The following is a 288,358-nucleotide window of genomic DNA, read 5'->3' as shown; positions in this document are numbered from 1 at the left end:
CAGGCGTGAATGGAGGGACGAATGGAGACGTGTCGTCTTCAGCGATGAGAGTCGCTTCTGCCTTGGTGCCAATGATGGTCGTATGCGTGTTTGGCGCCGTGCAGGTGAGCGCCACAATCAGGACTGCATACGACCGAGGCACACAGGGCCAACACCCGGCATCATGGTGTGGGGAGCGATCTCCTACACTGGCCGTACACCACTGGTGATCGTCGAGGGGACACTGAATAGTGCACGGTACATCCAAACCGTCATCGAACCCATCGTTCTACCATTCCTAGACCGGCAAGGGAACTTGCTGTTCCAACAGGACAATGCACGTCCGCATGTATCCCGTGCCACCCAACGTGGTCTAGAAGGTGTAAGTCAACTACCCTGGCCAGCAAGATCTCCGGATCTGTCCCCCATTGAGCATGTTTGGGACTGGATGAAGCGTCGTCTCACGCGGTCTGCACGTCCAGCACGAACGCTGGTCCAACTGAGGCGCCAGGTGGAAATGGCATGGCAAGCCGTTCCACAGGACTACATCCAGCATCTCTACGATCGTCTCCATGGAAGAATAGCAGCCTGCATTGCTGCGAAAGGTGGATATACACTGTACTAGTGCCGACATTGTGCATGCTCTGTTGCCTGTGTCTATGTGCCTGTGGTTCTGTCAGTGTGATCATGTGATGTATCTGACCCCAGGAATGTGTCAATAAAGTTTCCCCTTCCTGGGACAATGAATTCACGGTGTTCTTATTTCAATTTCCAGGAGTGTAAGTTATATAACGAATTAAAGAATAGCATATTATTGACAGTTTATTTTGTAATGCAAGTTTTTACAATAAGTTTGGTTGTTCATTAACAAATTTTTTTCTTTTACGATTTTATTTACAAATGCGATGTATAATAATTTTGTTTGATGACTTATATACACTGGTTTATTCAAAAAGCTATCTTTTTCTGATGAGATATGAGAGAAATTTGTTTACTCTATAACTAGTAGGGAGAAGAACAACTTAAATAGTATGTTTCTCACTTTGTTTTTGTCACACTTGCTACTATTTTGCATAATATTTTATTTTGATCATTTTCTGTCTGGTATTTCTATAGACAATATTTACACTTTTCTTTCGAATTATTTTTCTATGTATTACACATATCTAGGAAATGAGGACTAGCAGCAGCATATGAAGAAAAACCACACACACACACACACACACACACACACACACACACACACACACACACACACACACGAACTCTGACAAGTGGTTCATCCAACTACTGTGCACAAATATCCACTATAAGTGAACTGGCGACACACTCAATCACTCACTGAACAATGACAGTACATTAGGGGGCCAATCCTATCACACAGGTGAACCATTTGTCATCATGACATGATAGCCCTACTTTCCGATGCAGTGCAATATGTACTTCATGGTCTTTCGATCAGAAGACTACCTCAGGCATCATATGTGAAACTCATCCAATGCCCTTGAGCAGACATCTCTTGTAATCCTCGATTGTGAGACCCTTTGAGGCCTCAAGACGTACACTCTTAGTCCTTCACTGTGTGGCAACTGCATCTATGTGGTATACATACATTTTCTATCTGAGCCCCAGAATCTCCACATCTGTAAATCGCCAATAACCTTCCTGTTTTACGGCGTTATTCCAACAGGATTATCGGTCACATATACAGACCTCTTGAATTCATTGTGAATGTACCTGATTACTTCATATGGAGTGCCGCCTTTTACCCAGTAGTTAAAATTGTCTCTATCCTCATAAAGTAACTTGGAATCAGCGAAGTACGGCTTATCAACCTCATATTGCAATTGGCACCTGTTGAGTTTGGAAAGATCCAGAACACACATACCGACATAGACATATTTTGTGAACTGCACTGAAACGTTAGCCATCTCCACGGCGACTAGTCCTTCATTGAAAACGGTAGCCCACTTGAAATTTTGCCTGACGATGTAATCTCTTGCTCCATTAAGAACCTCTCACTGTAAAATAAATGAATTTCCCGATAACCACGAAAGCCCTCTGTTTAGTGTTTACATCAATGTACCCCTTCAGCCATCAACATTTCTTGATGGAGATGGTGTGAGTGGTTTGAACAAAATTCATTCCCCCCTCCCCGAGGCATTGCTGGAGGTTTCTGTAGTGCAGAATATGACGCTGTCTGTTCGCTAGCATAGTCACAGCTACAGTATGGAATCATTTTGCCGGATCAGACACTCTGGACACAGTAGCAAGTCGCTGCACATGTCATGCAAATGGGTGGGTTATGCTAGTTGTACCTCCAGAACATATCCCTCGCCAGAATCAGCAGCCACTGCATGGATCTTCTCCTTCAGTCTGACGATTTTCTCTTCAGGCAGTCATCAAACCCTCAAACAGTAGAGTTTGTCGCAAGGCATGTCCGTAAGATTGTTTACACCCAAGTAAAAGATTTAAGTTGAATTGTCAGATGGCCTGTACTCCTCCTTACTCATCCTTGGGTTATTCGCCTTGGCATATAAGTGCATGCACTGGAAAAGTACTCCGCGAATCCTGCGTTTGAAGAAGAGCAATATGATAAGATTGGTCAACAGTTCGCTGTCGACATGTGTTCTTCTTAACACTGTGGCCCATGAAAGTCATGGCACAGTGTAATAGGAGGAAGGATCCAGAGAGTATGTGCCCAGACATACTCTCTGGAATTTCTCGAAAATGTGAACAGGTGTACATTAGTGTTGATGTACAATCTAGCAATTCTCCTAAATCAGGGATGCCGAACTCCTGCCAAATATTCACCACATGCATTGCCTTTTAGTCTACTGAAGAGTGTGGTTGCGTTGGACACAGTGGTTTTATGAACTTTCTCCATCGAATTCATGTGGAAAGCCCCCTTCTTTCGTCACAAGCTGCAACTTTACGTCATCGGGATATGGGGCTCTGGTGATATGCGTATCCTCCTGACATTGTGTCAGCAAGTTTCTGAGGAGAAAAATGCATGAAGCTTAGCGAATCCAAGAAGCAGGGCGATATTTTTGGCGTGATACAATTTGAAAATAAAATCTACTTTTCAGCGGTGTCAGGAATGAGACTGTCCTTATCATCTTTCAAGCCAAAACCACCCAAGTACTCAACAATGAAGTGAGATTTACACATGCTCAAATTTTGAAAGAAGACAGGTATGTGTCAAGGCAGTTGGCACTTCAACTTACACGCGTTGTGAGCTGCATCATGGTTCTTTCCCGTTAGATGACAGTGGTCTCTACGTCGAGTTTCCGATCTTCTATCCAGAAGCAGCTCGCAAATATAACAATCTTGAGCATGTTACTTTAAATTGCCGGCAGCCACAGCCAAATATTGAAACGTCCCCTTTGAACAATTTTACACGAGAATGTGCTTAACCTGACACACAATATTATTTAGCGCAACGCACTCTGACTATCAAAGATCCCTGCAAAAGAAAGGCCCTGAGTAACATTAAACTACACCTTTCAGAAATCACTTACCTCACAAAAATCTTCGTTACTGGAACTACTGCAATACAGCGAGCGCCACTACTGCCAGCTAAATAAAAGATTCAAACTACGGAAGGCACTAACTACTGATAGGGATAGTTAGCAAATGAAAGATATTAATAGAGAACAAACAATGTATTTACCTTAATAGTCATAATATATATAGCAGTTCATGACAAATTACAAAACTCCGCCATCTCCCTCCCCACATCCACCACTGCTGGCAGCTCACCTCCAACTGCGCAACGCTACGCGCTGTTCACATCCAGCTGCCGCTGCCCAACACTACAATGGCAGACAACAATGCAAACTAGCCACATACTGCACACAGCACAGCCAGTGATTTTCATACAGAGCGCTACGTGGCATTACCAATATAAAAATCTAAACAGCCTACTTACAATATCCACATTTAGAAAGAAATAATCAGCATTGGCTGTAGACTGCTTTTTAATAAAAAGTCACGACTGATTTCGCGCATCTGGAAGATGCATCCTTAGGTGATAAAGATTCTTTCAATACGTCATCGCTGAAAGGTAACTGCCTTAGAGCCACTCCTTACCATTCATGTCACGTAAACAGATTGCGCGCTAAAAGCGATAGTCCATATTTAGAACGAAAGGTGTATCAGAACCCAGTAAACGAGAAGAGCCTTACTGTGCCACAAGCAGGAAGGTGGTCGAGCGGCATCAGGCAAGGCAGTCCTGACCGCAGTGCAATGGGGAAGACATCGCATAGGAATATTGTAGCAATAAATCACATAATCATCCCAAGCAAGTCTTTCAAGCTCAGTCAATAGCCATCTCACAGGATTAACATTGATGTATGGTTCATATCTGTTGCGGCTGGAGTCATATGAGCACACCACTTGAACATGCTACGCATTCAGTACATGCCATCCTGTGTATGTTGTATGGGAGGTACTGGGGTTGTCTTCACAATGAGCCACAGGGGACAGCGGGCACTCGAAGTCAGCATATACAATGAAGGTACATCGCTCTTAGTGATGAGCATTCTTAAACGTAAAGAACTTTTTATCTTCAATAGGCATTTCCACAAGGACTGGTTGGTGGCTCGAGCTGTCTGTGAGGCGCCTTTCAGTATACTCTGTCCTCGTAAACGAGTTGAGACGTCTATGGCAAAAATACCTTGAACCTTCTTTTTCCTCAGTTGGGCGGAAAGTAGACGGGTCATGCTTTTGATCCAAATGAAGTTTTGCTTCTCACTCTCAGAAGCGTAACAAATGTATGTATTAGGGATGCTGACGCTAATTTTGAAAAGCAGAGGGGTGTCATTCCTTTATGCCCGACTTAATAGTTCTGCACAGTGTGTTCATGATCATCATCTCTTTCGGCGTGTTATCATCAACGTGAACTGAAAAATCAAGTTTCTGTCTCTCAGATTTTGGTATGTTCTAGAGTTTTACAAGGAATGAGATGCCTTTCAAATTATAATACCTGCAGACATAAGATATTTCTACTTATTTGAACACTGGGCATCTTTTGGGTAGTTTCTATCACTAACCCTAAATGACCATGTAAAGCAATATTTTCCCCTCTCGTCTAGATTCTGGACATTTACGCGTGCATGTTTGTCATCCACTATGAACTGTGGCTGCAGTTTAAATGCTTGACATTCTACAGTACATCACTTTCTTCTGCTTTCTGCCTTTCAGCTATACTTTTACTTATTGTTTACAGTACTCTGATCTTCTTGCTCAATGTATCCACATTTGTGTGCTTCTTTCCTGGTTTAAGAATTACTTCATAATCGAATTCACTCAGTTTGAGCACCCATCTCATTAATCTACTAGACGTATCCTTTAATCCTATCAGCCTGTTACTATTTTGAAATTTGGCCATACATATAACATCCAAAGTACGTAATTCCATAAATCACAGCTAGCATCCCCTTTTCTGTTGTGGAAAAGTTCTGTTCTACCTTGTTGTGTAGTCTAGAAGCAGAAGCTGCAGGATGTTCTCTATCATCTAAAATAAATTCTGACTGAGAAAGCACCCCAGTGCAGTATTACCTAGTAATAAATATGAAAGAATGGATTCTTTTTCGAAATCTTGGATGTCCGCACTGAATCTTATGTCAGTTTTTTTTTACCTTCTCAAATACTGTTTGGCACTCTGTTGCCCACTCTAATTTTACACATATTTTGCAGCATCTTGTTCAATGGTTTGACAATTTTTGCAAGATCTTTAATGAATTTCCTATAATAACTGCATAGACTTAGAAATGACTGAATTTGTTTGGTTAGTTGCAATGGAACGAAGTCACATACTGCCAAAATTAATCAGGGATCAGTTTTTACACAATCTGCACTAATTATATAACCAAGGTGTTAACTTTATGTAGTTTGCACATGTTTGCAGGGAGCGATTTGTAATTGATGAATGGGAAATCTTTTGCAGTCAAGATCGCTTGGTAGTTTTATTTCAGGATGATCGGTTTCGACATAATCTTGCTATCATCAGTGGATCTTCAGACATTCTTATTAACATGTGCGCATGCCGCCAAAACAACGAGAGCACTTTCCACTCATAGGAAACGACACCGCATTAGAACATATAAAATATCCATTGCTCCAATTGTGTGCCCTGGTGTGGAGGTAAACAAGTAGGAAGTACAGTCACAGCCCAAGCACATCACACTTGATGCGTTCTTCCATATTTCTCGAAAATATAGTGATGTCACATAATTACATCACACATTTTTTAGGTTTCAATCCACGAAGAACGTCATCGAAGAGTCTCTGAAATGTAGACGATGCATTTTTATGCGATACTGGCAATGACCCAATATTGTCGTGAAGGCAGTTTTCGGGCTGTTCCCCGGAACTACTCATAGTTGGTGATACCCACTTCCTAGGTCCATTGTTGAAAAGTATCTACATTGACCCAGATTGTCCAAAGAATGGGACAGCATATGAGTCAGTGTCATTTTTTGCTTTCAAGTACCTGTAATCGCAACAGGATCTGTACTTCTTAGTACCATTCGATAATTTCTTCAGGATGATGATGAGATTTGCACTCCATGGACTATTACTAATGTTCTATTAGTCCTTCTCCCAGTTGCTAGTCAAGAAATTTTTCCATCGATAGTTGTAAACGCTTGAATAAACGGTATGGTTTCCTGTCGACTGAAGCATGGTTACCTGTGGGTACATGATGCTGTGTAACAGGTGTCACTGGTAATGAACCTTTGGTGTTAAACAAATCTAAAAATCGTATTAACAGAGCTTCCATCGATGTCGATTACTTCCTTGTAAACGACTCTCTTCCTTTCAAAATGCAAATGCAGTAACAGTTTGCTTACAGCTCTGGTCGTCAAATGAGCTGTCAGTGTCTTTTTCATTCAGAACGTCTAAATTGGCAATCATCAAGTCCTTTGCCAGACTGATTTCGTCCACTCCAAAACTAAATAGGCTAATGGGAACCATAAACTCTCCGTTTATATTACTAATGCAATTTGTTATTTTGAAGTGCTTCTACCGCACACAACACTTCTTGTGATACATCGGCATGTACAGAAATCCAGTTCCTTTACCTGGTGGTAAATTGTCACGGGAAGCAATACGCAGCAAACGTGTTCACAGTTGTATTGGTAACACTTTCGTGATTGATGTGCCTTGTGACATTGCTCCGTTTACACTCGTTGTTCCTAGTGCAAACAAAGTTTATCTGAGTTCGGTTATATACCACGAAAGATCGATTTTGGCATGATGTTTATCGAGAGGAACTAGTTCAAGTATCGGAGAATAACCTTCACCAACATTTGGCAACACTTGCATTTATTCTCGAAAAAACGAAGCTTCAACGCGAAAGTCGAGCAGTGTTGTCCCTAATGACTTCACATAACTGTTGCCTACTTCACATAACCTGTATCGTAGATATCTAAGCCTCTTCCTCTGTAAGAGACCTAGGCTAACGACTGACACATTTGCTCCAGTCCCCGCTGTAAACTTACACTCCTGGAAATTGAAATAAGAACACCGTGAATTCATTGTCCCAGGAAGGGGAACCTTTATTGACACATTCCTGGGGTCAGATACATCACATGATCACACTGACAGAACCACAGGCACATAGACACAGGCAACAGAGCATGCACAATGTCGGCACTAGTACAGTGTATATCCACCTTTCGCAGCAATGCAGGCTGCTATTCTCCCATGGAGACGATCGTAGAGATGCTGGATGTAGTCCTGTGGAACGGTTTGCCATGCCATTTCCACCTGGCGCCTCAGTTGGACCAGCGTTCGTGCTGGACGTGCAGACCGCGTGAGACGACGCTTCATCCAGTCCCAAACATGCTCAATGGGGGACAGATCCGGAGATCTTGCTGGCCAGGGTAGTTGACTTACACCTTCTAGAGCACGTTGGGTGGCACGGGATACATGCGGACGTGCATTGTCCTGTTGGAACAGCAAGTTCCCTTGCCGGTCTAGGAATGGTAGAACGATGGGTTCGATGACGGTTTGGATGTACCGTGCACTATTCAGTGTCCCCTCGACGATCACCAGTGGTGTACGGCCAGTGTAGGAGATCGCTCCCCACACCATGATGCCGGGTGTTGGCCCTGTGTGCCTCGGTCGTATGCAGTCCTGATTGTGGCGCTCACCTGCACGGCGCCAAACACGCATACGACCATCATTGGCACCAAGGCAGAAGCGACTCTCATTGCTGAAGACGACACGTCTCCATTCGTCCCTCCATTCACGCCTGTCGCGACACCACTGGAGGCGGGCTGCACGATGTTGGGGCGTGAGCGGAAGACGGCCTAACGGTGTGCGGGACCGTAGCCCAGCTTCATGAAGACGGTTGCGAATGGTCCTCGCCGATACCCCAGGAGCAACAGTGTCCCTAATTTGCTGGGAAGTGGCGGTGCGGTCCCCTACGGCACTGCGTAGGATCCTACGGTCTTGGCGTGCGTCGCTGCGGTCCGGTCCCAGGTCGACGGGCACGTGCACCTTCCGCCGACCACTGGCGACAACATCGATGTACTGTGGAGACCTCACGCCCCACGTGTTGAGCAATTCGGCGGTACGTCCACCCGGCCTCCCGCATGCCCACTATACGCCCTCGCTCAAAGTCCGTCAACTGCACATACGGTTCACGTCCACGCTGTCGCGGCATGCTACCAGTGTTAAAGACTGCGATGGAGCTCCGTATGCCACGGCAAACTGGCTGACACTGACGGCGGCGGTGCACAAATGCTGCGCAGCTAGCGCCATTCGACGGCCAACAGCGCGGTTCCTGGTGTGTCCGCTGTGCCGTGCGTGTGATCATTGCTTGTACAGCCCTCTCGCAGTGTCCGGAGCAAGTATGGTGGGTCTGACACACCGGTGTCAATGTGTTCTTTTTTCCATTTCCAGGAGTGTATTTTCCTTCCTCTGTTCTATGCGCAACGAGCAGCATTCCGCCTCTGCACAAGTAACTGCAGTGTTCTGTTCTTTTGGGACGGCCTATTGACTGGCCATGTGTTCCCATTTGTATTTGACAGAAGCTTTTACCTCTGATTTTTCCCTTGCTTCTGGGTTCTTGAGCCTTATGGCTGACTCGACTACGCAAATAGCGATATATTCGGCCACATTGTTTCTTTAGATGAGCCTTACATTCTCATCCATAACAACTAACTGCAGAAGCGAAGACCCAATTGTCCTTATGCCATTTTGCAGCAGTATGAATTTCCCCCAACCGTGTGGTGATCCTAATAGCTTCGGTCAGGTCAGATGGATTCTCCATACTCACTCTGCCTGACATGTTGGCGGCGATACCCCATAAGAAAACATCGAGTGCGCAGTTTCCAGCTTTCCACATGGTAACTGCTTCAGCTTCTACTCTTAGCGTCAGTTCGCATGTTTGTGAATTAATCTTCAAGATTCTATCCGAGAAAGATTTCAGTGACTCATTTGGCTTCTGCACTGAACTACTCTGTTTCTCTCTCAAAATCTCGCGCTGTTTTGCTTCCGGTAGCGCTGTCGCAAACCATCAGCCAGCTCTTGGAACGTTCCTGCTTGACTAACAAGGGCAAGGCCTCAGACACGGCCAACCGATTCGGCTCAGATTTGGCAGGTCGCTTGTGTACAACCTAAAACGAAGGAATCTAAGCTATTTTGGGTCAAACCCCCCCCCCCCCCCCCCAATGTTGAGAAAATCACCTCTAAAGGTTATGACGAGTAATCGACTAAAAATTGGTGGGATCGATAGATAATTGTAAATCGAGCATTTTTTATCATCAGGTATGGGGTACTCATACGCAAACTTTCCCAGAAATCGAGGAAAGAAACTTACCTTAAACGCTTTTTGCCCACAGCGCCGATAGCGCAATGGCCAAGGTACCTGGCTGGGAATCGGAAAACCCGGGTTCGATTCTCGAAGAAACCTAGCGGATGTTCTTTTCGTTTCTATTTTTCCATATCTCAATTGATAGGGATAGGAGGGTTAATAAGGTAAGTAAATCAATAAGGAATGATAATAAGAAGGTAGGCAAACTAATTTCTCAAACGCCGTTAGTAAAGTGTTAAACTTTTAAGCCTTGTCACATGAACACAACTACGAGTAGAAGTGCTTTGAGTTCCTCACGAGGGACCACAGTTAGCCAACCGCGATGCTTGTTTACAGCGATGCACGGGACAGAATGTACGAGGGGAGAGTTATGTTGTCCAGGTTGCCTGTTCGTCATATCATAGTTGTGAACCAGGAAGAGTGAAGGTGTCCAGCACGAGCCTTATAGAAGTCAATCGGAAAGAGTTGTTTTCCGTCTTTAGGCTGCCGCGAACCTCGCGGATACATGTAGTGATTTTCCAATCGTTAATGAGCCGAATGAAATACGTTTTGTGAATGAATACAGTATTATTCTGTAAGTAACATATGATGAGTACTGTATGTAGTTTGTAGTAATTAGCTCGTCTGTTTATGCCTTAGTAACTAGTTATTGTTTGTTATGTCATATCTTTCAGGTGCATAATCTGAATAATGGCGGATGTACACCCTTTGACTAGCACTGTAAGATATAGTTGTGAGCCTGTCACAGACTATAGCAAATGGGAAGTTACCGACGCTGTGTTTTGGTTTGTAAAAGTGTAGGAAGACAGATGCATTATCATTACACTACCAGAAGCAGGCGGTTCTGTTTCGCGGCGTTCCAGATTGATAGGAGTGGCTACCGTCGAGCGATTTTTGGAGCTGACGAACGTAATGACTTTTATTGATACTGAAGTACTATACCATGAAGACGAAGCAGAAGGTGATTCAGTGGAAGATATCCCGAGTACTGAATCGGAAAATGGTCATAACACTTTGGAAATCTCCACGTCATTGGGAATATGCGCTTCATCTGTTCCCGAAGACTATTACGAACCAGTTACTAAACGATTGAACTACGGCACTATACCCCTTGAAGTAAAATTAAAGGCAGTAGCACTAGCCAGGAATCATCCAAATTGGAACTTACAAACACTGCAAAATAATGGAGCAACAACAGCCCTGAAAAGGAAGAACGACTTGAAATTGTGGGAAAGTAATATCGTTAAAGGAGGGACAAGATACGACAAATACCAGGCGATAAATAAGTGGACATACGACCGATTTGTCAAATCTCGTTGTCGTAACGAGAATGTAACAACGAGAATACTTCAGGAGTGGGCTGCAGGTGCAGCGCTTCAGTGTACGGCCAGCAAGGGTTTTACGTTTGCTGCACATTATCTTGGGCAAGAAAATTCAAATCGGAGTATAAAATTCGTCAACAGCATGTCACTAAATACGTCTCTCACAAGGAGGTACAAAATATAGAAGATATACAGAAAGTGGCGGCTCTTTTCAGCCCGCAAACGGCGTCACTTATGACCGGTTTTAATCGTGATTACGTGATCAACACCGATCAAACAGGATGCAAGTATCGGGTGAACATTCGACGCACGTCATCGCATAAGGGAGAAAAACGAAGCCTTGTCGCAATTGGTAGTAAAAACAAACTAACACATTCGTACACGGCGCAATGTGCCATCACAGCCTCTGGAAAAGTGTTGCCTAAGGTTTTCCTGTGTTTACAAGAAACGAATGTTGCATTTGGTCCTCGGGTTATAGAAGAGTTCAATCGTTTAACCGATTCTGAAAAATGTTTATATTACCTGCTCCAAATCCGGGAAACTGACGAATGTGATTTACAGAGCATTTCTTGAGAATGTTTTAAAACCATACGTTTCTGATAACAAGTTTTGTCTAATATTGGATTCCTGGAGTTGACAAATTAATACTACAATATATGACACAATGTTTATAGATGGCGAGGGTCAGCCGACGTGCACAGTAAAAGTAATACCGCCAAACTGCACACCTGTGTGCCAGCCGTGTGATGTTTATTTCAATCGCCATGTTAAAAACGTTATTTCCAGGCTTCAGAATTGCAGTGTGCTTCTGGAAACCCAGCGGGAATTGCACAACCGCATGGATGGAATAACTATTCACAGCATAATTCATAATCAACTTTCAGCACCGATTTTTCAGGCAATGATATCGTATGGGTGGTACGCATCAAAATTAATTCCAGAAAAAGACATATGTTTAAATGTAAACCAAGTTTGTTTTCCGCCAACTCTTCGGAAGGAACAGTGTAGCTGTCGAAAGATTGCATTCATTATATGTTCTTGGTGCTGTGAGTATATTTGTTTCGAATGTTTATATGACTAGTACCATCCATCTAGTTGTTCGAAGAATAGTGAGGACACGTAACAGTGGCTGGAAGAGCCATTGTAAAGTGACCTGGAGTAACATTTTAGTTGTTTGCTATCCCAAGAGGTTTGAGAAATTTATTTGCCTACCTTATTATTATCATTCCTTATTGATTTACTTACCTTATTAACCCCCCAACCCTATCAATTGAGATATGGAAAAATACAAACGAAAAGAAGAACATCCGCTCGGTTTCTTCGAGATTCGAGACCGGGTTCTCCGATTCCCAGTCAGTTACCTTGGCCGTTCCGCTACCGGCGCTCTCGGCGAAAAGCGTTTACCATGTGGGTACAGAAGCGGCAGTTGTAAAACTTTCTTACCTCGATTTCTTGAAAAGTATGCGTTTGAGTACCCCATACCTGATGATGAAAAATGCTCTATTTACAATTATCTATCGATCCCGTCAGTTTTGAGTCGATTACTCGTCATAACTTTAAGGGGTGATTTTCGCAAAAACGAGGCGGTGTTGACCCAAAATATCTTAGATTCATTCGTTTTAGGTTGTACACAAGCGACCTGCCAAATTTGAGCCGAATCGGTTGGCCGTGTCTGAGGCCTTCCCCTTCTAAGTACTTCACGATACATTACATATGCTTTAGCTTCACCCATTAACCGTTAGTTAGATATGTGCAAACCTGTTTCATTTGTACAACAGCACAATTCAGCGGTAGTTAATACATCTCTTACGAACACAGAGACAAATGGCGTAATGAAACTTGCTGCCGACGGATCGAGAGGAGGAGTGAGTGTACTTGACACGATCTTAGCTTCGCTGATCTTAACTGCTATTGCTGTACCGCAGCTTGTAAGGTTTCTGCTTGCTTACCCAAGTCTTAATTTTCCTACCCACACTTTTTTACTGGCTTTGTTAAAACAGTGACAGTTTCACCTATAGCTGTAGCACGTGTTTCCATCAGTCTGCGGATTCTACTATTGCTGCTAAAAAGAAAGATATGGGAAAACTAAACTTATATTACACACAGCGCCAGCCGCGGTGGCCGAGCGGTTCTAGGCGCTTCAGTCCGGAACCGCGCTGCTGCTACGCTCGCAGGTTCGAATCCTGCCTCGGACATGGATGTGTGTGATGTCCTTAGGTTAGTTAGGTTTAAGTAGTTCTAAGTCTAGGGGACTGATGACCTCAGATGTTAAGTCCCATAGTGCTTAGAGCCATTTCAACCATTTTACACACAGCAATACAACAAATTAATTTCTATGCTGGTTTTTATAGCCAACATGACTGAACAGTCCTGCAGCACCGGCCGCTGTGACCGAGCAGTTCTTTGGTCTTCAGTCTGGAACCGCGCGACCGCTAAGGTCGCAGGTTCGAATCCTGCCTGGGGCATGGATTGTCTGATGTCCTTAGGTTAGATAGGTTTAAGTAGGTCTAAGTCTAGGGGACTGATGACCTCAGATGTTAAGTTCCATAGTGCTCAAAGCCATTTGAACCAGTAAGTCCTGCAGCAAGTGCTCGAACCACCTGCAAATGTCACATGTATGTGGTATTAACTTAGTGTATGGAACTCATAGCCTGACAAATTACAAAATTTGCAGCTCACTGGTGTTAAATGCATTTCCCTGGTATTTCCTCTACACGGTAACAATTCTGCAGGTCCCTGCAGTTTGACATACGTCATTCTGAAGTGGTATTAATGTCCCTACACTTCGATATGGCCACAAACAGCACAGAGTTAGAAAGACCAACAGAAAAATGCTCACTCATCACACTGCATTTCTTCGGAATGGATGCATGTTCAGGTGATGACAATGATGTTGCCACAGATGTAATTCTGTTGCAGCACGGCTCTGCCGCCGAAAACTCTTGTAACGCCAGTTTTGCAGGGGATTGGATTGAGAACCCTATTGTTGCCGAGATGACGGAGCATGGAAGGTACTGGAGCAGGCCAGTTCGCATGGTGCGTGATAATGATACAACATTAGTGGAATAAGAATTTATTACATTAAAGTATGCAGTCGAGTATTCTTCTGTGCGTCAGAACCCAGGCAAGCGGCAGTGCAGCGCATGGCCTTGGTTGTGGTGAAGCTGTCTCAGCAATTTGCGGAGAACGTCACACTGCTGTGGCCGGTCATGTAATCATGATGCCGGGCAGGCAGCAGGCTTCGTTGTTGACTGGCGAAGCCCATACAACAAGCGTCGCTATCCAGGATAGAGACTGCGGATTACCACAGCACTCTTGTAGACCTCGAAGGGGTATGTTCAGGCAATCTGTCAGCAGCTCTGTACAGCGTAGAGATGAACAACAGCATAGCCGTTCCACAAAGGAAGACCAGGGATACTGATGGCTGCTTATGGGTACTATCTCGGGTAGCTACAGACAGACAGTGTGCCAAATACCTTGAGTTCGACTAATCAAACCGGACGTTGAAGTCTCCATGTCTTCACATCAATGATTTGAAAAGTCAGCGCCGCGTGGAGTGGCCGAGTGATTTGAGGCGCCATGTCACGGACTGCGCGGCCCCTCCCGCCGGAGGTTCGAGTCCTTCCTCGGGCATGGATGTATCTGTTGTTCTTAGCATAAATTAGTTTAAGTACTGTGTAAGACTAGGGACCGATGACCTAAACAGTTTGGTCCTTTGGAATTCACACACATTTGAACATTTGAAAAGTCAGCAGTATACAGCGACCGAGTACAACAGACCAGAAAGGTAGCAGTCTTGAAGGCGGAAGTCATCTAGCGAGAAGTAACAGCGCAACACAGGCACTGCTTCATAGCTGGTTTACTGAAATTTAAAGATGTCGAGGCCCGAAAGCTTGACTATTTATTACAGCTTGTATGAGGCTATGTCGTTATACCTGGCTGACGATGATAGAATGGGGCCTACTTTTCAAGTTTATCAGCGGTCTTCACTGCTCCTGCGTTTTGCAAGACTGGTTTTCAGGGCTTTAGCTTGTTGCCTTGCCGCCGTATCAGCAGGCTGATCAGTATTCTTGTGAAACTTTTACTCCCTCTTACGGAATGAAGTTGTGCTGTTACGAGGGTCACCCCAAAAGAAATGCACACTCTTTTTGTAAAAATACAGTTTTCATTCTGCATGTGTGAAAGTTTTACAGTGTGTAGATACATCCTTCCCGCTTGTTTTCAAACTTAGTTCAACGTGCTCCCGTGAGTGGCGCCGTCACAGCATGTCTTCAAGATGGGTGCTACACTTGACGTTCGTCAGAAGCAACGTGCTGTCATAGGATTCCTGTGCTGTGAAAACGGGAGCCCGCATCTCGTGGTCGTGCGGTAGCGTTCTCGCTTCCCACGCCCGGGTTCCCGGGTTCGATTCCCGGCGGGGTCAGGGATTTTCTCTGCCTCGTGATGGCTGGGTGTTGTGTGCTGTCCTTAGGTTAGTTAGGTTTAAGTAGTTCTACGTTCTAGGGGACTGATGACATCAGTAGTTAAGTCCCATAGTGCTCAGAGCCATTTGAACCATTTTTGAAAACGAGACAGAGGGAAACATCCACAAGAGATTGAAAAAGGTGTATGGTATGGAGATGCTGCTGTCGATCGCAGTACAGTTAGTCGGTGGGCATGCAGGTTACATGAGGAAAGTGGGCACGGCAATATTGAGGATTGTTCTCGCAGCAGCAGGCCTCGTACTGCACACACCCCAGACAATGTGCAGAGACTTAACGAATTGGTGATTGCTGACAGACGCATCACAGTGAACGAATTGTCACGCTACGTTGGGATAGGGGAAGGAAGTGTTTGCAGAATACTGAAAGTGTTGGCGTTAAAAAAGGTTTGTGCCAGGCGGGTTCCCAGGATGTTGACAGTGGCTCACAAAGAAACAAGAAAAACGGTATGTAGCGAACTTTTGGAACAGTACGAGAATGGTGGAGATGAACTTCTTGGAAGAATTGTGACAGGTGATGAAACATGGGCCCATCATTTTTCACCAGAGACGAAGAGGGAATCAATGGAGTGGCATCATGCAAATTCACCCAAGAAAAAAATTCAGAACCACTCCTTCTACTGGAAAAGTTATGGCTACGGTGTTTTTCGATTCCGAAGGACTCTTGCTTGTGGACATCATGCCAAGTGGAACCACCATAAATTCTGATTCATATGTGACGACACTGATGAAACTTCACGCTCGACTGAGTCGTGTTCGACCACATTGGCAAAAGCAGGATGTTTTGCTGTTGCACGACAATGCACGGCCACATGTCAGTCAAAAACCCATGGAAGCGATCACAAAACTCAGATAGACAACACTGAAACACCCGACTTACAGTCCTGACCTGGCTCTATGTGACTACCATCTCTTTGGGAAACTGAAAGACTCTCTTCGTGGAACAACGTTTGAAAATGATGACTCCCTTGTGCACGCTGCCAAACAGTGTCTCCAACAGGTTGGTCCAGAATTTTACCTTGCGGGTATACAGGCGCTGGTTCCAAGATAGCGTAAGGCAGTTAAGAGGGATGGAAATTACGTGGAGAAATGAAAATATTGTTCCTAAAGGATCTATCTACAAACTGTAAAAGTTTCAAACATGTAGAATAAAAGATGGATTTAAAAAAATAGTGTGTATTTCTTTTGGAGTGACCCTAGTAGAATAACGTGATATCTTCTACTCAATGAGATCATATTGCTGAGTTTACAATTAAAGTTCTCACTCGCATGAGGTGAGGCATTATCTTCCAGGTTTGTTCTGCTTTCCACAATGTCGGCTTTCTGCTAGTCTGTCGTTTAGATTGCGACACAGGTCTTGGGCCTGGTTGCCTTGGCTTGGTGTTGGTTGGAGAGGACTTTGACAAAATTTTACATTTGCCCGTAACACATTTCTGCTGCGTAAGACTGGCAATGTCTTTTGGAACAGGGATGAAACTGTAACCTCCATTAACTGGATTAAAAACAAATGAGGGCTTGGGAGATTCTGTTCCAAAAATACTGAGTAGTCCAATGCGCCTGAGGACTTACTCGGTGATTTGTAACAAAGCAGGCAAGGATACAACTGCTGCTAGGCTCAGGGTGATCTTGAGACAATGTCCATGGTGACAGTTGCGGGACAGAGGAGGGCACGGAGAGCGTAGCTGTGCTACCAGATAACCAAGTGTCGTCAGCCCGTACCACGTTGATGCTGACCGGCATGGCAGTAATGGTGTTCATAAGCGTGGCAAATACGAGGTCCATTCAAGTTCTAAGGCCTCCGATTTTTTGTCTCCGGACTGGAAAGAGATAGAAACATGCGCATTGTTTTAAAATGAGGCCGCGTTCATTGTCAATACGTCCCAGAGATGGCAGCACCATACGGCAGATGGAATTTTACCGCCAGCGGCGAGAATGAGAACTGTTTTAAATACTTAAAATGGCGACGTTTTCCTTACTTGAACAGCGTGAAATCATTCGTTTTCTGAATTTGGATGGTGTGAAACCAATTGAAATTTATCGACAGTTGAAAGAGACATGTGGTGATGGAGTTATGGATGTGTCGAAAGTGCGTTCGTGGGTGCAACAGTTTAATGAAGGCAGAACATCATGTGACAACAAACCGAAACAACCTCGGGCTCGCACAAGCTGGTCTGACGACATGATCGACAAAGTGTTTTGGGGGATCGTCGAATGACTGTTGAACAGATCGCCTCCAGAGTTGGCATTTCTGTTGGTTCTGTGCACACAATCCTGCATGACGACCTGAAAATGCGAAAAGTGTCATCCAGGTGAGTGCCACGAATGCTGACGGACGACCACATGGCTGCCCGTGTGGCATGTTGCCAAGCAATGTTGACGTGCAACGACAGCATGAATGGGTCTTTCTTTTCATCGGTTGTGACAATGGATGAGACGTGGATGCCATTTTTCAATCCAGAAACAAAGCGCCAGTCAGCTCAATGGAAGCACACAGATTCACCGCCACAAAAAAGTTTCGGGTAACCGCCAGTGCTGAAAAAATGATGGTGTCCATGTTCTGGGACAGCGAGGGCGTAATTCTTACCCATTGCCATCCAAAGGGCACTACGGTAACAGGTGCATCCTACGAAAATGTTTTGAAGAACAAATTCCTTCCTGCACTGCAACAAAAACGTCCGGGAAGGGCTGCACATGTGCTGTTTCACCAAGACAACGCACCCGCACATCGAGTTAACGTTACGCAACAGTTTCTTCGTGATAACAACTTTGAAGTGATTCCTCATGCTCCCTACTCACCTGACCTGGCTCCTAGTGACTTTTGGCTTTTTCCAACAATGAAAGACACTCTCCGTGGCCGCACATTCACCAGCCGTGCTGCTATTGCCTCAGCGATTTTCCAGTGGTCAAAACAAACTCCTAAAGAAGCCTTCGCCGCTGCCATGGAATCATGGTGTCAGCGTTGTGAAAAATGTGTACGTCTGCAGGGCGATTATGTCGAGAAGTAACGCCAGGTTCATCGAGTTCGGGTGAGTAGTTAATTAGAAAAAATCGGAGGCCTTAGAACTTGAATGCACCTCGTACATTGCTGATAAACATGGCAAGAGTTACGAACACACCATCATCAGGTCAGGTGGATGAGCAGTTGCAGACACAAGCCTGCATACACATACAGCCTCCATCCCATCTCCTAAGAAACAAAAAACTATAATTATTATGCAAAAAATATACGCAGATGTCTATAATAATAAAATGTAGTTTTTTATTTACAATTAGCAGCTACTGAACAAGTCCACAAGCCTCTCCCTTATAATATCCGAGCTGATGTCATCAGACCATAACATGGAGATGAAGAATGAGCAGGCTATGGTGGTGTTTGCAGGCGTGGCGAATACTTTGCCAGCGAACTAGACTGCGGTGACAATCATGTCTGGCCATGGAGCTGATGTTGCAGGTGCAACGCCATGCCTGCGCAAGTCCATCACATCTGTAGAAGAAGAAAAAAGTAATTATGAGATTGGAGCTATAACGAACACATTACAAAAATTGAAAAAAGAGATCATATTAAGAATATTCCTGCAGGATCAGTAGAGTCAAGTTGGTGTTGCTTATTAGCCCCTGATGAACCATTTCCATTATGGTATTTCACCTCCACAGATTCTGTCAAAGCTCTTGATGTTGCTGCTAACAGGTTTGAGGCTGGAATGACTTTTCGCGCCAAAATGAGTCGTACTTATAGCCGAAAACGACATTCCTATGCTTATTTCAGCCAATAGGAAACTAGTATGATTATGTAACTTTCTGGCAGATTAAAACTGTGTGCCGGACCGAACTCGGGACCTTTGCCTTTCGCGGGAAAGTGCTCTACCATCTGAGCTACCCAAGCACGACTCACGCCCCGTCCTCACAGCTTTACTTCTGCCAGTACCTCGTCTCCTACCATCCAAACTTTACAGAATCTCTCCTGCGAACCTTGCAGAACTAGCAAAAAAAAAATGGTTCAAATGGCTCTGAGCACTATGGGACTCAACATCTTAGGTCATAAGTCCCCTAGAACTTAGAACTACTTAAACCTAACTAACCTAAGGACATCACACACACCCATGCCCGAGGCAGGATTCGAACCTGCGACCGTAGCAGTCCCGCGGTTCCGGACTGCAGCGCCAGAACCGCTAGACCACCGCGGCCGGCCGCAGAACTAGCACTCCTGAAAGAAAGGATATTGTGGAGGCATGGCTTAGCCACAGCGTGGGGCATATTTACAGAATGAGATTTTCACTCTGCAGTGGAGTCGTGCTTGGGTAGCTCAGATGGTAGAGCATTTCCCCGCAAAAGGCAAAGGTCCCGAGTTCGAGTCTCGGTCTGGCACACAGTTTTAATCTGCCAGAAAGTTTCATATCAGCGCACACTCCGATGCAGAGTGAAAATCTCCTTCTCTAAACATCCCCAGGCTGTGGCTTAGCCATTCACCGCAATATCCTTTCTTTCAGGAGTGCTAGTTCTGCAAGGTTCGCAGGAGAGATTCTGTAAAATTTGGAAGGTAGGGCCGGCCGCGGTGGTCTAGCGGTTCTGGCGCTGCAGTCCGGAACCGCGGGACTGCTACGGTCGCAGGTTCGAATCCTGCTTCGGGCATGGGTGTGTGTGATGTCCTTAGGTTAGTTAGGTTTAAGTAGTTCTAAGTTCTAGGGGACTTATGACCTAAGATGTTGAGTCCCATAGTGCTCAGAGCCATTTGAACCATTTGGAAGGTAGGAGACGAGGTACTGGCAGAAGTAAAGCTGTGAGGACGGGGCGTGAGTCGTGCTTGGGTATCTCAGAGGGTAGAGAACTTTCCCACGAAAGGCATAGGTCCTGAGTTCGAGTCTCGGTCCGGCACACTGTTATAATCTGCCAGGAAGTTTCATATCAGCGCACATTCCGCTGCAGAGTGAAAATCTTATTCTAGTATGATTAGTCTTGTTCCACACAGGATAGCACCGGCTCACAGCTGTGTATAAGCGACGCTATCTTATCCCACTTCCGCTGGTTTTCTCAGATATAGGATTATATTTCGGTGCAGGTGTGCGCCTTGGCCTATCATGTGGACAGTGGCAGAAAGCAACATACAGTGATAAAAGAGAATATCTTTCCATGGCTTTGAGACCTTCAGCATTCTGTGATCGGTATCTCCGAGTGCCATCTGCGTCTTATATGCCACATGCAGCTTTGTCCAAAGAATACCGCACATATTTTAGTAACATGTCGTTGCAGGTGCTCGCTAGCATGGAAGCCATCAATGTGATCTGTTAGCATCAGGCATCCCTCAGAGTCCAGTATCTGGCGTATTATGCACCACTTCTCCTTTGTGAGCTATCTGGAGAGACAGTCTCATATCTGTACTAGGTCGTTATTGATCTCTGGCCTCTGTTAAAAATATGATGAAAAATATTTTTTACCAATACTACACTACAAGGAGAGTTTATTAGTCGCTCTGTGGTATTTTGTACAAGTGCACCAACAGCACAGGTTGGCGTAATCGATTTCCAAATTAAATAATAAAATTATAGAGAGACATAAGATTTTGCATTAGGCCCTCACCTGTCAAACACAGTTTAGTCGATCATCTGTATCGGCAGCACAAACCCCCCCCCCCTCTCTCTCTCTCTCTGTCACTCTCTTTCTCTCTCTCTCTCTCTCTCTCTCTCTCTCTCTCTTTGTGTGTGTGTGTGTGTGTGTGTGTGTGTGTGTGTGTGTGTAAAGACCCCAGATGGCAGCACCCAGTTACACTATTTTGTGTGTGTGCTGAAACTTGCATTCCCGACGGCCAGGGATATGGTGTATGTGCTTTTTTCTATGGCGATTCATGCTACGACATTACAAAAATAAACAGACTGTGTTTCACTGTATCGCCATGATAGGTGTGACTTAATATTGTTGCAACATTAGCTTTACCGAACGTCACAGGTTCGAATCCTGCCTCGGGCATGGATGTGTGTGATGTCCTTAGGTTAGTTAGGTTTAATTAGTTCTAAGTTCTAGGCGACTGATGACCTCAGAAGTTAAGTCGCATAGTGCTCAGAGCCATTTGAACCATTTACCGAACGATCTAAGATCAAGTATATTGTTAGTATCTTTATGACTTCTGCTATGTTTTTTTTTTAAATTGATTGGCGACTCCATGTTGTCTTGTGCACTACGACCAGATAACAGGTATACTTGAAAAAGGAGACAGCATTGGTCGTATATTTTTTACTATCGCAAAATCGATTTTCTGTCACTGAGTGACCATCTTCAGTGCTATATTGTATAACTTAAATTAGAATGCACTGTTGTCACTAAGCTTACGGCAATCACATAGACTCTATGTGATTGCCGTAAGCTTAGTGACAACAGTGCATCCTAATTTAAGTTATACAATATAGCACTGAAGATGGTCACTCAGTGAAAGAAAATCGATTTTGCGATAGTAAAAAATATACGACCAATGCTATCTCTTTTTTCAAGTATATTTTTTTTTAAATATTGCATGAATATGTCTTAGACCCTCTCTATCCCATGCATCACTGTTCCTGAAAAACAAACATGGAAAGCAGGAAAGTGCACTGTAAACACCACATCTGCAGATCCAACTGTTTTCGTACACTTTCATACTAAATTTCCTCTTATACTCGTTTTTTTACCACCACCTATAGCCTTTTGACTTACATGGGTATCAATCATAATTAAATTGAATATATTACATGGGTATCAATCATAATTAAATTGAATATATTAGTTTTATGCATATAAAGTGGACTGTTCAAATATACTCAAATTTAATAATTAGTAGTTTGACATGGCGATAAATAAAATCAAATAAAAAAGGGATGATACCGGTGGGATTGGATCCTGAGCTAACAAACTGCCATTCTATGCACTAGACCACTGCATCACATCACCAATATGTGAAGTTCTGCCGAAGAACCCCTCATACTGTACTCTTAAATTTTTGGAGAGCGTTTTTACGTTTTCCTATGGCCTGCTCAAATGAAACATTCTAAGAATTTGGAAGGCCATTTACCTGCTTCTACTCACGTAGCCTGATCCAAATCGATGGTTCCCATCCCATGTCCTCTCTTCGCTGGATTTAACTTTGGAACAGGGCTACCTAACTCTTTAATTCTCACTTTCTCATAGAAAGATCTACTGGAAAAGAGCCTCTTTAGCACATTATCTGCAGATTTCACCATGTTTCTTATACAACACTTCACACGCACTTTCAAAGAAAAATACTGATCTGGTGCTGTGAGCAACATAGCACCCTTTGTGCTGGCACGGATGACGTCACATCAGAGCGTGCATAGTCGAAAACAGACAGCTGCAACACGTCTCTGAGTTGATTGTAGCACTGCTGAACATTTCAACAGCACTCGACATTGGTTTCTGGTTGTCGAGGAGAGAGTGCTACAAAACATATTTTTGTCTGTTTTATTTGCACAGCATCATGCATTCTAAGAGAAACGGCGTAATTTTTGTGTGATTTCTCTATGTGTCGAATGCAGTATATTTCCCACAATGGGTACTGCTGGAGAGAACAATCGAAAAACCAGTTAAAAGTAAAAGAAATGATTAAACATTAGATAAATGTTGAGCAATACTATTAGGAATTAATCTAGGTCATGTGGATAAAATTTATGCTATCTGTGTTTTGCACAGAGCCCCTTTTATCTCTATCAGCAAACTTCTCAAGATTTAATCTGTATTAACGTCAATATGTGATCCATGTGCATCACGTTTTATTTATGGTATCACACCATTTTATACTGCATCTAAATATTTTAGGATTTCAAATACACATGACCAGCCACTCGCATGTACTGGCAGTGAATACCACAGCATTCTGAATCTAAATGTAAAGTGTTGTTCTTTCCTCATGCACGGAGAACTAGTGGGAGTATGGAAATTTCGTATTGTCACCATGTATCTCTAGAATCCATCTTTCCATGTCAGTCGAGGACAATTTTAACGAACCACAACAAACGCCATTTACAAAATTTTACAGGAAAGGTATTATTTCGCTGTTCTAAATATTGTTTCAAAAATTTAAAAAAACGCTACTGGTCACCCACACATATAGTTAGTGATGAAGACAGGAAAAAGTTGCAAATTACAAATTTTTACTGTACTCCACATAACCACTTTTTCATTCATGTTTCTTCCTTATTAAAAATTTTGAGTAAGTGTTATAAATATAAATTCTAAGCCTTTAAATTCAATGGGCTCTTAAGTACACCAAATTTTTTTAGATAATGTCTTAATAAGAAGTTAACAATGTATTAGTAAATTTATATTTTTCTTGTAAGTTAACACATGAATAGATGTTTCCAAGGTAAAAAAAAAACCTGTTTCTCTCATCTTAAACCTACTATGAAATTCATAGTGATACATTTAAATGACAAATAAAACAATAGCATATATTTTAATACAATGTGTAGATATAATGTTGTGTGAAATCCAAAACAACACTGAAACAGTCTTCTTTAATGTACAGGTTCTTCCTAATACAGAATTATGTTTTCAGTATCATTAGCATTCGCTTAAACGCGTTCTGAATAGAGCTTCTTCACGACATTAGTTTTATTTTTGTTTATGTAATTCATTAATGAAAGTCAAGGTGCTTTGAACAAAGATGAAGTTCTTCTCTTTCCTGCTTTCAGCACCTAAACGTCTATCGGTGAAGCAAATTATTTCTTTTGAGAAAGTGCCTTGGTCTTAGGTCTTCTTACACAATGCTGTACTCTTGCCTCAAATATCTTAATACGCAGTTTGACTTACATTACAATTATGGCGACTGTTTTCATACCGTAACTGTACTTTGCCCCAAACTTTAACCTCTCCTAACTTTCCTAAAATGTTTAAAATTCTGAAGGTACGGTCATTATTTCGTGTTTCTTAGTTATTTTTCAAAAAGCGACAAAAGCCCTGTTAGGAGGCAAATATCTGTGCCCAACTATTGGGAAATAATGCTGAATTCCTTAAATACATTTAAACTTTCAATGTAACTCATAAGCATTGTCATCATTGAGGTGCTTTTGCTTTTGGAGTCACAACAATCAGAAAATAATCTGAGACTAAGATTTTCTGTACCTTCTTTGATTAGATCTTGCTTTAAAGAATTTAAATAGTCTCTCACAACGGATGCAATTTCATTTACCTCCTTGTCCTCAGTCATTATCAGACTCATTTGTTGTTAACTACTTTGTGTATTTTCTTTTTTGAATATTTTAAGATCGTACAGTTATACAACCATTCTCGTCCAGTATAAAATATTTCTCGACAGACTGAGTGCATAGGGCTCGATTCTGCCGGCAGTTAAAACAATCTGTCACAGTACTCTGTTTTTATTTTTATTTAAAATATTGAAAAATCTTTTTGACATTATTTTGTGCAGCCTATTACCTGTTCTTACATTTTTTAATTCCAAATGTTGAGCAGTCTTTACAACGAAGTCTACACAAGCTGAGAAACTATCAGTATGACGGTTTCCAAAGTCCAGGTTGACATATTTACAGAACATCTTTCTATATTTTGAAACATAGCAGTTAACTCGAGAAGCATTTTACCTACTATACCTACTACCAATTTTTTAAGATTTGACTCTGATAGAAGATATGAGTGCTTAACTTTATTTCTTGAGTACTGTGAAGCTCTGCATTCATATTTAAATTAACTTTCTTATTGAACTGCATCCTCTCTTCGTCCCTTTCCTGTAATTTGTGAAGTTGTCCACTTTTGTTCTCCTTAGGTAGTCCACCCTACAGCTTATATCTTTTGGAATATATCTCTGGACACTGGCTGAACAATAATTATGACCTGTTCAAACAATTATTTTCACCTTACAATCTTTTCATTTACGCTATAAATAAAATCAGACTAAACCTGTCACGTTTCTGAGTGTTAAGGCACACACAGGAATCACCCAGCCTTCTTCTTCTCTTATACAGTATGAGACTGGCATAGATCTTTGTTTTCTTTTAATCGTTTTCCTACCCTCTGCGTCTTTTAGACAATTTCTCTCTCATTTACCATTGTAAGAAATTATCCTGTTCAGCTTCTGTCTTATTCATATACTGGCTATCTCTGAAATGAATAAGATCATTAAGATTGTTGAAACATAATCATCACGCTTTGCATGATGTTTCCTTTGTTATTTCAATATGGTTACAGTCTGTATTCAGATTTTTATTTCACGGTGCAGTCGTGGAATTCTTACTCTTTTGACTTAGACAACTCTTGCTTTTACTTCCATGTAGCACCTCCTGGAGTCTTTCCGAATATTTTGAAGCTTCTAATACCTTAACAATGAGTTCTGACAAGAACGTTCTACAACAGCTAGTATTCTTATGGTGAAGCAGTGGCTGAACACGAAAGCGAATTACGCGACATAATTTACATTGTTGCCTAACAATCGCTTTTAAGAAATTGTGTGACTGGACAACAATAAGCACAAGCGAGTGTCCAGGCTATTAAATTTAACTTTTTAATTTCATTTTCTAAGTTTCATTCACACTTTGTAAAAGAAGGATTAGTTGATATTCGTGGAATCTTGAAAAATGGAGATGTCGACTTTTGTGAAAGTTTTCTGTAATCTGACACCTTTTACAACGGTACATATTCGGTTTTGCCGTATTTTCTATTAGTCATTTTGTGAAACTCATGTTAAAGAGCCAAAATCCGTTAACAGAGGCATTTTGAGAAGAATGACGTTTGTTGAGTTTTGTTAAAACGGTCCTCAATCCATCTGTTACTGTATATCTAGTTACGTTAAGGACCTACAGCACATCTCTAACACATATTCCGATTACACTGTCTTATATAATGCTGTCTTATTTCTAATTGTACGTGTGACGTAATGTCTCTCTCTCTCCCTCTGTATAATAACAAACACCATTTTTTTTAAGGTTCTGCGAGCTCTCTCGATCCTTGGCTTAGCAATCATATACAACCGCTCGCTCACCGATAGATCTGTACCTGCAAATAGGAAAATTGCGCAGGTCGCACCAGTGTTTAAGAAGAGTAGTAGGAGTAATCCACCGAACTACAAACCTATATCATTGACGTCGGTTTGCAGTAGGGTTTTGGAGCAAATACTGTATTCAGACATTATGAATCACCTCGAAGGGAACGATCTATTGATACGTAATCAGCATGGTTTCAGAAAACATCGTTCTTGTGCAACGCAGCTAGCTCTTTATTCGCACGAAGTAATGGCAGCTATCGACAGGGGATCTCAAGTTGATTCCGTATTTCTAGATTTCCGGAAAGCTTTTGACACCGTTCCTCACAAGCGACTTCTAACCAAGCTGCGGGCCTATGGGGTATCGTCTCAGTTGTGCGACTGGATTCGTGATTTCCTGTCTGGAAGGTCGCAGTTCGTAGTAATAGACGGCAAATCATCGAGTAAAACTGAAGTGATAACAGGTGTTCCCCAGGGAAGCGTCCTGGGACCTCTGTTGTTCCTGATCTATATAAATGACCTGCGTGACAATGTGAGCTGTTCTCTTAGGTTGTTCGCAGATGATGCTGTAATTTACCGTCTAGTAAGGTCATCCGAAGACCAGTATCAGTTGCAAAGCGATTTAGAAAAGATTGCTGTATGGTGTGGCAGGTGGCAGTTGACGCTAAATAACGAAAAGTGTGAGGTGATCCACATGAGTTCCAAAAGAAATCCGTTGGAATTCGATTACTCGATAAATAGTACAATTCTCAAGGCTGTCAATTCAACTAAGTACCTGGGTGTAAAAATTACGAACAACTTCAGTTGGAAAGACCACATAGATAATATTGTGGGGAAGGCGAGCCAAAGGTTGCGTTTCATTGGCAGGACACTTAGAAGATGCAACAAGTCCACTAAAGAGACAGCTTACACTACACTCGTTCGTCCTCTGTTAGAATATTGCTGCGCGGTGTGGGATCCTTACCAGGTGGGATTGACGGAGGACATCGAAAGGGTGCAAAAAAGGGCAGCTCGTTTTGTATTATCACGTAATAGGGGAGAGAGTGTGTCAGATATGATACGCGAGTCGGGATGGAAGTCATTAAAGCAAAGACGTTTTTCGTCGCGGCGAGATCTATTTACGAAATTTCAGTCACCAACTTTCTCTTCCGAATGCGAAAATATTTTGTTGAGCCCAACCTACATAGGTAGGAATGATCATCAAAATAAAATAAGAGAAATCAGAGCTCGAACAGAAAGGTTTAGGTGTTCGTTTTTCCCGCGCGCTGTTCGGGAGTGGAATGGTAGGGAGACAGTATGATTGTGGTTCGATAAACCCTCTGCCAAGCACTTAATATGAATTGCAGAGTAATCATGTAGATGTAGATGTAGATCTCAGTCATTTTGGGACCAGATTTTGCTCTAAACCTAATAGTTCTCTTCTTTGTCACAAACTTGTAGCTTTCTAAGAAAGTGTGAAAGAGATCTCCAGACACTTTGATCTAATGCTTCGGTCACAAATTTCGATTGTATCCTATGAATAAATACAGATATCCTGGATGATTATGTCATATCCGGATTTTACTGCATTTTTGACATTTTTTACCGTTTTCTCCAAATTTTCCACATTCTACCAAATTTTCCATATTTTTCGTTTTTCCCAAATTCTATAAGTAAATGTACAAGTATATACATGCTTTTACTGCTTACACCACCAGGCATGGGTTGCTATTTTTACAGCGCAATTGTGATGCAGTTCCAACCCAGCCAGAATACCAACAAACTATACTTTTCCCAAATGTCAACCTACTAACATTAGCAGGAGCTAAAGCACAAGCACATACGTGGATTTCTGTGGAGGAAAAGTTGCATTATTTTGTATGTAGGCGGGAGGAGGGGGGAACTGGCCAGAGTAGATTCTGGTGATAGAAGTTCAGATATTGTCGAAGATGAATCCAACAGTAATACACTTGGAATACTGTTTGTCTTGGATCCACTGACATTGAGTCTGGGGTAATGCGTTGTGGTGAACCCACTAGCGTAACACCTGGGATATTATTTGGAGTGGATTCACCTGTGCATTTCCAGAATAGAATCTGAAGATGGATCCTCACACATTAAGTCCATGTAGATCCATCGTGTGCTAAGTCCACGGTATCATCCGGAAGTGGATCCTCCCTCCTATGATCTGGAGCAGCCTCTGAAAGTGCATCCACTGCACCAAGGTCGGAGGGTGCTTTCTGTGTATGTTAACACACTTTGTAGAAAATGAACACTCCCCAGGCATGTCTGCACACTGCATCACCTGTGATTCATAAGGTGCACTGCAGAGTGCTGGTGTAATTTTGTGAAATACCTTGTGTCTCCTTCCTGTAACGTTATGGGGCAGATGGCGTTGGGACTCACCTGATCAATCTTCAGTTGGCAGACCTATGAAAGAGGGAACTCAATAGACACAATCTGGCGTCCCACCTTCCCTCGTGCTTCTGCCCCCACGCCGCACTTTCCACGCAGTTACACCCCGCAGAATGCAATTTATTCCTTGTTACAGCTCTTCTGCACTTAGATTTGGAACACACATTTAATATTTGTTGTCAATCTATTTCAGTTAACAATTAACATTAATTTTATAGTAATCCAATGCTGTTTTTTAATGATCTGCGATTTTTGCATTCTCTGCAACACAGTGAAACTAACTCTTTAATTATTTTCTTTTTTATTAAGCACTGAACAACAGAGTTTTCCCTGACAAAGACAAGTAGGACTTAACCTATTCATTTATTACCCACAATATATAAGCTCAGGGCAGTTGAATGCTATACATCGACAACATGACTTCCAATAATTAACACGAAAGAATAGCCCTGAATTGCAAGAAATCCTAACAGTAATACTGATACAAAATATATGAAATTAAATATGAAACCACCTCCAGCTCTGTTAATTGCCTAAACTCATTTCAATCACGAATCCCTATAGTGGAAACCCCATTCTTTTTCATAAGTCGCATACCTCACAGAAAATCTTAACACGAACTACAGCAATTACAGCAAGTAGCAACAACGGCCAGGCGGAATAAAAAGATTCTAACTACTGTAGACTAACTACTAGGAGGCATATTGTTAGCAAAAGAAAGATTTTGTTGGAAAGCAAACAATGTATTTAGAAAATTTTTCCTTATTAGTGTGACACCCAGTTGCAAAAATTTATAGTTGTCAGAAATTCCACTACCCAAACCTTATCATCAACATCCACTATCCTACATTTCCTTGCATATATTCTTATAAGAAATTTCATCTCACTTTACATTGCGTGTCCTACCAACACAGTCTCCACTAAGAAAATCATGTCCTTACACTTCTCTATCTACTCGCTAACTGCTAGTCCGTCCAGCCACAGAATCTCTTGCCGAGGGCACAGAGAGCTGTCAGCGATGTTTACACAGTCTATAGTGCTGCCAACATACAAAAAGGCTACTTACAACGGGGACTATTAGTCCTAGAGAAAAAATAAGTAGTTACTTTTTTGTGGGAAATTTAATGCACCGTGACACATTTTCTGTAGAAAGTGCGGTTTTCGAGTTGATCAAAGAAAATTTTAAGAAAGTGACACTTAAAAGCCGCTTCCTCCAACGCTCACACCCCACTAATGGGGATTTTTAGTATGTTGTTCACGATGATTTCTGCTATCGCTGCAGAAACAATTCCGACCTCATAATTTTTCCCCCTAAATTTCCTTCACTGACTGGACTACGCGACAGGAGCGCTGGCGCGATACTAAACACCTTTTTCCAAGGCTGTTTCACAGAGGAAGACCGCACTGCAGTTCCTTCTCTAAATCCTCACACGAACGAAAAAATGGCTGACATCGAAATAAGTGTCCAAGGAATAGAAAAGCAACTGAAATCACTCAACAGAGGAAAGTCCACTGGACCTGACGGGATACCAATTCGATTCTACACAGAGTACGCGAAAGAACTTGCCCCCCTTCTAACAGCCGTGTACCGCAAGTCTCTAGAGGATGGGAAGGTTCCAAATGATTGGGAAAAGACCACAGGTAGTCCCAGTCTTCAAGAAGGGTCGTCGAGCAGATACGCAAAAATAGAGACCTATATCTCTGACGTCGATCTGTTGTAGAATTTTAGAACATGTTTTTTACTCGCGTAACATGTCGTTTCTGGAAACCCAGAATCTACTCTGTAGGAATCAATACGGATTCCGGAAACAGCGATCGTGTGAGACCCAACTCGCATTATTTCTTCATGAGACCCGGAAAATATTAGATACAGGATCCCAGGGAGATGCTATTTTCCTTGATTTCCGGAAGGCGTTCGATACAGTTCCGCACTGTCGCCTGATAAACAAAGTAAGAGCCTACGGAATATCAGACTAGCTGTGTGGCTGGATTGAAGAGTTTTTAGCAAACAGAACACAGCATGTTGTTATCAACGGAGAGACGTCTACAGACGTTAAAGTAACCTCTGGCTTGCCACAGGGGAGTGTTATGGGACCATTGCTTTTCACAACATATATAAATGACCTAGTAGATAGTGTCGGAAGTTTCATGCGGCTTTTCGCGGATGATGCTGTAGTATACAGAGAAGTTGCAGCATTAGAAAATTGCAGCGAAATGCAGGAAGACCTGCAGCGGATAGGCACTTGGTGCAGGGAGTGGCATCTGACCCTTAAATTAGACAAATGTAATGTATTGCGAACACATAGAAAGAAGGATCCTTTATTGTATGATTATATGATAGCGGAACAAACACTGGTAACAGTTACTTCTGTAAAATATCTGGGAGTATGCGTACGGAACGATTTGAAGTGGAATTATCATATAAAATTAATTGTAGGTAAGGCGGGTACTAGGTTGAGATTCATTGGGACAGTCCTCAGAAACTGTAGTCCATCAACAAAGGAGGTGGCTTACAAAACACTCGTTCGACCTATACTTGAGTATTGCTCATCAGTGAGGGATCCGTACCAGAGAGGGTTGACGGAGGATAGAGAGAAGACCCAAGAAGACCGGCGCGTTTCGTCACAGGGTTATTTGGTAAGCGTGATAGCGTTACGGAGATGTTTAGCAAACTCAAGTGGCAGACTCTGCAAGAGAGGCGCTCTGCATCGCGATGTAGCTTGCTGTCCAGGTATCGAAAATTTGCTTCCTCCTACCTATACCTCCTGAGGAGATCACAAATGTATAATTAGAGAGATTCGAGCGCGCACGGAGGCTTTCCGGCGGTCATTCTGCCCGCAAACCATACGCGACTGGAACAGAAAAGGGAGGTAATGACAGTGGCACGTAAAGTGCCCTCCTCCACACACCGTTGGGTGGCTTGCGGAGTATAAATGTAAATGCTGAATAGAGAGCGGAGCAGACCACCCAGCGGGGAACTTCAGAAGGAAGCCGGATGGATGGATCCGACAGCACACCTGGGCAGCCGCTACCTAGTCGGCAGCCGATAATAACAGCGGAAGTACGGCACGGCCAGTGCTAGTTCAAGTTGTTAACTGTCTCTCTTAGATGATGTGCATTGTGCCTGTAGGAGAGAGCAGATAGTGTTACTGTTGTGTGCGTAGGTTTTTAGTCTGTGCTAGTCTCACTATTTATTAATGCTTGGTTGTTAAGCATTTTGTTATAAATTTCTAGTGTATCCGACAACATGACTGTAATCATTTTGAGCAGTTTTGTAACAGTGTTCAGTGAACCGAGTTATTTGTCGTGCTTGTTGCCAGGTGATGTAACTGAGGTAAAACCTTTGGCATAATTTGTGATACCTTTGATGTAGTATTCTTGTAACAACCGTTCTAGTTCCTTTCGCAATGACTGAGTTATGATACTGCGTATTCCGGTTAATGTTGTTGCCATAATCCCACTTTGAGTTGTTGTTGTTCTTGTTCTTGTTGTTGTCTTCAGTCCTGAGACTGGTTTGATGCAGCTCTCAACGCTACTCTATCCTGTGCAAGTTGGTTCATCTCCCCGTACTTACTGCAACCTACATCCTTCTGAATCTGCTTAGTGAATTCATCTCTTGGTCTCCCTCTACGATTTTTAGCCTCCACGCTGCCCTCCAATGCTAAATTTGTGATCCCTTGATGCCTCAGAACATGTCCTACCAACCGATCCCTTCTTCTAGTCAAGTTGTGCCACAAACTTCTCTTCTCCCCAATCCTATTCAACACCTCCTCATTAGTTATGTGATCTACCCATCTAAACTTCAGCATTCTTCTGTAGCAAAACATTTCGAAAGCTTCTATTCTCTTTTTGTCCAAACTATTTATCGTCCATGTTTCACATCCATACATGGCTACACTCCATACAAATACTTTCAGAAACGACTTCCTGACACTTAAATCTATACTCGATGTTAACAAATTTCTTTTCTTCAGAAACGCTTTCCTTCCCATTGCCAGTCTACATGTTATATCCTCTCTACTTCGACCATCATCAGTTATTTTGCTCCCCAAATAGCAAAACTCCTTTACTACTTTAAGTGTCTCATTTCCTAATCTAATACCCTCAGCATCACCCGAGTTAATTCGACTACATTCCATTATCCTCGTTTTGCGTTTGTTGATGTTCATCTTATATCCTCCTTTCAAGAAACTGTCCATTCCGTTCAACAGCTCTTCCAAGTCCTTTGCTGTCTCTGACAGAATTACAATGTCATCGGCGAACCTCAACGTTTTTATTTCTTCTCCATGGATTTTAATACCTACTCAGAATTTTTCTTTTGTTTCCTTTACTGCTTGCTCAATATACAGTTGAATAACATCGGGGAGAGGCTACAACCCTGTCTTACTCCCTTCCCAACCGCTGCTTCCCTTTCATACCCCTCGACTCTTATAACTGCCATCTGGTTTCTGTAGAAATTGTAAATAGCCTTTCACTCCCTGTATTTTACCCCTACCACCTTTAGAATTTGAAAGAGAGTATTCCAGTCAACATTGTCAAAAGTTTTCTCTAAGTCTACAAATGCTAGAAATGTAGGTTTGCCTTTCGTTAGTCTAGCTTCTAAGATAAGTCGTAGGGTCAGTATTGCCTCACGTGTTCCAACATTTCTACGGAATCCAAACTGATCTTCCCCGAGGTCGGCTTCTACTAGTTTTTCCATTCGTCTGTAAAAAATTCGCATTAGTATTTTGCAGCTGTGACTTATTAAACTGATAGTTCGGTAATTTTCACATCTGTCAACACCTGCTTTCTTTGGGATTGGAATTATTATATTCTTCTTGAAGTCTGAGGGTATTTCGCCTGTCTCATACATCTTGCTCACCAGATGCTAGAGTTTTGTCAGGACTGGCTCTCCCAAGGCCGTCAGTAGTTGTAATGGAATGTTGTCTACTCCCGGGGCCTTGTTTCGACCCAGGTCTTTCAGTGCTCTGTCAAACTCTTCACGCAGCATCCCACTTTGAGTAAAACTAAATCAAGAGTAAAACTATTTCGAGAAGTATTTGAAGATGTTTTCTCATCATGTAATTTTGAAGTGTCACAGTATTCTTTACTTTAAAATTACCTTATTTCGTGGGTATACCGAGTGTAATTGAATTACGCTATTTGTTTTCATATTATGCTTGATCTCCTTGAAACCTGTTACTTTATGTTGATTTTGAATTAAATTATTGTAATAGTTTTTCTGTCCAGCCTTGATTTAAAGGGTATCAGTATGTTACTGAATATGAGTTATAGTATTTTAACACAGTGCTCGTATAAGTTGTTTTAGGCTGATTTAAGTGTCAAATTTTTCGGTGTGTCGCTAAATGAAACTTGAAAACTATGATCACACACATATCAACCCAGTCCTACCGCTCCCTACTACGTCACATATACAGGGTGGTCCATTGATCGTGAGCGGGCCAAATATCTCACGAAATAAGCGTCAAACGAAAAAACTACAAAGAACGAAACTCGTCTAGCTTGAAGGAGGAAATCAGATGGCGCTATGGATGGCCCGCTAGATGGCGTTGCCATAGATCAAACGGATATCAGCTGCGTTTTTTTGAACAGGAACCCCCATTTTTTGTTTCATATTCGTGTAGTACGTACAGAAATATGAATGTTTTAGTTGGATCACTTTTTTCGCTGTGTTACAGATGGCGCTGTAATAGGCACAAACATTTGGCTCACAATTTTAGATGAACAGTTGGTAACAGGTCGGTTTTTTTAAATTAAAATACAGAACGTAGGTACGTTTGAACATTTTATTTCGGTTGGTCCAATGAGATACATGTACCTTTATGAACTTATTTTTGAGAACGCATGCTGTTGCAGCGTGATTACCTGTGAATACCACATTAATGCAATAAAGGCTCAAAATGATGTCCGTCAACCTCAATGCATTTGGCAATACGTGTAACGACATACCTCTCAACAGCGAGCAGTTCGCCTTCCGTAATGTTCGCACATGCATTGACAATGCGCTGACGCATGTTGTCAAGCGTTGTCGGTGGATCACGATGGCAAATATCCTTCAGCTTTCCCCACACAAAGAAATCCGGGGACGTCAGATCTGGTGAACGTGCGAGCCATGGTATGGTGCTTCGACGACCATTCCTCCTGTCATGAAATATGCTATTCAATACCGCTTCAACCGCACGCAAGCTATGTGCCGGACATCCGTCTTGTTGGAAGTACATCGCCATTCTGTCATGCAGTGAAATATCTTGTAGTAACATTGGCAGAACATTACGTAGAAAATCAGCACACATTGCGATAAATGGGGGCCACTTATCCTTCCTCCCATAATGCCGCATCATATATTAACCCTCTAAGGTCGCTGATGTTTCGCTTGTCGCAAAAAATGGTTCAAATGGCTCTGAGCACTATGGGACTTAACTTCTGAGGTTATCAGTCCCCTAGAACTTAGAACTACTTGAACCTAACTAACCTAAGGACATCACACACATCCATGCCCGAGGCAGGATTCGAACCTGCGACCGTAGCTGTTGCGTGGTTCCAAACTGTAGCGCGTAGAACCGCTCGGCCACTCTGGTCAGCCACTTGTCGCAGCCATCGTGGCTTTTCCGTTGCCCAATAGTGCATATTATGCCGGTTTACGTTACCGCTGTTGGTGAATGACACTTCGTCGCGAAATAGAACAAGTGCAAAAAATCGGTCTTCGTCGCCATGCAATTCCTGGTGCATGTACACTCCTGGAAATGGAAAAAAGAACACATTGACACCGGTGTGTCAGACCCACCATACTTGCTCCGGACACTGCGAGAGGGCTGTACAAGCAATGATCACACGCACGGCACAGAGGACACACCAGGAACCGCGGTGTTGGCCGTCGAATGGCGCTAGCTGCGCAGCATTTGTGCACCGCCGCCGTCAGTGTCAGCCAGTTTGCCGTGGCATACGGAGCTCCATCGCAGTCTTTAACACTGGTAGCATGCCGCGACAGCGTGGACGTGAACCGTATGTGCAGTTGACGGACTTTGAGCGAGGGTGTATAGTGGGCATGCGGGAGGCCGGGTGGACGTACCGCCGAATTGCTCAACACGTGGGGCGTGAGGTCTCCACAGTACATCGATGTTGTCGCCAGTGGTCGGCGGAAGGTGCACGTGCCCGTCGACCTGGGACCGGACCGCAGCGACGCACGGATGCACGCCAAGACCGTAGGATCCTACGCAGTGCCGTAGGGGACCGCACCGCCACTTCCCAGCAAATTAGGGACACTGTTGCTCCTGGGGTATCGGCGAGGACCATTCGCAACCGTCTCCATGAAGCTGGGCTACGGTCCCGCACACCGTTAGGCCGTCTTCCGCTCACGCCCCAACATCGTGCAGCCCGCCTCCAGTGGTGTCGTGACAGGCGTGAATGGAGGGACGAATGGAGACGTGTCGTCTTCAGCGATGAGAGTCGCTTCTGCCTTGGTGCCAATGATGGTCGTATGCGTGTTTGGCGCCGTGCAGGTGAGCGCCACAATCAGGACTGCATACGACCGAGGCACACAGGGCTAACACCCGGCATCATGGCGTGGGGAGCGATCTCCTACACTGGCCGTACACCACTGGTGATCGTCGAGGGGACACTGAATAGTGCACGGTACATCCAAACCCTCATCGAACCCATCGTTCTACCATTCCTAGACCGGCAAGGGAACTTGTTGTTCCAACAGGACAATGCACGTCCGCATGTATCCCGTGCCACCCAACGTGCTCTAGAAGGTGTAAGTCAACTACCCTGGCCAGCAAGATCTCCGGATCTGTCCCCCACTGAGCATGTTTGGGACTGGATGAAGCGTCGTCTCACGCGGTCTGCACGTCCAGCACGAACGCTGGTCCAACTGAGGCGCCAGGTGGAAATGGCATGGCAAGCCGTTCCACAGGACTACATCCAGCATCTCTACGATCGTCTCCATGGGAGAATAGCAGCCTGCATTGCTGCGAAAGGTGGATATACACTGTACTAGTGCCGACATTGTGCATGCTCTGTTGCCTGTGTCTATGTGCCTGTGGTTCTGTCAGTGTGATCATGTGATGTATCTGACCCCAGGAATGTGTCAATAAAGTTTCCCCTTCCTGGGACAATGAATTCACGGTGTTCTTATTTCAATTTACAGGAGTGTAAATATGGTACGGGTGCAATCGATGTTGATGTAGCATTCTCAACACCGACGTTTTTGAGATTCCCGATTCTCGCGAAATTTGTGATGTGCGGATTAGCCGCGACAACACCTTAAACACCTACTTGGGCATCATCACTTGTTGAAGGTCGTGGATGATGTTTCACATGTGGCTGAACACTTCCTGTTTCCTTAAATAACGTAACTATCTGGCGAACGGTCTGGACATTTGGATGATGTCGTCCAGGATACCGAGCAGCATACATGGCACACACCCGTTGGGCATTTTGATCACTATAGCCATACATCAAGACAATATCGACCTTTTCCGCAGTTGGTAAACGGTCCATTTTAACACGATAATGTATCACGAAGCAAATACCGTCCGCACTGGCGGAATGTTACGTGATACCACGTATTTATACGTTTGTGACTATTACAGCGCCATCTATCACAAAGCGAAAAAAGTGGCCCAACTGAAGCATTCATATTTCTTTACGTACTACAGGAACATGTAATAAAAAATGGGGATTCCTGTTTTTAAAAAACGCACTTGATATCCGTTTGACCTATGGCAGCGCCATCTAGCGGGCCATCCATAGCGCCATCTGGTTTCCCCGTTCAAGCTAGACGAGTTTCGTTCTTTGTAGTTTTTTCGTTTGACGCTTATTTCGTGAGATATTTGGCCCGGTCACTATCAATGGACCACCCTGTATGTCAATCAAATTTATCTTCTCTTCCAGTAACATTTTCGGTGATTTCGCTTCGTAAGATGTCGCAAGTTTGTTGGCTCCTCCCGTTTTTATATTTTAAAGCAAATGGACCATTGTGCTTGTCTGCTATCGCTCTTCGTAAAATACTTCGAAACAATTCGCGTTCTGCGATACAAATGACGTGTGAGGACGACAGCGAGAAATTGTATTACGGGCCAGGTGTGTGCAACACTTGCACATTGCAAGTACGCGCCTGCTGTCTAATACACAATGCCACACGGCAACACGCACATTAAATTTCCTTTATTTCACGTCTATGGTCAATTTTATGTCACCAAGACTATCGGTTTCGGTCTATAATGACCATTTTCAGATCTGCAGCAAAATATGGGAAAAACAGAAATACAACTAGCAGACTGTCACCGAGCGAGGTGGCGCAGTGGCTAGCACACTGGACTCGCATTCGGGAGGACGACGGTTCAATCCCGTCTCCAGCCATCCTGATTTAGGTTTTCCGTGATTTCCCTAAATCGTTTCAGGCAAATGCCGGGATGGTTCCTTTGAAAGGGCACGGCCGATATCCTTCCCCATCCTTCCCTAACCCGAGCTTGCGCTCCGTCTCTAATGACATTGTTGTCGACGGGACGTTAAACAACATAACCTAACCTAACCAGATTGTCTACAGCTTAAAACAATAAAATAGACCATGATAAAAAGTAATACTGACATAGCATGTGCATTTGTGCGCTTTAAATATGATGACGAATATATGTTTTATAACAACATGTCCTAATATACTGGAGCCATAGCGCCATCGTCAAATGGTAATCACAATGTCAGAGCCAGCTTCATCGAATTTAAATAAATAATAGTAAACACAAGAGTCATCTTGTCAGCAGCACAACTGTTCAAAACAAACTGCCGTACAGTAGCCACAAAATGTTTGTATTGCATATTCTTCAGTGATAACTGTACGATGTAAAACAGAGGGTGATACAATCAGTAAAGTCTGAAATGGGCTTAAAAGGTGTTACAGTAATAAAAAGTAATGAAATAAAACGCGACAGAGGTTAGATTATTAAAAAGGAAAAAGAGACAGGAATTGACATACGCTCAAGTGGAGATTATAGATAACGACATAAATAATAAACAGCTTTTCGAGTCCATAGAATAATATAAAAATTACAAAAAGGTATCTAAAGAAGCCCAACGAATGAAAATAGACTTCCGCACATAATCAGCGCCCCTGTTGGTGCTAACGCCAGAACACCGCATAGGAGAGAAGTGGTTAGAGGAACGTGGCCCCTCGTACCCTGTGGCACGCCTTTCCAGGAAAAGAATGATAAAACCCTGTACCAACGCATGAGTAAGATTATCTAATTCCTGAAGTATGTTACAAAAACAGAGAAGGAACAAGAAAACACAAGTGTTATGCGCGCAACGTAAGAAAACGAGGTAAATATGTAAGGCACTCTTACACTAGGTAAAACTATCGGCAGGATATATAAAACAGAGGCGTTTATCTGTAATAATCCAATATTTAAAAGCAATCGAACTTTTATGGATAAACATTATTCGTTTTTAAAAAGAGTTTTAATCAAAAGTTTTAGCCCTCGTGGTATGGTAAATTAATTTTTTTAGTAGTAAAGAACGAAAAAACCTGCTACAACTGACAAGGGGACCCTCCATACTTTAATCACGGATTTTGATGCGCTTCAAATATGTTGTAGAGGCACTTACCCTCAGTACCTGGCTATAACGGGATTTTAGCGACGGACCTTGGTTTTTGAGAAAATCATTCTGTGCTTTGTATAACCGTAACATTACATATGTTCCGAGCAAGTCAGTGTAGCGCAGCTGTAGAAGCCCAGATAATCTTACGTGATCTGCAGTAAAGGACCACGGCTACCGCGCTGGAGGTACCGTGTTCGAATCCTGTTCCCATATTTTCTTATGTATGCAAGAACCGTCCGGAAAATTTGGTTCTAACGTTCAAAAACGAGTAGACGAATCAACTGGTAAATACAGAACTGTAGTCGTGTCCTGCACGAAGTCCGGGAAGTTCACGAAACTGGTGTACGAAGAATTTTTGCGTTCTGTAACTCTTCCAACGTGGAACAGAATTATTTTTTTTTGTACATTATCGATTCGTGGGGATGGCAAACCGACTCAACTTTGCCAGCCCTGCGATGTTTATTTTTACCGACAGGTGAAAATCTTCACGAAAATTATTCAGAATGCTCCCGACTTGATGAAAGACAATAGAGAGATCGCTTCTAGGGAAGATTCGATAAAATTAAATTCGCTAATCCTACATCAATTCAGTGCACCTAATTTTGAAAGCATGATTAGATACGCAAGGCTCGCATCGAAATTAACGGATGAAACATATGTTTTTGAATGCAAAATAATTTTGTTTCCCGGTATCGCTCATGAAGAAACCGTGCACCTGCAAGACGGTTGCTTTCATAAAATGCGCGTGGTGCTGCGAAAATTTGTGTTCTGTTGTTTCTCTGATAAGTATCACCCACAATATTATTCTGGCATATCAAGCAATGTTGCCTATGAAAAATAATATTGTAATATTGTATGACAGAAATAATCAATTGCTGAATACATCTGTATAATTTCGCACACCTTACATTGGTTGTTGATAGCGCGGTAACCATGAACCTTTACCGCAGCGCTACGCTGACTTGCTGGGTATACACGTAATGTTACGGTTATACAAGACGCGCAATGAACTTCAAACTCGATTTTCTCAAAAGCCAAGGTCCGTCGCTAAAAAACCGGATAGCCTGGTACTCAGGGTAAGTGCCTCTACAATATATTTGAAGCGCATCAAAATCCGTTATTTACAATATGGAGGGTCCCCTTGTGAGACTAAACTGGAAAATGGAAATGAAGTCCCATGCTTCTTGACAGGGCGTAGGGGAACGATGCGGGAGGCCGGCACCGCCGTAATAGGCAAGGTCCTAATGGAGGTGGTTTGCCGTTGTCTTCCTCAGACCTTAATGAGGATGAATGATGATGATGAACACGACACAACCCAGTCACCTCGGGGCAGCTAAAATTCCATAACCCCGCCGGGAAACGAACCTGGGACCCCGTACTTGGGAAGCGAGAGCGCTACTGCGAGACCACAAGCGGCGGACTAGAGTTAACCTCAGTTCGGAAAATACCGGTTACTCGGTACGAAAATACCGGTACCACATCCGTTTTAGCTGGTCGGTTTTTCCCATCCTTACCTCAACCTTCTGGACTTTATTGTCTGGGGAAATCTCAAAAGTGAAGTGTCTAGCACTCAAGTTGATAAAACTGAACATCTGCAGCAGCAAATCGTTCAATGCTGACAAGATTTACAAGAGAATCCGGGGGTGTTTAGAGGAATTAGTAGTGTAAATGCGGGAATCCTTCTTTAACAGGTAAGAGTGTACAATAGCGACAGTAAAAATCGACGGGCTCAAACTGATGACGGTATTTCAGTCTCGAATGACGTATTTTCCGGCATTTGTTTAATCTCGGTTATAACATGTTTATGTTTTATTAATAAGTGGGTGAAAAACTTGTATATCGATTTGTCATAGCAGGTGTTGTCAACATTTTGACTTCTAAATAAAACGTTTTTAAAAATTAGAAATGTTTATCAGTAACATTCCATTACTACAAAATGTTGCATTGTTGTAGAAAATGGGAAAGCGTTCAGAACAATTTTAATAAAATAAACAAATGACATAAGAATCCGTACAACATTGCTGAGACAATAATGTGCTTGTTTTCCTTTTTCTACCCAGAAGCTGTGATCCTTTCGTTTTTTAGGAGCAGAGTAGAACTAGTATGCCTGGCTTACTATTGTAGTCCAGAAATATTTATCGTTGGTAAGACGTTTAGTGGCCACTGAAGGATTTATATTGTCTTTTAATGATTTATTTCTGATGAAAAAGGAGTCCATCTACGGATTAGTACCTTATAGAACGAATTTTATGAGCAGACTGGACAATAAACATCGGCCAATGCATTAATTCAACACTGAAATTTTGACTTGTCAAATAATTATTCCACATATATGTTCCATTTTGGCTAATATCTAAATTGTTCATCTGAATTTTGTACAGAGGATTTTTTGTTTTGTCATCAATAAATCAGTTGTACTAAGTTTCTGTTAATAAATAAATAAATTTGACTACAAAATGGGGTTTCATTAGAAATAATTAAAGAAGAAGAACACTAAGTTTTACACAAAAGCTTATTACTTGTCTGCCATTGAAATGTGGTTTCGCAGGACAGAGCGGATTACATTGTGGAAAGGGGCCAAGGTCAATTACTGTTAGATATGATAGTTCAGATCAGCTAAGGAAATTCTTTAAAAGCCAAGCATTTACAAATTCTGGCGAATGGCCATATTAGGGAAAATTCAAGTTAATTCTTCAGCTGAAACCCCAATTAAAAAAATTTTCTTTACATAATAAAAGAGACTTTAAAGATAAGCTTTACACAGTGCAACAGAAAAACATCTTAACAAAACTTGAAGTATCTTGTCGGCTGAAGGCCCAAACAATTACTCAATAATAATTAAAGACAACTTTAAGGTAAACATTTACAAAACACGGCTGAGGGCAGTTTCAACAATTCAAGATAATTAAAGAGAAAGCTTAGAGACAAGGATTTACATATTAAAGCCACAGATTCTGAAACAAACGCGGCTGAAGGCCTAAATACAGAGCAACAAGAATTTTAAATGAAACACGGCTGAAGGCCTAATCTTAAAGTTGTTATGACGTTCAGCTGAAGGACATGTACTAAATATAAAACAGACAATATTAATACACTCCTGGAAATTGAAATAAGAACACCGTGAATTCATTGTCCCAGGAAGGGGAAACTTTATTGACACATTCCTGGGGTCAGATACATCACATGATCACACTGACAGAACCACAGGCACATAGACACAGGCAACAGAGCATGCACAATGTCGGCACTAGTACAGTGTATATCCACCTTTCGCAGCAATGCAGGCTGCTATTCTCCCATGGAGACGATCGTAGAGATGCTGGATGTAGTCCTGTGGAACGGCTTGCCATGCCATTTCCACCTGGCGCCTCAGTTGGACCAGCGTTCGTGCTGGACGTGCAGACCGCGTGAGACGACGCTTCATCCAGTCCCAAACATGCTCAATGGGGGACAGATCCGGAGATCTTGCTGGCCAGGGTAGTTGACTTACACCTTCTAGAGCACGTTGGGTGGCACGGGATACATGCGGACGTGCATTGTCCTGTTGGAACAGCAAGTTCCCTTGCCGGTCTAGGAATGGTAGAACGATGGGTTCGATGACGGTTTGGATGTACCGTGCACTATTCAGTGTCCCCTCGACGATCACCAGTGGTGTACGGCCAGTGTAGGAGATCGCTCCCCACACCATGATGCCGGGTGTTGGCCCTGTGTGCCTCGGTCGTATGCAGTCCTGATTGTGGCGCTCACCTGCACGGCGCCAAACACGCATATGACCATCATTGGCACCAAGGCAGAAGCGACTCTCATCGCTGAAGACGACACGTCCCCATTCGTTCCTCCATTCACGCATGTCGCGACACCACTGGAGGCGGGCTGCACGATGTTGGGGCGTGAGCGGAAGACGGCCTAACGGTGTGCGGGACCGTAGCCCAGCTTCATGGAGACGGTTGCGAATGGTCCTCGCCGATACCCCAGGAGCAACAGTGTCCCTAATTTGCTGGGAAGTGGCGGTGCGGTCCCCTACGGCACTGCGTAGGATCCTACGGTCTTGGCGTGCATCCTTGCGTCGCTGCGGTCCGGTCCCAGGTCGACGGGCACGTGCACCTTCCGCCGACCACTGGCGACAACATCGATGTACTGTGGAGACCTCACGCCCCACGTGTTGAGCAATTCGGCGGTACGTCCACCCGGCCTCCCGCATGCCCACTATACGCCCTCGCTCAAAGTCCGTCAACTGCACATACGGTTCACGTCCACGCTGTCGCGGCATGCTACCAGTGTTAAAGACTGCGATGGAGCTCCGTATGCCACAAATGCTGCACAAATGCTGCGCAGCTAGCGCCATTCGACGGCCAACACCGCGGTTCCTGGTGTGTCAGCTGTGCCGTGCGTGTGATCATTGCTTGTACAGCCCTCTCGCAGCGTCCGGAGCAAGTATGGTGGGTCTGACACACCGGTGTCAATGTGTTCTTTTTTCCATTTCCAGGAGTGTACATGGCTGAAGGCCTGGCACAGTACCTGTGACCAAATAAAATGACAATCACAAACAACAAACAGTGGTGCTCAGAAGTGTTCCAAGGGTCGACGTAGGGAGGAACCTCTAACCACAGTGTAGGTGGGACAGACAGCCAAGCATAAGACCAAACAATTGGGTTGCCGTACGACCTACGGACGGCTGCCGAACCAACCATCCGATCAATTCCCTTTCACCCGACCAACAGCATGACAACCAAAAGTATCAGTGAAGATGAGGATCGCTGCATGATTATGTCTTAATAATGGGCGTATAAACACAGTCAAGGCACAATAAACACTCAAAAGATAAAAAGAGAACAACACCAAGCTGTCGAACTACCCGCCATGCCGGACAGCATCAACACGGCAAGGAAAACACACTGCCACAAAACTATGCTAACGTTTGGTTTGTGGGGCGCTCAACTGCGTGGTTATCAGCGCACTATGCTAACGACCAGGGCAGGTAACTCGAACGTTAACGGCCACAAGGCAGAAGATACCGTTGGCGCACTTCACTAATAAATTATAATCATTTCAAAGATTAAACACCACACACGAGGACGGCTGCAAAATATTGCCGATCCCAACACACCATCACGTTGCTGCTTGTGGGGACAGCCCAGTATGCAAAAACCAGCAATCAACGAAGAGATGTCACAACAGCTGTGCTTTCATGACAGGTTCACTGATTACTCAACTCCAGTATGCAAGTGCGGTGGGCGACGAACTATGCAGTTCTCGCAGCTAGTGCCACACAACTCCGACTGCGCGTGCACGCCGCCAGCAGCCCCGGCCTGATCACACGCCGCAAAGACTTCCTCGCTGCTCCGCTGCAACTGACCAACTTGCCCACACACACACACAATCACACACACCATGACACGGAAATATAACTGCCACACCAAAAAAGTTACAGCAGTACTAGTGTCGACAAATGCTGCTGCTGTCACTGACAGAAGCAAGTGAGGAACTCGTTCAGATAGTAACTGAGAGAGGAATAAGACGCCACTCGATGGTGACAAAATGCCCAAAAGGAAAAGCGGCATTAACGTGAGCCGACCCATGCTCAGCCATTTCTACGAAATAATAGGAGAAATGAAATTAAGGTAATAGTAAGAAATTAAAAAATAGCAAGTAGCTGACCTGCTGTCTGTGTCTACATAGTACGCCTTTATCTCTTTGTAACCATTGAAAAAGGACGACATAAGACGAAAACTAGTTCTCCAACCTCAGATTTCACCCTTTAGCATTTAATTCGTAATGCCAGAGCAGCTGTATGATCCTCGACTACAACATGAGTTTTGAACAGATTTTTAAAAAATAGAATCAGTAGGAAAATACTGGTGATTTTTTTGTAGTATTTAGTCTGTCACTACTTTTTGAGAAAAACAGTGAACAGTATATAGACTAAGTTTTCTTCTATTTGCCTACTTTATTTGCTGTTTTGATTCTAGGCATCTTGAATTGTATAATGCAAGAGTCTGAAGGAGTCTTAGAATTTTTCAGTCTTTGGTTGATGTCTACGTTTATTACTAGAAATATCAGCAATAAAATACAGAAAATCGGCTGTTTCAGAAACCGGTTACTTGCAGCAGTTTTAACAGACAGGTTAAGCTGTAGATGGAAAAAACTACTACAACCGAAAACCAGTTGTTTCAGTGACAACTTTCAATACAATAAACAATTACATTTATACTGTACTCCTCCTTAAAGAGATAGTCAAGGGGGTATGTAATGGATTTTGGTCCAAAAAATCGGTTTTTCAGAAATATTATTTTCTTGATCTACACAATTTAATCTTTTGTGTGTGAATCTTATCGTGATAGCAGCTTTAGAAATGTCTTTAAATTGTTAAACTGATTAACTTTGCACTGGCGGCCACTCCTGCACCTTTTCCAACATTTGTGAAACTGCTTGCTTCAGCGGAATTTTTGTCAGTGTGTATGCTATTTTTTCTATATCTTTGGCTGACATCTATATCTCTGGCTGACATCTATATCTCCGCCTGAAAACTTTCTTGTATCTCGTTTATTTACGTTTTGACAATATTAACACTTCGATGACCTCAGCAGTTTCGTCCCTTAGGAATTCACACACCATATTAACACACATTATTACGTGGAAGGTTGAACTCGCAAACCTTTACGTGGAAGTCGTAACGGGTGGTGGAAAACTGTGTTTAGGAAACGGAGGTTTCATGGAAATCGGCTTACCAACAAAAAAGAGGAAGCAGCTTGAAATGAAGAACATAAGCTCTCAGGTTCAGCATCGAAACTTGGGATAGAAGGACTGTACATGTGCGTGAATAATGTTGATATGGATATTACTGGATTCAGACATATTGATTTAGAACTTCTCTGCCAGGCTATAAAGTTTTCATGTTTATGTGTTAGCTGTAAAAATACCGAATGCATGATTTTTTGTGAAGAAAGAAGAGTGGGCGTAGCTTGTGACTTACATTAATTTGTAATTCGTGTGGCCATAAATTTTCATTTCCCTCCTCCAAAAAAGCCCACAGCTTCTGGTCTCGTGGCAGCGTTCTCGCTTCCCCATCACGGGGTCCCGGGTTCGATTCCCGGCGGGTTCAGGGATTTTCACGTGCCCCGAAATGACTGGGTGTGGTTGTGTCGTCTTCATCATCATAATTCAGACCCAATACGACCTGAGGAAGGCAACGGCAACGTCAAACCACCTCCACTGGGACCTTGCCTAGTACGACGGTGCCGGTCTCCCGCATCGTTCCCCTACGCTGTCAAAAAGCATGGGACTTCATTTCCATTCCTCCAAAAAAACTGACACTGGTACTTACGAAAGCAATTTTAGATTAACATAAGCTCTGAGATGCCTTGGACAGGGCATCGAAGGAGGTAATTTATTGTGTGGTTTTCTGAACATGCCTCCACCATGTGCAAGGTTTGAAGAAATAAATACAGGACTGTCTGATGCTATACACGATACTCCCTAATTTTCTATGAAGAAAACAGTGGAGGAATTGGTGAAAATAAACCACAAAGAAATAGATTCTGCGGTAGATACTCATGACAGTGAATCTCCTACAAATGTTACTGACGTGTGTGTGCCTGTAGACCGGACCTGGATGAAAAGGGGTCACACATCTCTGTATGGAGCTGCATATGTTATTGGTACTGCCTCAGGTAAAGTTTTAGATGTAGAAATTATGTCTAAATACTGGCACCAGCGTGCAACAAGGAAAATGTCCAGCAATGAAGAGAGTGAGAAACAGTGACAAGAAAAGCGTGCAGTAACATACACTAAAAATTATAGTGGCTCAAGTGGGGGCATGGAGGCTGCTGCAATTGTGAGGATGTTCTCCATATCTCAGGACCAGTATGGTGTTACTTATACTAAATACCTTGGTGATAGGTACTCCTCTTCATTAAAAACTGTAAAAGATAAAAATCCGTACAATACAACAATATAAATGTTGGAATGTGTTGGCCACATCCAAAAGAGTCTTGGTGGTAGGCTTCGTCGCTTGCTGAAAGAGAAGGAAGGTGAAGTATTTGATGATGGAAAACCACTAGGAGGAAAAGACAGGCTTACTCTGAAAGAAATTGATTCTCTTTAGTTATTTTATGAGAAAGCTATCACGTAAAAAAACATAATCTAAAGGCAATGAGGCGTGCTGTGTGGGCAATTTTTTTTCGACAAACTGTCCTTTGACCAAAATGCAAAATCTGTGTCCGAAAGACGATTGGTGGAAGTCCAACAACGGAACTGAGACGTATTCACATAAACGCTCATTACCAGAACCTGTTATGAATGCAATGAAGCCCACATTCAGGTTTCTTGCAAACACTGATTTATTGAGGAAGTGTCTTCACGGAAAGACACAAAATGCAAATGAAAGCCTCAATAATTTAATTAGGATTACATGCTCAAAAAGAGCATTCTGTGGACTTGAAGTACTCAAAATAGATGTCTATGATGCAGTTTTATGTTACAATAACGGAAATAGTGGCAGAATTGAAGTGCTGAAGAGAGTTTGGAATAGATGCTGGTGTGTTTACAACAAAAGCATTTTACACTATCGATGGGAGCAGGGTTAAGAAAGCTAACAGATCAGTGTCTTGCGTGCAAATACAGGCCAGGCAGATTGGAGGAGGAGAAAAGAGAAACCTGGAGGATGAAGAGTATCAGTATGGAGGATTTTAAAATTGAGGTAACATTATTACATATAGAAGTGTGAGAAGAAAATCTTTGAAACTTATTTTCTCTGTTATACATTTTATACGTTATAGAAGCCTTTTCTCAAAAAGTATATGCGATAATGCTTTGAAATTTTAAGGAACTGCTAGCAACGTGTTGCTATCTCCTTGGAACTAAAAAATGCAAGATCCCGCAATTAAGTTCTGATTTTTAGATGATTGTACGTAGAAGAAAACGTTAATTTTCGATGTGCAAAATTAAAAACTCTGCTAATGATACAGTTTCAACCATAAATTAATAACTGTAGTTCAGTGGCCTTATAACCTCCTCAGAACACTACAATAAAATTTTCAGATCAATTGCAAAATTAGAAATTGAGTTATGGTTTTGTTATAAAAAAGACAATAAAAACATTAAAAATTCACATTTATGGCAAAATATTAATGCTGCAAATTTTATTATATTTTTCCGTTAAAACACAGCTCTTTTGCTTTACACGTGCAAAAGTTTAGATTTGTACATTAATAAATATGGTTGTAACGATTTTTTAAATAAATTTTTACATTTTCCGTTAAATCCCCCCTGAATGCCATTATCAAGGAAGTATATTCTTGAAAAACACTTAGACATCTCGTTAGCAAGAAAATCTGAATCTTAACCGTCCATCAGAATTCTCGATCCCTCCTCTCCTCCTTGCACTATACCACTGCAGAGAACCTTGTATCGATATCTTGAGCCGTTTACGAAACATTACATTACTTGTAACATTCTATGTAGCAAACGATCTCTTCGAGAAACATTTAATGTTAATAAACAGATTATTACATATTAATGAATAGTTAACGTCCGGAACAGTCTCATTACCACAGGAAAACATCGATGCTACACAAACTGACGTCTGGAATTCGTCGCTCCAGTCGCGCGAGTTAATTTGGGAAGAATTCTTTATTGTAGTAGCTGTGGCTGCCAAGAGAGGCCGTGACGTCAAAGCCAGGCTTTTGTTCGCAGGAGCTATCAATCCGTAAGCTGCCCTTACACACTGTTCAATTAATGTTATATTTGTGTCAAGGATATACCAGATATCTTCCACGTTTTCGAAATGATTTTCCGAAAAATGCTTTACCTTTTTAAAACTTATAAACGGTTTCTTTATGTGATTCAGTTTTATTTATGAGAGAGAGGCATTAACGTAGGATTACAGGATCAAGATACTATTTTGAGGGGTAAGTACACAATGTAACAGGAGTAATTTCATGTGCTTGATTTCAATGATTTATCCGAGTTGGTGCCAGGATGAGATATTTGACCATTTTCAAAAGGAGTAACTATGTTACCTGCTTAGGATTGGTACCGACTGAAAGCTCCGTTTTTAACGAAGTACAGTAGAAAAAATTCAATTTTGCAGTGAACAGGAAAGGAAAAAGACATATCAGGCTTGAAATACTTTATATGCCTTTAATAGAGTGCTTTACGGAAATCATAGCAAATGGAATTTCAAAAAGTACTCATATTTCTGACTTCATACGTAATTACTGTGAAAATAACAATCATGAAACGTAAGTTACAGAAAAGTTATAACACCTGATAAAATTTATCAGGTGTACTTAATAACTTAGAGAAGACTGCAAAAATTCAGAACATTTAATTTCTGGCATTCCAGCATAATTTGCAGACGTTAACTCCCTTCCGTTCTTCTGCATCCGAACCCGACAATATCAGTAGATAATTGAATCCATAACACATGTTTCGCAAATACGACATTCATTGGTTGGAATTACTACTATCATGTTTATGCGTTGGACTAGGCAATCATGTCCCGTTGTTAATCGAAAGTTGACTACTGCTTCATTCCTCGGTTTATTCCTAAATATATTCCAACATTCTTATGTGTTTTCCTAAATTTTACCCATTTGATTCACTTGTCAAGTCTGTTATAGGGGATTCCACAATTGTCTTCCTAATTAATTTCTTAAGTGAATGGGCTTGTTTTATATATATATATATATATATATATATATATATATATATATATATATATATATATACCAATACGTCAGAGGTCTGATTTCCGTGGATTCCTACATATGAAGATATCCATTGAAACGATATTTATTTATTTTTCTCCATGATATACTTTAAGATATTTCTTTCAGTTGTGGCTGCTGTTTCTGTGAAGTGACTTATTGAGATTGCTAAACTGTCAGCACAACAAACCTGTTACGAAACGAGTTGTTTCTCATTGAAACATCTCTATCTCAACCGTTAATTTAAATTAACTTTACAAAAGCAAAGGAAATATTAAACTGTATGATTATCTGCTGATGTGTTCGACTATAATATGCAGTGAGAGTACGCACTAACAAGTACAATAATGTCTTTTTGTGTAGAAGAATCGGTTCCATAATTTCATTTCAGGTGACGAATTATCGATGGAGTTAACAGGGAGCAAGTACGAGGGTTGGAACTTTAATAGCTGCAACTTTTTATTTACAGCTCGTATAAAATGGATACGTGTTTCAAAGCTTTGCTGACCTTCAGAGTAGTCACCAGCATTGTGTATAACTCTTTGCCAGCTATGTGGAAGTCGTAGGATACTCTTAGCAGTGCCAGTTGTGTTGACAGTTCGAGCGGGGCGGTCTATTGCTCGATGAATAAGTAGCAGTTCTGAAGCGAATGCAGTGAAGTGTTTCCTTCAGTTTAGAAATGGAGTTGAACTCACGAGGGCTTAAGTCAGGGGAGTGTAGTAGATGGTATAGCACTTAGCAGCCCCTCAGTCAAACAAATCAGTAATAGCTTGCACTGTACGTGCTTGAGCATTGTCCTGCAAAATGATGGTCAGGTAGTGCAGAAAGTGTCATCACTTCTGTCTCTATGCTGTTCATTTTTGGAACACAACCTACGACCAGCTTAGAGACAGAAGTGATGACACGTTCTGCAGGATCTGTCCATCATTTTGCAGAACAATGCTCAAGCATGTACAGTGCAAGCTCTTACGGATTTGTCTGACTGTCGGGGCTGCTAAGTGCTACACCACCTACTGCACTCCCCTGACTTAAGCCCTCGTTAGTTCAACTCGATTTCTAAACTGAAGGAAACACTTCACGGCATTCGCTTCAGAACTGCTACAAATTCGTCGGGCAATAGGCCGTGTCGCTCGAACTGTTAACACAAGTGGCACTGCTAAGACTATCCTACGACTTTCACATCGCTGGCAATGAGTTATACTCAATGTTGCCGACTACTTGGAAGGTCAGTAAAACTTTGAAACATGCATCTATTTTGTACGAGCTGTAAATAAATAGTTGCCACTATTAAAGTTCCAACCCTCGTAATTACACTAAACTGCCAAAATTCACGGGAAGGCAAAGGGGAACGTGATATTTATAGCACGTCGTTCCTTTGCAAGCCCGCAAAACTGCTGCAACACGTCAAGGCGTGGGCTTTAGGAGGTATTGGAATCATTCTGGAGGGATGTTGATCCATGCTTTTTGCAGTGCTGCGCACTACTGTTTTATGTTATTGCTATTGGTACCATCGAGCGTAAACAGCTATTAACAGCATTTCATAAATTCCCTATTGTGTTAAGAGCAGCAGATCTGGGAAGCCAAACAAAGTCGTGAATTCACTGGAGATTTCAACACGCCACCTGCATGCAACTAAAGTACGGTGATATGCCACATTCTTCTGCTGAAACTCCGAACCCTCATCAGTGTACTGCACACATCAAAAAACGTTTTGCATCACCCCAGTTCCCAGAACTCCCAAGACAGACGTTGATTGTGGATACTGTGTCACAGATACAGTCCCTTTGATTGTTCAGAGATGTCACTAAACCCGCCCAAAGATGTAAACAACCATGCATGAGTAGCGCCTGTTAGGCGGAGGGGGTCCAACAGCCGATCAGTTCAAGTCATTCCACCACGAAGGAGGTACACGGATTGTGTTGTCTGTAGTTCAACCATGCCTAGACGGTCAATACCGCGGTTCGATCGCATCCGCATTGTTACTTTGTGCCAGGAAGGGCTCTCAACAAGGGAAGTGTCCAGGCGTCTCGGAGTGAACCTGTAAGTAGGCTGTTTAGATTTTTATATGGGTAATGCCACGCAGCGCTCTGTATGAAAATCACTGGCTGTGCTGTGTGCAGTCTGTGGCTAGTTTGCATTGTTGTCTGCCATTGTAGAGGGGCAGCTGGATGTGAACAGCGCATAGCGTTGGGCAGTTGGAGGTGAGCCGCCAGCAGTGGTGGATGTGGGGAGAGAGATGGCGGATTTTTGATAATCTGTAAGACTGGATGTCAATTATGAATATTGAGGTAAATACACTGTTTGTTCTCTATTAGAATCTTTCATTTGCTAAGACTATCAGTAGTTAGTACCTTCAGTAGTTTGAATCTTTTATTTAGCTGGCAGTAATGGCGCTCGCTGTTTTGCAGTAGCTTGAGTAACGAAGATTTTTGTGAGGTAAGTGATTTATAAAAGGTATAGGTTAAAGTTATTCAGGGCCATTGTTTTTTAGGGGTTATTGAAAGTCAGATTGCGTTGCGCTAAAATTATTGTGTGTCAGGTTAAGCATAGTCTTGTATAAATTGTTCTAAGGGGACGTTTCATATGGCGACCCTTCCAGGATATCTCACTGGAATCTTCTGATTTTTTCTTGTAGTTTGTGTATTTAGTGTAGCTTTTGTTTATTGCTAGTGCGTAACTGTAGAGAGAATCTCCTTTGTAGTTGCAGTCTTTCATTGTTGTACTGTAAAACAGTTGTGGCATGCATGTAGATTTGCACCAAGTATTTCGCAGCTGCAATTAACTAGATATTATTTTCAGTCCTATGTTAATGTGTTCTCTTATTTTTGCTATTCAAATTGTGCCGTTCTGTGTTATCGTGTGAAATATTGTGACAATAATGGCGTGTGAAAAACGTAACACTCGGCTCCAAAGTAAATTGCGAAATGACAGTGAAGACGAAAGTAGTGTGTTGGCCCCACCATGTAATGAGTTAACTAATGTTCAAAGTAGTAATTTGGTAACTGTGCATAGAGAAATGGAGCGGGCGTCAAACAATGGCGTAGACAGTCAAACAGGTAGTGAACAGGGAAGCATTATCGATCGATCGGTCGGCAACAGCTCGCCTCAGGAATCCGAAATGATAGGACACAATTTTGCAAATACTGTAGATTCAGGTTTTGCGTCCTCACCCTTTTCTCAAATGAGTCAAGACACATTTTCAGCTTGTCAAAATGTGAATGCTGCCGGTGAAAACGCACTGCCAAAAAGCATAGAGAAACAGATTCCAGACACTAATACATTATTATTGCAATTAATGCAACAAATGGAACAAAATCAGAGACAGATGGAACAAAATCTTCAAAAGTTAGACACAATGGAACAAAATCTTAAAAAGTTAGACACAGTGGAAAAAAATCTTAAAAAGTTAGACTCATTGGAACAAACTCTCGAACAAACACGTGAAGATTTAACTGCTGAGTTACATAACATTGAATCGAAATGTCAAAAAGTCTGTAATGATGTAAAAACACAAATTTGTGAGCATTTTCAACCTATTTTTTCGCGGCATGAAAATGCATTACAGAATCACGAAGCAGCCATAAAAGAGCTGCAAACCGTTGTTCATGAAAATCATGTGACCTTGTGGGCTAAAATTGACTCAGTTGCATCTACCGATTCGGTTACGCAACTGGCAAAAACTCAGGAAAACTTAAAGAACACAGTAGATTCGATTTCAACACAAATGGACACTCTGAAACTTGGTTCAGAAAAACACACTGAGGAAATGTGTTCACTATCGGAGAAAGTAGCTGAACTTTCGGATCAGGTCACTAACTTATCTACAAAGGTAGATGATGATCTGAATGACACAAGACCCGTAGCCTTCACTGACACAGAAGAGTATGAACAAATTAGAAAATTCAAACAAAATCAAAATCAAATCAATACACAGTACAAAAGAGAAATCCGGGAAGTACAAGATCAGTTGACACAGGTGATACAAGAATTACATATTTCAGAGGACACTCGCGCTCCAACACGGGAAGAGGAACTTAGAAATACGGAAAAGCCACAAAATAATAACACAGGGCATTTCGGTAATTATGAAAGAAATTGGCAAGGTACACCGAATTTTGAGATGGAACCGCCGGCACGACGTAACAATGACCGATATGCTACTCGCCGACACGATGACTTTGACTATAAGCTGTTCATTACTACACGTACATTCAAAACATTCCAGAATTCTGCCAACGACATTCATCCACAAGCGTGGCTCCATCAATTCTCTCATTGTTTTCCTCCCAACTGGTCATTAGAACACAGATTAGAATTTATGTGTGGCTACTTGGAGAATGAACCAGCTGTAAGAATGCGATCGGTCATTCACGATTGTCACAGTGAAGGAGAATTTTACCATGCGTTCCTCTCAGCATATTGGTCACAAGCTACACAAGATCGCGTAAAACATAGCATCATGATGATGAAACACTTTGAACAATCTGAATTTTCCAGTCTTGTCAAATATTTTGAAGACATGTTGCACAAGAATCAGTACCTGTCAAACCCATACAGCCCCTCAGAACTCATCCGCATTTGCTTAATCAAACTGCCTGAACATTTACGACATATTATTTTGGCAGGACGTTGCAAAGACGACATTGAAGCTTTTCAGGGACTGTTACAAGAACTGGAAATTGACACAGACAGTCGCGGGATGCGAAAACAGGAAAACAATCACTACAGGTCACATCTGTCACAATTCCGTGACGACAGAAACAATAAATGGCCAATATAAACCTATTCTTACAACGTAAATCGTGACCAAAACAGACACCACCCATATGACAACCACTGGCAGAGTAATAGTTACAGGGAAAGATCACCTTTCCGCGGTAATGACTATCACAGAGACAATCAGAGAAACAGAGAATATGGGAACCAATATAACTATTATCAAGGGAGACAGAATAACTTTAGACGCAACGGTCCAGCGCGCAGTTACGATTCAGGGAGAAATTCTCTACCACATGACCGACAAGAAAGAAACTATCGAATCTACCGACATGACGACAGACGATATGATCGCAACGACAGACCTGAATTGCATCAGAACTGGCGAGCTTTAAACAGAGCTGGGCCCTCTGGGCAAGGCGAATTTGTGGAAGTTAGGCCTCCTAATCCCAGTAACGATGCGCGCCAACAAAGGAACAGACAATGATTCGCACCGCAGGCAGCCGAGGCAGCCGCGTGCGCCCGCTGGCTCAGGGAAAAATAACATTGACGCTAACCTTGAGCAAAATTCCAGTATTCTTTACGGACGAATACCGCATGATAATTGCATTCAAGTTGAAACTCTGCGTACTAGGAAGAGTAAAGGTTTACACCACATTTCTCATGTAAAACCATTTATTGACAGATAATCTGCTTTTTAACTTAGTCTTTGCAATTTTCACTTCACGCTACTTGTACAATTTGTCACACTGAGAAACTGTTAACATGCAACTATGTTTTAAAGCTAACTAACCATCCAGTCAAGAACCAAGAGAACTTATTTAAACAGAAATTACGAATGCATTGTTATTGCGAACAGACGACACAGTGCTATTGTGTGTGTACTGCATGATTACGTAACGACTATTAGGCTTACATACTTAGAACATATACCAGCACTGCTAATGAAATTTTCATGCAACATTTTGGTTTGCTTGAGAGTGGATTCTGGATTTGAGGTGCTTTCTGTGAAATGCCAGATGACACAGTGGTTAGTTTATGTGACAGCTACACGATTTTATCACGACGCTGCTAATGCGTGACAATTTACAATGTTGCTTTTGCGGTGTATCTGTTTTATATCTGCACAGTTTTTTCTGAATCCTTCTGGAAAGCAAAACATGTTTTAGTAGTAACTTTTGTGGTACAGCTACAATGAGACAGCCTTTTCCGTAGGACAACAATACGTTACAGCACAGTACTTTCTTCATCACGGCAAAAAGCGTAATAACTAAGTTATCTATACGCAAAGCATTTCACTTTTGTGTATCATGAGGTAAGTACATTGACTTCTGCAGAACTTAGCTTTCGGAGGACAATAACTACGACACTTCCCAGAGATTATCTTACAGCAAGACGCATATTTAGCGCTACTGGACACGTATTTGAGTGATTAATTTTGTACTTAAAACATTTATTTTTAAAGATTTTTGAATTACAAAGAAAGTTTTCCGTGATAAATTTCATTCCATTGCTGTAATCTGTAACACCTGAGGGTATAATTACAATAAACCTCAGGGGGGTACACGCCTACTTTGTGTACCATGTGTTTGGCAAGCACAAGGAGCCCTAGCTAATATGGTATTTGCTTATACAACTTTACACATCGGTACCATATTTCTCTAACACATAAATTACACAGCTATCTGATCATTTAACAGAGAAACAAACATCTTTTTACTATGTCAGTGACACATGTTTACGCAATTACAGAGTTGGATTATTTCACACTTAAGAAATTGTATTTTGTCTGTACTGTGTGAACTCTTCATATTTTTTGGTACCATTGTGATACTACGAGAGCTTTGAATGATGTATTTGGTAAGGGAGTATGATTTTAAAGTACGTTTGAGGTAGATGACACTATTGAAATGAGCAGAGAATTTTCTTTAGGTTTTGAAATTATTGGAGGAAGCTACGACGATTTTGAGATTTGACTGAGGTGTTATGATGTAATTTTTACGACGACGATGTGTATTATGCTGTTGAGGTATGTTTATGTCAATAAGATGATGCTACCATATATGAGGAATGTGATTACGTGTTTATATGTATATGAATAATGAATAGAAGTTAGGGACTCTTGACTTGTGAAAAAGGATGTTGGAAACCGAGAATCGTACTTTAAGAGTTATGAAATGTGTGTAAATGCGTGAATGTATCACAATGCCGGCGAAAATTTTTTGGACAATGTTATATTCATAGGATTTTGTTTCTACACACTTGTGACGTAAATTTTCGACCTGTGAAATTTTTATATGAGGCTGTCACTGTAGCGGAAACTGCTGTCGTAAATATTTCCGTAAGAAAGTTAAGTGACCACCTGCACGTGCGTCGTCGGCACACAGCTGTGTCAGACACCTGGAGAACAAGCCATTAGGGTGTGCCTTTGACATTCCTTTGTAGAGGGCATCGCTAATGCGACACGCTCGTTACTTGAAAACATATGATTTTTGTAATGCGTTGTGGGCACACAGCTGTGTCAAACACCTGGAGAACAAGCCATTAGGGTGTGCCTTTCATCGCTAATGCGACACCCTCGTTACTTAAAAACATATGATTACTCGCACTTTGTGCTAATTATTGAAATGCTTATGAATTGATGGGAAATATTCGTACATCTGCACACCTGATTATGACAAGTGTCTTTCTCCGAGAGTTGAGTGCTACTGACTTACGAAATGCCACATGACTATTGAATGATATTTTTATGCTTTGCTTCTCATAGTTGCTTATTTCATTTAATATCTGGTTTCCAGCTGTGTTGCAGCATTAGTTTTATAAAATAAACTTAGGTGCATTTGCTAATGTGAACTCTTTCTGTCAACAGATCTATTAAACAATTATTTTATGATCCACATTCTTTAAAAAAAGGAGCACTTGGAAAGGAAAGAACAATAAGAAGGAACTAGTAACAGTAACACATAATTTTCTTTTCAAGTACATGGTAATATTTTTTTTACAATAAGTTGTTATGGTGCACCACTTTAATTACATAGACATTAAGATGTGAATATACATTTCCCTTGTCTGCATTATCGTCTTTAGTGTAATATTTTTTCTGCTTGCGCTATGTCATGTCTAGGTATAAGTTGCTGCTGTTTGCCAGGCATAGTGTTATTGAATTTGACTTTTGCTAATTTCTTAATGCTGCTTGCTTCGCAAATCTGCGTTTTTTTTCATTGCTGTTTATATTAACTGTGTTATGTGATGCTGCATTGCCTCGTCCCTTGGTATATATATCTGAGCTCAGTAGATTTAAGTTAGCTTAAGAGGGGGTAGACTATATAAGAAACTAACTATGATGACTTGGAAGAAATGTATTGAGAAGCTATAAGAAAATTGTTTGGCCAAAAAAAAGTAGTGCACAGTGGAGAAAAACTATTTTTGAAAGAGGATGTGAACAGAATACAGAAAGCATGCTTGGATAGGATTTTTTTGGTGGAAACAAATGTTGAAATAAGACGAAAGATCTATCGAATGAAGTTGTGGGGTGGACTGCAGTACCAAATGTTACACTGAAAACAAACCCTGTCCTTTCCTTTTGTGCATTTCCCACTATGTGTTTGTGTGCCCTTGTGTATTTGTGTTTTCCTGTCTTTATGTGTTTAGCTGATGAGAGCTATGTTGTAGAATTTTTCTAATACTCTGTTATTTTCTTTGTAAAGATGCTTAGACTTTAGTTATTCTGTTTTGTTTTAATGCTCATGTGTGAAGTTGACGTTTCAAAAGTGATTCTGATCTTTTATTTTTGTACTCATGTCATCATTCCTGTAACACTGATGTATATGTTTATTTCTATTCTTTTGTAAAGCCCCTATTACTACAAATGTTATCTGTATTGTTATGTTTTTAATGATGTATTTTGTATCTTTGTAATTGTATTCTTATGTTATATAATTGTAATTGACGCCAGTTAATCAAATTAAGTAACTTGTAAGCATTCATTTCACTGCACACATTTCTGTTGGTCATAGTATATGGACAATATGTGAGAAGTAGGGACTGTTAGTGTTTGCACATGTGTTAATAATTCAGCAAGGGACTGGATAACAGCATTGCTGGTTCTAAGGACAATTCCAAAAACTTCGTGAGTGTACAAGTGGTGGTTCATGGACTTGCTATATTGTCCGCAAGACTCTTCGATGGTGATTGTGCACCTGCACAGTCACAACAGATGGCTGCTGGCCATCTCTACAAGGACTACAGTGGGTCTACACCTCTGGTGGCCCACCAATACCACAATCTCTACCAGGACTACAGTGGGTCTGCTCTGTGATGACCTACCTACCAATATTCTTCGAAACGTCGACTGACTCTGCTGTGGGTTTGCTCTGTTGTGGCCCATTACCTGTCAGCATGTCAAGAGTCAGCACTTCTGTTGGAAGGACAACACTACTTCTTCAAGACTGCATGGAAATCCACTACTTCCGTGTGCATTGTCTTTTATTGCTCAGTCTTTGATAAAAGAAACGGCAGTTTTACTGTGATGAATGATCAGGACTGTCTTTATTGACTGTGAAAAAAAATTTTAGCTGTTGACCAACATTGTATCAATAAGTGTGTGCATTTGATATCTTTGTTATTGTAATTATGAAAAATTTTATCAAATCTTTATTGGCCACTGCCCAAAAATATTTTGTAAAATTTTTTGTGGGGAGCATGGGGGCTATGTAAGTAGGCTGTTTAGATTTTTATATGGGTAATGCCACGCAGCGCTCTGTATGAAAATCACTGGCTGTGCTGTGTGCAGTCTGTGGCTAGTTTGCATTGTTGTCTGCCAGCGGTGTTATTCGGACATGAAGGACATACAGAGAGAGACAGGAGCTGTCGATGACATGCCTCGCTCAGGCAGCCCACGGGCTACTACTGCAGAGGACGACCGCTACGTACGGATTATGTCTCGGAGGAATCCTGACAGCAACGCCACCATGTTGAATAATGCTTTTCGTGCAGCCACAAGACGTCGTGTTACGACTCAAGCTCTGCGCTATAGGCTGCATGATGCGCAACTTCACTCCCGGCGTCCATTGCGAGGTCCATCTATGCAACCACGACACCATGCAGCGCAGTCCACACGTGCCCAACAACATGCCGAATGGACCGCTCAGGATTGGCATCACATTTTCTTCACTGATGATCGTCGGAGTCGTGTTTGGAGGCAACCCGGTCAGGGTGAACGCCTTAGACACACCGTCCAGCGAGTGCAGCAAGGTGGAGGTTCCTTGCTGTTTTGGGATGGCATTATGTGGGGCCGAAGTACACCGCTGGTGGTCATGGAAGGCGCCGTAACGGCTGTACGATACGTGAATGCCATCCTTCGGCCGATAGTGTAACCATATCGGCAGCATATTGGCGAGGTTCATATGGTTCAAATGGTTGAAATGGCTCTGACCACTATGGGACTTAACATCTCAGGTCATCAATCCCCTAGAACTTAGAACTACTTAAACCTAAGTAAACTAAGGACATCACACACATCCATGCCCGAGGTAGGGTTCGAACCTGCGACCGTAGCGGTCCAGACTGAAGCGCCTAGAACTGCTCGGCCCACCACGGCCGGCTTCTTGGCGAGGCATTCGTCTTCATAGACGACAATTCGCACCTCCATCGTGCACATCTTGTGAATGACTTCCTTCAGGACAACTTCATTGCTCTACTAGAGTGTCCAGTATGTTTTCCAGACATAAACCCTATCGAACATGCCTGGCCGGCCGCGGTGGTCTCGCGGTTCTAGGCGCTCAGTCCGGAATCGCGCGACTGCTACGGTCGCAGGTTCGAATCCTGCCTCGGGCATGGATGTGTGTGATGTCCTTAGGTTACTTAGGTTTAAGTAGTTCTAAGTTCTAGGGGACTGATGACCACAGATGTTAAGTCCCATAGTGCTCAGAGCCATTTGACCCATTTGAACATGCCTGGGGTAGATTGAAAAGGGCTGTTTATGAACGACGTGACCCACCAACCACGCTGAGGCATCAACGCCGTATCGCCGTTGAGGAGTGGGATAATCTGGACCAAGAGTGCCTTGATGAACTTGTCACGACGAATACAGGCATGCATCGTGTGTACAGCAATCCGGACCACCGCCTCTGAAGTTCTCGCTGTATGGTGGTACTACATACAATGTGTGGTTTTCATGAGCAATAAAAAGGGCAGAAATGATGTTTATGCTGATCTCTATTCCAATCTTCAGGTTCCGGAACTCTCGGAACCGAGGTGATGCAAAACTTTTTTGATGTGTGTATGATTTCAGAAATCGAGGCATATGGCCTGCAAGAATGTCCGGAAAACGCTAGGCCCTGCAGCATAATTACGACCATGTAAATGAATCAAACTCAAATTCATTGACAAGCAAGATCCACAGCCACATGGCGAATACGCCATGATACGCTACTGGCCATTAAAATTGCTACACCGAATATGACGTGCTACAGACGCGAAATTTAACCGACAGGAAGAAGATGCTGTGTTTTGCAAACGATTAGCTTTTCAGAGCATTCACACAAGGTTGGCGCCGGTGGTGACACCTACAACGTGCTGACATGAGGAAAGTTTCCAACCGATTTCTCATACACAAACAGCAGTAGACCGGCGTTGTCTGCTGAAACGTTGTTGTGATGCCTCGTGTAAGGAGGAGGAATGCGTACCATCACGTTTCCGACTTTGATAAAGGCCGGATTGTAGCCTATCGCGATAGCGGTTTATCGTATCGCGACATTGCTGCTCGCGTTGGTCGAGATCCAATGACTGTCAGGAGAATATGGAATCGGTAGGTTCAGGAGGGTAATACGGAACGACGTGCTGGATCCCAACGGCCTCGTATCACTAGCAGTCGAGATGACAGGCATCTTATCCGCATGGCTATAACGCATCGTGCAGCCACGTCTCGATCCCTGAGTCAACAGATGGGACGTTTGCAAGACAACAACATTCTGCACGAACAGTTCGTTGACGTTTGCAGCAGCATGGACTATCAGTTCGGAGACCATGGCTGCGGTTGCATCACAGGAAGGAGCGCCTGCGATGGTGTATTCAACGACGATCCCGGGTGCACGAATGGCAAAACGTCATTTCTTCGGATGAATCCAGGTTCTGTTTACAGCATCATGATGGTAGCATCCGTGTTTGGCGACATCGCGGTGAACGCACATTGGAAGCCTGTAATCGTCATCGCCATACTGGCGTATCACCGGGAGTGATGGTATGGGGTGCCATTGGTGACACGTCTCGATCACCTCTTTTTCGCATTGATGGCACTTTGAACAGTGGACGTTACATTTCAGATGTGTTACGACCCGTGGCTCTACCATTCATTCGATCCCTGCGAAACCCTACATTTCAGCCGGATAATGCACGACCGCATGTTGCAGGTCCTGTACGGTCCTTTCTGGATACAGAAACTGTTCGACTGCTGCCCTCGCCAGAACATTCTCCAGATCTCTCAGCAATTGAAAACGTCTGATCAATGGTGGCCGAGCAACTGGCTCGTCACAATACGCCAGTCACTACTCTTGATGAACTGTGGTATCGTGTTGAGGCTGCATGGGCAGCTGTACCTGTACACACCATCCAAGCTCTGTTTGACTCAATGCTTAGGCGTATCAAGGCTGTTATTACGGCCAGAGGTGGTTGTCCAAACATACATACACTAACAGAAGAAGTGATAAACAACGTTCTAAAAAGTGTCATTGACTGATGTTCTGGAAATGGTCTCACCTTCAATTTTAAAAGTTACAACATATTCAATTACTACACCAATGATAAGTATAACACATGACGAGAAAATAAATAGGGTGAAAACTTCAAATCCTTACGTGTCGATAGTCATTAGAGCTTAAAATGAAAAAGAACACTTACTCGAACTCCTAAAACAACTTAATTCAACCACATTTGCTCTTAGAATCATTGCAAATCTTGGGGAGAGACAAATCAGTAAGTCGACTTATCTTCCTTCAATAATGCCGTATGGAATAATGTTCTGGGGTAATTCATCTTTAAGAAAAACGTCTTCATCGTTCAAAAACTAGCTGTAAGAATAATACATGGTGCTCGTCCACAATCATCTTGTAGACCTGTTTGAATTGGGTATTATGACTACAGCTTCATACTATATTTCTCCCTCATGAAGTTTTTTGTAAATAATCCACTACTGTTCAAAAGGAATAATGACGCACATAATTACAATACCAGAAGGAAAAATTGGGCTTTATTAATCCGCATTAAGGTTGTGTTTAGCACAAAATAGGGTGCACAATGCTGTAGCTGAAATTCTTAATCACTTAGTCAATGATATAAAATGTCTGACTCACAGAGAAGTAAAATTTGAAAACAAACTGAAAAGGTTCGTCCTCGACAACTTGTTCCATTCCTTAGAAGAATTTCTATTATTTAATGTGTAAAAGATGGTGGGTAGGAATTACTAACTCATATCGCTATACCCTTACAACTCTTCAGTATGCAGCCGTAATGACGCATTAATTTATAATGTGAGTGTAAGATTACTAATTCCACATCATTGCAATTTATCGTGCAAATTGATCCATGGAGCTGAAGTGTAAGCCAAAGGCCGAAATACATGCACCTGCCAAAACCTACATCCAAAAGCAGAAAAGCCAAACATAACAAATGAAGGGTAGTGAACTAGTAAAATTAAAAAGTAAAACATTTAAAACATCAAACTACCATATCTGTAGTCAATAGCAGAAGAGTCCTAAAGTAACAAATGACAGGTTGTAAACTAGTTAAATTAGATGGTAGTCCATTTGAAATAGTAAAAAAATTTAAAACATTTCAAGAAATTAAAATTTAAAAGATAAATATAAGTTTTTACAGTAATTGCCCACCTGATGTTATTGGAATAAAAGAGATACATAGCCCATATTAAGGGGGCACGGCGGGTCTATGAAATAGGAGCAGAAAACTACCTCAGAAACTGTCTGTTGAAAGCATTGTACAAAGTTATTCAGGTGATTTTGATGCTTGAGCTAAACTTGCTCTTTAAGAGCAGTGTTAGGATTCTTCATTCTACATCTGAAAATCTCGATCTCTTCCAAAATGTTTAAAGTTGAGCCCTTATCATAGATGTGAAGTACGGAAAGATTCTTCTGAATATTCCCTAATTTATGAATATTTAACGCTAAGTGCGTAGACATTGGTGGTTTAGGCTTCTTACGATAGATGTTTGCCTATCCGTTGTTAGGGCATAGACATGACGTCCTACTACTGGTAGGTAGGCTATTGTTCAATCATTTTACCTGTTTTTCAGTTTCTTAGTGCCAATCTTTAATTTTATAAAAAAATTGTTAATTGCTTAATGGAGTAGATTACAATTGTTGTTTTACTTCAGATTTTAGATACACACTGAAACTGTGGGAGTCAATAGCGATTTCTGTTGTGTAAAACTTCTGCCAGCAGAGTATTTTACAACTGTGGCGGATTTGTTTATCATGGACGTGTTGCAGAACAGTTGTGGATGTCCTTTAAATAAAGAACTATGCTATTCGATGCCTAGATGTTGAGACCTATTTTACGTATCTGATTCTACGTAGTAAATTACTCAACTGTTGTGCTAATATAAAATTTAATAAGAAATGTTTGGTACATAAGGTAATCCTCAAATACATAAAAGCTGTTTTAGACATTCCAAGAAACAACAACCACTGTACGCTAACAGTCTGACCTTTGGTGTTTGTGTTAGGAAATCAATAAATTATACAACACGAAAAGTTATGTTAATAGCCATCTCCATTTAGCACATCTGCAATTAGTAGCGGTACTTAACTCTAATATTTATGATGGCGTTATGTCACATATTATATGTTTGATGACTCAGTCAAAAGAAAATATTGACAGTAGGCTGGAACAGAAGATTCAGTGTCTGATGGCAGGGTTGGCTATTAAAGATACGGTACAAGGTGAGACTCCTCCTAGGTCTGCACTTAGTTTATTCCCTTGATTGCAGAGCCGTACCGATATACAGTTTACCTGAACAGAGGTAAATATTTTAAATAAAGGACTCTCATTTAACAGTAATGAGCAATTTTCAAAGAAAAAAGTAGAGTGTCTTATTGCTCATACTACAGTGGCATTAGATTTCTCTGAAGCTCTGCCGGTTCAGAACAACAGGATGGCTATTATTATAGGGCAAATAAAAAATTGGGTAATCATCATAATGTCATTAAGGGTATTGATAAAAAATTGGCAGCTAATGGAGCACTTACAGTACGCTTGGATAAGGGAAAAACCACCGTTGTTCCGTCTCAAGCTGAATATGAGGGAAGATCTAAGGAATTACAAGCAATTGGTTTCATAGGTAGCTACTTTAACTTCTTTCGATGCCGGGAGCATGACAAGTATCCCCATACATGAGGTAGTGGACTTCACTGACAAAAACTTACGTACTTTTAGTAATTTAGAGGAAGACTATATTAAAGATTTTATAAGGTTACTCACTCTGCTGTTGAAATACAAAGATTACAAGTTTTGGGAGCAAGAATGGCAGCAGAATGCCAGTTTTGCAATGAATTTTCCGTTAGCCACTGCATTAGCCAGCGTTTACGTGGAACACGTAGTGGAATTTTTTTTTTATCAACACCCCAAGTCCAAGGGTAAAACAGAATGTATATCGGTGACGTAACTGTCGTTTATGATGGCCAAGAGATCAGCTTTTAGATTTGCATAACGCCCTGTGTAACCACGCACCTGCAATTAAATTTACTGTGGAGTTCTCACGAGATGGTGGTTCACCATATTAGGAACTGTTACTAACTTTGCATAACGAGAGAATTGAGTTTAACATTCTCCGAAAACCAGTCACCAAGGATATATTGATACCTAGCACCTCCATGCACATTACAGTCCATAAATTCTCAGCCTTTAGATGTATGCTTCATAGGTTACACGAAGTCCCACTTAACAAGAATGACTTTAATAAGGAAAGGGACACAATAAAATTTTTTAGCTTTCGACGACGATATTCTACCATGATCGTGGAAGACATCGACAAACTGTTGGTAAAAAAGGGTAGGACAAATGGACTTTCAGACAGCACACTCATTGCACAGGATGCATGAGAGATGTGTGTTAGGATTCTCTATTATGGTATTATCTCGGAGTAAGTGGGAAAGTGGTTGAGGGATTTCAGCATTATTCCTGATTTCTTTGTTCCTCATAATAATCGCCAACGTTTTATTCGCCATCAGTGCAGGGAACCTAAATCGTATACCAAAACAGGCATTTATCGTGTTAAGCCTCCGCGATGTGACTGCCACTACGTTGGACAAACTGGCAGATCTTTTCAGATTATATTTAAAGAGCACTGTAACGTTAACGAGCCCAAATCAGCAATGTCTATGCACTTAGAGTTAAATAATCATAAATTAGGAAATATTTAGGAGAATCTTTCCGTCCTTCAGCCTATGATAAGGGTACAACTTTAAACTTTTTGGAAGAGATCGAGATTTTCAAATGTAGTCTGAAGTATTCTGACACTGCCCTTAACGAGCAAGTTGAGCGTGAGCATAAAAATCTCCTGAGTAGCTTTGTACAGTGTTTTCAACAGACAGTTTCGGAAGCAGCTTACTGTCTTTTCTGCTCCTATTTCATAACCTCGCCATGCCCCCTTAATTTGCGCTATGTATCTCTTTTATTTCAATAACATCAGATGATCGATTACTGTAAAAACTTATTAACTGAACAAACACTGTTTTTCGCCTTGTTTCACCTGATTTATTACGTTTACTGCCAGTTTTAAAGTACGTTACATGGACTTACAGCCCGAAACCTAGGTTATGCAGTAAGTATAAGAAATTTGTCAAGCAAAGAAAAAAACAGTGCTTCTTTAGTTAATTTACAACATTTTACAAGAACACACAGTTCATTGAATTAAAAGTAAAAACATTTAGTAATCATTAAAAAAATTATTTCTTGAAGCTTTTAAAAACTATTTAATCTCTCGACATATTAATTAGTTTCACTAGTTTACAACCTGTCATTTATTATGTTTGGACTCTTCTGTTAATGAATGTAGATTTGGAATTTTTATGTTTTAAATGTTTTACCTTTTAGACGGAAGAGCCAAACAAACTGATACGCATGCGTAATATCGTATAGGGCCCCTCTCTGAAGTAGTGCTGGAGGGAATTGACACCATGAATCCATCAGGGCTGTCCATAAATCCGTAATAGTACGACGGGGTGGAGATCTCTTTTGAACTGCACGTTGGAAGTCATCCCAGATATGGTCAATAATGTTCATGTCTGGGGAGTCTGGTGTCCAGCGGAAGTGTTTAAGCACAAGAGGGTGTTCCTGGCGCTACTCTATAGTAATTCTGGACGTATGGAGTGTCGCATGGTCCTGTTGGCATTGCTCAAGTCCGTCGGAATGCATAATGGACATGAATGGATGCATGTGATCAGACAGGATGCTTACGTATCAGACAAGTATCTATACGTATCAGGGGTCCCATATCACTCCAGCTGCACACGCCCCACACAATTACAGAACCTCCACCAGCTTGAACATTCCCCTGCTGACATGCGGGGCCCATGGATTCATGATGTTCTCTCCATACCCGTTCACACCCATCCGCTCGATACAATTTGAAACGAGTCTTATCCGACGAGGCAAAATGTTTCCTGTCATTACCAGTCCAATGTCGATGTTGACGGGCCCAGACGAGGCGTAAGGTTTTGTGTCGTGCTGTATTCGAGGATACACGAGTGGGCCTTTGGCTCCGAAATCCCATATCGATGATGTTTCGTTAAATGGTTCGCGGCCGGCCGCTCTGACCGCGCGGTTCTAGGCGCTTCAGTCAGGAACCGCGCTGCTGCTACTGTCGCAGATTCGAATCCTGCCTCGGGCATTGGTGTGTGTGATGTACTTAGGCTAGTTAGGTTTAAGTAGTTCTAAGTCTAAAGGACTGATGACCTAAGATGTTAAGTCCCATAGTGCTTAGAGCCATTTGAACCATTTGAATGGTTCGCACGCTGACACTTGCCGATGACCAAGCATTGAAATTTGTAGCAGTTTGCAGAAGGCTTGCACTTCTGTCACGTTTAAGGATTCTCTTCAGTCGTCGTTGGCCCCGTTCTTGCAGGATCCTTTCCCGTCTCGACCGATGTCGGAAATATGATGTTTTACCGGATTCCATCGGATTCCTGATATTCACGATACACTCGTGAAATGGTCGTACGGGAAATCACCACTTCATCATTACCTCGGAGATGCTGTGTCCCGCTGGCCTAGGTGGCCGAGCGCTTCTAGGCGCTTGTAACCTCCCCCTCACTTACCGACCTTAATGACAGTGAAAAATGAAACCGCGTGTACCTAATGGAAATTTTGGAAAAGCAATCGTCACCGAAGTTAATCTGTCGGTAAAGAGGGAGGAAAGGGTTACATCTAAATGAAAGGAAATGTGCTAATGAAACTGGTGGAAATTAATTTTGAAAAGGGGTAAAGTTAATAAAGAAAGTAAATGTGCAGCCGTTACGTTAACAATTAACTAGCGGTAATTAGGTATTTGAGATTTGGGGGAAATCACGGTCGCCAGTCCTAAGGACAATTACTATAGTAACTGAAAAAGAAAGGTTATTACACATATAATTAGCACTAGAAGCGTGGCAACTGAAGGTTGACACGTGTAGTGTGAAAACTGAAAGTTTGTCAGAAGTAATAAATTTCGCTACACCCTGACTTAATTTAGCAAAAGAATTAATAAAACCGGAAAATCGAAAGTTAATTTAGTGACTGAAGTTAATAGTGAGCTTTCTTTCCGAAGCACATCGAAATTCAGTAAAATACGGTTAGTCTTGGACTACCTCAACAATCATTTCAAAAGCTACTTGAATCTACGCAATTTAGAAATAAGAGATTTAACTTAGAACTTGAATTAAATGGTTCTGAACAATTAACAATAGTAAAATTTAGTACGTACCAAGCTGAGCTGCAGTCACAGGTAAGCTAAAATACGGTAACAAAACTCGCACTCTTAATTTGGCTAGTGTAATCTAAATGCCATAACTGAACTTTGAAATTAAAGCAGTGTAAACGAGTTAGCTATATTACTTTAATGCTGGCGTTTGAATTTCAACGACACTCGGGTTCATTTCGGAAAAGGAAGGGACTCTGCTTGGTAATGCAATTGGGACAATGAGCAACAAACGTTCATGCTAAGTTGCTGTAATTATAATGACGAAAATGGAACAGTTTGAAAAGCTGAGGTCTGCCATACAGTTCTAAAACTTTACGTGCGTCCAGTCTTCCTTGTCGGTTGATTGAAGGTTTGAAGCCGTCGGTCGAGGAGGTGGCGACAGTCACTCATTGTCGGCCGTCGCTGTTGCAGAAGCTGGATGTTGGCGCGTCTTCTTCTCGACACGGTCACCAGACGAAACGGGCTCTTGATGTGCGCTAGTTAATGTTTCCCGTCCGCGACACCATGTCAGAAACTATCATCGCAAGTCGAGCGCAATTACATGCTGCCAAACCCCGAAAGCGCGGCAACTCGCGGGAGCGTCACACAACACACCTGCTCCACTCGCTACTCCCGCCACACTCCTTCTCTCTGCTCAGCCCGCGCTCCACGCGGCAGAGTTAACACTACCAAAGATCCTACACACTTTGATTCTTCACACGACCTATCGACGTAATCGTTCGATAGCAGTCTTCCCTAGGCAAGACCCAGCGTAAAAATACAAATAATATTTACGAAACAAACCAATTATACATCGACATAAATGTATAAATATATATATATATACAAACAGTAAAACAATTACAATATACAAAGAGACAGAAATGTCATATCTTGAGGTAACAAAGCAAGGGAAAAAAATAGTACAATAGATGGAAATAGGAGGCTATGCATTTCCGGCGTTACACGTGCCCCACATTGTCTGAGGATGTTCGTGTAACGTAAACAGACTCAGAAAATGTCCCAAAAAAGAAACAGCGGAAATGCATACGCTCAAAACATCAAAAAAATTTAGCCTTCGTCTAATTAACCATAAACCAATTTTTAGACAATAGTAATTGAGTGGAGACACTCCTGATCTTATTCCACTCTGTCATCTTGCACAAAATAAAACAGGTTGACAACATATCAAAATTCATAGAAAACATAGAAAATGGTTTAGCTATTCCAAAATCATTAAAATTCGTAACACTATAAGAAATGGAATACTATTTGCAAAATTGATCAGAGTACATGGTCATAAAAAACAGGTATATCAAAATACGAAAACTAATAATTAATTACATAGAATACACATTTTTATGTAACCTTTTCATAATTAATATTCTCGACATGTCCAATTAACGCTAAACAAGAAAATAATATACAGCAGATAAAATAAAACATAAATATTGACAGCAGAATTCTTTCACATCAGCTGTCCGGGAAGAAAAGCAACTCCACATTCCGTACTCGCTAGTGCAAAGAATGCCGACAGCGGCACAAATGCCGACAGCGACACAAGAGCCGATAGCGGCTTCGCCTTGCAAGTATTGTTGCGCCCGCCTGTGCGGCACGCTTGATCTCACTCGCCTGCGTAACGGCATATCCAGAACGTCCGTTTCACTGAATTCTTTAGGAAAAACTCACTCCCGAGTAGTCTCAAGGAGTCCCTCAATACTATCACAGTGGATAACTCAACACTGTCCATCATCACACGCATGTACTAGCCTGAAACTTAAAACAGCGTCTAAGTACAACCGCAATGACTAATAAAACACACATTCATGAAATCTTACAGCAAGTTACAAAATCATATTTACATTGCTTAATCTACTGTGACTCAGCTGAAAACTTATACTAGCAGCTTGGATTGTTCAGATGATTACTAATCAGTTACTCTTAAATCATTTAGTCAAAATTAATTACTTATTAATTACAACTTCTTTAATGACCTCTAGGTCAGGCAAAAGCATCGTAACATGGCACATCCTTAAATCTTACACTCTATATTTACATACTGTACAAGTTACCCATTGTGTGGTATTAATCGATCCTAGGTTGGTACAATTTCAAGTCTACAATATTCCGTATACCTAATCGTTTTCCAGAGCTTGGATACTCTAAGCAATAAGCATTTGTGTGAGGTATACCAATGACTTTATATGGTCCATTATAAACAAACTTAAATTTAGAGATTTCATGGTCCATCTCGCTCGATTTCTCATGAGCTTTTACAAGTACTAAGTCTCCGATTGCAAACTTAGCAAAACGCGTTTTAGCGTCATGACGACGTGTGCGTGCGTCGGCTTTTAGCTTCATTACTTCTCGCAAACGATCTTTTTTCCCACCAATACTGATGTCAATCCGTGGAGGGAATTTGATTATCTCTTCCAATTCACTTTCTACACTTTTGTCAATGCCGAAATTCCTCACGTTACGGCAGTTCAAATTCATTCCTACATCAATGTCATCCGGCCAGTTAACAATGTGTATAGGCTGGTATTGCCTATGCACACAGTCTCCTGCCTCGTCAAAACTAACTACTATTGTTTTATCTTGTGACATACATGTCAAAGTTTTGCTTTCGCAATTAATCACTGCACGGTACTTTAATAGCCAATCTAACCCAATAATTACTTCCGTAGTCAAGTCTGGCACGACGACAAACTCTTGTTCAAATCGTGCCCCACATATCTCGAAGTGGACAAAAATCTGTTTTGTGACCGGTTTACTGGCCTTCCCAGTAGCACCGATAATTTTCGCTCCTGTTACTAGCATAACTACGATGCCAGGTCTGTCTTTCAGTAACTCAAATATTTTCCCAGATACAGCACTCAATTCTGCACCGGTGTCAATCAACACGTTTAGTTGTAGGTCGTGCATATTAACAGACACTACTATCTGTCTACACTTGTCCTCGACTGTTTCTTTATTTTCCCACAGTAAATCCTCTTCTATATCCAGGTCATTCCAGAAAAAACCATCCGGCTTTGATCCTAAATCCTGCTTATCTGGCGGCTTTTTCAGCCTCTGTTCACATACAGTTTTAATTTCAACACGTTTGTCCTGAGGCTTAGTCTGTAGCTTCGCCTCCAATAACGAAACCTTTTCCTGTAACTCGTCAACTAGTGAGTGTTGCTTTGCTATCAATTCATTAATTGTCACCTTCGTTGATTCCTCTTTGGTCAGACTGATCTCATCTGCCAATCTACCTGGAGGAATGTGCCCAGTAGTTTCTGCAATTACTTCCGCTAGATCTGCGCAACCCACACTGCTATCGTCTGACCGTATAATGTCAGCTCTAACCACATACACGCTGTAATCTACGTGCTTTTCTACCAATCGTGTCCGGCTATCACTGAAATTTTCGTAATCTTTCTCCTTAATACTTTCGCAATGTTTAAACTGGAGGTTTGCGTCGGATGGGTCGGCTACTTCTACCACTATAACTTTCGGTAAAGTCTGCCGGTTAGGGCCAGAACTTTCCGTTACTACTTCAACATCCAACTCCTGTGGGACGAAACACGACGAATCTTGCTCGTGCTCCCCATTAACATCAACTATTTCTAGTAAAGTCTGCCGGTTAGGGCCAGAACTTTCTATCATTTCACAAACACTATCTTCCTGCGGGACGAGACGCGGCAAATCCTGCACGCGCTCCCCATAAACACTTCTCCCATACAGACCCCTATAATCTCTTAGTTCGTCGTATAAGCGACCGAACTGCCTTAACCAGACCTCATCCCTCTCTGCATCCCCTCGCTCGATGACGGACGTTTTATCCGACATCTGATCTTCTCTCAACAATTGCGAATCATTCTTAAACTCAATCTCCAGTTCCGCTGTGGGTATTACAGCTGCCACTTTATAATCGATTTCCGGAACACTTCTTAAATTGTTCTCACTGACAGTGAATGTACTACCTACTGCCGTGTATACAGCTGATCTACTACTTGTGGGCGCACTCCTTTCTCCTAACACTGGCACACACTCCCGCCGTTGATTATTCCACACGGAATTTTCATAATGACGATACCTGGGTTTTCTCCTGTTATTGGGCCGCCAAAATTTCTCCACGCCCGCTCGGCCCCTCACCGGCGCGGCTAATGGTTTCCCTGTCTCGTCCCAGCAGATACGCTTCCCGGATGCTGCTGAGGCGGCTGATCACACCCTCTGGCGTTATTACTATTCTGTGAAGCCCGTATCACGTTAGTATGATACTGGTTTCTGTCATTCCTGTTATTATTTGCATTGTACCGATTGTTATTACGGTCCGAACCATTATTGTTATTGCTGCGGTATGCATTATTCCCATGGTTATCGTTGTTATGGTTGGGGTGGTACTCGTTGTTGTTACCAAGGCTTCTACCACTGTCGCGATTATTGCGCCAATTGTCCTCGTCCTCAACTCTTTCCAGGAAATCATTGATTGTCCTGTAATTGCTTCCTACATAGCGTTTTGTAGCATCTGGAAGCTTCTTGTAGAGTTCCCAGACTATTTCGGATTCCGTGCGGCGATCACGCAAATATTCCAACTTGCGGATCCAGCCCTCACAAAACTCCCTCATCGAACCGCGCGAATTCGCATCGAAAGGCCTCGATACGACAAATTCGCGCCAGACACTTTGCTGTTTTTGCTCTGACCAGTATTCAGCCAGAAACAAATTTTTAAACTCGTCAAAAGTCAGGTTCGTAATGTTGAGGTTTAAGCCCCAACGCTTGGCATCACCAGCCAGCACATCAATAACCGCATTAATTTTTCTCTCATTAGTCCATGATCTGGGTAAAACTCTTTCACAATTTTTAATGAAATCCGTCGCGTGTATACCGCCTTTTTTCAAGGGGTCGAACCGCTCCTCTTTCGTCAACAATTCCGAACTATGTGCACAGATTGGCACATAGCTCTGTTTTTCGTCAAGTTTCTTTTCTAATTCCGACACTCTCGTAATTACTTGGCAAGTGGTTGTCGCAAGCGTTTCCACTTCCCTCTTTTTCTCTTCGCAGGTATTAGCCTGCTCCCTCACTTTAGTGTCTACTTCAGACACTAAAGCCTTTAAAGTTTCCACCTTCTGTTGATCCTCTTTTTTCACTAATTGAATTTGTTCCGTCACCTTATTCTCGATGATCGGAGGAACTGCTTCTCCTACACTTTTCTCGATTCTGCTAATTTCGGAATCAAAACGAGTATTTATGCTCGCAATTTCCGCCTGAACGCCTATCATTTCCTGTTTAAGATTACCGATTTCGGTATTAATTACAACAATATCTTCTTTGATTTTATCAACTTTTGTATTAACAACACCAACATTGTTGTTAACAACATTAATAGATTTTTTCTGATTGTCTAGCTTTCGTTCAATTTTTTCAGACTGAGCTTCTTGCTTGGCAGACAGAGCTTTAATTTCTGCCGATTGACTCTTGATTTCATTAATCAAAACATTCAATAAATCAGTTAAATTCCCGGAAACTACCGGTTTTACTTCCGTAGCGGCTTCCTCTTTAATTGTCCCCCCGTATTCGTCATCAAGGGATTCACATTTGATTTTCACTTCCGATTCCGAAACATTTTCTAAAGTGTGGAATTCCATTTCTGCTCTTTGTTGCGTTTCGGCGGTCGCGTCTTTCATGCTAGCCGCCTGCCCCTGAACAATGGGTACCGCAGTGCGCGTTTCCCACTGTTCGACCGATTGTTCCGTATCCAAGTCTACCAAATTTTGGCAATTGTTGCCTTCACTCATTTTAATACTTTTCAATATAAATGCCAAACCTCAAATATAATTAGGATTACTCCCACTACTTATTCTCGCTGACGTAACGGCCTGTACGTAACCAGTACTTTGTTACGAGATTTGCACAATGCAAAATTCGTGTCCAGAACAACCTCAAATCCGAAGATTGTCCTGTCACCAGGTCGCCACGTGTAACCTCCCCCTCACTTACCGACCTTAATGACAGTGAAAAATGAAACCGCGTGTACCTAATGGAAATTTTGGAAAAGCAATCGTCACCGAAGTTAATCTGTCGGTAAAGAGGGAGGAAAGGGTTACATCTAAATGAAAGGAAATGTGCTAATGAAACTGGTGGAAATTAATTTTGAAAAGGGGTAAAGTTAATAAAGAAAGTAAATGTGCAGCCGTTACGTTAACAATTAACTAGCGGTAATTAGGTATTTGAGATTTGGGGGAAATCACGGTCGCCAGTCCTAAGGACAATTACTATAGTAACTGAAAAAGAAAGGTTATTACACATATAATTAGCACTAGAAGCGTGGCAACTGAAGGTTGACACGTGTAGTGTGAAAACTGAAAGTTTGTCAGAAGTAATAAATTTCGCTACACCCTGACTTAATTTAGCAAAAGAATTAATAAAACCGGAAAATCGAAAGTTAATTTAGTGACTGAAGTTAATAGTGAGCTTTCTTTCCGAAGCACATCGAAATTCAGTAAAATACGGTTAGTCTTGGACTACCTCAACAATCATTTCAAAAGCTACTTGAATCTACGCAATTTAGAAATAAGAGATTTAACTTAGAACTTGAATTAAATGGTTCTGAACAATTAACAATAGTAAAATTTAGTACGTACCAAGCTGAGCTGCAGTCACAGGTAAGCTAAAATACGGTAACAAAACTCGCACTCTTAATTTGGCTAGTGTAATCTAAATGCCATAACTGAACTTTGAAATTAAAGCAGTGTAAACGAGTTAGCTATATTACTTTAATGCTGGCGTTTGAATTTCAACGACACTCGGGTTCATTTCGGAAAAGGAAGGGACTCTGCTTGGTAATGCAATTGGGACAATGAGCAACAAACGTTCATGCTAAGTTGCTGTAATTATAATGACGAAAATGGAACAGTTTGAAAAGCTGAGGTCTGCCATACAGTTCTAAAACTTTACGTGCGTCCAGTCTTCCTTGTCGGTTGATTGAAGGTTTGAAGCCGTCGGTCGAGGAGGTGGCGACAGTCACTCATTGTCGGCCGTCGCTGTTGCAGAAGCTGGATGTTGGCGCGTCTTCTTCTCGACACGGTCACCAGACGAAACGGGCTCTTGATGTGCGCTAGTTAATGTTTCCCGTCCGCGACACCATGTCAGAAACTATCATCGCAAGTCGAGCGCAATTACATGCTGCCAAACCCCGAAAGCGCGGCAACTCGCGGGAGCGTCACACAACACACCTGCTCCACTCGCTACTCCCGCCACACTCCTTCTCTCTGCTCAGCCCGCGCTCCACGCGGCAGAGTTAACACTACCAAAGATCCTACACACTTTGATTCTTCACACGACCTATCGACGTAATCGTTCGATAGCAGTCTTCCCTAGGCAAGACCCAGCGTAAAAATACAAATAATATTTACGAAACAAACCAATTATACATCGACATAAATGTATAAATATATATATATATTGTAAGTAGGCTGTTTATGTTTTCTTTATGTAAGTTTGCTGTTTATGTTTTTTATTGGCAACGTTACATAGCACTCTGTATGAAAATCACTGGCTGTGCTGTGTGCAGTATGTGGCTAGTTTGCATTGTTGTCTGCCATTGTTGTCATGAACTGCTATAGCTGGATGCGAACAGCGCGTAGCGCTGGGCAGTTGGAGGTGAGCCGCCAGCAGTGGTGGATGTGGGGAGAGAGATGGCGGAGTTTTGAAAAATGTCATGAACTGCTGTATATATTATGAATCTTGAGGTAAATACATTGTTTGTTCTCTATTAGAATCTTTCATTTGCTAAGACTATCAGTAGTTAGTGCCTTCCGTAGTTTGTATCTTTTATTTAGCTGGCAGTAGTGGCGCTCGCCGTATTGCAGTAGTTCGAGCAACGAAGATTTTTGTGAGGTAAGTGATTTGTGAAAGGTATAGTTTAATGTTTGTCAGGGCCATTCTTTTGCAGGGATTTTTGATAGTCAGATTGCGTTGCGCTAAAATTATTGTGTGTCAGGTTAAGCACAGTCTTGTACAATTGTTCTAAGTGGACATTTCATATGCATAATTTGTTATAAGGGGACGTTTCATAATATACAAACAGTAAAACAATTACAATATACAAAGAGACAGAAATGTCACATCTTGAGGTAACAAAGCAAGGGAAAAAATAGTACAATAGATGGAAATAGGAGGCTATGCATTTCCGGCGTTACACGCTACAGCCCGGAATCGCGCGACCGCTACGGTCACAGGTTCGAATCCTGCCTCGGCATGGATGTGTGTGACGTCCTTGGGTTAGTTAAGTTTAAGTAGATCTAAGTTCTAGGGGACTGATGCCCTCAGCAGTTAAGTCCCATAGTGCTCAGAGCCATTTGAACCATTTTTTTGCTGTGTCCCGTCGTTCGTGCGCCGACTATAACACCGTGTTCAAATTCACTTAAATCTTGATAACCTGCCATTGTAGGAGCAGTAACCGATATAACAACTGCGCCAGACACTTGTTTTATATAGGCGTTGCCGTCCGCAGCGCCGTATACTGCCTGTTTACATATCTCTGTATTTGAATACGCATGGTTATACCTATTTCTTTGCTGCTTCAGTGTAATTTTACTGGTTCAGAAACTGTTATTTGTTCTGTGTGGCCTTTCTGATACTGGATGCAGACTTTGGCAGTTGTATGTATTTAGACTTTCGTCTTATGCTATTATTTATGTTGGCTTTCCACGTCGTGTGTGTGTTGGTTCGTTGCACTTACTTTAATAGTAATGCTGCTGTTTCTAATTTGTTTGTTAAGACTAACGTCTTTCGTAATAGACCGCCATTACTTTCGTTTACTACCAATATTTTTTCGGCATTCGTACGTGCATATACCTTAGTTCCTCTCAATGCCGTGTTATACGCCTCCTTCACTGTGTTTGTCACGAATACGGCTTCAGCGTTATTGCTCAGGCAGCTTGCCGTAGGCGCATGGGTCGCACAGGCACGCTTTATCAGCCTTCGGTAAATGTTGGCCTCGAATGTAGGCTTTTCGCGTGGTTTGTCATATCATATTGTAACCTGACTTACGCTTTCTACAGCGCCGGGTCGTAATTTAGTTTATCTTAGGTTTAGCGAGTGACTTCCACCTAATGTCCTATGGTGGTCTTTACTGTTATAGACCGCATGCGCTTCCGGCGGCAATTTTTGGACGAAAGGAATTTTCCTAGGCCGCGATTCAAAGTCGGAGTTCTTTGCAGCACAATTTGGTATGTTATTTGACGGTCCACCTAAAAAATGGTTGAAATGGCTCTGAGCACTATGGGACTTAACTTCTGAGGTCATCAGTCCCCTAGAACGTAGAACTACTTAAACCTAACTAATCTAAGGACATCACACACATCAATGCCCGAGGCAGGATTCGAACGTGCGACCGTAGTGGTTCTGTATGGCATCCATGTGAATATTAGAACATTCTTCCTGCAAAATTGTGGCAGGTTCAGGTAACGACAATGGAGGTGGATAGATATCATGCATCCAGACTGTAGCGCCTAGAACCGCCCGGCCACTCCGGCTGGCGACGGTCCACCTATGATAGAACTTTGCCTATTAGTTGTTTGAGCATGGACATGATGTCCTATTGCTGCTAGGTAGGATATTATTCAATCATTTTATCTGTTTTTAAGTTTCTAAATGTCAATCTTTAATTTTTTTAATTTCTTAATTGGTTAATGGAGTGGGTTATAACTGCTGTTTTGCTGCAAATATCAGGTACACCTGATAATGGAGCTAAGAACCCGAAACAGTGGAAGCGTTTATCGACTTCTGTCGAGCAAGACTTGGGCCAGTAAAGCATTTTACAACTGCGGCGGATTTGTTTACCGTAAACATATTCCTGGAATACACTGGCCTGCCCAGAGTCCTGATATGAATCCAATGGAACGCCTTCGGGGTGAGTTAGACAGTCGACTGCGCTTCAGATCCCAGCGTCTGGTATCACTGCCTTCTCTGGTTTCAGCTGCTTTGGAGGAATATGCTGCCATTCCCCCACAGGCATTCAGACGCCTCACTGAAAGAGTCCGTAGTTAGAATACAACCAGTCATAGAGGCGAACGGTGGACAAAGCCTGTGTTGACGTCCACTAATAGGTGTCCGGGTACTTTTGACCAGCTAGTACTGATCTTGCACCTGTCGAGCAACCGTTCCAACGAGCAAAGCTGCCAACAGTCAAAGTCAAGAGGAATCGCCAACAGCACATGTCGCGACACGTGAGTACAAGAAATAGCCGTTGGCGCTGACAGGAAGAGCTGTCGTCAACATTAAATTGCACACAGGCGGTACGGAGTATAATGACAGATAATGGCGCTCACCTCAAGGAAAATAAAAACTCTAGTCTGGTGCGAACTAGAAGTAGGTCGTTGTTGTTGTGGTCTTCAGTCTTGAGACTGATTTGATGCAGCTCTCCATGCTACTCTATCCTGTGCAATCTTCTTCATCTCCCAGTACTTACTGCAACGTACATCCTTCTGAATCTGCTTAGTGTATTCATCTCTTGGTCTCCCTCTACGATTTTTACCCTCCACACTGCTATCCAATGCTAAATTTGTGATTCCTCGATGCCTCAGAACATGTCCCAACAGCCGATCCCTTCTTCTAGTCAAGTTGTGCCACAAATTTATTTTTCCCCAGTTGTATTCAATACCTCCTCATTAGTTATGTGATCTACCCATCTAATCTTCAGCATTCTTCTGTAGCACCACATTTCGAAAGCTTCTATTCTCTTCTTGTCTAAGCTATTTATCGTCCACGTTCCATACATGGCTACACTCCATACAAATACTTGCAGAAACGACTTCCTGACACTTAAATCAATACTCGATGTTAACAAATTTCTCTTCTTCAGAAACACTTTCCTTGCCATTGCCAGTCTACATTTTATATCCTCTCTACTTCGACCATCATCAGTTATTTTGCTCCCCAAATAGCAAAACTCCTTTACTACTTTAAGTGTGTCATTTCCTAATCTAATTCCCTCAGTATCACCCGACTTAATTCGAATACATTCTAGTTGCTTTTGTTGATGTTCATCTTATACCCTCCTTTCAAGACACTGTCCATTCCGTTCAACTGCTCTTCCAAGTCCTTTGCTGTCTCTGACAGAATTACAATGTCATCGGCGGACCTCAAAGTTTTAATTTCTTCTCCATGGATTTTAATACCTACTCCGAATTTTTCTTTTGTTTCCTTAATTGCTTGCTCAATATACAGATTGAATAACATCGGGGAAAGGCTACAACCCTGTCTCACTCCCTTCCTAACCACTGCTTCCCTTTCATACCCCTCGACTCTCATAACTGCCATCTGGTTTCTGTACAGATTGTAAATAGCCTTTCGCTCCCCGTATTTTACCCCTGCCACCTTTAGAATTTGAAAGAGAGTATTCCAGTCAACATTGTTAAGAGCTTTCTCCAAGTCCACAAATGCTAGAAACGTAGGTTTGCCCGTCCTTAATCTTTCTTCTAAGATAAGTCGTAGGGTCAGTATTGCCTCACGTGTTCCAACATTTCTACGGAATCCAAACTGATCTTCCCCGAGGTCTGCTTCTATCAGTTTTTCCATTCGTCTGTAAAGAATTTGCGTTAGTATTTTCCAGCCGTGACTTATTAAACTGATAGTGTGGTAATTTTCACATCTGTCAACACCTGCTTTCTTTGGGATTGGGATTATTATATTCTTCTTGAAGTCTAAGGCTATTTTGCCTGTCTCATACATCTTGCTCACCAGATGGTAGAGTTTTGTCAGGACTGGCTCTCCCAAGGTTGTCAGTAGTTCTAATGGAATGTTGTCTACTCCGGGGGCCTTGTTTCGACTCAGGTCTTTCAGTGCTCTGTCAAACTCTTCACGCAATATCATATCTCCCATTTCATCTTCATCTACATCCTCTTCCATTTCCATAATATTGTCCTCAAGTACATCGCCCTTGTATAGGCCCTCTATATACTCCTTCCACCTTTCTGCTTTCCCTTCTTTGCTTAGAACTGGGTTTCCATCAAAGCTCTTGATATTCATGCAAGTGGTTCTCCTTTCTCCAAACCTCTCTTTAATTTTCCTGTAGGCAGTATCTATCTTACCCCTAGTGAGACAAGCCTCTACATCCTTACATTTGTCCTCTAGCCATCCCTGCTTAGCCATTTTGCACTTCCTGTCGATATCATTTTTGAGACGTTTGAATTCCTTTTTGCCTACTTCATTTACTGCATTTTTGTATTTTCTCCTTTCATCAATTAAATGCAATTTCTTCTGTTACCCAAGGGTTTCTACTAGCCCTTGTCTTTTTACCTATTGGATCCTCTGCTGCCTTCACTATTTCATCCCTCACAGCTACCCATTCTTCTTCTACTGTATTTCTTTCCCCCATTCCTGTCAAATGTTCCCTTATGTTTTCCCTGAAACTCTGTACAATCTCTGGTTCTTTCAGTTTATCCAGGTCCCATCTCCTTAAATTCCCACCTTTTTGCAGTTTCTTCAGTTTTAATCTACAGTTCATAACCAATACAGGGCTATTACAAATGATTGAAGCGATTTCATAAATACACTGTAGCTCCATTCATTGACATATGGTCACGACACACTACAGATACATAGAAAAACTCATAAAGTTTTGTTCGGCTGAAGCCGCACTTCAGGTTTCTGCCGCCAGAGCACTCGAGAGCGCAGTGAGACAAAATAGCGACAGGAGCCGAGAAAGCGTATGTCGTGCTTGAAATGCACTCACATCAGTCAGTCATAACAGTGCAACGACACTTCAGGACGAAGTCCAACAAAGATCCACCAACTGCTAACTCCATTCGGCGATGGTATGCGCAGTTTAAAGCTTCTGGATGCCTCTGTAAGGGGAAATCAATGGGTCGATCTGCAGTGAGCGAAGAAACGGTTCAACGCGTGCGGGCAAGTTTCACGCGAAGCCCGCGGAAGTCGACGAATAAAGCAAGCAGGGAGCTAAACGTGCCACAGCCGACGGTTTGGAAAATCTTACGGAAAAGGCTAAAGCAGAAGCCTTGCCGTTTACAATTGCTACAAGCCCTGACACCCGATGACAAAGTCAAACGCTTTGAATTTTCGGCGCGGTTGCAACAGCTCATGGAAGAGGATGCGTTCAGTGCGAAACTTGTTTTCAGTGATGAAGCAACATTTTTTCTTAATGGTGAAGTGAACAGACACAATGTGCGAATGTGGGCGGTAGAGAATCCTCACGCATTCGTGCAGCAAATTCGCAATTCACCAAAAGTTAACGTGTTTTGTGCAATCTCACGGTTTAAAGTTTACGGCCCCTTTTTCTTCTGCGAAAGAAACGTTACAGGACACGTGTATCTGGACATGCTGGAAAATTGGCTCATGTCACAACTGGAGACCGACAGCGCCGACTTCATCTTTCAACGGGATGGTGCTCCACCGCACTTCCATCATGATGTTCGGCATTTCTTAAACAGGAGATTGGAAAACCGATGGATGGGTCGTGGTGGATATCATGATCAGCAATTCATGTCATGGCCTCCACGCTCTCTCGACTTAACCTCATACAATTTCTTTCTGTGGGGTTATGTGAAAGATTCAGTGTTTAAACCTCCTCTACCAAGAAACGTGCCGAACTGCGAGCTCGCATCAACGATGCTTTCGAACTCATTGATGGGGACATGCTGCGCCGAGTGTGGGAGGAACTTGATTATCGGCTTGATGTCTGCCGAATCACTAAAGGGGCACATATCGAACATTTGTGAATGCCTAAAAAAACTTTTTGAGTTTTTGTATGTGTGTGCAAAGCATTGTGAAACTATCTCAAATAATAAAGTTATTGTAGAGCTGTGAAATCGCTTCAATCATTTGTAATAACCCTGTAGATTGTGTTCAGAGTCCACATCTGCCCCTGGAAATGTCTTACAATTTAAAACCTGGTTCCTAAATCTCTGTCTTACCATTATATAAGCTATCTGATACCTTTTAGTATCTCCAGGGTTCTTCCATGTATACAACCTTCTTTTATGATTCTTAAACCAAGTATCAGCTATGATTAAGATATGCTCTGAGCAAAGTTCTACCAGATGGCTTCCTCTTTCATTTCTTAGCCCCAATCCATATTCATCTACTATGTTTCCTTCTCTCCCTTTTCCTACTGATGAATTCCAGTCACCCATGACTATTAAATTTTCGTCTCCCTTCACTACCTGAATAATTTCTTTTATCTCATCATACATTTCCTCAATTTCTTCGTCATCTGCGGAGCTAGTTGGCATATAAACTAGTAGTACTGTAGTAGGTGTGGGCTTCGTGTCTATCTTAGCCACAATAATGCGTTCACTATGCTGTTTGTAGTAGCTTACCCGTACACCTATTTTTCTATTTATTATTAAACCCACCTCTGCATTACCCCTATTTGATTTTGTATTTATAACCCTGTATTCACCTGACCAAAAGTCTTGTTCCTCCTGCCACCGAACTTCACTAATTCCCACTATATCTAACTTTAACCTATCCATTTCCCTTTTTAAATTTTCTAACCTACCTGCCCGATTAAGGGATCTGAATTCCACGCCCCGATCCGTAGAACGCCAGTTTTCTTTCTCCTGGTAACAACGTCCTCCTGAGTAGTCCCCGCCCGGAGATCCGAATGGGGGACTATTTTACCTCCGGAATATTTTACCCAAGAGGACGCCATCATCATTTAATCATACATGCCCTTGGGAAAAATTACGGCTGTAGTTTCCCCTTGCTTTCAGCCGTTCGCAGTACCAGAACAGCAAGGCCATTTTGGATAATGTTACAAGGCCAGATAAGTCAATCATCCTGACTATTGCCCCTGCAACTACTGAAAAGGCTGCTGCCCCTCTTCAGGAAACACACGTTTGTCTGGCCTCTCAACAGATACCCCTCCGTTGTGTTGCACCTACGGTACGGCCATCTGTATCGTTGAGGCACGCAAGCCTCCCCACCAACGGGAAGGTCCATGTTTCATGGGGGGGGGGGGGGGGGGGACAGATACTCTGGCACGAATTACATTGTGATTTGTGGAGTGACGGCATAGGAGGAAAACTTAATATACAGGGTGTCCCAAAAAGAATGACCCAATTTTAAATAGAATTATTTATTAGGAAGAAATTGCATACTACATTACTCAGAAAAGACAAATTTATAAAAATCCATCATAAATGTTCAATACGTCCTCTATTGGGTGCACGGACGACATCTAGCCGATAGCCGAATTCATCCCAAACTGAGGGTAACGTGTCTTCTGTCACTGAAGGTACAGCAGCAGATATTCAGGTTTTTAGTTCATCAATGTCACGAGATAAGGGAGGAACGTAAACACGTTGTTTAACATATCCACACAGGAAGAAATCACATGGTGTTAAGTCAGGGGGCCTAGGAGGCCAAGAGTGTAAAGCCCGGTCTCGCGGTCCTGTACGCCCTATCCAACGTTGAGGCACATTAGGCATTGAGGAAACTGTACACGTTGTTGTGCCAGTGCGGTGGTTCTCCATCTTGCTGATAAATGAAATTATCAGTCAAGTTGAGGGAATAACCAGTTCCGTAGCATTTGCAAGATGTGATTGTCCTGTTACAGTTTCTTCCTCAAAAAAGTAGGGTCCATAAACCTTGCTTTGCGAAACAGTACAAAAAACATTCACATTTGGTGAATCACGTTCGTGTTCAATTGTTTCTGAGGATTTTCGAGCCCCCATATACGCTCATTATGACGGTGAACCTTACCGCTAATATGGAAAGTTGACTCATCGCTGAATATCAACCGTGAAATAAAAGTGTCATCTTCCATGTCCACCCTCCAGGTCAGCGCTCGTAGCGACATCCAGAGGATTTTTTTCTGAAACTCTAGACCATGCCGATTACATCTTGCACTGTTTCAGTTACCTAGTGACATTTGTCTCAATATTATTACAAGTTAAAATCGGGCCATTCTTTTTGGGACACCCTGTATTGTAACGTCGAACATATCTGGCACGAATTGCGTGGTGATTTACTGAGTGTGTAAGTAGAAAGAGACGCTCTGCTTTCCGTATCCATATGGATTAGATTTCTGATGACCGCGTTGTAATATAATGTGCTTTTAGGTAATGCCATTGAAATGTGCGTCGCTTTTCAGCGGCTATAGCGAGTGTCCGGGTCAATGTATTGTAAGAGAATGAACGCTCTAAGAGCGAGGCACACCCCTGCTTCCGCCGGACTGACCGCTCCGCTGACGTACGCGAGGCGAATGTCAGTTTTGTGCCGGCGGAAACAGCCGATCGCAGCTTCGGCTATCTTCGGGGCGGCAGGGCGCGGCGAGCGGCCAGGCTGAACATTTTAAGTCGGCTGTTTTGGCGCGAATAGCGGCACTCCGTGTGAGGCACGTGGAGGCGGAAACAGTCCAGAGCGCGGCTGCGTGTGTGTGTGTGCTGGAGAGCTCCTGTTACAGCCCCGCTGCGGTCCCCAGCCGCATCAATTTGCACCGAGGTAAGTACCTTTAGGCACACGTCCGCACGGATTTCGCCTGAGACACTTCCCACTCCCGCTGTTCCTTTGACATGTATTCGAGCCACTGTGTCTTCTTTTTACATGGTGTGCGCTTGCGATAGGAAAGATGAGTTAACTATTTAACGCAGCGCAAGACATCGTACATACAATAGTTTTGTTTTGTTATTGCATGTTGTATTTTGCACAGAACGGAGCAGTCTATGAAGCTCTCTAGTTAGCAATTTCATCTACTTTATTTTATCGTCTATGTTTTGACATTACGAAGAGTCATAATTGTTGCGCATGGTTATTCAATATGTGCAACTGTAGTATATATAATGGTCGACGTCTACTTGTACACAGTTTTGTGCACTGAAAATCAGAACCTGCTATTGTTATCTAGACTTTTTGCAGCATAATCTGCTTATTTAGGCCCAGTCCGGATACAGTGTCGTACCAAGCCTAAAATGTGAATGATATTCCGTCAGTACATAAAATAAGTCGCTATAGGAGGTGATCATCTTACAGGTTGGATCAGGAAAGACAACAGCTTTACTATTACTTTCGCGTCTGTATTTGTTAAGTGTCGCCGGTAGTATTATAATGAAAATATTTCAAGGAAAGAAAGGAAATTAATAGTTGAATGACTCAGCTCTGTTGTAGAGGGATGCGGAAAGGAATTCACCATTGTCACGTTGAAGGATTCATTCTGATGTTCGCCAAAAGTGACTAAGGTGGACTACGGAAAAAACCCATTCTGGATGCCCGAACGGGCATTTGAACACCGTACTTGCCGAATACGATTCCATTGTCTTCATCGCTGCTGAAATATGTCAAGAAAGTTGCAGACAAGCGTTAGTGAAAAATATAATACCCATTTGGCCAGTATATGGGTTTAAATTATTCATTTGAAACGTTGCCGTCCGCTAATTCGCATGTGACGAGGATTCGAAACTACTTGCAAAAAATTTGCAGTATCTGGTCACCTTTGGTTAATTTCTGCCGTTACTCATATTGTTCAGTTGATCTACTTGTCGCGTTTGGAATACATCGTGGGAAAACTCCGGGAAAACTTCTCGCAATTATCGTTGGAGACAGCGCGTGACGCTACCGGAAACGCCGTTTTCGGCGTGACTGTTATGCAACCGGTGGGCCACACCGGCGTTACGTACAGCATATCAATTAGATCGCGCGTTCATATTTCAATAGATTTTGAAGAAAATTCTGAACGTCTCCTTACTTTCACGTTATAATTCAATACAGGATAATGTCTGATGGCAGTATTGCTTCCTTCTGGCGGGCAACACATGGGCATCGTTCAGTAAACGAATACTGTTAACATTCTCCTCGCATTTTTCTGCGCTCTTCCCGCTAACTTCGCGAAATAATATCAGCCTCTGAAAGACAACGATTTCGTTTTACATTACGAGATTCGGTATCAAAATAAATAAACAAACTTTTCAAACCTTTTGAACAATATTCCCCTTTTTCGTTGTTACGTGAACTCTTTTTCAGTTGGATTACTATACACAGTGATTGATCGTATTGGACCCGCGCACACATCAGTTAAGATTAGTATTCACCTTTTGGATTTGCAGCTCTTGAATTTTTTTTCCGTGTTTGCAGGTTAAATTATTGGAGATAGGTTCCTCCTTTTATGTAAAACACTGTTTTTTCTTGTTACCAAAAAATGTCTCGGCACCTCTGTGCTATCATCAGTGCGTGTTGTTTATTGAACAACTTGATTTTAGACAACAACATCGTGTACACCGTGTTTTGTGAAGTGAAAAAACGTTTGTAAAACCGAAATTACACTAAGCACACTTCATATGTGTTTGTGCAGTTACCTGAGAACTCTAAAGAAGGATCATTCACAACAAAACATGACAAGCTGTCATTACAGGGCCCATACAAGTGGTCCTGCAAAACCACATAATGAAAACTCAAGTTGTTCAAACTGTTCCAATTATTAGGGCTTTCTTCCGTTCCATATCTGTATGGAACTCGAGAAAAATGTTTGTTTGAAAGCATCAGTGCGGATGGTAAGTAGCTTAATCTCGCCTTCACGCTCTCTATGGCCACAACACGCAGGGGGTTGTTTATCATTTAAAGTTGGTTAGAGAGTCTCCCAGTTCATTTCTTCAGCATCTCTGTGACACACTCCCACGCATCAAACAAGCCTGTGACCATTCGCCGGCCGGTGTGGCCGAGAGGTTCTAGGCGCTTCAGTCTGAAACCGCACGACCGCTACGGTCGCAGGTTCGAATCCTGCCTCGGGCATGGATGTATGTGATGTCCTTAGGTTAGTTAGGTGTAAGTAGTTCTAAGCTCTAGGGTTCTGATGACCTCAGATGTTAAGTCCCATAGTACTCAGAGCCATTTGAACCACTTGTGACCATTCATGCTGCCGTTCTTTGTATGTGTTCAACACCCTTGTCAGTGTTATTTACTACGGGATCCGCACACTTGCAATATTCTAGGATAGCGTAGGTTAATTCTTACAAAGAAGAAAACAGCAACCAGCCACTATTAACACTGCTATTTATTTACGTAAATAGCGCCGTTACCAGTTTCGAACTGGCAAGTTCATCATCAGACGGTTATTCACATGATTTTCAAGATACACTTTACATTATCGTCCGTTTTCGATTTTTATTCTTCCACTGTGGCTTAGTGTTTTTGGTGTGTTGTTACCATCGAAAATTGAGCGCGATTTTGTTGCGAAGTTGCAGGATTGTATTTTTCGAATATTCCAAAATATATCCAGCACTTATGTAATTTGTACATCACCATATTGTGCAAAGCCACACACACGCACACACACACACACACACACACACACACACACACACACACACACAACAAAAAGAATTTGCACATGTCAGTTTTAGACAAAATAGCATTCTTGGATGGGTTGCACGAGTATTTTGTATACAATCTCCTTTGTAGACTGATTGCATTTCCCTACTATTCTACCACTAAACCGAAGTCTGCAACCCGCTTTACCCTCGATTGAGCACGCACAACCGTTCTATTTCACGTTCCTGCAAACTTTGATTTCATGGGAATAACTGTGCACATGACTGTGACGTAATCCAGGACAGAAAGGAGGTCAGTTTCGATCTTAATATCATCTGAATTTTATTGCTGATCCAGTTTTCTGCTAATAACACAGCTATCATCAGTGCGTTATAGGTAGACACATAGACCACATAGACTCAGCATACTTATATCACAATATAACTTAGGCATGTACAAGCATCAGTCAAACTCAGTTTGAGGGCAACTATGTATTTTCATCTTCAATTTTCTGAGTTTCGTAACTTGAAAGAGTGTCCCCAGTCTATATTGCGGCAACCGGTTTACGTAACACGAATGCTTTTGGATTTTTCAAATTTCCCTCTTTATTGCTTGATTTTATCCATAACACACGATGTCCGTGACAAAGTTTTATCTGTGTAAACATAGATTCAAAAGAACAAACTAATGCAGCATTTACTTTGCTGTGCAAAGCACGAAGCATTTGAAGCCGTTATTCCGAGTCTGAAGTGCTGTGGGATTTGCATCTGAATGAACGTGACTTCTAAACGCGTTATACTGTCGTATGCTCTTCATACGCTGACTACAATCGGAGAGCACTCGGGAGGAACCCAACACTACACAAATTTTAGTTACGCTAAAACAAACGTTGATTCCACAGCACTTGACAATCGAAATACATTTCTAAAACGTACTGAAAACCGTAAAAATAAAAAGGTGTCGTAATAGGTGTGCTAATTTTATTTTTTCACATGATGAGCCAAAACGTAGCGGCCCACTGCGTAATAGGTGCTGGTCCACTTTTTGGATGGCGCGAGGTGGTGCAGTGGTTAGCACACTGGACTCGCATTTGGGAGAACGACTGTTCAAACCCGCGTCCCGCCATCCTGATTTAGGTTTCCTTTGAATTCTCTAAATCGCTTCCGGTAAATGCTGAGACGGTTCCTTTGAAAGGGCACGGCCGATTTCCTTCGCTATCCTTCCCTAATCCGATGTATCGATGACCTCGCTATTTGGTCTCCTTTCCCAAATCAACCAATACACTTTTGAAACACAGCACAGCAGCGATTATGCATGGCACGGGTTCAGAGGGTCTTTGGTAGATTATCGGATGTGTGGCACGAGATGTGTACGCACAGGTCGCGCAATCCCCGTAAATTACGGGCCCGTGGTTTCAGGACGCGGGGTTGGTACCCATTAGCGTCCCATATATGTGCCATCGGGTTCAGATCAGACAAATTTGGTGGGCAAACATACACGTGATTTCCTGTATACTCCTCAAATAACTGTAACACGATTCTGACCTTGTGACATGGGCAGTTACCCGTCTGAAAAATGTCATCGCCGTCGAAGAACACACCGAACACATAGCGAACCGCGTTCTCAGCACTAGTACTCAAGTGGTGCACAGGTTTCACGGTGCATCTACCACAGGTCTCGTTAAACCCCGGTGAATGTCGCCATAACATAATACAGCGACATACGGGGTCCCGAGTTCGATTCCCGGCGGGATCAGGGATTTTCACCTGGCTCGAGATGACTGGGTGTTTGTGTTGTCCTCATCATTTCATCATCATCATGAAAGTGGCGAGATTGGGCCGAGCAAAGGTTCGAAATTTGTACAGGCGCTGATAACCGCGCAGTTGAGCGCCCCACAAACCAAACCTCATCATCACCATCATCATCAATACAGCGACATATTTCGTAATCAACCAAAGACCCGCTGAACCAAAGAACCGGCGAGACTTGTCGCAACCAGCACATAATACTGTTCCAGCCGGCCTGCGTCCATACTACGGTGCGTATTTCACGCAGCTGATTCGCCTGGATGACGGCGTATCCGGACGCGACAGCCGACCTGTTGTGAAGAGATACTCGTCCGATCGGATGAAACGTTTCCAATGATCCATGGTCCAATCTCGAAGACCCTGTGCCCACTGCGGTCGTAACTGGCTATGTCGTTAGGTCAGTGTAGGGGGTTGGGTTGGGTTGTTTGGGGAACGAGACCAGACAGCGAGGTCATCGGTCTCATCGGATTAGGGAAGGACGGGGAAGGAAGTTGGCCGTGCCCTTTCAAAGGAACCATCCCGGCATTTGCCTGGAGCGATTCAGGGAAATCACGGAAAACCTAAATCAGGATGGCCGGACGCGGGATTGAACCGTCGTCCTCCCGAATAGGTCAGTGTAGGAACATGTAGGAGTCCTCACGTGCAATACTGTTCCCTCGAGGATGAGCTTCGAGACGCTTACGCCTGCACCAGCATGGCACTCTGATGTCAACTCTGCCATAGGTCGCCGCCTGTCCTGCTTCACATAGCGGATTAGCCTCTGACGTCTGCATTCTATGATGAGGTGTGGGAGTCCAACACCTTGTCGCCTACACGTGCTTTAACCGTCCTTCAACCACTTTGCGTAGACGCTAACGGCAGCAGCACGAGAACAGGCGACCAGCTTCGCCCTTTCCGAATAGCCGTTCTCACGCGCCGGCCATAACAATCTACTCTTTCCGCGAAGTTTCGCGTTAGCAACCGGATTACGTCGACTTCTTGCCCTGATATTCCTGCTGACAACCATTCAGTCATGTTACCTGTAGATGGCTGAATGGTTATCAACGGAAATATCGTGGCAAGAAGTCGACGTAATCCGGCTGCGTTCCCAAAGCTTCATGGTATTTATGACGGAAAAATTCAAAGAATCACTATCTGATCTTTGTCAAAGTCGCTTGTATCAATGAATTTCTCATATCGGCCTGTATCGTCGATAGAACAGTGCGTCATTCGTCCGTGCTGCAGTCTCCTAATCAACGGCCCCTCCTCCCTCTCCCGCCGCCCCACTCCCAGGACAGAAGTAGTGTGCCCAATCTGCGTACGTACGGGATACGTTCTGTGTACAAATGCGAGAAAGTGTTCCAAATGTTTGCGTTGCACGTAACTGAGTCTGAACATGAGAACTATCCCGGTATTCACATATTGGGATGTGGGAACCCGCCTCAAAACCACATCCAAATTCGTCTGAGCTCCACTTACATACACTAATGGCCATTAAAATTTCTACACCAAGAAGAAATGCAGATTATAAATGGGTATTCATTGGACAAATATATTATACTAGAACTGACATGTGATTACATTTTCACGCAGTTTGGGTGCATAGATCCTGAGAAATCAGTACCCAGAACTGCCGATGCAGCTTCAACACGATACTACAGTTCATCAAGAGTAGTGACTGGCGTATTGTGACGAGCCAGTTGCTCGGCCACCATTAACCAGACGTTTTCAATTGCTGAGAGATCTGGAGAATGTTCTGGCCAGGGCAGCAGTCGAACAGTTTCTGTATCCAGAAAGGACCGTACAGGACCTGCAACATGCGGTCGTGCATTGTCCTGATGAAATGTAGGGTTTCGCAGGGATCGAATGAACGGTAGAGCCACGGGTCGTAACACATCTGAAATGTAACGTCCACTGTTCAGAGTGCCGTCAATGCGAACAAGAGGTGACCGAGACGTGCAACCAGTGGCACCCCATACCATCACGCCGGGTGATACGCCAGTATGGCGATGACGAATACACGCTTCCAATGTGCGTTCACCGCGATGTCGCCAAACACGAATGCGTCGATCATGGTGCTGTAAACAGAACCTGGATTCATCCGAAAAAATGATGTTTTGCCATTCGTGCACCCAGGTTCGTCGTTGAGTACACCATCGCAGGCGCTCCTGTCGGTGATGCAGCGTCAAGGGTAACCGCACCTATGGTCTCCGAGCTGATAGTCCATGCTGCTGCAAACGTCGTCGAACTGTTCGTGCAGATGGTTGTTGTCTTGCAAACGTCCCCATCTGTTGACTCAGGGATCGAGACGTGGCTGCACGACCCGTTACAGGCATGCGGATAAGATGCCTGTCATCTCGACTGCTAGTGATAAGAGGCCGTTGGGATCCAGCACGGCGTTCCGTATTACCCTCCTGAACCCACCGATTCCATATTCTCCTGACAGTCATTGGATCTCGACCAACGCGAGCAGCAATGTCGCGAAACGATAAACCGCAATCGCGATAGGCTACAATCCGGCCTTTATCAAAGTCGGAAACGTGATGGTACGCATTTCTCCTCCTTACACGAGGGATCACAACAACGTTTCACCAGGCAACGCTGGTCAAGTGCTGTTTGTGTATGAGAAATCGGTTGGAAACTTTCCTCATGTCAGCACGTTGTAAGTGTCGCCACCGGCGCCAACCTTGTGTGAATGCTCTAAAAAGATAATAATTTGCATATCACAGCATCTTCTTCCTGTAGGTTAAATTTCGCGTCTGTAGCACGTCATCTTCATGGTGTAGCAATGGCCAGTAGTGTACTTTTCTTACCATGCCATGTGGCCGCAGCGCTATCGCGCGATGTTGTCTCGCGGCGGCCAGTGGTCATAACGGTTTGGTTCATCTACAGTACGTACATTCTCTCTGCACACTATAGAAATTAGCTGAAGAGGTCTAGCGTTAGTCTCTTATGCAGTGATGACAAACATGGTGATAAGCACTTCCAGGGGCGAAGCACTGGCGCAGAATCTGCCCAGTGGTTCACAGCTCTGGTTTGGAGTCTAGCGTCAAATGCACATAACAGGACAACTAGTAGCACTTGAAGAATGCGATTGGATCATTCGTGTAAATATTGCGCACAAAGCGGAAACGATAACTCGGCTGTATACTCGTAGCACACTCGTAACTTTTGATCATATGTTTGTTGTATGAAGGCGTTATTTGGTAACATAAGAAATTCCGTGAGGTCATTTTGAGATCCCATCGCAAAGGATGCAATGTCGATGTACTCCAGTAGTCCACGGGTCTGCAGTTTCTGATGTTTTAAACTGGCTAACTCGTTACTTTCTGCCTGTGCGGCTGTAAGACATGGTCAACTCCAGGGAATTTGCCGCCCCGTGCGAAAATTTCAAGCAATGTCTCCCCTCCCCCTCCCCGCATCTTCAGGCACAGTCAACCTTTTTCGCAATTTCCTCATCTGTGACGTTTTACTTTCATACATACTCCACTTACTCCTACGTCTTTTTGAAGTAAATATGTCATTAAGGCCAGAACCAAATGTGGGGCACCAGTCAGTGAAAAGTGAAACGTTTGCAGTGTGGTACATTTTGAGTTTTAACGCCAAAATTTAATTATGTCAACCAAAATTAAGTTATGTGACTCGCAGAGTATATAAGTAAAATCTGTTCACTTTTCGTCGCTCCCTGACCAGAGGGGAGAGTGTGGCGCGAGACTTGTCGCAACCAGCACAGCTGTATCGGCGGTATCGGTGGCGCTTCTGCTGTACCAAGTGGAAAGTAAGCGTTACATAGAAACGCTTTGTTTGTTGAAAAAAAAAAGTGTATAAATCGCCAGGGCCTGTTCAGTGTGCCCGCAGTACATGTGCTGGGATATTGAGATGGCCTTCTTCCCGACATGCCTCGACCTCGATTTATGTCTCAGATCATGCAGCTTTGAAAGCACCTTTATTTATTGTAGCATAAAGTAATCTAAATCACAGTTAAAGTTGTTAGAATGCATACAGCGTGAAATACGATAAAACTGGAAAGCTTACATTTCGTGCAATGCAGCTTAGTTGTTTCAGCTGCAAATTACGATTTGATAGTTTTTAATCCCATATGATCTTAATGTTAACATCTACCGATTATGATTTCAACAGCGACAAAGAAAAGGGAATGAGGGAAAACTTAAAAGAAGTTATATAAAAATCAGAAAAAATTTATTTACAGGAGTGTTGCAAGAAATAGAGCAATGTAAATGGTACTTTCTGGCAGATTAAAACTGTGTGCCGGACCGAGACTCGAACTCGGGACCTCATCCCGAGTTCGAGTCTCGGTCCGGCACACAGTTTTAATCAGCCAGGAAGTTTCATATCAGCGCACACTCCGCTGCAGAGTGAATCTCATTCTGGAATGTAAATGGTGTTTGGGGATAGTTGCTATCGATGGGCCACCCGAAGCAGATGTGCAATAGAATCCTCGGATATTGTAATAAATGTTATTGTTTCCTGTGTAGCTTGAACATTATCTTCTGCATTTCACTACAGTAGACACAGAAATTGTAAACGCTCACTATTAATGAAATAGTTTTAAAATAAAAGCATGTGCCATCGGCCCAATCAAGGAGACCGGCTTGCATTCAGGCAGTTATTAACATACCAGCATTTCACGTTTGCCGTGGATGTTTCTCGCTTACATTAACCTGTGAGCTTGCAGCGTTATCTAGACAAATGCAATCCGAAAACTTTATCACTCTGCATTAATTATTTTTTTGGTGTTGCGATTTTTTTCCATCAGTGTATTTATTAAAAAGTATTTTTCTCAGAAATGCTGCTGTAGGTGTTCAAGGTTGCTGTATAGGAACTGTTATGCCATCGTATGCTGACATTAATCTTTATTTTTTGTTTATACAGGTTTTCACTTCTGTAGAGTGTTTGAAGCTCGCTTAGGTTCAGTTCAATGTTGTATAGGGGCGGAGTAGAAACTGAGTTGGCAAAATTGCCGTTAACAAGCTTTGTCGTTTAGAAAGACGCACCCAGGCCGCACCGTAGACAATTTCCAGTGAAGACACTACTGTTGTTGTTGTGGTCTTCAGTCCTGAGACTGGTTTGATGCAGCTCTCCATGCTACTCTATCTTGTGCAAGCTTCTTCATCTCCCAGTACCTCCTGCAACCTACATCCTTCTGAATCTGCTTAGTGTATTCATCTCTTGGTCTCCCTTTACGATTTTTACCCTCCACGCTGCCCTCCAATGCTAAATTTGTGATCCCTTGATACCTCCGAACATGTTCTACCAACCGAGGCCTTCTTCTAGTCAAGTTGTGCCACAAATTTCTCTTCTCTCCAATTCTGTTCAATACCTCCTCATTAGTTATGTAATCTACCCATCTAATCTTCAGCATTCTTCTGTAGCACCACATTTCGAAAGCTTCTATTCTCTTCTTATCCAAACTATTTATCGTCCATGTTTCACTTCCATACATGGCTGCACTCTGTACAAATACTTCCAGAAACGACTTCCTGACACTTAAATCTATACTCGATGTTAACAAATTCCTCTTTTTCAGAAACACTTTCCTTGCCATTGCCAGTCTACATTTTATATCCTCTCTACTTCGACCATCATCAGTTCTTTTGCTCCCCAAATAGCAAAACTCCTTTACTACTTTAAGTGTGTCATTTCCTAATCTAATTCCCTCAGTATCACCCGACTTAATTCGAATACATTCCAGTTGCTTTTGTTGATGTTCATCTTATACCCTCCTTTCAAGACACTGTCCATTCCGTTCAACTGCTCTTCCAAGTCCTTTGCTGTCTCTGACAGAATTACAATCTCACCGGCGAACCTCAAAGTTTTTATTTCTTCTCCATGGATTTTAATACCTATTCCGAATTTTTCTTTTATTTCCTTTACTGCTTGCTCAATGTACAGGTTGAATAGCATTGGGGAGAGGCTACAACGCTGTCTCACTCCCTTCCCAACCACTGCTTCCCTTTCATGCCCCTCGGCTCTTATAACTGCCATCTGATTTCTGTACAAATTGTAAATAGCCTTTCGCTCCCTGTATTTTAACCCTGCCACCTTCAGAATTTGAAAGAGATTATTCCAGTCAACATTGTCAAAAGCTTTCTCTAAGTCTACAAATGTTAGAAACGTAGGTTTGCCTTTCCTTAATCTAGCTTCTAAGATAAGTCGTAGGGTCAGTATTGCCTCACGTGTTCCAATAGTCAGCAGCTCGTGGTCGTGTGGTAGCGTTCTCGCTTCCCGCGTCCGGGTTCCCGGGTTCGATTCCCGGCGGGGTCAGGGATTTTCTCTGCCTCGTGATGACTGGGTGTTCTGTGATGTCCTTAGGTTAGTTAGGTTTAAATAGGTTTAAGCTCTAGGGGACTGATGACCATAGATGTTAAGTCCCATAGTGCTCAGAGCCATTTGAACCACTTTTTTGTTCCAACATTTCTACGGAATCCAAACTGATCTTCCCCGAGGTCGGCTTCTACCAGTTTTTCCATTCGTCTGTAAAGAATTCGCGTTAGTATTTTGCAGCTGTGACCTATTAAACAGATAGTTCCAACTTATTCTCACCCTGCTTCATTTATGTAAGTCTTTTATTGTCTCATTTCACTCATCCTTTTGGACATTATTGAAACTTAGCAGGACGGTGGCACGGTTTGGCCTCCACGCCCTCCCCTTCCCACCCCCTACCTACCCCGTTTCGCTACAGTAGGCGCTAGCAAAGTCAGCGCAGCTGGGAGGCTCGTGGTGTGGTTAACAATGGAGGCGGCCGTCAGCAGCAGACACAGGTGCGACCGGCGCAGCCGAGTCAGCGCCGGCCAGGCAGCGAGCGGTCCCACGGCAGCCTCGCAGCTGAAATTCCACGCTTCCGCCGAGCTGGCGCCGCCGTAAGCTCGCGGCAGGTGCCTTCCCTGGCAGTGGCGATCGCACGCACCTGCATCTCCCAACCAGCCCGTCTGTACTGCCGCAGCCGCTGCTGCTGCCTGCCCACCCTAACCAGTGTTGCTTTTTTGTTCCGCAGAGGATTTAAGGTTACTGTTCCAAAAGACTAAAACTTTTTTCTGTCTACGACTAGGACTGTAAAACTACCGTATGCATCCGTACACTACCATTAGCAAGCGTCGAATAGGGTAGTTTTCCTAGTAGCTTTGGACTGTTAAGGTCGTACCCGCGGTACCTGTACGTTAGGCCGGCAGGTGTGGCCGTGCCGTTCTAGGCGCTTCAGTCTGGAACCGCGTGACCGCTGCGGTCGCAGGTTCGAATCCTGCCTCGGACATGCATGTGTGTGATGTCATTTGGTTAGTTAGGTTTAAGTAGTTTTAAGTACTAGGGGACTGATGACCACATATGTTAAGTCCCATAGTGCTCAGAGCCATTTGGACAATTTTGTACGTTAGGTGTACTGCATACCTATCGGGTGTTACCTCATAACTATCGCTTTCTTTCCGTATGCTATCAATGTCTCACTAGATTACCTTAAAAACCGGAAGCAGTGGACAGCCTAGAAACTGAGTGGGATATATAAAATGCTGGGAAACCTGTATGACATTTTTCTATATAGTAATCTTGTCTGTTACTTAACAATAAAAAAAAAGTTCAAATGTGTATGAAATCTTACGGGACTCAACTGCTAAGGTGATCAGTCCCTAAGCTTACACACTACTTAACCTAAATTATCCTAAGGACGAACACACTCACTCATGCCCGAGGGGGGACTCGAACCTCCGCCGGGACCAGCCGCATAGTCCATGAATGCAGCGCCTTAGACCACTCGGCACTTCTGCATCTACATCTACATACATACTCCGCAATCCACCACACGGCGCGTGGTGGAGGGTACCTTGTACCACAACTAGCATCTTCTCTCCCTGTTCCACTCCCAAACAGAACGTGGGGAAAATGACTACCTATATGCCTTTGTACGAGCCCTAATCTCTCTTATCTTTGTGGTCTTTCCGCGAAATATAAGTTGGCGGCAGTAAAATCGTACTGCAGTCAGCCTCAAATGCTGGTTCTCTAAATTCCCTCAGTAACGATTCACAAAAAAGAACGCCTCCTTTCCTGTAGAGACTCCAACCCGAGTTCCTGAAGCATTTCCGTAACACTCGCGTGATGATCAAACCTACCAGTAACAAATCTAGCAGCCCGCCTCTGAATTGCTTCTATGTCCTCCCTCAATCCGACCTGATAGGGATCCCAAACGCTCGAGCAGTACTCAAGAATAGGTCGTATTATTGTTTTATAAGCGGTCTCCTTTACAGATGAACCATATCTTCCCAAAATTCTACCAATGAACCGAAGCGTCTTCCCCACAACTGCCATTACACGCTTGTCCCACTTCATATCGCTCTGCAATGTTACGCCCAAATATTTAATCGACGTGACTGTGTCAAGTGCTACATTTCTAATGGAGTATTGAAACATTACATAATTCTTTTTCCTATTCATCTGCATTAATTTACATTTATCTATATTTAGAGTTAGCTGCCATTCTTTACACCAATCACAAATCCTGTTCAAGTCGTCTTGTATCCTCCTACAGTCACTCAACGACGACACCTTCCCGTACACCACAGCATCATCAGCAAACAGCTGCACATTGCTATCCCCCCTATCCAAAAAATCATTTATGTAGATAGAAAACAACAGCGGACCTACCACACTTCCCTGGGGCACTCCAGATCATACCCTCACCTCCGATGAACACTCACCATCGAGGACATTGTAGTGGGTTCTATTACTTAAGTCTTCGAGCCACTCACATATTTGGGAACCAATCCCATACGCTCGTACCTTAGTTAGGAGTCTGCAGTGGGGCACCGAGTCAAAAGCTTTCTGGAAGTCAAGGAATATGGCATCCGTCTGATACCCTTCATCCATGGTTCGCAAGATACCATGTGAAAAAAGGGCGAGTTGCGTTTCGCAGGAGCGATGCTTTCTAAAGCCGTGCTGATGCATGGACAGCAACTTCTCTGTCTCAAGGAAATTCATTATATTCGAACTGAAAATATGTTCGAGAATCCTGCAACAAACCGATGTTAAGGACTTAACAATATACAGTATTTATAACAAAACCGAAATTGTCAAAGTTGAATTCAGGTTTTATTCGAAAATTGTTGATTTGCAACATAAAACAGAGGGATGCTGTAGCAAAAATAAAGAAAACGTTATGGATATTTCATATAGAGCTAGAAAACGCAATTTCGTCAACAATAGGGTAAAATAAAAAAGCCGCAAAACAAAAATATATCAAACATCACTTCAATACCTGGTTGAACTTATATAAAATATATTTCTGTCATTCATAAACAGCTTTCCCATTAATCAATAATAACAGGAAACTCTTGCTTTCGATCATCATGATGAACATGGTACTGAGTACAAAATAGCAACAATAATTATATACATATTTCATATGTTTGTGCATGTAAACTGTACTTGCATCAAAAGTAATTGCTTTGGTTACATAAAAGCGCAGAAGTTATGCAATCAACTAAATTTTATTACTTATAAAAGGCGATTTATATTCTTTAAGGCTATAAAAAATACAACGGACTAACACTGAGTAACGTGGGTTCTAATTATGCGCAAAACAAACAAAAACACAAAAAACAAACGGAAGTCGTCGGCTCCCATTTTTTTCTCTTACACATTCATTTTTATTTCATTCACCACCAATTCTACCAATACCACGGGTAACTCTACCATGTAGTGTACCAAAACTACCGAACTGTACTCTTGGTAGAGTGGATCTCTGTCTATGAAACTAGTCAGTTGGCAGCTTTAGTCACACACATTGTTTTATATTTCAAGATCGCGGTAAATTTGTAAGAAGTAGGATTTTGAGGAACAAATCAGTCCTCGCGTGATTACAGAGTTTTCCGTGACATCATCCATGACATTTATATCTACATCAGAACTCTGCAAGTCACCTGACGGTGTGTGGCAGAAGCTAAAGAAATACCACATGGCTTACAGATCGTAGACTTAGTGACTCTTAATAACCTCCATGAGTCCTCGCAGTTGATGTTCTTGTTGATCGTAAACTGCTGAAAAATCTAGAAAGAATTGCAAAAATCTGTGGTTTGCTTAAGAATGACGATCATTAAGTTGAGGTACATACACAGCTCAAAACAATTAGGGAACATGACCCTGGGAGTCAGTCATACTCTATTGCGCTGTAATTGAGGATTGAATATTCTACCAAATTATACGCTTATCTTTCAGAAATGAGCTACACAACGAAACATTATTACATCCTCGTTCTTTTACATAACAAGAACTGAAGTCACTAACAGGTGTGGAAAACAAAGTGGAAACAGTCAAAAAATTGGCTCTGAGAAAAATGGCTCTGAGCACTATGGGACTTAACTGCTGTGGTCATCAGTCCCCTAGAACTTAGAACTACTTAAACCTAACTAACCTAAGGACATCACACACATCCATGCCCGAGGCAGGATTCGAACCTGGCTCTGAACACTATGGGACCTAACTTCTCAGGTCATCAGTCCCCTAGAACTTAGAACTACTTAAACCTAAGTAACCTATGGACAACACACACATCCATGCCCGAGACAGGATTCGAACCTGCGACCGTAGAGGTCGCGCGGTTCCAGACTGTAGCACTCAGAACCGCTCGGCCACTCCGGCCGGCGGAAACAGTCATTCGTCCCGTATTCTTGGGTGCTTTTCATTGGACTTCGAGAGCTTCAATAATACGTGTGCTCTCCGAGAGCGTTCATCATCATCTGACACCTACGTGTCATGTTCCGGACATCAGTCTGTGGTATCCATTCCCATATTTCAATGAGAGCCATTGAGAGTTCTTTGGGGGGTCTGTGGTGGAACGGGACCACCACGAAGACGTCTGTCAGGCATGTCTCACACATGCTGGATGGGGTTTAGGTCGGGACTCACTACTGTCTCTTCCATTGCTTTAATGTCCAGGCTTCATAAGACATCCCTGGTGCCTCCCGCCGCATCGACCCTGCAATTCTCATGGTTGAGAAGGAATTAATGGCCACGACCGTATGCAGCAGGCACCACATGGTCTAACAGGATCTGTTCGATGTAATGCCTGGTTGTTAGGCGCCCTTGGACAACGACCAGATTCGTACGGCTCTCAAAACTGATGCCCACATAGACCAACACAGAACCTCGGCCGAATATGTCGACTTACTGGACAATATTCGGTAGGTACCGCTTACCCACACGAACACATGTCAGAGCAAATCTGGACTCGTCTGTGAATGATACGTTTGTCCAGTGACAAAGCTGCCAGTTGACATGGGAACGGCATAACTGTAGACGAGCTGCGAGAAGTTGTCGTGTCAAGCGGGGCACTCGAACAGTATACGTCTGGGTTGTAAGGTGATTTCTCGTAACCTGTTTCTTAGAGTCTGATCGAACATAGCGGCTCCAGTGGCCCTTCTGAGATCGTCTTGCAGTGTTCTGCCGCAACGCTGAGAAGTTCAGATATCGGTCTTCACGTGGGGCTGTAAAACGTCAGCGACATTGTCGAACTCGCTTTGTGCACTGGCCTGCCTCCCTGTAGCGTGTCCAAAACCTATGTAAGGCTAGAGATATTGGCATATGCAGCAACGCGACGGAGAATACGTCCTTCTTGGGTGAAACAGACTGCATTTGCAACTTGCACTGCATTAAAATGTCTCATTACATGTGCTTGGTTGTATATAACGTCCACAAATGACAGCTGCCGCCAGTGTACGTCACTAGCGAACACTGAGCCGCCGGTAATCACTTCTTTGTGAGGGGTCACCTGGTACTGTAGTGCATAACACAGCACGACTGATGGCGAATGACTTTAGTTGTTGTATGCATCGAAAGCGAAGATCTAAAGCAGTGCAATAACTTCACAGGTACCACCCATATCAAAATAGATCTAACGTACCAGACGTTGATACACGTTTTCCCTTCATTCTTTTGAGTGGCTTACGTTAAACTATACACAGGTAAGGGCTTCCTATTTTTTTCTACGTCCTTGTGTTCCCGAGTGTCATCCAATTATCATACTTCTCTAGTCGCATGCTGTACCTCTGGAAGGAGACTGAAGCTACTTTAATTTCTGGACCGGTCCATCTCAGCCATAAATTCTTGAAGACTTGTTGTGTGTGTGTGTGTGTGTGTGTGTGTGTGTGTGTGTGTGTGGAAGAGTATCGTCGATGATTTTCTCAATATGTGTTGCAACATACCTTACCGCCACCCCGGATTCTCATATTCTAGTGTAATAATCGACAGTCAACATATCTGACACGGCGAACAGACTTTTGAGTCTATTTGGAATACAGGATTTTGAAATTTTACCAGCAATTTATAGAAAAAGGATCACCATCCGCCTTGCAGCGATTTCAGTCTCGATGCTAGGTTTTTGGAGACGCGTGTTCTCGAGACCGTGGACTCACAGTACGCAGCTGTCAGTTTATTTCCGCCGATACTTATCTCATTGTAAATTTTTGAGGCACGACACTACGCAGCTGCTAGTCAGCGCACGTTTTCGACGATATCTTATGAAGCGTTGACTTTGCGAGCGATGAGTCAACACAGAGCAGATTATGTCCCAACTGACAGCTGAATCAATGTTACGTCACAGCAGACAAGTGTGTCCGCATACGTTCGGTCTCTCACACTGATGGAGGCTCAATGGAGTGTATCCTGTTCTTTGGCGGATATGTCTGAGGAGAAGAACTGATAAATATTGTATGACACTTCGACAAAAACGAGATATGGATCTTCCAAGAATGAAGTGTTATATGAAATATCGTGTGTTACGTAGAATACAAATGGCTGATAAAACTCCAGTTTTCCTTTGCACTGTCCGACAGGCGCAAAGCTTTGTAATATAGTACTTTGATATGTGGTTCTGAGTAGACGAGACGGGTTGCTGACGCAACTACTTAGACCAGAAAACGATCCTGAATGATCGAAACAAGTAATCTAATTAAAAATGTGAAACTGAGACGGATCAATAAATGAGAATTATCTTCAATTTTGCAATAAGTGACAAATGAAACCTCGCTGCCCTTATGTAGTTGGTATTTCCGTGAACATTGATATTTCCATGAACACAGTATCTTTTCGTAGAGAGGTATTCGTCGGTGTCCAGCTTAGACTGAACGAGAATGAGGCTGAGAATCAGAAATTGTCTCAAGTGATTTAAGAAAAGCCGGCCTGAGTGGCTGAGGGGTTCTAGGCGCTACAGTCTGGAACCGTGCGACCGCTACGGTCGCAGGTTCGAATCCTGCCTCGGGCATTGATGTGTGTGATGTCCTTAGGCTAGATAGGTTTAAGTAGTTCTAAGTTCCAGGGGACTGATGATCTCAGAAGTTAAGTCCCATAGTGCTCAGAGCCATTTGAACCATTTTGATTTATGAAAAAGAAACTGAAAATTTAAACAGGTGGGCAGACAGGTGTTTAGATCCCTCTCTCATCCCGAGTAAGTGAAGCCGTTAACATTGATCAGCAGTGCTCCGTAGCAATCTTCTTATATTCCAGACAAGCAGAACATTTGCTGAAACTTCCTGACAGATTAAAACTGTGTGTCGGACCGAGACTCGAACTCGGGACCTTTACCTTTCGAGGGGAAGTGCTCTACCATCTGAGCTACCCAAGCACGACTCACGCCCCGTCCTCACAGCTTTACTTCTGCCAGTACCTCGTCTCCTACCCTCCAAACTTCACAGCTCTCCTGCGAAGAGAGATTCTGTAAAGTTTGGAAGGTAGGAGACGAGGTACTGGCAGAAGTAAAGGTGTGAGGACGCCGGCACGGTAGCTCAGCGTGTTCGGTTAGAGAGCTGGTTGGCCTCTGTAAAAAAAAAATCTGAGTGGAACGATCAACAAACGAACTTGACCGGATGTCATGTGACGTCCGCAACGACCAAACACAACGATCAAATAAATAAATAAATGGTAGAGCACTTGCCCGCGAAAGGCAAAGGTCCGAGTTCGAGTCTCGGTCCGGCACACAGTTTTAATCTGTCAGGAAGTTTCATATCAGCGCACTCCGCTGCTGAGTGAAAATCTTATTCTAGAACATTTGCTATTCGTTGTAGTAAACTGAGAAAATAGAGTGACTCAATACGACAAACTTCCATCAGCGAGAGCATATTCTATTGCTGAAGCTGTGTTCAGAATCACTTATTAATGACTCCTAAATTAATAGGTGTATTGAGAGGAACAGTGATCCAGACTGATGCGGCTAAATACGACTCTTGAGAAGATACCCCAACCAAATAGCAATAGTGGAGGAAGACCAAACTTCATTGATTTGATTCGTAGAGAACTGAAGAACCGAATGCCATAAAGTTAACTCAAACAAGTGACTTCAGAGTTCGGTAGGCATGTCCAAAATCCCATTTTTGAATTTACCTTTCGATGCAAACGCACAGCACCGGTAATAGGACGACAGAACATTCGTCAAGGACAATTCTTCCCTTTGTGTCCAAAAACAAGTTAGGCTTTTATGTAGCGAGTACTGCTGGAAACATACCTCCTGCCTTCAGTAAAAGCGATGGCTCGGTGTGGTCTCCAGCATGCTACTTTTCCAGTTCTGCTACTTTCCAAGGATTTATTTGGACCATGACGTATGTGACTGCTGAATGATTGTTCCTTGACAAGTAAAATTGTTTCCCAACATTACAGCCTCTGAATCAAACAACAAGCTCTGCACAGGCAACATTTGAAGAAACTACGTCTATACATAGACACCCCTGGCCCGTTTCCCTCTTCATTCATCAAACTCGAACATTGGTATTTGCTATCTGTTTTAGAGCAGAGAATCAGATGCAGATGTTCCTTTACTCATTGCTGCTCCAATCACGAATGGAATGAAATTCTTCTAATCATGTCGCTAGTTGTTTGCATCCATCCATGAGCTAATAGTATTCGACCTGCATTGCAAAGGTGGGCTGTAGATGTGTAAAATGCTGAAACAATTTTCAATTGCATTTTAATGATATGCAGCAAGAGTAGACGCCGCACCTTCGTGACGCTGCGTCTCCTTTTCCGGGGTCATTTTTTCTCGAACTGCAGTCGCGAGTAGTCTGAGTTGTTGAACAGTGAGTTCTCACGCGACGGTATTTTCGCAGCATCACGTCGTATGAGATTTTTCCTCGTACGCGGGCAGACTTCGGTATGTATGCAACTGAAGTCGGATACACAATCGATGTACGTTATTCACATGCTAATAAATGATGAGCATGCAAAGACACATGCGCATTATCCTGACAAGTGGTCTCCTCACATTCAACAAACCCATTCAACAAACGTAATCCTACGTGCAAGCTTTTGTGAAACTTGAAGAAGGAATGCTATTGTTGTACGGACTTTACACGCAAATTATTATTTTGCGTATGTTCTAGATTGTTACTTGCGTCCATTCATGAGCTAGCGGCTATACTTCTGATGTGCTGAGTCGAAGATACCTAACTAGTAGCGTGTAACTCCCCTTTGGCCATAATGATAGCGCCGACGCGCCGTGGCATGGTCCAGAACACATCAGAAGCGTTTCGTGCCTGCTCCACCGCCGCCCACAATTTGTCGGAATTGTTTCCAAGACGCGCATCTCACTCGTTGACATCCAGATGTACTCAAATGAATTGGGGCAGCGACAAGTGTATGGCACTGCCTCAACAATTCCTACACAAATAGGAGCGACTGAGTGATAAATTGTCTTGTTGAAGATACTCGTTGCCTGAAGGACATGCACATGAGCCGAGAGTAAGTCCTGTATCATCCGCCGATGGGAGAAAATAGTAGGCGTATTAGGGGCCTCATTTCATCATAAGCAGTCAACGCCCACAAGCAAATATCTCTATCATCTGCCGAAGGGATCCTTGCTGGGAAACGAAATTCATCACATTATGTAGTTTGCGGCATACTTGTATACTACACAGTCCAATCACATTAATATGGCCACCTTAGACGTCCACGTGCAGTGACTGCACACAAACGCCAGGTGGCAGCAGTAGCAGCGGAGAGTATATAAAGTGCGAAGGGAGAACGCGAAAAACATTGTTGTCATTACTGTAATGCGGAAACGGAGCGATTTACCTGATATCGAAAAGGGCATGATTATTGGCTTTCTGAAACTGCTAAGTTTATAAAATGTTTGCGTCGCTCTGTGGTTAAGGTATACCGTGCATGGCGAAATGGCATTATACAAAATACGCCTCCCATCCCGCATGCAGATCCTCTACGACCTGATTCCATTCCCCCATCTGCTTCTCTTCCTCGAACATATCCGCATCCTCTACACCTCCCGCCACCTTGATCCCCTCACCCCCTGGTTGCTCCTCTCCTCTCCAACCCCTGCCCTCTGCCACGCCTTCACCGTTGTGTCTCCCCTATCCTCCATCTCTACACCTTTAATCTCCTTTCCCAAGGTGGCTTCCATCGACTCCCCCTCCCAAATGATGCCCTCTCTCCCTCCATTTATCCCTCCTATCAACTCTGATCCTCACCTCCCCTCTCCCTTCCTCTGTCCTTCCCCAGGCTCCCTCTTCTGCCCCTTCCATCCTATTTTTCCCCCACCTACCCTCTCTCTGCCTCCCTGCTCTGTCCCGAGTCCTTTTTCCTCTCCCCTCCACTGCCTTTCCCCCTCCTTCTAGCGTCCGCCCACCCCCCTTTTCTATGTCCCCTCCCTCCATCGGCTCCCCCTTTTTTTTCTTTTCCTCTCCTCCCCCCCTTTATTCCCCAATCTGCTGCCGTGTCACCTGTATAGTGCTCTTATAAATGAGTGTACAAGTTGTGCGTCCCCTGTCAGTGTTGCGAACAGCCACCAAACTGTCGCTAGTTGTATTTTTATCTCGTGCGAACATAAATCAGACTGTCGCTGTGTTTTTTTAATTGTACGTGTCTCCTTCCTGTGTGTCTTCATCCGCATCGTCAACGACGTGTTTGTATTTTAAGTTCTGCAACTTTTCGCCTTTTTACTGTTATTAACAAAGTCGCCATTTTATCGCCTTTTTTATATTGTTTGTTCTCTCACCATTGTTTTGTTTAACTTTCTCTCGGCTGTAGAGCAGCGTATTAAGCTGCTGTCAGCCCGCCCCTGGGGGGGAATCGAAAATAAATAAAGAAAAAAAACAGCTATGCAAAACCGGCGCCGAGGCAACTGTGGTGCACCACGGGCCGTTGTGATGATAGTTGAAGAGACAACATTGCGGCTACAGGTAATCAGCTTAAAACAGTTATAGATTTTGGCCTCTGATACATCGTGTATACGGATGGTGTTAACCCTCTCAGCATCAACTAAGGCCTGAAGACGGCACACAGAAGCACCGAAACTGGTAGCCATATAATAAATAAAAGACATCGTAAGGACGGCTGAAGGTGTTTCATTTTCTTTTGTATGGGCCGCAGATGTCAGGGGAGAACAATAGCTGTGGTGATGTGTAGGGACGAATAAACGTGCAGCTATTGGGCACCTGACCGCCCAGATGAACCAAGAGACCACCAGCAGTGTTTCCTCAATGGCCGTTCAGCGATCGTTGCTGCATGGTTCATGTACCCTTACCGATTGCTGTTCATTGTTGATGGAGGCTGGAAATTGGACGCCCCAATACCGCAACCGGACGTCCACTGCGTGGTGACAAGTGATCTTTTCAGATGGATCACGTTTTTTGTTCCATTGGATAGATGGCCGTTGGCGCGTACAGCGTGAAACATCTGAAAGTAAAGGGTCCAGGCCGGAGGAGGAAGCATTATAGCCTGGAGATTGTTTTTGTGACATTCCGTTGGTGAACAGGTCATTCTGGAAGGCACAATGGATCAACACAAGTATGCATCTATCCTTGTGGACCTTGTGCACCACTACATACAGTTTGTTTTTCCTCAGCTCGATAGTATCTAGGAGCAGGACAATGCAACGTGTCACACAGCTCGCAGTGTATGTGCGTGGTTCGGAGAGTACCAGAACTAAAAAAAAAAACTAAACTCCTCTCGAACAGGCCATGAAGGCTCAAACAAACCGACCGGCCGTCGTTTCATCCTCAGCCCATAGGCGTCACTGGATGCGGATAGGGAGGGGCATGTGGTCAGCTCACCGCTCTCCCGGCCGTATGTCAGTTTTCGAGACCAGAGCCGCTACTTCTCACTCAAGTAGGTCCTCAGTTTGCCTCACAAGGGCTGAGTGCACCCCGCTTGCCAACAGCGCTCGGCAACCCGGATAGTCACCCATCCAAGTGTTAGCCCAGCCCGACAGCGCTTAACTTCGGTGATCTGACGGGAACCGATGTTACCACTTCGGCAAGGGCGTTGGCCCGAGCACCAGAACGAGTTTACCATACTCCCCTAGCCACTAATCTCCCCGGGTTTATACTCAATTGAGAATGTGTGGGACCACCTCAGCCTGCAGTTCGCAACAAGTATCGTCAGCCGAGAAACCTGACGGAGCTAGTCACGGCACAGGAGTCGCCATGGCTCCACATCCCTGTCGGAACCCTCCAGAACTTCACTGACTCTCTTTCTGCACGTCTCGCAGCGGTGTGTGCGGAAAAAGTTATCCTGCAACTCAGCACTCTTCGCAGCAAAAAAACATTGTTACAAAGAAAAGGAATGATAACTGACAGATACAAATCATAGGACTGGCCGGGAATCGAACCCGATGCCTTACGATTCCTTGTGCTTCCTGTTAGGGTACTTTCTTGGTCATTGAGCACAATGTAAAATTAACTTTTAAAGTCGTGTCTTCTTGCATGTTGGGTTGAATTGTTTTTAAAGTAAATGCTGTTCTTATTGCATTCAGCCACCGGGCTACGCTACCCCTCTGCTATAATCCATGATAATCGATGGCGATAGCTGTCACTAGATCGTTATTTGACTCAGGCGGTTGCCGTTTGCCTCAGAGATGGTGTTCAGTGTACATTGTGGCCAGTGACAAGACCAGTGCCTGCACGAATCGGAGAGATTGAACATCGAATATTCTCGTCTTGGTAACAAACAAATACACTGATATCGCAGTTCTTGCCTTCAGCATCAGGCTTGAAGACTTCCTTAGTCATGTGATACGCTGACTTATTCCAATCGACGTAAAGAGAGAGGTATTCTGTCTCCAAATTATATTTAACTTAATTCCTCATGAGTATACTTTATGTTCCTGAAGCAAAGTTATAAGTTTGTGGGGAATGCATGTTAATGAGGGTCGTAACCAGATATAAATTGGTGCTTAGAGTGTGTACTATCATCGGATAACCCACATCCGTATCGTGAATCCGCAGGCTTAAAGCTACATAAGATATTAATGTTTACTCCTAGTGTGACATAACGCGTCTCGTGATAAGAACTCATGCGTAATTCCCAAGTGTGCTCCAGCGTTTTACACACTTTACAGCAAGCATATCGTGACGTGAGAAACTTCCGTACCACTGACATCGGGTATAGACTTAGCGTCGAATATTTTAGCAGATTCCTCTAGAATTTAAGGCGGACATCAGAGAGGATTCCACAAATCAGTCTAAATAAATATTTAATGCCTCAGCCAAGAAATATATTGTAACTGGATATAAATAAAAGTCAGGTTAACAATACCCCAATAACGCATCGATCTTGAGTAACCTGTCCTCTCCCAATACAAAGGGAAAGGAATAGGAAGAATAAAAGTTAGCGGTATGTAACACGTTACGCAAAGAAGAACGGAACTGGAATGAAGTTCCAGGGACTGTGAAAGCACTAGGAGGTATAAAAACTACCGTGCAAAAGGATATCTGAAACTGAAGATGTACAGTTGCAATAAAATACTTATGTTATTCAACTGAACTTGTCAACGAAGTGCTTGGTTTTTTTCCAATTGTGTTCCAGTCACGGTTATTGAACTATGGGAAATTCCTCAACGAACAAGGCTGAGATGGTATTGGTTCTACTCAAACGCACAGTTTCGATTCCTTCTGGAATGTTTCTTTCAAGATGTTTCAGTTTTGAAAAACATCACTTTTCTTACCAATGTAATCCAAAAACATTCAAAAACCGGTCGTATGCGTTTTGAAACTGAATAAGAGAGCGGCTAGAGTATTTCATAACCTAAAATTTCGATACGAAGGGAGCAGTAAAATCATTACATGTCACAGCCATTACTAAGTGTTTGAGGAGACAGAGAATGATTGACACAATATCTTACTCTTTCTATATTGTTCAGTGTGGCTAACGTGTAATGCATTAACTGTTATAAGCTCGCATTTAATAATTTAAAAAAGCTGTCTTGAATTTTTCAGTGTTTCAGGAAATGGTAGGGCTTGAGTCTTTCAACAGTAGTGAAATTATTACTTATCGGACATTTCAGATTTGTGAGGTGTACAACAGAGACATTGGTACATCTTATTATGTGTCTACAATGCCGTTGGTAATAGGGACCAGAAATCATCGGAAAACAAATGAGTCCAAGTCTGTGTTAGTATGGGTGAAAGGTGCTCTTAATTGTAGCAAGATTAAAGTTGTTGGTGATGTGACACATTATTATAGAAAATTTTCATTAGGGATCTGGCGAAATTTAAAAATGAAAGGGAGAAAGTATTAGCTGTTACTAGTATCCGAAAACATCACTGACGGATCTCAAGGGTGTTCTGTTTTCTCACTGTAATGAGCATCACCACAGGCAAGACACTCTAGGGTGAGAAAGCTGTTACTGTTTGACAGGTAAAGCGACACTAAGGCTCCCAGCGGTGTGAGAGCAGGCACTTACACCCGTTTAAGGATAATGTTTGTTTGTAATTATTTTCCACTTAATTAAAGGAATAGTTATATATTTGTGTTCCATACATTCGAAAGTTACCAAGAAGTAAGAATTATTGTGAAATACGTGTACAAGCAGCTAAATCACACTGATTCAATGACATAAGCTGCAACTCATTAAATGAAGAAATACTTTCGAATATGCCTGTATTTCCAGCTTATTCCACTGCAAGCAAGGAATATAAACACATTTCATTCATGAGAAGCATATATTTCTGTTGTTACCTCTTGTTATTACCACAGGCACTTTCCTTGACACTTAAAAATTGTTTGTGGAGTCCAGTGATTCGCCCTTTCTTACGCTTTACTCGACTTCCTAATACACGAATAATTTTGTAAACGTAATTACTTTTGTTTCAAAAGCGAACGTGTTGAAGATCGTTGCCCTTTGGGGCCCAGATTTAGCAAAAGTTGTTTATCCTGTGTTGGGAAGCAGTTTTATTGCTTTTGACTATTTATTATTACGTCTTTGTGGTTTTCCTCTTTGCCGCAGTTGTGGTAGCTTATTTGGTATGTTAAACAATGTGCGTATTAGATTCCATATAGGCTAGGTGTCCTTCGTTCCACATTCACTGATTTGGCTGAAAGTATAGCGAACAAAACTCCGCTTTATTGGATAGATATACGACGTCTTTCCGTAAAACGTCATCAGTTCTTTTGGTGTTTACCAACAGGTTTTTGTTATGAAACGAAAACGATGTTACTCAACAAATGTCTGTGCGTTACGAGAGAATCGTAAATAAACAATCCCGCAATGTACCGTTTCGTATTTCCCAGCGTCCTTAGAAAATTAAATAATCACAAATGTGGTGTAATGTTTTAGTTATTGCCGATTTTTATAGCACTACATACGCTTCCTGTTGTGAAAACTATATTACAAATCAATATAAACGTTATTATTCGCACTCAGCCGATATGGTATTCAGAATTGTCGGTTGCTGGCCGCTTGGGGCGCTGCTATCGCTGGGCGTAACAAAAACTAGACGGAGTGTCGCGACTTATTTTAGAATGTGGTATCACATTAACGAGCCTTTCCTATAACTTCACAAGATTATTCAGCTTTAAGAAAAACTGTTTAAATCCTGCAGGATTCGCTGATCTTCAGTACAATCTAGGAAATATGCAAACTGATCATCTGTGCGCAGCGTCCATATGATATTAGCATTCCCTCAAGTTTCACAAACATCGCACGAAGGCGTCAGATTTTGTTGTGTAGGATGGTACGAAGAAAGTGTTTGAATCCTCCCCTGCTCGTCATTTGTTAGTCTGTGAATAACATTGACAGATTGTGCGTCTGAATGTAGTCGAATTTACTACGTGATACCTGTCCGCGCAATTTAGAGCTGTGTACCTAGATTATGAGGAAAGGTCTCGTGCTACGAGTTGCCAGAAAACTATTGTAGCCAGTGAAATTCGTAGCCAATAACTCAGACTGCTTGCGACCGCAGTTCCAGAAAAAGACCGAGTAAACTTTCAAGAGACGCCGGAAGTGCCCGATCTTCTGTGCTGCCCATTGTCCAAATGTAAGCGAAAATCTTTTTTATCATTCTACACAGGGACAAAAAATCTTTTATAATATATTAATCATTAGTTTCTTTTTCTGTATTATGTTATTTCCGTGAGCTTCTCGACTAAATCATAAGTGTATCAATCCTATTTACGAAACTGTGGAAGGCAAAAAACATTCTGCCATCTTGTAAAGGAAGAAAAAGAATTTACTTCTACAACAGCGGTAAGGAATCAGTTTTTAGTGGAAAAGTGGCAATTTTTTCGCACACTGAAATTGAAAATCTTAGTCAACATTGATTATTTAAGCTACAGATCAATATTACTAGATTCGTGGCGTTCTAAAATGTTACGAACTTGAGATACTTATTTTGTGACAGAACTTTTAGAAGGTGGTGATTAGTGTCCTGCAGAAGCAGTCGAATAGTAAACTACGTCCGTTTGCATCCACTTTCAATGTTTTGTTAGTTCCATAGCGCTGTCGAAGCAATGAATGGTTTTCCTACTGATGATTGACTGCTCATTTACATGGGCGCGTGTCCCCACCCGTTCTTTCTCTCTGTGTGAGTGTGTGTGTGTGTGTGTGTGTGTGTGTGTGTGTGTGTGTGTGTCATGACATCTCCTTTTCACTCGAGGCTGTACAAATGGGGAAAGAAAATTGTTTTTGAAAACTGCCCTGTACGCCATTTCACCGTGAATCGTGAAGCTACATTCATTGTGCTCATGCTTTACGTTATTTGAAAGCTGTGTATCTGTGGCTATCCACGAGTTCACCAAAATACACGTGAACAAAATGAAACGCTACATAGGAAGTATTAGCCCAGTAACATGTTTCATTCATGTTTCGCTCATCTCATTTTATTGTAAAACGCTCATTAACCCTAAATCACTAAACCCTTCTAAAATTACGATTGCAGTTACTACCAATTCACAGTTCCCCCAATCTGGTATTGTCACTATAGGGTGTAAAACAGGATATTTTGTACTTATTTTGTATTGACGAATCATTGGAGACCTTATAATCCTAACTAACTAGTGCATAAACTTTAATTATGACTTCCTTTGAATAAAATATGGAGTAGTAAAATTTGCGATGGTTTAGTAACAATGTAACATTTTGCTCCCTTTAGAGTTCTACGGTTAAGACACCATAACCAGGCACCTGATAAATGTCACATTTTTTTGGAGAGATGGAAATGTTACTTTTCTTTAAGGAAGGAGGAGGGAATTATACAAAGATTGAAAGTCATGTCGGCTTTGAGGTCGTTGGAGACGGGACCGTAAAAATACTAGGAGGTATAGAGACTATCGTGCAATCGGATATTTGAAACTAAAGGCATACAATTGCATGAAGTACCTAAAAGATTCATTAGGACGCGTCAACGAAGTGCATTTTTCTTGTCCCATTGCGTTCCAGTGACTTATGGCTCTTGAAGTACGGGAAACTCCTCAGCGAAGAAAAGTCCTGTACGCCACTTCTCTGTGAATCGTGTAAGCTACATTCAGTGTACTCAAGCATTACATTATCTGAAAACTGTGTACCTATAGCTATTTGAGCGTTCATCAAAATCCATATGAACAAAATAGAACACTCCGTAGGAAATATTATCTCAGGAATATGTTTCATTCGTGTCTGGCTCACCTTATTTTATTTCTAATCCTAGATTACTAAACCCGCGTAATACTTAAGATTGCTGTTAGCACCAACTCGTTCCCCCAAATCCAGTATTGTCAGTGGAGGGTGTAAAACAGGACATTTTGTACTTATTTTGTATGTGATATATCACTGGTGACCTTATAACTGGAACTAACTAACTAACTAACTAACTAACTAACTAACTAACTAACTAACTAACTAACTAACTAACTAACTAGGGTGTAAACTATAACTCGTGACTTCCTTCGAATAAAATATGAAGTAGTAAAATTTGTGATGGTTTAGTAACAATGTAACGTTTTCAATCCTTTAGGATTTTAAGGTTAAGCGATACCCCATCCAGGCACCTAATAAATAACAGATTTCTGATGAGATGGAAATGTTATTTTTCTTTAAGGAAAGAGGAAGGAATACAAATATTAAAATTCTCGTCGGAGTTAAGGTCATTAGAGGCAGGACACAAGCTCGGAATGGGAAAGAATAGTGAAGGGAAACGACCGTGTTATTTTCAAACAAATTTTTCCAACAGATTTATGGAACCATAGAAAGCAAAGTCTGGGTGCCCAGATTGGAATATGAACCTCCGTCCTTGCGAAAGCGAGTCCATTGTCTTACAACAGCATCACGTCGCTCGGTCCGTTATTAAGATACTTTGTGATGCCGCACTAAGAGTTCTAAAAAAAAAAAAAAAAAATCTGACCTCAAAATTTTCCAGGTTTTCTGTGCTTTTATTTTTCCTTTGCATTCGATGTTCGCTTTTTTACTTTCACTCCAGTAAAACAATGTTTGGATATCCATACTTACATTATGATTCTTACGTGCCTCAAAACTGGAAGAATTTGTATTGATTTATTATGCCAAGTACCAAGGACTCGGGAATGAGATGACGTAGCTGTTGTTTATCTGCATTGTAGAATGTATACTATATCTTTCAATAAGTGAAAAGGAGATACCTTCACAGAAATCTTCACTAGTGGAACGATCTCAGAGCAGAAAAACTTGTGCACAGAATAGCAGAACAGAAGCAGAAAGGACTCACTATTCTATTACATATAGCTTCTGTAATGTACATATCATCTTAAGCGATTGCAGGAACGACGTAACAATTAAAAAAAATACGAGGGCAAATCTGAAAGTCTTTACCCCCATTTTTTATTAGCCAAAGTAAGGTAAATACAGGTAATGACAAATACAACATATTCTACGTACCTTACACTATTTCTCTACATAATCCCCATACCGGCTCACACATTTGTCCCATAGAAGCCATGAATTTGAGACGCCTCTGCGGTAGAATTCGTCCGGCTGACTATGGAACCACCTCGGACTGCTGTCTTGGCTTCATCGTCACTTGTGAATCGCTGAGGAGAGAAGGTGGAATGTAAGACCGAGTATGTGGTACTCATACTGTTTAGAACCGTGACTTACTCTTCATTCAAAAGAAGAAACTTTAATCAGAAGGCGGGAGCCAATGGGTGAGATCACTTTAGGAGTTTCCGTTGATACTTCGGTCTGACTTTTTCAAATGTTTTATAATATTTCCCAAGATTAAATCTATTGAAGGCCGCGAGTGGAACTACTGACATTGCCATTGACTTTCTCTGAGTCAGTATGCTCATGTTTCGAAAATACATTATGAAATCTTTTCCAGCGGCTTTCTTATCTTTACTGAACCGATAGCTCAATGCTAGTTTTTCTTCACGAAAAATACAAGTTTCCCAAACTCTTTGTTATCTCGAATGTTTTTTTGTCCAGATCAATTACATACCGTCTCAGCACTTCTGTTTGACGATCGGTAAATGTCTTTAAATCTGTCTACGTTTCGAGGATACTCCTAAAACAAAAGTTTTATCCCTAAATTTAAAGATGTATCATTTTTTGAGGCATCTCTTTAAAAAATTTCTGCAACAATAGCATACTTACGACTTCTCCGGTGAGGCCACATCCTTGTTTCAAACAACTCCGTAGTGTTGGGTCTCGTAGGTTTTGTTTATTTCCTGCTGCATCTACACTGGAGGTTTTATCTCTTCCTTCAGTAATAGTTGCATTGATTCCTTCCTTATCCCAGTTTCCCGTTTCACTTTTTCTGGTAAAATTTCTTGGCATTATGTTTACAAAGAATACAACATTGATAGATGAACAGTCATACATTAGGATTTAAAATTAAAAAAATGCATCCACAGTTCAGTTCCAAAATCAAATATTAAATAACGACAAAAGCTATTAACAAAAAATGTCTTCTCGAAAATATCTCTGGTAAGATGACAAACTGTCGAACGTCGTCATCTTACCCCACGCCGTCATTTCGGTTTTGAACTTGATTATTATTAGACTAGTTTATCGTCGACTGCCTACGCCTTACATTGTTCTTTAAATTACATATTGTATTTTGAGAATAGTTTATGGAAGAGCATAAACAGCTTACCACACTCGAGTAATTTCTTACGCCGCGAACTGCGAAGTCCAAAAATTACAAATGCACATAAATAAAACACACCTTCGTTGCTACTGCTCACAAAGCAATCAGTGCCGAAGTTCCGTACGGCGAACTTCGCAACGCATCGCCCGAGTCTCAGAAACTGCTTGTAGAGGTGCTGCTAATCTAAGAATGCGTCGGAGAAATACTGTGTTCGCTATCTTTGTCGCTTCACTCCACTTTCCCCTACAAGAATTCAGTCAACGTCATTACATGTAACTTAAACTACGTGTCTCCTGTAGTTCGCCGTCCATACGAGTCTTTATTTCCAACGAAAGACGGTTGTATTAGGCTTTTTTGCTCTATTTTATACGTATGGTACATTTTAGTATCATTGAGTAAAGTAAAGAAACAGATTATTCCGCGATAGATTCTCTAACAGAATACTCTTCAAAGTTGGGCGCCATTAAAACACACTTGTTCCTAGAAATGATGCACGTTTTACTAACTTGACGGAAGCATCACGAGTGTATAACTCAAAGCAGAGCCTAAGGATGAGGAAAGCATTGCTCATCACCGGTCAGCCGTATGAGATGCAACTCTTTTCTAACCTCTACGGAAATAAAAGCAGCGAAAGATTTTAACTCATCCTGCAGCTGCAATCGATGAGCTTCCCGCTCCCATTTCGATACTTGATGGTACCTGCTCTAAGATGTTTCAGATAAAGTCAGCAGTTAGCAAATGGGGGGGGGGGGCGGAACGTGAAAGTTAGGGAATCTTATTAACACTCACATTCCAGCTGGTATAACAGCCTGTTGAGAAGCGTGCGTTATGCTGTTGCATAATGGCACTACCTACGCCGTGAAGAGATATCGTATTGATCAATTCTGTTCGAGCTTCTTTTTCTGTAACAAAGACCAAGAAATGAAAGATCAGTGTCACAGCTAATGTCATTATAATATCTGACGGTTACAGGACAAAACACACACATTTAAAAGCTGTAAATTAAGCTAAATACTTAGTGATTACAATTAATAGTAACTTAAATTGGAACGATCACATAGATAACGTTGTGGGGAAAACAAACCAGTGCGTGCAGAGACTGTAAAGAACACTTAGAAAATGCCACAGGTCTATTAAAGAGACGGCTTACACTGCGCTTGTCCTCCCCCTTCTGGAGTACTGCTGTGCGGTATGGGATCCACACCAGGTAGGATTGACGAAGGACATCGATGCAGCTCAAAGAAGTGCAACTCGTTCTGTATCAGCAGAGAGTGCCTCGGATACGATACACGAACTGGGGTGTCAATCATTAAAACAAAGGCGTTCGTCGTTGCAGCAGGATCTCGTGAAACTTCGGTCACCATCCTCCTTCTGAGAATGTGAAAAAAAAGTTTTTGGCGCCCACCTACGTAGGGTGGAATGATCATCAAAATAGAATAAGAGCAATCAGATCGCGCACAGAAAGTTTCAAGTGTTCGTTTTACCGACGCGGTGTTCGAGAGAGCAAATAGATTGAATGTGGTTCAATGAACCCTCTTCCAGGAACTTAGTTGTGAATTACAGAGTAATATGTAGATGTACATGTAGACTTATGGCATCAGCTGGTTGAATTTACTGTAATTTGTAATTCATGGAACTACAGTATGCACAATGATAGAGAAAAGCAATGCGTCCCCATTTCGCATCACTTTTTCTACGACTGGGGACATGAGGTGTATGTTACAAATGGCGCTGTTACTTATGTTCGGAATTATTTACTAACTGCTGCCAGTAATGGTTCAAATGGCTCTGAGCACTATGGGTCTTAACATCTGAGGTCATCAGTCCCCTAGACTTTGAACTATTTAAACCTAACTAACCTAAGGACATCACACACATCCATGCCCGAGGCAGGATTCGAACCTGCGACCGTAGCAGCAGCGCGGTTCCGGACTGAAGCGCCTAGAATCGCTCGGCCACAACGGCCGGCTGCCACTGTTGCTTTCAATACTAAAGGAAATAATAATTTTAAAATTACTGTCCTCTGACTTATAACTACAGGAAAAATGCCTATTTTAGTAAAAAATAAGCTCATTTCCTGTTTTAATAAAATGGCATTAGTAACAAATTAATTTGTTTACTGACTTGACTACAAGCTGACGAGAGACTTCACCCCATCGACGCAAAAAAGAAAAAGTTACTGCTCCCACGACTAGGATAGCGGAATTCGAATAACAACTGCCCGTCCGGACTTGAGTTTTCCGTAATTGTTGCAAGCCACGTTAGTTGAAAGCTTGGATGTTTCCTTTTGTAAGCCCACTGTCGCTACAGTAACTCAAGCTTATCCGATTAGGAGTTGTCCCTAACGAGATAGTCGGTAAACCCTAACTTCGCTTCCTTCTATTTCTTCGGGTATCATAAGAGCTTATAATTTGTGTGTATGCATATATTTTGAGTTCACTGTTCTTCATATTCTTTGTTTTTCGTTACCGATTGTTGCAACAAAAATAAATCAACAATAAATTAGCTCTAGCACTCAGGTGGCTACTTCTTACCGATTAGAGTTAACAGTTTGTAACTACACTGGTAATGCTCACAGTTCGTTCACAAATAAATAATATTCACGTGCAAGCACGTGCGACTGTTCCTTGCCTGAGTAGTAGAATCCGGAAGACCCAGCACAGGGTAAAGAAATCGAATCTCCAGCGTGACTAAGCTTACTTTTTCCGTAATGGCACTTCCTTTGCTCTTGCAGAGCTTCAGTCGTGTTGTTTTTACTGCATTTACCGCGTAACTAGTGGCACTGAAATTGCCTTCGTAACGCCAGAAAGGGATTACTCTCCGTCACAGCCAATGTCCACTCCTCCTTTTGCATGCCTGTGTTATCCGTAACGTGCCGAAGTTTAGCGGCAAGGACAATCGAAACTGTACTGAGCGATTTCGTGTCATACATTGAAACTATTGTAACTCTACCAACTTCCGTTCGTTTACACTGATTTACACTACTTGCTTCTTTGTTTCTCCCCTTTTGTTCTCGCGATGGTAAATCACAGATTCTCTCGGACCGAGCGAGGTGTTACAATGGTTGAGGTCCTGGCCTTGCATTCGAAGAAGTGTCGTTCAATTGCCATCTGATCATCCAGATTTTATTTATATTACATAATGCGACTGACAGGATAGCTCCTTTAAAAGGGTCACGACCGTTGACTGTCATATCCTTGACCAATTCCAGACGATAAACCCTAAACTACCATCTTTCTTCTTTTCTAGTCCTGAACATTAACTGCGATAGGTTAGGGACACGCAGTCGATGTCGTGGCGTCCAGTTGAAACACTTGGACCATGCCATTGAGCAACAAGAAATTATTATTATCATGCTTTTAAAGACCGGTAAATTTACGACGTGCTCGTACGCACAGCGGTCCAGCTTGAGAGACAGGGAGGTGAGCCAGACCCAGATCGAATCCTTGCAGGTGTTAATGACCGTGGGCTGGTACACCCGCCAGCCTGAGCGTGGCTTTTAGGCGGTTTCACACCTTCATGTAGGCAAATGCTGGGGTTATCCCCAAATTCTGCCTTAGGTAATAGGGTACACATCAGTTAAAATACTGTAACACACAGAACAACGCTTACAAGTACCGCAGGCAGATGGTACACACGCCTCCCCTCCCACAAGTGACGTTGACGACTGTGGCGTGGGAAGGACGTCCGGCCTGTAGTTGTAAAACTACCGTGGGTTACCGTAGACTACCATAAATAAGTGTAGACTAAAGCAGTTTTTCTAGTAGCTTTGGTCAGTTAAGGTCATACTCGCGTTACCTCTATGTTAGGTGTGTTGCGTACCTATCGGACATTACTTCATAACGATCGCTGTCTTTAGGTATGTGATAAGTGTCTTACTAGATTCCCCTAAAAATCGTAAGCGGTCAACCGCCTCAAAATTGAGTGAAGGTACATAAAGGACCAGATAATCTACATAACATTTTTGTTTTACATAGTTATCCTGCTGTCTGTTACTTAAGAACTAACAGTATTTATAACAAAACGAAAATTGTCAATGTTTAATTCACATTTTTTTAGAAAATTGTTGTTTTGTAACGTGAAGCAGAGGAATGTTGTAGTAAAAATAAAGAAAACAATACAGACTTATCATATAGCGCTAGAAAACGTAATTTCCTTAGCAAAAAAGTAAAACAAATCTCAAAACAAAAGTATACCAAACATCGCTTCAGTACTTCGTCGAAATTACATAAAACATGTTTCTGTTGTTCATAAACAACTTTCGCCTTTGTCAACAACAACAGGAAGCTCTTGCCATTCGTCATGAAGAAGAAAGTTCTACCGAGTACAAAATAACAATAATTACATATTTTTATATTTATACATGCAAATTTTGGTTGTACCACAATGTATTGATTACATAACAGCACTAAAGTTACACAATGAACTAACTTTCATTATATGTGACGGTAGTATTTGTTCCCGAAAGAATAGTTACCGTTGATGACCATGCAGCTTTGCTAGAAATGAAATGATATGATAATTAAATGGACACCCTAGCTGCAAACAGGCATTGACGTACTTCATTGGGGACATGTTTATGTGCCCCGACCGGGACTCGAACCCAGGATCTCCTGCTTACATGGCAGACGCTCTATCCATCTTTTTTTATCTCATTTTGTTCTAGATTGTTCTTTGAATTTTCATTTTGTTCTAGATTGTTCGTTGAATTTGTTCGTGGCGGACGTCCGATGACGCCTGTTCAGGTTGATCGTTGTTTCGTTCACTCAGTTTTTTTGTTACAGAGGGTAGCTAAACCCTCTGACCGAACACGCTGAGCTACCGTGCCGGCTGTCCATCTGAGCCACCGAGGGCACAGAGGATAGTGCGCCTGCAGGGACTTATCCTTTGCACGCTCCCCGTGAGACCCACATTCCCAACATGTCCACACCACTACATAAGCAGGAGATCCCGGGTTCGAGTCCCGGTCGGGGCACACATTTTCAACATGTCCCCAATGAAGTACATCAACGCCTGTTTGCAGCTATGGTGTCCATTTAATTATCATTTCATAACTTTCATTACTTATAAAATGCTATTTATATTCCTTAAGGATATAAAATACGCAGTGGACTAACACTGAGTGATGTGCGGTTCTAATTACGTGCAATACACACAAATAAAAAAAAAGCGAAGAGAAGTTGCTGGCTCCCATTTTCTCTCTTAGCATCTATTTACATTTCTTTCCCTGCCAATTCTGCCGGTAATCCAACCATTTACTACGTCATTCATGTAATGTACCAAAGCTCTAATCTGGCCACAAAGTCAAATAATAAAATAAAATATGCCTAAACCCGAAAAAGCGAATCCCGTACTAGACAGGATACATGCTAGGTAAAAGAAAGAAAGACTAATAAATTTATAGGTTTGTAGTCTGACAAAGTTTTAATACTCTTCTTTTAGAGCTAGTTACCAGTATATAAGAGGCATTTCGAACAGAATGTCTTTCTCCTATCCAACCATGGTTTCCTAAAATATCAGTCATGAGGAACCAAACTGCCGCTTTTCTGAAATGACATCCTGAAATCCGTGTATCAAAGCAGTCAGGTAGAAACAATATTTCACAATATCCAAGAAGTATTTGACTCAATACCACATCTACGCTCATTTTCAAAAATTAGCAACGTTTGGGGTGTCAAGCGAAATTTGTAACTGGACTGAGGATTATTTGGTAAGAAGGACGCAGCACGTTGACTTGGATGGAGATCCATCGACAGATGTAGAAGTAACGTCAAGCGTGCCTCAGGGAAGTATGTTGGAACCGTTGCTGTTGCCTGTTAATGACATTCTGGACAATATTAATGGAAACCTCAGACTTCTCGCAGATAGTGCAGATGTCTATAATAAAATACCGCCTGAAAGAAGCTGCACAAATATTCAGACAGATCTAGATACAGTTGTTAAGGCTTATGTGGTCACTTGCTGACAAATTGCCTGTTGGCTTCTGTCTCGGTTTCTTCGGCCGGCTTTTATTTGGTTATTTTTCTGATGTGTCGCCAGCAGTGGAGGGTAAAGCTTTGATAATTCCGGTGACTCGTGCTGGCAAAACGCCAGAAAAATTGTCAAAGAAATGTCGACCACAGAACCCGAGACAGAAGCCAACAGGCAATTTGTTAGATCTAGATCAGATTTAAAACTGCTGCAAAGACTGCCAACTTGCTTTAAAGGTTTAGAAAAGTAAAATTGTGCACTTCACGGCACGAAAAAATGTAGTATCGTATGACTGTTACATCAATGAGTCACAGCTGGAATCGGAAACTAATACAAATACCTGGGTGTAACTCCCTTGCTGGGACATGAAATGGAACGATCACATAGGCTCTGTCTTGGCTTTAGCAGGTAGCAGACTTCGGCTGATTGTTATAATACTAGAGAATGCAATCAATCTGTAAACGAGATTTCTTGCAAAACACTCCTTCCATCAATTCCAATAATATTGCTTAAATGTCCATGCCAAACGGTACCAATAAGGGCTTCTGAACGTATTAATAAAAGAATGACACGAATGGTCACAGGTTTGTTTGACGCGTAGGAGTGGGCCACAGAGATGCCAGAAAACCTAACTGACAGACGCTTGAGCCGGCCGGAGTGGCCGTGCGGTTCTAGGCGCTACAGTCTGGAGCCGAGCGACCGCTCCGGTCGCAGGTTCGAATCCTGCCTCGGGCATGGATGTGTGTGATGTCCTTAGGTTAGTTAGGTTTAATTAGTTCTAAGTTCTAGGCGACTGATGACCTCAGAAGTTAAGTCGCATAGTGCCCAGAGTCATTTGACAGACGCTTGAAAATGAACACAAGCTATCCCGCAGGGATCATAAAGACAAGATTGGACAGATTACAGCACACTTTGAGACAGTTAAGCACTCATTTTTCTCTCGCATCTTTCGCGAATGGATCAAGAAGAGTCCGTCAAAAAAGATGTAGTAGGAAGTACCCTCTGCTATGCGTTTCACAGTGCTTACAGAGTGTGGATGTAGATGTAGATATTTGCATAAGGTTTATATACCGCTTAAAAACTGTATTTTTGTCTTACAACACCGTCTGTCAAATAAAACTTCCTCGTAAACGATCACCTCATGTGAGAAGCCTTAAAAACGGCTTTGAGCACTATGAGACTTAACTTCTGAGGTCATCAGTCGCCTATAACTTAGAACTACTTAAACCTAACTAATCTAAGGACATCACACACATCCATGCCCGAGGCAGGATTCGAACCTGCGACCGTAGCGGTCGCGCGGTTGCAGACTGTAGCGCCTAGAACCCCTCGGCCACCCCGGCTGGTTGAGAAGCCTTAAATTGCAACTAGTATTACCCTGTACTTCATTAATATATAATACGCCCATGCTTTTCTCCTGGAGCACATCAGAAATTACTTCTTTGTCTGTGGGTAACACAGTGACCAGAATAACGTGCTGCTCTCTCTCCCTCGGCAAGTACTTATTGCATTCGACGCCACATTTGGCGACTTGCCCCTCGGAGATGGGGATGAAATGATGATGAGGACAACACAACACCCAGTCCCTGAACGGAGAAAATCTCCTGCCCCAGCTGGGAATCTAACCCGGGCCCCTTGGCGTGGCATTCCGCCGCGCTGACACTCAGCTAACAGGGGCGGGCTTAGAAGTCCTAAAACCGTGCTAGCTATTCTCCTTACCGTGCACTGGTATGGCACTGCGTTAGAAGCTCGTAGATATTAGACCGAGATCAGCTTTGTTACGAAGACTTGATTCTTTGATGTTATGTTCACGAATAAAGGGTGGCTAACAACGCACAATATTGGGAAGATCATAGTTATTGATCGGATCGTCAAACATTTTTTATGTGGTTCAATACAAGCGAAAGAAGCCCTTAGGTCGCCCTGCTGCGTGATGGGCTGCGTTCCCTGGCGCTTAGCACGCAAGACCCAAGAGCCCCTCCCCCCCTCCCCTCTCCCCAATAGGAATTGCCCGTGTTACATCATCATCTGTTGCGTCGCAGTACGGAGGCTGGAGTTCTTTCTCGGATCAAAGAAGCCGCGCTGAGCCTGCTAATGACCGGAATTCCGCCGCTTAAAATGAAATCAGACGCCGCCCACCCCACTTCTTGTAGAGGGACAGTTCAGAGGAAAAACAACCAGCCTCCAGTGTACACTACCAATAGTTTTTTTGTTAGTGTTCCATATCCGGTATGTGATTTAATGTCTTCAGTACAGCTTGTTTTGCTTCCTTGACTGAATGTCTAATATATCTTGACGCAGGCAGTAACTGCACGTGGTTTTAAAGCCAAAATCGAGTAATTCAAAAAACACACGGTATCTCGTCAAGCTTTGACTAGATCAGTATCGAATTTTAAGGTCTGTTATATTAAAGGACCGTTGAACAGTTGTGGGAAAAGATATCTACATAAGCCTTGCCCATTATTTACTACGCAGGGACAATAAGAAAAGAAAGATAATAGTCTCGTTGGTGACAAGATCACTATAGAAGAAGCATGATCTCGAACTGGAAAAGAATGGACTCTTCCCAAAGGAACTATGCCGGCATTCACCCCAAGTAATTTACGAAAGTACGTCAGCTGTATTCGTCGACACCGGCTGTAGGCTTCGTCTCGTCATCTAATAATGTGGCATCATAGATGTTCAATCAGGCATCTATAATACTTTTTAACGTAGATTGTGACATACTGATCTGTAGCGTAGTCCGAGACCTATGTTATGTTTAAAAGTGACAGTAAGGTTGAGAGATGGCGAAGCGCTACATTTCTTCTACGGAAACCGTGCAATAAGTTGAAATTGGATGTCAGGACGGGGCTTCGAGCCCTGTTTCCCTGAATGCGCTTCCAACGTCTTGACCTCTCCAGCCCCTCTCTCGATGGTACGTACATCAACTGTTTTCGGCTGTCTTGTAATAACTTGGACGTTCAGATATTACAGACTTACAGTTTCAAGTTTGCTGTAGAGGTATAGTGAGAACCACTCTGATTTCCACATTATAGATGACTTGTAAGAGATGGAGCACTACTGAATGTCACGATTTATTAGAACAGTCAACGGGTAGTAGAGTAGTTTGATATTTAATATCTTTCGTCAAGTTTCTCTCGACTTGGTGACGAAAAACTCTGCCAGTAATCAGAATATGATATACTCGGTTCACTTAATGCGTTGCACTGCAGTTAAACTTGACTTTCGTAATTGGTCGTAGATCGACAACCACACACCCGAAACAGTGTGTGACTCTAGGGTGGGGAGAATAACCGATTTCCCCGCAGAAACGAAAATAAAAGTGACGCGCTCTGTGGAAGAAGTGCTACAATTGCGTCTGCGATATAAAATGTGTTTTGTTGAGGACCCTTTCCCACACATGGGGACGCTGTGAAAGCGGCAAGATATGAAGTCCTCCACATCCTAACAACAATCACCGTACTGCATGTAACATGTCCCTCATGTACTGAAGCCAAAATATAGGTACCTCAGAGCAACCGAGAATTATGAACAACAAACCCAATCTAAAGCAGAGATGTGGCCACTTCAAATGATCATCATTGGATGCGACCATCAGAATGACTTGCCAGTGGGCCATCTCGAAAACTGCGATTTTTGGAAATCCCTCAACCGACCGCGGAAAGGAACAAAATCCAATCAAAATCTCCTAAAATGGAGATACACAATACCGTATAGCCATATAACTGCCTCACCCAGAACAGCCTCGAGGACCTCATGTTAGCAACTTCTAATGCAACTGATGTAGCTCTCGGACTAAGCTAGTCTAACTAATCAGATGTGTTCTCGGGCTTCCATCGGGGTAGCTGCGTCGAAAATCCGCGACGTTTCGAAGAGTGCCATTCTCATAATCTTCTGGCGAAGATGATGAGAATGACACTCATCGAAATGTCGCGGATTTTCGACGCAGCTACCCAGATGGAAGCCCGAGAAGATTTCATCAGCAGTAAACACCGGGAAAGCCTACATTCACATAATCAGATGTATTCCGTACATTTTTACTTTCTTTTTCCTGTTGTTTGTTGGACCTGGAATAAGTGCCGTAAGTATACTTAAATACGTATGGACAAATCTTTTACTTCTTTTTTCGCTTTTGATTTGTAATATGATGGTCTTGACTGGAATATGAAAAAAAATCTCAAATCTCTTCTCACTGTCACAGGGAAAGACACATTTGATAATGAAAGTTCTTCAGAGGAATGGTTAAGCTCAGCACAGACTGACCGCCGTGTCACCATCAGCCGATAGGCGTCGCTGGGGAGGGGTGGGGGGTGGGGAGTAAGGTCAGCACACAGCTCTCCTGGTCTTTGTCAGTTTTCGTCACCTGAGTCGCTACTTCTCACTCAAGTCGCTCCTCAATTGGTCTCACAAGGGCTGAGCGCACCCCACTTGCCGACAGCGTTCGTCAGACCCGGATGGTCACCCATTCAAGTGCTAGCCAAGCCCGACAGAACTTAACTTCGATGATCTGCGGGGAACCCGTGTTACCACTCAGGTAAGGCCATTGGATTAAGCTCGGTGGCCCACTTTTTCGACAGAAATAGGTCATACACTGATGACACAAAACATTATGACCTCCAGCTTATTATCGTGTTGATCCACGTTTGGAACGCAATACAGGAGCGATTCTGTCTGTCCATAGATTGGACAAGTCCTTGGTAGCCTTCCGGGCGTATGTCGCACCAGATATGTACGCACTGGTCACACAATCCCCGTAAATTATGGGCCGAAGGATTCTGGGTGCGGAGGTGGCGCCCGATACCGTCCCACGTATGTTTGATTGGGTTCGTATCATGTAAAATTGGTGGGAAATTACGCACATGAGTTCACTGACATGCTCTTCAAATCATTTTAGCACGGTTGTGAAACTGAGACATGGACAGTTACCCTACAGGAAAATGCCTTCGCCATTGGAGAACACATTGGGCACATCGCGACGCGTGTGGTCCTCAATATTGTTAGTGTTGGTCACAGCTGTCGTAATGCCTTCGATTACTACCACAGGTCTCATTCGAGCCTAGGTAAATGCCCTCCGTAGCTTAATACTTGCCAACCTTTGTCCGTAGAACGGTGCATATTTCTAGCAACCGCTCGCGGTGATAACGACCATTTGACTCATGCAACTGGACTCCAAGTTTCCATTGATCTACGGTCCAGTTTCGATGATCCCGTGTCCACTGCAATCGAAAGTGACGATATCGTTCGGTCAGTGTGAGAATACGTAGGAGTTCTCTGCTACGGAGCCCCATGTTAAACCCTGTTCGCTGAAAGATGTGCTCCGAAACACTTATGCCTGCACCTGCATTGCACTGATTCTCCAAATCTGCCACAGATCGCCGCCTATCCTACTTCACATAGTGGGTGAGCCTCTGACTTCCACGTTCTATGATGACGCGTTGACGTCCAACAGCTTGTTGCCTACTCGTGGTTTCACCGCCCTCCAAACATTTCCTGTAGATGCTCACGACAGCAGCACGTATACAGCCGACCAGCTTCACCGTTTCCGAGATGTTCGTTCCCAGGTGCCGGGCGATAACAATCTATCCTTTGTCAAAGTCACTTACGTCAACGGATTTCACGTGTCTGCTGGTATCGAATGATGCTCCATTCGTCTGTGCTCCGCTTATACAGGGTGTTACAAAAAGGTACGGCCAAACTTTCAGGAAACATTCCTCACACACAAATAAAGAAAAGATGTTATGTGGACATGTGTCCGGAAACGCTTAATTTCCATGTTAGAGCTCATTTTAGTTTCGTCAGTATGTACTGTACTTCCTCGGTTCACCGCCAGTTGGCCCAATTGGAAGGTAATGTTGACTTCGGTGCTTGTGTTGACATGCGACTCATTGCTCTACAGTACTAGCATCAAGCTCCTGCACATTTCAGTCGAAGTGTTCGTACGCTTCTCAACAACAGATTCGGTGACCGATGGATTGGTAGAGGCGGACCAATTCCATGGCCTCCACGCTCTCCTGACGTCAACCCTCTTGGCTTTAATTTATGGGGGCATTTGAAAGCTCTTGTCTACACAACTCCGGTACCAAATGTAGAGACTCTTCGAGCTCGTATTGTGAACGGCTGTGATACAATACGCCATTCTCCAGAGCTGCATCAGCGCATCAGGGATTCCATGCGACGGAGGGTGGATGCATGTATCCTCGCTAACGGAGGACATTTTGAACATTTCCTGTAACAAAGTGTTTGAAGTCACGTTGGTACATTCTGTTGCTTTGTGTTTCCATTCCATGATTAATGTGATTTGAAGAGAAGTAATAAAATGAGCTCTAACATGGAAAGTAAGCGTTTCCGGACACATGTCCACATAACATATTTTCTTTCTTTGTGTGTGAGGAATGTTTCCTGAAAGTTTGGCCGTACCTTTTTGTAACACCCTGTATACTTGCCCTACCATGCTACGTGCCCGCAACGCTATGGGCCGCATTCGATCTCGCGGTGGACAGTGCTTCTCTCTCTCTCTCTCTCTCTCTCTCTCTCTCTCTCTCTGTGTGTGTGTGTGTGTGTGTGTGTGTGTGTGTGTGTGTGTGTGTGTTTGTCTAACTATCTATTTATTTGTATGTCTTTATCTCTCTTTCTGTTACTCACTTTAACCATTAACAGGGCGCTATATATCTATCACTCAACTTGTAGATTACTCATCGCAGTTCCAACAACCTCTCTCGGCTTCTAAGCCAACAATGCTACATGGTTTTTCTTTTCCTGACGCTGTTTCTCACGAATAATAAGACTTCAGACGAAACTTATCGTTACTGTGGGGAGAAAGTAAGGGCGACTGGAGCTAAATCTCGCGTACGCATTGAGGTCATTATGTACAGAGTATTACTCAGCTGCAAAGTGGTGAGGACCTCGTTTCATAAACCATACAGCCTCTTGCCTAGAATGTTTGTGAGAAACCATGGGAAACATAAACCAGGATGGTAAATAGGAGTATTTAACCCTCGTTTCTCTGAAAAATGAGTCCGTTATGTCAGCCATCTCGATGTTTCAGAGCCGGTAAGAGAGGTAATTTCATCTGAAGATCGGTGTTATGTTCGTGTCATTAGCCATACAGATGGAAGAAAAGAAAGGCGAAATACCACTTTAGCACATTCGTTACACATTTCCAAAGTACCAAGGCTTCCGTCACGCGCGAAAGTATTACGCATGTATTTACTTATTTATTATTTTGAAGTATCAAAAATCTATCGTTCTATGTCACTAATTTTCGTTATTGCAATATTACTTGGGCAGCGTATCTAGCTAAGTTTACACTAACTTATAATGAATTACATTGTGTTTAGCTGCTTAGAACTGATGGGGTAATCAGGAGACGAGAGTGTACTGCCAGCTGTTACTACATTGTTTCTTTATTGCCTGAATTCCCCTAAAACAAGTTAACCAAAAAGAAATGCTACTTACAAATCTCGTCAATTCAGAAACTGCTCTTGAAATTCCCTACAATAATAATACGTAATCGGTCAGGAATGACACTTTTCTGTTTCCCAAAAACAAATAAGTTTCTAGTCTATTGTCTCACCCGGTATCTTCATCCTCTGTATCACACCCAAACAGTTTTCTTACATTCTTGCACTAGATCGTGCATAGGCCGACCATATCGTTAGTAGCATCTGTTTCCTACCCATGACGGACCATACTAGACCAAAATTGCTTTCATGAACTTTCCATTACCCCTTCCTCATGCGTCCCTCTACGTACTTTTGCAACTATTTGTTGCTTTCTCCAACATATTGTCACTCATGTGGGTTCCATTTGGACATTTATAACCTTCTCGCGAAATCATCTCTGTCATACCCAAGTAGTTATCACTCCAACCGTACGCCAGATCGCAGGCAGAAGTTATTATTTGGTTCGCAGTATGTAATACCTTCCTAGGGCCCCGTAGCGCACTACTAGCTTTGTTCATGTGCGATCGCCGTTTCATCATGTGTGACAGAGGTCCAGGCGTCTCGCCTGACCACTCGAGATGTGTAGAATAGCAGTGCTGACTTCTAATCATGCCACGTAACATGTTCAGTGACTGATCATTTGTCATGTTTTTATCTTGTCATGTTTTTCTTGTCTATTCCAGATAGTTATGCAATTTTCGTAATCACTAGCTTATCTGTAGCAACACTCGAATGTGATAAATGACATAACCAACCATTCACATTACAACTTCCTCTGCTAAAGTTACCCGGGAACATGCCGGTGTGTTCATGAAATATCTACAAATCTTCTTCTTAAAATGTCGACGCAGCAATTACAATACGGTCCTGTACCTTGCGAGTAAGACAAGGGTGAGACGTAACATAGTGTGTTTAAGAATTTAGAGGATTACGTTGTCGCTTAAGTTCCCTTAGAGACTGAAAGAACTAACTAGAGCAGCATTTGAATGAAAACGGGTTCATAAATGGTGTGATTGTTTAGAACAGATAAAAATACAGGGCGAATAAGCATTTAATTCAATGATGAACGAGGAATGCCATGATTAGGACATTGAACTCGCATGCGCGAATAGCTAAATTCTGTTGTCATCTGTCCATCCATGTTTCCCTTGGTATCCTTGAATGTCTCAAGGCGAACACGGGGATGGGTATTCTTAAAATTACACGACTGCCTCATCTTTAACTGCATCCACATATACATCTACGTACATGCTCCGCAAGCTACCATACGGTGCACGGCTGAGGGTACCATTTATCGCTGCTACTCATTCCCTTTCTTGTTCCATGCGCAAATGAAGCAAGGGAAAAACGATTGTTAATATGACTCCGTTCGAGCCCAGTTTCTCGTACTACCCCGTGCTTCTGCTCTGCCTCTAATGACAGCGTCGTCGATGGGACATTAAACCCTAACTTCCCTTCCTTCTCATTCCTACAGCTTCATCCGACACACACACACACACACACACACACACACACACACGCACAAACAAGGCTTATAATTTTTACACTATTTTCACGCTCCTTCGAAACGTCGTTTTTCGCGCTTTGCGAGAGAAAAGTCCGCGACTAAAGAATATAACGGCAGTGATTCAGCGCTCCTGAAATGAATGACATTATTTCCGCTCGCGAGCGATGTACGCAACCTTTAGCGCCGGCGTGGGGAGCATAGCTGAAACCGGATCTCGGGCTTTGGCCAAGCGGCGCCCGATCAATAAACTGTTTGTTCTTTTTCTTCCTTACTCGAGGCTAAAGAGTGCACGACAGGGAAGTTATTAAGAGATAATTAGGAGGAGGAGCACAGCAACTACCCGTACCTCTACCCACTGCAGGCAAAATTTACCTGTGGGTCAGACTCGTGCAGTGTTGTCTAATACGAGGTTGGCTCTGCTTTTTTCTTTACGGTATCATTTACTGTCTCAAGCGCAGCTATGAAACATTTCCTGCAAGTGACCGATCAATCTTCCTGGAAAGCTGTGTTTAAGTGTCGGTATTGATATACCTTAGCCACTTGGCACGGTACATGTTTCATGTTACGGTAGGATCAACTGAGCGCCTTAAATGTTCACATTTTCCGAGTACTGAAAACAGACGTAGTGTGTGTGTGTGTGTGTGTGTGTGTGTGTGAGAGAGAGAGAGAGAGAGAGAGAGAGAGAGAGCTCGCGCGTGTACATGTGCGGCACGAGCTCATTGCTATTATAAAATCTATCTCCGGCATTCCAGGTGGAAGTTATTCTTAACACAATGACATCGAAGTGATGTAATAGGAGCCGTGATTCATGTCAGTTGTATCATAGACTGAAAGCTTTCCTGCTGACACAATGGGAAGCCGCCGATGTCATCGGTGGCGATGAGACGAGAACCCTCAACGCATTGTCCTTTGCTAGCTAGTTGTTTGACTACAGTTTCTCCACTTTCAATACAACGTTAATGACGGCAGCACTTTTACGTTCCACAAACCAAGCATTCAGAACAAACTGGTCACCAGATTTTGATCTTTATACCATCAAATCTCGACTTTCTTCAAAGTCACTTGAACCAACATTTGATTACTCTTCGGAAGAAGTCTACTGAATTATTTCCCTGTATCCCAGTCACATGTTATTACATTCCATGCCATACACGTGACGTAAGGGTTCACATTCTCACGTCAGACGGTTCGTCATATTGCATCAGCTGAACTAAATTCACCACTCACCGGGCAACATGTTAGTCACCCTCTTAAAAGGGTACATTGGTCCCATTGGATCACTGTAGTTGTAAAACTGGTACCAGAGGGTCATGTGACCCCCCCCCCCCTCCCAAACCTGACATAAGTTATGGCAGTGAAGTGGCATTGACAGTCGTAGTATGATGTGTTGATGTGTAGGCCTTGATAGAATGGCAGAAAGGAGCTGCCGTGTTTGAACGTGCCCATGACAACAAGTGGAATAAAGTTACGCACCTTCTTGGTGTATCAATGCGAACTGTCCAACATGCCTACAAGGAATGGTGTACCACTCGGATGCATGTAACGTGGCGTAAAAACAGTGGTCGCAAAAAATCCTAACCGACAGGGATCGGAGAAGAGTGACATGCCTTGTCAATGGCAGTTGGTTTCAAATCCGACGGAAATTGCTGTTTGGCGTCTGCTGTCTCACAAAAGACCCTTGCTTGGCGGCACGTGATGCTGCACGTCTTCGATGGGCCAAACAACACACAAACTGAATAGCAACTAACTTCAGGCGTGGAGTGTGCTCCGACGAGTCGCGATTATGCCTCTTTTAAAATGAAACGAGGCGTCTAGTGTACCGAGGTCCCAATGAGGCATTTAGCTCTCAATGTGTAGAGGGTGTAGTTCAGGCTGATGATGTTTTAGGTCATGTTTTTCGTTGCATGACTTAGGCCTTCTCATTATTTTATGCAGCAGTGCAGTGTCCCAGGCATTGCGTTGACGATCAGTAGCCGTATTCAATTAAGAATGAACTAGCAAACTGCAATTATAGTTCCGCATCGGCTGTAGAATATTTCAGAACAAATGAAAAATTTGCCAGACCGGGACTTGACCCAGATTTTCCGCTAGCCGCAAGCGGTCGCCTCAACCATTTCGGCTGTCCGAGCACACTTCCAGGAAGCAGGTCGTCAATGCAGTGTCTCAGGCACTGCACTGCGGTATTTCATGCCATAGCAAGGCAATGACGAGAGAAAGCAGTGTTTCACCCAGTGTTGGAACCTCAGAAATACAGAGCGAGCACCAGGGAGAGTAAACACCAGGATAAATGGAGATTTGGGCCGCTCCTGGAAACGAGCTCAGGCAGCCGCTGCCGTTGAGGCGACCGCTCGCGTAAAAGCGGGAACTCCAGATCCGGGTCGTGGTCCGGCACAACTTTTCATTTGTTCTGAAACATTCTGAGGGTGATGCGTAACTACGTTCTTTATTTAGTTTACCTTGAATATTTATTTCAATATTCTCGGTGACGAAGTGTTTTCCTTTCGTCTACATCTTTGCTCTGAGCACTATGGGACTTAACTTTTAAGGTCATCAGTCCCCTAGAACTTAGAACTAATTAAACCTAACAACCTAAGGACATCACACACATCAATGCCCGAGGCATGATTCGAACCTGCGACCGTAGCGGTCGCGCGCTTCCAGACTGTAGCGCCTAGAACCGCTCGGCCACCCCGACCGGCCGTCTACATCTTCACAATGAATATGCTGTGGCTACTGCTGTATTGCAGAACAATGACAAAAGTGATCGCAGTGCTGTAAACAAACGTTCTTGGTTTTACGTGTACTCGGGCACCCTATCGCACAAACAGGACTGCTCAGACATCCTACCCCATAGATAGTTCAGGTCTATTTGGAACAGGCGTAGCAATAAACATCCCTACCACTTGCTACCTATCTGAGATGTAATCATCAACGAATGGCTTCAGATGGATATGTCGTACATGAAGAAACTTGTGAACGCTCTTATTTGCCCCATTGAGGCAATTATCAAGGATAGATGCGGTGTTTGTTACACGGTATTACCGTGATGTCTCATGGGGATGACTAATTTTTCGTCCAGCGTGCTTATACAAACTTAAAATGCGGTCGTGCTACTCCACAGGGCATGTCACTTCAAAGAGACTAATCTTTTCCGTATGGCGCAAGCAAGCATTATTACTCACTTGTTAAAGATTCTCTTGGAAGAAAGTTAGGTAAACATCTGGGCGTTCACGCTATTTAGTCATTTTTATGCACTGATACATAATTAATAGGGGAGAGATAGAATTCCATATCCGTCGTTTGCTGTGCAGCCTTGTCGGCTTCACGTAAGAAGTGAAGATCCCTCACTAGCAGTGAGGCTCAGCGTCACCCACGACAGTGCTATTCGACTTCACTTATCAGTAGAAATCTGCTGTCGTCAGTTTGTTGGCCATATTTCCAGGAACAAGTCGAAGGCGGAAGCAATCACTCACGTACACTGCTGAGCATGAAAATTGCAACACCATGAAGACAGGACGCAACAGACTTCAAACTGGAATGAAGCGTGCTGTAATCTCTGATACGCAAATGATTAGCGTTTCAGCGCAGCAGCACATGGCCATCTACATTCAGTATTCCAGGAAAGATTAGCAGTGACTCGTATTTGAATGTCAGCTGTCGGCTAGAAGATAGCGTTGTGCTTCTTCTAAGAAGATGAAACGACGGTTTGGAATTCGATAGCAGTAGGATCGGCACCTGTCTACACTGCACAACAAATTAAAGGATAACAACCTTCCTCAGCAATGGTGAAAAAGCGTGATGACCTGAGACATCAGCCTCGGCTTCGGCGACGTTTCAGACGGCAGTGTCAGCCCATCCGGAAAAACGACCAGAGCTCAGAGGTTCATGTGAAGTGTAAGGTGGGTTTATGATGTCACACTGGCCCCAAATTTCACCACAATTCTGCGAACGCCGCCTTTAACGTGTCACATGATGGGAACGCCGTCACAGCCCTTTCCCTTGTACACATCTAACCCCATCTTTCGAAGCCTCTGCGATTGTGCGATTGACGCCCAGTGTTTGAACCACGTGGTGGTTTCTTTTTTTTATGGCAGAGGAAACCATTCCAAATACACCGCCGCTCAGAATCGATTCGAAAAGTCCTCAGGAGGTGGCACAAAGGGCGTCAGTGAAACCACACCTTCCCTTGGGGCGTTGATCTACGTCTACATCTACATACATATTCTGCAATCCTCCATACGGTGCGTGGCAGAGGGTACCTCGTACCACAACTAGCATCTTCTCTCCCTGTTCCACTCCCAAACAGAACGAGGGAAAAATGACTGCCTATATGCCTTTGTACGAGCCTTAATCTCATCTTATCTTTGTGGTCTTTCCGAAAAATATAAGTTGGCGGCAGTGAAATTGTACTGCAGTCAGCCTCAAATGCTGGTCCTCTAAATTTCCTCAGTAGCGATTCACGAAAAGAACGTCTCCTTTCCTCCAGAGACTCCCACCCGAGTTCGTGAAGCATCTCCGTAACACTCACGTGATGATCAAACCTACCAGTAACAAATCTAGCAGCCCGCCTCTGAATTGCTTCTATGTCCTCCCTCAATCCGACCTGATAGGAATGCCAAACGCTCGAGCAGTACTCAAGAATAGATCGTATTAGTGTTTTATAATCGGTCTCCTTTACAGATGAACCACATCTTCCCAAAATTCTACCAATGAACCGAAGAAGACTATCCGCCTTCCCCACAACTGCCATCACATGCATGTCCCACTTCATATCGCTCTGCAATGTTACGCCCAAATATTTAATCGACGTGACTGTGTCAAGCGCTACACTACTAATGGAGTATTCAAACAATACGGGATTCTTTTTCCTATTCATCTGCATTAATTTACATTTATCTATATTTAGAGTTAGCTGCCATTCTTTACAGCAATCACAAATCCTGTCCAAGTCATCTTGTATCCTCCTACAGTCACTCAACGACGACACATTCCCGTACACCACAGCATCATCAGCAAACAGCCGCACATTGCTATCCACCCTATCCAAAAGATCATTTATGTAGATAGAAAACAACAGCGGACCTACCACACTTCCCTGGGGCACTCCAGATGATACCCTCACCTCCGATGAACACTCACCATCGAGGACAACGTACTGGGCTCTATTACTTAAGAAGTCTTCCAGCCACTCACATATTTGGGAACCAATTCCATATGCTCGTATGCTCGTTTGATCCCAAACATTTCAGTCAAAAACGACAGTTTACATTTAGATGAACAACAAAAGGCGTTCTTGAGAACTTTGACACTGCTGACAACCCCAGGACTATTACAACTTTCTGAAGCGACATCGTGGGGCTGTTATCACACTGAACGCGAACTATCCTTTTTGGAGTGTTCCACGATCGTTATTATTCCTCTGGCACACAGGGTGGTACCACTAGGGCACGTTCAAAACCTTTCGACGAAATCTGAATGTCTTTCGAATGCTTTTTCAACCGTCCTGTGTTGCACCCTCCTGTTGCGTGGTCACAGAGGGCTCCAATGTGTGAATGTTGCACCGCTCATACATGTGTGAGTGAAACAGCATATGGTTCGTCTAAAAATCTCCCCCTCCCCCCAGTTCGGCAATACCCCGGTACCACACCCACATCTTCATTGTGCACTTTAAAATGTGCCTGTACATAGACTTCGATATCCATTATGGGAGCAGCGCTTCGCTACGGATAAAGCCCCTGTGGGCAGGCAGTCCCTTCGAAGGGGTGTCGAAGAGGTTGTCATCCCTCAGCCTCCACAGCAAACGTGAGGCACCACACAGTGAATAGTTGTCGAAGTCTCTGTACATCTTTAAAGTGTGCAACAAAGATGTATAGGTGACACCGAGGGTGTTGCCAAACTGGGGTTCTTAGAGGGACACATTGTCGTTCTACTCACACTATTCACACATGTGTGGGTGTTGTAACCCTCTGCGAGGGCTGAAAAATATAAAGACCCTTTGTTGCTTCCAGTCACGTTCTGATCTTGTCGAATGCTTTTGAACGAACCCAAGTAGTACCACCCCGTATATCAGAGCAAAATTTTCCATCGCATTACACTGGAAGAGGGTGAGAACACGTTCAATGGGGCTACAGCCCCACGATGTCCTTAGAGAAGGGTTGAATAGTCCTGGTGGTGTCAGCAGTATCTAATGCTGTCAAGAACGTCTTCCTGTTGATTATCGCCCTGTTGTTGTTGTTGTTGTTGTTGTTGTGGTCTTCAGTCCAGAGACTGGTTTGATGCAGCTCTCCATGCTACTCTATCCTGTGCAAGCTTCTTCATCTCCCAGTACCCACCTACCAACCGATCCTTTCTTCTAGTCAAGTTGTGCCACAAACTTCTCTTCTCCCCAATTCTATTCAATATCTCCTCATTAGTTATGTGATCTACCCATCTAATCTTCAGCATTCTGCTGTAGCACCACATTTCGAAAGCTTCTATTCTCTTCTTGTCCAAACTATTTATCGTCCATGTTTCACTTCCATACATGGCTACACTCCATACAAATACTTTCAGAAACGACTTCCTGACACTTAAATCTCTACTCGATGTTAACAAATTTCTCTTCTTCAGAAACGCTTTCCTTGCCATTGCCAGTCTACATTTTATATCCTCCCTACTTCGACCATCATCAGTTATTTTGCTCCCCAAATAGCAAAACTCCTTTACCACTTGAAGTGTCTCATTTCCTAATCTAATCCCCGCAGCATCACCCGATTTAATCCGACTACATTCCATTATTCTCGTTTTGCTTTTGTTGATGTTCAGCTTATATCCTCCTTTCAAGACCAGTCCATTCCGTTCAGCTGCTCTTCCAGGTCATTTGCTGTCTCTGACAGAATTACAATGTCATCGACGAACCTCAAAGTTTTTATTTCTTCTCCATGGTTTTTAATTCCTACTCCAAATGTTTCTTTTGTTTCCTTTACTGCTTGCTCAATATACAGATTGAATAACATCGGGGAGAGGCTACAACCCTGTCTCACTCCCTTCCCAACCACTGCTTCCCATTCACGACCCTCTTATAACTGCCATCTGGTTTCTGTACAAATTGTAAATAGTCTTTCGCTCCCTGTATTTTACCCCTGACACCTTCAGAATTTGAAAGAGACTATTCCAGTCAACATTGTCAAAAGTCTACACATGCTAGAAACGTAGGTTTACCTTTCCTTAATCTATCTTCTAAGGTAAGTCGTAGGGTCAGTATTGCCTTACGTGTTCCAACATTTCTACGGAATCCAAACTGATCTTCCCCGAGGTCGGCTTCTACCAGTTTTTCCATTCGTCTGTAAGTGATTCGTGTTAGTGTTTTGCAGCAGTGGCTTATTAAACTGATAGTTCGATAATTTTCACATCTGTCAAAACCTGCTTTCTTTGGGATTCTTGAAGTCTGAGAGTATTTCGCCTGTAAACTGTCGTTTTGCCCAAGAGGAGGGCTGGTTTCGTTGACATCCTTTATGCCACCTCATGCGGACTTTCCGAGTCGATTCTGAGCGGTGGTGTGTCTGGAATGTTTTCCTCGGCGACCCAAAAGAAAACCGCGCGACAAAGACACTGTGCATCGCGATTCCGATCTCTATCGCAGAGGCGTCAAAAAAAGGGCGAAATGTGTACAAGGGGTGGAGTTGTGAGGGCGTTTCCATCGTGTGACAGGTCCACGGTGGCATTGGGCAGAATTGTGGTGCAATTTGGTGCGAATGTCACATGATTAACACTCCTTATACCTCACATGAACTTCAGGGTTCTGGCCTTTTTTTTCACTTGTGCCGACAACTTGTTCGAAGCATCGGCGAGCCCTAGGATGACGTCGCTTATCGTCATGCTTTTTTACCATTACAGAGAAAGGTTGTAGGCGTCCTTGAGACAAATTTCAAAGATGTGTGTCGCAATGAGAGACAGTTACGGGGTTTCGAAAAAGTGGTCCTTTACGTGCGTTGTGTAGCGTAGATTGCGGTTTATCGTTCTGCGATATTGCTCACGTTGGTCGGAACCCCATCACTGTCATGTCTTTAAAATCGCTGAGATCAGGAGGACCATATTCGACGTTATGAGGATCTCAGAGACCCCGTGCGACTAGCGCCAGAGAGGACAAACGTGCTGTTTGCTCGATCATGTAGGAGCATACAGCTGTGTCATGTACCTGGTGCCAGGGAAGGTTTTATTTGCAGTAAGACAAGTACCCACATGAACATTCTGACGACGTCTGGAGCACCATGGAGTGACAGTACGGCGACCATTGTTGTGGCTTCCCTTGAAGCGGCAGCAGAGAGGGGCATGGCGACAGGTGTGCACCCAACGACAACATTGGATACAGGAGTTGTACCACGTCGTGTTATGTGTCCTAGTTCTGCGTTCAGCATCACGAAGGACGACTCCAAGGAGAACGAACATTGCCAGATTGCATTTTCCACCGCACTGTGACCCTGGCATCTGCCGTGGTGGTACGTGGAACTATTGGGTACACAACATGGTTGCCTCTTGTTCGCATAGCCCTTAATTTCTACAGCAGCCGTTGCGTTCCCAATATGTTAAAGCAGGTGACTACGTCCTGTCTTCAGTGCTTCTGTGACATTATCTTTCAACAAGATAACGCAAGACGCATGTTGCCCGTGCTGTATTGATCTCCCTCGCTACACAGGGTGTTCGACTGTTGTCCTGCCTAGCACGTTCTCCATATCTCTCACCCACTGAAGACGTCTGGTCATGGGTAGGCAAAAGTCTGTCACGTCACGACTTGCCAGCTACTATGATTGTTGAACTTTGACATAGAGTTGAAGAAGCCTGGACTGAAGTAGCTTTATCTAGTATCCAAACTGAATTCAACACGATGCCCAGTTGGGACAAAGCCACTGTTGTTGCCAGCTGTATACTAAATTTTGCTCCCTGTACACTCACATATCACCTACAAAATTAAATGCATTCTTCATACTATAGCGCGTGCTTACAATAATTAAAATTTAAATAAATGCTATCCTTATCCATTGTTACAATTTAATGGCGAGCAATGTTATTGTAATACTTCAAGCATAATGTTTCCCTGCTCTGACTCCCAAATATCCCCTCTCTCCTACTCCCTACTGAACACCGTGTTTGGAGCCAATAGCAGTAGATTAGGGTAACAAAGTTTGATGGATCATAATTCGTTGCAAACGACTATTAACACCAGCTACAGTGATAAGAATAAAGATTATCTTGACAACTTTATCTTCACTGTATGGTTGATCATAGTGTCACAGTGTTGTACGGAGACGGAGAAATGTTCGACTTTCTCGTGGTGGCGTTCGTCCTCATTTCGGACACCTCCTGTTGGACATAAAGCGAACAGAACGGGTATTATATTCGCCGGATCAGAGTCTCTCGAGTATTCTCCGGTCTGGGATCATTACCAAGTCGGACTAACGGGAGAGATAGAGATGATTCAAAGAAGAGTTGCGCACTTTGTCACGGATGCTTCTAGTCAGCGTGAGTCTGTCCCAGAAACTGTCAACGAACTGCACTGGGAAACGCTACAAGAAAGGCTTTGCGCATGGCAGAGATCCTTTCTCAGAAAATTCCACAAGCTCTTTACGAGTTCAAGAAAGGTAACACTTCGACCAAGATATAGCACAGCTGTAAAATCAGAGATATTTGGACCTTTATAGAAAGGCGGCGACAGTCCTCCTTACTGTGTAGCGCTCGCAAACAGAACAAGAAGAGAGGAAAATGATTCGTGCATACTATGTACCCTTCGCTACACAGCACACGGTACAGAGTTCAAATGTCGGTCGTAAAAGCATGCGCAAGTCTGTCACGTCACGACTTGCCAGCTACTATGATTGTTGAACTTTGACATAGAGTTGAAGAAGCCTGGACTGAAGTAGAGGTGTTGTGTAGAGGTTGGCACCACTTCAAATCCTACGGCACCTGTTGTGGAGAAGCTGATGGATATCTCGCTCCGCTGTGGACATGCTATTTACTGACCTATCGGCAGACATAGGTTACGACCTTCGTCGTAGCACGATACTGTTAAGGGTATCGCTCTTGTTTTATTGTTGGCATGTGTCTGTCTACGATGTAGTATTCATGCCGTATTCTATAATATCTGGTAAATAAAATCGAAATCTTTATAGTTCCCCGTAGAGTCATTTGACGGTAGAAAGGTGTGCAAGTGAAGGTGATATGATGTGCAGTAGCAGTAGTCACTGTCCCAGGTTAGTTAGTAGTAAACGGTATCATTCAATCGATTATGTCCATGGTGTGCGCGTCTAGTAGATTACTCAACATTTAACATTGATTTTCGTCATTCTATGCGAACGATGGCGGGCGTCTTGCTATTGTATTTTTTAGTATGTGTGACGTAAGGGAAAACCGTGCAGAAGTATGGATAACAGGTGCATCCTAGGCGCAATTGCAGATGTACTCCGAAGTTGAAGAAAGCGGGAAAGTAAGACTCCTGTGGACAAAGGTCCAAATTGCACACAGATTCACCGTGAAATTCTGGCATATATAGCTTCGAGCCGTAGTGAAATGATACCAATAATTTGATCGAGACCACACAGACATGGGTGATGCTGATCGGGAATGACAGAAAGAAGATCTTACCTGCACTGTGAGTTTTCCATCTTTCCGGCAAAATAAAAGAACATCTCTGGAGGAAAGAGGTTTTTCAACGATAACGGCGTTCATACAGCGGTTCTCCAATGGCTTCTTGACCAAAGATCGGATTTCTATCGTCGATGAGCCATACAGTTGGTAAAATGTTCCGACCACTGTTTACAGAGACTTGGCAACTATGTTTAAAAATAGTATTCTATATCTGCTTTACTTTGAAACGGAGTGTAGCATTCAATGAACGTTACTTGGTTTACCGTAATACTGTGTAATTTACACACTACTGGCAATTAAAATTGCTACACCAAGAAGAAATGCAGATGATAAACAGGTATTCATTGGACAAATATATTATACTAGAACTGACATGTGATTACATTTTCTCGCAATTTGGGTGCATAGATCCTGAGAAATCAGTACCCAGAACAACCACCTCTGGCCGCAGTAACGGCCTTGATACGCCTGGGCATTGAGTCAAACAGAGCTTGGATGGCGTGTACAGGTACAGCTGCCCATGCAGCTTCAACACGATACCACAGTTCATCAAGAGTAGTGACTGGCGCATTGTGACGAGCCAGTTGGTCGGCCACCATTGACCAGACGATTTCAATTGGTGAGAGATCTGGAGAATGTGCTGCCCTAGCAGTCGAACATTTTCTGTATCCAGAAAGGCCCGTACAAGACCTGCAACATGCGGTCGTGCATTATCCTGCTGAAATGTAGGGTTTCGCAGGGATCGAATGAAGGGTAGAGCCAGGGTCGTAACACATTTGAAATGTAACGTCCACTGTTCAAAGTGTCGTCAGTGCGAACAAGAGGTGACCGAGACGTCTAACCAATGGCACCCCATACCATCACACCGGGTGATACACCAGTATGGCGATGACGAATACACGCTTCCAATGTGCGTTCACCGCGATGACGCCAAACACGGATGCGACCATCATGATGCTGTAAACAGAACCTGGATTCATCCGAAAAAATGTTTTGCCATTCGTGCACCCAGGTTCGTCGTTGAGTACACCATCGCAGGCGCTTCTGTCTGTGATGCAGCATCAAGAGTAACCGCAGCCATGGTGTCCGAGCTGATATTCCATGCTGCTGCAAACGTTGTCGAACTGTTCATGCAGATGGTTTTGTCTTGCAAACGTTACATCTGTTGACTCAGCGATCGAGACGTGGCTGCACGATCCGTTACAGCCATGCGGATAAGATGCCTGTCATCTCGACTGCTAGTGATACGGGGCCGTTGGGATCCATCGCGGCGTTCCGTATTACCCTCCTGAACCCACCAATTCCATATTCTACTAACAGTCATGTGATATCGACCAACGCGAGCAGCAATGTCTCAATACGATAAACCGCAATCGCGATAGGCTACAATCCGACCTTTATCAAAATCGGAAACGTGATGGTACGCATTTCTCCTCGTTACACGAGGCATCACAACAACGTTTCCCCAGGCAACGCCGGTCACCTGCTGTTTGTGTATGACAAATCGGTTGGAAACTTTCCTCATGTCAGCACGTTGTAGGTGTCGCCACCGGCGCCAACCTTGTGTGAATGCTCTGAAAAGCTAATAATTTGCATGGTAGTTTTGGTGGTCTAGGTGTTATGGTGTGTGGAGCCATTATGTTGTATGGCAGTACTGACCTCCAAATCTCTGAACACGGTACGTACACTATTCAACATTATTGTGACAGCTGTACTCTTTCACCATGGGCGTGTTCTTGGGGATGCAGCCGGTCGCAGTGGCCAAGCGGTTCTAGGCGCTTCAGTCCGGAACCGCGCGACTGCTACGGTCGCAGGTTCGAATCCTGCCTCGGGCATGGACGTGTGTGATGTCCTTAGGTTAGTTATGTTTAAGTAGTTCTAAGTTCTAGGGGACTGATGACCTCAGATGTTAAGTCCCATATTGCTCAGAGCTATTTGGGGATTCATTCGGCCCTGACGTAATTATTAGGGATGACAATGCACGACTGTGTCGAACAGCACAGGGAGAGGAGCTCCTGGAATGAGAGGATATTCGACGAATAGACTTGGCTTGACCGTTCTTCCAACTTAAATCCCATCGAACACATGTAGAATGCCTTGTGGAAACGTATTCCAGCACGTCCACGTGTACCAATGACCATCCAATAGTTGCCAACCGCTTTGGTGGAGGAACGGAACGCCCTTCCACAAGAACTCCATACCATCCGTGTAGCCAGCATGAGGGAACGTTGCGTAGCATGCCTTGCCTTCCCTGGTGATCACACACTCTACAAAGCACCATGTTCCGCGTTTTGCAATGTCCACAGGACCATCATAATCGCGGTGACTTCAGTGTAATTATTCTCTTTGAATAAAAGTGCCAGTTCAGTTCGTCTCATTGCCTACTTCTTTAAGTTACCTTCTATACCACGCACAGTCCAACTTTCGTGGAACTATGTTACATGGCAATGACATATCATGCGAAAGTAACTTCCGTACCTAAATTTTGCACACCAGTACGTGTGGCAGCTGGCGAAGCTTGAGCAAACTGTTCTACCTCCACGATGCAGCTCGCTATTTGACCTCTGTGTCTGTCCGCTGGCTTGCTGTCTACCGCGTAGTGAAGCTACGTGGGAGCCGCAGACGGTGGTGGGTGATGTAAGGTTGGGCAGCACGGCCGTCTCCCACGCACCGCCCAGGCTGTGGCGAGGCGGAGGTGGAGGCCCCAGCCTCACCGTACCGGTTTCTGAAACGCAGGCCTTCCTTATCGCGGTGACGTCAGCGCGTTACAGATATGCCGCTAGTCCCAAACCGGCTCATAACCGTTGATTGTAACAAAAAAAGAAAGAGGTTTTCGCACAGATGAGATACGCGAATGGACTTGCTGGAAACTGAGTCACCGGTACCGGTATATCGGGAAACGGATAGCAAGCCATCTGTTTCCTGTGACTGGTGATAAGATATCTGTGACATTACCTCGTGCGTTGCTGAAATTAGCATCTGCTCTGATGCTAATTACAAACCAGCCTCCCCCAAGTACGTCTGCTGCTCCGTCTTACGGAATATTCTAACATGATAGGAGAAGTAATTCCTCGGATTCAGTAGAACAGCACTGGTATGAAACGTAGGTCGCTATTTTCACTATATTATTTTGCAAATAACAGACGAAGGTGACGTAGATTCCGTCTGTCTATAACGAGACTTCTAAAAGTAAATTACACATTATTACGGCAAACCAAGTAACGTTCATTGACTGCTACACTACGTTTCAAAGAAACGCAGATATAGAATACTATTTGTAAACATAGTTACCAAGTCTCTGTAAACAGTGGTCGGAACATTTTACCAATTGTTTGGCTCATCGACGATAGAAATCGGATCTTTGGCCAAGAAGCCATTGGAGAACCGCTGTATGAACGCCGTTATCGTTGAAAAATTTCTTTCCTCCAGAGATGTTCTTTTATTTAGCAACTTACATGAATGATGATGAAATGATGAGGAAAACGCAAACACCCAGTCGCCTGGAGGCAGGTGACAATCCCTAACCCCGCCGGGAATCGAACCCGGGACCCCGTGCTCGGGAAGGGAGAACGAGACGTCGAGACCACAAGCTGCGGACATTACCTTAAGAGTATTTTTGTATGCCAACTTTTGTAATTTTTTCTATTTTTGCTTTTTTTTATATTATATTTCTTTGGAACTTTATAACTGTTGTTGGCTGTACGGTCCTTGTAGCCCAATGTCAAAATAAAGAAATGAAATAAAAAATAAACTCGGCAATAGCCAGGGAAGAGTTGCTATCCCTGATGGAGACACGACGCACCGACCGACGGTCGGTTGGTTACCTAGTCAGTTCTGTAGTGAAGGCAATCGGGAATCGCCTAATCGCATGAGAGGCAAAGCATGAACTTGTTAAAAACTTTATCATCAATGGGAGGGACAAATATTCTCCGTTCAAAAGTTCCGCTCGACGGTTAGTCTGTTCTGTACTCGCATCTGATATTGTCGGTTACCATCATCTTTGTACTATGGAGTATTCGATAACATCGTGTAGCGCCGGTCGGAGTGGCCAAGCGGTTCTAGGCATTTCATTGTGGAACCGCGCGACCGCTACGGTCGCAGGTTCGAATCCTGCCTCGGGCATGGATGTGTATGATGTCCTTAGGTTAATTAGGTTTAAGTAGTTCTAGGGGACATAGTGCTCAGAGCGATTTGAACCATTGTGTAGCACTCGGTTCTTCTCTCTGGTCGCGTTTTGGATTGTTTCTTTCTTTGTTCTTGGCCTATTGACATCCCTGTGGCGGAAGTTTCCGCTTTGCAGCTTGTTGTGGCATAGGTTGCTTTGGGTTTATCCCAAACCGTGCCTCGTCCGCCGTCAGTCAACCGCTTTTAACTCGACTACTCCTTGGTTTCGCGTTCTCTTCCGCAGGCGGCTCTTCCGCTTTGCGGCTTGGCCCCTTCCTCTTCTGAGTTCCGAGCTTTCGACGCGTGCGCTGATATCCGGTTGCTCGCGGGTATAGCAGTTTCCTTCCGTCTATCCGATATAATTTTCACAGCAGAAGCGTAACTGTAAGCCGAAACATAACTTTTCAGTGTGGAGTCCACAATATGTTTCTTTTAAGTTATTCCAATGCTGAGCACATTTTTTGTATACTCACTGTTGCATGACTTTTCTATAGGAAACCAATTTCAGTGAAAAAATGTCTGGGGCTAGGGTCTGACATAAAAAATTCTATGTAATAGGTTGAACATAGAAATTTTGATTTATTCAATGTTTTAAGTTTGTTGCCATACGGCAACACACCGAAAATATTGATTACTTATTAATTTGTCAGTTACAGAGAAGTGGAAACATAATCTGTGCTATCATCAAGCATCATTTTACATACATTAAAAATCTAACTAGATGTGATCTAACCTATGTATCTATGTTAACCGGGGACACAGAAACGATGGAGAGGCTCCGTCACCACCTCAGCCGCAGTGGTCCACAACCCCACGACGACTACCGCAGTCCACTTCACCCCTCCGCCGCCCCACACTAAAACCAGGGTTATTGTGCGGTTCGGCCCCCGGTGGACCTCCCAGGGAACGTCTCACACCAGACGAGTGCAACCTTGGGCGCTGATGACCACGCTGTTTAGCGCCCGAAAACCTCAAACCACACATACACACACACACACACACACACACACACACACACACACTCACGAGTGCAATCCCCTATGTTTGCGTGGTAGAGTAATGGTGGTGTACGCGTATGTGGAGAACTTGTTTGCGCAGCAATCGCAGACATAGTGTAACTGAGGCGGAATAAGGGGAACCAGCCCACATTCGCCGAGGCAGATGGAAAACCACCTAAAAACGATCCACAGACTGGCCGGCTCACCGGACTTTGACACAAGTCCGCCGGGCGGATTCGTGCCGGGGACCAGGCGCTCCTTCCCGGCCGGAAAGCTGTACGTTAGACCGCACGGCCAACCGGGCGGGCGCGATCTAACCTAAGTAGCAGAAATAACTCACTCTTTTAGATGCTTTCGCTTGTCTTGTGTACATCCGACCTTCAGTAAAGATTATCGATTTTGAAGTGTTTCTGCCAACATAATGACGCTAAAAGTCTAGCTCGATGCAGCCGGACTGAGTGTGTTGCCAGACGGCAACGTCAGGTATATAAACTGAATAGCCAAAACACTATGACCACAGCTCACCGCGACATTGGATGACGCCTGCTGGCGTTGCGGGCACGTGATGCGATAAAGGAAGTATACAAGGCGAGCAGGGATGGATGGAGGATCACTCTAGAGAAAATATGGGCTGCAGATAGGGAAATCCATTGCGATAAGTGTCTTTGACGAAGGGTAGATTATTATTATTACGCAGAGACTGTGTAAGAGTATCTCGAAAACGGCGAAGCTGTTTGAATGTTCACTACTGTCATGAGATGGGAGGACAGTGATACTACCACTAGGCGCTAAATAGTTAGACGTTCATGACTCTTCAAACAACATGGGGTTCGGAGGTTTGGTGTTCCGTAAAGTAGGACAGATGGTGATCTGTGGCATCTCTTCTGAAAGAGCAAATGCTGCTGCACGCACAGATGTTTGAAAAACACTGTTCATGGTACATTTCAAACATGGAACTCCGCAGCAGACGACGCCTACGTGTTCACATGTTGGTCCAACGACATAGACAATTGCGACTACCGTAGGCACTGGACAATCGGAATTCGACCGGGGATCATTGGAAACGTGTCGGTTCTTCGGATGAATCGTGTTTTTTGCTAAACCAGGTCGACGGTCATCTCCACAAACGCCGCCATCAACGCGAGCGGCTGCTCGAAACGTTGCACAGTACCATGGGCGCAGGCTGGTTGGAGCAGTATTATGCTATGGAAAACGTTCTCCTGCGCTTGCATGGGACCTGTGGTTGTAACTGAAGACATCATTTCAACTGCAGACCATCTGCTCCTTTCATGCCTGATGTCGTTCCTGAGAGCGATGTCATTTTTCCGCAGTATAATTATACATGTCTCGAAGCCAGAATCGTGCTACAGTAATTTGAAGAACATTATAGTGAAATCACATTGACGCGTTGGTCACCAGATTCGCCTGATGTGAATTCGGTGGAACCAGTATGGGTCGCTGTCGGACGCTTTCACCACGTATACAAATCAGCCCCCCTTTATTTACGTGAATTACATGCCTTGTGTGTGGACATCTGATGCCACATATCTAGACAAACCTACTAATAAATTGTAGAATCGATGGTATGCAGAACAGATGCTTTATTGCGTTCCAAAGATGGGCCAATAAGCTGTTAGGCTGGTGATCATAATTAAGTTTCCGACTTGTAACGTCATCGTAAGTCTTCCTTATTATCTCAATTTGTATCTTTCACACTGAATATTCTAAAGATGCTCATGTTCATTTGAAGAGCGAAACCAGTCAATAAAACATACGAAGTGCGACTTGTGGCTGTATACGAAGACTTAGTTTTAACAGTCGCTTCCCCTGCAGGGCAATGCCTGTTCTTGGTAAAGGTGATCATAATGTTTTGGCTCGTCAGTGTATCAGTGGTTTCCTTAACGTTGAAAGTAAATTTAAAATTTGTTGCCAAATCCAATAGTTCAAAAATGGTTCAAATGGCTCTGAGCACTATGGGACTTAACTTCTAAAGTCATCAGTGCCCTAGAACTTGGAACTACTTAAACCTAACTAACCTAAGGACATCACACACATCCATGCCCGAGGCAGGATTCGAATCTGCGACCGTAGCAGTCGCGCGGTTCCAGAGTGTAGCGCCTAGAACCGCTCGGCCACCCCGGCCGGCAAATCCAATAGAAAGTCAATATTTTATAGCAGCAAAAACTGTTTGAAAACGTCGAAAGTTGACAAAAGACGAGAGGTGGTGGTGGTGGTGGTGGTGGTGGTGGTGGTGGTGGTGGTGGTGGAGGGAAGGAGCGCTAAAAATTTTGTGGCCTAGGACACCGCCGTCTGTAACTCCTGTCCTGGTTGTGCTGCACATAGAATCGTCAAAAATAACGAAATTAACGTTATGTCCCACGAAAATGTGAAACAATTGGTTATGTTTTTAATATGCGTAACGATTTATAAGACAGGATCAGCAGCTGTTTCAGATTTTTCGTTGGCGATGCATTATCTGCATACAAGTATCGTCCCTGGATGGCTGCGTAAAAATGCAAAAATATTGAGACAGGAATTTCCGTTTCATCTACTGTGTGGTAATTCTCTTGAAAAGTGTTTCAGAACAAGAAATTGTCCATAAACAAGAGAGAGAACCTAGCAGCATCTGGAAACAGCCTTAATAGTAAACTTCTAGAGGCTGACAAATAGTTTAAATTCTTGGACATATTACGTACCAACGTGAAGTGGAACGTGCACATTAAATCGGTGCTAATTGTAAAAAAAACGAACTGAAGATGATGATTTGTTGGGACGGTTTTGGCGAAGCTAAGCATATCTGCTAAGAAAACCGCATATAACACTCTGATGACATGTATATAGAGTATTGCTTCTTCATTTGGAATTTGTAACGAGTGGGCGTGATTCCAGACATGGAAAGAATTCAGAGACGAACTGCTGTGATCGGAAGCAGATCGGTATAGTCCAAACGATAGTGTAACATGGGTGCTCAGACAATGGAATTGTTAGAGAAAACGGAACGTTACGCTCACGAAATCTAATCTGAGGCACCGAGCAAGCATTGTACTGTCCCCATTGCTTATCTTGCGTAAGTATTACGAGAATAAGATAAGTAAGCCGCATATAGTTGTAATTTTTTTCTTTTCTTTTTCTTCTTCTATGCATACCCGAACAGAACGGGAAAGGAATTAGGTAATACTGGCGCAAGTTATCCTCTGCCATGAATGGAACTAGCGGAGTAGATTTGTAGACTACGTTATATTATCACCTGCTGTTTTCTTTTCCTCTTTAATTTCACTCGTTGAGCATTTGCGTGTTGTCATTTCATATCGCTCCAGCCACCTTATCATTAGTGTTCCGAATTCTTTTTCTCTAGGTGTTTCACAGTACAAAAAAAAAGATTCGTAAGCCGTTGTTGGCTGGAAGACCCCAATGGGTAGGCAGGTTTTCGTTCTTCGTGCATAATGCAACTATTCCTTCGCGAATTATGAGAGTGGTATCTAAAGTATACGAGGCTTTCCTCGATGAAAGTGAAGAAGAGTTAAAGGATATATTGAATGGACTGCGCAGTCCAGTGTGTGCGGAATATGGGGTGAGGATAAAATGAGGGAAGACGAAAGTAATGAGGCGTAGTTAAAATGAAATTAGCGATGAACTGAAATCAAAATTAGTGATCACAAAGTAGATGAAGTGAAGGGACAATTATATCATGAAAGCAAAATAACACAAGACGGGAAAAGCAAACAGGACACAAAAATCAGACTTGCAAGTGCAAACAGAGCGTTTCTGGTCAAAAGCAATCTAGTAGTATCAAACATCGTTGTTAATTTGAGGAATAATTTCTTGAGTATGTACGTTGGGAGCACAGAACTGTAGGGAAGTGAATCATGAGACTGGGGGAAAACCGAGACCGAAGAGAATCGAAGTGTTTGAGATGTAGTGCTACAGGAGGATGTCGAAAGTTAGATGGACTGCTCACATAAAGAATGACAAGTTTCTCCTTATAGTCGAGGAGGAAAGGAATATTTGGAGAACGCTGACGAGAAGAAGGAACAGGGTGAGAGGATCTGTATTAAGACATTATGGAATTACTTTCATGATAATTGAGGAAGCTGAAGAGGGTGAAAACTGTAGAAGAGTTAGATTGGAATATATCCAGCAAATAAGTGAGAACGTTGGATGCAAGTGCTACTCCGGAACGAAGAGGTTGGCACAGAAGAGGAAGTCGTGTCAGGTCGCATCAAACCAGTCAGAAGACTGAGAGCCCGAAAAAAGGTCAGGATTCGAAACGGCTACCTCAGAGGGTGCGTTCGCAGCGGCGACTACAGAGACGAATATTTCACAATGACAGGCTATGTTTTTGCTTCTTGTGACTAAAGTATTAATATCATTATTCATCGATTCAGCCGCCTCTGGGCTATGGTTATATAATCTGAGTTCTGCCACATAGCCGCGCGGGATTAGCCGAGCGGTTTAAGGCGCTGCAGTCTTGGACTGTGCAGCTGGTCTCGGCGGACGTTAGAGTCCTCCCTCGGGCATGGGTGTGTGCCCTTAAGATAATTTAGGTTTAAGTAGTGTGTAAGTTTAGGGACTGATGACCTTAGCAGTTAAGTCCCATAAGAATTCACACACATTTGAACATTTTTTTCTGCCACATACTCTTCTTTCCTGGCAGCTGTCTTTTGCTCCGTTTCACGGCTCATCTTTCTGCAGTACGTATTGTCCAGTTTCTCCTTCGTCATTAGTTAGACAAATCGCTCATTTCCGCTACTTTGGCTCTGAAAATATTTGTGTTGGTTGTATTTTCTCACCGCTTTCTGGTTTCATTTCTGTAATGTATTCTCTTGTAATGTAGCCTCTTACGCAACTCCCTATGACGTGACCGCTCTCTTCACTCGCAGTGCATGAAGTCTACGCTCTGTGTCATCTTCTGCATCTGTTACATACACTCCGAATAGCGTCATATTTTTCCACGTGATGAACCAGTTCTCATTCACCCGACACGGAGTCGGCCGCTATGTTCTGCTTGAACAGCACAAGAATCACATTTTTTGTTACATATTGAGATGATTAGCATCAGAACAAGGAAGAGAAGCCATTATCCAAGACAAGTATGTGTTGTTACATAGACAGCATCTACTCGGACAGACTTGAAAGTGCACATTTTCCACAGAAACAGGCCCTTACACCTGTAATCCTTCGGGTTAACCGTTGGTTAAGCTTGGCCCCTCGCTGAAACCTACTACAGATGCAAAGCGCTCTCCGAAGATTAAGGATGCATCCGCCAAACGCACATGCGTTCAGCATACAGGAAGAGTGATCACCGATTCGGCTCACGATCCCTGCTCTGGCCTGCGAGCCACAGTGCTCAGTGAGACTGCACATTTGGCCCAACGCCATACCACGCTGTCTGAGCAAGGAGAGGGAGAAGAAGGGTAATAGGCGAACTCGCCTTAAATATATGACAATGCAATCGTACTGCACACGACTTGCTTTGATTTTCTTGGTTTGATATTTCTCAACAACGTAGATCACAAAGAAGACAAATTTCAGTATTAATTAATTAATTTTGCCACGCTAAAGACATCGTATAATTTTAATCTGGCGCACACACAGACGGAGAACATTTCACTGACTTTCGAACTCAGGTTCCCACGTAACCGTGACTTATTTAGTTTCATACTGAAAAATAGCCTTTCACACACATTCTGGTCGAAATATTTTTGACTGGGAGTTTGTGTTGTCCTCATCATTTCATCATCGTTCATGAAAGTGGCGAGATTGGACTGAGCAAAAGTTAGGAATTTGTACGGGCGCTGATAACCGCGCAGTTGAGCGCCCCACAAACCAAACTTCGTCATCATAATCGAAATGTTTGCAAACATTCGAAAACTCGTTATGGAGACATGGAAACTTTCACTGAGGAAAACTGCATAGACGTCCTGCACTAATTTAACGCGAAGGGAAGTTAACTTAATTAAGATCTAAACAAAAAACTTTAATTGAACACCTGTTGCGGAATCAGCAGCATAATCCAGACATGAAGAAACTAATAATAGTAGAAGGATTTGTCTTTAAAAATGGAATTATATTGCAGATCCATCATTTACAACTGCATATGCATAGGGGCGCTTTCAACTGAAACAGCAAACGGTCTTGAAAACGGTTAGAAAACAGATGTAATGTTGGCGGTGTCCTAAAAAACATTTAGAAACCTATACTTGTGATTCTTTCAAGGCAACAGTGAATGCTTCAGACATCCCGTTTTCTTTAACGCCATTTAACTAAGGGAAATTGACGATGTTTTTTTGTCCGAATTTTTCCCTTCCCCTCTGTTTGTGCAAAAAGCCACTGGATCTGTGAAAGTTTGTCATAGCACGAACAATTAGCGAAGGATTAACAGCGCTGACACAACGATTTTGATGAACTGAAGAGAGTCGTGCTGGCAAAAATATGCCGCACTGCAACGATAATTGAAATGTCGCCCTGTTCCGAGAAGGAACGAGCAAAACCGAGACAAGCCGAGGTTTCGCCAACCCGCGGTCCTCATTCCATGCCCGCGGGCCGTTTGGCGCGGCATGGCCGGAATACAAAGAAGTTGCGAATGATGTATTGTAGTACAGGATGATCAGCCGTGCGGGATTAGCCGAGCGGTCTAAGGCGCTGCAGTCATGGACTGTGCGGCTGGTCCCGGCAGAGGTTCGAGTCCTACCTCGGGCATGGGTGTGTGTGTTTGTCCTTAGGATCATTTAGGTTAAGTAGTGTATAAGCTTAGGGACTGATGATCTTACCAGTTAAGTCCCATAAGATTTCACACACATTTGAACATTTTTTGAACAGGATGGTCAAATAGCTTCCTATATCGTAAGTTCTACGTACCTCGCTCTTCTTTTTTTTTGTTTTGACTTTTTCCGATAGTAAGTTCTTGAAACATTTTTTTTTCTTCATTGTGAAGTTGCCTCATAACTGTCACAGAAGAGCTCCAAATAAACTTGTCAATTTGTAACGGCTGAAATGTTTATTGGGATATAAATCGGTTCAGGACACGTGGAGGGACTCAAACGTCTAGCACACGGCAAATCTTGGTCCTCGCGTCTTTTATTTTTTAATTTTTTTTAATTTTTTAAAGCCATCTTCGAAGATGAAGTAAACCTTACACTTACTTTCCTCTCCTGCCCTGTCAATGGCAGCCTACAAGCAGCTGATATTACTGTTTTGTGTGCAACATAGAGTTGCCCTATATTACCTCTATCTGCCACATTTTGATCCTGTTGACCAAGAGAGTCTCATTAATCTTATCACATAAATCCCCTGTCCTATTCTCCTTCGTGGAGACTTTAATTCACACCATGTGCTAAGGAACTCTCCTACCACATTCCCATCCGGATCGAATTACGGAGGGCCTCTTTTTAACAGGAAATTTCTTTTGAACATGGGTCACAGGGTGCCATATGGTCCATCTCCGCCATCGGCTTTTCCTTTCATTATCCAACCCTCGCGCACACTGCTTAGTGGAAAGTGGTTCACGATCTACGTTTCAGGTTGGGTGCTCGACATGGCAATCTGGATATTGTATGGCCAGCTTGCTGTATTAAGACATATAGCACCCAGGAATTGGTGGATCACTGCACCAGCACGGTCCACCAAGCCATTGATTCATCAGTGACAAAATTTTCAGAAAAATTTAGGAAACAACCTGTTCCCCAGTGGAGTGAGGAGTGCCGCTGCCGAAGGCCCGTCATCGCTGCGGCGGTTCAAATACGAGGGTATTTCGGAAAGTAAAGATACACCGTACGCCAGAGAAACAGAAGAGTTTTGGCGAGCAAGTTGGCAACACTCGTGTTAACCTTGAAGCATTAGCTTTCTCCTCGCGGTCGTTCGGCAGTTGAACGTTGCTTCTGGTTGGAGTAGGTTGAGTTTAAAATGGCTGCGCCGATTCAGAATCCCGCCAAATGCGAAGTGCGCTCCGTCATACGTTTTCTTCATGCACAAGGTCAGCGACCAGCGGATACTTACAAAGAAATTGTTTCTGTTTATGGGAACATTATGAATCGATAAAATGTAACCAAATGGTGTCGTCATTTCTCTGAAGGTAGGACCGATGTTCATGACGAACAAAGAACAGGTCAGCCATCTGTGATCTTTAATGCCCTTCTTCGGAGAACGGAGGAAGCAATTCGAGCAAATAGACGTCTCACATTGAAAGAATTGCTTCAGATAATACCAGACGTGTCAATGACAACTCTTTATGACGTTGTGACTGTCAAGTTAGGGTACAGGAAATTGTGTGCGCGCTGGGTTCCAAAACTGTTAATGGAAGAACACAAAAAGAAAAGGATTGGCTTTGTACTCGACTTCCTCACACGCTATGCTGAAGCAGGTGATGAGTTCCTTGATCACATTGTGACAGGTGACGAGACGTGGGTTTATCACCTGAATCCAAGAAACAATCAATGCAATGGCGCCACTCGAATTCACCAAAGGCCAAGAAATGCAAAATGTCGATTTCAGCTAAGAAAAACATGGCTTCTGTTTTTTGGGACAGACAAGGCATTCTTCTGTTGGAATTTATGCCTCCTGGAACGACAATTAATGCTGCTGCATCTTGCCAGACTTTGAAACGTCTTCGAAGGGCAATTCAAAACAAACGCAGGGGAATGCTGACAAGTGGAGTCGGCTTGCTTCATGACAACGCTCGGCCTCAGACAGCGCTCGTAACCAAAGCACTACTCAAACAATTCAAATGGTACGTATTGGACCATCCGCCATACAGCCCGGACCTTGGGCCCACCGACTTCCATGTCTTCTGTTACCTTAAGTCACATCTTGGTGACACGATGAAGAGATCAAACGTGAAGTTGAAATGCGGTTCCGACAACAGGTGGCAACCTTCTATGACTGTGGGATACTAAATCTTGTGCACCAACTTAACAAATGTTTGGATAACGGGGGTGATTATGTCGAAAAATGACAAATAATCCAGTTAATAAGCTGTAACTGACGTTTTCTAAATAAATGTTCTATTTAAGGACTGCGAACCACTGTATCTTTACTTTTCCAAATGCCCTCGTACATTCAGTTAAAAAGCGCGCGTCCTTTCGGTTCGCGAGATTTCGACTGCAGTCCCTGAACCCCACAAATCGTTCCACTACATCGTCGATTGCTTGGGAAACTATCAGGAAGATTTCAAGCAAAGGAGCAATACTGTGGAATCGTGCTAAGACGATGAATGGCATTCCCCATACCAGCGAAGGAGACATTGCCCAGACTGCGGTGAAGCACTTTGCATAACTACGTACAATCGTTAGCCAGAATTCAGTTTTCTGTCAACATCGAACGATATTCATTTCTGTTAACGAAGAAGTATACAGTCGTTTGGTCTCAATATGGGACCTGGAGTTGGCATTGATGTATGATGCCATACATCACCAGGTCACGATGGCATTCAGTGCAGCATTTTGTGGCATCTCAATGGAAACTCTAAAAGACCTCCCTCATTCTCTTTAGTTAGATTCCCTAGCTTGCGGAAAGAAACTGTTTTAATGCACTTCTTCAAACCTGGAAAGGATCGTATATGTCAGAGTGGTTATCACTTGGATTTCGGCTTTTACCTTGTGTCAATTCATCAGAGCTAGTGGAATAAGTCCTATGATCTTCTCAGTTGTTATGGAATGGCCAGTGCTTACTCTTCTTGGACAATGTTGTTGCTCTCATCAGCACTCGCTTTGCCAGCATTGCTATGACCAGCTGCCTCTGCGATCTGTGTGTGGGGTATCGCATGATCTTCATGCCAATGATACGACCTTTTTTTATAGGGCCTTGCGGCATGCTGTGTTGCCATCTCTACCTGAAAAGTTCCATTAACGTTAGACAGCGATAGTAACCATAACATGCGAACACGCTTTTTCAACACTGGGAGTAGCTTTCTTCCACAGCAAAAATACACTTGCGTAAGGTTGGAATGATCAAATGGCTCTGAGCACTGTGGGACTTAACTTCAGAGGTCATCAGTCCCCTAGAACTTAGAACTACTAAAACCTAACTAACCTAAGGACATCACACACATCCATGCCCGAGGCAGGATTCGAACCTGCGACCGTAGCGGTCGCGCGGTTCCAGACTGTAGCACCTAGAACCGCTCGGCCACTCCGGCCGGCCTTGAAATGATCACCTACATATCCGACTGGCATGAAAATACTGAAGTACGATTTTGGTCTAGCGTTAGGTGAAGGGATTCACCATTTCTGTCATTGCAGGAAACATCTAATCGTTCAGAATTTTCAATAAATGTCATAATAACTTCTTTATTTTTAATTGTCTAGGTAGAGCAGGCTGTTCAAGTAACTATTCGTAGCAGACTCACGGACTTTTCAACCAAATACCGAGAGAGCTGTGGGAGAATGGGCCGGGAGTATTTTGGAGAAAATTCCAGTTCCAGAATTTGCCTTACAACCAAGTGAAACCTTCCTAAAATCCTGGTCAGAGCCTGGGGATTGGAACTATTTTTAATTTAATTTGGGGACAATGTGCCCCAGACAGGCTAGTAAACTTGTTTATAAATGTACACAGTAAAGTCGATGATTTGCTCGACATGTCTAATGTGCCTAAATCACCTATGATGATACAAAGGGGGAGTACTTTGCAGTAACTTAGCAAGTACAGTGTCAGTTTAATTTCGAGGGGAATAATGTAGACATTGCTGTGGTCGCTTCCGGACACTTATTAGCAGCACTCGCATCGCGTGGCGCCAGCTGTTGGACATGTGGTCGCTATTCGACACGCACACGCGCAACGCTCGGCTCCCCTTCCATCGCATCATGCGACCACGCGACCGCATGATGTCACGCTTGCTACTTGATACGGCCAGCCCCGAGAGTGTCGTCGCGGCTACACACGCATGTCGCGCTGTCCTCGGACAGACGGGATACCAGCCAGTGGTATCAACTGCGCAGTGTCTCGTTTGTTTCGTCGCTCTTTCATGTCTCGTCGACAGCGGGCAAATAGAGTACACGCTTAATTGGTCAAATCGTGAAAAATGAGAAAGAGATCGTATCTTTGTCTTGTGGAAGTCTATTTTGCCTGAAATAGTTCGTTTTTTAGTGCTATCAGTATAGAAGACGCAGAGGAGGATGATAGAGCAGAATTTGAAAAGTCTGTCCCAAAAATCACACCCGTTGCTTTTGTACTGCACCATTGATCTCGTCGTTTTTGTTCGGGAGTCATGGTGTGCAGAACAAACGTTGCACACACTTTTCTCTTCTTGAAAACATTCTGTAGAATGTCTTGAGCACTTGATTTAGAGACGTTGCACCATTGTGATTTGTTGCACAGCAGCGTTGACACGCAACGACCGCATGTCCGCTACTTTACACCACCTGCTCACAACTCAGTCGTTGAATGCACATCTGTTTCTTCACAGCTGTTAGTTGCTGCGCTGTCGTCGCTTATACGACAGCAATAAAATAAGTCTCGAACATTTTCGTTGAGCGGTGTCAGATTTACAATAGAAACTTTTTATCTATCGAGATATAGAAACAACTATTGTTTGAAATAGAATGTGTGGGGATACATAATTTGTTAACATTTACAGAGAAAGCTTTCCAAAAACTGCTAACGTGGAGCTTTCCACTATACTTTCCTGGAAAGGCCTATCACGGCTGAAACTGCACCTTGGCTACAGATTTCGGTCTCACGTCTTCCCGAAATCTTTTTAAGTGGACAGTGATGTATATATTATCATTGTCTTCCACTTTTCACGAACCTTCAAGTGCCGTCAGAAAAAGTATGCATTTCCACGAAGGATACATTTTTACTTGTAACCTTAGACCTGGTCGGTCAGAACCTAGGTTCTCTGTTTCAAATTGATATATCTTCCCTGAAACTTTGAACCGTCATCATGGAAACAATTTGACATGTGGGGTGTTAAAGTAACCTTATATAGCTCTCTGCGACTGCTCGAGTACGATGTAGGCCTAGGTGTGTGCACAAAGCTTCCTCCCTTATATTAGAAAATTGTTACGATAAGGGGGACTTGCACATTTTGAACGAGTGGTGCAAGCGTCGGCAACTAATTCTCAAACTAAAATTTAAAAAAAGAAGGCAATTCAGTGAGAAAAAATAATCCAAATAATTGATCATTTTATACCATACGATTTGCTATCAGATGTACAGTTCGGCTTTAGAGGTCGTTTAACAACTGAAAATGCTATATTTTCTTTTGTCTGTGAGGTATTGGATGGGCTAAACAAAAAGTTTCGAACGCTTGGCGTATTTTTTGATTTAACTAAGGCATTTGATTGTGTTGATCACAAAATATTGCTCCAGAAGTTGGACCATTACGGAATACAGGGAGTAGCTCGCAATTGGTTCACCTCTTACTTTAGCAACAGGCAGCAAAAGGTCATTATTCGCAATGTTGATAACGGCTGTGATGTGGGATCTGAGTGGGGTACGGTCAAGTGGGGGGTGCCCCAGGGATCAGTGTTGGGGCCACTCCTGTTCCTCATTTATATAAATGATATGCCCTCTAGTATTACTGGTAACTCTAAAATATTTCTGTTTGCCGATGATACTATCTTGGTAGTAAATGATGTTGCGTGCAACATTGGTTCGGTTTCAAATAGTGCAGTACATGACCTCAGTCCATGGCTTGTAGAAAATGAACTAACATTAAATCACAGTAAGGCTCAGTTTTTACAGTTTCTAACACACAATTCAACAATACGTGACGTTTTAATTTCACAGAACGGGCATATGATTAGTGAAACTGAACAGTTCAAATTTCTAGGTGTTCTGACAGATAGTAAGCTGTCGTGGAAAGCCCACGTTCAGGATCTTGTTCAAAGACTTAATACTACTATTTTTACTATTCGAACGGTATCGGAAGTGTGTGATACTTTGACACGAAAATTAGTCTACTTAGCTTATTTTCTTCTCTTATGTCGTATGGTATTATATTTTGAGGTAACTGTTCCCATTCTACAAGGATATTTTTGGCTCAGAAACGGGCCGTTCGGGCAATAAGTGGTGTGAGTTCACAAACGTCTTGTCGACCTCTGTTCACGAGTCTGGGTATTTTGACATTGGCCTCTCAATATGCATATTACTTATTGTCGTTTCTTGTTACCAGTATTAGTTTATTCCCAAGAATAAGCAGCTTTCACTCGGTTAATACTCGGCAGAGATCAAACCTGCATTTGGATCGGACTTCCTTAACTCTTGTGCAAAAAGGTATGCAGTATACTGCTGCATCCATTTTCAATAAGCTGCCACTCGAATTCAAAAATCTTAGCTGTAGTCCACGCGCTTTCAAATCGAACCTGAACCGTTTCCTCATGGGTCACTCCTTCTATTCTGTCGAGGAGTACCTTGAAAAATTAAGCTGATTCTTATTGTATTGTTGATAGCGTTTACTTAAACTTATGGACTGACTTTTTTCAGGTTCATGAACATTTATTTTTATCTGTTATTATTTTTATGTTGTAATTTCATGTACTGACACGTTGCATGACCTTGGAGATTTGCATCTCCATTTGGTTCTACGGAACTTGACGTGTAAATAAATAAATAAATAAATAAAAATTACCAACCAGTTATTGTAAATAGTTACAATCCTCCCATGTCTTGTGTATAGATCCGGAGCCATTTAACTTAAAACCGTCGTATTACTCTAGTTGTGGGAAAAACAGTCCGTAGACTGAGCTGCATTGGAAGATTACAAAGAAAATATAATTAATTAGTTGAATAAAATTCAGTCACGGAGCTCAGCCAACATTGTCATGGATAGAATGAGTGTAAGTCATCCGCAGAAGGCCGGCCGATGTGGCCGTGCGGTTAAAGGCGCTTCAGTCTGGAACCGCGTGACCGCTACGGTCGCAGGTTCGAATCCTGCCTCGGGCATGGATGTGTGTGATGCCCTTAGGTTGGTTAGGTTTAATTAGTTCTAAGTTCTAGGCGACTGATGACCTCAGAAGTTAAGTCGCATAGTGCTCAGAGCCATTTTTCATCCACAGAATACACATCCGACCGATTCTTGAGCATTGTTAATCAGTATGTGTCGCTCGCCGAATTGGATTACCGAAAGAGATAGAGAATATTTAAAGAAAAACTGTACGATTTTTTCAAACGTTTGGTATTGCGAAAGTTTAACAGAAATTCTAAACAATCTCCAAGCATGACGCTACATGAAAGACGTTGTAAGTTACAGAAAGATTTACTGTTAAAATCTGAGAATATACATTTCACATCAGTTTTTCCCACATGATCTCTTGTAACGATTTGGACGTAAAATTGTGGTTAATTCTATCTCACATGGGGTCTCATCGACAATCGATCTTCATGCAAAGAAGATGCGGTGTACAAATACCCCGTCCAGCCATCCAGCTTTAAGTGTTCTTTTGCTTTCCAGAATCGCTCAAGGCAAGTTCCTGAGTGGTTCCTTTGGAAATAAATCTATTTCCTTCCCTATCCTTGTCTATTCCGACTTTATTCTCTATCTCTTAACAACCTCGGGTCGTTGACTATGATCTTCCATTGTTCTTTGTCTTTCCATTCTGCGCACGGATGGACCTGGAAGTGGATAGTATGACATTTGCTACCCTACATGCCGTCCACCACAAAGTGTACGGTTGCTTGCGGATACTTGATGTGCGTATAGACGAATACATCTATTCATCCATGCAGGTACGCGATAGATTGCAGTGAATATCTTTGTAGTCAATATGTGTGTCGGTCACACTACTTAACATAGTAAACATCCGACACCAAAACAAACGACATTTACGCTTCAAAACTCGCATAGGAACAGTAATCTGGTCTATCTCTGGATGAATGACCGGTACAGTAATGAAGAAACTGTTCCCCCAAACTCTATGAATTGTGATAGTTGCTGAGTTTCCACATCTACACTAGACTGCTGAACAGGCCGCAAGGAGCGGTCGATTGAGCGTTTTGTGAACCACTTCTTTCTCCCACCGAATCTCAATCCGGCCTCTATTTTTCCTGCTATTTGTTTTCTGTGCTCATTACAATTTAGGTTCTCCTGATGGCTACTCACACGTGTTTTACAGTAGTTCCTTTCCCAATTATTTTTCACCTGTAGTGTAATCGAAGTGTAGTGGATCTCTTCGCCTATTTGTGCGCTGTACGTTACATTCATTTACTTTCGGGGTCAGCTGTGAATCCTTCCACCAACCGTTGATTCTCTGTAGTCTTCCTGTATGTTGCTACAGTCTACCTATAGACGAGAGCATCGTCCAGGTATAGCCTCACGGAGCTCTCACCGTTAGCAGTGTCTAGCTTGACACAGTCACGCCGTTCAAATATCTGGGCGTAACGTTGCAAAGCCATATGTGAAATGGAACGAGCATGTGAGGACAGCGAAGGCGAATGGCCCATTTCGGTTTATTGCAAGAATTTTGGGAAACGGATTCATCTAAAAGGAGAGACCATGTAGGACGCTAATGCGACCCATTCTTGAGTGTTGCTCGAGTGTTTGGGAACCGTACCGTGTCGGTTTAAAGAGAGACATCGGAGCAATTAAGAGGCGGGCTGCTAGATTTGTTACAAGTGGATTCGAACAACACGCAAGTGTTATGGATATGCTTCGCGAGCACAAATGGGAATTCCTGGAGGATTAACACTGTTGACAAAATTTACAGAACTGGCATTTGAAGATGGCTCCAGAACGATTCTATTGCTGCCAACATAAATTTTACGTAAGGACCTCGAAGAAAAGATACGAGAAATAAGGGCATATACGGAGGCATGTTAGATGGTCGTTTTTCCCTCGTTCTATTTGCGAGTGGAACAAGAAAGGAAATGACTTTCACTGATACAGGATACCCTCCGGCAGTACCGTGCGGTGAGGGGCGGAGTGTCTATGTTAATGTAAATGTAGACCCGTTAGGTCGTTAATATACTAGCAGCCGGCAGGAGTGGCCGTTCGGTTCTAGGCGCTACAGTCTGGAACCGCGAGACCGCTACGGTCGCAGGTTCCAATCCTGCCTCGGGCATGGATGTGACCGAGCGAGGTGGCGCAGTGGTTAGCACACTGTACTCGCATTCGGGAGGACGACGGTTCAATCCCGCGTCCGGCCATCCTGATTTAGGTTTTCCGTGATTTCCCTAAATCGGTCCAGGCAAATGCCGGGATGGTTCCTTTGAAAGGGCACGGCCGACTTCCTTCCCCGTCCCTCGCTAATCCGATGAGACCGATGACCTCGCTGTTTGGTCTCTTCCCCCAAACAATCCAATCCAATCCAATGCATGGATGTGTGTGATTTCCTTAGGTTAGTTAGGTTTAAGTAGTTCTGATGACCTCAGAAGTTGAGTCCCATAGTGCTCAGAGCCATTTTGAACCATTTTTTAATATACTAGCAACCCTCTAACACTTCCTTGGGGTGCTCCGAATTACCTTTACATGTGTCGAATTTGTCCCGTTAAGAACGTCGTGTTGACACCTATCTGCAAGGAAGTCCTGCACCCAGTGACAAATCTGGTCCGATACACGGTAAGCTCGTATATTATTCACTAAACTATCGTGCGGAACTATAGCTAATAGTTTCCGGAAATCAAGAAACACGGAATCAGCCTGAGCGTCTTTGTCTGCGACGTTCTGGATGTCATGGACGCAGAGAGCGACCTCAGTTTCGTAAGTTACGGTCAGTTTGTAAATTCCCCCAGCAGAGCACGGCTGTCACACGCTGTCTGTCATACGTTCAAGTTTCTGGACAGCAATAGCTTGTCACTGAATACCGGCGTTCTTGCCGAGGTTAACAGCCAGTGGGCAGCTGCATCAGCCGAGAAATGCGATACCGTCAGTAGGCGAGCTGGCAGCCCGGGCTGTCTGTGCTCGCCTGTATTCTTCCGTGCAAAGATGAGCGACTGCGCCCTAAATGAAGATGACTCTACGCCAAGGAACAATATGTTAAGGGACAGGATGTTCCACGAACGTAAATTCGTCTATCGGATGCGAGGAAATGTTCCAGAGAGAAAAGTCGTCTTTCTCTGTGTGTGTGTGTGTGTGTGTGTGTGTGTGTGTGTGTGTGACAGGCGACAGAATTAACCCTGCTGCTCTGTTCGAGTCTATATGACCCGAAATGGTTATAAATTTGGTTTCTCATTATTTAAATCCTAATATAACTTCATAAAATTTTGTGACTTTGTCTGGAAATGCATAAGAAATACGTGTATAAAAATATTGTAAATAGTGCTGTATGTAACTTACGTTCGGGCCAAAACAATCCGACAAAAAAATTATTACTCCAGCGCAAACATTTTTTGTTTGTTTTCTTTTGTACTTTATATAATGATTTTCATTCGTCCAACGTACACGAAACAATTAACAAAGCCTCTGCCTTTACAACAATGCGCTGGTTTCTTTTTTTCCAAGAAACTGTTTGCACCCTCTAGTCGGTTAAAGCTTCATTGTTTCAGCTCAGTTTGAATTGCAACATCTTGGCAATTAGATCATTGATTAATGTTGGGTTGGAAGAATTAGTATATTCCTCAACACATGAGGGAACGCTATCCAAGCTTCAAGGTCACGTAAGTTCTGCATGTGAAAGCAACGTGTTGTGATGACAGTGACGGCAGTCAACAGCGTGTACAAAATAGTAAACAGCCTTTTCTTTCTAAAAATAGTGACATAGAATGACAGATACTCCCAACAGCACAACAAAGCCGTCTATTTGCTTCGTTACCACGTACGTTGAGAACTAGTAACGCTAAATGTTAATTAGACGTAATATTTTGTACAGTGCTTCAAAATGAAATAAATGTCAAATGCTGAGGGGCGGAATATTCTTGGAGGATAGTCACTAGTAGCAGAGCATATTGCAGCAACAAAGCGTTTCCCAAAAACAGAAATTGCTCTTAGAATGGACAGGTGCATCCAAAATTCTGAAGGAATGCCAAGTGTGTCAGAATCTATAACAACAAGAAAACCCACTAAACGTGCGTATTGTAAATTGTGCCCAGAACATATTGTTCAAAAAATGTAACAAAAATGTTTGCGAAACATGACACTTACTTGTGTCCAAACTGCAATGTGTCAGACTAAAAGCTAGAAAATGAATTTTAATGCTTTCAGGAATAACAGCCTTTCTTGATAACTATTATTTCATATTTACGATTTTGTCCATATTTATGTGATTTCTTGAGCCCAAACTGCAAGCAGTAAAGTAATTAGGAAAATAAGCTCTCTAAGAAGGATGCGTTATTGAAAACTGTCTGTTGTTTCAATTTAGGCCTACCCTAGATGAACATTAAAATAATATATTTACTTAGTGTTCTGTATTATTATTATTATTATTATTAGTAGTAGTAGTAGTAGTAGTAGTAGTAGTAGTAGTAGTATTTTTGCTATTATCATTATAAGAAATTTTTAAAATAAATTTCTGGGTATTTTTAATGTTATTATTATTATTTTCAATAACAATTTGCGAAATATTAATGTCAAGAGCTAAACTTAAAATGTGTGTTATTGCAAGTTTTTTATGGTATTTTATTGTCGGGTCGTATTGACCAAGACAGTACATTTGTATAGTAAAAGTGAACAGAACAGCAAGGTTAAAAAATTACAAGGCTCGGTACTGCTATTTGTAGTAGAATCTTTGATAAAACATTATCTATGAATAGCCTGAAGGTATATGAAACGCAGACGTTGCGCCGCAAGCTAAAGTAGTCGCTAGAGATCAGATATGAGCTCTGTATACTTACATTAAACTAAATCTCTGAAATCTGGTATTCTCGGCACATTCTGGACACTGGATCTCAGAATATTGTATTCCCTAACGATTTCCGAATTGGAATGCCCCATGCGCCTAGCTCCAGCTACCATTCTGCATTCGAAATCTGTTAATTCCCGTACATAGCTGTATACGTACAGGGATGGACAAAAATATAGAAACACCACAACCACACCTAATACGATGTAGGAAAATCATTGCCATTTAAAACAGCTTCCAGTCGTCTCGGAATGGATAAATACAGGTTCTGTATGGTTTTCATGGGAATATTAGAACACTCTTCCTGGCAAGTTGTGGCAGGTTCAGGTAACGGCGGTGAAGGTGGCTAGAGATTACGCATCCCTCTTTCCAAAGTAGACGACAAAGGCTCAGTAATATTGACATCTGGTGACCATGTCGTAGAAAAGTTTCATGGTTGCAGAATCTCTGCGTGCGGTTCGACATCCCAGATAGTACCACAATGACAATAGATAGTATCACAATGACAATAACAGCTGGGAATTGCGGAAATTTGCTTCTTATACCAGATACATTTGTCTGACCATATAAAACCAATAAGTTTTGCTGCAAGTAACCTTTTCTGTTTAATATTCATCCACGCTGTGTTATGAGAAGACATAATTATATCTACGGGTGGACAAAAATTCGTTTATGTTGCGAGCACTCTGTCTTTATATTTTGGAATTTCTTGCCTCAGGTCCTTTATATAGATATGGAACTGCGAAATGTATGACTCTTCACATTCTTTAGTAGGTCTTGCATTTTTTACTGTTATCACACACCATTATACAACTGAATCATTCCTGATGCCTTCTGTAGCGTTCTTATATTCTGGGTTTCCCACTGTTAACTAGTCATTTCCGAACAGACATGGAATTTGGGGAACTTTTCCTTCAACTCTGTTTAAACAGTAGAAGTAAATTTCCACTGGGGGAAAATTTGTTGCTTCTGATAAGTCTATTTTACATATACTTTTCTTCAGTCACATTAAGTAATAGAGCTTTCCATTTAGCTGAATCAGTTTCTTGTATCGTCAGTCGTTTTATTATATTGCAGGCTTTGTTCTCGTTCTCGCTGCTCCCGTGACTTCCGTTCTTTATTTATGCAGGATGATTCAAAAATGTAAACAAAGTCAGAATTGATAGGTGACAACTGTTGCCCTTTAAGTGTGTCCGGAAGAGATACTTTAACTCGCAGGTGTAGTGGCGTTGTATATTTCAGGCGATAATCGCTGTCATTGGCGGGAGGCATCTGTCTGCGTTAGGTGCATCAACACCACGCATCATTACATGAGCTTACGGACGTTCTTTTAACATATGGTGTAGTAAGATAGGATTGAAGCCTGTTTCCAACGTTATTCAAACTATTCAAGTGGCACAGGAAAGCAAGGGTTTAGAAAGGGGATTAAAGTTAAGGAAGACGAAATAAAAAACTTTTAGGTTTGCTGAAGACATTGTAACTCTGTTAGAGATGGCAAAGGATTTGGGAGAGTAGCCGAACGGAATGGTTAGTGTATTGAAAAGAGTTTATAAGATTAACTTCAACAAAAGTAATACAGGGATGATGGAATGAATGTAGTTGAATTAAATCAGGCGACGTTGAGGAAATTAGATTAGGATCTCAGACACTGAAAGCAGCAGATGAGTTTCGTTATTTGGCGGCGAAAGAATTGATGATGGCGGAACTAGAGAAGATATAAAATGCAGAATGGTAATAGCAAAAAATTCTGATAAAGAGGAATTTCTTAAATATTGACTGTATATTTAAGTGTTATCTAGTCTTTTCCGAAGATATTTATCTGGAGTGTAGTCACGTACCGAAGTGGAACGTGGACGATAAGCAGTTTAAATAATAAGAGAATAACACTTTTGAAATGTAGTAATATGGAAGAATTCTGAAGATTAAATGCGTGCATCGCGTAACTAATGGTGAAGTAATGAACAGAACTGGAGAGAAATGAAATCTGAGGGAAAATATGAGTGAAAGAAAGGACCGGTTGATAAGACACATTGTTATACATCAAGAAAGATTGGGCGGTAAAAATTGTAGAGAGAGACAAATACGCCAGGTTCAAATGCATGTAGATTGCAGTAGTTATTTGGAGATGAAGAGGCTTGCACAAGGCAGAGTAGCGTGGAGAGCTACATCAAACCAGTTTTCGGATTGAAGACAACGACGACAACAACAACAACAACAACAGCTGGTCACATTGGTTATCTCACAATGCGCACACATGACCGTTTTCATTGTCATGTCTACATTTCATTATGCGTGACACACATTCCCCTAATAACTTCATTAACTACTGTTGCCCGGGTGTTCAATGATGGTGAAAGTAATCGGCTATGAAATATTTTAATGAATCATCCCAGCACTCGCTCGAAATGTTGCAGAGGTACCATATAAAAAATAACCCTAGATGGTCAGACCGGGATTTGAACCTCGGTAACTCCGACTACGAATCATTTGCCTTAATCACTCCACTTCCTCACTCCAAGCACGCATGTCCGAATAATTAAATGTCATGGCCATCGAGAAACATCTTTCGCTGCAGTGAATTGACAAGAGAGAGGGGGGAGGAAATATATAAATAGCAATAACAAGGATATTAACTGTGTATTAAAATACATACCTTCAATTATTTTCCCGCATTATTGGCCCAGTTGCCGAGACATTGATTGTGCTACTCATGCCATAGTGTGGAGCCAGGTTTCGTATACCCTTGTGGTAGAAGCTGCCGACTGTGATGATAACCAAGTGCAGTTTGTTCTACTTAGTCATCATCTTGTTAACTCAAGTGTCATCTCTCTAATAACCGCATCGGCCATTTCCAGCAATTTCGAGGTCACTTCTGACGGCTGGACATTTCGTTGTTCTTCGTGAACATTCTCATGCCTCTAATTGAATATGCGCGTCCATTACTAACAATTGAACAATTGCTTCACTCATCGTGCCCTCCAATAAACCTCACAGGTTAACAGTGACCGTCTGCTGAATAATGTTTCGCACAGTCAAAGAAATGAATCAGAACGAGTCTCGCAAGCGACAATTTTCAAACCCAGCTCACAAACTAAATACAAAAGTCTTATCATGGAGAACAGAAACGATTTATTTCCTTTTAGTATTACTTATGTCCGGTCAGCTGATGCATATTAGATTTTGCGAAATTTTTCAATATTTAAAAAGCGGAAATGTCACTCATTTGAGATGAAGCCTAGCATAATTAAAGTTTGAGAACTAATTTTAATAGTTCGCGATCGAAGTGTGGGTTCTAACGATAAATGAAGTTTTACTTTCATTGCAAACACTTGCATTGTTCCTCCGCCATCTTAAGAGCGTCGTGTGCTCAGCGTAACTGTTAGAAATGAGTGTTATCATTGCATTCGGTGTGTGGCGGTCGCTGTATTTGTGTTGCTCAAGATGACGAAGAGAGATGGTAATGCCTTAAATTTGGCTCCGACTTGCGTCTTGCTTCTCTTGAACAGCACCAAGGAGGTATCCGAACTTAGCGTCTATATTTGACACGCGCAACACCGACAATGTCACATATTCTAACTGTTCGAATCCCTGAAGAGAGGACTACAGTTTAATCCAGGACAGTGGTGCATAGCCTGATTATCAGGATCTTGAAAGCACCACCGCCGCTTCTTACCATGCCGGCTAAATACTCAAAACGGAAGTTTATTTCACCGACAGAATTGTAATCTGTTGTTTGTGGGTCGAGAATCAGCGCACTAGCGTATGCTAGTGACTTTCCTGGATCGACAAAATCATGAGACACTGCAGCTGTAGGACTGGCTCATGACCACATTTTCGTAAGATGTCCAATTACGTCCAGTATTTAACATATTTCAGTCTCCTAGCGGCACTGAAAGTATCAAATACACCTTTCTTTCGGACATACATACTCGCAAGTCAATGAGATCGTTGATATTGACGTGCCTAACGTCAAAAATTCCTTAGACTTGATAGTGGCTGGAAGGAAGCTTGTTGCGAAACCTTGCAGAAGCAACAGTTCTACGCCGTTGCGCCTCGTGGGATTAGGCCACTAATGGCTGCGAATGCAATGCAATAATACTCGTGAGAGCTACACATTTACTCTCGCAGCGAATGCAACACGATGAGCCAAGTGACACACGTGAACTTACCATTGCAAGCCACGCCCTTTGCACAACACGTGAGGCTAACGGCTAAAAAACTAGGAAGTACAGTGAGATAAACTGTTTTTGCAGTCGTGAAATGATCGTATTTAAAACTCACATCAGACACGTTAACACACACAACTCAGTTTCGTGCGCTCGTATCTATTTCTTGCGAATATGATTGACAAGAAGCACAGGGACAAGACGGCTGTGTGATTCGTCACGGATTTTTTCAGCCAGGAAGAGCGTGTTGAGTGAATGATTCAATGGGATACTCAAGAACGGCGTTTTACAGCACAGAAGGCAGTTCGTTGCTGTATATTCTTGGAAACGGTGGCTGTGTTTCGTAACATACCAATGCTTTAAGAATTCCAATTCCAAATAAAGCAGTTACTGACAGATGTGAAAATTACCGAACTACTACTTTAATAAGTCAAGGGTGCAAAATACGAACCTGAATTCTGTACAGAAGAATGAAGACGCTGATAGAAGCCGATCTCGGGGAAGATTAGCTTGGATTCCGGAGAAATGTAAGAACACACGAGGCAATACTGATCCTACGACTTATCTTAGAAGATAGGTTAAGGAAAGGCAAACCTACGTTTATACCATTTGTAGGCTTAGAGAAATCTTTTCACAATGTTGATTGGAATATTCTTTTTGAAATTCTCAAGGTCTCAGGGGTAAAATGCAGGGACTGAAAGCTATTTACAACTTGTACAGAAACCAGACGGCAGTTATTAGAGTCGAGGGACATGAAAGAGAAGCAGTGGTTGAGAAGAGGGTGAGAAAGGGTTGTAGCCTGTCCCCGATGTTTTCAATCTGTATATTGAACAGATAGTAATGAAAACAAAAGAAAAATTTGGAGTATTAATCACAGTTCAGCGAAAAGAAATTTGCCAATGACACTGTAATTCTGTCAGAGACAGCAAAGGACTTGGAAGAGCAGTTGAACAGAATGTACATTGTCTTGAAAGGAGGATATAAGATGAACATCAACAAAATCAAAGCAAGGATAATGCAATGTAGTCGAATTAAATTGGGTGATTCTAAGGGAATTAGATTAAGGAACGAGACACTGAAAGTAGTAGATGAGTTTTGCTATTTTGGCAGCAAAATAACTGATGATGGCCTAAGTAGAGAGGATGTAAAATGTAGACTGGTATCGCAAGGAAAGCATTTCTGAAGAAGAGAAATTTGTTAAAGTCGAATATAGATTTAAGTGTTAGCAAGTCTTTTCTGAAAGAATTTGTCTGGAGTGTAGCCATGTATGGAAGTGAAACATGGATTATAAAAAGCTTTCGAAATATGGTGCTACAGAAGAATGTTGAAGATGAGATGGGTAGATCACGTAAGTAATGATCAGGTACTGAATAGAATTTGGGAGACAAATTTGTGGCACAACTTGACCAAAAGAAGGGATCGATTGATAGAACACATTCTGAGACATCAAGGGATCACTAATTTAGTATTAGAGGGATATGTGGGGGTACAAATGGTAGAGGGAAGGTAAAAAAGTTAAATACAGTAAGCAGATTCACAAGCAGGTAGGTTGCAGTAATTATTTGGAGACGAAGAGGCCCGCACAGTGTAGAGCAACATGGAGAGCTGCATTAAACCAGAAGACCACAACGACAGCAGCACATACATAAAGCAGTCCGCATATAGAACATTAGGGAGACCCATTCGTGAATTCTGCCCGAGTGTTTGGAATCTCCGCCGGGCAGGATTGAAACAATTCAAAGGCGTGCTCATAAATTTGTTATTGGTAGGTTCGATCAACACGCAAGTAATTACGGAGATGTTACGTTAACTCAAATCGGTATCCCTGAAGGGAAGACGACGACGTTCTTTTCGCGGAACGTTACTGACAAAATTTAGAGGAGTGGCATTTAAAGCTGACTGCAGAACGATTCTACTGCAGCCAACGCACATTTCGCATAAGGGCCACGAAGATAAGGTAAGAGAAATTAGGGCACCTACGGAGGCACGCAGGCAGTCGTTTTTCCTTCGCTCTATTTGGGAGTGGAATAGGAAAGGATATGACTAGTAGTGGTACAATGTACCCTCGGCCACGCACCGTACGGTAGGTTGCGCAGTATGTACGTAGATGCAAATGTAGAACTGTCAGTACAGCTCTTCGGTCATACGCGGAAAGGTATTCAAAGGACGCCGTCTTAGCAACATAACATCAAGCTTGCGCAAGGGGAAAGACACGGATCTCCGAAGTTGACGAACGCCTTTGAAATTTGTAGCTTCCAGTTCAAGAATAAATTTACGTGCACTCTGCACGCAGTGTATGTCAAGCGTGTACGTGTTTGGCACGTTGAATACCACATTCGTTCCAACTAATCTAACCAGTTTCAACCAGGACAATAATTCTCGCCATAGTTCCTATATTAACGTGTGCAGTTTCAACTTTTCCCGAACTCGTGTGGTGTTCATTGATGAATCATGTTTTACAAGGGACGACATTCTTTACTCGCTGCATGTGGGTTGTTGAAAATACACGCACTATTCCTTATCTGATAAGATTTCGAGTAAATATTTGGGCCACAGTCGTCTGAGGTCACTTTATTGGGCCACACATCTTACCAACTTGAATAGTTCACGGTATTTGACCTTCATGAAGAATGTGTTGCGTAAATTCCTTAAGAGCATTCCCTTGTAACTGCACTTTAGTATGTGGTACCAGCTCTGTGCTGCTCTAGTGCACTTCGGTCTCCTGTCCTGAATTTATCTCAGACATCTTCAAGCAGAGTATAGTTGAAAATGGATACTCAGTCTCCTAATCTGCGTGCTCCAGACCTCACTCTCCTAACTTTTTCCTGTTGGGGTACGCTTTTATAAAGGCCCTTGCGTGTTGAACACCGGTGGGAACAATATGTGAGTTTTCTGAGCGTATCTTTACAACATTTTGGAGAGGGAGCACGTTGATCGTTATTTTGAACGTTTGCGGAGAATTATTATTGCCCTCTACGGTTGGTTCAAATGGCTCTGAGTACTATGCGACTTAACTTCTGAGGTCATCAGTCACCTAGAACTTAGAACTAATTAAACCTAACTAACCTAAGGACATCACACACATCCATGCCCGATGCAGGATACGAACCTGCGACCGTAAGGGTCGCTCGGTTCCAGACTGTAGCGCCTAGAACCGCACGGCCACTCCGGCCGGCTGCCCTCTACGCTCCGAAGGCACAGATCAATTTTTTTTGGTTGTAATCGCCTTCAAAAGTTCTCAGAGTACAAGCGCCCAGGTACCTCTTTAGATTACCCAGTATGTAGAAATTTTATTGCAAGAACTGAAAAGCAAACATTCTGACAGTCTTGTAGAAACTGTATTTCATAGAATGAGAGTTTCACTCTGAATCGGAGTGTGCGCTGATATGAAACTTCCTGGCAGATTAGAACTATGTGCAGGACCGAGACTCAAACTCGGGACCTTTGTCTTTCGCGGGCAAATGCTCTACCATCTGAGCTACCCAATCACGACTCACGCCCCGTCCTCACAGCTCACAGCAGGTACTGGCAGAAGTAAAGCTGTGAGGACGGGGCGTGAGTCGTGATTGGGTAGCTCAGATGGTAGAGCATTTGCCCGCGAAAGGCAAAGGTCCCGAGTTCGAGTCTCCGTCCGGCACACAGTTTTAATCTGCCAGGAAGTTTCACTGTATTTCATGTTTGTGGCCGTAAATTCCGGGTTGAGAATTGTCTAAAATCTCACCCTCTTCAGCCTCCGCCACAAATTTTGAAGTACTCTTTTATTAAGGCCCCATAAAGTCTGTTATTAATACAAGTCCTGGTCTTGGAGATTCGAGATCATATAGGCACATCCTTAAAGAAAAGTCATGCACAGTTGGTATCTTGGTATAACTTCCAGTACAACACGTGGCAAAGAGTAGGATTAGAATTTAGCAATTTTCGTGATTAGTAGTAATGAAATGAATAAGAGACCAACAGTTAAAGAATATAGCAGGCAAAGAATAACACTTTATGACGTCATACTCTCTTGAAGTTTCTTATGTGTAAACAGTTTCGATAAATACGCGTAGTTTATTTTACGGCGCACAACTGTTGTGGGAATTTAACAACGTTGCTCGCTACCTGGCCTGACTAGCATTTTGGCGGTGAAACAGGATCTCCCACGCAACAACCGACCCCTCCAGGCCCGAGATAAGCTATATCAGGCTGTGTGTAGATTGCAGTGCAGTATCAGCCACTACCACCTACCTCCGCCCGCTTGACAGTTGTACGTTGCCCTGTCTTAATAGCTCCACTTTTTTTTTCGTTCGAGCCACACCGCAGTGCGCAAGCTAGCAGGATACATAGACAGCGACTGAAATGAAACTAGTCTGGAGAATGTTCGTAAGTGGAACGCGAAACACACTGGTGTGCGAAACTTAAGAAGGAAAGTAACTTTCGTATGATATGTCATTGCCAAGTAACATAGCTCGATGAAACTTGGATCATACACAGAAAGAGCTGCTACAGCGTAGTACACAAGGTAACTGAAAGATATATGCAGTGAGGCGACCAGAAATGACGCTTTTATTCAAAGGCAAGAATTATATTGAAGTCACTGCGATTTATGATGCTCCTCTGGACATTACAAACGGCGCCCTCTACACAGTGGTGCCGATATGCGGCGGCAAGTAGAAGTACGAGGGTAGATCGGAAAGTAACAACAATAATTTTATTACCAAAAAGATTAATAGGTAACAAAAAATGACAAATGAACATAGATTTGTTCCCTACTTTCTACATAGTCACCAATGTTCCCAATACGTATGTCCCATCGTGTTACCAGTTTCAATATGCCCCGTTCGTAGAAGTCCGTTTGGTTGTAGTATAGCCATTCCCGGACTGCTGATTTCATTCGGCATATGTCATAAAGCGTTAAGCGGCCAGGAATTTCTTCACGGAACCAAACGGATAAGTCCGGTGGTGCAAGGTCCGGTCTGTATGGTGGATGCCTTAGCACCTCCCGCACAAATTTGACAATTTTCTCACGGACGGGGGCAGAAACATGGGGCGATCATTGTTGTTGGTATTCATCTCTTGGTCTCTCTACGATTTTTACCTTCCTCACTGCCCTCCAATACTAAATTGGTGATACCTTGATGCCTCACAACATGTCCTACCAACCGATCCCTTCTTCTAGTCAAGCTGTGTCACAAATTTCTCTTCTCCCCAATTGTATCCAATACGTCCTCATTAGTCATGTGATGTGCTCATCTAATCTTCAGCATTCTTCTGTAGCATCACATTTCGAAAGCTTCTATTCTCTTCTTGTCCAAATTATTCATCGTCCATGTTTCACTTCCATACATGCTACACTCCATACAAATACTTTCAGAAACGACTTCCTGACACTTGAATCTATACTTGATGTTAACAAATTTCTCTTGTTCAGAAACACTTTCCTTGCCATTGCCAGTCTACATTTTATATCCTCTCTACTCCGACCATCATCAGTTTTTTTGCTCCCCAAACAGCAAAACTCATCTACTACTTTAAGTGTGTCTTTTCCTAATATAATTCCCTCAGCATCACCCGACTTAATTAGACTACTTTCCATTATCCTCGTTTTGCTTTTGTTGATGTTCATCTTATATCCTCCTTTCAAGATACTGTCCATTCCGTTCAGCTGCTCATCCAGTTTTAGATTAGATTAGATTTACTTTCATTCCAATTGATCCGTAGTGAGGAGGTCCTCCAGGATGTGGAACATGTCAGAAAAACAACAATACATGACAAATATTTACAACTAAAACAAATAAGCTAATGTACCATTCCACAGGTCCCAAGTGGAATGATGGTCATTTTTTAATGAACACTGAGTCATTTTACAAATACAAATGCACTGAATTTAAAATGAAAAAAGTTTTTTATTTATTTATAAGGTAATAAACATGTAATACAACTACTGTAATACTTATTTACAATGAACACATTACTGCACTGAAATGGTGCAGAAGTTAGATTATACTTACACACACACACACACACACACACACACACACAGACACACAAATTTTCAATGAACGCATTACTGCACTGAAATTGTGCAGAAGTTATGTTGTACTTATATACAAATCAGTTGGTTTTACTAAGAAATTCATCAATGGAGTAGGAGGAGTTGGCCACCAATAAATCCTTTAGGCTTCTCTTAAACTGAATTTCATTGGTTGTTAAGCTTTTTATGGCTGCTGGCAAGTTATTGAAAATGTGTGTTCCTGAATAATGCACACCTTTTTGTACAAGATTAAGTGACTTTAAATCCTTGTGAAGATTATACTTATTTCTAGTATTGATTCCATGAATTGAGCTGTTGGTTTGAAAAAATGATATATTTTTAATGACAAATTTCATTAAGGAATAAATATATTGGGAAGCAGTAGTTAGTATCCCTAGTTCCCTAAACAGGCTTCTGCAGGATGTTCTTGAGTTCACACCACATATAACTCCTACTGCACGTTTTTGTGCCCGGAAATCTTTAGCTTGGCTTGATGAATTACCCCAAAAAATAATCCCATATGACATTATGGAATGAAAGTAAGCATAGTATGCCAGCTTTTTCATTTTTATATCCCCTATGTCTGACAAAATTCGCATTGCAAACAGAGATTTGTTAAGACGCTTCAGCAGTTCTGTGGTGTGCTTTTTCCAGTTGAATTTATTATCAAGCTGTAATCCCAAGAATTTAACACTGTCCGCTTCTTCTATCTTCTTGTCATCGTATGTTAGACATATACTCTTGGGACACCCCTTACAAGTTAGACATATACTCTTGGGACACCCCTTACAAGTTCTGAACTGCATGTAGTGTGTTTTTTCAAAGTTTAGTGACAAAGAAGTGGCTAGGAACCAGTGATTAATGTCCACAAATATTTTATTGGCTGATCTTTCTAAGACTACACTTGATTTGCTATTTATTGCAATGTTTGTATCGTCAGCAAACAAAACAAACTTGGCATCTGGTAATGTTACTGATGAAAGGTCATTGACATACACAAGAAAAAGTAAGGGCCCCAAAATGGAACCTTGTGGGACCCCACATGTAATTAGTTCCCAGTTGGATGATGCCTGATAGCTTGATACATGTCTCTTTCCTAATAACACCCTTTGTTTCCTGCCAGAGATATAAGATTTGAACCATTTTGCAGTATTTCCTGTTACACTATAATATTCTAGTTTACTTGAAAGGATATTGTGATTTACACAGTCAAATGCCTTTGACAGATCACAAAATATACCAGTTGCCTGCAATTTTTTGTCTAATGAATTAAGCACATTTTCACTGTAAGTGTAGATAGCCTTCTCAATATCAGAACCTTTTAGAAATCCAAACTGTGACTTCGACAGTATGTTATTTGAGATAAGATAGTTATAAAGACGACTATACATTACTTTTTCGAAAACTTTGCTGTCTCTGACAGAATTACAATGTCATCGGAAAACCTAAAAGTTATTACTTCTTCTCCATGGATTTTAATTGCTACACCGAATTTTTCTTTTGTTTCCTTTACTGCTTGCTCAATATACAGATTGAACAACATCGAGGGTAGGCCACAATCCTGTCTCACTCCCTTCCCAACCACTGCTTCCCTTTCATGCCCCTCGACTTTTATAACTGCCATCTGGTTTCTCTACAAATTGTAAATAGCCTTTCGCTCCCTGTATTTGACCCCTGCCGCCTTCAGAGTTTGAAAGAGAGTATTCCAGTCAACATTGTCAAAAGCTTTCTCTAAGTCTACAAATGCTAGAAACGTAGGTTTACCTTTCCTTAATATATCTTCGAAGGTAAGTCGTAGGGTCAGTATTGCCTCACGTGTTCCAGCATTTCTACGGAATTCAAAGTGATCTTCCCCGAGATCGGCTTCTACCAGTTTTTCCATTCGTCTGTAAAGAATTCGCGTTAGTATTTTGTAGCCGTAACTTATGAAACTGATAGTTCGGTAATTTTCACATCTGTCAACACATGCTTTCTTTGAAAATTTTCTTACGAACGGGGGCAGCAACATGGGGCGATCATTATCATAAAGAAGTTTCTTAATAGAGTGTGCGATCACCACGAACGGCAATGCATGCTCTGCAACGAGCTCCCATGCTGGTCTCAGGGTAGGTAAGGAGTTCTTGTGGCAGGGCACTCCTTTCTTCCACTAGCGCTGCTGACAACCACTGGACGACCGTTGGTGCATGTGGACGCGCTGCGACACGTCTCTCCAACACAACCCACATGTACTCCATGGGATTTAACTCGTGGAACGGGCAGGTTAGTCCATACCCCGAATATCCTCTCGTTCCAGGAGCGCATGCGCAGTTCATAAAAATGAAGTCAGGGCCGAATGTAGTCTTGCAAAGCCGCATATCGGGAACAAGTACAGTGTTGCAATAACGTTGACTGCAGAATTTACCTTATTCAAGAATTTGGAGGCCAATACGCCCACGCGACACAACGTACGTAACACCTGAACTAACAAAACAGTCATGTTCGACAGTGTTCCTGGCTGCATTGTGCGTTTCTTACTCTCGCCGTACGGTTATAGGTCACGCAGGATATGGTGGCCGATGCGCAGTGACAAGGTTTCATCCAAAGCGGTGGGCGATTCCATTAGTTTGTTCAGAAACGGAGACCGACAAGCGTTTGACACCTTATGGCCGGCTGGCGATGGCAGAATCGAGGCGCACGCCCTGCAGTCTTTCCCAAAAATTCTATGGAAACTATTTGGTAAAAAAAAAACATTTTTGCCTTACTTATAACTTTACATGTCAGGTTCATTATGATGTGAGCATTATTTCGTTAATGGTCATAGTTATCGTGATATTTACGCAGAACTAAGACACCACGCGAAATTTTCGAAAAAAAGTTTACCATGAGAAATAGAGGTCACTATGATTTTTCGTCTGGTGCATATCACATAAGTTGCTGCGTCTCAAATTTAGCTAGCATATTGAATTTTTCTTTAGATTTGGTTAGAGGTCTCTATCTGTCACCAGTCTCAAGAAAATTGATCTGACGTAGCACACTCATTTGTGATCGCACCGCGCCAGCAATAAAAAGTGAAATATCCAAAACATTCCTCATATTTGATAAATGGTTTGAGATACAGAAGTGAGATTTTGGCAAATGACAGGACACAAAGAGGAAAGTATTTTGCCATATGGTTATTATGCACAAGTTCATTATCTACTGTGTTATTCCACCAACTACAGACTTTTCCAATGAAAGAACATAATTTTTAAGGGCCATCAATGGGTGGTGAAATGAGGAATGCCCTGGGGATTTGGAACAACATCTGTGAAGGCATTACACATTTATTTTGTATCGAGGATGTGCTCTTTCATAAAATGCTGACCTTGCTTTTCCTCAGTTCCTCACTTAATAAGCCACTGTTTCTGAATTTTCTCGCAATTACGTCGCACAACATGTTAGTGAGGTGAGACAGTGTAAACTATACAGTCTTTTGGCAAAAGAACCAAATTTTAAAATGGCACCAAGGTTTTACTCAAAATTCCCTAGTCGTGACCCTTCTCTGAATCTTACAACTGCATAACAAACCAGGCGAAAATAAATCGTTGCATCTTCGACGGAATTCTTTCTAAACACTAACCAAAGAAGAGGTCACACTAGGTCTTTTCCAATGGTCACCATGCAGGTGCTGGCATGGAAGGGCCCTGCTTAATATTTACTAAAAATGTAAGCATAGGCCTCAGTTTAGAGTGGTACTTCCCCTCCAGCGCTCAGCATTTCATGTACAGTGCTCTGAGCGACCCCCCACCACTGCCGCTCTCCCCACACTTCCCCTACCGACTGCGCATCTAGCGGCCACAGCATTTTGCGAGAACTATACGTCCAGCGTTGTCGAAAATGATCGATTTGGTTGTCCAAGTATAATGGTGTGGCGAGGGATAATGTTGCATCATCATCAGTTTTCTGCTATATTAGCAGGTCCTTTGCCTCTTCATTTTCTATGATCCATTGCTTCCTTCTTAAGGCTGCTGTATGTTGTACCGTCCATCACATCATCCAGTATCTGAAATCTCTTCCTTCCACGCTTCCTTTTCCCTTCTACATAACCTAAAGCTGTTTTTATCAGCCTGTCATTCTTTCTTAATATATGCCCAATCCAATTTCTTTTTCTTCTTTTTATTACATCTAGTAACTGTCTTTTCTCCCGCACTCTAACAGTTGCATGGGCATACTGATTTCCAAATCTTCGGACATGGTACAGCCAGCAGTAAACACTATTGTGACTCTGTACTGCTTCCCCATGCGCGTCTTTTCAGGGGTGAATTCAGCGGTGACTTGATTTTTATGAATGACAACGCGCGACCACGCCGAAGTGCCCAGGTGGAGTAGTTCTTGAAATAAGAGAATATTCGGCAAATGGACTGATCTGCTCGTTCCCCGACTTAAATCCCATCGAGCACGTGTGGGATGCTTTGGGGAGAGGTACTGCAGCGAGTTCATATGCACCAATGAACATCCAGCAGTTGTCAACCGCACTAGTGAAGGAACAGAACGCCCTATCACAAGAACTCATCACCCTTGTGGAGAGGATGGGAGCACGTTCCAGAGAATACATTGCTGTCTGTAGTGATCACGCACCTTCTAAAGAACCATGTCTCGCATTTAGTAATGCCCAGAGGTCCATCACGAAACGTGGTGACATCAGTGTAATTGCACTACTGGCCATTAAAAGTGCTACGCCAAGAAGAAATGCAGATGATTAACGGGTATTCATTGGTCAAGTATATTATGCTAGAACTGACATGTGATTACGTTTTCACACAATTTGGGTGCATAGATCCTGAGAAATCAGTGCCCAGATCAATCACCTCTGGCCGTAATAACGGCCTCGATACGCCTGGGCATTGAATCAAACAGAGCTTGGATGGCGTGTACAGGTACAGCTGCCCATGCAGCTTCAACACGATACCACAGTTCATCAAGAGTAGTGACTGGCGTATTGTGATGAGCCAGTTGCTCGGCCACCATTGACCAGACGTTTTCAATTGGTGAGAGATCTGGAGAATGTGCGGGGCAGGGCAGCAGTCGAACATTTTCTGTATCCAGAAAGGCCCGTACAGGACCTGCAACATGCGGTCGTGCATTATCCTGCTGAAATGTAGGGTTTCGCAGGGATCGAATGAAGGGTAGATCCACGGGTCATAACACATCTGAAATGTAACGTCCACTGTTCAAAGTGCCGTCAATACGAACAAGAGGTGACCGAGACGTGTAACCAATGACACCTCATACCATTACGCCGGGTGATACACCAGTATGGCTATGACGAATACACGCATCCGATGTGCGTTCACCGCGGTGTCGCCAAACACGGATGAGACCATCATGATGCTGTAAACAGAACCTGGATTCATCCGAAAAAATGACGTTTTGCCATTCGTGCACCCAGGTTCGTCGTAGAGTACACCATCGCAGGCGCTCCTGTCTGTGATGCAGCGTCAAGGGTAACCGCAGCCATGGTCTCCGAGCTGATATTCCATGCTGCTGCAAACGTCGTCGAACTGTTCGTGCAGATGGTTTTGTCTTGCAAACGTTCCATCTGTTGACTCAGGGATCGAGACGTGGTTGCACGATCCGTTACAGCCATGCGGATAAGATGCCTGTCATCTCGACTGCTAGTGATACGAGGCCGTTGGGATCCAGCACGGTGTTCCGTATTACTCTCCTGAACCCGCCGATCCCATATTCTGCTAACAGTCATTGGATCTCGACCAACGCGAGCAGCAATGTCGCGATACGATAAACCGCAATCGTGATAGCCTACTGTCCGACCTTTATCAAAGTCGGAAACGTGATGGTACGCATTTCTCCTCCTTACACGAGGCATCACAACGACGTTTCACCAGGCAACGCCGGTCAACTGCTGTTTGTGTATGAGAAATCGGTTGGAAACTTTCCTCATGTCAGCACGTTGTAGTTGTCGCCACCGGCGCCAACCTTGTGTGATTGCTCTGAAAAGCTAATCTTTTGCATATCACAGCATCTTCTTCCTGTCGATTAAATTTCGCGTCTGTAGCCCGTCATCTTCGTGGTGTAGCAATTTTAATGGCCAGTAGTGTATTATCTTTGAATGGAAGGTCGTTTCTGTGCGATCCGTCGCGTATTTCTTTCAGTTACCTTCTGTAGTACGCTGTAGCAGTTCTTTCCTCGTATGGTCCAAATTTCATCTAGCCATGTTACTTGGCAGTGCACATCATGCGAAAGTTACTTTCGTCCGTAAGTTTTGCTCTCCAGTGTACTTTGCTCGCGGTGTCACGTGCCCGCTTCGCTACCAAGCAGCATCCCGAATCGCGACAGGCAGCGTTATAATGTTCTGGCACATTGATGTAGGTCATTTCGCAAGGATTACACTGTAAAAAAGCAGGCTTCAAACGTCACCTAAGTGATCGTGTATCACTCCGATTACCATGTGAGTAGACTTGGAGTTAACTTTGAATTCAAATTATTCGAATATGTTTGCAGAAAGTACTTCTGCTGAAATGAATTGGCACTCGCGATATTCGCATGAAGTTGGCAGTTTAGTCGGTAGAAGTTACTTCGGATCGTGGTGAACAGAGACGACAAAGATGGATGTACATGACTGGACTTGCTAGGCGGTTGCCATATCAAGCCGTTGAAACGCTGACTGCTTTTTGAGGGAAGATCGCTGCGCTGTTCATAGAATTCTGCGCCTCAGCTGGCTTGCTTCCCGTCATGGATAGAAAACCAGTCACCTGAACCGTAACGAACCAACTTCCAGCTCGTGGCTGAAAGCTACTATTAAAGCAGCATCCGACCAAGTTCAACCGAAGAAATGCGTCCCTTAGTGGAGATCATAATATTTAAATCCCTAGACGCGGAAATCTCTTAATTTTATATGCTAAGGAAGTTGTAACTTTGAGAACAGTTGTTTAACAGACAACTTATGACCGTATATTGTAACACTACATTTAGTCTCTGAGGTAATAATTTAATAATCTACATCTACATTTACATATATACTCCGCTAGCCACCAAGCGGTGTGTGGCGGAGGACACAATTCGTGCCAAAGTCATATTCCCCCCCCCCCCCCCCTCCACTGTTCCACTCGCGGATCGCGCGAGGGAAAAACGACTGTCAGAACGCCTCAGTATGAGCTCTTACTTCCCTTATCTTTGAATGATGATCATTACGCGATTTGAAAGTTGGTGGCAATAATATATGTTCTACATCCTCGGTGAAGATTGGATTTCGGAATTTAGAGAGCAGCGCCTTCTGTTTAGCGCGTCGTCTATCTGCAAGTGCGTCCCACTTCAAACTTTCTATGAGATGTGCTACGCTCTCGCGATGGCTAAATGTACCATTCACAAGTCTTGCCGCTCTTCTTTGGACCTTCTCAATCTCTTGAATCAGACCCAACTGGTAAGGATCCCATACAGACGAACAGTACTCTAAGACTGGACGCACTAACGTATTGTAAGCTATTTCATTTGTTGATTCTACCAATAAACTGCAATCTAGAGTTTGCGTTACCCGTTACTTGTGTAATCTGATCATTCCATTTGAGATCATTTCGAATAGTCACACCCAGATACTTGACTGATGTTACCGCTTCCAAAGACTGATCATTTATTTTGTACTCTTACATTAATGGGGATTTTCGCCTTGTTATACGCCGTAGATTACACTTACTGATATTGAGAGATAACTGCCAGTCATGCACTACCCATTTATTTTCTGCAAATCCTCATTGATTTGTTCGCAACTTTCGTGTGATACTACTTTCCTGTAGACTACAGCATCATCGGCAAACAGTCTAAGGCTGCTGTCAATACCATCAACCAGATCGTTTATGTAAATCTATTGTGTGCTCTCTCCACATGTCTTAAACCAATGGACAGATTTCAACCAAACTTGGTACACTTACTGTCAGGCAACGATAGCTGTGGGGATAAGAACCACCTACCTGTAACAATTCAGGACATATGCAGTCATAAACTAAGAGACGCGTGAAAGACTGCCACATCGTTCATTACGATTAAATTTATTACGTCTGTGCTACTATCTATATTCGCAACAAAATTCACCGCCTGTATCCACCTATGAAAGTACCTAAACAAATGCGTCATTGTACGACACATAGCCCAAGAGATATGACGTCATAATTTGCTGACAAGGGAACCTCCCCATCGCACCCCCCTCAGATTTAGTTATAAGTTGGCACAGTGGATAGGCCTTGAAAAACTGAACACAGATCAATCGAGAAAATAGGAAGAAGTTGTGTGGAACTATGAAAAAAATTAGTAAAATATACAAACTGAGTAGTCCATGCGCAAGATAGGCAACATAAAGGAGAACATAAACTCAGGAGCGCCGTGGTCCCGTGGTTAGCGTGAGTAACTGCGGTACGAAAGGTCCTTGGTTCAAGTCTTCCCTCGACTGAAAATTTTACTTTCTTTATTTTCGCAAAGTTATGATCTGTCCGTTTGTTCATTGACGTCTCTGTTCACTGTAATAAGTTTAGTGCCAGTGTTTCGCGACCGCATCGCAAAACCGTGCGATTAGTAGACGAAAGGACATGCCTCTGCAGTGGGAACCGAAAACATTTGATCCCAAGGTCATAGGTCAACCGATTCCTCCACAGGAAAACACGTCTGATATATTCTATACGACACTGGTGATGGCATGTGCGTCACATGACAGGAATATGTTGTCGACCCACCTAACTTGTACACTTAGCGAATGGGTAAAAAGATTCTTCTACCTTGCCCGATTTAGGTTTTCTTGTGGATGTGATAATCACTCCCAAAAAAGTGATGAAAACATAAGAGTTTGTCACATAAACTGAAAATAAAAAACTAAATTTTTCACTCGGGGGAAGACTTGAACCTCGGATCTCTTGTTCCGTAGCTGCTCTCGCTAACCACGGGACCACGGCGCTCCTAGACGTTCGTTCGCCTTGATGTTGCATATCTTCGCATGGACTACTCAGTTTGTATATTTTACTAATTTTTTTCATAGTTCCACACAACTTCTTCCTGTTTTTTCGATTGATCTGTGTTCAGTTTTTCAAGGCCTATCCACTGCGCCAACTTATAATCAAATCTGAGGGGGGTGCGATGGGGAGGTTCCCTTGTGAGGTGCGTGAAAAGACGTCGCATCATGCATGAAGTTTTGATGCATTTATTCTTGTCTACTACACTCCTGCAGTCGTGTCAGCTTAAGGAAATCTCTGCCAGCTCGTAACGCTTTTGACGGCAGTCAACTGTGTAGTGCAAACGGCTGCAACCGAAAACAATAGCCGTATATGGAGCTACGAAGGGGCGTTTCAGCAGAGACGTTTACAAAATCGGCATGTAGACACGCGAAGCAGCTGTACTTATACATTTGCACGTGACACATTTCCTTGCGCGACTGTTTCATAATTTCAAAGGTGTTTTCACGAATATATGCAAATGAATTTTTTTCGATATTGCACTACAAACACAGTTCATTTTTTGTTTGTTTCTTTTTCTAACAGAAATTTGGCAAAGTGAATATCCGTGCAATGCCGGGTTTGTCAACTAGTAAATGAATAAATAGTGAGGTCTCCAGTTACATGCAGAGCAAGTATGAGAACAGATCGTCACCGTTGCTAACTAATTGTAAGCAACTTTAGTTCACCTCAGTTTACAATGCATTTTCTGGGGTCTGAAATACACTCCTGGAAATGGAAAAAAGAACACATTGACACCGGTGTGTCAGACCCACCATACTTGCTCCGGACACTGCGAGAGGGCTGTACAAGCAATGATCACACGCACGGCACAGCGGACGCACCAGGAACCGCGGTGTTGGCCGTCGAATGGCGCTAGCTGCGTAGCATTTGTGCACTGCCGCCGTCAGTGTCAGCCAGTTTGCCGTGGCATACGGAGCTCCATCGCAGTCTTTAACACTGGTAGCATGCCGCGACAGCGTGGACGTGAACCGTATGTGCAGTTGACGGACTTTGAGCGAGGGCGTATAGTGGGCATGCGGGAGGCCGGGTGGACGTACCGCCGAATTGCTCAACACGTGGGGCGTGAGGTCTCCACAGTACATCGATGTTGTCGCCAGTGGTCGGCGGAAGGTGCACGTGCCCGTCGACCTGGGACCGGACCGCAGCGACGCACGGATGCACGCCAAGACCGTAGGATCCTACGCAGTGCCGTAGGGGACCGCACTGCCACTTCCCAGCAAATTAGGGACACTGTTGCTCCTGGGGTATCGGCGAGGACCATTCGCAACCGTCTCCGTGAAGCTGGGCTACGGTCCCGCACACCGTTAGGCCGTCTTCCGCTCACGCCCCAACATCGTGCAGCCCGCCTCCAGTGGTGTCGCGACAGGCGTGAATGGAGGGACGAATGGAGACGTGTCGTCTTCAGCGATGAGAGTCGCTTCTGCCTTGGTGCCAATGATGGTCGTATGCGTGTTTGGCGCCGTGCAGGTGAGCGCCACAATCAGGACTGCATACGACCGAGGCACACAGGGCCAACACCCGGCATCATGGTGTGGGGAGCGATCTCCTACACTGGCCGTACACCACTGGTGATCGTCGAGGGGACACTGAATAGTGCACGGTACATCCAAACCGTCATCGAACCCATCGTTCTACCATTCCTAGACCGGCAAGGGAACTTGCTGTTCCAACAGGACAATGCACGTCCGCATGTATCCCGTGCCACCCAACGTGCTCTAGAAGGTGTAAGTCAACTACCCTGGCCAGCAAGATCTCCGGATCTGTCCCCCATTGAGCATGTTTGGGACTGGATGAAGCGTCGTCTCACGCGGTCTGCACGTCCAGCACGAACGCTGGTCCAACTGAGGCGCCAGGTGGAAATGGCATGGCAAGCCGTTCCACAGGACTACATCCAGCATCTCTACGATCGTCTCCATGGGAGAATAGCAGCCTGCATTGCTGCGAAAGGTGTATATAGACTGTACTAGTGCCGACATTGTGCATGCTCTGTTGCCTGTGTCTATGTGCCTGTGGTTCTGTCAGTGTGATCATGTGATGTATCTGACCCCAGGAATGTGTCAATAAAGTTTCCCCTTCCTGGGACAATGAATTCACGGTGTTCTTATTTCAATTTCCAGGAGTGTACATATGCTTCTATATGCAACATTTTTCGTTAACTTCCTTACTAATCTTATGTAGTAGATACGCTGTCAAGACAACTCGTGGTTATAGAAGCCAGCGGTCGCCAGAATGTTTGCAATCTACGTAATGTAATATTGTCAATACTTGTAAACGAAATGTTTATGCATTTCAGGCCACTGAAGTTGCTCATAATAAGTAAAAGTGAAAGGTGAATGATGGAATGTAAATATTTTTATTGAGTTACACAAAGACGTAACCACAAAATACGTTTCTGCAATGAATTTGTCACTTGACGGCAGATATTACTTTCCATAAGCGGCCACTATCAATAAAATCATAAACAATGGTATACATAAAATATTATCAAGTATAGCCACACAGTTGGGCAGTTTTACGATTGTTTTCCACATCAGAATTTACAGGCGCATCACAACTGGGCAAAAACTAAAATCATGCAGTGTTAGCTAACACTGTCAAATGTGGAAAGTATAGTTATGCGTGGTCTTCTAGCAAATAAAACATGTTGTGTACTCTTGATATCTGTGTCTGAGACAGTGAGTTTCGTTGATTATAGCTGACCATCGGAATGTATTTCACTGACTATGAATTACGAAATCATGATTGACGCTTATACTGCATAGGAAACGCTGCGCTTCGTTTCCGTGGAGATTCATCTTTGCTGACGCGCGGTGTAGCCAGCCGGTGTAGGGCGCCTTGCCACGGTTCGCGCGACTCCCACCGTCGGAGGTTCGAGTCCTCCCTCGGGCATGGGTGTGTGTATTGATCTTAGCTTAAGTTAGTGTAAGTTAGGTTAAGTAATGTGTAAGACTAGGGACCGATGACCTCAGCAGTTTGGTCCCATAGGATCTTACCACCACCACCACCACTCATCTTTGCTATTCGGACACCAATAATGATGTATATAGCACCAGCTATATTAGTGTTGAAGATTGGAGCCTGAAGTTAGCGGTAAAGTAAGTCATCAACTCAGTTAAGCTCTTGTAATAGCCAATAAATCTTTCTGAAAAATGCTCAGTTCGTGTTTAAACGCAACTCATAACCCACTGTTAGTTTTCACTGGTGATTTAAACGTCAGCTATTCTGCTCAAGGATTTATGCAGTGCCTCCTACTGCAAATATACCAAGTCTACAGATAACACGCTTTTCATGTGTTGGGGCGACGCAAGAATGAATACGTTCTGACAGACTTGAAGGCAACGTCCTCCTACATAATATTCTTTTTCGTTTTTCTTTGGCTATATTTTGTGACATATGGTCTTGACGGTCATCATTAATTTGCAAAATCTATTGCTGTGGCTATGTAGTGTTGTGGAATTGAGAAAACAAACTGGAATGATCCTAAACAAACGTAGAAAACTAAACACATATTAGCCGTTATAACTGATCGATAAAGCCTCTAATTAAAAAGAATGTTAAAAGATATTCTCGGTGTTTTGCCGCGTCACATTTGATGGAGAAATTAGGATTTTGATTGCGTCTTCAACTGTCATCTTCACAAACTGTCTTCACTCACTGGGACCTCCGTAGAGGAGTTTTCACTCTCTGTTGTGTTGCTGAAGTTCTCAACACTTCTGTTTTCCTCATATTCATTGTGCGGTCTTCAAGTTTCCTTTGATATGTACGCTGTGAAGGTGTCTTAGCTGCTTAGGAATTTTTTATTTTATTCTTGTGACACGGTCGTTTGTGTAGGCAGCAGTCGTAGCAACGTTGTGTGGACGCTGTGGCGTATTTTGCTGGTTAGCACTCAGTTCACCATCGCGTTCTCTCGTAAAAAGTGCTGACAACCGTTCTGAACCGGGACCTTACCTTACTCGTCTTGCTTCTTGTTTTCCATGGAGGTTCGTCTACGGAAAATCTCTGGGAACGGGTGGAACGGTTTCTCGCTCTTCGTAGTGTTGAAATGTGTGTTTCCGCGCGGTAAAGGTTACACAGTAGCGGTGTATTAGAGATGAGAGCGCCCTCTGCAGAATGGCGCCGTTAAACAGCGGCGAGTACAAGCGCGAGGGAAGATCAGAAAGTGACGCACAATACTCTTATTACCAAAAAAATGAATAGGTAACAAAACAAAAAATAGCTTAGATCTTTTCCCTACTTTCTACACATTCACCAATGTCCGCACTACATATCTCCCATAGTGGTACCAGTTTCAATAAGCTCTGTTCATAAAAGTCCATTTAGTTGGAATATAGCCATCCGCGGACTGCTGATTATGCTTTCGCACCTGTCTCAAAGCGTTGGCTGGTTAGGAATTTCTTCGTGGAACCGAACAGATGAATCTCAGGTGGTGCAACGTCCGAATTGTATGCTGGGGAACCTCTCGCTCAGATTTGGCAGATTTCTCACGAACGGGAGCAGCAACATGGAGGCGAGCATTGTCATGAAGAAATTTAACACTATCAGCATTAATGTTGTGGCGTTCGTCACAAAGAGCACGACGCAACTTAATCAAAGTCTTAATGTAGACTGCAGCATTCACAGTGGTCCCGTTTTCAGCAAAGTCCACCCATAACACACCATGCATATCCCAGAACAATATCACAATCCACATTCTTAACAGATTCAGTCAGTTCGAATATTTTTCATTCTGAGGAACCAGGGTGTTTCCACTCCATAGAGGCCTACTTGGTTTCGGGTGTGCAGTGATACGCCCGCTGGAAGCAAATTGCATGCCTATGGAGTAAAGTCACAGTTTTGATACTGGACTCGTGACTACCTGTCAGAGACGGTCGAGAAATTGTCTGAAAGTGGTCCTGTGGGCTCTCTGCCAAGAACTTGGGTGTGAATTGCGGAGTGGTGATGTAGGTGAAGAAAATGAAGCATGATGGACGAACCAAAGATGATATAAGAAGCTCGGTAGCACAGGCAAAAAGAGCATTCCAGCTAAAAGAAATCTTTTAGTAGAACAATTTCCATGGCAATAGAGGGAGATGTAGACAGCAAAAGCGGCAGTAGCGCTCGACATTGGAATATAAGCAGAAAATAATTTAGATCTTTGGAGGATGGTGCTGCCCTGAGAGGAAGAGGTGGTTCTGTAAAGAAATTCGTGGCGGAGCACATCAAACCACTCTGGACACCGACACCCAAAGAAACAAAAAAATCTGATCTCAAGAGCTTCCTTGATGGTAGTATCCAGTAGGTCGGTGCGTGGTACAGGACTGTAGTCTCACCGAACATCATTCTGTGGTTGTTTGCGACACTGTATACGGCAACCACTGATGTGGAAAAAACTGCCGTGGCCTTTCAAAGAAACAATCTTGGAATTTGCCTTAAGCGGTTTGGAAAAGCGCGGGATTAGCCGGGCGGTCTTAGGCGCTGCAGCCAAGGGCGGTGCGGCTGGTCCCGGCGGAGGTTAGAGTCCTCCCTCGGGCATGGATGTGTGTGTTTGTCCTTAGGATAATTTAGGTTAAGTAGTGTGTAAGCTTAGGGACTGATGACCTTAGCAGTTAAGTCCCATAAGATTTCACACACATTTGAACATTTTGAACGGTTTGGAAAAGTCGCTGAACGCTTAAACAGAAATGGCTGGACGAGTTTTGAATCGCCGTCCGCCCTCCAATGTCTTACCACTACGCCACCTCACTTGATATTGTCTTTGGATTTGGCGGTACGTGGGCCGAGTCAGTTCAGTGACGTCATGGTTGTCGGCACCCGTGTGGCGATCAGCCTTGTAGCACAGGCTACATTTCTGGTGTCCTGTCTCTTGTCTTTTACATACCTAGTGCCGATTGCACTGTTTCAGTCCCTCCGCAGATATTAATGTTTCACAGTGGAGATCTAGTTTCGCTCTTGGTTTTATTTCGGGGTGGGGCTTAAAAAGTAAGAAAAAATCGGACAGAGAGCGGATATGAAGAGGAGGAAACGTGAGGCGGTATTACAGGCGAGAAACCGCGTAGCGAACTGCCGACTCAGCGTACTGCCAAGCGGTTGCGTGGGAAACTACTTGAGCCGCCTTCAGGTGTTTTGCTGGCACTGGCCACGTGTCTCGCCGTCTAGCTTTGCGTCGCTCTGCTAGCTCACAAGAAGACCACGCTTACTCGTCACCCCACATTACGTCCAAATTTATGGTATATTCAGGGCTTGGTCAGAAATAAGTAACAGAAGTGGGAGGTTTGAAAAAGTAAAAATTTTACCGCGGGTGGAACGAGGCATGAGTGATTTATGGTAGCGTAGCTTAGATACGTCAACGGTCGCAGTGGTAACAACAGTTCCCTTCAGATCTCCGAAGTTAGGCGCTGCTGGGCTTCGCTAGCACTCGCTATTAGCGAGCGGCGTGCACGCAGCCCTTGTGAGACCAACGGAGGAGCTACTTTACTGAGAAGTGGCGGCTCCGGTCACGAGAGATGACAACGGCCGGGAGAGCGGTCTGCTAACCACATGACCCTCCGTATCCTCATCCAGTGAGGCCTGTCGGCTGAGTATGACACGGCGATCGGTCACCACCGTGGGCCCTTCCGAGGCTGTTCGGAAGGAGTTTAATTTTAATTTCAAGGCTGCAGCGGAAAGAGTACTGAACGGTATGAAAGCTCTGTTGGGTTGGGTCAGTATGCGCAATCTGTTTTTACGAGGGTTACTCCGAAAGAAATGCACACTATTTTTGTTAAAATACAGTTTTCATTCTGCATGTGTTAAAGTTTTACAGTGTGAAGATACATCATTCCTGCTTGTTTTCAATTTTAGTTCAACCTGTTCCCGTGAGTGGCGCTGTGACAGCATGTCTTCAAGATGGCTGCTACACTTGACGTTCGTTAGAAGCAACGTGCTGTCATAGAATTCCTGTGCTGTGAAAACAAGACTGTGAGAAACATCCACAAGAGGTTGAAACAGGTGTATGGAGATGCTGCTGTCGATCGCAGTACAGTTAGTCGGTGGGCAAGCAGGTTACGTGATCAAAGCGGGCACGGCAATATCGAGCATTGTCCTCGCAGCAGCAGACCTCGTACTGCACACACTCCAGACAATGTGCAGAGAGTTAACGAATTGGTGACTGCTGACAGACGCATCACAGTGAACGAATTGTCACGCTACGTTGGGTTAGGGGAAGGAAGTGTTTGCAGAATACTGAAAGTGTTGGCGTTAAAAAAGGTTTGTGCCAGGTGGGTTCCCAGGATGTTGACAGTGGCTCACAAAGAAACAAGATAAACGGTATGCAGCGAACTTTGGTAACAGTGCGAGAATGGTGGAGATGAATTTCTTGGAAGAATTGTGACAGGTGATGAAACAAGGCTCCATCATTTTTCACCAGAGACGAAGAGGCAATCAATGGAGTGGCATCATGCAAATTCACCCTAGAAAAAAAATTGAAACCCACACCTTCTGCTGGAAAAGTTATGACTACGGTGTTTTTTGATTCCGAAAGACTCTTGCTTGTGGACATCATGCCAAGTGGAACCACCATCAATTCTGATGCATATGTGATGACACTGAAGAAACTTCAAGCTCGACTGAGTCGTGTTTGACCACATCAACTAAAGCAGGATGTTTTGCTGTTCCACGACAATGGACGGTCTCATGTCAGTCAAAAAACCATGGAAGCTATCACAAAACCTGGATGGACAACAATGAAACACCCGCCTTACAGTCCTGACCTGGCTCCATGTGACTATTGGCTCCATGTGACTATCATCTCTTTGGGAAACTGAAAGACTCTCTTCGTAGAACAAGGTTTGAAGATGATGACTCCCTTGTGCACGCTGCCAAACAGTGCCTCCAACAGGTTGGTCCAGAATATTACCGTGCGGATATACAAGCGCTGGTTCCAAGATGGCGTAAGGCAGTTGAGAGGGATGGAAATTATGTGGAGAAATGAAAATATTGTTCCTAAAGGATGTATCTACACACTGTAAAACTTTCAAACGTGTAGAATAAAAGATGGATTAAAAAAAATAGTGTGCATTTCTTTTGGAGTGACCCTCGTATTATCAAGCTTTACCTTACTTACACTGCAAATAAACCGAAATTGTGCTCGATGCATATACTGTATTAATTATCATTTTCATATACGGCATGAAAGTGAAAGTGAAAGACAAAGGAAGATTTGGAGTTGCAAATAAATTTCTAAGAAAGCATTGTACTTACAGCATTCACGAGGACAATGCAGCACTGCGATGCCTATTCTTGATCAACAGCCTTCAAAACTGTTCTTACCTCATCAGAGAGAAAAGGTATCTCATTACGAGAAAACTCCATCGACATTTCGCTGTACATCGCCAACTATTCTCGCCAGTATTTAGCAAATGATGCGTTGAGCGTGGTTTGCTGCCAAACTGTGCGATGACAGAGAACATTTTATGAAAGTAAACCAACTCTTTCAATAGAGGCTTTAAAACAACCATAAATTATAAAAATGCGAGGGGTATAACGTCTGCAGCATGCCGAGAAAATTACTGCTTCCCCCCTTTTTGCGATGAATATTACTCCAGCACGTGCAAATCATCAACCGTAAAATAATGAAGTAGCTATTTTACATACAAAGTTCACGTGTACGCTTACAACCCCTTCCTGGAAATTTATTTACAATCTCAAATTTTCATTTGCCTTTACTTTTCATGCATTTAATGAAAATGTTAATAAATACAATATGTGTTTTGGTACAGTGTGATTAACGTAAATATTGAAAATAAACAAAGCTGCCGTACTCGGACTCGACCCCACGATCCACGTATCGTCCTGCACTCTTTCCGTTGCACCAACCGTCGCCTGGAAACAACGCTAACATAAATGGCTTGTGCTTCGCCCGACCTGCACCAAAACCGCGATTTTCTTTTCTAAACGCTCGACAATCTGTCACTTCTGTCACTTTCATTTCTGGCCAGACCTTTCATAAACCATAAATCTGAACGAAATCGGTAATGACGAGTGGCAGTCTCCTTGTCACGTTCACATCGTGTCAACCAATCCGCTCTGTTACACTGACGCTGCATTTGTCTCGACGCACCCTTTCAGCTTTTCACGGCGTAATTAATAGCCCATTAAGTTTCAGGCATGCAGCCACGCAAATTCCAACTCGTCCACTGATACTTCGGTTGCGTATTTTCCGACGTCTTGGCTAACCCCGAGGAAGGCCGGACGATACGCCGCCGAAACATCAGTGGACGAGTTGGAGTTTGCGCGGCTGCATATTTGAAAATTGATGGATTATGTATTCGTTTCAATCCTACACCTGCTAGCACCTTTTTCTGGTGCACTTCACATTTCCGTCGCGACGTAGTGTTTAGCAGGTTAATTCTCTCTTTACGTCTTATTGGTCTAGATGAAGCTCTGAGAGAGCTCGCTAAAGTTAAGACAAGTGGAATGTGAGCCCAGAGTAGTTATGTTGCGGTTTTAGACTTTACTGGTTACTTCTGCCTACATTCACAAAACTTTAGAGACATGAAGGACCACTGAAATCATGACATATTAAAGTGATGATCTGCCCAAAACGGATGAGACAACAGAGGTCCTTGGAACCAGAATACAAAAATGACGTATTTAAGAATTTCATGAAATGTATATAAGCAGTAACAACTATAGAAAAACCAAGATCAGAATATTCAGTGCATATGTGAAATATTTTCCGTTACAAGAGTATGAAAATGGTAATATATTTCTTACCAATTCAGAATGATAGTATTCGTTGCTCCAAAGGATCTCCAATGTCTGATGGCCAAAGTCAATGAAGTCAAATGAAGAACTGTGGAAGACTCCCGTGCAAAAGACAAGTTAATACAGAAATAATGTAGAGATCTGCTGTAACAGAATAGAAATGTTTTGGGTCAGGTTTCATATGAAGAGAACGCAAAATTCCTAGTGGAAATCTATATTCGTGTCATGTTTCCCGGAGTCCTCAGAATTAGAGCTATCGTTATTTTAAATCTATATTAATGACATGTCTTCCATACTCTCATACTGCAATTATCATCTTTATGTGGATCACTTCAGCCTTATCCCAGCGACAGACAAAGAAGTCAAACAGCAGCTATAAATTCCATTAATGAAGATTTCCAATCTACATAATATTAGCCCAACAAAATCGAACTCAGACCGAACTCTTCTAAATCCCTGGTTATCCTCATAGTCCATCAACATCTTATCAGTTCATATCTGCGCGATTCCTTGCACACGTCATTCTGAAAAGGATATAAATCCCTCTCGCTTCCTCAGTCAAATATTTTTGTGCAATAGTGGATCATCACTTAAAGTGGAGTGAAAGTGCTTCATTCTCATTCATATAACACCCCCCCCCCTAAGTGGAGTGAAAGTGCTTCATTCTCATTCATATAACACCCCCCCCCCCCCTCAATTGTATAGGTGCCGCTATAGATTCCCGAGTTCCAAAAATAGCTTATCGCTTGAAATAGTCAACAGTAGCTCCACTTCTCACCTATTCCATATTACACATGTTTTTATTTATTAGCTCCTTTTCTATTACTGTGTGTTTTCTTCCTGTCTTTGTAAGCTTTGGTTATATTATAGCTATTACAAGTAACACAGTTATTATTAATTAAACCGTTATATTACTCTCGCGTATGTCTTTGTCGCTTGAAAGTATGTATGTCTGTACTATAAGCCGTAACGTGTTGGTCTGATCTAAGGGAGAGTATGCAAACTATAATCTTAGCAGGACAGACAAACCAATAAATTAATAAAAGTAGAGGAATTTAGGACATGCACAAAGGAAATGAAATGGCGATTCTGATAGGGAAGTCTAGGACTAGTGAACCTGGTAGAATGAAACAGAACGGACCAAGAGGCACATGGAGACGCTCCATTGACGAGGCGTTCTCAGACGAAGAAAATAACTGGAAGAGAGAAAAAATTTAGGTATTTCATGTATGCTGTAAACAGGAGTTGGTGGTGGTCGTGTTAACGCGATATGGGCTGGATCCGTCATTACAGAACTCTCAGTTCTTTTCCGCCTGATTTCAGTGAGCAAGAAGTGTGATAATGGAAGGACCAAATGGAAAAATCGTGTGTGATCGCTTCCAGTTCCTGCAATTGGCTTACAGGCAAAGGATGACTGACAAGTTCGTGGCGCCCTCCATCGGTAATGTTGGAAATCAGTATGGTGTTGACCCACCCTTAGCCCTGATGACAGCTTCCACTCTCGCAGGCACACGTTCAATCAGGTGCTGGGAGGTTTCTTTGGGAATGGCAGCCCATTCTTCACAGAGTGCTGCACTGAGGAGAGGTATCGATGTCGGTCGGTGAGGCCTGGCTCGAAGTCTACTTTCCAAAACATCCCAACGGTGTTGTATAGGATTCATGTAAGGACACTGTGCAGGCTAGTCCATTACAGGGATGTTAGTGTCGTGTAACCACTCCGCCGCAGACCGTGCATTAGGTACAGGTGCTCGATCGTGTTGAAAGTTGCAATCACCATCCCCGAATTGCTCTCCAACAGTGGGAAGCAAGGTGCTTGAAACATCAACGTAGGCCCGTGCTGTGATAGAGCCACGCAAAGCAACAAAGGGTGCAAGCCCCCTCCATGAAAAACACGACCACACCATAACACCACCGCCTCCGAATTTTATTGTTGGCACTATGCAAGCTGGCAGATGACGTTTACCGGGCATTGGCCATACCCATACCCTGCCATCGGATCGCCACATTGTGTACCATGATTCGTCACTCCACACAACGTTTTTTCCACTGTTCAGTCGTCCAATGTTTGCGCTCCTTACACCAAGCGAGGCGTCGTTCGGCATTCACTGGCGTGATGTGTGGCTTATGAGCAACTGCTAGACTACGAAATCCAAGTTTTCTCAGCTCCCGCCTAACTATTATAGTACTTGCAGTGGATCCTGATGCAGTCTCGAATTCCTGTGTGATGGTCTGGATAGATATCTGCCTATTAGACATTACGACCTCCTTCAACTGTCGGCGGTCTCTGTCAGTCAACAGACGAGGTCGGCCTCTATGCTTTTGTGCTGTACGTGTCACTTCACGTTTCCACTTCACTATCACATCGGAAACAGTAGACCTAGGGATATTTAGAAGTGTAGAAATCTCGCGTACAGACGTATGACACAAGTGACACCCAATCACCTGACCACGGCCGCGCGGAGTAGCCGCGTAGTCTCAGGCGTCTTGTCACTGTTCGGGCGACTACCCCCGTCGGACGTTCGAGTCTTCCCTTTGGCATGGGTGTGTGTGTGTTGTCCTTAGCGTAAGTTAGTTTAAGTTAGCTTAAGTAGTGCGTAAGCTTAGGGACCGATGACACCAGCAGTTTGATCCCGTAAGATCTTACCACAAATTTCCAAAATTTTTTACCTCACCACGTTCGAAGTCCGCGAGTTCCACGGAGCGTCACATTCTGCTCTCTCACGATGTCTAATGAGTACTGACGTCGCTGATATGGAGTACCTGGCAGTGGGTGGCAGCTCAATACACTTAATATGAAAAACGTATATTTTGGGGGGTGTCTGCATACTTGTTATCACATAGTGTATTTGGCCAGAGCGAGTGAGCAGTTGTGGCTTCCAATCTTGACACAAGAATGCGCTAGAGTGTTAAGGGTTAGATCCCAGATCTACCTTGGTAGTGAGCAATCCATCAGATGGAGACATTGAGTTCGACGATCCTCTTCAAGCTATTTGAAAGTATCAGGCTATGAGCCAGAACAGGATTTCATCCTCTTTCTTTCATTCCACAGTAATCCGTAATAACAAAATCACAACATGCAGTGGAAAAGAACACTCTGGAATCATTCATAATACACTTGGTGGCTGTCCTAAGAGTAATCAGGCTTATTTTCTCTTATATTTCAGTGTATATGCAATGATTACATGGTTCATACGACGCCCATTGTCAACGGAAAGCGTCGGTTTGTTTCCCAGTACTAACAAAGTGATTTTTACATCGGAGTTTTACCACAGATAAGTTTTGCGCGACATTCGTTTTATCGATATGTATTAAGAGGGACAGTAAAACACTAAGAATAATGAATACTCCAGTAATGACTGAGTAGCGTACCTGCTAGGCCAGGGCTTCACAACATAATATGCTCGCGGAGCAAGCTGTGAGCAGCAAGGTGCGAGCACGGAGCAGCGCGAGCACGCTACCCCCACTACCGGACCAGAGCGGAGAGTGGGGAAAGTCACGTGGGGCACACAACAGCTGCCGCCAGTCAATGTAAATCCGCGGCCACCTGCAGGGATATCACTCACGAATTATTACTGCGACAAATGAAACAAATAAAGGAGAATGTACACATGCCACATAATTTTATTAGCTTAGTGTATCCCTCTACATTCGCATTAATTTGTGAACTGTTACACAATAAAAGGTGTCACTGAAGTGTGGGATTCTCGGTTATATTGTACTTTTTGCCCTTTACAATTGCGTCTATGTTCGGAGTAATTGTTCTTGTGCATTTTAGGCGCAGCGTGCAGTTTAAATTTCGATCAGACAATGCGTTTCTCAGGTGCGTCTTGTTACATTTCATTGCAGAGAACAGTTGTTCACAAACATACGTGGAACCGAACATTGATATTATTGTAGCCGCCAGTTTGTGCAAACGAGGAAATCTATCCTGAGGGAAGTGTCTGTAGAATTCCAAAATGTTTTTGTTGTTCTGAAATTTGTCTCTGTATTCTGTCACACTGCAGGTCAATAATTTCTTGCTGCAGCTCAGGACGAATCTCTTAAATATTCGCTGAATATGGAGAGAACAGATCAAAATCACTGTCTAGTGCTGTCAGATCTTGAAAGCGCTGATCAACTAAACTATGTGAATAACGTTCACAGTCTTTGTGAACATCTTGCATGGATGATAATTTAGGAAAATGAGCTAGGTTTCCTGTGTCAATTTCATTTTAAAAGCTCGTATTCGATCTATGAAATGAGTAATTAGCAGATCTTTACCTTGTACTAAAATGTTCAAAGCATTCAGATGGCTAGTTAAATCTGCTAAGAACGCGAGATCACATTCAAACGTGCGCGCGCATTTCCCCTCCCTCCCCTCCCTCCCTACTCCGCGACCTTGCACCTGCTCGCGAGCACGTGCCTGAGCAGACGCGAGTACTCGCGCTCAAAACCGGCCAGTTGTTAAGCCCTGTGCTAGGCTGTAGCAGACTGCGCGGGACTGGGCGGCGCATGACCCTGTGCTGGAGTACCTGTTATTCTTCTTGTTTTCCAGTCCCTGTTAATACATATCGATAAAACGAATGTCGCACTGTACTAGTTTGTAACTGTTCTATCGAATGGGAACGTAAAACTCTGCCTTAAAAATCATTTTGTTTGAAATGGGGAAACAAACCGACGCCTTCTGTTGGCGTCACTTCAAACACGTGATGAGTGTTATTTTTTTGGGCTGACTCAAGCTACACTCTGCAAAAATGAAATTGCAAATACCTGCCGAAGCACCAGAGAAAATGCGCCGGACGACTCCGGGCTGTGGTCACAATGACACACTGACAAGGGGATTCCGCAGACGGCCGACATCAGCCGAAGGCGGACGATGTTTTCAAATTGGTACGCTAGAAAGTGCGTGATCACTTAGATACTTCGAACTTTGGTCATATCAGCCGACGTTCTCACACACTAACTGTGGACTCTGAGAAACTTGTTAGTTCAAGAAAGACGGAGTTTATGGCGTCTCAAGGATAAGAAATCTCGTAATCGGGATGTAACTCGGAATCTATGCAGTGAAATCGCAGCTTTATTGACAAGCACAAGTAGGCGAAATCTTTTATCAGAAATTTTAGGCATAAATTATAATCTCAAGAAATACTTTGTTCGTGTGATAGGGGTGGCGTATTTATGCCTAAAGTTACTGCAGTGGATCATAGCTGGGTTGTGTTACGAGGGTATTAGCTTTCTACGAATTATAATCACTGCTTACTGGTGTTTTTGTGCCAGTAAGGTGGTGATTCTATTTTATGAGGTAGTTTACAAATGTGTTGTATATGTGACTACGAAGTCTTTCGCGACGGAGTCCTTGCATAAAAAGTTCTGTTTACTTGCCGCGTCAAATTTGGATAAAATCCCAAGCTTTGTATATGTTTCCACTTTTCAGTGGTTTAGGAGTTTAGAGTACCTTATTCTAAAATTTATGTTTGTCTTTCACATGTATGCTGAAATACAATCATTGAATGTTAATTGACAGTGGCGGCTGCTGTGTAATAGCACAAGAGGCCGTGAACACCCTAACTTTCGATAACTTGCTGATTTATCGGTTATTTTTCTTTGAATGCTTTTAATCGTAATATAGATGCTACAATCTGAAAGATACGGTAGTTAAATTTACGGCGCTACTGTTCCTCTAGACTTCGAGAAACTTGGCATCAGGGTCGTGAGCACATCTACAGTTGTGCACGCTTTAAGGAGTTTTCTCGCAGGCGCAACTCGTGTGACGTAAGTGCCTTATGGGCCAAATACATACGGATTTGATATAACAACATGCACGGTTCACAATGTGCACACATAGACCTTGCCACTCAACTAGAAGTTTACGTCAGTGCCGCCAGGTGGAGGTACACTGCGGCAGACTTTCACCCCCATTGGCTCGGCATAAATCTCGTTGGATGGTAGCCCACTCCTTAGATATGCTAATTCACTCACTAATATGCTGTAATAAAATTAGTCGGACGTCAGTACGTATTAAAGTTATACTGACAGTAAACCTATTTTGTGCGTTTCTGATTGAGCTGTAGTATATTAAGTTATGAAGTTTATCATACAGTAATCCATTTGAGGCGCTGACAAGGGAAACTCCGCATTGAACCCCCTGCACCCCCCCCCCCTCCCTCAGCCCCTCCCAGATCAGTTTCTTATATATCCGTAAAATTTGTTTTGTTATTTTATAAAATGAGGAAAGAATATGCAGTATTTGCCGCTTTCTTTCGCGACAAATAGAGCTCATTCACAAGCATTCGGCGTCCTTTTAATCGCGGAAGACGCAATTCAGCACTTCTGTTCAAGCATACAGAGGCGTTGTGACATCCATTCTGCCCAAGGAAGTCACACAATATTCTAACCTCCTTGATAAAATAGAGCCGGCCTCTGTGGCCGAGCGGTTCTAGGCGCTTCAGTCCAGAACCGCGCTGCTGCTCCGGTCGCAGGTTCGAATCCCGCCTCGGGCATGGATGTGTGTGATGTCCTTAGGTTAGTTCGGTTTAAGTAGTTCTAAGTTCTAGGGGACTGATGACCTCAGATGTTAAGTCCCATAGTGCTCAGAGCCATTTGAACCATTTGATAAAATATTCTTACCTAATCTAACCTAACCTCCTTGATCCCGCCAAAAACTGGGAAGGAAGATCGGACGCGCTATGACCAAGTTGCCGGCCGATGTTATCGGGCGGCCTCTGCTGATTTTGTCTGCGACCGTTGTCGGTGCCACTCTGAATACACGACAGACATCCCATCTACACATAGACTTAATATCAGGTCGGAGGAGCAATAGTAAATCACCTCTGCGAAAAGACCTCGCCGAGAACACTAATGCTTACTGGATGAATAAGTTGTTGGCTGACTTAAATGATTACGTACGGGACATAACGATCACAAGCTGGTCGTATGATAGGTTCCTGGAAATTTTCTTCAGTGTCTTTACGGAACTTCTTTACGACGTTCCCTTGGAACTGCAGGCAGTAGAAAGACGGCATTTGACATATAAAATGTATTCGAATACGAACAACCATCAGCTGTATAAGACAATGACGACAATGAAAATCTGTGTCGCACCGGGACTCGAACCCAGATTTCCAGCTTTAAGCGAGCGGTCGTCTTCTTTTCTTTTCTTTTTTTTTTTTTTTCATAAGGGCCGGAGAAAAGGGTCGGGGGCAAAGAGGGCAGGGATCGTCTTCCGAGACCTGACCTCAATGTCCCGTTCCCGCCTTCCCAGCGCCAAGGAAAGGAAAGGGGTTCGATAGGATCTAGGGAACTTTATTGGATCAAATTCACTTATATCTATTTATTTAGTTTTATATTATATGCATATATATTTAACGGGATCCTACTACCGCCACCAGAAGCTTCTGAGTCGTCTTCGCGTAAAATATGTAAGGGGGACTTCCTCTAAACCGTTTGCTCTGAGGATCAATCGTGTGCCGTGACTTATTTTTATGTGTGCCTGACGCTTCCCCATGACAGGACCTGCCGTAAAGCAGAATACAAACTAACTCTAGTACTCGGAACGCCCCAATGGGCAGGAGGATTCTCGAATAATGCGCCTAAATAGTTCGATAGTCGTGTGCGGTACAATGCACGGTGGCGGAATGCATCATGAGTCGTCAGGTGGACCCACAAGTCCAGAGCGTTTTCAGGAGCGGCTTACAAAATGTAATACAGCACCATGCCCTTCAGCCACTTGACGGCGTTCGTTCTTTTAGTGGGTAAATAAGTGGTATCTGGGTGCAGGAGTTCGTCCGGCGTGACAGACTCTGGCTGTCGTCGCAACAGGAGCACCAGCATACGTTGTACAAGACCCCAACATCTGCCTACCACAGCACATGTCAGGCGATGCGCATCCGAATCGACTACGGCACAGTGCGGACCCAAAGGGTCGTCGGTGAGATGGATGGATTAAACGCTGTGGCTGTCCGTGCTCGACTCACAGCTAGACCCAAACTTACGTATCTCTTCGTTCCTGTATCACAAGCTGTACTCGTACACAGTTATGTAATTCGCGATCAGGGGACGACATTTTTAATTGAAAGACGCTGCCTGTTGTCGGCGTATCGGCGCGTAAATACGATATTGCGGTGTCTGTGTTGTAAAGAAGTACCTTGCAATGTTTATTCGGACACGCATTCGCCTGGCTCAGCGTGTCTGCAGAGCTCCGTGGCTTCCGTGCCAATCCTAACTTCCCTCTTCCTGTTCTTTCTCTCTGGCGCTACCGGTACGTTAAGGTTATTGTTTAATTAACACTGGTAGAAACAGACGGGCAGTTTATCGAATAATGTCTACAACCTTCAGAGGCGATAACAGGGAGCGCGGAATTTTACAATGAGCCAGAGTAAACATTTTCATCTACGTCTACGCCGGACGCTGCCTTACTGTGCGTGGCGGATGGTATTTTGGTACTCCCTTCTTCCTCTTTCCACTGGCGAGTGGCGCGTAGATGGAACGTTTGTCGCTAAGCCTCCGTGTGATGTCTAATTTCTCTGATTTTATTCGTGGTGGTAGTTTCGTGAGACTTATTTTCAGGAAATAATATGCTGCCCAGGTCTTCTTAGAACGTACACTCTCGTAATTTAATTAATAAACCTTTCCGTGATGCACGACGCCTCTCTTGCAGCATCTGCCACTGTGGTCTCCGCAATGATCCGTCGTTATTCGTAAACATTTTATGAGTAGCTCGGTACTCCCTTATTCAGCCACAGAATGCGGATCTTCACAACAGGAATGAAACGTCTCACAGTGCAGTAGACGCTGCTTTGGTCATTGATGCTCACGTGATCAAGAAGAAAAACGTTCACCATACCGCCATTTGAAGCCTGCAAAATTTTGAAATGTTTTTATTTACAGTAGAAGGAAGAAGAGAGGAAGTTAAGGAAACGTCCTCTCCATTTCGAAACCATTAGAGATGGGTACTGGCTCAGATTCTAAAATTATGGGGCAGGTATAGATAGGCCTGACCTCTTCAAAGGAACCATCACGTATTCACTTGAAGGTATTTTAGGGTAACCATGCAAAATGTAAATCAGTGTAGTAGCACAGGTGTTTTAATATGATACCGAATATGATTCTACTACCCTAACCACAGCACCACCTCGCCTGATAACTGAGCAATACGCTATCTATTAGTTAATAAAAAATGGCTCTGAGCACTATGCGACTTAACTTCTGAGGTCATCAGTCGCCTAGAACTTAGAACTACTTATACCTAACTAACCTAAGGACATCACACACATCCATGCCCAAGGCAGGATTCGAACCTGCGACCGTAGCGGTCGCCCGGTTCCAGGCTATAGCGCCTAGAACCGCACGGCCACTCGGGCCGGCATCTATTAGTTAATAAACAGAATTATTACAGTATCTGCTGTTTATACCAGAACTACCGACCTTAAATGTTTCTTGTGGGATGTCTCAGAAAACACTTGTTGCCATAAACGTAACTTAGCAACAGAAAATATTGTAAACATTAGCTTAGCTACCAAATTTGATTCAGTGACAGCATTCGTCCGTTTGGGAAAGAGCCGAGGTACCTGGTAGGTAAGAACTGCCAATAATTTTAAGGAGAACCGTCTCGAACAGACGCTCGTCTCCTTGTCGATTTAACTGCTGTACTCTAGTTTCTTCCTGTTCAGAGTGTGCTGTTGTTCCGCAACCGTAATTCAGATATTAGTAGCCGCTCCAGTTACTAATATGATCCTTAACTAAGTCTATGTTACGTTTCGGCTTTCAATTCCCGGCCGTTTTCAAGTGGAGCTGAAACCTGTGTTGTGGTGAAGCAACGTCAAATGATCATGATCATTTAACTTAGCTTCACCATAGCGCAATATTCAGATCAACTTGAAAATGACACGGAAAGGCCAAAAGCGGACGTGGACTTAGGTAAAGATTATATTAGCAACCAGAGCGGGTATAAATTAATCACTGTAGTATTACGAGTTAAAGAACAGAAAACAGCAACGAAAATAAAGCAAATTACAGGCACAGCCGGTAGCTTCTGTACCCTTCTGCCAGATTTGAGCTACTGCCATCAGTTCAGATACCAGAGCTCGTGGAGGCGTGGATTGTAAGTATTATTTCTCTCCGTGGTGTAGATTCATCAATCATTACTATAATTAATTACCATAACTAAAAACTTTCTTCTGCAATACTTCATTAATTAACAGTAGGTTACATTTTCGCAACTGTGCTATTTTCTCCAATAGCAAATACTTTCTAGAAGTACTACAGATTCCCCCCCCCCCTCACCTTTTTTTTCGCGCCGGCTGGAACTTCATCATATTTTACATATGGTATCTTATTGTTGTTGAATGACACAGAGGCCGCTAAACCAATGAATCTGAACTTGGTTTTGTGATGTGTCGGCTTCTTCAACTCTGCCATTTCATGGCGCAGCAAAAAAATTATACCCGTATCGTAAAATAAATAACATCGAGCAACAGAACGTATATTGATTTACAAAAATTAATGTTTTTGATCTATGAATGCTATACAACACTTTCATTCACTTTTGAATATCTGTGCTTGTAATACGCAAATGTGAACAACAACCTTACGCTATCATAAGAAGCGTATTTTTTTCTTCAAACACTAGTGACATTGTCATAAGGGTTGCATGGGTTTTTCAACAGGTGTAAAAGTCGTCACGTGAGCACATACTCGGTGGTTGAGATCTTCCCGCCAAATTCAATTTGCATGACTGAATTTGTAACAAACGAAAGACGCGATGCGTGACGGTAGTTGTCAATCAGTTAAAGTGGTAAAGTGGAGGCGTAACTGCTGAGCTAATTTCAGTTCTCTGTGGAAATGACGGCTCTATTATTGTGTGGACGAGAGAGAGATACAAAGAGAGTGCCAAGTGTGACGATATTATATTGGCCAAAATGTAAATCTCCGCAAAACATGTCCGTCCACCAGTTGCTTCAGCAAATTCCTGTGTCGCAGAAGAAGAGTTAGCTGATCTTTTTCTCATAAACTGATGCATAATCTTGTCGTTGTTACCTCTACGTAGACGTTCTCGTTACGTGTGGTTGTGTCAAAAATATGCAGGCATATACCTGAAAGTTTCGTCGCCGGTTTATTTTCTGTGTTTTCAGTACACACCCATTTAGCCCAGATCGTTTTCGTGATTTTGGTGATTACATTTATTATTTCCGTTGTGAAAGAGGACCGCATCCAGTACCGGTATTATATGTATGTTTAATTCTTCTTTCTTGTTGCACTCTTTTGGAACAATTTACAGTACTGTATCTCATTAACAAAGTAGACACCGTGCTTTTCTACCGGCTACTTAATAATTGATTTTTACTCTTTGAATGACATCTGTTTAATTTTTATTTTTACAGTGACATACAAACCGGAAGATGGCCCACGCGAATGATACAAGCTTTATACCAGACCTCCCATCAGGACCATTAGATGATTACAGGAGGAAAGCATCATTTGACTGGAAAAAGATGAAGTTGGTATTTGAAAATCCAGATGTACTGAAACTGAAGGTAGATGGAAAGAATTGTTTTCTTAATAAATACCTTTCATTTTGATATTTGCATCTAACCTTGTGTAATCAACTTCTCTGTTTTTTATTTTTGCATTTTGTTATCAATCAGTGCTTCTTCATAGAGTGCAGTGAACATTTGTGTGATCCAGAAATTTTAATGACGATCCACCAACAATGTTCTGCCTGTAGCATATAAGAAACTTGTAAAATTTATGCAGGAGATAGATGTAGTAATGGAAATTCAGGAATAGTCTACACACGGAGGAGCACTTGATTTTGTATATCCTGTAATGGAAACAGGTGACTGTGGAGGAGTAGGGAGGTTTGATGCATTTTAGAAATTCTAGTGTTAGACAAACTATTAGATCAAATAAAAAGTGGGAGGGAATAATTAAAATGTGCATTAAGTTGTTAAGAGCATATCTAGAAAGTGTTAGGTAACCAAAACACTCTGAAAGTAATAGAAGCATTGCGGTATTTATTTTTTGTAACATATTGTAGAAATAAAGTTTAATATATTGCTGGAAAAATTGGTTAATGTTAAGTTGGAAGTAGAAAGAAAGAAAAATACTGGAACATAGCTAACAGACTGGTGCTATTGATCTGAAAGCCTTGATGGGTAGTGTGGTCTGGAGAAAACTGTGTATTTGGCAAAATTAGATAACTATAGTGAAATTTGACTAAATATATTTTTTATCTCTAGGCTTCTGAGGTCAGTAGAGCCACAACACACTAATAAAAAGTATCTCATATATGATGAATGATAGGTATGAGTACTGCAGATGATAAAAATCTGTTGTTTATTATGAAATATTAACATGAATTAATTTCAGAGTGATGCACACAGTTTTTGCTTATCCCATATGAAATATTGTATGGTAACCATGAACTAAAATATGAGAGAAGTACGGACAGAATTACAATGCCACTAGCAAACCTCAAATTTTTTTATTTCTTCTCCCTGAATGTCAGTGCACTCACAAGATCACTACAATTGATGTCAGTCGTAGTGACAGCATGCACATATATTGCTCTGGAATTTTTACCAGTTATAACCAAATTTTTATGATATGAAGATTGGAATCAAAGCAGATAGTAATCTGAATTAGAATTTTCAATCAAGGCCAATAGAATTAGTATTAATATTCCGAAAATCTTTATTTCAAACAATGGAAAATCCAGGATGGAATGTAACAATATTATGAGAAGGAGAGTTGCTACTCGCCATATAGGAGAGATGCTGAGTTGCAGATAGGCACAACAAAACGACTCTCACAATTATAGCTTTCGGCCATTAAGGCCTTTGTCAACACTACACACACACATGCACACACAAACGCAACCTGCTTGTGCGTGCGTGCGTGCGTGCGTGCGTGCGTGTGTGTGTGTGTGTGTGTGTGTGTGTAATGGTCAAAAGCTATAATTGTGAGTGTCTTTTTATTGTGCCTATCTCTAACTCAACATCTCTGCTATATGGTGAGTAGCAACTTTCCTTGTCATAATATTGTTAAAATCTGTATTTTAAATTTTTAAGGTGCATTGTGATTTCTTTTGGTAGCTCAGCTGACATCTCACCTTAATTTCTTTTCTTGCGATACCTATTGGGTCATGATAAGCCTAACTTCAACTGTGACTTAGATTCCTGTTGTGCTCTTCGTGAGTGAATCTGCTCTGTGTAGTAATATATCCACAAGAGGTATCACGTCCAGCGAATGAAGTGGCAGTGCTAGCAAATAATGTGGCCATGCTAGGAGAGCCATCTTAATGTAGCCACTGACATGGTAATTGGTTCCAGAGGAAATCGTGGACTTAATTATTGTAGTGTTTGGTACACCTTATTTGAAATGTTATGTATTGTACTTTGTCATGAATTTTAGATTTTTTAAACTCTGTCTTGCTTATTTGTTAAATAAAAAGAAAGGATCACAAAATTTGCTCATGCTTAAGCCACAAATAGGATTCCATTTCTATCTCCCACAAAATTTTTCTATAGATTACCATGGATTTTCACTGCCTTAAATAAATATATTAATGTGCCCACTTTGCCACTTCAGTAAAATGTTGATTCATCATGAAGATTGTGTACAATAAAATCGTCTTCATTCAACCGCCTGATTTAAGATGTAAACATTTTGTCAGTACGCTTGATTCTGAAAAAAACTTTGTCTCTCGTGTATCATCATCTGAGACTTTTGGATAACTGATGATTTTTTTATGGTCTACTAAATTGCTGGTATCTACAAAACACTTGGGCCAGTAATAAGTAGTAAGTTTAATGGGAGGTTCTCTACCATACAGGGCACAAAACTTGTTGTATGGTTGTTGCAGCCTTTTGCTCTTTGAACCTAAACACAAAGCAAGCACAATTGGGCCACATGAAAACAGTTTTTTTGGAGCAACTTTTGATAGCCTTGTACCAGTTGATGAGACCATACTGCCAGTGGTGTGAAGATCGATGTATGATCAGTCTCTGCAGCATCCATTGTCCTGCATCCCATAGTGAAGGTTGATACTAGAAATCCCCAATAGAATATCACCTAGTTAAGAATTTTTGTGATCAAAACAAGTTTTTTTATTACTTTTATTTTTGCTGTATTCATCTCCCTCCCTCCCTCCTCCTCCCACCCCCCCCCTCCTTCCCCGTCTGCAACACCATCTCTTCGCCCTTTATTCAGAAGTTGATGTACCCATTGCTTAGTATAAATTACACTTGCATTCCTTCAGCTTCAGAAGCTTTCTTTCAGCCCCTGTACTTTAATATTGTACATAGCAAACATCTGCCATCCTTCGCTTTACGTGCTGGCTAGAATTTTCATCCTTGTAATGTTAGGCAACCACCCATTACTTAGGTTACCACTTATTGTGGGTGAATGGAGGAGGATTGAAATATTACATTTACCAGGTGTCTGCACATCTATCATAGTTCATAAGAAAAGATACTAATTAAACATGTTTGAAACTAAGGTTCTCATAAATTATAAGTGTGAAATAATAATCTTTTCTGAAGTGTGCTAAATTTTTCTTGCATGCAGTTACATGAACTTCTTACAGAGAAAATGAGTAATTGTGTGCTTTATCAAATCTCTACACACATTTGCAGATGAAAGTATGGGAAACTCTCAATTCTGATGCCCTTTTTCAACATTTAACTACTACTCCAAGTGCTGAAGAACAAAAACATAGAGCAGCTCTCCAGTTGTCAAAGCTGCATCAGTACCGATTTTATACTGATGAGATACTCAGTGCCAATTACCGTAATAAGGTAAGTTTTTCTTACATTAATTTTTATTTATAACTGTTTTGTACATGGTTATTTGGTTCTCCTGTACAAATATGCACAACTTATGATAATACATAACTAAATAATCACAGAACAAGCCACAGTTCTCAGAAACCAGAACTAGATGGTGGTAGATAAATGATACCAGAAAGTTCGTTACAAAGTCATCAGCACAGTAATAAATGGTCCTTATAGCAACCTGTAGTCCAGTCCAGTAGCAGACAGCCAGTTTCCAATTGTGCACCACAAGGATGATGCATACAGTCTTCAGTCAGCAAATGTTATGACTGTGGAGCTCCCAGCCATTGCGCATTGCTTGTAAAGGCATTCATGCCTCTAGGTGGCAGGATATGATGACTTGCTGCCTATTCTGAGTTGCCAAGCCCCATAACTTTTTGGACTAATTAACTTAGATTTCCCAACTGTGCCTCATTTATTACAATTTTTTTTAAAATATATGCTCGTTGTTGCAATTTTATTACACGTGACAGTAGATAACAGTTAAACTTTTGACAAGAGCATTGTTTTGGAAACCTGTACACAGAATTTTCAAATAATTACTTTGGATATAACCTATGATAAAGATGACAACAAAAGGGCAATTCACTGGCAGGTACCATGGCTGACACCTTCGTTAATCATGTAGAATTACAATTTTTCAAAAACAATCCACAGATCACGAGTAAGATTTTATAATATAAGTGGTATGTTGATGACTTTGTTGTTACATGAAGGTTCCAGAGAAGAGGTGGACTCACTAACATTTTAAATAACATTCATCCTAATCTTGTTTTTACAGAAGAACAGGAAAACAGCAAAAGCATTAACTTTCCAGGTCTAAGAATTTCAAATCGCAGTGGTAAACATTGTTTTGCCATTTACAGGAGGCAGACTGCTAGTGATGTAATTATTAATGCTACTCATGTCATCCTTCTGAATACAAAAAAGCATTTTTCAAATCTATGATTCGCAGAATACTAAAATTACCTCTGGAACCAGATGCAATCCAAGAAGAAATAAACGTTTTAAAGCAGATTGCCAAAGCCAACTGTTTTAACCCCACTGAAGTTGATTATTTCTTTCATAAACTGCAACAATCTTGCTACTCCCAACAGCAAATTTACAAAACAAATAAACTGTCAAAGAACACAAATTTGACAGTAGTCTTAACCACTAATAACCTTCTGCAGAGTGGGCTGAAACATACATATGGAACTGCAATAATGCCCATCTTAATCCCGGTGTTCGTAAAATATTACATAAAAATTGCAACAAACAGTACATTGGCCAGACAGATAGGAACTTTACTACTTGTTATGAGGAATACACTTCAGCTACATCTTGTAATAAATCAGTATTTGGCCGACAACTAATACATCACAATCACTCAGTAGGATCTGTAACGACTAATTTAAAAAAAAAAAACCTTCACAATGCACCTACAGGACTGCTACTTCACACATTAGAAGAGATAGAAATTTATGCTCACTACAAAAATAAAACCTCATCCATACTCAATGAGCAACTAGACTTCACAGAAAGATATTTCTGTGATCTTTTTGAAGACTTATAGTATATTCCTGCTCTTCCCTTTTTATTCTTTTGCTTTTTATGGAATGTCTTCATGATTGTAATTAACTTTTTGCACTTCATTCTAAACTCTTGGATGCTTAGGTTTTTATACTTTTTACTCAGGATTATCTAATAGATCCAGTTTGTGGGCAGTGTCTCACTTCATAATGATTGTGCGCTAGGCTATCTAAAGAATGCTCTCTCTCTCTCTCTCTCTCTCTCTCTCTCTCTCTGTCTCTCTCTCTCTCTCTCTCTCTTCAGTTCATATTTATTCCTCTTTTATTTCTCCAAATAATAATTGTAACTTCATCCTTATTGATATTTTTCTCTGACTGTAAAAAACTACAGTCACAGTATCATTTAGTTTTTGACTGCTTATGCAATTGTTTTACATTTATGACTATTTAGATGGGTCCATGATGTATTACATCTTAGTGTTGTAACCTATATTTCTGTGCATCAGACATTTTGTATGCCTATTTTATGTAATGACTGCAAAAAACTATATCCACAGTTTTTTGTACTTCAGTTTTCTTATATTCATTGTTTTGTCTTTGACTACCTTGATGGGTAAATGAGACTTTGTGCCATACTTATTTTAATGTAACTTGCATTTTTTTCCTTTTTAATGCTTTAGGTATCATACTTTATTTGTTACTAATGTTACAAGGTGCATTCAAGTTCTGAGGCCTCCGATTTTTTTTCTAATTAACTACTCACCCGAAATCGATGAAACTGGCGTTACTTCTCGACGTAATCTCCCTGCAGACGTACACATTTTTCACCACGCTGACGTCATGATTCCATGGCAGCGGCGAAGGCTTCTTTAGGAGTCTGTTTTGACCACTGGAAAATTGCTGAGGTAATAGCAGCACGGCTGGTGAATGTGCGGCCACGGAGTGTGTCTTTCATTGTTGGAAAAAGCCAAAAGTCACTAGGAGCCAAATCAGGTGAGTAGGGAGCATGAGGAATCACGTCAAAGTTGTTATCATGAAGAAACTGTTGCGTAACGTTAGCTCGATGTGCGGGTGCGTTGTCTTGGTGAAACAGCATACGCGCAGCCCTTCCCGGACGTTTTTGTTGCAGTGCAGGAAGGAATTTGTTCTTCAAAAAATTTTCATAGGATGCACCTGTTACCATAGTGCCCTTTGGAACGCAATGGGTAAGGATTACGCCCTCGCTGTCCCAGAACATGGACACCATCATTTTTTCAGCACTGGCGATTACCCGAAATTTTTTTGGTGGCGGTGAATCTGTGTGCTTCCATTGAGCTGACTGGCGCTTTGTTTCTGGATTGAAAAATGGCATCCACATCTCATCCATTGTCACAAACGACGAAAAGAAAGTCCCATTCATGCTGTCGTTGCGCGTCAACATTGCTTGGCAACATGCCACACGGGCAGCCATGTGGTCGTCCATCAGCATTCGTGGCACCCACCTGGATGACACTTTTCTCATTTTCGGGTCGTCATGCAGGATTGTGTGCACAGAACCCACAGAAATGCCAACTCTGGAGGCGATTTGTTCAACAGTCATTCGGCGATCCCCCAAAACAATTCTCTCCATTTTCTCGATCATGTCGTCAGACCGGCTTGTGCGAGCCCGACATTGTTTCGGTTTGTTGTCACACGATGTTCTGCCTTCATTAAACTGTCGCACCCACAAACGCACTTTTGACACATCCATAACTCCATCACCACATGTCTCCTTCAACTGTCGATGAATTTCAATTGGTTTCACACCACGCAAATTCAGAAAACGAATGATTGCACGCTGTTCAAGTAAGGAAAACGTCGCCATTTTAAGTATTTAAAACAAGTCTCATTCTCGCCGCTGGCGGTAAAATTCCATCTGCCGTACGGTGCTGCCATCTCGGGGACGTATTGGCAATGAACGCGGCCTCATTTTAAAACAATGCGCATGTTTCTATCTCTTTCCAGTCCGGAGAAAGAAAAATCGGAGGCCTTAGAACTTGAATGCACCTCGTAGTTACATGGTTAATGTCACCTGGGGGATTTGACACATATTACGACCATCGTCTTACTTGCATACCAGTAGTTGGTAACAAATAGTCAATGTCACAGCTTTGAAATCAGCCCTGTGAAATGAGCACATCACCTCCATGCCACTTTGATCTAAATAAAGGTGTCGGTCAAGCAGTATTCTCACTGGAATTACAATCTAAGAGCAATATGCAATCACTTGCATGCGTTTCTACATGTCAACCTGTATGACAGTACGTGTGTGACTTCCAGCCACTGTTAGAGCTCTGAGATCATCTTCTGCTGGATGGCACATATCGGTATGACGATGACGTCTTCCTCAGAACCTTTAGCGACACCTAACCGCCATCTTTGCTGCCATACAGTGTCAGAGTTTACGATAAATGCCCACAGATGGCTATCAATGTTCTCACAACAAATTATAATTGTACATCTCTGTTTTATCACAAATTGATGTAATGCTGATGATTCAGTTGCTGAAAGGTTCAAAGAAAACTTGAGTTTGATTTCAAATACGTACGCAACTCATACGATAATAGTTGGTGACTTTAATTTACCCTCAATATGTTGGCGAAAATACATGTTTAATTCCGGAGGTACGCATAAAATATCATCCGAAATTGTGCTAAACGCTTTCTCTGAAAATTATTTCGAGCAGTTAGTTCATGAGCCCACGCGATTAGTAAACAGTTGTGAAAACACACTTGACCTCTTAGCAACAAATAATCCTGAGTTAATAACGAGCATCAAAACCCTTAACTACTATCGACTGTCTCTCAGACCGCTACTAATTTTTGTGTTGAGATATTTCTCACACCCCTGCAAAGCCAAATGGACTCTTCCATGTACCTTCCTATTGGCTGTCAAGCTACATGTGCCAGCAGTCTTGCATTGTTGCTGCTCTTTGTTTCATAATTATTAGCCTTGAGAGGTCTCGCAGAAGTACCATAGTGTTCGCGGGCCACGTTTTTATTGCATGCTACTGTTTCTCCATGGCGGCAAAAGCTGGGCCTTCTGTGCAACATGTGTTATGTGAGACAGATGTCTTCACTTGCAAGATGAGCCTCAGACACCGAAAGAAGAATTCGAAAAACGTGTACCTTTTGCCCTCCTCATCTGAAGAGGAAAACAAGGTATCCATGTCAACAGTGTGTTGTTCCGATTTGTTTGGAGTGTTCCAGGAAGGTCTGCGTGAAGTGTTTGCAGGTGGAAATTGACTAAAATATGATTCAGTGGCACATGAGAACAAGTATTTAGTTTTTTTACTTGTAATTTTAGAAGTAAAATGTGGCAAAGTTTCTCTATTCATAGACTTATGGACTGAAACATTCGCTCTACATCACAAAGTGAGTTATAAACGGAAAGCTGAGTTCGCACACAATTTATTGTAAGTCATGTTGGATTTGTCCACCTAGTTATATTGCCAATTTGTAATATAATCCCTCTGATGAAAATCTGTCAGTGAGTAGAGTGCTAACTATTTGCTGTTATTTTTGTAATTCATAAAATAAAAATATACTCCAGATTTCACTTTGTTTTAATTGTCGGAGTGTTTAAAATATAGTAGTGCTTAAAGAAAATCAAATTTCTTCAAAGGCCACCTCTAAGAAGTGTAATGAATCACTGGAAGTCAAGAAACTATATATATTCAGCAAAATTCTGGTTTGATATATAAAACAGAAAAGTGCGGTCTGTGAGACCCCTCCATAGTAATTGTGTTCCTGTGAATGACCATAGTAGTTAAGGGTTAATTTCAAAGAAATAGTATCGGCAGCAATTGAGAGATTTATACCAAATAAATTACCAAACAACGGAGCTGATCCTCCTTGGTACACAAAACGGGTTAGAACACTGTTGCAGAAAAAAACAAAACAAACATGCCAAATTTCAACAGATGCAAAATACCCAAGATTGGTGATCTTTACAGAAGCTTGAGATTTAGCACGGTTTTCAATGGGAGATGCTTATCACAGTTTCCACAACGAAACTTTGTCTCGAAACCTGGCAGAAAATCCAAAGAAATTCTGGTCATATGTGAAATATGTTAGCAGCAAGAAACAATCAATGCCTTCTCTGTGCGATAGCAATGGAGACATTATCGAAGGCAGTGCTGCCAAAGCGGAGTTACTAAACACAGCCTTCCGAAATGCCTTCACAACAGACGACGAAGTAAATATTCCAGAATTCGAATCGAGAACAGCTGTCAACATGAGTAACGTAGAAGTAAATATCCTCGGAGTAGTGAAGCAACTTAAATCACTTAATAAAATCAAGTCTTCTGGTCCAGACTGTGTACCAATTAGGTTCCTTTTGAAGTATGCTGATGCATTAGCTCCATACTTAACAATCATATACAACCGTTCACTCAATGAAAGATGCGTACCCAAAGACTGGAAAATTGCAGAGGTCACATCAATATTCAAGAAAGGTAGTAGGAGTAATCCACTAAATTACAGGCCCATATCGTTAACGTCGATATGATGCAGGATTTTGGAACATATATTGTGTTAGAATATTATGAATTACCTTGAAGAAAACGGTCTATTGACACACAGTCTACATGGGTTTAGTAAACATCGTTCCTGTGAAACACAACTAGCTCTTTATTCACATGAAGTGTTGAGTGCTATTGACAAGGGATTTCAGATCGATGCCGTATTTCTGGATTTCCGAAAGGCCTTTGATACTGTACCACACAAGTGGCTCGTTGTGAAATTGCGTGCTTACGGAATATCGTCTCAGTTATGTGACTGGATTTGTGATTTCCTGTCAGAGAGGTCACAGTTCGTAGTAATTGACGGAAAGTCATCGAGTAAAACAGAAGTGATTTCTGGCGTTCCCCAAGGTAGTGTTATAGGCCCTTAGCTGTTCCTTATCTATATAAATGATTTGGAAGACAATCTGAGCAGCCGTCTTCGGTTGTTTGCAGATGACGCTGTCGTTTATCGACTAATAAAGTCATCAGGAGATCAAAACAAACTGCAAAACGATTTAGAAAAAATATCTAAATGGTGCGAAAAGTGGCAGTTGGCCCTAAATAACGAAAAGTGTGAGGTCATCCACATGAGTGCTAAAAGGAACTCGTTAAACTTCGGTTACACTATAAATCAGTCTAATCTAAAAGCTGTAAATTCAACTAAATACCTAGGTATTACAATTACTAACAACTTAAATTGGAAGGAACACATAGAAAATGCTGTGGCGGAGGCTAACCAAAGACTGCGTTTTATTGGCAGGACACTTAGAAAATGTGACAGACCTACTAAGGAGACTGTCTACACTACGCTTATGCATCCTCTTTTAGAATACTGCTGCGCGGTGTGGGATCCTTACCAGATAGGGCTGATGGAGTACATCGAAAAAGTTCAAAGAAAGGCAGCAAAATAGGGGACAGAGTGTCACAGAAATGATACTGGATTTGGGCTGGACATCATTGAAAGAGAGGTGTTTTTCGTTGTGATGGAATCTTCTCACGAAATTCCAGTCACCAACTTTCTCCTCTGAATGCGAAAATATTTTGTTGACACCGACCTACATAGGGAGGAACGATCACCACGATAAAATAAGGGAAATCAGAGCTCGTGCGGAAAGATATAGGTGTTCATTCTCTCCGCACACTATACGAGATTGGAATAATAGAGAATTGTGAAGGTGGTTCGATGGACCCTCTGCCAGGCACTTAAATGTAATTTGCAGAGTATCCATGTAGATGTAGATGCTGTGTATAGCAGTTACTTTATATAATATAAGGCACATATTTTTTCATGTGTTGTTAGCTTTCATGTGACCCTTTTACATATACTTTATTGTAAAAACCGTTTGACGTCCTGTACACCTGATTGGCTATCATTGACGCAATCAGTGTGCAGAGGGTGGAGCATTGCGTATTTAAGCAGCAGCTGTATCACTCTCCTTAGCAGTTGGCATTCGTGGATGTGTAGTGCCTGCTCCATTCACAGTCACCATCTACGTCACGGGTATAAGTTCTTCTTTTAGTTTTTTTTATATGGTAAGATGTCCCTCTAATTCTGTTGTATGTAAATATTTAAGTGTGGGCCTGAAGATGGTCTAAAACAGCCTGAAACTGGAAACCTTGTATTAAAAAAAAGTTTATTGTGGTTGTGACTGTTTATATTCAATTTTAATTGTAAGTAAACTGCTGTACTCCAGAGAAACATGTTCTCAAAAATTACTACAACAAATAAATTTTACTCTCTCTCTAGGTTTCCATAGAACCAGTTTCCGATCTGAGTATATTGGATAGAAATCCTATGAGCAGTATGCGTAGTACATCATATTCCCTTAAATATACATATTACTCCTAGATTTTAACTGATTACTCTTGTATCCTATGTACTCAAATCTAAAGATAATTCAATGGAATTGAAACCAGCCATTATTTTGGGAATGTGAATGTGAAATTTAGACAAAAAAATACAATTTGTTGGGCAGCTGTTGATCGCAGAGTTAAAAAAAATTGTATGTCAGTTTTTACATTATTATGGCAAATTTATGTACCTTTTCTCTTGGGTATGATATGATGAGGTGCAGTGCTATGTCCAGCCTCATCTCTTTCAGGTGTGTCTCAGATAAGTGTGTGCTGCCGCCTGTCCAGTTGGATATGACAACTGAATTCTTACATAAATTTATCTGGCCTGGGCCAAGTGGTGCAAGATATTATTTTTGCCCCCACCAATTGAAGACCTTGTGATGAAGCAAGCCATGATAATTTTACTTCCCCTCTTGTTTTGCCATCTGCCTCCTTATATTTTTTTTATTTTTAATTACTATTGACATACGTGAGTATGATCTCTATTTCCATAAGAGAGAAAGATTGGCTATCAGTTTACAAGAATGTAACACCAGGTCTAATTTTGTGCTTAGTTTTATGTATGTAATTGGTTTTCTAATTTATTTCGACTATTCCTAGTTAGTAACTTTTGTTATAGGTTGAAGTCAGTGATGTTTTGTAAGTTAAATTATATTGTTGATGTATAAACAATTATGAATTCTGTACTAATTATAACATTTGGAGGAACAACTAATAGTATTTCTAAAGGATCTATTTGACTCTATTCGAAAACATGTTAGCAAAGCCAGCCCTCAATTATGTTGTTGTTGTGGTCTTCAGTCCTGAGACTGGTTTGGTGCAGCTCTCCATGCTACTCTATCCTGTGCAAGCTTCTTCATCTCCCATTACTTACTGCAACCTACATCCTTCTGAATCTGCATAGTGTATTCATCTCTTGGTCTCCCTCTATGATTTTTACCCTCCACACTGCCCTCCAATGCTAAATTTGTGATCCCTTGATGCTTCAGAACATGTCCTACCAACCGGTCCCTTCTTCTTGTCAAGTTGTGCCACAAACTCCTCTTCTCCCCTATTCTATTCAATACCTCCTCATTAGTTATGTGATCTACCCATCTAATCTTCAGCATTCTTTTGTAGCACCACATTCCGAAAGCTTCTATTCTCTTATTGTCCAAACTATTTATCGTCCATGTTTCACTTCCATACATGGCTACACTCCATACAAATACTTTCAGAAACAACTTCCTGACACTTACATCTATACTCGATGTTAACAAATTCCTCTTCTTCAGAAACGCTTTCCTTGCCATTGCCAGTCTACATGTTATATCCTCTCTACTTCGACTATCATCAGTTATTTTGCTCCCCAAATAGCAAAACTCCTTTACTACTTGAAGTGTCTCATTTCGTAATCTAATTCCCTCAGCATCACCCGACTTAATTCGACTACATTCCATTATCCTCGTTCTGCTTTTGTTGATGTTCATTTTATATCCCTCTTTCAAGACACTGTCCATTCCGTTCAGCTGCTCTTCCAAGTCCTTTGCTGCCTCTGACAGAATTACAATGTCATCGGCGAACCTCAAAGTTTTTATTTCTTCTCCATGGATTTTAATACCTACTCCGAATTTTTCTTTTGTTTCCTTTACTACTTGCTCAATATACAGATTGAATAACATCGGGGAGAGGCTACAACCCTGTCTCACTCCCTTCCCAACCACTCCTTCCCTTTCATGCCCCTCGACTCTTATAAATGCCATCTGGTTTCTGTACAAATTGTAAATAGTCTTTCGCTCCCTGTATTTTATCCCTGCCACCTTCAGAATTTGAGAGTATTCCAGTCAGCATTGTCAAAAGCTTTCTCTAAGTCTACAAATGCTAGAAACGTAGGTTTGCCTTCCTTAATCTTTCTTCTAAGATAAGGCGTAAGGTCAGTATTGCCTCACGTGTTCCAACATTTCTACAGAATCCAAACTGATCTTCCCCGAGGTCGACTTCTATCAGTTTTTCCATTCGTCTGTAAAGAATTCGCGTTAGTATTTTGCAGCTGTGACTTATTAAACTGATAGTGTGGTAATTTTCACATCTGTCAACACCTGCCTTCTTTGGGATTAGAAATATTATATTCTTCTTGAAGTCTGAGGGTATTTCGCCTATCTCATACATCTTGCTCACCAGATGGTAGAGTTTTGTCAGGACTGGCTCTCCCAAGGCCGTCAGTAGTTCTAATGGAATGTTGTCTACTCCCGGGGCCTTGTTTCGACTCAGGTCTTTCAGTGCTCTGTCAAACTCTTCACGCAGTATTGTATCTCCCATTTCAACTTCATTTACATCCTCTTCCATTTCCATAATATTGTCCTCAAGTACATTGCCCTTGTATAGACCCTCTATATACTCATTCCACCTTTCTGCTTTCCCTTCTTTGCTTAGAACTGGGTTCCATATGAGCTCTTGATATTCATACAAGTGGTTCTCTTTTCTCCAAAGGTCTCTTTAATTTTCCTGTAGGCAGTATCTATCTTACCCCTAGTGAAATAAGCCTCTACATCCTTACATTTGTCCTCCAGCCATCCTTGCTTAGCCATTTTGCACTTCCTGTCGACCTCATTTTTGAGATGTTTGTATTCCTTTTTGCCTGCTTCATTTACTGCATTTATATATTTTCTCCTTTTGTCAATTAAATTCAATATTTCTTCTGTTACCCAAGGATTTCTACTAGCTCTCGTATTTTTACCTACTTGATCCTCTGCTGCCTTCACTACTTCATCCCTCAGAGGCCTCTGTATATGTCTGCTTGTGTCTGTAAATATGTGTGTGTGTGTGTGTGCGAGTGTATACCCGTCCTTTTTTCCCCCCTATGGTAAGTCTTTCCGCTCGCAGGATTGGAATGACTCCTTACCCTCTCCCTTAAAACCCACATCCTTTTGTCTTTCCCTCTCCTTCCCTCTTTCCTGACGAAGCAACCGCTGGTTGTGAAAGCTAGAATTTTGTGTGTACGTTTGTGTTTGTTTGTGTGTCTATCGACGTGCCAGCGCTTTCGTTTGGTAAGTCACATCATCTTTGTTTTTAGATATATTTTTCCCACGTGGAATGTTTCCCTCTATTATATATATGTAAATTTCTTGATTAAAACAAATAATTCAGCTTAACCCTTTTAGTAGAAGAAACTGTTAAAAAGACAGATTTTTTTGATGTACTTGATTAATTTAATGAGTTTAGTTTTAATTGTAATATTTGTAAATTAAATGTCAAACAATGTGATGCGCCTATTATTGTGATTATAAAGGGCCCAATTTTTGGTCACGAGTCAGTCAGTCCACAGCTGAGTTTCAGATGAGGAACCTGTGTTGATTGGAACGACAAGAACGTATCAACGTAACAGTGAAATAAGTGTTACAACAATAGGCCATGTGTTATAGCAGTAACAGTGTCTGTTCCATACGTACCTTTCTATTCTTCAAGAACTGTGAACTTTGTGGTTAGGTTTTTTACTGCTCGTAGATGTTCAATAGCAAACTATTGTAGCAGTATGTGGATGTTCGCCTGCTAACTATTAATGAGGCTTATGGAAAGTTAAATGATAGTGCATTGGGCATATAACTGTGTAATATTGGGGGGCTGTGAACAGTGAAAGTAAAAGACTGTGTAATGCAACTGTGCATCGTCAGCTACATCATTTATGGTAGACAGTAGTTGTATTTCCACAACCCATTTTTCAGCCAGAGCAGCAACACAATATGTCAAGACCGAGAACAATCAACAAAGAAATAAAGAAAGCAGGGTGAGCACTGGCACAACCATGTAAGGATTTTGGGAGCAATTTCCACAGTGCAGTGCAAGGCAACCCTTAAATCACTTAATGAAAGCATGTCTTCCCATCCAAATTGTATATTATCAGGATTTTTTCTGAGTATGCTGAAATAATAGCTTTCCAGTTAGCAGTCATATATGAGTGCTTGCTCAATAAAAGATCTGTACTATAAGACTGGAAAGTTGCACAGGTCCCATAGTACTCAAGAAAGGAAATAGGAGTAATCCAGTGAATTGTAGACCCAGATTACTAACATCAGTTTGCAGCAGGATCGTCAAACTTTATGAATTAATTACAAGAAAATGATCTACTGACAGTCTTTATGGATTCAGAAAAAAGTGCTATCAAAAGGGGATCTCAAATTGATTCAGTATTTTTAGATTTTCAAAAAACTTTTGACACTGTTCCTCACAAGCAACTTCAAATCAAATTACGTGCCTGTGAGTATTTCTGATCTGTATAAATGTTTTAGGAGACATTCTGAGCAGCTGTCCTAAATTTTTCAGAGTTGATGCTGTCATTTCCCTGTTAGTAAAGTAATCAGAAGATCAAAAGCAATTGATTTAGACAAGATATATGTATGACATGAAAAACCTGCCCAGATGGCTTCATTGTTAAAGTGCCAGTTTTGGGACGATGTGGTGCGTCGGTCCTGGTTTGAATCCACACACCAGATTAACAAAAAGGGTCAATGTGCCAGCCAGCCAGGATGTGGTTTTTAGGTGGTTTTCTTGATCCCACTAGGTGAATGCCAGGATAGCTCCTAAGTCTCACAACAGATACACAATTCGCAAACATATAGAAAATTTTCAATCTTTTTCACATGAATAACACTGCACACAGGCAGTTGGGGTACACTATTGTGTCCTGGGAGGAGATTGGAGGGGGTTTTGACAAAAAAAATTATGTTGCCACCTTTTAAATTAAACATGCCAAATCCATAAATAAGCATGCCAACCCTGCGCCGATTTGGGACAAAGACACAATAAAAAGAAGAAGAAGAACCGTATGCTGTGGAAAGCGACACTTTACCCTAAATAATGAAAACTGTGAGGTCATTCACATCAGTACTCAAAGGTATCCATTCAATTTCAGTTGCAAAATAAATTACAGAAATCAGAAGGCTGTCGATTTCACTAAATACTTAGGGATGGCGATTGTGAACAACTTAAATTTGAACCATCACATATGAAATGTGGGAAGGGTGAACCAAAGATTGCATTTTATTGGCAGAACATTTAGAAAATGTGACAGATCCACTAAAGACACTGTCTACACTTTGCTTGTCTAATCTTTGTTAGTGTGCTGCTGTGCAGTATGGAATCCTTACTATGTAGGTTTGTCAGAGGAAATAAAAAAAGTTGAAAGAAAGGCAGCTCATGTTGTATTATCACAAAATAGAGGAGAGTGTAATGGATACGATGGGCGAGTTGGAGTGGCAGTCATTAAAATAAAGGCATTTTTCATTGCAGCAAGGTCTTTTCACAAAATCTCAAACAACAACGTTTTCCTCCAAATCCGAAAATATTTTGTTAATGCCTTACATAAGGGAAAATGATCATTATAATAAAATAAGAGAAATCAGAGCTTGCATGGAAATATGGAAATATTTAAGTGTTCATTTTTTCAACATACTGCTAGAAACTGAAACAGTACAGAAGTTGTGTGAAAGTGGTTCGATGAACGCCCTGTTAGGCTCTTTCTGAAGAAAAACAGTTGTTTTATTTAGGCTTGTTTGAAGGAGAGGAAGGGGGGGGGGGGGTGGAAGAGGAAAACGTAACAGAAACCCCTTCGCTCTCAGCTAGTTCATCATACAATTGCATGTTAGTAACATACTGCATACTGAGGACAGGAATGGTGACAGATTTCTGGGTACGTTTTTACATTTTCATTATATTGTATGGTTTCATTTTGTCGCAGTGATTGAGAAGGTTTGAGAGAGAGAGAGAGAGAGAGAGAGAGAGAGAGAGTTGGAAGAAGGTTCACACTAGGCAAATTTCAGGCAATTTCCATCAGATTAGTGTCCTTATCATTTGTGGCTCAAGTGGGATAAATTACAATAGTTTAGACAGATGAGCAATGAGTGGGAGATGGGGAGTTCTTTCTTCGTAAATATTAGTAATAATAAAATTGTATGACTGTACATGCAGGATTGTAATATAGTCTACAAAGTGCAAATTATGAAAGCTAGCTTCCCACAGTTTGTTTTGTGTTGTATTTATAATTGGATGATTTTTTATTTTTCAGACTCGGTCTATCATGACAATCAATGAAGCAACAGCAGCTTTAAGTACTGATTTATCTGTGAAATTTGCCGCAGGAGTTGCACTCTGCTCAAACACCATATTAACACTGGGGACTGAAAGACACCTTCATTTCTTCAAAGCAGTTTGGAATGGTGAGGTATGATTCATTTTATATGCTAATTATCTATCATATAGAAAATATTATGTGTGGAGTAATTAAAGTCAAGGTTTACTTTCAGTTGATGGATGAAATGTGGAGACATTTGTCAGTATCCTTAAAGAAGTACCTATTCAGATGTAAATGCTCACAGGCCACATAGGGAGAGTCACATTGTGTATTGTGGTTTGTAACGTTTCTCGTATGGCGTTGATGAGGCTATGAAACCTGTAGCATTATATCTGTCTGCAAGAAAAATAATTTTTGAAAGCTATCTGAGAATATTGTTGTCACTAAGTGCAGAAATTTACAGCTACAAGATTGTGCAGTGCAAATGCACAAAATTTGGCAGTAAAATGCACATGTTCGCAAATCAAAATGTGTTGTATCACAGAGGTCTTTTAATGTTCAGAATGCCAGGTGACAAATTAAATAAACTATCTCAGTATTACCAAAAATGAATCCTCTTAAATTATATTGATTTGGATTTTGATCCAAAGAGTTAGAAAGATTGAGGCTACTGGAACCGTGCACAATTTTTTGCGTTAATTGCAGTTTCGTTACTTAGTTTTTCCTTATTCAAACTAGAAAGTATTGTGCTTGGTTTCTTTACTTGAGACAAAGACCTTCATTACACATTTGTGTCCTGCACAAATGAGTAACAGTTATTTTCTTTGTTATAATACCTTTTGAAATTCAAACCCTGAACCAATATGAAAGACAAACATTCACTTTAGGACCAAAATATTGGGAAAGTTCATTTAGTAGGCACGATTTTAAATGAGAGCAAAGAAGTTTGCACAGTGTTAAAGATTTGGGTTATCAGTGAGGAACAGGGTGCTAAGAAAACTGTGTGATGTTACCACCTCTGTAAATAAATTGAGTGATAGAGAGACATAGGGAGATTTAGAGATCGAACTGCACAGCCCTTTAGATACCACTAACTCGTAGGAGGTATACTGTATGAACAGCCTCTAACAGCACTGCAATATGTAGGTGAAAAGCAATGTCAAACAAGCTCGTAATACTACAGTAAGTTATACTGACAAGACCTTGCCCACACTCAACTACATAATTTGTGTGACTTGAAATAATCACCTTACGAACACAACAATGTCACATAAGATTTGATGTTCAGCTTCTCTTACTATAAATCCCACTACAGCTCGTTACGACAACACTATGTACAAAAGGATCGACACACTAACACTTTTTGTGGTATGATAGGTTCAGTGGCAGCTACCTGGATATTAATTATGACAACACCTCTGGCTACCAGGATTCACTAAGTCTGAAAGATAAACTGCCACCAATGCTAGTATAAGTCAGAAGCAAAATATTAAATCCAAGAGTTTATAGTTAGCAGGAATGATGTATTTACCTTACCAAAAACAGCAACCTGTAGTGAAGCTTACTCTGTGTACTCTGACAACACAACTAAACACTTTCTTGACAGTGTAGGTACCAGAAATGACAGCTTTCATTTACAACTGATGAATACTTCTTATAGATCCATTGCCTCTTGTAGTTGCTCCTCTTTTAAAGCTTCAATGAATAATCGTATATACAAGCAAACATTGTGAGCGTTGTAAATTTTTATGTAAATTGGAGAATACATTCAAAAGGCAAAGATATAATTTAATATTGTTTAATTTTTTTTTTTTTTCAGTCAGCAATAACCTCTATAAGTAGCACCTTGCCACACCAATTTCCTTAACTCTATTATCATATTAAACCATGTCATCAATCTCAACCTTTCAGATTTAATTGTAATAACTTTTCATTTATAATTAACTGGTTTTCAATAAAATGTAAACTTGCTGTTCCTGTCTAAATAAAGATTAATTACCTTTCTTTTCATTGCAAGCTATTAACTGAACAATACTATTCCTTCTCTTTAATTTCTTTGAATGTTGCTTTTACCAATATTCCAGTCTTTTACTTTATTGGCCTTTAGATTTACTTTGTTATGAAAAGATAAATTCAAGATAAGAGTTTGGTTGTTTACAGGTACAAGTCAGTATTTTATTTTACGAATGCGGGTGCTCTATTCCAAACCCCAAAAAGTGGAAATTCAATAAAAAGAAGTGAAACAAAAAACCTAAATATCACTGCCACTTTTCAACTATATGAACTTAAAATAATCAAACAAAACTCAACACTTGAGGCGTTTACTTCTGCAACCTACTAATCTTTAAAACTCAAAACCCAGTCCTCAATTATATCTTTTAGAGAAAATTTGTGTGTTCTCTAATAAATGGTTCTTGATTTGTCATTTACGGGCTATCAAATTCTCAGCAAAATTCCAAGTGTTTCTCAATAAATAACTATCACATAGGACAACCATTTTTCTTAATGTAGACTACACATTCAGTGCATACAACGAGATTTCTGGAGTTTACTATGTTACGATGCTCACGCTGAAGTCATACAATAAATCCTAACCAAATATTGCTAAGCCACTATTCCTCGGTGCTTGTGTACAATTGCACAACCACAATAGTGCATTACAGTGGTACTATCCCTTAGCGTGTGCTTTAATCCTCAACCACAAAATAACCAAACGACTATATGTGAACACGTCTCTTTACGTACACCAGCCAACGGAAAATCTCCCAAAAATATTGAAATACGGTTTGCCTACAAATGCGTGGCTATTAGGCAGCACAATGCACCATTAATAGTACATAAGAGAAACTAATCTCGCACTTCAATCAATTAGAGCTTTTCCTATACCTGGCGAGTCTATACTCTGCCAAAATTGCTGAAATAATCATTTTCTTCCTAAACTGATAATCTTCTCAAAATACCTTTCTAAATGATTTAGAACTGCTTTGAAAACACTTGAGTTCTATCCCCATTGCAGACTAATTCATGTACCATATGTGTGAGCCAATCTCATCATACTCGTGAGATGATCTCTCTCGAGGCTCAGTACTCGAACAATACTTGGATACTACTATTGAGATTTTAAAAGGACAAACCAAGAACCATTCTCTGTGAACAAACATATCATGCTAATTCTCTCTTTAACAATAAATGTTTTTTCTCAGCAGTCGCCGGCAAATGTTCGTTGCGGCCAGCTGCATCGTTGTTGTTATCTTTGTCACATGCTGCTATTCAGCAATCAGCTGGGCCTAGCAGACTCGCTGACTTGACATGGCACAGCTTTTCTTGATGATCGGGTGTCACTTATTTATAACATTTTAACACAAAAATATAAGAAAACTGTATAATTAACTTAACAAACTCTTCATTCTCGTAGCACATAAAAATCGAAAATAAGTTGAGGCGATACAGACAAGTGATGCACTTTTTTCAGACTGAAGATGGTTTGATGCATTACAAGATGTAGCTGGGAATGGTATGAGGATTAGGCAGGGTATAGGGATAGATAGAGGGTAAGAAATAAGGGTTTGGTAACAAGATAACTGGTTTGTGGCTATCTGAGTAGGAGGGGACCAAGTAAAACGGTTTGTAGGTGTTGGGGCTGCAGATCAATGAGGACAAGTATTCTTGTCCCTGATTCCAGTTGCAGAAATGCCATCAATGAATCATGGCTATATGATATGATTTTTTATGTTTGTTGCCAAGCAAACAGTCCTGTAAGTTTCAGTGAACAGATTTATACAGACATATGAGGAGGCCATGCAAATGTCCATGGATTTATCTTAGTTTTGTTTGTAGATCTGCCATTTGCAGAAGAAGATACCAGTATTTGTGTTGATATTAACAAGCTTCACTGTCATTGTCTCATGCAAGAGAAGAAAGTTTATCAGTTAGTTAGATGCTTAACTTCTTGATTTCTTTCTTTTGTTTTAGATTTCTTGGTTAAGTGTGTTCTGCCCCATCCGGCCACTGAAGCCCTAACCACTCCACTGCTATGTGCTGGGTATGCCACAGTGCTGTAGAAGCACAGAGCATGTGTGCATTTTAGTCCTGAATGATTTTATTTGCCATGAATTGTCAGCACCGATTGTATAGTAAAAAACCAGTTGAATTAATTGTTGTTTTCTAATTATTTATAAGTCTCAATGCTTATTTATGAAGTTATCTTGGTGGAGCACACACTCAGAATATTTGACACTAAGGTCAACCCCAGAGTCGATGCACATGTATCTTTAAACATAACCTGCCTTATTTAACCCACTCATTTCCTCGTGGCTACTTCTGTTTGCTGTTGTTGATGGAATGATGCCAGTTCACTCTTCGTATTTCAGGCTGTCAAGAAGATTTTAAATACTATTACATATGGTCACTCATGCAATTCTTACAATATTGTGATTGATACTTTATTTTGACTGCTGAAGCCATAGCTGCAGTTGTGCAGTCATCAATAGGTGGCAGGAGGAGTGAAATGCTTATTACACCTGCAGCTGCATTTAATACTGGGGACATTCCAATGCATAGGCAGGTTATCTCACTGGTAGCAGACTTGAAATTAATAACTTTGCTCACAATAGTGAGGGGGGGGGGTCTAAAGAAGTATTTGACTATGGTAACAATTAAACACAGAATCTGTGCATAAATACAATTTCCCACATGTGATAGTTTGAAAAAATATGAAGTGGCATGATCAAATAGACTCAGTCATAGTAGAGAAGGTAGCAGGCTTCGCTTCATTGGGAGGATACGGTGAAAATGCAGTCACAAAATACTTGTACAATCCACCCCAGATTATTGCATAGCTGTGTGGTACTCAAACCAAGTAAGACTAGCAGAGGATGTTGAAGTCAGCACAAATGGTCACTGGTTTGATTGACCGTAGGAGAGCATCATCGGGATGCTGAAAAACCTGAATCAACAGGCTCTTGAAGATAGATAGTAACCATTCCACAGAAGCCTACATACAAAGTTCAGAGAGCTACTTTTTAAGTGAGAAGGGTTGCCATAGGTTCTGAAAATCAGGAAGATCAGGAAATTTCAAACCTGTCTGGGAAATATCAGGGAAATTTGAAAAAAAACTGGAAATACCTCGTTTTTGTCTCAGTAAATGAAACGGTTTATTTACTGAGACGTTTTGCATCATCACTGAACTGAGCACATGCGCAGCCTCCCTACTTGCTCATTACTACTGCATCTCCCCTTCCTACCACTCCCTTCAGCTTCCAGTCAGTGCTGCCACCACTTGTCACTGCTAGCTTAATAGCTGCGGATGACAGGCAGGGAGGTGTGAAGAGTGGTTTGTTTGGATCTGATTCTCATACAGTGGTTGCAGTGGCTGGAGACGGCAGTTGCAGGTGGATGATTTGTGTCTGAGGGATTGTGTGAATGTATACGTGCTCTTGTTTTCTGACAAAGGCTATAGTGAAAAATTTGGTTGTAGGAGTGTGATTATCTTCTCTACGTGCCTGTCTGTGGCTCAGCAATCATCTTTACAGTGAGTTGCTACTTGTCCTCATTATTCTTGATTATCTATATTAGCACAAGTTATCTGTAGCCTGGATCGATCACCGCAGTTCCAGTTCAACAACATGCTGTCTGTGACTTCTGTATAGCTAACAACACTAGTGGATTTCCGTGACAGGCCAAAATCACAGGCTATTTCTGTGGGTATTTCTAACATATTGGGCCTTCCAATCTGAAGCCTTTCGCTTCCCACTAATGTGTAGGTCCTGCCCATCAGATCTAGTTTCACTGACCTGCCCACAGGCTGAATCTGTTTGTGTGTGGTGTAATGCAGTCAATTTTTATGGTTTGTCCATGGACCCAGGAGTGCAGTGCTTCTCGACTTGTCAGAGGTGTTGCAAGGTGTGGTGTTTTAGAGACATTTTATTTATTCTAGTACATTTTGGCACTGTGAAAGTAGTTTATATATTAGAAAGTATGGACAATAAGAAGAAGAAAATTGTGGCAGTTGTTGGCAGTTTGTATGCTGTGTATTCAAATATTTTGTGAAAGAAAAATCACATAATACCTGTAAAGTAATAGATGTGATACAGTGGGTAATAACCGACAATAATGAACATTGTAGAACCAACATTTTATTGGCGGTCACCTATATTGTCGCTCTACACAACTCTTCCCTGCCTATACACTTCTTACAAGAGGCCTATTTTTTCTGATGTTATTTCTGATATCAGTGAAGATATTTTGAATCTGTTTTACGACTCCACGGAAATGCGAATTCCATCACCAAATGTGTTTTGTTTTATTGAAATAAAATAACATCAATGGTCTTAATGAAACATACCGTTTGGCTTGCTTTTTCCATCTAAAAACAGTTCATTACAAAAGATGTTGATGTTAGTACTTAAGATTTTTGCTCACGTTAGGAAACGCTGTTACAAGTTTTATTTACATATTTCCTCATTTGGTACTATTGTTTCTTTCATCGTAGCTGCAGTGACGGATTGTCAACTTACGTCTTTACTTACCCTTGAGACTTCAAAATTTGTTAAGGGAAAATATTAAAAGTTGTCTGGAAATCAGGGAAATATCAGGGAATTTCACTTGGGGATACTTGTTGTGACAACACTGGTGAGGAGCCTAGGAGTATTCTACAGGTCACTATGTATCACTCCCATTAGGTCCGTGAAGAGAAGATGTACAGTGTGCACAGAGGCTTTTAACCACTCATTCTTAAGACTCACCATACACACGTGGAACTACAAGCAGCCCAGTCAAATTCCAGTCAGAGCTAGCTGCTGGTGATAGCTGTCATGTGTACATGAGGTATGTGTGCTTTTCTGTGTGTGTGTGTGTGTGTGTGTGTGTGTGTGTGTGTGTGTGTGCGCGTGTGTTTTCTTTGCTGAAGAAGGCTTTAGCTGAAAATTATTATGTGTAACAGCCTTTTTGTTGATCATGTCTGCAACTGAGTGGGTCATCTTTACTGCAAGTAGCAATCTGATATTGTTAATAAGTTGAGAATAGGTATTATATTAAAATTTTCAGGAAAATACTTCATGTCAGCAAAACTGTTTGTAATTTTGATTAGTCAGAATAAGTTAAAAATAAAATTTTCTCGAGGAACCTCTTAGAAAAGGGGGGGAGGGGGGGTCAACTTATATTCATGGTTGTCTTATACTCGGGTAAATATCGTATTTCATATGAAAGCTTTGTCCATTCTTCTTCAATAATCCCTGTTGTTGGGGCACTTTTCTATGAGCAGCAAGCTGCACAAACATGGAAGGAAATAGCACATTTTTAATAGAAGGGTATAGCACCTCCCATTAATTGGCTAACTCATATAAAAACTGATTCCTATGAAAGACGGGAGGACAATTGCCAATCACTATAAAGATGACACATTGTAAAGACTGTTGATATTTGAGCCTGGACATTCCATTGTTTAAATACAGAAGGACGCCTTTTGTTTATCAAGGTTTCCTCGCTCATATATGCTACAGTTTATTCCCAGTTTCATTAAGCAATCAAATGTAAATATCATTAACGTTTCAAATTATTTAAAAGTAAAGGAGACAATTCACCAAGGGCAGAAGTGCTGCACCATTGATAGGCACACAAACAAACAAATGTTAACATATCTTAAAACTGAAAATATATGGCTATATATTTGTAATTGTGTAGGTAATTCAGTATAAATCAGGGTGTATACGACCCGGGAGATCCGGGAAAAAACCGGGAATTTTTTCATCCGGGAAAAACCCGGGATATTTTTAGAATTCCGGGAAATTTTCATTGTTTTAGTTTTTAGTTAAATTTTTGTAATTTTGACTGGTAAGAACCGATACTCTAACAAAGGATATTACTGTATCCCGCTACTGCAGAATAGTACTTCAACAATAAAACATAAACGAGAGAAAAAAACAAAAATAACTTAAATTGCAAAGGAAATGCGCAATATACGACGACGACACACGTTGCTCATGCAAGCGTCTGCCAATTGAAAATGTGTCAAAGGCTTAAGGAGTACTATGCAGTGCTTCATAACAACAAATTGCCTCCAATGAGCGTGAAGTCGCAACTTTTTACATTCGATTTGTTTTAGCAGTTACGCGCGGGCTCATGTGCATGCGCAGTTGAGTCACGTTTGAGTAGTAGATTCTCTCGCTTCTGGCAACAGGAATGTGGCTGTTGGCTGTGCAAGCAGTCGCAGCAAGCAGCTAGATGCTACCGGGAAAAGGGGGCGTCAAATTCATATTCTTGAGGAAAAAAAACTTGTTTCACAAAGCACCTAGCATCCAGCGCAAGTTTGCCTATCGATTATTCATATGATTTTTAAACGCTTCCCTGTTGGTTTTTGAACACATTTTAAGTTGATTTCTGAAAGAATCAAAAGTTGACTTTTGAATGCATGCATAATGTACGTGAGGCCTCTGTCAAGAGAATCCTCGTCGCATCTAGAAATAAACTTTCCGCAGACCAAAAAGGGGACGGGGCAATACGAACTGAGAGAGTAAAGCCGAACGTATGAATGCAAATCGCTGTCTGATTATGTGGTTGATTGGGTTTGCGAAAGATCAGCATCCATAGATTCAGACTACCAAAATGGAAATAAGTGACTGACAGGAATAACAGGTGAGAAAGATTACGTATTATCTTCTCAGTGTATCCAAGAAAATGAAATTTTGACGGAAAGTTTTTGGCCAGATCGCTACAATAGTAAGGACCAGTAGTACAGTCCCCAGCTAGCAGTCGCTATGTTCTGTTCTGGAAGTAACGTGTTGTACGAACATGTAACAACGCCTAACTGGAGAACAATCGTGGGATAACTAAACCTGTGATTCTGGCAGGGTTAGTGAAGTTAATCGGTGAACAAATTTTGACAGTGGCAGAAATACCTACAGAATTGGTGATGACAAGATTGTTTGTTAGAACGAGGAAGGAGAAGAAACGGGGACATCACACAAATTATGGAAGAATTTATATAAAAATTTCGTAATACTACTTTTCGATCTCATACTTGAGAACCTGGTGCGTATGAATGAAATGTGAAACTATTCCCTAACATAAAGCTTTTTGCTTGTAGTAGGCCTAATAGGGATTTGATATTGGTAATTATTGGATTATTATCTGTCGTTTTATGAAAATGACCATTTGTGCAAAAACAGTCTCGTTTATTTGGTGTGTTACAAAATTGCTGCCATATTAGAAAGGCCTATTTTGTTGTATCTAGCAGACAGTGACAAAATAGACAGCTCGAGAAACCACACCGGTCTTGGGGGTATTATTTGTATTAACAGATTTTTCAGTATTAGATAACGACATTTCGATTTTTCATGTAGCAAAACGTTTGACGAACTTTGATGATGTAATAGATTCTTTCGCAGAAAGGAAAGCACGCCATGTAAAGCTGTAGCAAGATTAGAGAGAAAAAAATGCTAGGAGCTAAGGTTTAAAGAAATGTGTAATTTCTTGCTTATCTCTTGTCAGTATTGGTTATATATATCCTATATTTAATTTTATGTCACACAAAACAGCAAGTTATTAACTAATAGGCAATAAAGAGTTCAGGTTTTCTGAAGAGTTCTTGCTCTTTCGATTACAGGTAATCCCATCCGCGCAGTCCGGAACCGCGCGACTGCTACGGTCGCAGGTTCAAATCCTGCCTCGGGCGTGGATGTGTGTGAAGTCCTTAGGTTAGTTAGGTTTAAGTAGTTCTAAGTTCTAGGGGACTGATGACCTCAGATGTTAAGTCCCATAGTGCTTAGAGCCATTTGAACCATTCGAATCCCATCCGCTATTAATTGCGAGATTTTTTTTAAAGAGGGGTAGGCTGTCAAACCGGCCGACTGGGAGCAGGAGAGGCACCACAGGGCATTTCAGTGTCCACTCTCCTGAATATAGTTTGGACGTGGGGTAGAAAAATGCTTTAGGAAGAGGCGTGGCTCTGCACTTTGGCATACTTAAGACCAAATAATATGTCTTACATTTCCTCGAATATATATGTTTTATGTTTCAGACTTTTCAGAAAGATGCGCGCTACAAGGTAAACATATTTTGAAAATTAGATTTTTTTTTTTGGTATTGACCCGGTTCGCAAATGTCGTAGATCCGGGGCTGATGCGCAGAGCAGTCTGAGCTATAGTGGGCAGTCTCCACGTGAGCCGTGTTTACATTTAGTGATCTTGCTGTTTCCCCTTCGTTTACTCTCACGTCAAATGCAAACAAAATGGATATCTGTGGCCGCGAGCTATCAAGTGAATTAAAACACACAAACATATTTACGGAAGGCTGAAATATGTCATTAGTTTCAGATTTTATTTTATTTCCGCCTTTCTGACAGTCAAGCATTAATCGCCTTGCGGAACAATGAATTTATTTTTGTCTGTTTGGCTAAAGAAATTTGGCTTTTGTTAACCTTTTCGGCAGAGGCAGTCAATGTATTTGGAATGAAACGTTTAAATCCACAGGGCTAGTTTCAACTGTTCGCTGTATTTCAAGGGCACGTTTTCATTTTCTAGCACGTACGGCATTATGCTATAATAAAGATCCAAACATGATATAATACAGTACTGGTGCTCCAAGAAAATTTACATCCCAAAAACCACACTTAAAAGCTTAATATCAGGTCGATGTCTACTTCATTGGGTATCTGGACATACGAATGTGCCCTTTAAGTATGCACTTTAAATGTGCACATTTTAATATGGTTCACGAAATTCCGATGCTCTTGCAGCATCCTCTGATGTCTTGTTTCTTTTATGATATAATGTATGATCTTTCAATGTTTTACACGTACGTAAATACGGGCTTCCTACGTCATTGTAGCTGCGGAAGTGTGCGGTGTCGCCTGTGATCTGCGCTCTCTGGCAACTGCTGAAACGAACCTATTTCTAACAGGTCGCGCGAAAATATTGCAAATATTGGTTTGAAAAGCGTTACTTTCAAAGTAAATATCCTTTTACGTAAGTTGAGTTATGTGCAAGAATGTACCAGGAATTTATTAAATCACAGAGCGTTTGACTCTCAATTAAAAATCAATTCTTTGATGACGAGCCATTTAGAAGACTTTCGAACCCTGAAGATCAGACATTTATGTCATTATTAAAAATTTTACTGGCACATTTGTGTGATATATCTTAAGGTGTAACACGCGTAAAAAAGATCAACAGTATATGCGAAAGCCTAGCTTCTCTTGCAGCTTGAGACCAATATTATATGTGAAAGCTTTGCGTTTCGTGTAGCAACACTATGTATATTAAACTATTAACTTTCCCTGTTTGTGAGTTCGTGCTACTTAACAGTGATGTTGCTGTTGGCTCACTACATCACGTGTCCTATGCTCCGAATATCCGCTGTCATCGGCTGGCGAGATCACGTGACATGAGCTACGAACGACTTACAAAAGCGCTTCGAAATCACGATTTCAGTGATTTGGAAAGTAACATGCGGTGTTTGGTGGAATTCCAATGTATGCTTTCATAATACGAAAATACGCAGCGTACAAGTTGCTGCACATCAAAGATATTTCCAAAACGTGTCTTTTTACCTGAGTTTCGTTTTCTAAAGTGCCGGGAAATTGTACGCCCGTGTATAAAACCACAACCATTCAAAGGATTGATAAGGGAAAATATACTGTCATCCGGGAGAAAGTGTATTTTTAACCAGGAAATCCGGGAAAAATCCGGGAATTTTTTTTCCTTGTCCACGTATACACCCTGTAAATGCTTGTAATTATGTATATAATTAAGTATAAATATCTGTGACTGAGCATGTAATAAAATATGCCAAACATATGTTAAAACTTGTATGTTTAACGTCTTTAAATGTATAAGCCATAAAGCCTATTCCGTTATGTTAATGGTCAATAACAAATAAAGATGAACATAAGTTATGGGGCTTGGCTAGCTTGTGGAAGGCTTTGCCTTTTTCTAGCTGTAGGAAGAATGTGCGCGCGCGCGCGCGCGCGCGCGCGCACACACACACACACACACACACACACACACACACTTCCTATGGCTAGACAAAGGAAGTACATTTCAAAAGCTGATGAAGCTCCGTACCTTTTGTTTGAGTTCCTATCAACAATGCAGTGCTTTTGCCTTTCAGTGAGTTGTCTTTCTTACTCGTAAATAATTCATAATTTTAAACCAGACCTTTCCGTACATCATTAACATTTCAGTTTTCGGCAGTGGCAGTATGTGATGTGATGTGCTGTGAATATGCCATTTCCTAACGGTAAGAAATTTATCCACATTTGAATGACAATTCCATGAAACTTGTATTAAAATGGTAGTTTCTGTGGGGCCCTGCCTACTCATCTCTTATAGAATGCCTAATGAATGCTGCTTACTCGGATGGCTATACAACAATTCGAGCAAATCACATTAATGGTTTTTATCACAGTAAAGTAGATTGACAACACTTAACTTTCGATTACAATGTCGTGTCGCAGGCTATTGGCGGCATGCAAATAATCAATGTTTTTTGCTATATAGAATGTCCATAAAAGTAATGGATATGGATCACAAGTAACAGCTCTTCTAGTGCTCTCTTCTAGACGGGCCTTGCACTGTCCAGCCAAGACTGGCAGGAGCGGCACTTTTATTCTCTTCGGCTAGAGGCTGAAGGCCGCTCCTGTTGTGGTGCGCTCCTAGTCAGCGAACTATTGGCCGACATCGTCTCACAGCCTTCTCTGCTCTTACATTCTTCATCTTCGTGCTGTCACTTGTCGTTACGCCAGAACAGTTTCTGTTTCTGGAACACACAATCATACAAAATTGAAATGTACAATGTGGAAAAAATGGAGGCATTTGAAATATTTGCTGCAGAATGATGTACAAAATTAAGAGTGGAAATTAAGTGCAAATTGAAGAGTGGGAGAAAGAAGCCTACGGAAAACTCTGAAAACAGGTGAAGGAATAAGCTAGTTAGACACTACCATGCTGTACTAGGTGTAGTCTCATTGCAGGTGGTATGTCATTGCTTTTCTCCAAACTTTTGACCATTTTACTGAGGAAACTACAGGACGGATTTTTTTGTGGGGGGGGGGGCTATTTTTTATTGCAGACACCAAAGCATTGTGCAACTTGGCATTTTTCACTTTTAAAAATCATTGCCATAGATAAAAGTAACAGTAACTGAGGGAAAACTTTCTAGTACATACATTTACTTTTAATTTAAGATGTTATTCACTGGTACATTTCTAAATGACTAGAATAATGTATAATTACATATAAATATATTCCATTGATGTGAATTACTAATTTTAGCATACAGGGAAAATTGTTCAGATTGAAAGAACAAACAGAAAATTTATGATAGTAAGAACTTAATCTATCACATCTTATAAAATTATGTAATTGGAGTACTGCAGTAAATAAAAGTTAACTTGCCTAAAAATGTGTGTGTTATGGAGGGTAACATCGCTTTCAAAGAGATAGCAGGTGAAGGTGAATTCTAAATTCCATATAGCATGAATACTTTTTAATCAGAATGGCAGCAGCAAGAATTTTTGTTCATTCTTGGAGGCAGAGTTCAGTGTATTGTCAACCAATGAATACTTTTAAGTTAACTAACACAGAGATGAAACTGATGCTAATAGTGCGTTCCCAAGATGAAAGATGATATCCATGAAATTGTTAAATGGCTGATTAAAGCAAGTGTATGTATCTGCTCCCAGACTGTAAAACATTTCTGCTAGTGAAAGTAGTTCTGGTGCATTAATATGTTCTGATTCTACGTCATCCTCCCTACAGCATTACCATGGCCATCCAAACTCCTTTTTCTCTTTCCTACTATGTTCCAACTTGACATAGCATAATTTCAGTACTGCTACAAAAACATTGCACTGTTAATGTGTGTACTCTTGACAGAGCCCACAGTTAATAGCCACTACGGGAGTTGTGATACATAGCAGAACTGGTTCTAGCAGATGACAAATACTTCATATTGTTCTTTTGAAAATTACTGAATTTGTGTAAACATACTGCTAATTAAACAAATTTTCTAGTGTTATTGTTGTTTTCCAAATGTACCTTCTGATTTCTGTAGCGAGGCAAGGAAAACGGAAGCTCGTGGACGAGCACTCGGTGATGGCTTGAATCACAGAGCCATCTGTAGCACAAAGCTAGTGAATGCATACAAAATCTAAAGAATTTTTTAAATTTTATTTCTGTGTTTACATTGCAGTTGTTTGCGTAATACTCATTCTCTCTGTCTTTGCCATGGTTTTCCATTTTGATTTGTCGTTTCTAATGAATATTGCTTCCATAAGATGGAGATTTGTGTGTGTGTGTGTGTGTACTTGCCAAAAATTATTCTTGTTACAGCCATTTACTTATTTTCTGACCTTTCTGTTTGTAATAAGAGTGTTTCTGCAATGTAACTTCTGTTAACTGTTATTGTCATCTTATCAATAACACCATACTGAAATATTAATGTTAAATAAGTAAAAAAATTTGTTTCCCTCCGTTTCTATGCTTCATTGTCTGTCCAACAGATTTTGAGCTGCCTTGCATTGACAGAGGTTGAACATGGAAGCAATACAAAGAAAATGAGGACAACTGCAACATATGATCCTTCCACTCAAGAATTTATAATTCATACCCCTGATTTTCGTGCAGCAAAGTGCTGGGCTGGAAATTTAGGTAAGAAAGAATTACCGAGCGAGGTGGCGCAGTGGTTAGACACTGGACTCGCGTTCGGGAGGACGACGGTTCAATCCCGCGTCCGGCCATCCTGATTTAGGTTTTCCATGATTTCCCTAAGTCATTCCAGGCAAATGCCGGGATGGTTCCTCTGAAAGGGCACGACCGACTTCCTTCCCTAATCCGATTAGACCGATGACCACGTTGTCTGGTCTCCTTCCCCAAACAACCAACCAACCAACCAAGAAAGAATTGCCTGATTTCTGTCTACACATTCTTCATTACTTAAGAATTCAGAATTCAATGTATCACATGAGCTAACTGGAAAGTAAACTGTTTAGGGTAAAATAAAATAGTGGAATTGTTAAAGAAAATTTTTTTTACTAAATGAACTACTTTGTATTATATTTCTGCATAATCACTATTCAGATAAGCATTTATCATAGGTCTCAGTTAATTGATAATTTCCGTTTGTGTTAAAGTCTGCTATCGGAGACACCAACCAGACTCTTATACTGCCGTAAACTTCTTTGTCACAATCAAGGCCACTTTTCCATGTCCGTAAAGTACAGTGGAAGTTACAGGGCTTCAAGTTTAGCTGGATATTCCAAAACATCTTTCTTCACCTGACAATAGTTTGCCAGGCTGAGATTGTTGTCCATAAATGTAGTAAAAATAGTTCATAAATGGTACCAGTTACTTCGGCTGGCTTGTCTTGGTTTTTATATTAAAAGCAGGTTGATTCTGGTTTATTGATGAGATTTTATGACCTCAATCACAGACTATTTTTGGTCTCTGCATTAGCACACAATTGTATTCAGAAAGCCTGTTTCTCCTGCACCGTAATGGAAAAGAGATTATAGAGAACCAGTAATCTGTTGAGTTTTCTGGTTCTTCGACAGTTTTGGATTCCAACTAGCACAGAACTTGGGGCACTATAGACTTATGCTAAATACTGAAGGAATTTGTCTGTTTTCATTAATTTTCTCAACCTAAATGTTGTTGATTACAGGGGTCAGCTATGTCATTTTGGTTTCTACACATGTTTTATGACAGATAATTGTCAACAACATAGAAGTGTTTTGCTGCAAAAATTCCTATCTCACATTTGACAGAATTTTCAGCAGTGCTCATTTTGAAGAGAGGCTGCAGGCAAACGAAAAGCAGTGTGACCTTCCTACTGCTGTAGCTCCAAGTCACTAATCTTCTGCACGAGTCTTTATAGTAACTGTTCCATTTCCTTCACTACTTCCTATATACCTGAAAATGATGATTACTCTCTGGGTAGTCCTCGTATGAGAAAATTAAAGTTTTGAAACTTTATGTTGTAAGTAATAGGGGAACAAACCTAGGTTTCAACTCTTTGTGCAGATTGAAATGCTGCACAGTTTACATTTTTTAATGTTAAATACAATGTTAATTAATCACAGAGATCGAAGTATGACACTGTTAAACCCCTCTATAAGAAGGGTGATGGGAGATTCTTCAATAACTGCTGACCTGTTTCTGTGCTGACACCATTTTCCAAAATTTTTGAGAAGGTCATGTATTCTAGAACAGTATCCCACATGAGCGACAGTAAGATCACCAGTAAAGTACAGTTTGGATCTCAGAAGAGTTGCTCAACTGAGAATGCCATTTTCACATTTAGTAACCAGATTTTACAACAAAATGGCACTGTCTGTCTAACATACAACAAGCAGAATTTGTTGTGTTTGCAGATAACACTAGTTTTATAGTCAATCAAAACATACATATAGCAACTTAAGAAATGGTAAATAAAGTTCAGAAAGGTATTATTGAGTGGTTTTCTGTGAATGGCCTAATATCAGTTTCAAAAATACAAAACATATTCTGCTCTGCACATTTAGAGATGCTACACCAATGATGTGTGTGTCACAGGATGAAGAAATCAGTGGAAACATCACAAATTTTTGGTGTCCACATTAATGAGAATTTAAATGGGAGAAAACCCTTTTTGGAACTCCTAAAACAGCTGTGTTCAGCCACATTTGCACTTCAAATCATTGGAAATTTGGGGAGAGACAAATCTGTAAGCTGACATGCTCTGCATATTTTCATTCCATAATGTCATGTGAAACAATGTTTTAGGATAATTCAGCTTTAAGAAAGAAAGTATTCATTGCTCAAAAACATTGCCATAAGAATAATATTTGGTGCTCACACATGGTCATCTTGCAGACACCTGTTTAAGGAGTTAAGCATTTTGACTACTGCTTCATGGTAAATTGTTCCTTTTGAACTGCAACAGTGGATTACTCACAACAAACTTTTTGCTGTCCACAACATCCTAATACATTGCTATGCAACTCCCAATCCCAACCCCACTGCCTTGCCTCAGGGATCATATTTCTGTGGAAGACACATGTGCAAGACCTGCCCAGCTCACCCACCCAGCACTTTATATGAAAGCAACTGTGTCACATAAAAGCCTTGCTGCAGTCATTGTTCAGCTTTTTATATTGGTATGACTACCTGCCAGCTGTCCACCAGGATGAATGACCACTGCCAAACTATGACCAAGAGCAGAGTGGACCACCCTGTGGTACAACATGCAGGTGCACACAACATGGTTGATTGAAATGGCTGCTTTACCCTGACCATTGGGATCCTCCTCTCCAGCACCAGCTTTTCTGAACTGTGCAGGTGGTAATCGTTATCCTTACAATACATCCTCCACTCCTGAAATCATACTATCCTCAACCTATGGTAACATACTGTCTTCACACTATCTACCCAACAGTTTTGGCCTATCATCTTCTCACAATTCATGTCCCTTCACCCTGCTCTCTGCCAGTGCACCCACCATTGGTCTCTTGTCCTTCCCTGCTACTCTACTATCAGCCCCCCTCCCCACCACCACCACCACAGCCTCCCAACTCTGCACTTGGCAGCCTTGTCCTGCCATTTCTAGCCCTTGCATGCTCCGCCCAGCCGAGCTGATTCCTCTTTCCCCACCTGCATGCTGCTAGCTGTTCCCTTCCGCTCCCCACTCCGAATTGTTGCTCCCACTTGACGCATTTCAGTTGCATTCTGGTTGGAGCAGCAGCTGGAGATAGTGCTCGTGTGTGTGAGAGGTGTGCTTGCATGAGTGAATACGTGTGTGTTTTCCTTTTCTGAAGAAGACTTTGGCCTACGCTCATATGTAGCAGTATTTTTGTTGTGCCTGTGTAGAGATCAACACGTCATCTCCATGGAGAGTAGCACTTTACAGTTTTAATTAATATTGTTGATATTACAGTGCAGACTTTCCATTGTTTGAGACTGTGTTGTGAAAAGCTGGAAGGAATGAATGAAAGTCTGAGCTACTTTGTATAACTAATTAGCCAAGCATGAGAAACAGTAATAATATGAGGGAACATAATAGTTACACAGGGTAACACACAAGTAATTTTTTATAGTTGTTTACTTTAGGCTGATCTTCCTTTGATTATTGAAGCTCTCATATTTATATGGCACAATATTATCACAGCTGTATTAAAATGTATGAAGTCTCTTGTATAAAATTTCCTTTCACTATTTTGGATTCATTTCTGAAATTGGTAAAGCTGTGATGTTTTAAACTCATGCGTGTTCTGATTACGACCTTTTTATATTGTGAACACAGGAAAGACATGCACACATGCAGTCCTATTTGCACAACTTGTCACTGCTGATGGTGTCTGCCATGGTCTTCATGCTTTCATGGTGCCCATCCGGAATCCCAAGACACTGATGCCATACACAGGCATCATAGTTGGTGACATGGGAGAGAAGATTGGTCTCAATGGAATTGATAATGGGTAGGTTGCCAGAGGCCCTCCAGACCACACTCATATTAAGGGGCTCTGTAATATGACTCTTGTTAAACTGTAGAGCTGAAGCTTCTGTACCTGCCCAGATCAGATTTTTGTTGATGCATTGTATTTTGATTCATTTAAATAATATTTTCCCTAATCTGTCAATCATACCCTTTCTAGGTTCATCATTTTCCAGAATTACAGAATTCCAAGAGAGAATCTACTAAACAGAGTTAGTGATGTAACACCAGAAGGAGAGTATGAAACGTTTTTCACAAACCCACAGCAACTATTAGGTGAGGTTCAACTGTTTTCATCTTCAAGTGCTCTCCTGCAAACTACAGAGGGATGTAATGACTTTATTCAATAATTGTGCAAGCAGGTAACTGGCTAATCTGATAATGTTAAATTTCACAAAAAAAAGTAATTACCTATTTGCTAAGTAGTCAGTTTGATTTCCACTGCAGCCTAATGAAGTCAAGTTAGGAAATTTGCTAGAAATTAAATAAATTGTTCACAAATTATCATAACAGGTTATTTTCTACAAAAAATATTGTAGTTTCATATTTAGCTGCAGTAGTCTCTATATTACTTGGTCTTTTATTGTTACATAATTGAATTCATGTTAGTTTTTCGCTGTGTACAGTTTCTTCCACAATTTTGCTTTAGTTTATAAAACTTTGTAATCCTATAAAACCTGAATTATGTTACGCTAGTAACTTTTAACAGAATTACATTACTTTTATGTGTAAATCACAGATGTTTTCTTTTTCATTGAGACAAAAGGAGCAATGAAGCAAGATCAGGACTGCTTTCTTTACTGAAATTTCCTTTCTGGGTTTAAAACTGCAATATCCTTGTGGCAGTTTAGTAATCATATTCGTCAGTTTTTTGTTTCCCATGGTCCACATTTCTTGTTTGCTTAAACTGAAATATTAGCTAAAAACAAAATTTTGAAATGTGTTCTAATCTGCAGAAAAATAAACATTTTCAGTCTTAATGACTTTGAAACGTATTGCTTCCTGACATTTCTTATGTGACAGTGATGGGTGTCTTCAGTGGCTGTCAGATGGCCTGACTGATATCCATTGCTATTGAAAATGAAAGATAGGGAAGTGGTGTGTTCCATAGGTTGTAGCTGTTGAGCTAATTACTGGCTGTGAAAGCTTACATTAACTATATATGTTTCACAAAGTATGACGTGTTTTGAAATTATTTCCATCTTCAGAAATCCAACTGCAAAGGTGGCACAAGGACAAGCATTACTAGATGTGTGCATAACAAGAGAGACTGTGATAATGTGTTGCTTTTGGTAGCTTGGTAGTCATTCTCATCAGTTTTAATTTTTTTCCTGTGGTTCACATTTTTTTTGTGGAACTTGTGTTCCATCTGTGATGTCCTCCTCACCTATGGTACATTAAAGCTTAAGAGATGGTCTCCAATTTTTTGGAAATGTTTACTATGAAATGCATAGTTCATGATTTAAAATTAAAGAATGGTGGTTACTGCTAGGTAGCCTGTCATCTCATGTTACGCACACAACTGGTAACACATCTTTCCTTCTGTCATCTTTGCAATTGTATTTCTGAAGATGGAAATAATTCCAAAACACGTCACACATACATTGTGATCAATAAAGTCATTCTTTGCCTGCTGCATGACTTTAATACAAGCTAGCCAGCTTAATTACAGATCTAGGCATATTTGCAAGAAAGGTCACCATCCTCCCACATAACTTTGTCACAATTCTATTATATACTTTTCTGTCACATGTCAGCACTAGTTTAGCAGAGGTGGTTTTCCTTTTATGAACTGTAACATCTGCCCTCTCTGAACTGTGTATGAGGTGCCCCTGTCAGCAGTGGTTGTTACAGTGTCAGTGTACCGGACAAAGCAAAGTGTTTGGTTAATGATTTATAATTAAAGAATGGGGGTTACTGTATAAGGAACTCTTAAGGAAACAATGGGGTTTCTGTGTTATTTTTCCAACATTTTAGATTTTTTGATTAAAGATCCAGATGGCTCACTGGTAAAAGGACAAACTAAGTGATTATATGATCTCTGGCATTGCATGCAGCTACTATAGCCAAATGCTGACAGTCATCTCCTCATAACTGACCACAGATGCTCAAGAGTTGCTGTGGAAATCAACACTCTTATTATAAACAATGTAATAATACACTCCTCAAAAGAATTAGGGGAATATGACTTTGGCATCTGCCATACTCAATTGAGCAATAATTGAGGACTGGGTATGTTACGAAATTATACCTTTACCTTTCACAAATGAAGTGCACAACAAAACATTATTACATCCTTGTTCATTTACATAACAAGAACTGAAATGTTCGACAGGTGCTGAAAACAAAGTGCAAACCATCATTCATCATACTGTCCTGGGTGCTTTCCGTTGGACCTGGAGAGCTTCAGTAACATGTATGTTCTCCATGAGCCTTTATCACTGCCTTACCCATATGTGGTATGCTCCATATAAATCTGTGGAGGTCACTGTGTGGTATCCTTTCACATTCTTCAGTGAGAGTTGTTGGAAAGTCTTCAATGAACAGGAAGACCACAAACAAGTCTTAAACCATCTCCCATCATGGTTTAGATCAGGAGTTTCCACTGACCAGTCCATTGCTTCAATGTCCTGGCTTTGCAGGACAACCCTGATGATGCCCGCCTCATGGGCCCTGGCATTATCACACAAAAGAAGGAACTCGGTGCCACCAACACATGCAGCAGCCACTATGCATTCCAACAGGATCAGTTTAATGTAATGCTGGACAGTAAGAGAGACTACAGAACGTGAAGACCACTCAGTCATCAGAGACACACTCAGAACCCCAGATTCATTACTATCATAAATTTGAAATGCAACTAGTGCGTCAGTGACCACAAGGACAATTAACAGAAAGTTCACAGAAAGGGGGCTGAGCTCACAGTGTCCCTTGCTTTGACTATTGTTGATCTCTGTACACCAACAAGCGTGTTTGCACTGTTGTCGGGAATTCAGCCCCGACCAGCAAAAATGTGTCTGGAGACACCCTGGACAGAGGTGGTATACCAGCCTGACTACTGCTCCCCATATGATCTGAAAACCAGCATTGGTGGTTGGGGGGTGCCATTTCACTTCATAGCAGTCCCCCTTTGGTTTTCATCCATGGCACCCTTACACCATAGCAGTATGTTGATGACATTCTGTGCCCCATTTTGTTGGCCTTCATGGCAAGCCATCCTGGTCTTACATTTCAGCAGGACAATCCCAACCACAAATGGCTACTTGTCTTGTGCTTGCCAAAGCCTGCCCTTGCCAGGAAGGTTGCTGTACATCTCCCCAGTTGAGAATGTGTGGAGCGTTATGAGCAGGGTCCTCCAACAAGCTAGAGATTTCGACAAGTTAACCTGCCAGTTGAAAAGAATTTGTCATGATATCCCTCAGGAAGACATCGAACAACTCTATCAGTCAATGCCAAGCCAAATAAGTGCTTGCATGAGGGCCTGAGGTGGAGCAATACATTGGCTTCCTCAGTTTGTGGAGCTTTTTCTCTTGAATAAATCATTCAGTCTTTCTGTAATAGTAATTATTTGTTAGTCTGAACATCTACCAATTTCTGTCCAATTTGGATAATTCCTCCATGGTGTCTTTGAGTGTACATATTGGCATATTTTTCCTCGATTACAAACACGTTTTTGTTTTTTCATGTTTGCTCCATTATTTTTTCCCCCCTGAAATGTCATGCTTGGTCCTGCAGGTATTGTTTCTTTTCAAATGTAGATTGTTTTGGGAAGTGTTATGTCTAAGCCCTACTATGTTTGTCTTAGTTGTCATGGTGCTAGTAAATGAACCAATCCTTTCAGTATCAAAAACACAATTGGGTATGAAAGCTTACTCTTCAGTTCTTATTGAACTAGTGTCCTGCATTTCTTCTCCCCCCCCCCCCCCCCCCACACACACATATATATATATATATATGTCTAAAAAGAAAGATGATGAGACTTACCAAACAAAAGCGCTGGCAGGTCGATAGACACACAAACAAACACAAACATAACCAAACACACACACACACACACACACACACACACACACAATCCATCCACACATATACAGACACAAGCAGACATATTTAAAGACATATTGGTCTTTGTGTGTCTATCGACCTGTCAGCGCTTTTGTTTGGTAAGTCTCATCATCTTTCTTTTTAGACATATTTTTCCCACGTGGAATGTTTCCCTCTATATTATATATATATATATATATAACAGAGGGAAACATTCCACGTGGCTATACCTAAAAACAAAGATGATGTGACTTACCAAATGAAAGTGCTGGCAGGTCGACAGACACACAAACGAACACAAACATACACACAAAATTCAAGCTTTCGCAACAAACTGTTGCCTCATCAGGAGAGAGGGAAGGAGAGGGAAAGACGAAAGGATGTGGGTTTTAAGGGAGAGGGTAAGGAGTCATTCCAGTCCCGGGAGCGGAAAGACTTACCTTAGGGGGAAAAAGGGACGGGTATACACCCGCACACACACACACACACACACACACACACACACACACATATCCATCCACACATATACAGACACAAGCAGACATATTTAAAGACATATTGGTCTTTAAATATGTCTGCTTGTGTCTGTATATGTGTGGATGGATATGTGTGTGTGTGTGTGTGTGCGAGTGTATTCCCGTCCCTTTTTCCCCCTAAGGTAAGTCTTTACGCTCCCGGGACTGGAATGACTCCTTACCCTCTCCCTTAAAACCCACATCCTTTCGTCTTTCCCTCTCCTTCCCTCTCTCCTGATGAGGCAACAGTTTGTTGCGAAAGCTTGAATTTTGTGTGTATGTTTGTGTTCGTTTGTGTGTCTGTCGACCTGCCAGCACTTTCATTTGGTAAGTCACATCATCTTTGTTTTTAGGTATATTTTTCCTACGTGGAATGTTTCCTTCTATTATAACCATATCATATAGGAATCAAATCAGCTATTTCTGAGAGGGGCACCACTGAACAAACATGTTAGTGACTTCATCTGGAGAGCGACATGTTGTCTCTCTGACTTAGTCACAGGCGAGACGCGAGTTTCGCCATATTCATATTAAACTAATGTGTACTGCACATCCCTGATTAAAATGTATTCTAATCAGGACATGGTGGAGATGCGCTTGATGTATGGACTAGCAAATTGCAAAGTGTTGAAGCCAGGCATTTGTACATTAAAGTAAGACCGTTCGAAGAATACATGAATGGCTTGTGAAAAGAGGTTCTTTTGAGAAAGGGTTATTTCATTGTGGAAAACAAAATACAGGGCTATTACAAATGATTGAAGCGATTTCATAAATTCACTGTAACTCCATTCATTGACATATGGTCACGACACACTACAGATACGTAGAAAAACTCATAAAGTTTTGTTCGGCTGAAGCCGCACTTCAGGTTTCTGCGCCAGAGCGCACGAGAGCGCAGTGAGACAAAATGGCGACAGGAGCCGAGAAAGCGTATGTCGTGCTTGAAATGCACCCACATCAGTCAGTCATAACAGTGCAACGACACTTCAGGACGAAGTTCAACAAAGATCCACCAACTGCTAACTCCATTCGGCGATGGTATGCGCAGTTTAAAGCTTCTGGATGCCTCTGTAAGGGGAAATAAACGGTCGGCCTGCAGTGAGCGAAGAAACGGTTGAACGCGTGCGGGCAAGTTTCACGCGTAGCCCGCGGAAGTCGACGAATAAAGCAAGCAGGGAGCTAAACGTACCACAGCCGACGGTTTGGAAAATGGTGCTCCACCGCACTTCCATCATGATGTTCGGCATTTCTTAAACAGGAGATTGGAAAACCGATGGATTGGTCGTGGTGGAGCTCATGATCAGCAATCCATATCATGGCCTCCACGCTCTTCCGAATAAACCCCATGCAATTTCTTTCTGTGGGGTTATGTGAAAGATTCAGTGTTTAAACCTCCTCTACCAAGAAATGTGCCAGAACTGCGAGCTCGCATCCACGATGCTTTCGAACTCATTGATGGGGACATGTTACGCCGAGTGTGGGAGGAACTTGATTACCGGCTTGATGTCTGCCAAATCACTAAAAGGGGCACATATCGAACATTTGTGAATACCTAAAAAAACTTTTTGAGCTTTTGTATGTGTGTGCAAAGCATTGTGAAAATATCTCAAATAATAAAGTTACTGTAGAGCTGTGAAATCGCTTCAATCATTTGTAATAACCCTGTAATATTAGAACACATTATTTAGATGATCGAGTACTTCATCATATTGAAGACAATAATCGCAGCTCTACCAGAGAAATAGCAGAAACTGAGGCTGTGAATCATGGGATAGTGTGAGAAGTGTTACAAGAGCGACTGATTTATCCACACTAACTTCAAAGAGAGTAAGGTCATATTGAAACAGATTTGCCATCAAGAAAAACTTTTTATACTCAGTTACTGGGGATGTGCTGTTACTGGGGATATGCTCTCAGAACTAACCCTTCTGTCTGCCATACTGTCCACTGATGAAGCAAATTTCATAAGTATTGGAGTGCATACTTTCTACAACACTCATATATGGGTGAATGAGAATCCCTTTGCAGTTTTGGAAACAAGACAACAACAACAGTTTACCATTAATGTATGGGCTGGCATAATTAGAGAGAGATTAATTGGATCTTTGATTTCTGTGAAAAACTGACTGGAGCATCATACACTGAATTTTTAATGGTACAATTAAATATTTTGCTGGAAGATGTTCCACTACACGTGTGGTTCATACATGATTCGGCGTCATCTCATTTTGTTCCGCAAGCAAGAACAATTGTAAATCAGCATTTCCCAATTAAATGGATAGATCACAGGGCAGCAATATTTTTGTCTGCTCAGTCTCCTGATCTTGAGGAGCATTTAAAGAATATTGTGTACTAAAGATTATTGCGAATGTTGACATTGTTCGCATATATGTTCTGGAAGGATTTCAGCAGATACAACTGAGCGAGTAAGACAGGCCATGATGCACCATTTAGAAACATGTTAGATATCCCTTCTGCCTAATTGCTGCTATTGTTCACCAGTGTGCAAAGCTTTTTTCTGAAGATTTGACAGGAGTAAGATTACAATAAACTTTATAGTTTACTTATCTTTTCTTGTAGTTGTTCTTGTCTAGGGGTCAGATTCTTGAAGCTGAAATTCTCACATCTTATGTTCTCATGGGTCAATTGATCTCAATAATTGTGAACACTGTCGTTGCAGATTTTTTGTTTTTACATTAATTTATTTTGGCAAAATTTAGGATATCACACAGTCTTATGAATTTTCCCATTAACAAAGCCGGAATTACATTGTACACCAAAAATACAAAAATACGTCCGATCACATCAGAGACATGTTTACTACTCCCTCACTCTGTGGAAATAACAATATTCCAGAGGGTTTATAATTTTTCTTGGCAAATGAATTTCTATTAAATTTGATTATTATTTCATAAATGAATCCAGAAGTAAACATAGCAAACAGTACTAGACTGCATAATTAATAATTGAAATTTTAAGTGTGCCATATATTTCATAATTTCAAATGTATCTAAAAAAAAAGGGGGGGCAATTTTAACTGTACGTTCAGAGCTAGTACCATACCGATTGTAACAACGAAAATAAAGTAATTCCTTTACATAAATTTTAGCTTGTACTATAACATATTGTGTATAAAATTACATAAAATTTTTCAGAAAAATGGCTATAATAATATTGACTTGTTCAAAATTCGGAAAATGTTACTGATGTCGACTACTACTGTTGAGGAAAAGTAATGCTAGAGGAGGATGTCCCTTTACAAGAGCTGATGGTAGACATCTAGAGCTTTTGATTTTGTCATCAGAAGACAACATTTTGAAAGAAAATACCTATAGACTCAAGCTGAAAATCTGAAAACAAGAAGACGTAAATATCCAACAACAAAAAAAGTGTCTGTAATTAATAAAGTGTGCACTCATGCACGCGCATACACACACACACACACACACACACACACACACACACACACACACACACTTTTTTGCTTCATTTTTAAGTTCTCTGTCCCCAAGATTAGCCACATATTAGTTATCATATTGTAATAAGATTCACTCTTAATTTTGATTTTGACATCACAAATGACCATGCTACAGCTTATGCAACGTACTGGTTGCGTTATTCTATCTTCATAGGTTGATAACAATGAAGCTGATGGTGATAACTAATTTTCTGAATTATATGTTTCTAATGTTCACCACAGTAAGCTTCATTGTTTGGTGAAGCACTATCATTCAATGGAAGTTCATAGTTTTGTAATATTGCAGGTGCATCTTTAGAAAACCTGTCTGCAGGACGAGTTGGTATAATGCAAGAAAGCGCAAATACACTGTGTCACTCTGTGTGTATTGCTGTAAGATACTCGGCAATAAGAAAGCAGTTTGGCCCTGATGAAAATGAGGAACTTCCTATCCTGGAGTACCAGTTGCAGGTTTGTTTGATTCACTGCCAAATTACCTTATACTGTAGAAAATTTGTACATTTATGTGTGGAGGTGGACAGTGAGACACAAGAAGTCGAGACAGTTGTATAATAATAAAAAAGTATGTTTCTTGCTTAGGTAAAGCCTGTCAATATTTTCAAGGTAATCTCCAGTAGAATTACAAAGGTAAGCCATGTACGCAGAAAGAAGTTGTATGCATGGAAAGTGCTTGTCATCATATTTCAGAATGATATGAATTCTAAATTTTGCAAAGTAGCTGAATGTTGGCACTTGCTGACATGTCCCTATAGTCGCTCCACTGTTCCAGAATTTATCATTAATTGTACGCACAGTACTCGTTTGTGTGTGTGTGTGTGTGTGTGTGTGTGTTTTTTTCTTGCTTAGGTAAAGCTTGCCAATATTTTCAAGGTAATCTCCAGTAGAATGTGGGTGCGTTCGGGGAAAGGGAGGTGGGTGTGGGTGTGTGTGTGTGTGTGGGGGGGGGGGGGGGGGGGAGGGGGGGGTGGAATCTGTGGGTGTCATATAGCTTAAAAATGGATTTGTCTGAAATCTAGCAGTGTTTTCAATCTTTCTTATGTCCCTTTCAATTCCCTAAACAAACACAGCATCCTGGAGCTTATCCAGTCGCCATCTTCACCACATCTGACTCGGGAAGTTTCGAAACCTCCATCCTATCCACCAAATGAAAATAACATTCTGACATTTAGTAGGTGTGGATAAAAGTGACTAAAAGTTATCACTTCTAGTCTGTTTTAAAAAGTGGAAAATATTTTCAGCCTAGTGCATCCACAGAAAAACCCAATGCTTTGAGTTTTCATATATAATACCTAAAAGTAAAGTTTTGAAAGGGAAGGGAAGGGGAGGGAGGGTGGAGGCAGGAAACTAGTATGATAGTGACTTAAGGTTATGAAAGTGCTGATGCATGCAATTTTCTTTTTCAGCAGTGGGCATTTGGATGCATGTTCAACTTAACGATCGAAGGAACATTTTTGGTACATCGTTTCTGAGAGATTATTGTTTGCTGAGTGGTGTACATTAATTTGGTTGTGTGTTATTATTCAATACACTAATTAAGACCTGAGATTATTAGTGTGTTTATAATAATTGAAAATACTTTATATAAAAAGCTCACTAACTATTTACAGACTCTTCTTTTTCAGCAATGGCGTTTGTTGCCATATGTGTCTGCTGCCTGCGCCCTGAAAGTATTTGTTTCGTCTTTCACTGATCAGTATTTGGACTGTGTTGAAGAAAGTAGCTCAGGAGGAAAACTTAGGAGACTTGTAAGTAATGCATACTCTAGGAAATTATAATTATGTAATTTAATGTTGCAGGAAGAGACTTCCAAAAGTGTGGAAAGATATTAAAGGATAACAAGGAAAACTGTAACTGTGAAAGGAGATACCAGCCAATTCTCATGAGATATAGAATGACATATATTGTTGGAAAGTGCTGAAATTTAGGGTCTCAGACTATTAAGATTATGTCAACAGAATGTTATTAGATAGATAAAAAAAAACTACTTGCCAAGTGGCAGTAGGAGAACAACCACACACAAAAATGTTTAACTTATTCAAGCTTCCAGAGCCATTGGCTCCTTCTTCCTGCAGAAGAGTTGAAGGGGAATGAAGAGGAGTGAAGGAAAAGGACTGAACCCCTTTTCCTAAACCCCTCCAGTCCTTTTCCTTCACCTCTCTTCCTCCCACTTCAAAAACTGTCAAAAATGATTATTTTTATTGTTAGATTATGTTAACAGATTTTGATTTTTCTCAAAAATCACAGTAGGACTCATACTGTACATAATTTGAGTTCCATGTTACAGAAATTAAACATTCTGTTCAGTTCTCACTGATGATGATGATGATGATGATGATGATGATGATGATGCTGTTACTTTAAAAGATCTTGAAAACAAAGAATTGTGGAATGTTTTCCTGCGTAAAGTGCTCCAGTATTTCCTGGGTTTCCCTGGCATGGCTGTGTTTATATAATCACTGAGAATGTATTGCAAACATAATTAATTTACAGATAGATTGTAAGGGAGGCTGACTTATGCTGTTGTTAGCTTATACAGTTTTAGGCTTAATTACCTCCAAATTCTGTGCAGAATGCACCTTATAACTATTTGGATAATAGATTTGAAAATATGAGGTGGCTGTTTACATTGCATTTTTAAATGGTTAATCGACTGAAAATTAAGCCTGAGTGAGGTTAACTAAACTAAATGAGTCAGGTTTTCTGTTCACTATCATAATCCTCTGAGTTCTTCTCAACAAGCTTTAGAAATTTAATCGAAGTGAGTGATGACATCAAATATATCATGAACAGCCATTTTAACATTGCTTGCCTACAGCAAGGCTTTTGATATGGTTGATTTCAGTATGTAACTTATTAAAATAAAATAGCTGAATTTTTCGAACAGTGCAATACTGTGATTCAACAGCATCTCAGAAACAAATGTCGACAAGTCATCTGTGGGTCAGAGAAATCGTTATGGAAAAGTTTACTCTGGAGTCCTCCAGAGTTCTGTCCTTAGGCCATTGCTTTTCTCATTGTACATAAATGATATTTCATTTGTGCTTCACCTTTGTAACTACCATTTTTACACTGATGATAGCCAGTTGTACAAAAGTGCCACCCCTAAGAATGTAGCTGCTGCTATGTCAGGTATGAATGACGATCTTTGTTCAGTGTCACAATGGGCACAACTCCTGGGTCTTAAAGTAAGAAGTTACAGGTCACCCTCATATCTCACTTAAAATTAATCAGTGGACATTTTGTGAAACAATCCATCCAACACTTCTCTGTGGTATCCAATTACTGTTTCAGAAAAATGGTAAAAGACATAATCTTGGATGAGCATCTAAGTTGGGAGGAATAAACTGTTGCAGCTTGCAGGAAAAATCTCTCTTCTGCCTACATGCAATCCAAAAATTTAGAAAAATATTTCCACCTCAAACTAAATAAAAATCAGCACAATCTTTAGACTTCTCTAAGCTTTACTACTGTTCAACACAGAATAAAGAGTGAACACTTGCATAAGATGTGTGTGCAACATTTGGTTGCTTGTTCATATCAGTTCTTTGTACAGTCAGTTAGGATGGATGCAACCGGATGGGCAATGTGGTCTTCACACACTGTTTACCTCATAGGTTTCTTAGTCACTAGTATCATCAGTACTTCTCACATATCAAGAATGTATGGGTGCAACCACATGATGCCTTTTTTCTGTTCAACTTTGCACATGCTCTGACGTTTCCTACAGTGCAACTATGCCTGTGCAATTTATTCAAATGGAGAAAGCACACTGAAATTTATAGATGATTACACACAAAGAAAAGTCATACTGAATGGCATTTCTAAAGATCATTTAAATAAAAATTTGAAATGTGATGCCCAGAGCATCAAGTATAGTCTCTGATCATATCAGTCTGAAAAAATAAGATAAATCAAAAGAGGAGCAGCAGCCTACAAACTTAGAGGAGGGAGGAGATTAGTGTTTAACGTCCCGTCGACAATGAGGTCATTAGAGATGGAGCATAAGCTCAGGAAGGATGGAGAAGAAAATTGGCTGTACCCTTTCAAAGGTACCATCACTGCATTTGCCTTAAGTGAATGTAGAGAAATTACAGAAAACCTAAATCTAGATGGCCAGACATGGGATTGAACCTTCATCTTCCCGAATGCGAGTCCAGTGTGCTAATCACTGTGCTACCTCACTTTGTTATGAACTTTTGAAAAGTGCATACAAAAACTATACAAATATTGATGTTATGGTAACTTAATAGCACAACAATTTAGGAGCCTAGTATCTGAGCAAGAGAAAAGATGGAGTAGGTGGAGCCCCTTAACAAATTACTGGAAATTGAAATGAAGGATACTGGCGATGCAAAAAAATAAAATATGGAAGTTGTGTAAAGACCTTACAAAGTAAAATACAAGTGATGTACTGAAAATCAGGTAGCGATCGCAGAACATTTGAAACCTCCCTTAAGTATTTCTCAGTTTCAGGAATAATCACACTGAAATGCTTTGCTTTAAGAAGCTTGCCACCTAACAAAATTTTATTGCCAGCCTTATCACTGCAGATTACCAAGCATAAAATCTTCAGTCTCATTGTACCCTCCTTGTGAAATCTGCAAACAAACTGTCACCTGTCATCACAATAAATGCAACACAACTTTCAAGCGAAGCAATGGGTGCGTAGCAGACAGCTGAAACAGTAAGACAATATGTGGACATGAGAACACACATTTGTGCATATGTTCTTTCTGCTAATTTTTGAACATGTGCTTTTGTTCCTGTGTGTCAGCGATTTCACACGTCATACCAAAAAAAAAATAATTGCAGTCAGCAGTCGTAGCACGAATTTGGCTGTCACCCCTTTCATTTCCAGAACTTCTGTCACAATTCACCGCCAGGTCACTCCCGTCAGCTCCATAATTCTTCAATGGTCCGTTGTCGATCTTCATTGATGATTGCATGAATGTTTACAACATTTTTGTGTTCAGGCCATAGAAGGGTGACCAGAACAAGGTTTGTTGTCAGTTGATATTTTGCCATTTTTGAAATGGGAAAACCACTCAAACACTAGAGTTTTCCGCATAGCATTGTCCGTATAGTCAGCTTACCAGTTCTCGAATGTTCAATCTTTGCGCTCCTAGCAGCGAAATGTGATACTACAAAAGCTCGGCCCACCAAAAAATTAGTTTGGTTTCTTTTGGGTACCCCCTTGCATATCATTATTTCATGTGCCACACAAATTGTAAAGTTAACTCGCTGAGGAAGTCCGGTTAGATGTAAGAGAGCATCTGAAGGCCCTAATCTTGGCAGGTGAAAGAAATTCATAAATAAATATGAAATGTGATGTGCAAGAATTGATATCGCATAGTTCTGGTGGCTTATTTTTAAACTAAAGTAACAATAGTGTTACCTCAAGATGTTCCAAATGTAGAGTGAACACGTCTAACTGAAGAATTTCTCAATGCGTGGAATGTGATGTGTCAGTTTATCTGTTCTTCATGAAAGATGCACATGCTCAGCATGCATGTACTGGATGGCAGCAGCATGCAAATTCATACTCAATTGCAACATCAAATGACCAACTATGGCAGCTAGTATGAATAGTGCAGCACAGCACAAATGAGTAGCATTTCTTCTGCACAAAGCATCAGCCAACAATAAAATTGCTTAATATGAGACCATACAAGGTGTGACAATAAAGTAATGAGACTGATTTTCTTTGCAAGATGTGGCAACCCTGTAGGCTTGTGTAGGCACAATATCTTTGACCTTGGTCTATAAGCTGCTTCTAGTCCAAGCGGCACATCGATGCAACTGCTCAGTCGTGAGTTGTGCTGTAATAAGTTAGCATGTGTTTGTGTATCTTGTCATGGAAATGGAACCACATAATATTGCTCAGCGGTATGCCATTTCTTTCTGTGTTAAATTGGGCGAAAATGTGACGACAACTTACGGTACGCTTCAGAAGACTTTTGGAGAGGAGGTTATGTCAAGAGCTCAAGTTTTTTGTTGGCGTAAAATGTTTTGTGAAGGCAGAACGAATGTTGAAGATGAAGACCGCAGTGGACGACCATCAACCTCACAGACGGATGTCAACTTGGCCAGGGTGCATGTACTCGTACGATCTGATCGAAGATTATCCATGAAAATGATTGCAGAAGAACTGAATATCAATGAAGAAACGGTTCGTCTAATAATAACTGAAGATCTTGGTATGAGAAAGATTTGTGCAAAAATGGTCCCGAAAAATCTCACACCACAACAGTGAGAAACACGGAAGAATGTGGCAGCTGATCTGTTAGAGCAAACGGAAATCAATCCAGAATTGTTGAGCCATGTTATCACTGGTGATGAAAGTTGGTTCTTTCAATATGATCCGGAGACAAAACACCAAAGTTCACAATGGTGCTCAAAGGGATCATCCAGACCACAAAAAGCTCGCATGTCAAAGTCAAAAGTGAAATGCATGCTTGATTCCAAGGGAATTGTTCATAAAGAGTGGGTGCCTCCCGGACAAACATTTAACTAATATTACTCCATAGAAATTTTAGAAAGATTTCGTAAGAGTTCTTTGTGTACGTGCCAACATTGCTGATCATAGGATTTGGCATCATGATAATGTGCCATCCCATACTGCTCTGTCAGTACAGCAATTTTTAACCTCAAAACAAATTTCAGTACTACCACAGCCACCTTATTCATCAGATATTGCTCTGTGCGACTTTTTTCTATTTCCAAGAGTCAAAATGAAAGTCAAGGGACACCATTTTCAAACAACACAAGATGTCCAAAAAGCTGTGAGAAGGGTCTTGGAGGATATTACAGAAGATGAGTTCCAGAAATGATACCATCAATGGCAGAAGCGCTGGAAAAAGTGTGTGGAATCAGAAGGGAACTACTCTGAAGGAGACAACACTAAACTTGACTAAAACAGTAAACTTTTTTTTTTCACATCAGTCTCATCACTTTATTGTCGCACCTCGTAGTTTCTCCCTGTGTATACAGTGTTCAAATAAATTATGGGATTATAGCTGGGTGACATCATCAACAACCACCAATGTTTCGACAGGAGGGCACCCTACCATTTTCAAGACAAAACTGCAGCAAGTAAGCACTGTGCAAATCAATTTAAAACCTTGGTTTTCAGAGAAACTCCATAAAAATACACACACACACACACACACACACACACACACACACACTAACTCTCTCCCTCTATTTTTCGACAAGTGAGAGCGCAGGATTCCATACAGAGTTTAAACAAAAACCACCATCTCTGTTTATAAGGTTGGTTGCTAATTTAATTCCAACATCTTCCTTAATAATGCTATTGATAACTTTTGATGTTGGTCATCTTTAGTGTGTGATGGCACTAGTGTTTACATAGTGAGTGAGTGAATGTGTCTTTTATCTTTGTGGAGGTCCTCTAAAAATCAAGGTTTTAAATTGAATTGCACAGTGCTTACTTGCTGCAGTTTTGCCTTGAAAATGACAGGGTGTGCTCATGTCGATGACATCACCTGGCTGCATTCCTGTAAGTTATTTGAACAAGATTGTTTGAATTAAAAAAACATTATAAATTATTTGTTTCATCCTTATGTAAATGGTCATGGGACATGCTCCTTTGTTAAAAAAAAAAGGGTGGTGGGGGGGATTGCATCAGTAAGGAATTGAATCCAGGCCACCCACATGGTAGGTGAGCATTCTACAACAAAGCTACACAGAGCATCAAAAAAGTGACATTACTTTAGGATATCAAAGATGCTCAGAAAACTTCAAAGTCAATTTTGTTGATGATTATAAGAGTTGCATCGAGCTACTTTGGGATATTGATATTTCTGAAAGTCACTTACCATGTGTGTGGAACAGTACAAAATTCTAATTGCTGTGTGGTCTACTTGTTAGAAGTTAGGAGCTGTCAGTACAAAATTTATGCTATGGTTTATAGTAATGGAAACCTCCCTGACATTGCATAGTGTAACTCTGTTTACCATGGAACAAATAATTTTGCCACAAGTCCATTTCATCAAAGCCACTTCATCTTCTCAGCACTGTCGCTTCATAAATTGGACAGTTTTTGGAACTCCAAAGAGATTCTATTAAAAATATGACAACACAGGAAAATATAATAGAAATAATACATTACTTAAGTTGTAGAGTATGAAATCAGCGTTATCTTATGCAGATATGTACTAAATATCTTACTCTTCACTGAATACTGTTAAGTAGCATGTAAAAAATGTTTCAGAATGCAATGGTGTCGGAGATCCATGCTATGGTCTCTGCTTCCAAACCTCTTATTACATGGACGTGTGCCTATGCATTGCAGGAATGCCGTGAAGCATGTGGTGGAAATGGATATTTAAAAGGTATATTCAGTGGCTGTTGAAATTGCCATAATTGAAAATGTAATTAATGTAGTCACCATCAGATTAATTGATTTACTGTGTATATTCCAATTTAATGTTGCAAATGGAGCTTTATCACCTACATTTATACTCTGCAAACCACTGTGAAGTGTGTGGTGCTTATGGCTTTTTCCCATTCCATTCATGTATGGATCACGAGAAGAATGACTGCCTACATTCCTCGGTGCATGCTGTAATTAGACTAGTATTGTCTTCATGATCCCTAAGGGGACAATACGTACAAGGTTGTAGTATGTTTCTAGATTCATCACTTAACCTAGGTTTCAGAAACTTTGTAAGTAGGTTTTCATGGGATAATTTGTGTCTGTCTTCAAGCATCTGTCAGTTCAGTTCTTTCAGCATCTTTGTAACATTCTCACATAAATCAGACAAACCTGTGACCATTCTCTGTACTGGTACCTTTTCAGTATATCCTATTGCTCCTATTTGCTTTGAGTCCTACTCACTTGAGCAATATTCTAAGATGGTTTGCGTTAGTGTTTTATATGCTGTCTCCTTTATAGACAGATTGTGTTTCACTAGTATTCTAGCAATGAGCAGCAGTCTGGCACCTGCTCTAGCCACATCTGAGACCGAGACTATGTGATCATTACATTTCGTTTCCCTACAAATTGTTACACCCTGGTGTTTATATGAGTTCACAGATTCCAACTGTGAGTAATTTATATTGTACTCATAGTATACTACATGTTTTCATTTTATGAAGTGCACAGTTTTACATTTCTGAACATCTAAATAAGTTGGCAATTTTTGCACCACTCTAAAACCTTATCAAGATCTGACTGAATATTTGTGCAGCTTCTTTCTTACAGTACTCCATATAGGTAACTGTAACATTTGCGAAAAGTCTGGGGTTACTGTTACTGTTCCCTGCAAGGTAATTAATGTACAGCAAGGGTTGCGACACACTTTCCTGGTGCTCACCCAAAGTTACTTCTTCAACTGTCGATGAGTCTCCATCCAAAATAACTTGCTGTCTCCTCCTTACCAAAAAATCTTCAGTCCAGTCAAAAATTTCACTGGATACCCCATATGACTGTACTTTTAATAATAAGTGTAGATATATTTTGTCAAATGCTTTTCGGAAATTGAGGAATACTGCATCTACCTCTCTTTGCTGTGATTCATGGCTTTCAATCTGTCATGTGAGAAAAGTGTGAGTTCTGTTTCACTTCATCTTTGTTTTTGGAATCTATGCTGATTGGCATGTAGGAAGTCATTCTGTTAGAAATACTTCATTACATTTGAGCTCACTGAAACTTTTTTGAATTGCCAGACAATGTATGATGTGAAGTTTTGTGGCTCAGTCAGCACAAAGTCAATTTAAAAAATACTGGCTAATTCATCCATATTCTTGTCAATATATTTTAAAAATTTGATACCTGCATTGATTATTTCAAGGTGTTTCAATTGCTTCGAACTATAGTCTATTTATTAAGCAGGATTAATAATTTTATGAATGATCTTTTGCCGTACATTTGACATTAACACATGTAAAAATATTTTCTTCATTCCAGCATCAGGACTTGGAGAGCTAAGAAATAATCATGATGCAAAAGTGACCTATGAAGGTGATAATAATGTATTATTACAACAGACAAGTAATTGGTTATTAAGGCAGTGGAGGCAAGTCCAAGAAAATAGTTCATCTCCAGAAGTTGCATCACCTCTTAAATCAGCATATTTCTTGTTACATGCGAAAGATATATTAAGTAAACAGTTCACTGGCTCCTGCTTGGATGATGTTCTGAGGCATACATGTAAGTTACGGTTTTCATACAAATGTTGTGGAACATAGCATTGCGAATGGTATAAGCTGAAGTGACATTTCTTTGTATGTTAGTAAGATCACTCACTTGTCTGGCAAGTTTGGCTCACTTTCTTCTTTCAAAACAAATATGAGAATTTATTCTTTAACTTATTGGCTTGGAGCTCTTGGCTGTGGTATACTGCTTTGCAGGTCACAATTTACTGAATATCACCGAGTCTCCTACAACACTATTAGTTAACGAAAAATATCATTTAATAAGATCAATTTTGAGGGAGATGACTGGTGGTGGTGGTGGTGGTGGTGGTGGTGGTGGTGGTTCTTTGCTAGTACTATTACTGTTAAAACTAAAACTACTGTCAGAGACATTTCAACTGTTTAATTGTCAGCTCATCTGTATTTGCAGTCGTGTTTAGTCCCTGTGTAGGTAAATAGTCCGCTTGCTCACAACTTCTCTGTTACTTAACAATTCTGCAAACATACAAACCTTGTGTCCTATAGACATGTAGTTAAAGTTCTAAAGAACAGGTTATGGTCAATATAGTTGCCTCTTCCATATACTTATGTAACTGTCGTTAGTATATAAATATAGTATGGAAAGTTCTGGCAAGAATTTAGGAGTAAAGCTCACAGCTCGCAGAATAGTAGAAGCATTGAGCTGTTGACAGGTACACAAAAAAGAATGAAAAGTTCAGTAGCTTTTGGACAGTCCTTTATTTTATTTTTTTTAAATTTTAGATGCAGTAGACAGATGTACTCTAGTTCAAAAAAGCTAATGAAGTTACCGTTCTTTATCGTGTTCCTACCAACAACTCAATACTTCTGTTGTAATATGATTTCATGAGGGCTGTAAACCTTTGGCAAAATTAAAAATTATTTAATTTTATCAAAAAGATCACTGCACATGTGGAATTATGTTTTTAATCTTCAGAATAGCAAAATTTATAGAACATCGATATTTTAATATGAGAATTCATTATGTGCTTTCAATTTTTTTGTTTACAGTTGTGAAAGACAGTTTCCAGTGGCTGATATGCTGGCTCCTGAATGTTACAGAACATAGGTATCAGACACACTTGAAGAACTGTGAAAATAATTTTACTGCAAGGAATAATGTACAAGTTTATTTTGCAAGGACATTGTCTGTTGTATATGCTCAGGTATGACAACTACTACTGTGGTTACACTACTACTATGATTACAGCTTAAATGCTACCTCATTGAGGTAACTCTTTTGCGTGTCACAAAATATTTTGTTGCAATATTGTGAAAAGGAAAGTTGCTACACACCATATAGCGGAGATGCTGAGTCACAGATAGGCGCAACAAAAAGACTGTCACAAATAATAGCTTTTGGCCAATAAGGCCTTCGTCAGAATTAGATGGCAAACACACACATATACAAATGCAACTCGCGCGCGCCCACACACACACACACACACACACACACACACACACACACACACACACATGACTGCAGTCTCAGGCAACTGAGGCCATGCCAACTTTACCTTCTCTGAAGCTTGTTCGTATTGTCATGGGTACCATGGAAGTGCTTTGAGTATTTAAATTTGATAAATACTCTCCTCTCAGTTGATAAAAGCATATGTGTAAACATAATTTTTATAAAATAGAAAGAAACATTCCACATGGGAAAAAAATATTAAAAACAAAGATTCCATGACTTACCAAACGGGAAAGCGCTGGTAGATAGGCACAATAAAAAAACACAAACACACACACAAAATTTCAAGCTTTTGCAACCTACGGTTGCTTCGTCAGGAAAGAGGGAAGGAGAGGGAAAGATGAAAGGATGTGGGTTTTAAGGGAGAGGGTAAGGAGTCATTCCAATCCCGGGAGCGGAAAGACTTACCTTAGGGGGGAAAAAAGGACAGGTATACACTCGCGCGCGCACACACACACACACACACACACACACATATATATATATATCTCCACACATATACAGACACAAGCAGACATATTTAAAGGCAAAGAGTTTGGGCAGAGATGTCAGTCGACCCGGAAGTGCAAGGCAAAGATGTTGTTGAATGACAGGTGAGGTACGAGTGGCGGCAACTTGAAATTAGCGGAGATGGAGGCCTGGTGGATAACGGGAAGAGAGGATATATTGAAGGGCAAGTTCCCATCTCCGGAGTTCGGATAGGTTGGTGTTAGTGGGAAGTATCCAGATAACCCGGACAGTGTAACACTGTGCCAAGATGTGCTGGCCATGCACCAAGGCATGTTTAGCCACAGGGTGATCCTCATTACCAACAAACACTGTCCCAAGGCATGTTTAGCCACAGGGTGATCCTCATTACCAACAAACACTGTCTGCGTGTATCCATCCATTCATGCGAATGGACAGTTTGTTGCTGGTCATTCCCACATAAGAAGTGTCAAAGTGTAGGCAGGTCAGTTGGTAAATCACGTGGGTGCTTTCACACGTGGCTCTGCCTTTGATCATGTACACCTTCCGGGTTACAGGACTGGAGTAGGTGGTGGTGGGAGGGTGCATGGGACAGGTTTTACACTGGGGGCGGTTACAAGCGTAGGAGCCAGAGGGTAGGGAAGGTGGTTTGGGGATTTCATAGGGATGAACCAAGAGGTTACGAAGGTTAGGTGCACGGCGGAAAGACACTCTTGGTGGAGTGGGGAGGATTTCATTAAGGATGGATCTCATTTCGGGGCAGGATTTGAGGAAATCGTATCCCTGCTGGAGAGCCACATTCAGAGTCTGATCCAGTCCCGGGAAGTATCCTGTCACAAGTGGGGCACTTTTGGGGTTCTTCTGTGAGAGGTTCTGGGTTTGAGGGGATGAGGAAGTGGCTCTGGTTATTTGCTTCTGTACCAGGTTGGGAGGGTAGTTGCGGGATGCGAAAGCTGTTTTCAGGTTGTTGGTGTAATGGTTCAGGGATTCAGGACTGGAGCAGATTCGTTTGCCACAAAGGCCTAGGCTGTAGAGAAGGGACCGTTTGATATGGAATGGGTGGCAGCTGTCATAATGGAGGTACTGTTGCTTGTTGGTGGGTTTGATGTGGACGGATATGTGAAGCTGGCCATTGGACAGATGGAGGTCAACGTCAAGGAAAGTGGCATGGGATTTGGAGTAGGACCAGGTGAATCTGATGGAACCAAAGGAGTTGAGGTTGGAGAGGAGATTCTGGAGTTCTTCTTCACTGTGAGTCCAGATCATGGAGATGTCATCAATAAATCTGTACCAAACTTTGGGTTGGCAGGCTTGGGTAACCAAGAAGGCTTCCTCTAAGCGACCCATAAATAGGTTGACATATGAGGGGGGCCATTCTGGTACCCACGGCTGTTCCCTTTAATTGTTGGTATGGTTGGCCTTCAAAAGTGAAGAAGTTGTGAGTCAGGATGAAGCTGGCTAAGGTGATGAGGAAAGAGGTTTTAGGTAGGGTGGCAGGTGATCGGCGTGAAAGAAAGTGCTCCATTGCAGCGAGGCCCTGGACGTGCGCTGTGACACTTTCTATGTGGAAATGACCAGCAACAAACTGTTCATTCGCATGAATGGACACAGGCAGACAGTGTTCATTGGTAATGAGGATCACCCTGTGGCTAAACATGCCTTGGTGCATGGCCAGCACATCTTGGCACAGTGTTACACCGTCCAAGTTATCTGGATACTTCCCACTAACACCAACCTATCCGAACTCCGGAGATGGGAACTTGCCCTTCAATATATCCTCTCTTCCTGTTATCCACCAGGCCTCCATCTCCGCTAATTTCAAGTTGCCGCCACTCATACCTCACCTGTCATTCAACATCTTTGCCTCTGCACTTCCGCCTCGACTGACATCTCTGCCCAAACTCTTTGCCTTTAAATATGTCTGCTTGTGTCTGTATATGTATGGATGAATATGTGTGTGTGTGTGTGTGCGCGAGTGTATACCTGTCCTTTTTTCCCCCTAAGGTAAGTCTTTCTGCTCCCGGGATTGGAATGACTCCTTACCCTCTCCCTTAAAACCCACATCCTTCCATCTTCCCCTCTCCTTCCCTCTTTCCTGACGAAGCAACCGTGGGTTGCGAAAGCTTGAAATTTTGTGTGTGTGTTTGTGTGTTTTTTTATTGTGCCTATCTACCAGCGCTTTCCCGTTTGGTAAGTCATGGAATCTTGTTTTAAATATATTTTTCCCATGTGGAATGTTTCTTTCTATTTTATTTATATCATTAAATTGACCCCAACAATTACATTTGTTGTTGTCACTGTTGCATTTCGAAATCTTTCCTGTCATCTTACTTTCTCTTTTTGTTTGTAGTAGTTTCACTTTCTATTCATCTTCCATTTTTCCGTAATCTACCATACATTTTATCCTGCCTAAATATACTCAGTAATACGTAATTTACTTCCAAACCATAACCTAAAAATTTTTAACGTTTTCAACATTACCGCTGCTATAAAATCCACTGTTCCCAGTTTACAAACATTTCGTGTAAACTCGTGAATACTATTTCACAGCTTCAGTTCCTTTCACCCATTAAACAACCATTTCAGCTATTTCCAACAACTTTCGTTGTATTTCCATTCCTGTTTTTGCCCACATAACCGATCATTTTTTAGCAGCTTCCCACAGGTTTAAACTTTATTATTTCTTCATCAGACAATTGTTAGTCTCATTTTCATAATCTGCCAGCACATAACCAGTCCTTTTGAATACATTTACACGCAGTTTTTTTTGAAAATTTCCTCAATAACACCACCCTTTAACGTGTTTTGGAGGCAATACAACTACCTAACCTTTGTACCCATCGCCATTCACCAACCTAATTTCAGCACAGGATCAACATAGCTCATCTCAAACCAACACTTTTTCGACTTTTTTCACACCTTTACCTCTCCCTATATATTTTTATTTTCACTTTAGCCTCATGTTGCCCTTTCCACCTTCAAATACCATGTCAGCCTCACACCATCCCTACAATGACCCCATTAAATTTTATTTGCATTCCCTCCGCAAACATGCCTTCACCCTAGCCAGATTATGCTCCCATATTTTATTTACTCAGGCTTGTCTGACATTTGGCATTACCCCCAAAGGCCTCACACTTAAAGTTCCCATCTCTGGCTGTAATCCTTCTTTCCATCAGTCCCTATACCAGTTCCAAACTGCACAATCCGTAGCCCTCACCCGCCTAATCCTTCACCTATACATCGACTCAGCCAATGAACACACCCATCAACTCCTATCCCTAATCAAAGTCCTCCATCTTTCCTCTCCTACATCCACACCAGCTGTTCATAGCATCCTCCTACAGGCCAACCGCAAATTAGAACAGCATGCCTTCCTCCACCTCAAAAAACTATCCAATCTCCTGGTTTCACACCTCCGGAAAGGCTACTCACTCACCCTCCACAACCTTTCCAACAAACCTCAACCTCCTCTCATTGCACACAGACCCAGTCTCTCCCATCTACTCAATTCTCCACTTCCAGCTTCACTCCCCCCAACCCCTCAAAATTCTAGCCAACACAATCTGGAACCACAACACCCCAATTCAGTAGTTAACCTTTCCTCCAAACCTCTCTCCCAATCCGAAACCTCTGTCCTATCCAAAGACCTCACCTTCAGCCCCACTCCCAGATTCAACCAAACTGCCCTTGTCAAAGGTTTACTGTCGACACTCGTAGTCTCTGCTGGAAATATCACTTTGCCACGAAGAAAAATAATCCTGATCCCACTCCTAATGATCCAACTCCCCAAGACACTATCCAAATTGAACCCTGCCTGGAACAGTTCCGTCCTCCATCACAGCGGGACCCACCTCCTCTTCCTCAAAATCACCCTCTCCAAACCTTCCAGGAATTTCTGACTTCCAGCCTTGCCTCTCAATCTTTCTTGAAAAACCTTAATCCTACTCCCAACATCACCACAGCCGAAGCCCAGGTTATCCGTGATCTGAAATCTGACTGATCCATCATCATTCTTCCGGCTGACAAGGGTTCCACACCCGTGGTACTTGATCGTCGGGAGTATGTGGCTGAGGGACTGCGTCAGCTTTCAGACAACACTACATACAAAGTATGCCAAGGTAATCCCATTCCTGATGTCCAGGTGGAGCTTCAAGGAATCCTCAGAACCTTAGGCCCCCTACAAAACCTTTCACCTTTCACCTGACTCCATCAACCTCCTGACCCCACCGACACCTCGCACTCCTACCTTCTACCTACTTCCTAAAATTCACAAACCCAAACATCCCGGCCGCCCCATTGTAGCTGGTTACCGAGCACCCACAGAACGTATCTCTGCCTGTGTAGATCAACACCTTCAACCCATTACATACAGTCCCCCATCCTTCATCAAAGACACCAATCACTTTCTCGAACGCCTGGAATCCTTACCCAGTCTGTTACCACCGGAAACCATCCTTGTACCCATTTATGCTACTTCCCATTACACAAATATCCCGCATGTCCAGGGCCTCACTGCAATGGAGCACTTCCTGTCACGCTGATCACCTGCCATCCTACCTAAAACCTCTTTCCTCATCACCTTAGCCAGCTTCATCCTGACTCACAACTTCTTCACTTTTGAAGGCCAGACATACCAACAATTAAAGGGAACAGTCGTGGGTACCAGGATGGCCCCCTCGTATGCCAACCTATTTATGGGTCACTTAGAGGAAGCCTTCTTGGTTACCCAAGCCTGCCAACCCAAAGTTTGGTACAGATTTATTGATGACATCTTCATGATCTGGACTCACAGTGAAGAACTCCAGGATTTCCTCTCCAACCTCAACTCCTTTGGTTCCATCAGATTCACCTGGTCCTACTCCAAATCCCATGCCACTTTTCTTGACGTTGACCTCCATCTGTCCAATGGCCAGCTTCACACATCCGTCCACGTCAAACCCACCTACAAGCAAAAGTACCTCCATTATGACAGCTGCCACCCATTCCATATCAAACGGTCCCTTCCCTACAGCCTAGGCCTTTGTGGCAAACGAATCTGCTCCAGTCCTGAATCCCTGAACCATTACACCAACAACCTGAAAACAGCTTTCGCATCCCGCAACTACCCTCCCAACCTGTTACAGAAGCAAATAACCAGAGCCACTTCCTCATCCCCTCAAACCCAGAACCTCTCACAGAAGAACCCCAAAAGTGCCCCACTTGTGACAGGATACTTCCCGGGACTGGATCAGACTCTGAATGTGGCTCTCCAGCAGGGATACGACTTCCTCAAATCCTGCCCGGAAATGAGATCCATCCTTAATGAAATCCTCCCCACTCCACCAAGAGTGTCTTTCCGCCGTGCACCTAACCTTCGTAACCTCTTGGTTCATCCCTATGAAATCCCCAAACCACCTTCCCTACCCTCTGGCTCCTACCCTTGTAACTGCCCCCAGTGTAAAACCTGTCCCATGCACCCTCCCACCACCACCTACTCCAGTCCTGTAACCCGGAAGGTGTACACGATCAAAGGCAGAGCCACATGTGAAAGCACCCACCTGATTTACCAACTGACCTGCCTACACTGTGACACTTTCTATGTGGGAATGACCAGCAACAAACTGTCCATTCGCATGAATGGATACACGCAGACAGTGTTTGTTGGTAATGAGGATCACCTTGTGGCTAAACATGCCTTGGGACAGTGTTTGTTGGTAATGAGGATCACCCTGTGGCTAAACATGCCTTGGTGCATGGCCAGCACATCTTGGCACAGTGTTACACCGTCCGGGTTATCTGGATACTTCCCACTAACACCAACCTATCCGAACTGTGGAGATGGGAACTTGCCCTTCAATATACCGTATTTACTCGAATCTAAGCCGCACCTGAAAAATGAGACTCGAAATAAAGGGGAAAAAAGAATCCCGAATCCAAGCCGCACCTGAAATTTGAGACTCGAAATTCAATGGGAGAGAAATGTTTTAGGCCGCACCTCCAAATCGAAACAAAGTTGGTCCATTGTAATATGAGAGACAATTTAGGTCAAATGAAAGACGATACAGCTACAGTAGTTTGGTTTGAGTCTTAAGCTTTACCAGGTAGCCATTGCTATGCCTCAGGCGCTCCGTCTGTATTTATATGGGTACTCTTCCTTTTTCACGTGCTTCGTCTGGTTTGAATCGACTGCTTATTTTGCTTTAATCTGATAAGTGCCATTTTCTTTGTTGTAGGTGTTTACGTCACTCTAAGCTGAAAATGCATTACTGTACTGCGTCATGCATTGTTTGTCGCATTCTGATAGTGCATGTTTACGACCTGTCGCCGCTCGCGGCATGGCTTGCTTTTGTGCGCGCTACCGCCGCTTAAAAAAAAAAAGGAGAGGAATCATCTCATAAGCGAAACAATGGCAAGAGACCGATATTTGTTGTTACTTACACTGCTGCTTTCTTTGATAATGATCAACAAGAACCAAATAATAGACTGCGTATGATAGAACATGTTCTGAACGAGAGTTAGGCGAAAATTTTTCTCCATTTGAAAATCTTTGCGGCCGCTTCTTTAGTACATCAAATTCTGCACAGAAATTTGTCATCTTAGATTTACAAATCTAGTCGATTGCCGTGCTTCATATCTGACTGTATCACTATTAGGCATAAGAATAATACGAATATAAACATGACACGATACGTATATTCTTCCGCAGTTGCTGTTGTCTCACTCTAGTTTCGTAGTTTATTAGGCAGACAGGATTTAAATGAGATAGCAGCAAACACGAAAGAATACATGGCAAAATGTTTACATTCGTATTATTCTTATGGTGAAGAGAATACTGCATGTGATTCACATTTCATCAGGTTCCTATTAGCAACCATCACTTCTCACAGGTAGAAAAAAATTCAGAACGTAGAGTTGGCCATATTGACAAACATCCCTAACAGTCTTGCCAGTCGGATTTTCGTAGTACATTGAAATTCTGCTACATTCGAAGATGGACAACATGGAATTTGTATTTACTTCGTTGGATAATGTATGAAAATGCAGTGGTCGAAACTCGGGGTGGAGAAAAAAAAAAGCTCGTCTTCCACCCTTTTTTTTTTAATTTATTTTCTTTTTTTATTTTTATTTTTTTTATTTGTTTACTGACGCAGAGGTTTTGGTGCCAGTATTTATCTCTGTGCCTACAAAGCATGCCTGTGTAGCGCTACATATATTCGACGGCAGAAGTTAGTTGTGGCGGCACCTACCAACATTTTTCAGAACTTCCGCTTGCTTTGCACTCGATTCTAAGCCGCAGGCAGTTTTTTTGGATTACAAAAACCGGAAAAAAAGTGCGGCTTAGGTTCGAGTAAATACGGTATCCTCTCTTCCCGTTATCCACCAGGCCTCAATCTCCGCTAATTTCTAATTTCAATTTGCCGCCACTCATACCTCACCTGTCATTCAACAACATCTTTGCCTCTGCACTTCCGCCTCGACTGACATCTCTGCCCAAACTCTTTGCCTTTAAATATGTCTGCTTGTGTCTGTATATGTGTGGATGGATATGTGTGTGTGTGCGAGTGTATACCTGTCCTTTTTTCCCCCCTAAGGTCTTTCCACTCCCAGGATTGGAATGACTCCTTACCCTCTCCCTTAAAACCCACATCTTTCCCTCTCCTTCCCTCTTTCCAAACATAATTTTTAATGTCATAGGGTGCATAATCACCCTTTCACCCATTTTGATCAAAGTTGCATGTCCTGAATCAAATTTTCCCACTATCAGTATTGTAAATGTGTAAAAGGAAGGAATATTTTTGTAAATGTCCTGTCAATGAGATCATAAGAGACTGAGCCCAAGCTCAGAGTGGGGAATGAAATCAATCAAGTCCTTTTCAAAGGAACCATAATGGCATTTGCCTTAAGTACTTTAAGAGAATCATGGAAAATTTAAGTTGGAATAGCCAGATGTGTATTTGAACCACTGCCATCATGAATGTGGATCCAGTGTTCAACCATTCTATTGCTTTTTCTTGTGGGCACTATAGAGGTGGCACTAGTTGTTCAAATGGGGATCAGCGTAGTTTGAATATCACATGTCAAATACCTAGCTATTAACCAAGGTACCTAAATTCTGAGCAATAGAGTTTAAGTATAGCATTTTTAAGTCAGAACTTACCCTGAAAAAGAACGGTCTGATATTAGCAACAATCCAGCACCTAGAGAACTGTTTTAACAGGAAATGACAGCATGTAATATTTTTAACTTCATGATTATGATGATTTTATAATGCACACCTTTTGAATGATTATGTACAAAAGACATCAGAGATACTTCAAGAAAATTTCGTTAACAGGCTGTTACATATTCCTAAGAGTCAGATTATTTAATGCTAAGGAGAGCAAAAATTTTTATGCATATCTCCCCCCACCCCACCCTTTCCCCCCTCTCAAAAAAATGAATTGAAACAATGAAAAATTATCAGTATAAAATCTTTGATTTCAGCCTGTCAGTCATGCTGAAAAAAAACAGAACATTCATTGTGCCTGAAACCATGTTGTTATGGAATTGGAAGAAGCAATTGTCCACAAAATAACTATTTATTAATCCTTGCTACTCGCTGTAAAGATGACACGCTGAGTTGCAGACAGGCAGAATGAAAAAATTCTTACATATTAGCTTTTGACCAAAGCATTCTTCAGAAAAGGAAATGCACACTCATTCATTCACACAAGCAAGCACACAGGACTGACATCTCTGGCTGCTCAGACAGGAATGCTGGTCCGAGCTGCTGCAGATGGTGGTCAAGTGAGCATGAGGTGTGTGCTTGCTTGCGTGCATGAATGGGTGCGTTTGTTCTTCTCTGAAGAATGCTTTGGCTGAAAGCTAATGTGTAAGTGTCTTTTTGTTGTTCTTGTCTGCACCTCGTCGTGTCGCCTTTACGGTGAGTAGCAGTCTGTCTTTTTGTATATTGCTGATATTCCAACCTGGAGTTGCCATTGTCTGATTATGTATTATTCCCATTCATTTACAAAAAACACCTCTCTCAACTATGGTGACCTAGGTGGTTGTTGCTTTATTTATTTATTTATTTATTATTATTATTATTATTATTATACAATTAATTTACACAGTGTTTTCAGGATCTGTCAGTGTGTATATTGGGCACATTGTCCGAACTATAATGAAAGAAAGAAAATAAAGGCGTAATTGATGTAGAGATTGGTTCTGACAGACATAATTTTTTTGACATGTTCCTGTTGTCTGTATAAATGTGATACAGTCCAATCTGAGATCTGGTTGTACCAGCCTATTGTAGGAGGCGTACAGTTTAATATGAAAACTGAAGGAAAAATCAAACATTATTCCACACAGTGACAATGAAACACCTGTAACCCCATACTGCTGCACTTCTCGTCAAAGCAAGACAACTTAAAACAAATTGAAAATAAGAAAGTGCCAAATAAAAGCATGTATCACATATTCAAATTACTTTCAAGAAATAGCAAAGCATTTAATAAGCAAGTTGAAGAAGAAGAAGAAGAAGAAGAAGAAGAAGAAGTTAGTTGCTGACAGTGGCCACGTACAGAAATAAAGTTAGAAGTCCGTGGGGGTTGACTAAGTGTACAGGAAAACTGAAGGAATTAAAAAAAAAAAAAAGAGGAGAGAATAGAAGGTAATAGAAAATGCAAAGAAAAGATGTAAATTAAATAGCAAATTAAGGGTAAAGACTAGGTTGGGGCACACCAAATGAAGAGCAGTCTCGAGGTGAAGACTGATGGCTTGAAGGAGTGGAATGTTTGAGATGTTTCTTGTTTTGAATTTAATGCCGCCAAAATTTGTGAGGAAAGGGTAACTCACAATTTAAAACTCGTTGATGATAGCCTGAAATAAGAACTAGTCACTTATGAGACAGCAGGAGAATGCTTACTTAATTATAAGCTCTAACAAATAAATATTTGAAATATTGTCAGACCAGAGACACAAAGCTAGATAATATGAATGGTTCTTGACTCTGAATAGAATGTTGCCCTACTTTGGAAGAGAACAGTTATTTGCAGTGGCACACTCAAAAGGGAAATAGACATTAATGTTTTTAATTTAAAGTTTAAAATTAAAATCAAGAGAAACGTGAGTAGAGAAATGTTAAAAACAGAGTGAAGTCTGTTTATCGAAGAAAAGTAAATGTATTTACAAATCCTAGATTATCAGGCACATCAGCTGCAGTAACTTCCTCATCATTGGATCTGCAATGTTGAAAAAAATGTTTATGCTTTTAATGTCTGTCTGTTCCCTTGCTTTTTCCTGTGTCCCTCTGTGCTCACAAACTAACTTTTCAATTTTTTTCCCAACTATTTCAGCACATAGTAAGCAGACCACCAACCTTCAACCTTCAGTATTTTTAATATTCATTGTTCAGTTAAAGGGAAAACATGAAAAATGAAACAGTATAGGGATGAAAAGTCTCATGACACCCTGATTTAAGAGAAATACACAATAGTCAGAAGTAATTTTTCTCTTAACTTCTTTCATTTACGATATTAAAGTTATCAACAAAACATGATTTCTTATTTTGTGGATGAATAATTTTGGTAATTAAATTCAAAATAGGAGTGCATTTGAATTCCACAAGTACACTTAATTGAAATGCCATTAATTAATTAATTTATTGTTTTATTTTCAGAATAATGTGTTGGTTTACTTCTGGCAAAAGTGTAATGATCTGAATGTAGAAGAGCAGCTGAAGCCTGCTCTAATTAGAATGTACCTGTTGTATGGTCTCTGGTGCCTGGAAAAACATTTAGTTATTCTGTATGAAGGTAATATCAGTGGCTCAGTAATTTTATCTTGAATATTGTAGATGGTATTCTAAATTTTTATCATAAATATTTAGCTGTTCTTGTAAAGAACATATTTATTCATAGAGTGCTCTTGCATGGGCAAGCCTGTGTGCACAGCCCTGTCCCCGTCTTCCCATACACTCAAAACACGAGAGAGAGAGAGAGAGAGAGAGAGAGAGAGAAGAAATCAATAATTCTTTCCTATATGCCTGTTTGCTACTTATCATACCTTCTATGTATCTACAGTATTCGATATCAGTATAAATGTATGGTTCCTATGACAATAATAGTACAATGTCTGTAGCATACTATCAAATTTATTATGACAGTAATAGATACAATAAGACATAAACAATGATGAGGGAATTACATAGTTTCTCTTTCATTACACAAGTAACAAAATAAGATGTTTGCATTCCCTGAGTAGAAATTGGTAGAAAGACACTCACTGTCCTGTTGTGTTATTGCATTGTTAGCACTTTGGCCAACCTCCATTCTTCCTAATTACCTCAAAAATTCTCTTCAGCGCTGCTTTGGTTAGGGTTTGTAGGTCTTGCAGTGAAACTGTCACTTACTCTTCTTGTGTCAAACTTTTCAGCTCACATGTGGCCTCATATTGCCTTCAATTGTGATAAACCTGCCGTGCAAGTATTCCCCAAAGGTTTTCCATGGGATTCAGATCTGGGCTATGTGCAGGCCAGGGGAAGACATCAATATCTTTATCTTCAAACTATTTTTGGTTGTAGCAGAAATATGCACAGATGCATTATTTTGTTGAAACATTGTACTTTTGTTCCCTAGGTCCTCACATATTTTAATCAGTTCTGTCTCTAGCATCTCACTGTACATGTAAGAGTTGATTGTAGTGTTCAGCCAAGTGATGCATGATTTACCTTTAGCACACAAGGCTGCCCAAATCATAACACTTCCACCACCAAAATTTCTGTTCATTCTTATCTGCTGCTCTGTTTTCAGATCATGCCAATAATAATGAACTCCATTTGGCCCATCTAAATTAAACTTCTTCACATCACTGAAGATTGCTTTATTCCATTCTGAATTCCGTGACGTGTTTTTCAGCAAACACTAATCTAGCCTGTTTATGTTTGTGCGTTAGAGCAGGTTTCTTCATTTGTTTTTTGAATGCAAGATGTTTGTCATTTGACAAAATTTGCTGTACACATCTGGCAGCTACTGACAGCTGTAAATCAGCAACAAGTTGAGAGGGATAACGGTTTGTGGCCCTTGCTTTACACAAAAAGGACTGTTTCAATGCCTCAAATAATTTTCAACTTAGCCCTTATTTTACAGTCTGTCCATATTGTGCACGCATCCTAACAAAAGTATCAACCACTGTGCTCGAACAGTTCAGCTTCTTGGCAATTTGACAATTAGTGTCCCATTTCCATGTATGCACCAATTTTTGCTTTTTTGTCTCATGATAATTGTTTTCTATGTGCCATTGTCACAATCATGGTTTATATACACAACACACTATCACTTATGTTTTTTGTTTCATATACATAGGGGAGGCAGATACACACACATTAACAGGCAGATACACACACATTAACAGCGCAGAGATGATTGTCTTTATACTGAGTTCTACCATCTACCACGTGAATCGCTGACATCAAATGCGATACCATTTGGCTGCGTTTGTCAGTATATTGCATCTCATACTATTGCATACACACTGTGCACAACTATTTCAGCCCACAGTGATACAAATGTGCAACACTTCATATTGCTCAGTGGTGTTATATGATACTATGTAATTCTCAATCTTTGTAGAGATGAAAAGGGAACATAAAATAGGATTTAGATGTCTTTCATTGTTGCCTTTAGCAGGCATGAAAATGATGTTTCCCTTAACTTATAAAATTCAGTAAAGAGAGTGTCCTTATCATTCACCATATTTGTGGCTGAGGTTAGCTCTCATAGACTTCACAGCACAGTCACTTTCCTCACTTGAACAACTTTGTTGGTTGTTTCACTCATGTTGTGTAGTCCGAAGTTTCTTCATATTTTTGGCTTTCTTTTCTTCCAGTTATCTAAATTTCTTGCACTTTTCTAGATTTCTCATAATCTCTAAGCACAGAATAATTTTCATTGTCGGCCATGTTGTCAACACTAAAATGTGACTGCAAGCACACACTGTTGGCTACCACTAGCTGATGTAAGGGTACTAGTAGATTTAGCTCTCTCTCACATTGTAAAACTGTGATTACAAAATCTTTCTTTCGTAGAGTGGGAGAGTATAAGTGGATAATAATTGTTAATATCTTGTGGGATGATAAATATATAACAACACTATCTAAACATGTCAGTAACTCATTTTTTCAACAGTCTGTTGGTTAGGTCCCTCTTGCATTCTAGTACACTAATAATCTCTACAGCTCACCATTGTGGATACAATAAATGCTTCTTTTGCATGTAGTTAGAATCATATTTTATTTATATCACTCCACCAACGATCCAACAGCTACATTTCTCAACAACATAGATCACAAAAAAGACAAATTATCACTATTATGTAATTATCTTATGGTTAACTGAATACATAAAATTTATATCTGGCACAGATTGTCAGAAACTGATGGACGCACACAGTTCTATAGATTTTTGTCACTTGGAAAGCCATGTAATTGTGACTTATTCGGGTACATAATCAGAAAGCAAAAAAAGAACCTATCACACACATGTTGATCAAAACATTGGTATTAATTTTGAAGTCTCTCAAGGATAATTTCGTAGAACTCCTGGACAGTTTTAATGTAAAATAATTTGTTGCTTAAAAACGAAATATGTTGCAAATTGATCAATTCATTTGAAAATGCAAAGGACCACTTCCAAACAAAATAGCAAATGGTTCGACAACAACTTAAGAACAGATGGAACACTGACAGTGTCTTGAAAACTTTTAGAAAACTGTTCCTGTAATTCTTTCAGTGCTGGAATGAATTCTTCAAAATACACATTTTCTTTAATACCAGACATCTTAGGGAAGTGGACAATGTTCTTAGTGTGACGTTGTCCCTTTCACAATGTTGATTTTAAATTCTTCAACTTTTTGCATCTAGTCAGAAATAAGTTGTTTCTTCCCCCTTCAATGTCTTACTGAGGAGCAGTCAAGTGTGCAGTCAATTCTACTGAAAGCAAGAGGTCTGTAATCCAGTCCGTGTCTTCTAATTTTGGTTCCCACTTTTTTTTTCCCCCCCAGATATTCAACCATAGCAATCTTACAACAAAAAATCATTCAAGGCTTGCCCCTGAATTTAATTGGTGCACTTCACAATAATATATGTCTTCATATGCGTCATTCAGTTCCATCAGAAACTGTTGGAACTGACTGTGTGATAACCCACGTGATTTCAGGAAATTTACTTCATACCATCAGTTTCATCACGTGCTCCAAGTCTGCTAATTTCGCCCAAAATGCTTCTTGATGTACAAATTAATCAATCCCATACAAATCATCATCTGTTGATTGTTTAACTTTTTGCTGTTTCGTCGTCAACTGAATCTTCAATTCTTTTTGTATGGTGTTGTAAAACCATTCTATAGCATACTTGCGATGCCTACCATTTATGTGGCTCCATAATAGGCAGTGAGAACCATTCGTTTTTAAAGGCTTGTGATCGAAAGTAACATAGACTTCCTCTTTTTGAGTGCATGTCCCATCACAACAGCCCCTAGGTCTTTATATCACAAGCAAATAGTGAGGGATAAACAGCACGTTCACCATGATTCAGCATAACTGAAAAAAGTTGTGCTGACCAATAAATGCTGGGATAATGTGTGTCATATCATATTTAAATGAAATGTCGTGCTGTACCAAGAAGGACCGAACATAGCCGAGATTGACTTAATGAAGCCAAGATGTGCCAAGTGGTGACAAGACTGTCTGAGCCTCACTCTGCAAGTATGAACTTAATTCATTATTACTTTTGTTGTTGGCTGCAGGAGAATGGATTGTAACCCATTTTAAACTTGTATTTCTTCTTGCTGTTACATATATTTTTGTTTTAGTTTTCAGTAAGGCATTTCAATTGTACAGAGCACATGGTAAATAAGTGTGACTTCTTCTTTTGAAAGGTGGTTATGCACAAGGACCAAAAGTGGCAACTCTTGTGAAAGAAGCTATCCTCCACCTGTGCCACCAACTTAAGGATGATGCTGTGGCCATTGTTGATGCTCTGGCCCCACCAGATTATATCCTTAACTCTGTTCTTGGAAAGTCAGATGGGAAGGTATGGAACTGTGTTTTATAAATCCATTATGAATATTATTGTTCTCGGAAAGTCTGGAATTATTTATATATTCATTATGAATGTTATAAAACAGGAAAAACTTTGTGTTGTTAGAGTGTCCTCTGTGTCAAAAGCAGCAGTGTCTGAAATAGTTTGATAATGTGTGTTACAGGTGTATGATAATCTCCAGACAACGTTTTTCCACAATAATGGAGCAATGGGAAGGCCATATTGGTGGAATGAAGTTGTGCCAAAGCAAATATCAAAATTATAATGAAAGTTATTCTCGTGCCATAAGAATGTTCTCATTATTGTGAAAACGTTATGCTCATATTTATTGTTGTTTCATAAAAATTGTCATTATCTTACCTGATCTCATGCTGTATAATATTTTCAATACTGTATTTTAAATGTATATATTTATTTGGAATTGCTGTTTATAGTTACCAAATATTTGTCTTTATACCAGTTGTTCTTAAAAGATTCTACATCATCATTTGTTCTTTTGTATTCATTTCAAGCACAAGACTCACTAAATATAATATTATAACCATTGGTGAAGCTCCTGTTCTTTCTCAATCAGGGTTTCTGCTGTTTACATACTCCGCAGTGAGGAGAGAGAAAGTGTTATGTCATAGAATTGTAGCTTGTGTGTCATAGTTGTATGCCATGTCTCATTCTCATACAGATCATGGAAGATTGATAGATATGAATTTTGTGTTGTCAGAAAGTCATTTCTTGTTATTCAGGCATTCAGTCATGAGCAAAATAAAAGGGCAGTATAACAAATAATGTACTGCTATATGAAGTTATTCACCAGCGTGTTTTATTGTAGGCAGTATATCGTTACAGAATTCCAATTTTAGTGTCGGCCCCTGGTACTTGAGTGGTCGGCGCGACAGAATGTCATGCTTAACGGCCCAGGTTCAATTCCGGGCTGGGTTGGAGATTTTCTCCGCTCAGGGACTGGGTGTTGTGTTGTCGTTATCATCATCCTTTCATCCCCATCGACACGCAAGTCGCCGAAGTGGCGTCAACTCTAAAGACTTGCATGAGACGAATGGTCTACCCGATAGGAGGCCCTAGCCACACTGCATTTCCATATTCCAATTGTAGTGCTCTTACTGCCGAAGTTATTTTTATTTCAGTCCCAAGGATCAACTTGCACTTGCACGTGACCATGAGGTTAAGTCATTCACTTCATATTTATAAAGCACCTTTTAAATTTTTTTGTAGTCCTAAGAAAAGCAGTTTCACTGCTCATTTGACTGGGGTTTCAACCATATGCCATAGTTCCTAATGTTTTTTATTGATACAGTAGACCCTTGTTATATTGAAATTGGATAAACCAAAAACTCTGATAAATCGTTCTAACTCTTCAATCTGTGTCAAATTACACTGAAAAATCTACAGCTTAAATCAAATTTTGGATAATTGATACTACAAAGTAAAATTTAGTACCCGCATCACATATTCCATCTCTTGTCATCTAAATCGAATAAGTATGTACATGTGTAGTGCTGTGCACTTTGGTATTTTCCGTTACGCATTTCACGTAATTTTTCTCAATAATATACCATACTGCAATTTCTCAAAAGCGGCCCAATTGCATGCTTGCTGCTCACGTGTCACTTCCACAGCAAAAGAGAAGGATTGGTCAGCAGACGGTGCACACATAATACTAAAACAAAAGCTGCAAATTCTACAAATGATCGACAATGGAGAGAAGACTAAAATGCAGGTTGCACAAGACTTCAGATTCCAAAGTGCACTCTCTCATTGATAATAAATTCAAGTCTGACAAGCTGTTGATTTAGCAAGTGCATGAGGCCAGCCAAATATGAGTTGGTTGTGGATTCTATGTTTGAGTGGTTCCAGTACATGCACTCAAAGAAAAGGCTGAAATGGTCTAAAAAAAGAAAGGAAATTTCCAGGTTTGTGTGTTATGAGGACTTGCTATGACGTTTTCAGAAGAGACCTAAAACTCATTGATTCAAACTTGATTATACCAAATTGGCTATTTTTCAGTCCATCGAAATTCGGTTAAATATTTCGAGGTTGTTCGAATATCTATATGCCTCTCATGCTCAATTAGTAGTCAAGAAAGTGTTTATCATACCTCTCTCTCTCTCTTTTTTTCCCAAATCGTTAGATTGTTGAAGTACAGAATTCTGTTCACTTTTTGACAGGTTTATCGATTTCCTTACACAATGATATTCAATATTAGTTGCTGTTTTTGGTCTGTCAACCTTTAGATTATTCTTCTACAAAGAGTTATCTGTGAGACAAGTTACCAATAGGAAAATATGCTGTGATCTACAGTCTGCTTCCCAAATGCTTAATGTAAATCACTGACTTTTGAGTGCCACCTCCACATGTAAACTGTAAATTTTGATACTTGCTCTCTTCTTCTTCTTGTCTTCAATCATCATCAAAGGCATTTACAGACCCCACTTCACTGTCATATCTCAAATACTGTGTCCACTACAGGGACATGCCTAACTTAGATTGCATCATTCCTTTCACAATACTTTCAACATGTGTTTTACTTCTTTAAATTATGTATTATCCTTATAAGAGTATGAAGGATCATGCCATCCACTTATACTACCATTTAGAGCCAATCACTTGCATGTTCCACAGATCATAACTATAATCTCTTACTATGATGTTAGAATTGCTGTTTATATTTATTAAATATTTTTCTTTATATTGAACATTTTTAAAACTTACATCAAGTAGTTTACAAATGTAATGCAGCATGCATACACAATTACGTACATGAAAATTCTTTTATGGAGTCCTAACAGTTTTCAAAGCAGACTAGATATGATTTCCATTAGTGCTTGAAGTTAATTTTATTTGAACATGAATTGTCTGCTTTTAGTGTGCTGTCACTGTACCATTATGCTATCCAGGCACATGTAATGTGATTAAATTCTCAGTGTCAATGTTCCCTCATAAAAGCTGAACACAGTATGCAGAGGTTCTCTCATCAGAGGAATAGCACTGCTACAGAGAAATGCAGGTACAAGATCTTGGCTGATTCCATCCAACAAAGTATTGTGTGTGTGTGTGTGTGTGTGTGTTTTCAGAGTGAAGTGCAGAACTTAGTGGAATGAAATGATGGACATGGAGTAAGCGAACACTGCAATGCAGACACCCAATTCTAAGAGTGCTGTTGTGGTGTTTCATCTAAATACTGGTTTGATGCAGACCTCTGTACTATTCTATTGTGTGCAAGCCTCTTTCATCTCTTCAAAATCAGCCTACAGCCATTTGAACCTTTTTACTGTGGTCAAGCCTTGATCTCCCTTATCAGTCAATTTCTTCTTTTAGTCAAGTTCAGCCGTAAAATTTGTTTTCCCCCTATTAGATTCAGTACCATCTCATTAAATATGCAGTCCTTCCACATAATCTTCTGTAACACCACATTTCAAAAGGATCTATTTTCTTCTTATCTGGACTGTTTATAATCCATCTTTCACTTCCACACAAGGGTGCACTCCAGTGAAATAACTTCAGAAAAGACTACATAACACTTCACTTTTATTCAGTGTTAGTAAATTCCTCTTTTTGAGAAATGCTTTTCTTGGTATTGCCAGCCAACGTTTTATATAATCTCTACATCAGCCACTCTCAGTTATTTTGCTGCCAAATACCAAAACTCATCCACTAACTTTTAGTGTCTCATTTCCTAATCTACTACATTCCATTACAGTTGTTGGTGGTTATATTTTCAAGACTACCTATTCCATTTGACTGGATCTTCCAAGTCCTTTGGTGTCTGGTACAGAATTACAATTTCATCCGCTAAGCGCTAAGGTTTTATTTCTTCTCACTGAACCTCAGTTTTCTCAATGTACAATGTGAGGACTCCAACAGTCTTGTAGCGAATTTTTGAGTATGTCAGTCAGAATCCCACATGTTGTGACCGTGCCACTCAAAACTGCAAAATATAGAGCATTGCTTATACAGAGGTGAAGACTACAAGCAGAATGTACAGCAATAGCCTTATAATAGTGACCGTTACATAGAACAAACAATTTAAATAACCACGAAAAAAAACTGAAGTTTCTATTTAGGGCAATTATGATAGCAGCGCAGTGCTATAGTGTTGCAGTATTAATACAGGGTGACAATTATTGAACTACATGGGAAAAAAACGTAAATTAGGTACAAAGCATGGCGTGCACACACTTTATTCAATGTGTAAACATCATTACAGATATTTGGATTTAGGTTATGACATGTTTGATATTCCTGCCATCATTGGTGGTGATGTGACGCAGACGAATAGCGAAATTCTGCACGACCCGCTGAAGGGTCGGAACATCGATGCTGTTGATGACCACCTGAATGGCTGTTTTCAGCTCGTTATTGGTTTGGGGTTATTGCTGTACACCTTGTCTCTGATATAGTCCCACAAAAAGGAATCATATGTGTTCATATCCGGAGAATATTGCGGCCAATCAAGGCTCATGCCAATGGCTCTGTGTACCCCAGAGCCAGAATGCAGTCCCCAAAGTGCTCCTCCAGGACATCAAACACTCCTGCTTCAGTGATGTCAAGCTCCGTCTACCATGAACCACATCTTGTTGAAATCAGGGTCACTTTGGATAATGGGGATGAAATCCTCTCCCAGAACCTTCACATACCATTCAGTAGTCACCGTGCCATCAAGGAATATTGCACCGATTATTCTGTGACGGGACATTCACACCACAGTCACCCGCTGAGGGTGAAGGAACTTCCTGATCATAAAATGCGGATTCTCAGACCCCCAAATGTGCCAGTTTTGCTTACTGACAAACCCATCCACATGAAAGTAGGTTTCATCACTAAACCAAACCATCCAGCACTTGCTAATTCCCATTATGCCCTGCGACCAACCCTGCAGTTTGCACATTCTACTGCAAAACGTTCACAAGTTATGACTATTTTATTCCATGTAGTTCAATAATTGTCATCCTTAACTGTGCAACATAAAAGTTATGATGGCTACATCTGATAAATAACAGTGTTATTTATTAACAAAGACAGTTAGTTGTATTTGACCATGCAGAATTAATTTAATACAATGAAATCTGGCTTAGCCACAGTAATAAACATGAGGTTTACAGGCCGATGTACAAGAATAAACAAGTTCAAATGGCTCTGAGCACTATGGGACTTAACTGCTGAGGTCCTCAGTCCCCTACAACTTAGTACTACTTAAACCTAACGAACCTAAGGACATCACACACATCCATGCCTGAGGCAGGATTCAAACCTGCGTCCGTGGCCGTCGCGTGGTTCCAGACTGTAGCGCCTAGAACCGCTTGGCCACTCCGGCCGGCAATAAACAAGTCTTCACAACAAAGAATTGAGGATACTGCATTGAAAATAATTACTTAGTTTAAACTTAGTTATCTCTAAGAAGATAAATTATCAACTGCGACATATATTTCAAAGTTAACATCAAGTGTAAATTAAACCGAGAAGAGTGACTGCGAATACGTCTCCCCACTGCCACCACCCAAAGTACCTCTACAATGGTTGGCAGCATTCAGTGAGATCCCTCCCTCCACCAACATCACATTGCAGCATGCTGGACCACCATCACAAGCAGTTACAGCAGCCAACATAGAAAACGGACCACTATCCTTTGGGTCACATACAACTGTACTGACATGTAAAATTAGTCAAGCAACTTTTACAGAAGTTAACTAAGAAAATTTATAGAATATGAAATATCCCTCTGCAGATATTTATAAGTATTAACTAAGCATTTTGCTCAGCAAATTTGGCTCTTGGACAGCCGCATAGTGATGGAAGTATTCGTGAAAACTAATGCAACAGTTTGACTAATTAACTCAACAAATAAATTGCAGGTCTTTAAAAATACACTCCTGGAAATTGAAATAAGAACACCGTGAATTCATTGTCCCAGGAAGGGGAAACTTAATTGACACATTCCTGGGGTCAGATACATCACATGATCACACTGACAGAACCACAGGCACATAGACACAGGCAACAGAGCATGCACAATGTCGGCACTAGTACAGTGTATATCCACCTTTCGCAGCAATGCAGGCTGCTATTCTCCCATGGAGACGATCGTAGAGATGCTGGATGTAGTCCTGTGGAACGGCTTGCTATGCCATTTCCACCTGGTGCCTCAGTTGGACCAGCGTTCGTGCTGGACGTGCAGACCGCGTGAGACGACGCTTCATCCAGTCCCAAACATGCTCAATGGGGGACAGATCCGGAGATCTTGCTGGCCAGGGTAGTTGACTTACACCTTCTAGAGCACGTTGGGTGGCACGGGATACATGCGGACGTGCATTGTCCTGTTGGAACAGCAAGTTCCCTTGCCGGTCTAGGAATGGTAGAACGATGGGTTCGATGACGGTTTGGATGTACCGTGCACTATTCAGTGTCCCCTCGACGATCACCAGTGGTGTACGGCCAGTGTAGGAGATCGCTCCCCACACCATGATGCCGGGTGTTGGCCCTGTGTGCCTCGGTCGTATGCAGTCCTGATTGTGGCGCTCACCTGCACGGCGCCAAACACGCATACGACCATCATTGTCACCAAGGCAGAAGCGACTCTCATCGCTGAAGACGACACGTCTCCATTCGTCCCCCCATTCACGCCTGTCGCGACACCACTGGAGGCGGGCTGCACGATGTTGGGGCGTGAGCGGAAGACGGCCTAACGGTGTGCGGGACCGTAGCCCAGCTTCATGGAGACGGTTGCGAATGGTCCTCGCCAATACCCCAGGAGCAACAGTGTCCCTAATTTGCTGGGAAGTGGCGGTGCGGTCCCCTACGGCACTGCATAGGATCCTACGGTCTTGGCGTGCATCCGTGCGTCGCTGCGGTCCGGTCCCAGGTCGACGGGCACGTGCACCTTCCGCCGACCACTGGCGACAACATCGATGTACTGTGGAGACCTCACGCCCCACGTGTTGAACAATTCGGCGGTACGTCCATCCGGCCTCCCGCATGCCCACTATACGCCCTCGCTCAAAGTCCGTCAACTGCACATACGGTTCACGTCCACGCTGTCGCGGCATGCTACCAGTGTTAAAGACTGCAATGGAGCTCCGTATGCCACGGCAAACTGGCTGACACTGACGGCGGCGGTGCACAAATGCTGCGCAGCTAGCGCCATTCGACGGCCAACACCGCGGTTCCTGGTGTGTCCGCTGTGCCGTGCGTGTGATCATTGCTTGTACAGCCCTCTTGCAGTGTCTGGAGCAAGTATGGTGGGTCTGACACACCGGTGTCAATGTGTTCTTTTTTCCATTTCCAGGAGTGTAGATATCAGATTTATTAAAATGGAGGAGAAAGTGTTCAGTTTCACATATCAAAACAGTGGTAGGATGAATCATTCGGAACACAGATTAGCAGCCCCATCAGTCAAACAAATCAGTAACAGCTTGCACTGCACGCGCTTGGGCATTGTCCTGCAAAATGATGGTCAGGTCCTACAGAAAGTGTCAGCACTTCTGTCTCTAAGTTGGTCGTAGGTTGTGTTCCAAAAATGAACAGTTTAGAGACAGTTGTGCAGGTAATAACAACACAGTTTCAGGATGCACTGAACAAACTCACTACTACAGGATGCTGGATGAACAATGCCGTGCCGCTCGGGCCAGTGCCAGGTTCTCAAAGAAGACAGATTCGTTGCTGGCCAGCCACTCAGTCTATGAGTGATGCAGGTTCAAGGAACCACTTCCATCTGGTCCTACCCATCTCTACAAACTAAATGGCAAATTACAACTTATAATACTATTAAAGCAAAGCAGGGCGAGTTAGTTAAAAAAATAGCGACTTGTGGAAAAGGAACTACTAGAAATGAAAACTACCTTACAGAAAATTACAAACAAGAATATGGAGAACAGTACTGGTATTGATAATGAACTGAAGCCAAGACTCCACAAGTTAGAAATATGTAAAGGAGCTTACAGAAAACAAGATACATAGACAGAATAAACGTATGTTGAAAGACAATTTGGTTTCATCATTCACATTACCAGTGGGAGGAACTATGATACTGAATAATATTGAACATTTTAATAATAATATCCAAGTAACCCATATTAGTAATAGCTCATTAAACTTTGAATAAACACATTACAAAGAAAGAAAAGTGTGTGATGGTGAGACAACTAGAATTAAGTTACATTACAGTTCTGGTGAGGACTTTACAGTTACATAAAGCAAAAGTCTAAATCATAAATTCCCCAAGTTTAGACCATATGGTGACATACATTCTGTTTTATTTTTAAAGGCTCTTAAAGGTTTTGCACCCAAACAATTGGACTGACCACAATGAAAAGAGATTTGTAGTAGGACATCTAACAGGTGACACAGCATAATAAGCTATGCTAAAATTAGGCGATATTGAATCATATAATGGTTTCAAGGTCCAATTTAAGCTAAAAGTACTGGAATGAAGGAGACCAGAAGGAAAGAACTGGGGAAACATTAATTCATGTAATATAACTTATGTTGTGCAGTAAAAGGTCATCTACATGAAACAAAGTTTGGAGTCATCCAAATGTACATTGTATACATTGAACAACTCAAAACACTTGACATATGAAAAATGAAAGTTACATTCCAACAGTCTCCTTTTTTTGTCTAATAATAGTCGGTGAACTTTTTTAATTATTGTGAATCCCAAGCCACAGAGTGAGGTCAGCTTCTACCTATTTTTCCATTTATAACCTCCTCTAATCACAAATGACCATGATCACGTGAACCTAATCAGATCAGAAGATTAAAGCAACTGCTTTTTAAATAATGAGATTAGCTGGGAAGCGTACAAACATGTAGCATTTACAAACAACTTATTTCCCTTTTTTCTTAGACAAATTTTGAGTAAGCGTTATAAAATAGTGCAAATCACTCATGATGACAGTGAAAATAGCCATGAAATTTTGAGCATCTCACAGTGAATCAATGAAGTTATTTCTGAATTTGGTTACCACTCCACTTGGACAAACAGTTGGTTATCAGAGCAGCAATTATTACATAACTTATCTGAACAAACGATTGCTAACAAAAACAGTACAATTAGTTTAATAATAACAAAGAGAAGTAGTAATAGCTTGGTGGAGGAAAATTAAAAACATGTTGTAATACTGATTGAATGATAAGCTCTATCTAAATCGATGAACCAAAACATGACTACTTGTTTAACAGTGTTTTGTTTCACTTTTCATACAGTATGTGACATTCGTCTGCTTTATTTCTTCGTTGATAGTCCTCGGTTTCGACATACTGCATTATTTTACAGACTGAAAAACGGGGAGGGTGGAAGTTCAATACTGACTATGAAAAATAATGTAGCCGACAGCTGCGTTTCACAGTTCATTACTTTCAGTTCACACCCCCCAATATTACACAGTAATATGGCCGGTTCATTATTGGTTAACTTTTTATAAGCCTCATTAATAGTTTGCAAGCAAACATCAGCATACTGCTACAATAGTTTACTGTTGAACATATCTATGAGCAGTAAATACCTAACCACACAGTTCACTATTTCTTAGATAAATCGAACAGACACTGTCATCATTTTATCACATGGCCTATTTATGTTACACTAATTCCACTGTTTAGTTGATGCATTATTGTTACAGTAACTGATACAGACTTCCTGTCTGAAAATCGGTCATACACTGACTGTCTCGGGACCAAAAATCAGGCCTTTATATATCCACACAATAATAGTCACTCAAACTATACATTTTTCGATGTTTAGGTAACAAAAATTACAATTCCACCCACATTGCTCTAGGCAACTATGTTTAAAGTTTTATTTTATTATTGTTAGAAGAGGCTGTATCATGCCACACTTCTATAGGTCGATATTTATCTCAATATATTGACTGCACTGAGCACAAACAGTTCTATTATACCACAATTAATATGAAGACATAGTATTCAAGATGGTTTTTACTGCATGTTGCCTCTGATGCTGCACCAAATTATACTGGTTTCACACATGAGCTGGTTACTTCAGATATTTATTACAGTTTTTAGATAATCTGCACCTTCTCCTCCGCATATGCTGACACCTTTCATTTTCTGTTTGCCTTACCTCTTTGTTTTACAGAAATTCTTTAGCCATGACACCAATTTACTTTCATCATTTCATTCTTCCATCCTCTTATGATTCCATTACTTATCGCTAACATAATACAATATATATACCTAACCGTGGAGAAACCTTTTCTAAAATATTCTTATACTAAAGTATCCTGCTGTACAAAATCACATGAAAGTCGAAGATAGAATATTTCTGATTCACACAGATAGGACAGGGGAAGAGTGTGACTGGCTCAGGAAACACAAAAAATGACAGACAGCTGGGGTAAGGATTATTGTTACATAATGAATCCAACACAGAATGTTGAACCCCCTACTTGCTATATGTGCAAGAAATTAGTCCCACATATTACATCAATGCTGAGATTTTGAATCACCAAGAAATTGCTCTCCAACAGCTGTCCTGCCAATTCCACAGGTAATAAATAGTACCTCTCATTTCACACTCTTTGATAGCTTACCAGTAGCACCAATAATTCTTATTCCAGAAACATGCACACTACTATACCCTATGTGTTCTTACACACTACTATACCCTATGTATTCTTAATAGATTAAAAAAAAAGACTGTGAATTGCCATTCAAATCACTACCACTGTCCAGTAAACACTTAACATGTATACCTTGTACACTTGCTGTTATTACAGCTGTTATTACACACTTCCTTTTTACATACTATGTTATCTTCTTCATACAATAAATCCTCATTAATCCTTCCCCTGGAAAAACTATCATCCTGCTTACCAAAATAATTATCAGACACAGTTAAATGACAGATAGCATGGTCCTCTTCCTCATTACCATTCTCAAACTCTAACTCTTCATTAGGCCTAATATTATTCTCCTTTATTCATTCTTTACTTAACATATTGCCATCATTATCAATTATAAGTTCAAATAATTCATCCTTACCACTACTGGATTTATCAGTGCTATCATCATTACAACTACTGTCAGAATCAATCAGACCCACTGTCGCTTTCATTGTCCTCAAATACTTGGCTAATTAGTTGATTCTTGTTGCCAGTATTAGACCACAGAGCAAAACACCTGAATTATTTATGTTCTTTTAAAAGTTTACCATCCACCTTGACACTTTGGACATTCTGAGCAACAGCAACACGCACTGTTTCATCACTTAATTTTATTATAACAACTTCCTCTTCTCTTTTTACAGGATACACATTGCTACACTCACCATCATTCAACATCTCACTAGAATTAGAATTTACACTTGTCTTACCACT

The 288,358-nt window shown here is 41.8% G+C and overlaps 1 protein-coding gene across 3 annotated transcripts; it reads left to right on the top strand.

The window, feature by feature from the left end:
- Positions 1-85,261: 85,261 nt before the first annotated feature.
- LOC126174014 (peroxisomal acyl-coenzyme A oxidase 3) lies at positions 85,262-277,820 on the top strand. Of its 3 annotated transcripts, none has more exons than XM_049921002.1 (15): positions 85,262-85,397; positions 205,947-206,099; positions 209,202-209,363; positions 223,327-223,482; positions 237,830-237,977; positions 241,606-241,780; positions 241,958-242,073; positions 250,121-250,284; positions 251,457-251,579; positions 258,068-258,188; positions 259,766-260,008; positions 261,022-261,176; positions 272,595-272,730; positions 276,850-277,004; positions 277,177-277,820. In XM_049921002.1, the coding sequence occupies exons 2-15, from the start codon at positions 205,965-205,967 to the stop codon at positions 277,276-277,278; spliced, it is 2,091 nt and encodes a 696-aa protein (XP_049776959.1). In that variant the 5' UTR covers positions 85,262-85,397; positions 205,947-205,964; the 3' UTR covers positions 277,279-277,820. The 3 variants fall into 3 exon arrangements, with proteins under 3 accessions (XP_049776959.1, XP_049776960.1, XP_049776958.1); XM_049921003.1 differs by lacking the exon at positions 85,262-85,397 and adding an exon at positions 205,346-205,785; XM_049921001.1 differs by lacking the exon at positions 85,262-85,397 and adding an exon at positions 205,346-205,794.
- Positions 277,821-288,358: the final 10,538 nt, after the last annotated feature.

The sequence above is a fragment of the Schistocerca cancellata genome, chromosome 1, assembly GCF_023864275.1.
Source record: "Schistocerca cancellata isolate TAMUIC-IGC-003103 chromosome 1, iqSchCanc2.1, whole genome shotgun sequence".
NCBI lineage: Eukaryota > Metazoa > Arthropoda > Insecta > Orthoptera > Acrididae > Schistocerca > Schistocerca cancellata.
This window is presented reverse-complemented; position numbering and strand designations above follow the sequence as displayed.

Coding starts and splice junctions, on each gene's coding strand:
- LOC126174014 (XM_049921002.1), top strand. CDS start 205,965: ATGGCCCACGCGAATGATACAAGCTTTATACCAGACCTCCCATCAGGA. Junction 258,189..259,765: donor TGGAAATGGATATTTAAAAG/GTATATTCAGTG, acceptor TCTTCATTCCAG/CATCAGGACTTGGAGAGCTA. Junction 261,177..272,594: donor TGTCTGTTGTATATGCTCAG/GTATGACAACTA, acceptor TTTTATTTTCAG/AATAATGTGTTGGTTTACTT.